This window comes from Anoplolepis gracilipes, chromosome 6, assembly GCF_047496725.1.
Source record: "Anoplolepis gracilipes chromosome 6, ASM4749672v1, whole genome shotgun sequence".
Classification (NCBI taxonomy): Eukaryota; Metazoa; Arthropoda; class Insecta; order Hymenoptera; family Formicidae; genus Anoplolepis; species Anoplolepis gracilipes.
This window is the reverse complement of record NC_132975.1, coordinates 11,897,836-12,136,324: the sequence shown is the minus strand read 5'-3', so window position 1 is coordinate 12,136,324 and position 238,489 is coordinate 11,897,836. Positions and strand designations below refer to the sequence as shown.

General features: G+C 37.7%; 4 protein-coding genes and 1 long non-coding RNA gene across 7 annotated transcripts; 3 read left to right on the top strand and 2 right to left on the bottom strand.

The window, feature by feature from the left end:
* Positions 1-840: 840 nt before the first annotated feature.
* LOC140667121 (uncharacterized) lies at positions 841-6,543 on the top strand. The gene is made up of 3 exons (XR_012046946.1): positions 841-2,957; positions 3,503-3,818; positions 4,857-6,543. It is a non-coding gene; the product is annotated as an uncharacterized lncRNA (long non-coding RNA).
* Positions 6,544-8,627: 2,084 nt separating this feature from the next.
* On the top strand, positions 8,628-9,755 carry LOC140666807 (dTTP/UTP pyrophosphatase). Its single transcript, XM_072894354.1, has 4 exons — positions 8,628-8,866; positions 8,989-9,230; positions 9,299-9,445; positions 9,523-9,755. Exons 1-4 carry the CDS (start codon positions 8,777-8,779, stop codon positions 9,659-9,661), a joined length of 618 nt encoding a protein of 205 aa, XP_072750455.1. The 5' UTR covers positions 8,628-8,776; the 3' UTR covers positions 9,662-9,755.
* A 2,640-nt stretch (positions 9,756-12,395) lies between these two features.
* On the top strand, positions 12,396-15,456 carry Fis1 (Mitochondrial fission 1 protein). The gene is made up of 4 exons (XM_072894394.1): positions 12,396-12,614; positions 13,145-13,351; positions 13,418-13,523; positions 14,241-15,456. The coding sequence occupies exons 1-4, from the start codon at positions 12,570-12,572 to the stop codon at positions 14,330-14,332; spliced, it is 450 nt and encodes a 149-aa protein (XP_072750495.1). The 5' UTR covers positions 12,396-12,569; the 3' UTR covers positions 14,333-15,456.
* Positions 15,457-16,343: 887 nt separating this feature from the next.
* Positions 16,344-25,787, bottom strand: LOC140666849 (uncharacterized). The gene has a single exon (XM_072894393.1). The coding sequence runs from the start codon at positions 25,785-25,787 to the stop codon at positions 25,173-25,175; it is 615 nt and encodes a 204-aa protein (XP_072750494.1). The 3' UTR covers positions 16,344-25,172.
* Positions 25,788-25,898: 111 nt separating this feature from the next.
* Positions 25,899-225,667, bottom strand: LOC140666848 (uncharacterized). 3 transcript variants are annotated; one of them, XM_072894389.1, is made up of 5 exons: positions 224,800-225,666; positions 161,187-161,261; positions 96,930-96,989; positions 76,833-76,874; positions 25,899-27,566 (listed from the first exon to the last, which is right to left on the bottom strand). In XM_072894389.1, exons 1-5 carry the CDS (start codon positions 224,899-224,901, stop codon positions 25,899-25,901), a joined length of 1,947 nt encoding a protein of 648 aa, XP_072750490.1. In that variant the 5' UTR covers positions 224,902-225,666. The 3 variants fall into 3 exon arrangements, with proteins under 3 accessions (XP_072750490.1, XP_072750491.1, XP_072750492.1); XM_072894390.1 differs by lacking the exon at positions 96,930-96,989 and having other exon boundaries at positions 224,800-225,667; XM_072894391.1 differs by lacking the exons at positions 161,187-161,261; positions 224,800-225,666 and adding an exon at positions 147,745-150,067.
* Between the last annotated feature and the right edge of the window lie 12,822 nt (positions 225,668-238,489).

Here is a 238,489-nt window from a genome sequence, read left to right as displayed (position 1 = left end):
CAGACATTTTTTTATATTTTATATTTATTATTTCTTTTGCGTAATTCTCTTTCACGAGTCTGGAAGTCGCATTTATGATATCATAATTATGTTGAAAAGTTATTACAATGACAACTCGCCGTTTTCAGAAATCGTTTGCAGAAATTAAAAGATTATTGCGCAGTACCACGCGTCGCGCTTCAACTCGCGCATGTCAATATTCTTGGAAATCGAAATTCTTATAACTTTGTTGAACGAATCTAATGTTTGCGTATTAAATATTTCCCGTTTCTTTCTGTAATGTGACGGCGTCCACATTGAACCGCGTATTGACCTTTGCGATCGCTACCGGCTACTTTCGACTTTTACGACTATCGCCAGATCATAAATCCGCGAATAGATTACTAAGAGAAGCGCGATGAAAATGACGACAAATCGTGAAGAGTTGTAAATAATTTATTGTAAAATTCCCCGAAATCGAACATAAAGTGTCATTTTATAACGTCGTGTTACCATCAATCTTGTATCATTTGCATATTCTAAATTGAAAATTCCGAGAATTGTTTTGTCTCAAAAATATTTATAAGCATATAAATTAAATATATCTTAAAAATTAACAAATTATAACAATTTTTCCCGTTTTACATCTATTTAAATATAAATATATTTACAAGTTAAATCTGTCAATTAGTTTTTTAACAATATTGTTTTAGATTAAACTTTATATATAATATTATGTACATATACCTTCTATATCGTAAATTATATTAATAATTCACACACTTAAGAAATACTTAACAATTTATTTCCCAATTTTAACATAGACGACTGACTCCGAAATCGTTCATTCAACTCTGACATTTGCGACATTTGTCGGCGCTCCAAAAAAGGTCAGGTGATTTACAATTTTTGCGAATTGCCAACAGTTTTATTCATCGCGTCTCGTTTTTACCACACCGGTGCACGCCAAGTCCTTGAAATGAATTACGCCGACCGTTTCGCGACGCATTCTTCGAGATCTCCGACTTGCATCTCGTGTCGAGTCGCATCCTGCAATTGCAAACGAGGGGGCTCGTTCGGTTCTCGGGCGTACAATATGCCCGACTTTTATACCGCTCGTAATTAGGTACTCAATACGTTCATCCGGAACCGCGGCCTTTCGCCTTCGCGAGGATTCACCGAGCGGGAATTTCACGACTTTGCGCTCTCGCTTTTGACATTTTCCTAACTTATCGGTGTTGACAACGTGGGAGGAAAACTCGCGTGTTAACCGATCATTTCCACGACTCCTTGCGTGTCACTTGGTTCTTCGAATCAACCTAGTTTTTTTCTGGAAGAGGCGTAACAATTCAACGGATAGAGAAACGTGACGGAAAAACGAGGTTTAATTCTTGAAAGTGGCCGCGAAAAAAACTATGGCTCTCGTGAAAATGTAATTGAACAGTTTCTTATTCTATCCGGAAAAATACTGTTATATATATTTCAACGCTTACCAAAATTAAATTATACTAGAATTTTTTTTCTCTCTCTTTTTTCCTTTCTAATTGCTAAGAAATGATACTAATTCTTATCAAAGTTTAAAGATTACAAGTATTATCAATTTTCAAATGCTATATAATTGTAGCTGGATTTTCTCTGAAAGAAACGTTACATGTAAACTGTTATCGGTCGTATGGCGAACGGCATCGGTGATTTCGTACATACACGTAAAAGGCGGATAACAACAGGTACGCCCGCAGATATTGTGTGGCGCATCAAAGCAACCTTAGCAACCGCATGCTTTGCGTAATTTCCAGTCATTCATAGCCGTGAGGCCCAATAAACACCTTCGCCAGCCAAGCTTCGGTATACGCGTCTTATCAATTTCCGTAATCTCGCATGAATAATCACGCGCACGGAATATTTTTTTTTTTTACGCCGCATTCAGTGGCCGATAGACTAGTGATCATTCACCGGCCGTTTGGTGAACAAAGATGTCCCGAAAAGAAGATGACAATCAGGATACTCGTACGATATCCCTCCCCCTCTTCCTGCCTCGGGTGAATTGTAATCCTTCTATTAATTCCTCGTGTCGTATATATGCAACCTTTCTCGCGAGCCTCCACGGCCATACACCGACATTTACATCATATCATTCATGACACGATGATACTATAGAATGCACACGAGTCTTCGGAAGGTGATTTGTTCTCGAGCGGGATCGGACTGAAAGGATTTACCCTTAAGGCGCGCGCGGCGATTGTCCCGTTTCGTATTGATATCGATAGCTATTTCGATGATCTAGGCTATGAAAAAGATGAAAATATAAGCAGGAAAAAATGGTTTATATCATAAAATGAATATAGAGATCTTTATATAAAATTTAAAAATTAATAAACGTACGCTTTTTCATCTTCAATTAATTATCAATTATGGTACATAATGTAGCCTTTTTTGAGCGAGATTAATCAAACAAATTGACCTTTTCTTTCTTTCAAGTAAAGAAATTTCACTGAATTTTTGTTCGTTAGCTATGCGAGTAAACGAATGAAGTAATTATTTTTTAGTCTTAATCAGTTTCATTTCATCGTCGTACACACTTCAATCTTGCAGACACGCTGGGAATGTAGACTATTGGGACATAAATTCTGTTGAAAAATTCTAATTAAGATTGCGCTTGCTATTAGAATCGTTGAACATTCCTGCTCCGTCGAGAACGCCGATAGAAAAACAGGAAATAAATCGAGATCACCCAAAGGGACGGTATACGCGAATGTGATCTTTAGCTGTTGGTTATTTAATAAGTCTACAAGCACACGAATCGTGCTAACCGAGCAAAGTGCACCGATCTTCCAAAACGAATATTTAGTACTCACGCGAGTCACGTTTCTTATATATATATATATATATATATGTATATATATATATACACACGATGTTGGCCAAAAACCTAAAACGCATCATGAATTAATAAGCAATAGCTTAGGCAATAATAACAGGTGAGTCATTTTCGCGTATGTTGAAATCGAAGACAGCATTTATCCAATGAGCATTTTATTTAGCCATAAATATCTATGAATTAATATTTATTTGCGTATGGAAATGTATTTGCTTCTAAAATCTGCTTATACATATTTAATTTCATATATGCAATTGAATAATAATTAATATGAATAAAATGATATTACATTCTCTTCCAATAGATACACATATAACGATCCATGTTCTTTTATAAACTTTTATAAAAGTATTATTTTATACTTTTAAAAGTATAGATACATATATGTATACCATCTAGCTTTCTGTTTTCTTTTTTGACCTTATAACTTTATATTTCCACGTTTCATAAATTTAATTTGTGAAAATTATATTATTTGACTTTTTTCATTACTTATAGAAATTTATATCTTAATAAATTTTTATATGAAATATAAAATTATTTAATAACTATTGTAATCTAAGTTTAAATAAAATAAAAAAACTATTATATAATATATACATAAATATATACACAGTAATATATTTAAATAAAAAAATGATGCAGAGAGAGGATTGTTAGAAAACTTTGACAAGAATGTCGGCGGGGGAAAAGGAAAGGCGTTTCTCTCGTAGGAGACGAGATGCGCCTTGGCGTGATGCATAATCCAATGTAAAAACGTGCAGCTGTGGCGCGACCGTTGAAACATTTCAGGCCGACTCTAGAGGAGACTATCGGCACGATGTTAAAGTCACAATTTGCATTCCGATGGGTGGTAGCCTCGTTGTCTCCCATAGAACGGTTGGGGACTACACGCATACACCACTACAAACAAATTATACCGCGTCTCGAGAGGAGTCAGCTGAGAGGATGAGAGGATCACGTAAGTCGCGCATATGCTTATCAGATATGTAAGTACATATCGCATGTATGTACACGAGTACCTGTGTATGCATATAATATTACTCGTAAATTAACGAAGTGGTTATGTGAACCACGATCTCGTTTAGATTTCGAGAAATCGAAAAGAATTGAGCGCATGAGGAAATATGTTACATCCTGACAGAAAAATTCAATTATTATTTAAAATAATCTTAATCCTAAACCTGTTGATATTCAAATATGTCAAAAAATATACAGCGCGTTCTTTATATTTTTTTTTTAGCAAGAATGTATATTTAAACATACTTTTATTTTATTTTAAAATTGATAAAAAATATAGATATCCTGATTAATTTGAAGTCAAGCTTGTCTTCAAGATAGAAAAGATAATTGAATGCATAATCTTGCTATAAGCTAGAAATAGTAATACCTGCTAAGTAATAAACATCAATGTCAGTTGACTTTATTATGATAAGCAAATGTCCCTCGCAGGACATAAAAAATTCGAGGTGAAAATATTTTCCATGAGCGCGACGGGTGAGAAGATGCTCATGCGAGAATGCGAGTCTGAGCAGGAAGTCTGTCTTTTTAAATTACTGGCTATGCAATATCGCGTCAGATAATAAAACAGTAATGACAATTGAATTAATTAAATAAAGTTAATTATGTGATGTACCGTGAATGCTCGCTTCCTGCTTCGATGATAGAAAGACGTCGATACCGGATTGCATTATTAATAATCGCGAATAGACTGTCACACTTTACCGCAACAATGCGGATGTTCCTGTCATTTAATTATGACAGTCATTAGAAAAAGAAAGAGTTTTATGATAGACTTTTCTTGTAACAAGATTTTAATATATAATTTATAATGTGCATGTATAATAAAATAAGAATGTGATATTTATAATAATAAAAAATGTATAAAGTCCACATAATCACCATGAAAGTTTAAACAATATAAAGCTTTAGGTGTATAATATTTTTTAACAGATAAAACCTATTTTAGAGTAGTAATTATTACCTATATTTATTTCAGAAAAACGATTATATAGTAATGACTCGACAAGTAAGTATTTAATAAAATCCTTTGTAAATTGATGAACAAACAATGGAACTTTCCGGCGTATCGACTAATCGGAGATCGTCAAGTATCCGCGTCTCATAGTGCGAAGACGCGATAGCGCAGAGAGGATCGACGAGCAACGTTTCGGGATCGGGCTCCGATCATAAGATACGTCCCTGACAATCGTGTGCAGGCGTTTTACATGTAATACAAAACCGCAAAGACACACTCCGCAGGCGTGACGCGTAGCGGGCCCCGTAGCCGTAGAGGCCGCGTTACATGCCACGATGTCATAATGCCCGCGTCCTTTGGAGCCGCTTCTCGCGCGCGAGTTGCGCAATTGCATTTAATAACGTCAGCCCCGGCGCAATTGCCGTGCACGACGCGGTTGTTATGACACTTTAACGGATTTTCACGACGAAACATGTCGAATAAATTCAGCTACAAATTTGCATGAAAACACGCGTGCACGCGCGAGCGTGTTGCAAAATTTCGGATTAAACTGCATCGCGACGAGGACAATGAGATTTTTTTCCTTCTTTTATCTTTTACGATTATTTATGATTTATATTTTTGTTCAACAGTTTTACAGGGATAATCGTAGATGACATCGATGTTTGTAAGCGGCGAATCCTGCCTACATCGTTGTGCAACATTCGAGAGTACAGTATATCCTGGCAATTACCACTCTTGGTAATTGGTTTCGATCACTAAAAATATTTTTATGGCACGACTCACTTTTCACCTCGCGCGTAATATTGCCATTATATTAACCAATCTATTAATTTTATCTTTTTACAAGACAGTCATACTAGTCGAGCGTATGTTAGAACCTCTCACAGAATTATTTATATATCAATTTATATGTTATCATATAACATTATTATAATTATATCCAATGTTGCATAGATTTCTAAACATATATTTAAAATATTGATGAAATAGAATTATCTTGCAAAAAAAGAAAAATAATTTTAACATATTTTATTAATAAAAATTTTAATTTACGATATTTATTATTGCTTCTATTTTAAATTATAAAACACACAAGAAGCGACTTGAATAAAGTAAATTGCAATCCGATCAATCATATGATGATGTATTAGTGATGCTCAAAGAGAGATTTACATTTAAGCGCACGATTGCGTGTGCATTCTGCTGAGTTATCATAAACCATCTCGTCCCAGATTATTCGATTTATTTGACCGCTTGAATATTTGTTAAATCGTCCCTCGAGTTACCCTAGTGACGCAATCGATGATTCTGTACGTATCGTACACCTGCCGCAAAGGGGTTGAACCGAAACGGATTTCATGAGGATTTCATGAGTATCCTGTTAAGATAATAAACAACTGTGTAAGACCACATTTTATGTGCGCAAGACGACTTGATCGAAAAGCGAGAAAAGATATGACCGCATGTAAAGTGCTTTTAATAACTGGTTTGTAATATCCTGCTTACGGCAGCTCCGGCGTAAATATATCTGTGCACTTTACCAAGCGAATTATGTATTTTATTTTCCTCCTTTCTAACACCTGCGATTCGATTCACAGCACATTTATTATATATTTGCCGCAATCAATTTAACTTTGTCTAAACTTTATAATTAATTAAACACAGCGTTTAAAACCATTCATAGAAAATATATGTAAAAATATTATAGAACATTATAGAAATTATAGAAATAGTTATAATTAACTATAATAATAATTTAAATAAAATTATAATTTTTCACATACATAAATAAATATTTTTAAAATAACTTTGTATTATACTATATATTTATCTTATCTTTTGAGATATATTTCATCGATAAAAATGCATTTTATATTTATTCTGATGAATAAATAAAAATATATAAGAACATAAGAATATATTTTGACGAGTGCATTTTTTAATAGAAACAATTTTTATGAACATTATTCAATATCTGCGGAAAAAGATCGCAAACATCACGATTCCGTATTTCCATTATCCTTCAGTTTAGCGATTATAATTTCAAACATTGTTATCCTTGTATCTATCACACACAACGTATACATATACACACACACAATCATAAATACACTTAATTTACATGTAGCAATACGCCGACATAAAAAATTAATAATTAGCAACAAGCTCATGCTTATAAATTATCGTATGATAATCATCATGCGTCGATCATTATTCTTGAGATTTTAGATATACTCTGGCAGCCCATTATATAAACACAATTCTCAATTATTACAGATCAAACTATACAGATGCGCGATTGAAGGCAATAAAGCGATATTTCATTTTTACTCGACTTCAAGCAATAATTATCCAATAAATAATACCAATAGATTGCTTACACGTGTAATCGTTAATAAACTTGACCCTGCAGTTACTACCTGTCTGCGTTAAATTAAAGCAATTAATTTGTATATGAAAATTGTATATGAAAATTGTTTATCAGAGGCGGACGCATGTACTCGTATTTGTTGATTTTCAACTGAACGAATAATTGCAGATGTATAATTGCCGTATGTTTTGATATAAACCAAATTTCGGACAATGATAAAATATATTAAACATAAATTTGATGGAATTCAGACATTATAATATAAAATACTATTCTAATAAAAAAGTAACAGAACTTTATATTTTTATATTTATAAATCTTTTAATATAATAATTTAATTATATAAAGGATGGAACAGAAAAAGAATTACCTGACAAATTTTCTTGTATTCTGTAATTCACAGAATATGTTACCACAAATTATTAATAACAAATTATTAATAGATCTATTAAAATATTCAAATGTTAAAATATTCAAAATATTAAAAAAATTAAATTAAAATATTAAAATATTCAAAAAGCTGTTCGTTTATTTATTAAAAAAATAATAATAATAAAATCGGAAACAAATTTAGAATTGCAGATATTTTTTAAGGATCTTTTTTTCTTATACAAATAATTTAAATTATATACTGATTAATTAAGAAGCACACGATCACACAAGTGACATGTAAAAAATGCCGCTAAATCTTTGTTCAGCTGGGAGGCTGAACGGCGGTAAAGATGGGTCAACCTTTCGCCTTGCGAGATTATGTAAGGCCTCGGTCTGACTGACCTTTAGGTTCGTTCATGGCATGCGGCATTTACGTAATTTACCGATTACGATGTATTAGAGTCTTGTGCGCCTGAAGAACAGTTCTCCTTCTAACGCTAATATATTTTTGAATGTGTCATATATATATAATGGACCAAATTATAATACGTTTACATGATTAATGTATCGAGAATCTTGCGAATTTAATCGACATAACGGTCTTACATTTTCGATGTGATTAGATGTACCAATTTTTTTCGCAGAAAGAAATAATGAAAGATTAGAGAGTGATAACATTATATATAATAATATTTTTCACACATTTATATATATAATAATAAATTCAACAAGAATCTGTCTTTTTTATATGGTTATTTAAATATTTTAATAAATTTATAAAATTATACATTTTCTTAATATCCATTTAGTTACTTCACACACACAATATATATATTTACTTACGATTGACTATTCCTAATGAAATTCCAACCAACACAAAATTGATTAAAATTTAAATCGAAGAGTTCTGAAACATTCTGCATAAAATTATACAGCATGATTGATAATGAATAAATAAATACTATTGAAACAAGTATAGGTATATTTCTTTCTTTGTCTACAGCGTCTTCTGAGGCAATAGTGATAGTTGACATTATCGACATCTAAACAGCTGACATTAATCTGCATTTATCGACGGGTGCAGTATTGTTTACGTTTTTTACGCACCACGTGGAACGTTATTATTACAATTAAGATCAAGCGAGTTTTATTGATAATAAGGTGTTAATAATACTGTGCTCATATTTAGATAATAATGTTAGAATCAACTATTTATGCACTAGCAAATGGCAGAGTAATCTTAGCCAGTGGATCTCCAAGGCGACATGATATAATGAAGCACTTGGTAAACATATATAAAATTTTATAAATATTGTATAAATAAAAATAAATAAGATAAAAATTATCTTATTGTGCAAAGAGATGACTCAAATAAACTATTAAATTAACACAAATAATATTTATTAGCGTATAACTGCAGAAATAGTGCCATCCTTGTACGATGAAAATCTTGATAGATCAAAATATACCAATCATGGAGAATATGTTCAGGAGATAGCCAAATACAAAGTGCTCGAGGTATACGAACGTTTAAAAAAAGATTTGATACCTCCATCATTGATAATAGGGGCAGATACATTGGTGACAATGGATGATGTTATTTATGGGAAACCGCACAATGAAACAGAAGCTTTTCAAATGTTGTCAAGGTAATAATAATAAACTTGTGTGATCAGAGTTATCAAATATCACAGAATAATTAAATGTTCTTGTTTAGTCTAGCAAATAAGCAACACATTGTTTACACTGGTGTATGTTTGAAAACTCCAAAAGTTGAATTCAAGTTTTATGAATCTGCGAAAGTAAAATTTGGAGATGTGTCTGAGAGACAAATAAGAGAGTATATAAAAACAGGTGATCCCATGTGAGTTATGATGTTATTAATGTTGTTAATATTATGTTGCGCACCTTGTTTTTGGTATCTAATAGATATTATTTCAGGGATAAAGCAGGAGGGTATGGCCTTCAAGGTATAGGAGGTTGCTTGATTGAGAAAATAGATGGTGATTATTATACTATAACAGGTTTGCCACTGTATACATTGGCTAAACATCTAAACCGATTATTTTCTAATATTTAATCAGAATATTATATTGAACTTGTTAGTACCTGCAACGAAACTATACCAATCATTTTTATGATCCTAATAAATTTTATAAAATTAACCTTGTAAATTTGCGAATTCATATATTTAATTGTCCTTTTCTTTCCTACATAGTTAACAGTCCTTTATAGTAGTCATATTTAAATTATTGGCATGCTAATATTGATATCGCATGCTATTAAACAATTATATAAAGTAAATCACTTATTAAGATAATATAGAAAAAATTATTCAACATTATTTTTATTTATAAATATTTTCTCTATGCAATTTATACCAATATATAAAAATTTCTATATAAAAAAAAAAAACAGTTTGTATTTTCAATATTACGTGCTTATTTACAGACGACATACATAATTTTAATAATAAAATTTTTTTCGATATAATTTATTAATTTATATAATTTATTTACTTACGAATTTGAATGAAATACCTGGAACTACAACCGCATGGAGTTTATGTGGCAAAATTGTCACATTTTTGCACATCTCGACACGATATATATATATATATATATATATATATATATATATATATATATATATATTTTTCACACTACTGACGCGATATATTATATGCGAGGATAACACGATAATTTTTTAATATTTTTTTCGACATTTTCGATACACATTTACTTGAATATTAGTCTTGATAATTTAAAGTCGCGGATATGATAAAACAATTTTTATGATTATAATTATGCACAATTACCGTAATGTAATTATAACTGTAACATTAATCACAACTCTTAAAAAATTTTCGTTCTTTTAATATTCACGATATTAGATTAAATTTGCACCACGTCGCGCACACGATAGTATAATCGCGCGCGATTAAACTTCTTCACTTTCGATTCCACTAGAATACTGTGGTCCGATTTCTAAGATGCCGAGAGTTTATATTGCACTAATTAAATATGACTATCATATGCATTAATGCCACTTCATATTTGATATACATACGTTAACACTAAATAAAAATATATAATCAAATGCGTAATCGAATTTAATGAAAACTAATAGCGCTCGAATGCGAAATCTCGAAAGCAGGATAGCCAATATACAAAATTAAAAGATGAGATAAGATACATTCTACTGAAAAATATTCTGAACTATTTAATTAATTATTTAGAATAAACCGAATTTTCCAGACATACATTATCGTCTCGTTTGTAAAAAAAAATTTTTTTAAATACTTTTTTAGAGAAAGGATGTTTCTTTCCGATTTTTTAAAACTCATATATTTAGAGACGCACATCGTTGACCAATCAAATGGTTCGAAGAATTTATAGTGTCAAGTGGAGCGCGTCTATATAAATATGTACAGATAAACCACGCGCTTCTGTTAAAGACAAAAAGACAGCATATTAAATGTCATAAGAAAAAAAGAAAAAATTAAATGTTTTTGCTCTTAAATTCTTTTTGCTCAATTCTTTCCTTGTTGAAGAAAAGCACGCGACTTTTTAATCTTCTTACTAATATTTTCTTTCTGCTTTTAATAAAAGCGCAGTGCGCAATCTATCTATATGTATATACATCTATGTTTAATGGTCTTCGCGCTCACTTCAATGTGTTGCTCACCGTTTCGCGCGTTTTCGCCGTTTTTTTATGGTGTCGAGACGTTTCGTGGAGCTGGTGTATTTGCGATCAAATATTGTGAGTGTCGGACCAGTTAATCGCTTTGATTAATTCTACAATCGTTAGTTTTAAATACAATATTTTAGATTACTGAGAATAAATATATCGTCTACAAAAAAGCGCGTAAAATCTGAAATCGAAAAAATCGGGCGATCAGTTATACATATTTTATGTAAATGCATTATATCAAGTCGGTAATAATACGAAAGTGTGACGGTTACATAAACTGTGCACGATCGTTCCAAGCGTTAAATATACTAATATTGCTTACAAATAAACGTTTAACGCGTAATAACGATATCGAGAAAAATATCGGATGATTATGCGGCAGCGCTGATAAGCAAACTCTATGCGACCGTAACTTCAATTAAAGTGAGTATTAATAAAATCATCGAGAAATAAAATTACTGAATATATATCATCTGCAAATAAACACGTAGTATTAAAAATATAAAAGAAGCATTGAATGATTGTCATATTATATATGTAAATAATACAACACAATGCGTCGATAGTGCAAAGGTACAACAGGTTCTTTAAATAAAGTTTGTGTGACCATAGTTCAAAGCATTTTTTGTTGAATATATTAATAAATTAATAAAATTTATATGTATGTATAGTAAATGTTTAATATATAAACGTTTCGTCGCTGATTTTTTTAAACATATTTTGGTATATTTTATATGTATTATATATTTCAGGCGTATTAAAATCGTGCGTGCGCGCAAGAATGAGTTAAACAGTAAATATTCAATTAATAATCGTAAATATTCAATATAAAGATTTTATTGTAATTTTTTACAAACTTATTAGTAAAATATAAATATTTTAAAAAAATTAAAAATAAGGCTCTTATATGCTGTATTATATATATATACTATATATATTTGTTAATTTTTCTCTTTAATTGCAGTATCTTCTCAAAATCAAAACTACACTTATTAACGTAAATAAATGTTACATATTTTTTTATATTATACATTATTTTTGCTATTTCTCTTTTACTCTTTTTATACGGAATAAAATTCACAAATAGCGCCATCTGTACAATGTGATATCTAGATATACTTTACCGTCTCTCGTTCCGACGTGAAGAATCGTTTTATAATATATCTATAACCATTTGAAAAACTAACTCTCAATTCTAAATATATATTTATAGAGAATATAGTGTGTATAGTCTTTTTCTCACTATTTTCTCTCAATGCAATAGTGAAGTGCTATTTACGTGTTTGTCAAAAATCATGGAAGACGTTTTAAATGATGTTGTTTCTTCTGAAGATTTAAAGGTAAACATATGTCAAATAATAATTTTCATGTCTCTGATATTTCCGCGATATTTATTTTAATGTATCATTTCTTGTGTTGGATATTTTAAATTGATCGAAGAGGAATGATAATTTATATCAGAAAGTTAGGTTAAGTGTATCTGACTTATCCAGATTTACTTGTGCAATATTTTATTTATCAATTTATATTTTGCTACACTTTATAGCAATCTGGGAAACTTCATTTTATGTAGAAAAGAATTGTATACTTTTTTATAATTCTCGAATTGTCATTCTGCATTTCATATTCAGCGAAAGAGATGTTCAGCAAAAAAAACCATTATAGTGACATTTCATAATTAGTACATTAAAAATAATATTTAAATAGCAATTAATTTGACATTGTTAATATATTCATAATTTATATTTTGCAACAAACTCACAATAATTTATCAATTAAGAATTTTGTTCTGAATCTTGAGAAATATTAGGAAAAATATATGAATATTGCATCATCTTGTAACACGCATAATTGTTATATTACGTTTTAGAGATTTGAAAGTGTGTATCATGAGCAATTGCGTACATCAAATGTTACGCAAAGAGCACAATTTGAATATTCCTGGTGCCTTGTAAGAAGCAAATATTCTGCTGATATTAGGAAAGGAATATTGTTATTAGAAGATCTCTATAGCAATAATGATACGGAAAAACGTGATTGTCTGTATTACTTAGCTATTGGAAATGCCAGAATAAAGGTAAGCTTATGAGCAAATATATTTGATCTATAAAATTCTTAATCTTTATTTATTATATCTTTCTAGGAGTATTCAAAAGCACTATCATATGTGAGGGCATTTCTACAGATCGAACCTGCAAATGTACAAGTACAACAGCTGGAAACATTGATAAAAAAGAAGATGGAAAAAGGTTTTCCTTTTACAATTTATTATCGGCTTAAGAGAATAAGACTCATGCTTTGTTTAGGAGCAATATCGCTAAAAAGTTTCTGTGATTTTCTTATGCAGTCATATTATTTCTGGTTGTTTTTAATTATTTTTCTACTCTCCTGGATTGCTAAATTTTACATTTATTCTAGTTAATAATTTCATATTCTTACAATTCAAATTAATTTCATCAATTTTCAAAGAATAACAAATATATCGCATACATTTCTACAGTATAGATTTAACTTTAACTTGATCTCTTTCATATGTTTCTAGATTTTATATTTATTTCTTTTTATTTTGTGATTGTTCAACTTCTTAGTTCCTTCTAAATATGACAATTTAATTTCATATTTTAAATACATAAAGAATTTAACACAAATTCGGTACTTTATAGTCATTACTGCATATTTTTTGCAGTGCATCTATCTTTTTAATATTTCATCTCTCTGTAATCTTGTATAATAATTAATAAAAGTTTGTGTACCGATGAAAGACCACTATTTAATACCATTATGTTGCTCGATACATGTTGCATTGTTCTTCCTTTGCTCTTAATCGCGTCTTTTATAATTATAATTAATACTGCTTTGCAAAATTAACATGATAAAATTATAAATATTACTTAAAATGCTTAATAATTCACATTTTCGAAACTGAAATTGGCATTGAATCTCGTTTGTTTCTTTTTTTTTTGCAGAAGGCCTTGTGGGTATGGCTGTTGCGGGAGGTGTTATTATTGGCATTGCAAGTATTCTGGGCCTGGGCATTGCAATGGCCAAAAAAAATTAGTTATTTCTGAGGGAAAATTGATTATAATACAATTGTGATGTAGCTTATTCGCACAAAGCGATATACATTGTCTCATAATTGCTGTGCGAGACACTAACTAGCCTCCAACAGACAAAGCCAATGTATTAGAATCTTGACCAAATCCAAAATATTATGCAATTTGTAACATCACTTTTCTATTAATCAAAAAAGTAGAACAAAGAGAGAAAAACAAAGAAAAAAAATAATTTAATAAGTCGTATACAGTGTAGTTGCTTATTTAATATGATTTGTTTAATTATTCCAAATAAATACTTGCGCAATAGCGCAAAATGTAATTCTTTGTTTTATATGTGTCAAAAATATCTGTAGATCAGTTTTATTTTATACATTCCGGAATTTGTTATAAATAATGTAATTTTTTAATTTTATACCCTATGTGCATGTATATATAATGTCGAGAAACCATTGAATGTTTTTATAATGACAGATTTTTTGGTTAATTTATGTAGTCAAGTTTTCTTAGCGAAAGCCTTGAAGGGGCTATTATTTATTTTCAAGTTTTTTGTAGTTCATATCTTTATAACTAAGCTTAAAATTAAAATTTTATCAAAATATTCTATCTAAAATTAACTAAAGTTTTTTTTATCCATTTAACTCCCGAAAATTTAGTTTGCAAAGAGCTTTTTTTTTTTAATTTGAATATTGATTTCTCAACATTTTTGTTAAAGAAAAATCAATTCTAAACTAACGAAATAATCTGTCATTAAAAGCATCAGGTGATTTTGAAACTTATGTATATATAGATATGGGTATATATGTGTATATATAAATGTTGCAGACATTTTGTAAAATCAATCTTTAAGGCGACAAGGCAGACTGGCGTTTTCTAAAAAAGCATAAGCTTTTTATAATAAAGTTCTAACTTAAGGAAGATTCTGCAACATTATATATAATATTAAATAATTTTTAAGTTATTTAAAAATCTAAGTTATAATATAAAAAAATTTTTTTTTAATCTATACGAGTATATTTAATCATCGTACCAAAGCGTTACACAATAATAACAAATATAGCTTTTTGTATATAATTACAATTGTATTTGCGGATTTGTGTTGTTGTTGAATCGATTTAATAAAAGTCAATATTTGAAGCTACATATTGGATATTTTTTTCCATGGAAATTATTAAAGTACGCATGCATAACTTTGCTCGAAATTGTCAGAACCTGACGTAATCCTATCGTAATGAAATTATGCAAAATATATATGAAGCAGCTCCGCTTTTTATTTGTAATATTGCACGGAAATTTATTCGCGTAAAAAATTTGACATTGTTTCATTTGCAGCAAGCTGCAGCTTGGCTTGAACAGATTTTATGGCAAATTTTTGTTCTCGAATGTATATATATGATGTTGATAAAAATAAAAATCTAGTTTTCATGAGGGAAAGCGAAGCATTAGTCTAGATTTTGAACGATAATTTGACGCAAAATTCAACTGTCCGATCTGCATTGTGTGTTTACTACTCAATATGATCTTTGTATTACACAAATGGAACCACAGTATGGTAAATGTAACTGTCTGATTCTCTTCCTATATCCTATATTTACTGAGAGAATGTGATTTCCATATTAGATAAACGAAACTCAGAATTAGTCAGCCACATCTAGCGTTAAATACATCTCTGAACACATACGGGAATATTGATTGCAGCAAATATTCGACTTATAACGAATAGCGTTTATAAAGCGTTATGCGTGGTTTATTTATCTAAAACAGTATTTCACACGGAATTTAAGCGAAGCAAAATTCATTATAAACAAGATGCGATATCAAAAAGCGTTATGCGTAGTTTATTTGTCTAAAACAGTATTTCACACGAGATTTAAACGATGAAAAATTTAATTCTATAAACAAGATGCGATATCAAAATAGTAGGTATCTCCCTTTTCAATAAATCTAAATTTATTCGATAAGGAGTATAATCGGATTAAATAAAGGATAGATGAAAGAAATATAACAAGATTTAATTTATATTTTTTTATATATAGATTTATTGATGACTTCTTAATATCTGTTGATAAAGTTGTTTATGTACAAAATAACGCTGGAATATCCCTATTAATATTATTATTACTATTATTATTATTATAATTATTAATGACCTATGTTATGGCCCAAGGATTCTCTCGAAAGAGAATAGTCCTTTCCCCGTTCGGTTTGACGAGTCAGTACATTTGCTTGTCTTTTTCCACGCCAAAAAACACGACGGTGATGATGAGCGTTATGCGCATTTCCCGCTTGCCTTCTTTTCTCACGTTCATGATAATAATATTTACACCTGTCGATCATTGATCGGATCGACACCTCCATCAGAGAGCGGATGAAAAGGAGGCCGCGGGATTTGTCAGTAATATCCGCGCGTATTCGCCTGTATGGTATATCTTAATCAAAGATTCGATAAGTAAAGAGAAAATCGAGTATAGGCGACGAATGCGATTGTGTAACGCGCGTGTGTTGCTCCGCATTCTCCCGCGTCGTTAAATTTTTATTTCTTAGCGCAGTTAGAAATTTATTTACTTATACAATAAGTTTTTTCCGTTTTTTCGCACAAGTAAAACGATTAAACGATCGGGCGGTTTGCACTCGATACGTGCCGTCCGAATGAAATTGGAAACTTGTTCATTACAAGATTCGCGCTTCGAAGGGATGAGATTCGAGCAGCCGCGTTTAACGTCAAATAGGGACCGCCTGAATTCCTCTTTCTCAATACATCGAGTGATTTAGAATTTCATCAATTTTATATTTATTTTCTACAAAGGATTGCGCGTTCTCTCCCCCTCTCTCGAATCAATAAAGGTGAGATGACGAGGAGGATTGCACATCGGTGTATTTGACGCTAACCGCGCGGCAAAAATGCGGATTATTTTCCTCCGAGAATAAAAGGATAATAGGAGGGGAGAGGATATGAGATGTATTTACAACGGAGAGTCGGGGAGGCTTTACTATACTTGTGCCCACGGTATAACGACATCGACGACTTTCGCAGTTGGTCCGCGAAACGACTGATGGTGATCGATATGTGCGCGAAGTGGATAACTACTCTCTGCCGACCCGGATTGTTGACCGCCCCCCTGGAACGTGATGCGATCGTTTAATAAAAACAGCGCGCGCCGCGTATACGGGCACAGGCAGGAGTGCCGCTCTCGGACGTGCAGAGCGGCTATCGATTAATAAACGCTACGAGGGGAGATCACGGTTTTTTATTTTTTTTTTTTTATTTTTTACTTTTTTCTTTTTTTTTTTATTTTTTTTTTTTTTTTGCGCGTAGATCACTTTCAAAGTGTGGCGAGTTCGGGACTGGTCGCGAAAAACTTTGAATTTCGATTCGCCACTATTACGCGAAAGGTACACTCCATGGTCTAGAGAGAGTGTGAGAGAGAGAGAGAGAGAGAGAGAGAGAGAGAGAGAGAGAGAGAGAGAGAGAGATTCTCCTTGATTTTCTCTGAAAATTTTTCGATAAATATTTACAGTCATGTACCGTATGTATTCCGACGATTCCCCTTGCACGACTTAAGAGTTTAATTTGGTTTTTATTCGATTCATGGCGCGTTTTTCGCGGCGAAAATATATATTTCAACCTTGCCGTCAAATGTATATACGTGCGGCCGGTTTTCGCAAAACTTTTTCGTTCGCGAAACGTTTTTTGTATACGAACGAAATTTCGCAATGTTTACGTAAACGCGGGAGTCCGCACGCTAATTAAACTTGTCCTTCCAATCCAATTCTATGCTGTATTACGGTTTAAAGAGAGAGTGAACATGCTCTTTTATTTCTATCGTAATTTGTTTAGGATGATAGTACAATTTGTTTCTGCAAATTCATGGAGCGGTAATATTTTCGAAAAATGTCAGAGAAATCAAAAGAAGAGACTTCAAGTTCGATGTACCTATACATACACTTTATCTGCAGTAACAGATAATCAAAATTCGAAAAAGGATGTTCATAATAGTGATAATTCTGGCACGTGTTATCCGTGGGTCGCAGCTTTCAGTCCTCTCGCGCGATTACGGACCTTCGCTGATCGCGAATCATTTCGCGATCATCGAATTTTCTCTGTTCGCAACGCAGGAGAGACGTCTCGTTCTTTTACCTAGGAATTAATCGCTCGATAGATTAGCAGCTTGAAAATACTTTAAGCAGTTTAAGGATGAATATTGCTTTCTCAATAAGGCTCCGCTATGCTTTACACGAATGTACAGTGTGTAGTTGTGTGCGTGCGCGTTTGTGTGAATAAAATTGAAAGTGTGTGTAGTATGTATGTCGTCTGTATGCGTCGGCTCGTTTGCCGATCAAATCTCGACTCGGACTGGATCTCGATTCTCTATGATCGTCTTTCAAATCTAAAGTGCACAGAGACGAGATCGAAGAATTACAATCGCTTAAAGATATCGATCGAAGAAGAAGCTTTCAGTTCCGCCATCCTGGAGAAGCGCGAAATATCACTTTAATGATATATGTACGATCTCCCGTGGAATGTGCATATAATTTATCTCGTGAAATTTACAGTTTCGCATAGCTGCGCGGAATCAAATATTATACATATATATCACAATTTAAGATTAGGTCGTTTAAATTCGATACATGGGGTATTATCGACGAAGGGAAACTTGTTTAACTATCCGTGAACCCTTTCTGTAGATGAAATTAATTTCTCTCCCTAGATTGAATTAACAAACTGAGCACTTAGCAGAGGACTGACATGTTAGCTGTGTAATCTCTCCAAAATAAATCGCGCGGCATGATTAATTCAATCTCGAACTTTGCTTCTGTTACAAATATAAAAAATAATATAAAAAAAATTCCGATTTTTTTTTCTCCAAATAAACATTATACCGAAAATGTGTTGCATGCCACAGAAGGTTAACCGTTACGTCTTCGCACCGTAAGTTCCCGTTATCATGCACATATCCGGGAATCGCGATCACAATGGCGCACAGAGCGCATATTGATACTAAGTTTATCGAGAGTAGTGATAAGCGTGTGTTTGCACATTGACACCTCCGGCGAGAGATTGCATTGCGCGCAGCTAAGTACGCGGAATTCGTCAATCGACGCCCTGTCGTCGTCCGATAACGGCATCATGAGCTCGCGGTCGAATGGCAGAACTCGAGCTTATCTCTCGAACGGCAGAAGGAACTCGGATGAGAGTGTTATGACAGATATGAGACGAGAGGTGCGCGCGCCTTTTGACACAGCACCGATTTAGGAGCTGAGACACAGTGAAATATACGAATATGAGATGCATATAATGAATAAAAAATATATATATGTATGTATATATATTTACAAGAAATAGATATGATTCTGAAGGATAAAAAACATATGAATGACTTTACGTCACATTGGTTTTAAAATTTATATTTTTCATTTACATTACACTATTAAATTTGAGAATTTCTATTTTTATTATATATCTTCAGGAGAAATATAAATGATTACGTCTTTCGAGATTCAACTCGGATTTGGACTTAGCTTATGCATTCTTGAATTCACGTTCGTGTATTTCATTGTGTCGTGACACTTTACATGTGCGTATCGTATACGTAATCGATACGAAACGGAAAAAAAAGATACAATAGGCCTTACGAACTACCGGCGCTCAATTTTGTACAATAATTTAATATTTCGATTAGTCTACTCGATCGTTCCAACACTCTTTTCTTCCTATCTCCTTATTCCTTTTTTTCTCCTCTTTCTTTCTCTTCCTTCTTTCCAAACGCGTCGACTGACTAGCGATACGATAATGTTATATGATGAGTTTTTAGTGTATCACGGTCATATCGTAAAATATACACTTTTCGTAGTCCTGCTTTTATCGTGTGAGGATTTTTTAAATACTCTTTCTTCTCTGCTTACAGAATTATCTATGATACTTGAATTCTGACATTTACAATGCATTTTAATTACACTATTTAAGATTTATCCGATGACTTGCCTCGAAATTGTAAAATTAACTCGCATAAACTTCAGACATTGATAATTGTATACATACAAGAAAATATAATAATTCCAAATTTGGATTTACGTAATTTGGCTGTCCGTTAACACTTTTTGATAATATCAGATTTGGCAGAAATACAAAAATATTACAATGCTCATAAAACATACAAAGATTTATCATCATTTTAATAATGAAAATTTCCAAAAAATACTTTTTAAAATTTATTTTGCACTAATTTTCGAGATATTTGAAATGTTAGTATCATATCTAATTAATTTTTATCTTTTGTAAAATTTAAAAAAAGATTGAGAAAAAAGAGAATTTTCTTTAAAATAACGAGATAATCAAGTGAGCTTTGTTACTGATTGTAAATTAAGAGCGTCGTTCTCAATATACAAATCGTATAATGATAAATAAATCAGGCGCGTGAAATAAATCTTACGTGCGATAATTATTCTATATATTTCAGAAAAGATAGAATTACTATTCGTCTCTTGAGAGGCTCTTGTTACATCGCCGCTCAAGACTGTACAAGCGATTATTTCATTGCACGTTTCGCGGAGAAGCTCCTCGATTTTGCTTTCGTTTTGTCGAAAGCGACGAGGATAAAGTCATCCAGCGAAAATTTGCAAAGTTTCTCAGAATATTTCAGATTAGTTTTCAAACTTACGAAATTAAATACTTTGTCCCTATGTTAGTTTTCTCTGTCGATATCGTAATGTTATAGTGCCCGAAATGTCGCTATCTTGCTTTAGTGCATCGATTCACAAGTTTGCGTTCACAGAACATATGCATTATATTGATTCTCAAATATATAATATGGCATATACTCGTATATGCAACTTTTCGTCTATATGTATATATAAATGTAATAATATTATAGCGCAAACGTAATATATTCTCAAAAAAATTTAAATTACGTATCAATAAGAGATCACGTTTTTAACGCCGTTCTCTTTACTTCGTAAAATTTGATCTGAGCGTAGAACATTCACGAATTTAAAGCAGTCTTCGACATATGATACATCGAAACGTGTTTGTAAAATAGCAAAAATTGTTAATCGGTAAAACAGTATAAAATTATAAATTATATTTGCAACGTTCGAGCTTACAACGATGATATAATAAAATTGTTGGCTCCTCTTCGTGGCAGTCATAGTTTGAGCAAAAATAATGTTGTAAATCTTTCTTAGATTTCCGGTGACATTATTCACTTACCAAAAAACGAGCGGTAGATTATACGGTTTGATTTTGTGTCCAACTTATCTCTAAGAGTTGCTCCTTCGAAACGATATTTCGCGAATATCCGGATTTTATAATTGATATATGTTTCAGATATATATTTCTTTTCAGAATGCATCACGTTTATTTTTTCAAAATGCGTTGCAGTACGGAATGTTTATGGAATACTATCGAACCATTTAAAAAAATCTCGTATACTCGATTACAGTCGAAACTTAATATAAAAATCACTCATTTGAGAAATTTTAAGGATTGCTTAAAATTACTCGCAAATCTCGATTCATGACCAAATCTTGTTTCAGCACAAGAATATCTCTCTCACTTTTCTTCCATAATTTAATTTATTAAATTACAATACGTAACGATATATTATGTATATTTTAATCTTATTTCGAAGGAACATAGTCGAATGTTTATAAATCTTGCTTTTATCTGGACAAATTCACATCGCGTGTCAAATAATAAAGTCTGATGCCAAATGGCGTCAACGGGATAGAAAAGGTTTTATGACAGCGAAGATGAGAGTGTCCTTGAGATATGTGCAAACGTATCCACGGGAGAGAAGAGAGAATTCTACGCGCAGTTATACCTAAAAGTAGAGCTGCAATATATCTTTCTTCGGCGATACCGAACGACGGTTACTCCATTATCGATAGTAACTTTCACTCCCACCATATCTTCGCCGTTCGATGCATCCGTAATTTTCCTCCGATAAATCATGTTCAGTGTACCATTACTACTGTATTTTATTTGGCGACATTTATTCCTCCAGCTTTTAACGTAAACCGCACCGTTCTATTTTTTAATGTATATCTACAATTTTATAAATCATGTTTGCTATCTATATATGCACATCTTTTCTTTTAACTTTTTTAAAATTAATCTTTATACAATTTTAATACATTATTACCGCGCGATAGAAATAGAGAAAAAGAGAGAAGCATCGATTAAAAAAAAAAAAAAAAAAAATTAATCGCGATATTTCTGAGACAGTTCAAGTGCAAATCAACACACATCGCTGCAAATACTAAATGTATTCAATTTCCGTCCGATTTCCGTCCTGCCGACGAGTTAATGCTCTTCGAGCCTAATCTTCGAACCCGTTGCAGATTCTACCGGAGCTGAAATTCCGCTACTCTCTTCCACGCCCAGCAGCAAGCTAGCGAGCAAGCGACTGCACCGCGCCGCCGGGAGTCGATTCAAGGTGCAGTCACCTTTCTCAGGCCGGGTGACCGTGGAATTCCACTGGGTACACTCGGGCGGAAAAATAATCTCGTTCCGTAAAGTACATCTTCGCCGTCCTCTCTTGTTCTTTACTCTCTCACTCTCTTTCCCCCCTTCTCTTTTTATATTTCTCTCTTTCCTTTTTGCGTTTTCTCGCTCTTTCTACCGTAGCCATTACGTCTCTCGGGGAACTAACTTAAACTCGGCCGCGCCCCGTGCATTTTAATGTAGCCGCGATTTATCAGGACCGCGGGATTTCCGATGCGCGCCGCGCGTCGCCGCAGAAATTACCTCATGTATAATATTGAGAGTAAAAGTGACCCGAAAGTTGACCCACGTGGCGTACTAACATCATTTAATGGCGATTAAAACACTATTCCGATGGCATGAACTGAAGACTAAAATTCGGCGTGCCATTGCATCGGCGAGAGTGCAGCGAGATGTTGTTTTCCTCGTGCGAATTAAAACTCTGACAGGGGCAAGATAGATCGACTCCGTTCTCTATGAACACTCTGAAATACATGATGTTCCGAGGTTGACAGGTGTACGAAGCGTTCTCTCTTTTTCTCTTTTTTTTCCGAATAAAATCAAAATTTTAATAAACTGTAAAAATAATGGACTATTTTTTATTCAATTATTTATATGAAAAAAATTAACGCTTTTTAATAATATTAATAATAATAAAGTAAATTATAATTTTTGGTCATGTTTCGGATATGGCAAATTAGCAAATCATCCATACATTAATCAACTTGTGTATTTAAAAATCTGCGAGAATTCTCTAATGTCTCTATCGCGTGGATTGACATCTCGAAAGACACTCATTCGCTAAACTAACGAAATAAACGGACGATATCCGCGTTTAGAAACCTGCGCGGTTCCCTAACAACAGCGTAAACCTTCTTAAGGTTAAATCCTTAACGAATCTTACATCGACCAGAAAAAGAAATGGCCGATCTTTATCGCTAATTCGCGCGATACCGGATATTTTGATAATTTCTCCACTTCACGATCTCTTCTCTCTCGGTGATCGAAGGATCGAATTGCAAGCGGGTACCCGCTTACTGATTTTTATTTTCTCTTTTTTTTTTTTTAGTAGGCAGGTACCCGGAAACTCTCGATTTAAAGTTAAATTTATTAAAGTTACGATAGTCGAGGACGCGTGACACTAGCTCAACTATATCGTCTCTGTCATTGCCTCTGTACATTGGTGTTTTTATTTAGAAAATAATTCGACCGTTTAGAATATATATAATTTATGTATGTATATATATATATATATATATATATATATATATATACTTTTTTATTTATATATCTGTATATGTATATTTATGTATAACTGCAGTTCTACGTTCTTTATAATACGGCATCTCCTCGCTTATGATACACGTTTCGCAATATGAATACTCGTCGCGTGTTCGTCTCGAATAAAACGATCGGACGACGATCGATAGATCCTAACGAATCGTTCTCAGTTTATTTCTTCGCACTGTTTAAGCAACTCGTTAAATTCTCGTTGATTCTCCGGATTTCTCGAAGAGTGACTCGACATAGACCGATGCGCTATCGAACTTCAGTTTCGATCGAGCTCGGTGGTCTCGACACGATCATACCGTGTATATCAACATTTGACGCGTATATATAGGTGTATACGTATCACTGGAACAACAGGCTCCACGTGACCGATGGCCCGTCGTTTCCGTCGGTTGAGGATCGTGAACCGACCCTGTCTTCCCACGGATTATTCATCCGCGAAGGATTTCCGTTTGGCATCACTCATCCTTGACAAGGCTGCGACAATCTTATGGTCATCAGTGATAAGACGGAGAAAACTCCTGGCGAAAGTCATTTCCGTGTTTGCTGAATCCTCTCTTCTCTGGAGATTCAGGAGATGATGATCTCAACATAATGTAGAGAGTATTAACCCTCGAGAAGTCGCATGAGAAGATAGATTTACTAAAAAAACGTTGAAAGCTGACGTAGTTTTTAGAAATGTCATCTTGTCTCAGAAAAGCTGACAGGCTGATTACGCTATTATCGATGATTAAACAACTATATCAATCGAATAGATATTTCGAATATACTTCCGATATCACATCATAAACGTGACGATTATTCTTTCTTTTGTTCTCACATCTTGATATTCTTTGTCAGTTTCCTCAGTCTTCTTTACATTTCATTAATTCTCTTTTCTTTGCAAAGAGAGGAACTTCTGGCTTCTCCGTCACGCGTTTTTGAAATATCCTCATTACGAATTTTTTCGTACTAAGTAAAACAACGCGGAGGAGGTCACACGAATATGCGATTACATATTTTCTGGACTACAGAGCATCTTTTCATTTTTTTCTTGCTCTGCAAGATGATGCATCCGGTTGATCGGCGTTCGTCTACGCTCGATACGTCCCGATAACACCCATATCGAGGCTATCGCGCAGTTCCATCTCCAGTTGGGCCTCTCGATGCTTATCGGATCGGTGCGATGCTACGGGCGGCGGCGGTGGCGGTGGTGGTGAACTGTTATCCCGTTCACGATTTCTCTCGCGAGCAGATGATCTGTCTTTTTCGCGCTCTCTCACGTGATGATGATAATGATGAGCGGCGTGTCCGTTGACCGGCAGAGTGGGATACGAGGATTGGCCACAATTTGCCTGATGCCTAGAAGGCAGCGGCGGCGGTGGCGACGACTGATGGCGACCAACCGGGATTCCATTCTGGAGTCCAGATTCCAGTGTTCGCATCCGGTCATCCGGTTCTCTAGTCGAGAGTTGTGGCTGCGAATGCGGTGTTCGACGCAAGGAGTGACTGGAATAATGAGATCTCGCTACGCCGGACGTGACCCCGTCGATCGGCGCGGAGCTCAACGACGCCGTCCCATCATCTACGACACCCCTACCGCCTCCTCCGTTTCCTCCTGTTCCACCACCTCCTGCTTTTCCTCCTCCAGCTCCTCCGCGGTGACCGGAAGCATTATTCGCGACGGGCAGCGTTCCCGGGCGGCGCATCTGACGCGCCGTCTCGCCGTCGATGTAGGTGAAGCCCTCGGCGAGGGTGGTGCTGCCGTGCGGCAGAAACCAGACCCCGCCGGTCCCGGGGCTCGCCGCCCGAAGTTCTAGCTACAGTTCCGTCACCGGTATCGGTTTGATACCGGTTGTCATCTGTGTATGCGGCTGCTGTTGTTGTTGCTGCAGCTGCTGCTGAAGATGATGGTGATGATGATGCGTAGACACTGGCTGGGACTGCGGCGGTTGATGGTGATGATGATGGTGATGGGCGTGAGCTGAACGAACAATATACTCGTCATCGGAGAAGGTCTTCTGATATTCGTGCTCCTTCCGCGATATCGCTCGGTTCTTCCATTTGTAATCCTTGAGCGCATCTCGTACGCGTCTGCGGCATCGATAGTACAGAATCAGAGCGATACCGGTAAAGACGGCTAATCCGGCGGCGCATATCGTCGCCAGCAGAGCTTGTTTACGTGGATCTGAGAAAGCGCAGCCCAGTTCGTCGGGCGTCATGCCCTTGATAGGTTTGCCCTTGGATTCGGGTGGCTCAGCACATATCACCGGACTGGAATTCCTCGGTACGAGAATCTCGGCCAGCCAAAGCTGACTGCAGTCACAGATTAATGGATTCTCGCTGAGATCCAGTCGACGCAGTTCATTCCAAGCGACCAACGATTCCGAGAATGTGACAAAAGCGTTGTCGCGCAGCATCACATGCCTCAAATTCGGTAAACCGGCCAGAGATCCGTCCTCCATGATTGCTAGTCGTTTATTACTGTTTAATATGAGGGTCTCCAGATTGGCATTATCCGAAAAAGCTCCTTTCTCAACGGTGGTCAACAGCTTAGCGCCAGACACGTCGAGCTTCTTCAGCGTTGACAGACTCTGAAAGGCGCCTGATCGCAGTATCGTGAAAAAGTTCTGACCTAGGGTGAGCTCTTCTAGGCGTGGCAATACCGCCAGTTGCTTCGTCGGTACTTCGCGCAACTTGTTGGCGCTCAGTTTCAGGTTGCGAAGAGCGTTCAAGCCACGAAACGCTCCGTCACTAATGTTATCCAATCCGGCGCCCATAATATCCAACACCGCCAACTGCTCGAGACCCTTAAATGCGTCATCTGGCAATGAAGAAAAAGCGTTCCAGCCAATGTGAAGCTCGGCGAGAGCCTTCATCGGTGCCAAGGCCGGCGACGGGATGGTTCGCAATTGATTGTCGTCGAGATACAGCACCCGAAGAGTGCCTAATTTTTGGAATGCACCTGGCTCGACTTTCGATATGCGATTCTGACCTAAATCAAGCTCCTCGAGCTTTGATAAGTAGGCGAACAAGCCGTTATTTAGTGTCTCCAGATAATTGTCTCGCAAATTCAACACTGTGAGAGACCTGAGCCCCTGGAACGTTTTCTCAGTCAGCGCCGAGATCTTATTGTGCTTCAAGTGGAGTTCTACCAAGTGCCGTTGAGCGTCGAAACTGCCGTTGGGTATGGTGAACAAGTGGTTACTGGAGAGATCTACGTTCTTCAAATCGCCGTAGAACTGGAAAGCCGCCGCGTCCACAATTTTGATGCGATTATCCTTCAGCACTATTCGTTGAATGCTGGGATTCAGCGCGATCGGTATTACGTCCAGATTAGCGCCTACGCATGAAACAACCAGAGTGTCGTCGTCGCAAGTACAGCCATTAGGGCAGAAAGTCCGTGCTTCAGCCGTGCTAAGAGCGAAAAGGCCGACCAGGACAAGCAGGTGAAGAACGCCGTTAACGGTGAAGCTGCGCCGCGATGTCTGCAAATAATAAAAAAAAATCTCATTAGTTTTGAAAGAATAAAAAAATCTTATTTAAAATAATATATGTATAAACATAGCAATATAAACTAAAATTTCTTATCAATTATCAAAATATTATCAATTTTATTATTAAGAATTATTTTTAACGGATAAAATTTGCATCTGTCCTATTGCTCTTTTAGATCATATTCATTTTCACGAACTAACCGGGATGCAGAGAATAAACATGTTTAATTCGTTTAACAGAGAATAGTATCGACAGTTGCCTCGGGAAATGGATACCATCTGATGTACACTGGCGCCCAATTTACGCCGGTTTTACGACGCGAGCGTCGTTGAATTATTTTCCGTGCAGAGTTCACCGCCGTAACGCCAAAGAGCAGCAACGGCCCTCGTTCATTCCGTACCCCTCTCGTAACGCAAGAGAAGTTATTTCCATTTTCGTGGGCCGCGATCGCGCACGTAGGTGCGAAATTAAGCCTGCCACGCGCAGCTGAAACATCCGACGGGCTAAATTATATCCGGAAATACGAGCGCTCGCGGCTGTTCCGCGGATAATAAGCTCCCGGAGCGTAAAAACTTCTATTCGAGATGGAAACGCCAAGAGCACGGTCATCCGGACAAGTCCGAGCGCACCGCTGTGGCTAAAGTACGCCGTAAAACTTAAACGGGATGGCTGATCCTTGCAACGGGCAAAGACGCCCGATGTTTCGAACCGAGAGAAAGGAAAAAAGGAAGAGAGAGAAAGCGATGTTTATCGGCAAACCTGGGAAAAATTCGATATCGACCTGGACTGCCTCGATGTAGATTCTACCTGAATCAGATAGCCGGAAAAACTTCCGCATATGTTTCGAATTTTGCGAAACATTCTCATGATATGTCATCTCTATTGATTGAAAAATTCTTGTTCTTCTCACAAGATGCTCTCTCTTGTGTAAATTAGTATAATCGATACTTGCACCATTATAATTTAAATACGCTTTTGTGTACTCTAGATAATTACGTGTATTTCAATCGTTGCACAGAACAAAGAAAATTCTATCGGATCGAGCGAGTTCGATCAAGATCGCACTCAAGTTGGATTATCCGGAGACTCATCGTTCGCATGCACGATCACGAAAACATGATTTGTCGAATTGATAAGGATATTTTTCTTGCAATAGCATAATCCGGGTCAACAAAAGTCTAAAAATCCAGTGAAATCGATCGCGCGGCCTGACAGTAGCTAGAAAATGCCGGGAATATTAACAGCGTTTCGAAAAAAACAGCTCGCGTGATTTACGCATATGGAAGGATTTATTTCGAAAGCTCACCTCGCCTCGCCTCGCCTAGCCGAATCTGTGTCATGCTGATGCACTCCGTATGTTCGCATTAAGCTACGTATACAGTGTTTCGAAATCACCGATACATATTTGTATCTCAACATGACAGATATCAAAAACTTAATCTAAAAAATATACATAGTAATATTTTTCATGCACTGATAATTCTCGAATGAAGCGACGAAGAGTGGATAAATATTCTCGAATGTAAAAAAAAAAAAAAAAAAAAAAAAAAAATAGGAGAATAGGATGTACTCGTAATTAATTTTGTAGAGTACTTAGTTTTATAAACAGAGAATTTATATAAAGTTATGAGACTTAATCGTTCAGATATTTAATATTGAAAGGTAAAGCAGTGAGAGGATGATATGGTAGAACGAGATATTCTCGATATTCATTTTCGAGCAGCTCGCGAATCTAGAGATATGCGGTCGAGATATCCACGAGATATCCGTCTCTCCGGTGTTTATACACGCGACTTTATGTACGTTTCAGGGCGCTGAGTGCTAATCCGCGCGACGAAATACACGAAACGCAGCCGGATATCGCTGTTACGTATTAAAGCTAAAAACGGCGTCATTAGGAAAGGATTATACGATCCCCGCGAATACCGAACTTCCTCGTACCTACCACGCGCGCCTGACCCCATTACTCATTTCCCATTTCAGCCGCATTACGCGGCATCCAGCTGTTATTAATGACTTTAGGACACAAATCGACTTTCCCCTCGCTCTTTCTCGGTTTACATATAATCGGCTTCTTTATGCGGTTTTAATAATATTAGTCCAAGTATATTACAGATAATTAAATATTCTCTCGGCACAGCAATACATTCCAAAACAATAGTGATTTTCTCTTGCAATCCTATTGGTTTTTTTTTAAAGAAATTATTTGTATTATATTTATTATTATATATTGAAATGTTTTTACAAATGTCTTGTCGCAAGTTAGGAAGATAAACTATTTATGTATTCGAGGGTTCACAAATCTAAGATAATAAATTATAATTTATTATCTGAGATTTGTGAACCCTCGAATACATAAATACTTATCTTCCTAACTTGAGACGAAACATTTGTGAAAACATTTCAATTAATATATATTTATTTTTTTCTATAATATATATAATAATAAATATAATTATACAAGTGACTTCTTATAAAAATCAATATACATACTTTGTAATTATAATAGCACACATTTAACAAATTATACTATATTTCTTTATTATTATTTTTTAGCTAATAATATTTTCATGTACTTTTTTTTCTGTAAGTCCTACATACATTTCTATTCGCAAAAGACTTTTAACAGAACAATTAAAATTCTTGTTTAGCTGCCTCACTCTTTATACCATATTTTCTTTATTTTCCTTTACTTAGTTTCTTCCATTGTTGTAAATCGCGTCTCTGTAATTGCTTCTTATTATTTTTTTCATATTTTACTTGAATTCTATTATATCTGTGTATGAAATATGTTAAAATTTCTAATTGTTATTCTTATGGATATAGATTTTTAATTATGTAAAAGATAAATTTTATTATTTTTATACTTTTAAAATTAAATTTTCGTTACTTCTATTTCGTGGCGTCTAAAATTTCTCAGAAATTTATGTTCAACCTGTTGCGTTCAACTTATTGACGACGTGTTATCAATCAATGCATCACGCGAAACGACGAGTTCAAACTCTCGATATTATTTATGCACTTCGGTGAGGCCGCTGCTGGCAGCTCGAAAGCAACGCGACTCATCGGCGTGCACGAGGTGCAAATTACGTATGCGACAACGTGCGGTTGGAATCGGAATACTGGTGTCCGATTCAGACGTCATCGTCTACTACGGAGACAACCGGAGAAATTAATAGAGCAACGTGTAATAACCGCTACGAATAATCATGTGCCGGGCGGTTTCACATGCACATCTCGTCCTATCTCATTTAAGATAAGAAGCACAACACATTTCCCTATTATTGTATTTAATAATCTTGATATTATTAATTTTTTTAAATACAATCGTTTGCCGAATAATTTATTGCAAAAAGATTCAATATTAAAATTTGATTTACAGCATATTTATAATCTTTTTTCAACATTATTTATGTTAAATATAAAAGGTAGTTTCAAATTAATAGTAAGATAATATCTTTAAAATTTTTCACTCGACCTAGGTTGTTCCGTTAAAGACTTTTTTAAACTCCTTGGTAAAATTCTCCATTTTACATTTCATGAATTAAGCATTTGAATTTTCATGGGAATTCTCTTAGTCCCATGGATTAAATCAACTGTACACTCTGTAGTTAAACATCTTATCCTATTTAAATTTCTAAACTCAAGAGAGAATTCTGTAGAATCTATCGTTGCGCCGACAGTACAAAGATTAACCGAGAAGTGTATACAGTCACCGATAAAACGAACATCACGGCGTTTCGTCATCCGTGAGTTTTTGCGCTTCTCGAATAACATATTTTCTTTTAAAGATAATCCGAATGGAGAATTTCGTCAAAAATTGCCAGGTGTCCGTGCTTTTCGCGTCACGTCACTTTCAAGCTTTAATCAACGCGCCACGAGGGCACGAACAAAACCGCGCTACAACGTGCGCGGCCATAACGCGCTTATAAACGCAGTTAATTATCATCATAGCGTAATCAGCTTGGCTCAGTGTGACAAAACCATCAACTACCGAGCGTGCAAAACTACTCTCTACCAGCCGTTATGCCTGTATCTTCTTCCTCCCTCTTCCCCCTTTCCCTTAGTCGTTCGCCGAAATATCATCCGGAGATTTTGTTCGAGTAAACCATTTTCCGAAAAGCGAAATTTGCATTTATTCGTCCGCTTTATACACGTAACGCTCTCGCGCGTTGGGCAGATTTACATTTATTTATACAAATGTTTATAGCGGCGGCATTTTTCAACCTATTTTTCGTCTCGCTCCGCCGTTATTTTTTTTTTATTCACACTATTCGCCACTGCAGAAACGTGTATTATACAGGCTCTCGAACGAAACACCTGATCGATATCGTCGCGTATCACGCGATAATTTTTTTTTTTCTATCACAGCGCGCGCGAAACGACTGTTGTTGCACTGGCAAAACGTAGTCGCCAACATATTCATGCAACGTAAAATTGTTTATTTTCAAAGATACGCTCTCCCGAGTCTTTTGAGTAGAAATATTCATTCGTTGCTTATGGATCTATCCTCGCCAGTTTTGAAAATATTGCGATGCATATATGCAGCTTAAAATCGTCTAGTTGCCCCTCTTTATAGTTCGACACTTTATTGCCTTTCGCGTTTAGTAAATTGCGTTAAGAAAATTCATTAAAAACATTTCAAAGCGTATATTACATTTATAAACTCGACAAAATTTTCTCTTCTATATATATATATATATTAAAATATTTATATCTAAGTTTATATATAGTAAACATAAAACAATGAACAAATAAAAAAAATATAATTTTTCAAGTATTTATATAAATTATTCCAACAACTTTATAACGCCAATTAATTAGAGAGAGAGAGATTGAAGGAAATATCAACTGTATATATAATGGCACACGACTACCGTTGCGTAGGACGTAAAATATGCGAATTCAATTGTAGTCGCTGGGTCGAAGAGGGTTAATCGTTCCCGGATAACCGGCGCGGGAGAATACGCCAGACATCTCGACTTATCGCTCGCACTAATCATAACGCGGATGTCGCGGGCGGAACAGGGAGCAGCGGCGGCGGTGGAATATAACGTCACGCCCAGCCCTCGTTTCAGGGTGAATACGTCGGATTTAACTCGATGTAATTAGCGATTACAGATTACCCTTTCGTCCATTAGCATGGGCCATGATATGCACACGACGAACTCGGCCGTTGTGTTCATGTAAATGCGTCGCATACATACAGATTAGGCGTTTCAGCGAAAACCGGACGATCTACCGTGTGTTTATACCAAGAGACTCGACGAGCCTTTAATCTCCGAAATTCCTGCTAGATTTTTATATGACACCGCGTTAGTACTTTCATCCGTTTCTGCGAGCATTAATTTTCGTCGGCACAAACTTACTTTCAAGCGATTATAAACATACATACCATTATTTTGAAACATTCGCTGCTTCCATTTCGGAAGATAATTAATTTCGTTAGGTGAGTGATTTACTGACAATCCGGATGCAACTTTGAATGTTTTCCATTTCGCATATGATTATTCTTTTATGACTATTGTAAATGAGATTTGCATCAACAATTAATGTATCGTATTATGTTCCATCTGTTCCGCCGGCTAAATAATTACACGTAAAAAAAGCCGTAATGATATTTACTGGCAATTTTTTTTCTATTAATGTTCGATGAGTAAGCAAAGTATAGCTCTATAAAGTGGTTTAATTACAACAATATTTTGAACTGTAATTGACATCGTTTCAAGAATGAGTGACTCCTATAAATCTAACGGGTCTTCCAGCGGACGTTTACAGTGCGACAGGAATTAAATAAATCCTAATCTTATTAGGTGTGAGAGCGGTTAATTTTCTTGTGCCATTAAATTGATGTCACCAGCTGCAGATTTAACGAGCGCACGTTACTAACCGCTTTGCGGTTGAACCCTTTTAATCACACGTGCGTCCGAAATGCGCTCGATGGGCGACCATTAAATGAACGACTTTCATATCTCAAAATTACTCGGTAAACGAACTTGGAATTCTGAAAACTAAAAAATGTATTTGATTTCTCACCGCGGCCCTTCGATGAAATCAATTCCACATATAACGCTAGTTGCATTCACAAATGTACATATAAAACAAGTTACTCATATCTGAGTATATATCGTGCAAAAACCTCCTATATTTTTATTGAAATAAAGATGTACGTGTGATAATATATTAGAATGTTTTCAACTATAACTTTTCGACAATATTTGAAGGATTACGACCGAATCACGTCTGTTTACAACACCTAGGTATACACAGCTTCGATTAATTTAAAAAATCCATCACTGCTAAATCCTCTTCGTATTTCTTTTCTCGCTATTGCGCAAGAAAAATGCGGTCTCATTTCTTTCACGATTTTTATTATTTTTCGTAAAGTCGAGCAGGCAGGTGTTATCATTTTAAGATTTAATCATTTTCAATCCGATTCGGTATAACAAACAGAGTTTTACAAAAATACAATATCCAATATCCTTTCTCATTTCGTTAACAGGTCGGTCGGTTCACGAATACTCGAATATTTCGCGCATGATATTCCACGTAGATGTACGCAGACACACGAGTTTTTCCAGCTCGGCCCGTTAAGGGTTAATAATCTCGCTCTACCTTTTCGACGCCCGACGTTGCCCCGGGCAGCGCTCCTCCGACGTCTGCGTGGCGGTATTTGCAGTACGCGGGTTTTCGCGTTTACAAACGGGCGTGCAAAACGTGCGGGTGTGCGCGGAAATGGAATTCGCTTTTTGCGCGCGACGCCAAGAACACGGGAATGCTCAGCCTGGCCGGCCGGTCGCGTAACTAGGTGAGCATGTAGCCAGGGGCAGTTTGAGGTTTTAAGTGCATCTGGCCTTCTCAGAAAGCTCTACGTATCTCTTGTTCCTCGAAGCTTATCCGACTTATTTTTTTTATTTATTTTACAATCGTTTATCTGCGATTTGTTCAACTACACTATACGAATGAGAAAAATGTCTTAACTATGTAGTAGATGACGAGAAAAAGAAATTATTCAATAATAATTCTGATGTTTCTATTAGATCTAAGAACTTACAACAGTTTAACCTGATATCTTGGCTACTCTCTCCAGTAATACTTTAAATGTGATTGTGTGATATAACGTTTTAAATGTTTCCTGAACCGTAAAAACTTCTTTCAGCAGTTGTAATTCACAAAGATTCTTGTGAACTCTTTTACTGGTGACGTACTAGCAGCTCGTAAAACCTTAGATTGAAATCTCTGCGAAATCTCTAAGTCAGAATTGCCTGCTTTTTCTTTATGATTCTACGTTGTACGTCAGATGAATTTTACAAATATTGTTTTGTAACAATAATCTTGTTTTTTTTTTTTTTTTTGCTAAAAAAAGAGCTAAATTTTTGCATAATTCAATTATTCAAGTTTTCTTGTTACTATCTACTGAAAATATCAGAATTGTAGAATGTGATATATACGTTAATACGTATTGAGAAATATTAAATTTCTGTGCGTCTCTCTGGTTACACTATTGGGCCTGACCTCCTATGTTAAGTTTTTGATGTGGTTGGACGGGCGTGGTGGGTGCTTTTCCATTCTTTACCCGCAATTTACGCGGTCAGTCCGAAGGCAAAGTTTTCACAACGCAAAATTTCATCCGTGACTCGCAAGAATTTATCGAGTAGAATAGAATAACAATTTATGATACCCGAGGAGCTAACGGAAGAGGTCCTTCGAGAGCTTTAGCGAAATTTTACATAACATTTTGCGTAAAAACAGTTTTGACATTACCAGGTTACAACTAGCTTTCCACAAGAGGGAATAGAAGATATTTTATCCGTGAACGGATCGTAGTGGATATCTCTCCAGAGGCGACATTAAAGCTACTAATTAATAGCAAATTAAACCGTCAGTGCAGTAACGTATAATTTATGTTTCTTAATTTATATGCGAATAGTATTTTTATTTTTTGCGGCGTTTTCCGTGTGAATGAACATTCTTGAGAATATAATAAACGTGTACGTCTTATTCTATCCTAAAATTCATCGCGGTGGAGGACGATGATATTGCAGAAGAAAACGCGCAGCTGCAATTGTGAGAAGCACTGTACGCGAGCCCGTTGTCGACGTCGTCGCTCCGAGTCTCGAGTGCGCGGCATTTGCATTTCTATCTTTTTCCTGGGGGTCTCCATTTTCTGCGCCAGTTAAATTCAAAGAGCTATTACTTTCGTCGCAAGCGACGGAAAAAGCGCGTTCGACCGTCACCGGAGCCGTCTTTCAGACGAGCGATCCGTGACTATGATATCGATAGAATTCGATCCCGAAAGTGAAGAAGTCGATCAGAGTTTCTAAAGAATCGCTTTTAAAAAGCCTTTTTTGCATCAACATAGATTATTTTTCGACGAATAACTTGATTTGATAAAGAACAGTCATTTTAAATGTATACTAGTTTTCAAAACTTTACATTTGTCCTCGTTTTACGAAAACAATGATTTATATCTAAAAGATGATATATATATATATAATAAATAGTATTTAATAAATATTTAAAATTTTAAATTTATTCTTATTAAAGTCCATTTTAAATGATCGACAATTTATAGCAGGAATCTATATTTATATAATAGAAGATATTCAAAGAAATAAAATACACATAACAAGAAATACATACATTAAAAAGTATGCGGTACATAATAATTATGAATATAGATTTCTCTCTATTAAATTTTATCGCAACTTATAGATCATCTAAAACTAATTAATATTGTGAGCATCGTTCGATTATGTAAAACACGTTACGATCGACTTTAGACGATTTCATTACGCTTTCTCTAACGAGCGAGTGATGGATGCGCGCGAGAAACTTTGTATTTTTTTTTTTTTTTTTAATTAAATCTCGGAACAAGTCGAAAGCATAGTGGTTCGAGTGGGAATTCTGCGCGCGAGATCGCGTGGATGTTTTTCGTTGCGAAACGGCCGAGTGTAAACGAATAAAAGACTCACGCGTCGATCTTTACCCGCGCGCCTTTTTGTTAGTTTCTTCCTTCCAATCTCTCTCTTTTCTTTTCCTTTCTCTCTCCCACTCTCTCTCCCTTTTTTGTGTTTTTTTTTTTTTTTTTTTTTTTTTTATTTAATCCGCCATTCCAGAGAAGCAATCCGCCGTCGAGGCTGAAACCGCTGAACTTTCGAGCACTTTGATACGCGACCGGGATACGTCGACCGCGTTAACGACACCCTTTGACCCTTCGAATCACCCCGTCGCGTTGGACCGCGGTGAATACTGCCCCTTAGGGCGTCTGCAACGTTTATGCCAAAAATTTGAGGGAGGATATTACATTGTGTATTATCCCGTTGCGTCGTATAAACCCATTGTAGCTTTTGATGTCGGTCATTTTTTGTCAGAGACTCATAAACGATCTTTGTTATATATGTATGTATATGTTGATGGTAACGATGAAAATCGTTCATCAAGCTCGGCTCAATAATCAAGTTATATTTAAGCATTTTAGATTTATATGTATATGAAAATATTAGCATTTTATATTTTCTTTTGTCTCTCTCTTAAAGGAGTAGAATATTTTGAAGCAGTTTGCACCGAGCACCAGAGATATTATCTTTTCATTTCCTGCAACGCGTTTGTAGCTCTTCTGATTACTTCTAATCTTAATTTTACTCAGTGCTGTAATTTTTTCGCATCTCGCGAAGGCTTAGATGGTTGCGTGAGAAACAAAAATTTTGTTCCACTTTCCGGCGTGTACCGGATTCGTCCGACGATTTTAATTCGCACGTAAATATGCATATACTCCGTGGTCGCTCTAAATGGCTCGCACGCATCTACGGGTCGTCTAAAAAATTACGTCCTCTGTAAATTTAATTAAATCGCATACATGTCCGAAAGGCGACACTTAATTGAAGTTCGCGCACCTGCGCGCGCGTCTCAATTAAGTCTCGCAATTACGCTCGCGTATTTTTTTCAGGTCGTCTAGTAACTCGTGGCGCGGTCGATACTCGCGACCGGAAAACTTCTCGTGACAACTATTATCTGGTTATCAAAACGGATGACATTCGTTCTGAAATCATCGATAATGATGGTTTCGATATAGCTCAAAATAGACTGACAGAGTGTGAATAGCGATGAGGAAATTATTATATAATCAAAAAGCGATTTGTGCTCGATGACAGAAAAAGAGAGAAAGAAATACAAGATGCTAAAAGATTATTTGTACGATGTGTTAAATCGCTGTTCATTCGTTGCCATGTGTGAGATATATAAATGTCATATCATAACAATCGCCTAGAATACTCTAACGAAAAAAATTCCGTATTATTTATCTATTGTATTATTTCACTACTAGAAAGAAACTTGTGTTTTTATTTTAAATCTTGGTTTATGATTTCTTTAGAGTAGAATGGAAATTTCTATTTCTTCTAATTTTATTTTATATAGAGTACGTTGAATATTTAGGCTGAGACATTGAAAATATAATTTATGTACTGATCCTTAGCCAAAATTTTAACTTAAAATAAGAATTATACAATAATACGGTTCATAAATATCGCATTATTTATCACCGATTTAATCCAAAGATTCATCACACATTTTTAGCACTTTTTATCGCAAGGCAATCCTGTTCTTCTCATCCATCAGCTTTCATCGACTCTATCAATTTTGAGCCTATCCTCCGATTCTCGTCCGGCAATCGTCGTGTTCAATCATCTGTCGACGATATCGTATGTATATATCAGCTAAGTGTTACCCGCTGCATCCCGACAATGATACAATCGTATTGGCAGATTCGGGCTCCCGCGCTCTCTGCCAGTCGATTGGATAATGATATCCTTGTCTCTGGTCCGAGAATCAGTTTCGCCGAATGGCCGGTTGTTCGCTCTGAATGTCCTGCTCGAATTTCGGCGATCGCGCGATAATTGCTAATTTTTCCGCCATCCGATTCCTCCCCTCGACCATTCGAATTAATTCTCGCGTGTTCGGATACGCCCGCTGCCACGAATTACGCTTATCAGCTTGCAAACGAGTATCGTAACGTACGCTCAATATTAGCATATCTGATTAAACATCGAATGTTTTTAGGTAAAGTGGCTGTATCGTATTTGTTCACAGGATATTGGAAATGGAAACTGTGTTAGCGAGAAAATTTTTCAGCCTAACTCTTTTTCGGCAAAAGATATTCTTTTCTTACAATGCTAATACATTTTTTTTTAAATTTCCCATTTTTAATATTTTTAATCAAAATTTTATAAATTACTTTCTATTATTTTGTTTTCTATAATATTGCTATGTTCTATAATCAATCGAGTATAAAATTTTATGTAAAATAATATTTTAGTAACAATAGACATCAACAATATACTGCAATTTTTGTCAAGCTGATATCGATATTTTTAAAAAGATAGGGAAGGTATCGTTCCCGTTAGTCACTAATACTCTCGAATTTTTCCGTGGTCAACGACATTGCGGCTCGAAATTTTTTCCACCGAACATGCTCTTCTCTACCTATAGAGAGGAGTGTCGTTCCGCCATCAAATCCGTCAGATTCTCTCTTTCGGGAAAATCGACCACAAATTCATCAAAGGATCTAGCATTAAAATTTCGCTCGGCCGTAATGGAATGCCCCGGGTATTGGTTTTTTATTTTCGTCTGCAGCGAAAAAGATATCTTTATTAATCGCTCGTCTCAATAATAATGGATCTAAAAAGGGCACCCCAAATCCATTCGTTTCGCTACCGTTCGTAACTTCAATCAGGCTAACAGTCACGACGGCGAACAAACCCATTCGATTGCTTTCGAAAATACTGACCGATCGCATCCGTTTCACCTACCCGACATGCGTGTTCGCCGATTCTGTCGATGCATCGAAGTCATTGATTCTAACGACAAATCGATTCCACATCGGGATTGTTTTGAATACGTGACCATGCGGATACATGCGCAGAAATAAGCTTCGTCGAGTGACTTTTGTTCGATTTTCACGACACCACGTGCATAAAATGAACTGTCCTGATGTCGTCCCCGTTGTCGACGAAATTTCGCGACATTTTTCGCATTTCACAGTATATTACGTATCTTTTCGCGTCCCCATGTAGACGGTTTTGTTCGCTCGTTCGTGAATATGCAAATCGGCAACGTTAATGCGAGCGTTAATTGAAACGCTCACAGACTATGGAAAAAAAGATTGCAAAGATTTCGAAATTGTCGACATCCGAGCATCGATAATCGCTCCACGTACTTCAACGTATGCCGTTGAACTGTCAAGAACTAACCGCGCGACGTTGAAAAGAAAATTCAATTATTTCCGTCGCGCAAACTGTAGTTCTGAAAACATAAACTGTTTCGACGGAGACACCCGGAAGTTTCTAAAATTGTATGAGATGGGAATAACAATTTTAATGAGAATAATGAATGAGTAGAATTATGAGCAGATATTTGCTAATTGCGTATTCGTTCTTCGAATTACTTAATAGAAATACAGTAATATGATAACGAATAAGACACAAAATAAGCACAATTTTAGTTGACATGTAGAACGAAAAAAGAAATATCTTCAGAAAGAATAATGTACTCGAAAGGCGGCAACGTGTCTAAAAAAAAAAGTAAAATATATCTTCAATTTGCATTTGTATGCATGATGTTAAAAAAAGACGCAAATGTAGGTAACTAAAAATAATAATAAATAGTACCGCTGCGGGCACGTAGAGAGGATTACGGACCAGATTTCGCTATTTTTCTGACACTATAAAAAGAATGGATTTTTTAAAAACAAGTTTCTTTCGTTAAGCAGCAATACAAGTTTTATCGCGTGACAATTCAACTTACGTCTTATATTCAAATTTAAATCACAAGTTATGAGCTCGTTCTTTTGTACATATATATATATATATATATATATATATATATACATGTATCTGTGTACATTTATCCATACGGGTCCTATGATTTGCTAGCGACTATATACACACACACAAATACACACACACACACACACACACGCACATATATATATATATATATATATATATATATACAGCGCAAACAATCGCAATGCTCTCTATGATAACTTTTTTCCCTGTCAAGTTTTGGTCTTTTATTAGTCGATCCGCGTACATCCGCACAAAACATGTGTATGTGTGTTAATTGAACTCTCGGTATCGACGTTATGCGACGAAAAATAAAAATCAGAAAGACTGTGAACTTTAGATGCATTTTATGGAATGGGTAACCAGCTACAAGTGAATGCAAGAAAAGTGCATTTACACCCTTAAGCTCCAAGTCCATTTCTTTGATTTTTATATTTTTTATATTTACTATATAAATACGAAATGGAACAAAATATAGATGTGTGCAGTCATAAATGTATCCTATGAAAGAAACAACGAAACGTAATATTTTATGTTTATTATATTAATTATATTAATTAAAATCTCTTTGCATTTAAAAATTTACAATTTTGGCTACGCTCTTGAAAGATGATACATGAAACATTTCTGTGTGTGCGTGCGCTAATTAAATATCGAGTATTGAGAATGAAGAAATACAAAACTTAAAAGAACATACAATCGCGTAATTTTATACTAAAGTAGTATATTTCTGAATATTCATCTCCCTTCTAGATTCAAATCATTATTTCCAAACCACTAAGTTTATACTAGGTAAACCAACTTCGCAATTTAATTGATAGCATTATGAATGCAGGCAATACATTTTTAGATCTAAGTAAGGAAACGCCCTAATTTCTTGAGATAAAAATAAATGTGCAATATATTCATTAGATATTTTTCGCTTTGCAAAACTTTGAGTAAGGTAAAACTAGATGCTTTTTAAAAGTTTTATTATCAAGAGAGTGTTCTGGCAAATTAAAATGTTCCAATGTAGCAATTGAAGATTGATCCAAATTATAAGCGCAATAAAATAAAAAATTTTTTTTATAATATAATTATATTTTTATAATATAATTATATAATATAAGGACAACAAAAAATTAAAAGATAACATTTTTAAAAAATCTCAATCGCAAAATTACATTAAAAAATTTTAAAAACTCTAAAAGAGTAATGTTAGATTAAAATATACAGTGCAAAATAGAGGTGTATATACATATATATATATATATATTTTAATAATCAGTATACAATTATATTTTCATATGTCTCTTTTTTGAAGTATAGTCCTCAATTTTCCAGGGTGGCTGATTGCCCATTTGCGAAATTTAATATCGAGAGTCGTTCTGAGAGAATGCAATTCTCGATTCTGTGTCCAACGCAAAGCTTGCATGTCATTTTTCTCGAGGGTCACTCTAAATTCCGTTCATCTGAAAACTTTATTAAGTCGTGCGATGCTTTCAGAAAGCAAAACCTTGATTACACATACAGGCTGGCAATAAACGCGATCGATGTAAGCTTTCCCGGTTTTTCCCTTTTATTCAAATGGCAGCTACACGTTGCAAACGTGTATAGTCACTCCGTATGTAGACGCGCTTTTACGTACATATAAGCACATTAAAAAAATATACGTATACACGCTCGCGAGTAAAGTAGTTTCGTAGACGCACAACGATTTCAGTTGTAACTTTTTCCCGGCGTCGCGCTATTGCTGTTTTTTTTTAGTTTCATTCGTATATATTCGAATACCACGCATATATGTGTACGCTCGAAGCATTAATATGCGTGAACTAATTGAAGGCTGTCGCGGCTACATATCGAAATTGATGCGGTCGTAATAACTTGTCGAGATATACACCGAATTGCTTTCATTTTTCATTCGTTGCTGTATGTCATTCGTTCTTTCCCATCGCTATCGAAGAATTATCGTTGCATTTATTTCACATCAACTCGTCATTATACTTGTCCAAATTATTATTAAGTTAGCTAAGTAATTAATGCACCAGTCTTTATACTCTTATAATTTAAATATACTCATCTACTAGAATATTTTTAAACTATATATTTATTTTTATTATTGTACAATTAGAGTATTTTTATATTTAAATAAGAGTACGCGTAAAAATACAATTTATATATTGATATTTATATGCTTTCTTTCCCTCTCATCTGTATGAAATTTTCATATATTTTTAACACTTACTATTTTCAAAATTATTTTATTATTCAAAAAAAAAAAAAATTGAGATGCTGTCATATAAAGCAATCTGAGCATTCTATTCGTGTCTACGTCTATGTCTACGTCAAAACTGTCTAGATATTGACTAAGGAAGATTGGAAAATACTTTTGAAAAGCATCATTAATATTATCTGCCACCGTTGTCTAGATCTAGGTATGTTTATGATACATCTATCAACGCATCCTAGCAAACTCGGTTTACACAAATAGAATAACGATGAAACAGGGTGTGTACGTCTTGGCGAGAGGAAAGTTAAAAGAGGAGAAACACACGGGATGCACGCGAGAGGAGCAGAAAGCGAACGCCGGTAGCTTTGTACACGCGGCTGGATATTTTTATGGCAATATCGCCGCCCCGTTTGTATTCCGACTGTCGGAGCCGCAACAGTCTATCGACATTCGCTCGATACTGGAGGCAACCGCTCGGATAGAAATATATGGATTGGAGGGAAGTGGCGCGTTGCTCCTTTTCCGACGAGAATGAAAAATAACGTCGCGGAATCTGTTTTCACCGTCCGTTAAAAGCGCAACCCCACTTTTTATTCGCGGTCGCGATAACTTTCGCATCGGCGCGAAAAAGACGACGCGACTTTTAACCCTTTCGCAGCGTGGCAACCCGGAGACACCAAACATGTCGGTTCGGTCGCACCGACGCGATTTTATGGGCGATTTTTTCGGCCGGTCGTCGGATAAACGAGCGCGCGCGGTCAGGCAACGTGAAAAATAATTGCACTAGCGGTAACGTTCGATCTGCCAGAGTCAAGAAATTTACGGAATGGAATTTACGCAACGTTCCACAGGTTCAGAACACGACGAATGTACAGGCGGAAAATTATGAGAGAGAAAGCAATACTATCCTGGTTAAAATTATCACGAAATTATGCATTTTATTGGTGAATTGAATAGGTATTTGTGAAATTCCGTTATTGCACGGTGAATATACCGCCAAATGCCATTATTAATAGATTAGGTAATATCACGATTAGATAATTCTGAGTTTCTGCATCCAAATTAATCAAAGAATCTTTGAAAATCGATATTCAATAGTATTCTTCGTCTCGCCATAAATAGAGCCACTCCTGTGTATACTTTGTGTGTGTGTGTGTGTGTGTTAAACATTTAAGCTTGGCTTATCTCTTTTCATTTATCATTTTTTCTTCGTTATTTCTATTTTATTTTTCTAAATCTATCGGTTTCATTGGCTCATATCACCGAATTAAATTCGTTAGCAAAACTAAAATATCAAAGTAAAAAAATACTCGTCACTTTTTTGCGGTATTTCTATTGCGCGAAAAGGGAATCGATTCCGATTCTGTTGATTCTTCGCAACCAATAGTGCATCGTTCGCTTCGCTTCGCGTGCATCCCACGGGAAAAGTTCGCTAACAAATCGGCCGCAATTACGCGAACTTCATAATTGAGAAAGGGGCGCGATGCTGGTTTGTCAAGCGGCTTGTATTACGGAAGAAAGAGAGACGGAGCGAGAAACAAAGAGACGATGACGACGACGGTCGATGAATACTTATCGCCGCGATGCTCGTGTCTTTATCAAAGACGCTCGTTCGTTATAGTCGGTCGCGTAATAATTAATTTCTCGCGGCGGAATTATAATTTCCTTCGCGGCGGTGTCTCTCTGTATTCTTCGGCGTTGCCACTCTCGACGACCGGATGATCAGTCTCAATGGTTCCGCAACTTTGAGAGAGCTCGAGATGCCTGTGCTTCAATTTCAAGCTACTAATTTCACGCGGAGACAGTACTGCATACAAAATAACTTGTAGAAGAATGATCTCTCGAGAATTATACTTGAATACAACATATCCCGAATACATCTCTAACGTAGTCTCTTTTCTGAAATTTTCTCCAGAAAAGTGAATCTATATACATATACAGATTTATATTTTTGCGGATCAATCTTTTCATTATATCACGCTAATTAACTATTATTTCGAATTTTTATAATTTGTCATTAAATATTTTGACAATTAATATTGTTTACATACAAATGTTTTTCATTCGAGATGCAATTCAGTATCTAGATACTGCTTATTTATCTGTGTTCAAGAAAAACGCCAAATTTTTTTCATTATATTTTAGATGGACAACGAAGACCGGTATGGCGAGATTTTAGCGACTTATTGTCTCTTTTCGTTTGCAGTTATCGCGACGATACCTGGCGAGGGATGCGATTGCTGCCATCACATATCACTGAAGCTGATAAGTCACCGACGCAATCGAACGTGACGTGTTTGGGTTTTTTTTTCGTTCTCTCTCTTTCTCTCTCTTTCTTTATGGTGCAAGATGTTCGCGACGTATTCGATAGACGGCTCGTGACTTCGAACGCATTGAAAAGCGGAGACAGTGAATTCTCCGATAAAGAGCATCATCTACGAAAAAGAGAACATGTCCTCGGTATTCACGAGTGGAAATGTGGCGCGAATTTTACACCGGGTGTGCAAAACGAGCAACGTTTAATACAGTATATCGTGCAAATCAATTCTCGATAAAATAAAATAGATTAGTATTGAAACACAACATTCGTGTTCGTGACATTTATTGCTTTTTATAATTTTCATTCTAGAATTACATCGTTTATAAACTTTTTTTTCAACACATTGTATGTCAAAAGATATGGATAAGAATTAAAGAGATTCGCAGAATGATATCTCCTAAAGTGTTCGATGAATACACTTGTACATAATGAATCATATTCTTGTGATCGAATTAAATAAACATCAATAACAAGTGTATTTATCACGACAGAGTTAATCTTGTCATAAAATAGAGAGGCTAATCTAATTTAAATAAAATACGGAAGAAAACGTTTCAATATTTTTTAGCGCGTGACCGTGCCATATATCAGGCGTTCAATAAACGGTCCGGAAACGGACGAACGATCCCGCGGTTGGATTTATGTTCTTCTGGAAATAGCCCGAAAAAATTGACGGCGTGTCACTCTCTCGCGGGAGCGGAAACGGCGAATGGGGAACGGTAATGGTGGAACTTTTTCAAGAAACAGCCGTCGCACTTTTCTGGGCGCGATCGCACCCAACTCGTCTCGGGTATCTCCCAACGTCCGCCCCCTCTTTTTTTATCGGTCCATTTCCATAAAACGTCCCATGCAATTGCGAGTCGTCGCGATTCGATTACGACAAGCTGTTTGTGCGCCGGGCGCGTACATGTTTTTTTTTTTCCTTTTCAATTAGAATAGCCGACTCGTCAGTCCGACGGTCAAAAACTGAACGAATCTGTACGCAAGTCCGTAGGGTAGAAATTATTATTCGCGTAACGATCCGGAACTGTCGGCCGGAAAGGTAACGTTATAAAGCCAACGCGAATCCGGGAGGTTTTTGTTTGCGCAGATTTCCGCGCGACGTAATGCAGCCCAATTTGTGACAGGTTCGGTATATATGCACGTTGCTTTGCGTAATTATGATAAATTACATCAGCACAAGAAAACATTGCTATTTCTCTATATCTCGTCTACGAAAATAACACGCGATACATATTCGAGATTTTTTAAATTTCATTAAAATATTCTCTGGAGAAAATATTTTTTACTGCACTCTCTCTCTCTCTCTCTCTCTATATATATATATATATATATATATATATATATATATATATATATATATATTTACATGTATATATATATTTATATGTATATATATATTTGTATGCATTAACTCATTACATACAGATTTCTCTTTGATAAAGAAAATTACCTGCAAACGAATATTGTTGATGTGGACAAAATATGAGTAATATAAATTATGGATTTCAAATATGGCACAAGATATTATAGGTGCATTCGCATACTCATATTAATTTTTTAATGTTGTTTTCGTATCCAAAAGCACTTTTTGATTTATCAGATATTTTTCAATACCTATATTAGCATACCTTTCTGCTTACAACCAGTGTACCAGTGGGAATTTTGAAAACACAATTTACAACGAATTGTGTACGCAGTATTCTGTAAATCCGAGAAGAAGTCCAGTTCTCTCTGTTTTTCTTTCTCTCTCTTTCTCTCTTTCTCATGCACGGAAATTGTTGTACCTTAAATAACATTTTACGACGGACGTTTATGCGTACCGCGCTGACAGAATAGACGGGCAGATTAGCCGACGACAAAATCTACTTAGGCTTCCTCCCCGGAACGCAGTTTTCAAACTGTCTCGACTGCTACGTATATTATCTGTCTGTTCGCAGTAGCAGTGTTGCTCTCCTCTCTCTTCCTACCGCGCGAGTTTCCTTCGCCTTTTTCCGCCTCGACGAGGCGCCGCGCGAAAATGCAATCCCGTTGTCACATATTCTGTCACACTTTGACAAGCGTCTGGTAGGGGGTGCAAAACGTGTTATACGGTTTCAACTTGAGGCGGCTTCTCGCCAAATACTCCTCTCCAACTTCCTGCCTCCCTACTTCTCTCTCTCTCTCTCTCTCTCTCTCTTTGTCGCCCAGCCAAACTCTCTTTTAAATAGAACGTGGCTTTTTAACACTTTAAACTCGTAGGTGGTATCGGTTAACAAGGTATCGCTACGTCACACGCGCGATCGTCCCCTGACAGATATACAACTTTATTCTTTCACGAGGGAAAGGTTTCTGCATTCACATTATTGGAAATTTGTCAAACACACGACTTTCGAAACTAAAATATCTTTTTATTTTATTTTTTTTTAATACAGATGAATAAACCCTATTTTTTTAAAAGGAATTAGGATGTTTCCATTTGAAATATTTGCGTCAGAATTTTTCGATTTCAAATATTTGTAGAGTAAATTGTGTACGACAATAAAATATTCCGATTGCATGTCACGCGAAATCGAATTGATAAAAAGGTCGTTTCGAGAACTTGCCGCGTACGTCATCATATTCTTATAACACGTGTCCACCTAAATGACAGTCGTTACATCACGTCAATGATACGTGTTATTTTTACGGTGAATCTGCCCTAGGGATAACATTCTACAGCATAAAATTTTACCGATCATTTTCGATTGAGAATTGACGTCTGTCGACATTGAAGTCAATAAGCCAGTCTCGACGTCATATGTACATCCAAGAGATCTCTCGGCGAAATCTTCGGAAACTTTAACTATGGATGACGACAAGCCTCCGCCGCGCCGCCGAGACGTCCCATTTCAGACGCGCAGCATGGCTGTATATCTCGCGAACGGGACTTTCAAAGTCGAAATAAAACGTTATCCCGGCGAGAGAGTGCAATACTTATACTACGACGAGAAATAAAATTGTCACCGGTTTAAGGAAATGCCTCATAATAAAACTCCCGTTAGCGAGTATACGTACATATTTTTTTTTTTTTTTTTTATTCAGACAATTATTGAGCGGTACACTCGCGATTTGCAATTTTATTAAGTTATTATCTATAAGGATTGTTCTGAGAGATTGAAATTTGAAAATATTGATACTAATTCGCGATTTCAGTGGGCTTTACCGCTGGCAGTAAGAGTAAAGGAAGCATAGCTTTCCAGCGGACTAAAGGTGCAAGCAAATGCCCGTATACGAGAGTTTTGCTATCAAGAGAGTGGTTCTCGAATGGCAAAACTCCGAAATCCCTGCCCTGGAGAGGCTATTGGACGATGGCCGAAACGTGTAATCTTCGCGCGAGCACGGGTCGCTATATATACGGTATAAAGTTCGTTGTCTGCTCGCAAACCGAAACATCGCCTCGAAATATCCAGTATGGCGCAGCACCATTATCCACCAATTACGCCAATTACCGCGTGAATACGTGACACGAATGCGCGTTCCGTTGTAACGTGTTACAAAACGCAGTAACCATTGTAAACACATTAAAGGAAAATCTTGCACGCGCGCGCGTACAAAACGAGTCCAGTCCTGGGTCCTGGGCTTCATGTCATCGTTGTTCGATAGCGGACGAATAAAATCGCGCGATATGTATACGCGATGACGAATGGACGGGGGGTTAAATAGCGACCGCATGAAATAGCGCTTTTGAAATTCACCAGGGCAAAACCACACGAAGGGAGAAGGGACTGGGCGGACAGCAGAATCGCCATCTCCCGAAATGTAGGACGACGCGATGTCAGCGGATGGATAACGATAACTCGACGAATCAATCGGGCTTCCCCGATACGCGCAGTTCGATGAAAACTCGGCGCGTTTCGCGTCTCGATCGCTGCATTTTCTCAGCTCTTTTCCCCGTCATGTCAATATTCTCTCTCTTTCTCTTTCTTTCTCCCTTTTCTCTCCCTTTTCTCTCCCTTTTCTCTCCCTTTTCAGCTTCATCTCTCGCGGCAATGTATTTTGAAGATAGCAGTTTCGCGCCACGTACATTCCACATACTTTGACAAGTCGTTGGTAAGAGATTGCGACGTGTTATATTTTTCAACTTAAGGGAATACATATCGCTTGAAATTTTCCAGCTGAATAAAGTGCCCGAAGAAGTGAGAAAATCGACGAGCTTTTTTTCGTAAAAAGAGAATAAAAAGGCAGGAAAAAGAATTATTTAATATTTATCGGAATTCCATTAGTATTAATTAATAGCGATTATTTATTAAACGAAATGGAAATAAATGAATACGAGCGATCGTGCAATTGTGCACAGTGCCATCATCCTCTCGCATAATTTCTGTATAATTTATTCGTGGTATCCAAATCTCTCAAAATGCTTCCCTCGTGTGAGAGAGATGAAGTAATAGAATTTACGGAATACCGAAATATATCGATATTTCGGTATTGGAGAATCCCTTGAAGACCTCGAAGACGATGCCCCAGCTCACCGCACGTCTTCGGTTCGCCGGTCGAATTCGTCTTTTGGGAAAGAGAGGGAGGAAGAGAGAGAGAGAGAGAGAGAGAGAGAGAGAGAGAGAGAGAGAAAGAGAGACAGCTCGATACACGCCAGGCGGAAAATCGGATTAGGTAGGTACAAGCGCGGGAGTAGCTCGAGATCGAGACGGGGCGCTTCAAAGCGACCTGTATAACTAATTACGAGTCTTATCTCGGGCCACCTAAAAGGCGCTGATTAAACGGGGATTCGTCGCGCGCGACACGCGATTGAGTTAAGTGCGCAGCGCGCTTTTGTCGAGGACGAGATATCTCGCTTCGAGGATTCGGTCCCCGATATAATGGCGTGTGCACGTAACAGGACAACGAATACTTTTCATGTAACGCTTATAAGTGTTAATTACACGTCTTTTGAAGACGTCCTTGAACTAAAATACCTTAAATATTTTAAAGAGAAAGTCTTCAATTATATTCAATTATACTTTTGCTTTACTAAAATTTTCCAAAGAAGGATCAAATGCTATATATATATATATATATATATATATATATATATATGTATGTATAAAAATTGCTTTTTACAATTAGTACTTTTTATACAAATCTTTTAAAAATATAAATCTTCAAAGTGTATAAAAATATGAGTTTCTAAAAATATATGTTACTAGAACATATGTATCTAGAACATATGGAATACGATAACTGGGAGCAGAGTAATTTATTTTGAAAACGCGTACTGTATTTAAAAAAAAGAAAAAAACTACAAATATAATACAAATGAAAGCGAGACGTGTGTAATTTAACCGGAGTATAAAAACTTAAGTTACATTGGTTTAAAATAAACTTTATTAATTGATTGTAAAAGCGCAGTAATACTAGTAACAAAGATTGGTGAAATTCAAACTGTTTCCGTTGTGTCAATTTTCAAATGATAGCATAATGAGACAATAATATATTACATTGCAAGTGCTTGCACATTGAATTGTATGAGATATAGAAACAAAGAAACTATCTTTAATTAAATATCCAATCTATTGACTAAGATATCAATTTCAATTCCATTTTCAATCACGTTTGACATCAATTTATATAATTAAATCATATATTTATTTAAAAATTTTTACAATTTGATCTATATACTCTATACAGATATCAAAATCCCAGTTGTTAATATTACAACAATACGGTTGTAAAACCCTCGAATTAATTGAATATTATCGTGCGGATACGCGCTCTATTTCAAATAGGGAGAGAGATTATTTACCGTGATCGGACGAATTAGCAATGTATTTAAACGAGAAGCGCTTTTCTAATATGTGGGTTAATCACCATTGCGCAACAGCGTTCGCATGTAGATCCCGTATATTGGCCTTTAACAACGATATTAACGGCCGTTTAACGACTGGTGCGAAAAGCGATCAAAGTGAATTACGCCCCGAACTGTCCGTGATTACTCGCACGGATCGGAAAGGCCTCGCATTCCATTCGCGACGTATAATCCTCGTTAGTGCGCGAAATTAATACGAATACCTATCGTCCTTTGCATACCCTATCATCATCGATCTATGCTGTATATATTCTTATAAAAACTCGAGCAATTTTATATCTTAATTCTTTGTTACTCAAAGATTATCGAATTATAATCTACTTTGAAATATAGTTTTTCTCGCTCATATAAAACAACATTCGTCGCTCAAATAAAAATTTCATTATACGTATAATTTTCGATATTGATGAAATAAAGAGAGAGATTTTGCGTGCATTCATCTTTTCGAAAAATATGTATTTTTCCGCAAATACAGTTTTGATTGTACACCGATGATCTAAGAACGCGACAGGAAAATCAAATTACTCGTAAACAGTGCGAAGGGGAATCTAAATAGCCGGCGGGAAATGGGAGTTCTTTCCTTTGCGCATGAACAAAATCAATGGAGCTCTCTCTAACGAGTTAACGAAGCGGCGAAACGTTTTCGCGGAAAAATCCAACCTGCAACTAACGCGCAATGTGGGGGCATCAAGGATATTAGCATATCGAGAGGTTTTCGAGAGAAATAGAAAAAGAGAGAGAGAGAGAGAGAGAGAGAGAGAGAGAAAGAGAGCACATCGAACGCAACCACGTTGCGATGGAAGTGGGTGTATCCGGCCGAGAAGAACGGGATGAAAATTTCGCCTTTCGCCTGTCGCGTCGCTTAAATTCGACTGCCGCGATGCCGCGCGCGCTTTCTGCCGATACCGAGCGGAAAATCGGATTACCAAACGGGCACGAGACGGATGAAGCGGGGATTTCGAAGGGCACATTTCGCGAACTGCGGCTACACACGCTTTATCTGTGTCTTCGTCGTAAAATCGCGTCGCGCTTCAGTCGCATGAATTGTTGCAATACGCGCGAAATAATACGCGAGCATTTCGTCCTTATTTATATTAGCGGATAAAGTTGAAAACTGGATAATATCGAGTGAATAATAATAATCCAATAATAAATGCTACAAGAAATAAAATTAATCATTTGTTTTAACATTTTTGTCGCGATTATTTAAAATTTATTATGTTGATAATCACGAAATATTAACCAATTATTGGACGCAACGTTAAGAAACATCTTTTATATTCTCAAAATATAAAGCTTTAAAAATGATTAAATTCTGATATGTAAACAATAATTAAAAGTGTCTGTTTAAATAATCTCTTTAAATAATCACCTGACACACGTACAAGCAAGTTTATTTATCTATTTGACGTAGACAGAGCATGCTTGAAATTTTCTTTAAAAATCTTAGAAATTCATATATATGTTAGGGCTTTATATATCATGTTCTGTTCGTAAAAGCCACTTATGTTAACGAACTTAGTCAATCGCTTTTTCGCGATTCGATGCGTTTTAATGCGTTTTAAACCGATATAATTTATGAAGCAAGTTTCGGAGCCGTCGGGGGAATAAACGCATGAATAAACGGCCTCGGCAGCGTCGAAAGTTAGATCGCGCTTTTATACCCAGCCTGCTCTTGGGCCGCGCCGCGATGCGCAAAATTTGGAGTGTCGATGTCCCGTCGTGTGCGCGTTATATGAGGCGAGAAATCGGATTACAAACGGTAGACGGACGAGAACCAGAGAAGAGAGAAAGAGAGACAGAGAGATTTCAAACAACCGCGACAGCTAATCATGCTTAATTACACATCTTATACTCTTGATCATAGAAAAAGAGAGAGAGAGAGAGAAAGAGAACATGCTTCATTAAAAGCGATTCATGCTTATTGCCCGCATTCTGAGAAGAAATTGAACAAACTACAGACTAGTCATGATAAAAGTAAAGAATAAAAATAGTTTTAAGAGTTTATATATAAATTTTGATGCTAGAGACAGTTAGATGGTAGAAACTAGTCTTTATGTTTATTTGCGACAATTGACATAAAATGTATCTTTTAAATATATTTTACAGTATCAAAAATTAAACTTATTTGAAATTATATCTGTATTTCAAAATCTATAAACGTACAAAGTGTAGTTATATAGAAAAAATTAAATAAAATTGAAGACATCTTAAAATAAATTAAAAAAATAAGATGGGATTATTCTTCCAACGTCGGTTAATTTTAACTTCAGTTTAAACTATATTTTTATCTCTTCCAGATAAGTTAAAGAAAAAAGAGACGGCGATATAATTTAAACCAAAATTAAAGTTAACCAACGTTGGAAAAACAGCTTCTCAAGCGCTTATAAAATTATATTAATTTGTATTTTTTCCGGATCTGTAAAAATACAAATACATTAATAATATTTCAGTATAAGCGGATTAAACGCTATTTACACATCGGTTGTTGTTCCCATGCGGTTTGCCCGACGCGTCACTACCAAGAAGTATTTCGTATGATGTTACGACGCCTTTCACCGGAAGAACAAAGTTGTCGAAAGGATCGCTCGATTTCAGATTACAATTTTAGTAGTTTGGCAAGAAGTTTCAGACTAGAGATAAATACGAGAAATTCGTGCCGGAAGCAAACGACGCGATTCACCGCGACGGCAACGGCATCGGCAATGTGGACGGGCGATATCGGTTCTAAGTAATTAATTCCGTCTCCACACCACCGCATGGATGTCACTCGATCGGATGTCGCGTTCCATAATTTACGAGAAGAGGAGGCCGCCGGATCGACGATGGTGTGGGTGTTAGCTCGGCTCAAGGCCTCATAAATTTTCGCGGTAGATTAAGAGGCGTGAACGTCGCCTATCGACGGCCGCTGACGCGATCTCGATGGATACTTATTAATAATAATTAACTGATTACCATAATCAATTAGTTGGCAACCTTAAGTGCGACTAAGCACGCGAAATGGTTTTTTTTATAACGAGACACTGCAGGCGTGTCGATACTTAAATTAACTTTTCGTCTGATAATATATGTATATTATACAAATTTTGTTGACGTTAATGTCGATATTTCGAAGAAAAATTTAATAAGAAAGGTAATCCAGGAGCTGTAGTTATAATAAATTAAAATTAATTTATATGTACAAACTACTTAACTCTCTTTACTTTTTAAATTCAGACTCTGTTTATGCAAAACGATATATAAGCGACAAGGATGTTTTTAAGCTAGTTTGATTTCGTTGCAAACATAAAATATGAACGCTTGGGACGCCAGTCGTAGCGATTGCTCGGAATGCTTCGAATTACCTTGCAGCTTATTTCATTTCGCAATATGTACTCCGATATTGCACTCTACGCGCGTAAGCGACTCTTCCCTGAAGACATCGTAAAGCGCGAACGAGCTCGAGAGTTAATTTCTTCGACGATAAAATTGCGTACGATGGTCAACAAATTAGCGTGTTTAACGTTTACTTTGCCACGTAAATTATAGTGCTCAACATGAATCGAAAAGCCTCGATGTGGTAACGCTATGTGATCAAGCACCGATCTTTTCTCTTATACAATTGTGCAATTATTATTTAATTATTTTGAATCTGATAATTAATAAAACTTTACATAAGATTTAATGTTGAGACACACAATCTACTAGAAATATTTCGATTTCTTTTTAATTTTATGATAAATCTTATATAACATTTTTTCTCTAGATACGTGGTTTGATCAATTTCGAAAATTCAACACTTAAAATTAAAATATTATAGACGTTTATAATTTTGAAGCATTTTACATAAAACGCTTATGACGTGTTATATATGTATATGAAAATATTTTCCAAGATTAATGGGCATAGGATAACGGCTTGTCAGTATAATCGATAGGGACTTCTTCATAAAAATTAAGAATTAATTTTAATTAGCAGCTCCGATCAAGACGTGAAGTGGAAAGTCAAGTTGCAGACAGCTGGTTGGCTGAGGAGATTTTGAAGAGGGTACAACTAATTACGATTAATTAAGCGGTCTTATCTCGGACGGATGAACGCGAATCCCGACGTTGCGGGCGGAGGAAGGGGGAAGGAGTGTTAACGACATATTTGCATATTGTGCATGTGTAGAATTTTCTGATCCAGCTTTTCTGGCTGTTCGTTTCACGGAAAGAGAAAAAACGTTTCTCGATCAACGAAGCGTTGTGTAAACGCCAGCTTATAGAATAAATCTGCATTGTATTCGCTCGTCGAAACATAAAAGGCGTATTCGATCGCTGCATAAATAAGTCCGCGTTCGTGATGTTTCACGATGCATATATTGCATCTACCTTTCAACCTGACTGTCTATATTTGCGCAATTAATTGTAGTCGCGATCGAAAAGAATACATGTACAAAGTAACGAGTAAATTGAAATGTATATGCGATTGAGATATACTTGATTCGACGAATGTAAATCTGGTAGTAGAAAAATGTACATCTGTCAAAGAATTTGTATGCCGATATCCCGAGGCTAGAATAATTGTGTACTTTCATTTTGTTGTTTGCACAATATACAATTACTAAAGCGCGGTAAATGTTTTACAAAATACCTTCAGTCTCGCATTTTCAATTCGAAAGTGGTAAAGGAGCATTAATTACCGTGAACACTAAATAAAATCGTATATGTTCCTTAAAAGCGCAAAATATTTACAAAGAAAGCAAAGGAGAACGTCAAGACGAGTTCATGGTTACGTAATGTAACCACTCTTCGTTAAACGCATCTCGTTCCTCTGGATCTCGCGTAAAAATACTCTTCCCACGAGCTTTCTCTCTCTCTCTGTCTCTCTCTGTCTCTGTCTCTCTCTCTCTCTCTCTCTCTCTCTCTCTCTCTCTCTCTCGTTCTCCTTTTCCACGACACGATAAATATTATTTCCCGAAGATTGCAACATCTCTATTACGGGATATTATTCCGCTCCGAGTGTACGCTTCTCGAATTTATTCGCGGCGACGGTAAACGCACTCACCTGGAGACAGGTGAGTCTCTCTCTCTCTCTCTCTCTTTCTCTCTTTCTCTCTCTGTACGGACACAAATGTACGGTGTTTGTAGATATTTATACGCCAGAGAGCTCGCGTTTCACAACCGGTTTCCGGAGGCTGCGTCGACAACGACGACGACGACGACGACAACGACGACAACGACGACGACAACGACAACGACGACGACGACGACGATGACGACGACGACGACGACGACAACGACGACGACGACGACGATGATGATGACGTGAGCGAACGGATCGATTTCGCATTCTTTTATCGAACGCCGAGCCCGGGAGTTATATTTCCTTTGTGCGTATTCGAGAAATGCTACAAAAATCCGCAGCTTTTCCACGATTATTATGCATCGCATCATATATATATATAACGGCCTACTTTGTCTCTCGCGCGCTACTGTTCCGATTTCTATTTTTATTATTCTATCAACATTTTGTTGGAGAAAACGTGTGTATTATTACTGTCTCTGGTAAACTCGAGAAACCGGCATAAACCGGAGCGACGTAATTGCCAACGATTTTACTACTATAGTCGCATCTGTCAACTGCAAATGTTCTGTTATGTAAGCACAGAATAGATATCTTTCGACAGATATGATGAAACTAGTTGAAATTGGGCAATCTTCATGTATTACGATGCTACCAGCAACTCTTTGACAGTAACAATGATTTAGAGCATATGAAACTAAGTGCACATAAAGGGCAAATGCATGTAATATCTTCGTACTTTAATAAATTTTAATGCTATTTTACTTTCTAGTCTTCTCTACCTTAGAAGTTAGAAATTTCTCTCCAAAGTTAGGAAAGAGAGGTGCTTAGTAACTTTCAATCATCCTATATGCTTGTCCTACATACTCTTACCTCATTCTTATCTCACGTTATTTTTCAAATGTCCAATCCACTTAGACGTTAAGGTAACTTTCCGCATTCTGATTTATGAGATTTATCGAAGAGTAAAAATCCCGTAATGTAAGCAAATGCGCGAGTACAAAAGCAGCGATAAAAATATATAGGCTACGCCGGGAGGCGAGCAAGCGCGCGAGAGGCGTAGTTGTTGATAAAACGAGTTTGCGATACGATTGTTTCGAGGGCGATTCGAACTGATCGCTCTCCACCGCGCACTTTGCGCTTTATTAATCGTTCACGTCGTTAACGCGAGCGAAAAAATCCGCCATTAGTTTCGCGCGTGCGGCTTTGGTAATGCTCAAACGCGCTATATTAAACGGATTACGACTGCGACTTTTTTTTGTTCTTTTTTTTTTTTTTTTTTTTTCGGACAAACGGAGCTTTTCTATTATTTGACGCGTCGTCGGATATCACAGACAATGAATTATAGATCGTGAGAAAAGCTCGCGCGAGAATTTTCAAGCTCCATTTAGCTACAAGAGCCTTTAAAAATTTATCGACATTGCGAAAAGTAACGAGCCTTGTAATCTGCTCTTTTTAACCATTACGCGGATTGTAATCTTCGCGGTGGAAGAAATTATATAATAATTGAAACTTCGATTTTACTGCCAATACAATCGATGAATTATATATTGATCACAAATAAAAAACATTATAATTTTAGAATTGTCACAATGCAGCTAGTAATTAATCTAGTAAATAATCTTTCAATATTAAACAATATTTAAGGGATATTTATTAAGAATTTAAAAATACAACAAATTTAATATCTTTAATTTGTTTCGTAATCTAATGGCTCATCTATACTTTAGTCTGCGCGCTTTGAACTAATAATATAGAGCGTAATGGAATTAACGATAACCAATTCATCTTAGAGAATCTTTTGTGTCACATTAAATCGACAGAGCATTAATCTTTCACCACTTTTCCCTCATTATATAGTGAGGAAAATTTGTGCTCCACTTTCTACCGGAGTCTCCTTGACGCGTATTACAGAGAATGGAAAAATTTTTCGAATAATATTAAACTTTGAACACACATCTCTCTTTCTATATAAAAAAATGTAATTCATTAACACGTGATTCAAACAATGCAAAAGAAAAAAATACATAAAGAGATATCATTACCTATTAACATTAGTTTATTCTTTTTAGTATAAAAATCTTTTCGTCTACCAAAATATAAATGTAAAAATTACATTTTTCGTGAGTGAAATTAGCAATCGAAGAGAAATTTACGGTGGCAAATCAATCGAGTAAATATTTTTAATCGAGCGTGAAAGATAGATAAACCGAAAAATAAATAAAGTAGTATAGGGGAAACGTGTCGAAATAGAGACGGGTCTAAGCGTGGTTAACTAAAACGCGCGCTGAAATAATATTTACATTAATGGTGGCTCGCGATGAGATGAGCTACGAGAATTTCACGGTGTGTAGCGGCACGAAGATAAAGCGAAAATGTTGTACAAAAGCGTCTCGCGGTTTGTGTACCTGGTCGAGATTAACCGATGTTCTCCTGATCGCAGTCGAATTACACAAGTTCAAATCCAACTGTGCAATTATTGACTTTCGATTGAGAATTTGGCGAATTCGGTTAGGCGAGATCGGTGATTCGTGCCGCGAATGGAAATTGATACCGTAAGCACATGTAAATAAGGAGGCCACTATTTTCCACCGGAAATTAGAACGTGCGCGCGATAAAGTGATTTAAATATGTCGATTTTCAATTTTGATCCGCGTCGCTTCTCGTTTTCCGTGCCGTAGATCGACTTTTGCTAAATTTATCACGGCTTACACCACTCACATATATATAGTATTATATTACATAAATGGAATAAAGTAATAAAAGCTCGTATCAGCGCTGGATTAAAACCAAAAGTCATGCATATAAATAAGAATTAAAAGTTTTAATATCAAGATTAAAGGCTCGAACATGAGATCATATTCTGTGTTAAATGTTCGTGAAAATACGGCATTTCCGCCCACATTTAGTGTTAATGCGACCGTCTGATTCTGAGATTTTATTTGTCCAATGCGCGCATACAGCCACACTTTCGGCGTTGAATGTGTAGTGAGAGCACGAGTTTCGTCCGGCTCCCGTTTAATGAGTCGTGGATAAGCCGCTCGTTGCCCTCCGCGTCCGCGATTGCGCTTTATCCGATTTTCTAGACCAGGGTGCGCTTGAAATAAAAAAAAAAAAAAAAAAAAAAAAAAAAAAAAAGACATAAGAATAGCCGGCAACGGTTAAGGGGTCAAGTGGCGGCCTTTGTGAAATTAATGAAAGGTTTCCACGCTCGAACTCTAGGCCAGTCTTTCCGCAAATATAGAAAGTCAAAGCCCATTCGTGCCGTATTATTCCCTTCCTCTCATTCTCTCAGTGGATCTTTCTTTCTCTCCCTTCTCTCTCTCTCTCTCTCTCTCTATACTTTCGCGCTCGACCACTTAAACTTCCAACCTGCCGAGCGAGAAAAACTCGCGACTTATTTTCTGAAAGCGCTTTGTCCGCCGCTTAAACACGCCCCGTCGATCGAAATTTCCGACAGGAACGTCTTCTCAGAAAGCCGTCTCGATCGCATTTTGTTTCGCGAACTTTATGCCAGCGAAGAAAAAAAGGAAGAGAGCTTTGCAAGACTCAGCGACAAGAAGGAAAATGAGAGAATGCAAATCCATCGTTGCCGAGAAAAATTGCGGAAGCTTATGGTAATTATTGTTTACGCCTGCATGCTTAACATTGATTAAAGCCGATAATCTGGAAAGTCTAGAAACGTGAGACTGAAAGAAAAGGCGTTAAGAATTTTTAATAAATTTAACGTCTTGATTTGTATTCTTCATCATCGTGATTTTCAAACGATCGTGATCGAGGTGCGTGAAGAATTATTAATCAATTAGCGATGGATAATGAGTAATCGCATTTGCATATGGCTTTGATCGCGAAGCGATTTCTTCAGGATTAAGCGCGTGCCGGGAATCGACGATTTTCAATCCCCGAATTAGCTCTGCGCGCACTCTTGCCGCATTGTGCCGCTGTAATTGCACTATCGTATTAAGAATACACGCGCGAATTGTAATCAACGTGAAAATATTTCCAACAATGATTCACCGATAGCGGAATTACTCTGGCAATTTCAACCGCACGATCGTTCTAACTCCCCATTTACAAATATTATCTTCTATGCGCGTCGTGTCAATAATCCTATGGCACTACGTTCCTAATAACGCGTGTAATAATAACTGTGCGGAACTATTTACTCTATATTCATAGCGTGCTCGAATTGTTCCGGCGGCGATTCCTCGAGATCGAACAGGCGATCCGGACTGCGGAGAGTCGAAAACAATTGGATGAGTTAATTGAGAGATCGAGTAAGGTGGCTGAATTGATAAAAAAGGCGGAGTTTTAATAAAAAATTATATTGTAACGATATATATTTTTTATCAGCATATAATTGCGTGTAATTTAATCTTGCGGTATAGCTGACAAAAAGAAAATATGTACTAGTTTTATAATAGGGATTATTATATTGATAAAACAATAAAATTTTCTTAAGATTTGTCTTTTTTTCTGAAATATCTATTTTTTCGCAATATCGGCATCTCACTCGTAAATCACAAATCGCTATGAATTAATCCTGCTGCTCGTGACATCGACGCTCGTTTGTCACATTCTTCACTGACTCGGTTAAAGTACCGATCAGACAATTTAATGGTTCATAGATCACTAATCCTTCATCCTTCAATTAACGTATTGCCAGACGCGTCTCTCAATCTATTTTCAGCACTTTCTATCTTTCTCTATAGTTTTAAATATAACCTATAATCGGGTAATCGTTGATGTACAGCTCTCGATCGGCTCTTGAATATATCTATTGAAAAATATTCGCGATATTCCATTTTCTAAAAAATGGGAAAACCTATTACAATTCAGAATTATTATTTTATTAATCGCTCTTAATGTGATCACTTGGCTTGACGTACAATTGAACGTGCTGACTATATCCACATGTACGCATCCATTTAATTAATTTTGCATTCTGGTAGATCGCAAGTGTTAATATTTTATTATCTCAGAAATATAACACGTGATAAAATAGCAAAGTAATATTATACATTTAAAGATCGATAGGTCTGAGTCTGTGCGCGACTGGCACAGTTTCGACTTTAAGTTTTATATATTCTATTTATATTTCTTTATTTTAAAGAGAGAAGAAACGATAATTTATTTCTAAAAGTAGCATAATATTTTTATTTAAAAAACGTAAAATAATAAAATAATCTAATAGCACAATATTTTCTTTATTTATACATATGTATGTATATGATTTACTGTATTATATGTCGGCTGTATCAACAACATTGCTACAATGAACGCGAATATAGGAAAAGTACATAACAATAAAATCCAATTTTCCATATTTCTCATTTTTCAGCATATGTAAGCAAACTCACCATTCAAGGATTTAAAGGTCGAGTTTTGAGTTTTAAAGTTTGCATTCGGAATTAATAACAAAAACTGCTCGACAAAATTTCGGTTACTGAAATTTCACCACATTCCCTAATTGAACCTTTTTTCTGATCTCTTGAAAACTCGGAGTATTACGGCAGCACCTCTCTCGTTCTCTTCTCTTTCCAACGCTTCGGCCGTCGTCGAATGACGACGCGTTTGCAAGAGGAGGGAACGTCGAGAGTGTCGACTGCACTTCGCAGCTTTTTCACGATTTCCGTTCCGCACGTTTTTCTCTTCGGGAACCTATTGCAGCAGCGACGACGACGGTGGCTACTTCCGCAATAACGATCGGACACACATCGTCGCGCAACAAACTTGTCTGAAGAGAGAATGGGCGAGACAGCATTGCTAACCGCACTATAATTATAGTATTGTATTTTCGTTATCGTTTTATCATGCGCTGTCCAATCTTTCGTAAATTATAATATTTGACGTCTGGTTTGTAATTTTTCAAAACCGATCTCCGGATAGAAATAAATTTCCAGATAAAATATTTGTCGCTTTGTAATCGATTGCACAGATTTATCAAAATCACTTTCGTTCGGTTTCTAAATCACTTTGCGATCATGTCGTACCATGAAAAATTGTATAAATATGTATGCGGCAAAATTAATAATTTAAATAACAATACATACATATCAAAAAAATATATGTATAATAACACAAGTATATCAAAGTTTATAAAATTCCTCAGTTATTATCTGCTCTCCCTAATCGCATACTTTATATAGATATCTTTCCTAAAAGATTTTTCTTTAGTTATTCTATATTTATTGTATATATATATATATATATATATATATATATACGCTCTATAATCATCCCCCTTGCTACAAATAAATTTCAAAATACTATAATTCGCTCGGTGCCCTTCCAGACTGTAGTGTTTTGAAAAGTTGGTAACGCGAAGTGGAGGGTCGACGGGAAACGGTTTGTTGCTAAGGGAAATAGCAAAAGAGAGAGAAAGAGACAGAACGAGGTAGCACAGGCGGGAACATCCGAAGAGGGTAGATTTCCAAGCTCTCCTGCTCACCACGAGAGCTTGAAAGATAGAGCAGCGCGCTAGAGTATCTGCTCCGTCACCGGCAGACTTCGGCCCTAACGGAGCGCAGACGAGAAGTGACTACCACAGGCGGGTTCTGAAGGACCAACGGGCGTATACATTCTCGGGGCAGACGCGGGCGAGAGGGTGGCTCGTTGGGAACGCGTACGAGGGTGGAATTCGCGGGAAACTCTTTCGGGCGGTCGAGCTTGCTTTCTTCTTACTTGTCAGGCGCTTGTCGGGTTAGGTCGATCGAGACCGGTGAGCTAATTAATTTCAGTCGTGCGAGGCGAGCGCGATAAAATATTTTGGCGCAAATGTGCCAAAAAAGAAGGAAAAAGAGGGAAAGAACTTCAAGAGAATTTTTTCTATTTAATAATAGCGTGACTTTTGTGACGTTTTTTTTGACAGTTTGCTTCGACGATATTTATACCTATTAGTCGCGAATTATCTCAATACTTTTGCGCTGACGCTGAAATACGATTCAGAGTTCTGAGTCATACACTTTACTGTGCTAAAGATATCTAATACCTGTGACATCAGCAAGCAAGCTTGCAGTTGGTACAACGCTTAACTTACTTAATGGTGTATTACGGTGCTGCGACAGACTGACTGATTTACCGCTTGTATCCCAGAATCAGAATTATCTCAAGGAAAAAAAAAACTACCAACATTATATTATATATATCTCTCGTAGTTCCTTCAGCGTCGAGAATCGTGCCTTAGATGTTCTATTCCGAGAAAACTTCGCGGATTAAAGCAGATAGAGAAACAACTCGGTAATGTTTGAATGTACGAGGAGCAAATATAACAGTTCAGAATGAAACAGCTGCAGTGAAAGAAAGAAGAAGAAGATAGAAGGAAGAGAGAAAAGTGACTGAGATAATGGTATAAGTTGAAATAAACGAGGACGACGTGAGTTAGGAAGAATAAAGTTTGATTCCGCGATACTGAAATGTGTCGTGGTATGGAATGCGTAACGAGTTCTTATATTCCGTTACCGGTCCTCCGCGACAGAGTTTCGAGAACGTATACCGACGTATTTACGGGTGGATGTGCTATTTTGAATCGCGAGTCGAAATTGGATCGCGACTCCGGAGTCTCGTTAGGAAGCCGTGTAGATATCGAGCGTGTGTTGATATCCGAGAAGCGCTGCGATAATGATGCGCACGTCATTGCATATTTTCGTACGCGTCGCATTTATGTCCGTGCGAGGTATATACGCTGTGTCAGCCTGTTTGCGCGACGAAAAATCGTGCAAAATAAATCACGGAACGTTATTGAGTACGGAGAAAAAGTTTATAAATGATGCAGCTCCATATTCGTACCTGATTCCTCTCTTATTGCTTGCAACGTGTAAAAGTACTCTAACGATCCACTGTTCCTGCGAGAGTAATCTTTAATTAATTCCTAACTGTATACTGATTACTTACTGACCCTTGAGGTTACACGCGGTTTATATCATATAATTGAAGTTGTATCGTATGTATTGTATTTTGGGATATGTATTTTTAGTTGGCGAAGGTTTCATTTTATTTTATTTTTTTTTTTTTTTTTACTTTTATATTTACAGCTTCATGTAAATATAATTTTAATCGCATATCTTATTATTGTTAATCTAAGTTATAATTTTATATATAAATTTTTACAATATATATATATATATATATATGTATATATATATATATGTATATAAAAGTTTGAAAACTTATATTTAATGTAAATTTATTGTAATAAGATATTGGATATCTCTTTTTCACGACCAAATTAAAAAAGAAATTATTTTGTGGAGACAAATATATAATTTCGTGCAATTTCAAAGATTCTTTCCATTTTTTTCACGAAAAAAGAGGAAACGTGACAACAGCACAGTTCGCGCACATAACGAGCTACTTACTCACGTGGGAACAGTTTGCGGGAGATACGTTCGCAACCGAGATAACGACCGAAGATAAAGACAAATGTATCGCGTTAGCCGTGAGTAGGTGGTGGCTGTAGAATGCTAAGGCTCGATTTATCCCTTGACAGCCGAGTCGGATGGCTCTTACGAGAAGGCATGACCGTCTGGGTAAATCTTTGTACGCGAATAAAGTACGGGGCGGCGTTAACGATATGATATCTGGAAATTTCTGCCAATCGTTCACATCGCAAAATCAGAACGAACTTGTCGCAGCCGAACATGCTTTTTCTATTGGGTGCGGAGACAGAAACAAATCGGATTGCGGACTTTCATCTGAAGATCTAGGGATGGAATTCCCTCGAGTGTACCTTCGGAGCACAGCCCCGAATCTAAGTAGCTGTTGCGCGACTAATGCGTTCAGATTAGACAGATCGAAACGGAGAAGAAACAATTCCCCCGTCTGCTAAAGAGAAGAGCGTCCTCTCTGTACTTGTGTAAGGAAACACGGTGGATAACATTGCCAAATTATGTTTCTCGGTACAGAAGCTCTCCCGAGCGAGCACGCAGACCCGATAAATAAACGCAATGCACATCGTAACATCTCGCGAGAGCAGGAAGAGGGAATAGAACAGGGCGTTTTCATGCATATTTTAAATATAAAATATTTAAACCATCATTTTATGCGCTCAAGTATACGTTTAAATAAGATTGTTTGTTTACTTGAATTATATCAAGTTCATATTCCCTCGAGAATTTAATAGCGATAAGAGTTTGCAACTGCATAAATATGCATACATATGCATGTAGGATGCCGAAAGTAGCTTCTGCCCTTCTTAAAATGGCAGATAGAAGAAGATAAGAAAAGAGGGACGGAGGAGGAGTTCAGGTTAATGTGTTTCCACCGAATAAAGAGTAAGGCTAAGAGCGCATAAAAAATAACAAATGCTCTTGTCGGTCCGTAGATGCAACACGAGACAAAGCCACGTTTAGTATTCGCGAAATAGCGAGGGCGACCCCGCCCTTATGGGCGGAAGTAGGTCTCGTTGACCTTCTTCTTCTTTATGTAAATGTATTTCCCGTGGGTTACTAGGCGCGGCTTTATTACACGTTAAAGCGAGGGCGTGCTCGCGAGAGTGCATAAGAAGGACGCGAATTAGAATTTAAATATTTTCCACCGAGTGGTCTTTGTGATCCGAAAAGATGCGACTAAATTACCGCAAGTCTTTGAAGGGTCCATAGACGGACGACGGTCTCTGAGGAGATGGCAACGGAGCGCGCGTACAGAGTGCACAGAAGGGTGGAGAGAGAGAGAGAGAGAGAGAGAGAAAGAGGCGGGAATAAGAGGGGCTGCAGTAAGTTAAACCGAAATAAACGAGGGAGATTCGGCGTGGGTTACGAGGTTTAGTCGTAGATATTGGAATCCGCGGTAAAATTGCAGAGCGCAGCACAAAGTGCGACGAAATTTACGATGCGAGCGCGGGGTGGAGGAGGGGGGGAGAGGGAGCGAGCGGTCTCCAGGAAATTCCGGAGTACGTTCATTATTGCGTTACTACCGTCTGCTGCAATACATTAGATATATAACGCCATTCGCCTGTAGCGACACAAACGAGTTTTACTTTTGATCCCCGCGAGCGTTCGTTTCTAGCGTTTGGTCACAGACCATAGCTTGGATGGTTGATGCTCGAATAGTCTGTGAATCGAAAAAATTAAATCCACTGTATTCTACGAAATTAAAGTCAAGAATATACAGATTGTCTCATTGTCAGTGTCAACACTGCCTGCTAATGACTAAGATTTTTAAAAGCATTTGAAAATGTTTTTTCTTTTTCAGTGAAATTGTCATCAATAATTCCTGAGTTATAAGTGATTCAAAAAGAAAGATTTTTCATAAACTAAATTTTATGGAGAATTAAAAGAGATTAAGATTTAGATAGTTGTGAAACCAAACTACATTTTTCAGTTAATTCCAAGTAGAGTTATTTTAATAGAATTTTAATTTAAGGCTTACAATTAATTCTAAAAATATATATATAATATGGAATGCAAAAATTTGAAATTTGCGAAAAATGATAACCTCTCTCATTTTCTGAAGAAAAATCATCTCTAAAGCATCTCAAGAATCATTAACAAATAGTGATCCTGGAATATCTTGTATATTACGAATCAATCTGATTAATTTTTATTTCTCTCATTAAAACTCACTAGAAGATTGATATAATCCGTATAATCGATCTAATATATTTATTATGGTATATATTTGTTGGCAAATTTTACTATATTTCACATGTACAAATAATGTATATTTTAATTTATTTAAAAATAACATATATTCAATGCAAAGAACAAAAACGAAAAGCAATTTATTTTATCTGACACTATCCATCCATACACTATAATTTGCAATTTTGCAATAGTCATCGTTTGATGCTATAATGCCCGGATCATAATACCTAGACACATAATTTTTGGAGAACGGCGCTTAGTGGTGCTTACTTCCGGTAGGAACCAGACCGGAATTGGGCACGACCGAGCATCGCCTTTCCGATTCGTTCGCGATTGATGGGGTCATTAAATCAAAAAGTCCATTAAGTATCACGAGTTTTACTGACGCATTTATGTCTGGCAAAATCTAGCTACGTTAGCAGACAGCATTCAACTGTTAATTGATCTCTAAATTTTTGATAGATTTGAAGGAAAAAAAACTCATGGTTATTACATTATTACAATTATTTACTTTAGTTGCATTATTAAAGTAAAAAATATAATAAAAATCTGTATCATTTATACATTTCATAGAGATTTCCAATCTTTTATTTTTAATATTTTTTTGCAGTTAACTTTTTAAAAATAATAATTATGCGTATACGATAACACAAATTACGGAAGATATATACAGATATGGCTTATGTAATTTAAAGACGTGTATTTTTATTAGAATCCAAGTATAAAAATAGAAAGGAAGTGTCCAATATAATACAATGTATTGACAAATTTTGGGTTACGATCTACGTCGGAGATGTCAAGATTCAATAAATTTTTTTGAGACTTCAAATTTGCGACATGAAACGCTGCGCGGGTTTCTGCGATCGGTTCCTTGAGAGCTTTATATTCCCACCACAGACTGCAATTTTGATTTCCACGCTTGATACGCTCGTAAATCGAGCAAATTACGCGCCTGTAGCCAACGCGCGAGTAAAACTCCGTACGCCGGTTATTGGATCCCGTTTCTAAAAACCTTCGTTACGCGCCGCTCGATCTGCGAGCGTGGTCGGCTTTGATGTCGATTCGACGCTTCATAAAAGGATCACGTATCAATGAATAGATAGCATGAAAAATTTACGCGAGCGGGGTGTATTCTTTATTTCCGCCCACTCCCATGGCATAGTAAGAATCCGCCATATGTGAATGAGGGCTTCATTTATCAAATTTCCGTATGAAAGATTGTATTTTCAGGGAGGATATAGGAAAATAATAGGATAAAAGTCGATTTTCTTCTATGTACGACAAATACATTTCCTTCAAAATTTAAACACAAGATTTACAAAGATTGTGAAATATATTCTTGACTTGATCGATTCATGTATGTACATGTGATAATTTTATATAAATAAATTATATATATATTTTGTAAAAAAGTAAATATATTAATTAAATAACTTGAACAAATTGCGATTAGATGGATTTAAAACTAAAGTACAATCTTCCTAATGTAGACTCAAAGAAATCAATAAGAGCGATTATGACGTCGAATTAAATGATATCTCAATATTTCAAATAAATTAATTGTCACAGTTTTATCATAAGTTTATGACGACTGTTAAATGCGGTGTCATTATGCTTGACTACGGATATTTTAGTTTAATCCCTGAACAATATTTCAACATTATTCTCATCTCACTGTCATAATTATTCTGACAATTATTGTTCCTATACGATCGTTTATTCTCGCGAGTAGAAAACAATTAAGGATAAATTTTCAATCATTTATAAAATGTATGAAAGTTTACGTTTACACACACACACACAATCAGAAATTAAATTCAACATTAATTTATTGCAAAATATCCGTTGCGGTGGATCGAATTTCAATTTTACATCTTGTTTTAAAGCATAGTTAAATCTTGCACGAAAACCTTTACATGAAAGATTTCTTCATGCGCCATATGGACTAGCGACAATTTCCGGTCGAAAGAATTAATTACCAGATCGATGTTGCGAGCTGGCCGGTACCCTTTGTGAAGCCAGAGTACATTATTGGGTTAGCGAGACGGGCGGACTTTGAGGGTCCCGCGATCTGCAATTCCCCGGAGCGGTCGCGTTGTTCCGTTATATAGAGCCAAGTCAAACCGGAATAAACGAGCGAGATTCGACGCGGGGAACGAGCTCTCTCGCCGCGCAAGTTCGAGAATACCAATCCCTGGTATAGTCCGAGTGCATAAAAGGGCGGCGCGTATTGCTCTCTCGGATGCAATACGGTCCTTGCCTTGGCCGGGTGCACCACCTCTCGCCCGGGTGACCTCCATTATTATACTGTTATATTATTGTGCAGTTCTCAGAGGCCGATATCGAGAACTGGCTCGCGCGCTTTGGAAAATACCGCGTCGAATCGAAGCAAGGAAATTGGAGATAATGATCGCGAACGGATAAAAAAAAACGCGTACCCTTCGAAAAGCGCGAGATTGGATATACCGCAGACGAACACGGTCCCTCTCCGATACAGTATACACACACACACACACACACACACACATATATATATATATATATATATATGTATATATATACCGGCCTGGACAATATATATACGTATACTCGTTGTGGTGCGGCGGGTGATCCCACGGGGAAGGAGCTCGCCGACGTAGATTCGCCGTGCCCGGGATAAACAGGAAAGTTTTGAGCCTGCCTGGCTGCTTGCCTCTGTGCGCGGGAGAACGAGGTTACGCAATTTTGAGGCGGATACAGATCCCGGGTCGGTTGCGCACAGCCGATGACTCTCGGTGACGCGGTCTGGCTTATTAAGATAATCGTGGATATTGGAGTTTTCTATTAAGATAAAGCTCGAACTCTGCAGAATGCAGCGCGGAAAGTACCGATAAACAGTAATAAGATGAGTTTCTTCCTCCACCTTCGATGTGGAGGAGGAAAATTTCATTTACGAAGAGAATCGCGTTTCTGCGATGGAGAAATGTGTGCGTCTTTCTGTTTTAAAAATCGTCGATAACAAAACGGCCGATTTTATCATTCTCTTTCGACGAACAATTTAAAACGCGCATTAAATTTAAAGTAAAAAATTTACATTTCCCGTATATATCGTACTAAGTACAGTGGTCAGAGCCGGACCTTTATTTAATATAGTAATAGCACACGAGCCGGGAATGATATATGCGCAGCTCCAAATGTGACACATTAATACAGATCTTGCTTCTGAAAACCACCCGACGCTTTAGTGTTTTAAATCGCCACCGCATTCGCCGCAAAACCATGAATAATTCGACACGAGCAGACTCGAATTTATCTCTCTCTTTAACGAAACACTTAGCTGCTAATGCCACGGTAATCCCTCCTCGCAAAGTCACCCAGAGGAATCGTCTCTCTCTCTCTCTCTCTCTCTCTCTCTCTCTCTCGAGCAGCTCTTTATCCGAGATCACGGAAAGTCGTCGCAACGTCGTGACGGCGGCATGGGTCTCGCACGGAGATAAGCGAGGAAACATCATCGTTGATTACAGAAACACCGTCTGGCAGTCTGTGTTCCGGAACGGCGGGACACGTACGGAACGGAATTGCACGCGGCTTACGCAACACGGTAACTTCCTTAGCGCGGCCCTTTTCGGCAAGGGAGAATATATCCAGGCTGACGTCCGCGCGCACGTCGAGAACGTCGCCCGTTGTAATCCAATAGTTTGTACCACAGTGACGTGGCGGTGCACGCCGGTGAACTCCGTGATACGATGGGATGCGGTTTGCGATGGCATATCCACAACAACTGGCCAAAGTCGGAGAGACTGCGCGGATCCTGAATTATTCCGTTATTCTCGCGCGGATAGACGGCCCTATTATTTTGTCAATTTTCGCTCGCAGCAGCAACATGGTTAAATCTCGAAATCTTGTAAAATCTATATTGCAGTAATTTCTCTTGCTTTCAATTTGTTGCTACATCCCTTCTCTGTCTATGTTGTAGCGCTTTGTGTTAGAATTTAGAAGGTAAATAGTTAAAATTAATGCACGCTTTCTGACGTCGCTAGATAATTTATTTTCAATTATATGTAATTGTCTTTTATTTTACTTAAATTCATTTACGAATATCACATACGCTAATTTTTCGTCAAACAGATTTCACGGAAACGCATTTAAGGATTTGCTGTAGAATTTGCTCGTTACTAAAGACATTCGTTCTTTACATTATTCATTAAATATAGGGAAGAGGATGTAGAAACTGGTCGTAAGAGACGGTAGGAAATGGGGAAACTGGATCGTTTTTCAATAATTTCTGATGGTCGTAAAACGATCGAGTCGCCGATGACCCGCGCGTATGTACCGGAGACCTACAAACAGGTTACGCTCTCCTCGGGGAATGGAATGTCATGGGATTCAGCGTGTCCGGAAAGTTAAGCCAAAATAAACGAGAGACAGACAGAAATAAGGTTAAGTTTGAGGATACCGCGGGATGTTCATAGCGGATTTTGTACAGGCAAAAGCAACAGGACGGTGTATTCGCAACCAGATAGGATTTATGGCACAAACGGAACGAACTCCCGTGATATAAGGGTGGAGTCGGAGAAAGAAGAGAATAGGGAACATAGTAGGAAGAAAAATCACTCGATGCACGACAGCACTCGTGTTTCGACTTTTCCGAAAGAGTGAAGTTTGGTTCAGCCACGCTGTCAAGAATTCAACGTTGGTTGAAGTTTGTCGGAAATTTGATTGAAGCGAATCCGACAGTTGTAACGATGTATATATCCCGTCGAAAAAGTGATATTTCGCGATTTTGATGCTTTAATCGGTAAATATTGGTTCATCATCTCGATACAGTTCATTAGCTATTTGTGGATATCGCGGTAATCGATTGTAGCAATTCTTCGATATAGCAGATCTTTCAAAACTATTTTGTCACCTATTAATATTACTTACGATCGCGTAAGAATAATATTGGCAATTCTGTCAATAACCAACACTGGATATGCATTTTCCAGTTCTCTCTTTTCGACGTTTGCTTAATGCAAATAATTTATAATAGATAAGACGGTGACAATTTCAGTATCATTGGTGAGGGATGTGCAATAATTTATGTGCTCGTAGTATAAATAAAGAAATAGTTTCAATTAATGTAATAATTATTAAATTTTGCATGACGTCGGAAATTTGTTGTAGTCTAAATGCGTATAAAGTCAATCTTATACTTTACTATATTAAGAAAGATGTTTTTATGCTTTGTTATTTTAGAAAATGTTTTCAATTTCTTTTATATATTCTTTCCTTCTTATATTGATCTCATTTTACTTTTTATTAAAACTTAAGTTTTATTATAGCTTAAAAGTTGAAAAATAATTATCAATATATTTAAGTACACAGATTTATTAATAGATAGATTTTTCATTTCTTTACGGACTCGTCGAGGACGGATTTTCGCACAGAATTCTTTCCAACGGTCATACGTTATAGAATTACACGAGAAATAGAAAAAGAGAGAGAGAGAGAGAGAGAGAGAAAGAGAAAGAGAGCGCAAAGAGCGTCGACGTAAACGTCAGGTCGGATATATTTCTCTCGTAGAAGTGCAACGTGCGCGCGCAAGTGCGGTATCGAGAGAAAGCTCGGATCGGAATAAATGAAAGAATTGTAGAATGGATTGCGGGAACAAGGTTAAGTTCTAGGATATCGGAATTCATGGCAAAATAGCGAATGGCACGTGGGATATATATACGGTAGCTGGATAAAATTTATGACGCTGCCTGAATATTTGAGTGCGAATGCAGGAGACAGTGACGTAAGAGAACTCACGTTTAGTGCTCTCCGCTGCAGAAGAAGCTAAAGGACCATTAATGTTTCGGACAACTACAATCTCGATTATTTTACTTTTCCCTTTTCATCCCGTTTCGATTTATCATTTTCTCTCCTTTTTTCTTTAAATTATTTAATTGTTAAGCATTCCCGAATGTACGCGTGACTTTGCTTTATCATCGCTTCAAGTGTACTATTGTCTGATATTCTTCGAATGAGAGAAAGTCTCTTTTATACGATTCTTATATAAAATAAATATTTTTCTACCGACATATCATATTTATCTTCTAACTTTTTATTTCTCTTTCGATTTTTATCATTTCGGTGTTTATCGTTCACTGCTTTGTATCCTTAACATTCTCCACTCCTGCATTATTCTTGTTCTGATGGGGCTTGTTCCAGAATAATAAACAGATATATTTTTCTCCTTCTCAACTTTCTTTTTTTTTCCTCTTTTTTTGCTTTCCTTTTTTTCATCCATCCCTTCTTTTGGCACTAGGGTCTCCCCTGAGATTTACGGGGTCGTTGGTTATGCTACTGGCAAGAAAAGGAAGGTGTATCTTTTCATTGCGATGATGGAACTCAAAGCCAAACTTGTGAGATGAACGGGCAGGTGAAGTCGTGTTGAAAGCTACGTCTGCGCGAGAATCCGATCAGGCCGCTCCTCGACCGTGTATCGAAACGTCAATCGTAATTGTCGCAACGGTCGAAATCGATATCGCGCGCGTAGCAGGCGATAAAGCCGCGACAGCGAGAATCGATTTGGTATTAAAATTTCACGCCGACGAGCGAGAATCGAGTGGATTACGGATTACGGAAATCGTCGGGTCGGATGGATTCTCCTTGCTAAAAAAGACGAATACACATTGACGAGAAAGCTAAAAATCAGCGAATCAAATTAAGAAGAAAGGAATTTATCGTATCTAAAAGATCACGTCCTTTTCAAGATCTGCAGAAAAATTATACAAATGTAAAAACTATTATAGATCAATGTATATTATCAATTAATTGATATTCCATAAAAGTAAATCCAATTCTTGAAAGTAAATTTTATATTAAATAAAAAAAAATATATTTTGTTTTATAAAAAAAAAAAAGATAAGATTATATATTCTAAAAAATAAAGATTAAAATAACGATATGCGATAATCTTATAAGCTGTGACTATTATAGATGTTATAAATAGAAAAGAAGATTCTAAAATTACTTGATTCAGCGACTTGACGCGAAACTTTACCGCGAAATCTTGTGCTAAATAAAGAAAGAAAGTAAAAGAAAGAAGAGCGTAAAACTAGGAGAGAAAGCTCCGAAATGGATTTGGGGAACAAGGTTAAGCACTGGGATATCGGAATGTCCGGCGAGGTGGAAAAGAGATTCGTACGGAATACGATGGCAACTGTACAAATAGAATAGAGTCCCTCTCGGAAAAATCAAAGACGAGAAAAATACAGTTTCTTGGCGCATCTACCGTATTGCGAGAGTTTAGTAGCGCGCGGCCGTTAAACGGCGGCCAAGCAAATACAATGAAAATCGTTTCTAGGATAGATGTATAAGAGAATCAATCTCGTCGAGTAAATTAAAAGCGAAGAACGGCACGTCGTTGTTGACGTTCTACTAAATGCACGCAAAAACGAAGCAAGGGAAACGTGAGCTTTTAGAAAAAAAAAAGAGTATTAAAAAGTTTGGTGGGTAGATGGATGACGAGTTTTTATAATATCGGGCTGTGGCGTTATAATAGATCGTCGTTAGTGTGACATTTATTTCATACGTCATATATTTTCCTTAAAAAATAAATTTACTAAATAAAATAACTAATAATCTATATATATAAATATATATATATATTTATTTATTTATTATATATAATGAAATATATTGGTAACATTCTCCTTTTTATCTTTTACAGTTAATATTTCTTTTATTTCGCCGACTATTTCGATTTATCAAAATTTATTAAATATCTCTCTCTCTCTCTCTCTCTCTCTCTCTCTCTCTCTCTCTCTCTCTCTCTCTCATAATCTTTACTTATAATTTTCATAATTAAATAACACTTAAGTTACACGCTTTTAGTATATCATGTTACAAACATCTACTTTTTGGTTTTAATACGATTAAATAAACAAAGTAAATGCGCCGTTGTAAATGTCGGAATCGATGATGAAATTGAAAGCCTCATCTATTCTACTTGACGCACGAAGATATAGTTGCTGAATGTACCTATACAACATTGCGGTCGCGATATCGGAATTCGGGATATATACGTATAAGATGGGCGAGCCAAAGTAACCGCGGGAGTGCTTCGAAATGGGTTGCGGGAACAAGGTTGAGTTCTAGGATATCGGAATATATGGGCGCGTAACACAAGGGGGGGGGGAGGGGTAGGTAGGTAGGTAACGCGGGTGAAATTTATGGCACCAAAGGAAGGAGAAGTCCCTAAAGAAGGGAGAAAGGGAGAAAAAGAAAAGGCCATATGGAGAGGAAAGAGAGTATACTCGAGGACGTGGAATAAAATTGTTGGGTCTTTACATAAAATACTAGAGCGCCGTCGAAGGCGAGAAACGAAATATCTCGTTTCGTCGGCGCAACAACATAATTCTGCCGATTCGAGCTGCGTCGATAGGAATGTCCGAAAAGAAGAAAAAAGTAGAAACCATAAGGACAAAAAAAAAAAATAAAGAAAGAGCCGAGTTGTATCCGGCAGAAATCCTTTGGTGTAGCGAGCTCGAATTCCTGACCACTCCCGTCTCGCGTGGAATAATAGAACGCTCGGGGGCAAATAATATTTAAGAAAGCAGTTTTCTTCTCTCATCCTTGACGGCAACGGCGAGCCGTGGAATAAGAATTTTATCGTGAATCGCCGTAACGATCGTCCTTACGATGTGATTCGCCACGCTTTCGAGGGCAAAACAGCGGCTCGCGTATTGGCACGAGTTCAAGTCGAAACGACGATGCCGCGAAAAATGCGTACCCGCAAAGCTTCGGTAGTATGTTACCAAATCGCTATTAACCCCATGATGTGACCTACAGCTTTTCTTATCTTAAAATTTTGCGCAAAAAAATGTGGGAGAAAAGCCCAGCGAGCGGAAAAACTAATACATTATTTTTACCGTTCCTTTATTCAATGGAATAAATTGGCAAAAACTAATAAAATAATATGTAACATTAAAATACATTTATACAACTTTATGCAAAAATATATTTTTATTTTAATTAATAAAACATACTAATCATTCTAGTTTAAAAAATGAAATTAATCTAATAATAGTCTTTTTAATTCAAATATGTAGATTAATAAATGTTAATATATGTAAGGTTTTAAAATAAAAACTTTGGCGACATAAATGTTGTTAATTTTATATTAATTTTTAGTTTAATAAATAAAAAAATGACAAAAATAAAAATTTTTATGAATATAGATCTGGTTCGCATTCAATATTTTCTAACAAAAAATTAATTTATTTGCTACATTGATTTCTAATTTATTATGAATTTTATTTTAAATAAAGGTTAAAAAACATTCTCTTAATTGACGAATATTTATTAAAAAATTTTCTATTTAATATTTTTAATAGAAAAACAGTTTTTTCCAGTTTTTACCACTGACGTGGATTTTATTTAAAGAATGTGGAATTTTGCCAACCCTGTCTAAAATTAGAAATGATAATTCAAGTTTTATATCGCGATGTAATCTGATTCATCTTATCTAAATGTTCTACACAATCAAATTTAAAATGAGAACGCTGTTTTTATATTATAGCTTATAATCTGATGAGTGTAGAACAAAATAAAAATTTCATTGAGTCAATAACTTTGAGAAAATAGCAATTCTTATTTGCAAAGAAAATGTTAGTAGCTTCGATCGTATTCGGGAATATCAGATGTCTCTTCCTTCTCTTATTTCTCATATAATTCAATTATATTATAACTTATGTTTAACCATAATTATTTTGTTAATGCTCATTCATCAAATTAATTACATTTTTATACGATAATTCTCAACACTTAATGACCCTTGTTAATTTATCGGTTCTCTGTTATATAATTGATAATTGATCGAATGGTATGTGATGTAAGGTGATTACGATGCGTATTATTAGTTAATTTAATTGGACCTTCTCTCTCTCTCTCTCTCTCTCTCTCTCTTTCTCTCGCAGTATCGTCGGTAATATCGCGTGTAGCAGGCAAATGAGAAGCTAATATAGACGACTATGTAGCACGCGGTACATATTGAACCGCATTCAAATCGAAACTCAAACAATGCCGCGGACGTGTTTCCGGGATCGTCAATGGACGCTAAGGAATCTGTGCTAAACGTTTTGCCGTATGTCCCGAAATTACTTTGAACTTTGACGACCGTCTCCGCCGACGTTTGCTATACACATACAATCATACGACAGTACAGCGGAGCAACAGCAAACAATGTTATGTCAATTTAATCAGACGACGATTTTGCGACTGGTATGAAACGTGTCGAAAATCTATACGTATTTGTATCTTTGTAAATGACATATGGAAAGTTATATCATCGGATCTATTATCTTTATTTTATTAATTTCAAAAAATTAAGAATATTTTAACTTTTATATCTAATGAAAATCATTCTCTTGATACTGATAACAAAATAGAGGAAAAAAAAATTAAATACGGTTTGAAAATTTACCTGGCGAGTTTCCTGTTGTTCGCCTCGTCTCTGATGATGGCTCTGAAATCAAATCCAATTGTAATAATTAGTTATTGAATAATTATTACGAGAAATATATACTATATATAAATTTAATCAAATAATATTAGTTGAATGGTAAGATGCACACTAATCATTTTCTCAACTGTATAATTTTATAATTGCGTCGGTGACGGTATCGCTCTTGCGGCAAATTAATTTAGCGAGTTTCAGTTCGTCGTCGGTCAATTCCTTCGAAATTTTCCATAAGGGTCGTAATTCCGTAAAGAGGTTACAGCAATGCGATTCTTACTGAAAGTGGCTTTAACTAGTTAAAGTCCATCCCTTGTCGACGGGAAATACCTTTAACCGCGTCGTAGTAGTCGACAATGCTAAGGTCTCATTGGGACACCGATATATCGATATTATAGAGTGCAACAGCGATTGTAACGCAACAGAGAGAGAGAGAGAGAGAGAATTTCCCTTTATTACCAACTCTGAAATTATCTATATTACTAACACTATCGCAAACTAAACTGTCTCTCTCGTGTAATATTTGAATCTTCTATTAAACGCATTATTTAAACAATAGCTTTTATACTCAAAACATTTATAAATATAACTTAGATATATAAATTAAAAATTCTTAATTCTAATAAGTAAAATTTTATAAATAAGTTCTTTGTCAAGATAAGTATATATATTTTGTTCAATGTTGAAAAATATATATTTGCAATGGCCAAATCGACCCTTGTGCAACTGTTACAAATCAGAACCTCGCTCTAGGGTTGAATCAATCTGTCTTGCGAAACAAAGCGTTCTTCTAAATGCAGAGAAATCGATCGTTGCGGTTTCGCTCGCTCGCTCGTTCGCTCGCCGCAAAGCAAATTCTCAATGCACTGTCGAAGACGAACGTGTTCCGTTGTTAAAAATGTAAACTCCACGATCTTATAAGCGCGGGCATAGTTCATTTGCCTCATAAAGGCGAAACTAATGGTCGGCGCGGAGTTATGTATCCCATATTGGCTCGCATTCAAGTCAAAATTCAAACCACGCCGTGAAACGCGCGACATGATCACCGGCCGTTATGACCTCGGTTGAAGCACGAAGTCAGCTTGTCGAATTATTAACCCTTTCGTTATCGGGCAGAATTTATGCAAAACGTCGATAATTTTAGGCAATTTCATGTATTTTAAAAGATTAATGTGTCTTTCTCCAGTATTTTATAAAGCTTCTCATTATAAGATAAGCGCATTTTACATTTTACATCGACTATCTATAAATTTCTTAGAGGATTAAAAATTCATTTTTCGTCAAAATTTTAAACTTCTTGGAAGTTAAACTTTAATCAGTCACAACTTCTGATTCACTTTATTATCAATAGCTTTATTATAAAATCAATTTGTAATTATCTTAAAGAATAGATGAGTTAAAGCAAAAAGTAATGATAAAACGCGATACATTATTAGGTAACGTAGGAAAATTTATAATGGAATACAATATAAATGCGATAAAATTATCCCGCAAACTGATAAGTTTCAACATTCTATACATTCTATACATTTTTCAAGTACATTCTTATTTTTACATAACTTTTTTGTGGTAACCGCAATAAAACGGAAATGACGAATCGACGACGATGAATCACAAACGCGGAAAGAGCGCGCATTCCTACAAATCGTTACTTCTCGAACCGGCATTGAAACGATGTCATGAAACAGGTACGTGAGATCACCGTAGGATAGGAATCGAGATATTACCGCCACTGGCGAGAAGCCGGAACATTCGAAAAGAATTTTATTTTCTCATGCATTTTTATATCTATGAAACATTCGCAGCGCTAGAGTGTAGTATCGAATCATCGTAAAGTCAATGGACACATTCGTTTTTGTAACGTCAAGTCATTGATAGTTAAAGGTTTGAAAAGAATATAAATAAATTGTGTGAGGAAATATTATAAGCCCCATCTTTTTTTCTTCGCAAAAATCTGTACATTTACTATAGATTTAAAGTATATTTGAGAAAAAAAAATATCGAGAAATATCTGATCATTTAAGCTGCTAAAATTCAATTAAAATTTTTGAAAGCCTTATTTGGCAAGTTTATTATTAAAATTACCATGTTTTGTTAAAACTCTGAAGTTTAATTTGAAAATGTGACGTGACTTACTGAAATTTTTATTTTTTTAATCTTTTCTAAAAATCTTCAATAGAGTTTCAATCTCAATATTTAATAATCACAAAGCAATTATTTAATCACACACTGTTGCTTTGAATAAAATTCGTCATCATAGAATATTAATTATGATAATTGCAGAAAAGTATAAATAGTTATCAATTTTTACCAGAGAATATATTCATGGTTAGATACATGTTATATATTTATTTGAAATAAACATAATAAACATCGCGATTGTATTTGTATAAATATTTTATTTAGTCACTTAAACTAAACAATTACTTTTAAATCTTTATAAGAACAATACTGTTTTAGTACATATTTTTTTCATAGTGTTGATACATTTTTTAAACTTTTAAATTTTTAACTATTACTTTAATTTCTCTTTCCCTTCACTCACTTCGGTCTTCAGTGAAAACTTTTATTTATGAATGTATTTAGAGTTGTAGAATATTCTAGAAAGTAGACGGGGGCGGCCGAGAAAGCAATTCGAACCATAAAACACCGCAACGATGTCGACGGCGGTGCAAATTATCGGTCGCACGATTCCGACAATTTAGCGTTTCATCGTTGTACGACGGCACGACGTTATTCAAATCTCGTCCCTGTCTTCGCTCCCCTCTTCACCGCGGCGTAGTAAAACAAATCCTTTTATCCCAAACGACGCGTTTCGTCTCTTCGAAACCGTAGCCGCGTTTATCCCGCAGAATGTGTTCAGGATGAAGAGTGTAGAGAGAACCACGCCAATTCTACGTTGACGGAGAATACTTTGTCGGTTACAGTAGGAAGTAGGAGGGAGCAAGCCGCGAGGCACATTGCACAACGCAGCACGTCTGCATCCTGCTCCTCCTCGCTCGCTCGCTCGCTCCCTTTCACCGTCTCCACACCCGACCCCTTATCGTCCCCCGCTGCCGCCGGCGATGGCTGCAGACGGCGCATAAGCCACTCGTCATTATTTCATCGAAGTCGGCGGCTGGTTCAACAGGTACGTTTCTGGCGCAATATGCGCGCCACGGTCTCGATTCTGTGCAGGTCCTTGGATTCTGAGAAAAGAAAGCGGGACAACGAGACGAGAAGGAGAGGGTGACGGATGCGAGGATGATGATACAGAAGGATTGTACACAGGATGTCACAAAAGTATTATCGACGGACTGTTTGGCGGCCGAGTTGGATTTAAGTGTTAATTTCTGCATACATCTCAATGTTAAATATTTTCACAAATAACAAGAGTCTATGAAATGTAAGATGCCAGTGAGGAAATTATATAATTTTCAGACAAAATTCTTGGCTGCTCAATCGTTTGTAATGTCAAATTTTTTTATCATCCTTCTCATTTTTATTCCTACCCCTTTTAAAAAATATGAGCGACTTTTAAGACACCCGTATATACTTGTGCATACCATCACTCCACATCTTTCTACGATGCACGTGATGCCGAGATGAAGAATGTCGAACACGAAAAGCTTGACGGAACTGGCTTCGAGCCAGAGCATTACTTCCGGGAAGGGTTAGAAGAAAAAGAGTCGGGGGAGACGATACATACGCGAGAGTGAGAAAATGGAAAATGAAAGAGAGAGAGAGAGAGAGAGAGAGAGAGAGAGAGAGAGAGAGAGAGAGAGAGAGAGAGAAAGGAGAAATAGGGACCGAGGGGCCGGTAACCCGAATGAATATTTAATTTCTGCATATCTCACCCCGGGTAAAGTTCAGAGCAGCGGGATGGCCGGCTCGCTCCCAGGAGGATAGAACGAAGAGCCCCGTGTCCCTTGTACTTCCTAGCAGTCCCCGTGATATAGGGTAGACACTCCCGAGGATCTCTCTCGCTACCGCTACCGCCGCCGCTATTACCCTATCCCGCACAACCCTCAATCCTTTCCTACTCTATCCAGAGAGTTCGCTCTGTCGGCTGCTTTCCGCCGCGGTCGCTCGTGGCCGAAGGGCCAATTACGACCTTCCTTACGAGAAGGCGGAGACCGAGGGTGAACGAGATGGAAAAAAAAAAACCGAAAGAGAAAGAAAAAGAAACGACGATGAGATGTAGAGTGAAAGGGGGAAGAAAGACGAGAGTGCAGCGAGTGCCTGAAGAGCGTAGAAGCAAGGGATGGTCGAGAGAACGAAAGATCGTGAAGAGCCGGGGATAGTCCGGAGGGTTCTAGACGAAGGTATTTCCACGGAGATCTGGATCTTAGACTCGATGGACCGCAGACCATCCAGGAGAGGCGGAATATGGACGTGCCGTCGACAGAGTGGGGTTGAAAGAAGATGCAGAGGCAAAGGAATGGAACGGGGCTGCCGTCGAAAGTTTCAGTAGAAAGATAAAGGCGCGAGCGAGATCGATTAGTGCGCCCAGGGTAACGAAAGAGTAATTTATGGTAAGCAAAGGCGACGTGCTCGAAAGAGAAGCAGAATAGAATAGTAAATTATAGCAAAAGAGAAAGGAGATCACGGTCAAAGAGAGAATAAAGAATTGACAAAGGAGGGAAAAGGACGGTTGAGTTGGTCGAAGAAATATTTAATTCTGAATTCTATCGTTTGCACAGGCCGTCGACACGCAAAACGTAGTTTATATATACACATACACATATACACACATAATCCGCAGATAATAATGCATTTTTTAAATGAGACTCTCGCTCGATGAAGGCTAGATAAAGGAACCAAGAGATAAGGAGAAAAGAGCTTTAGGAGCATCAAAGCCGGACGAGATTGGACGCTAAAAATGTACATAGCAATTGGACAAAAGAAAAAGCGAACGGAGGCTGCTAAGGAAGGATGACAGCAAAAAAGAAGGCCGACATCGTGGCGGGCGTCGAAGGAAATCCCAGAAAAACACAAATAACAATCAACGAAGGAGATCGACAAAAAAAAGGGGAAAAAAAGACACGCGCGGAAAAAACATCGTGACAAGTAATTTAGGGTGTCGAATGTGAGTTGCGAAAGATAATCCCAGAGCAGTTGCTGAAACCACGAGATTCTATCTGGGGAATTTTTTTTTATCGTGTCAAACACAGGATGATAACGATATAATCTGTGAATCTGTGATCTCTCGTAATATTTTCTTTTATAATTTGTGTGCAACTTATATTAGATATGTCAGTTATTAAATTATTTACGTAAAAAAGTAAGAACAGTTATTTAGATTTTTAATAAAATTTCTATCTATTTCATTTATATCTCGCTGTTAATCTTAAAAGCTTATTTTAAGTTATCTTCGATCAAAGTTTTTTTTCGATTCAGTTTTAATTTAAAATTAAATATTCGTAAGTATTTCAAGTTTTGTAAGAGTCATATTATATATCATTTCTAATCATTATTAAATTTAATCCCAGGATAAAAACTGAATGCCTCTATTTCTCTGTCTAATAAATGAGAAGAGTCTTGGATGTCTAGAGAAGGGCCAGTCACGTCATCGCAATGTAACGAGAAAAATGCGACGATCTCGTAACTCTTCATCTCAACCATGCGAAAATCCTGGAGTGCTCGGGTGGTTACGAGCGCGATACTCGGAATACACAGTGGCCATTGCTGGTGGTCGACACCAGTCAGAAGGACACGAGATAGAATGCAGATATAAAAAAGTAAATAAAGAAAAAGTAAATGAAAATGAGGAAGCTACCTACTGGGGACGGGTGAAAGGAATATACCCGGCGAGGGTGGAGAAGAAAGACAACAATGAAGACGAGGGTTGGGTAAAAAGAAAAGAAGAATATCTACGGAGATGGGCGAGAGAAGTGGTGGAAGATAAAGGGGATGGAGTGGCGTGAGGGGACGACGAATGAAAGAGGGGAAAAAAAAGAAGAGGAAGAAAGCCGAGGCTGGTAATTTGGATCGACTCGACTATCCACTCAAACCCCGGGCACTAGTGGTGGCCGACTCGCTCTTGTACCCCCTTCGCTAAAATCTGGATCTTACTCGATTTAAGTAGACCTTAAAAGCCGGATAGCTCGTTATAGGATAAAGCATCGTGCACATAATATCCGACCTGATTCGAAAGTATGTCGCGAACATATCCCATTGTCAGAATAAAAGCAAGATTACGCGTATGAATGTGTGGATAGATGAACACATAAGCCGCCTCGGATATAGTACGGGGTGCAGGGACTTTGAAAGTCTTATTAAAACAAATATTATCGCATGGACGTGTGATGTGTGATTCTACATTCTTTAAATTTATCATCTTATAAAGTTAAGGTTGTGTTATTTTTAGAAAATTATTCATATCGTAGACGTTATATAGATATATGTGATATCTAATTTTCGCCACACAAATTTTTCATAAATTATACGTTACATTAATCAAGACAAAAATTAAAAACAAAAAACTAATTTGCAGTAACATTTAAATATTCTATTACCTAACCATGTTTTAAAAAAATCATACAGTAATATAGTGTCTTAAAACAATACAATATAAAACATAATAAATAACATAATATATTATCTTTTTCCAATTTATAAATGTTGACCAACATAATTTATAGCTCCAATTTTTGGACTTAAAATAAAATACATTTCCATAAGAGTTAAGAACCTTTTAATTGCTTCAGTATAATAGTGCAAAGTGCGTTTTGTAGAATACGCTGAAACAAGATTAGTTCGCTATCTAATTTTGCGGACGATTATACGGATAGACTGCGGCGAGGCAAAGCCAAAAGCCGCGGAATTAAAATTAGAATTCCAGCGGATGGGATACGCGGCAAAAAGTAGGTAGGTGAGGGGAGGGGAGGGGTAAAAGGGAGAACAAAATGAGAGACTTCGCGACAGAGAGACAGAAAGAGAGAGATAGGAAGCATAGGAAGACTGGGCGAAAATACGAAGGGAAGAGAAGATGGCAAAAAAAGAAACGATGAGAACGAAGATTGGTAATTCGGATCTAGCCGACTAGGATCTGGGAGAACCAGTAGTGTCCATCTGGCTGTCTTAAATCTCGATCTTCCGCAATCTAAGTAACCTCTAAAGCCAGATGGAGTGCCGATACGATAAGAAATACGGTAAGGAAATGGAGAATCCGTAAAAGAGAGTTTGGAAAGGATCGCGGAAAAACAAAACTAGGTAAATACTGCTGAAATTTAACCCGAGCGATCAATACCGCGACGCAATTGTACGGACAATTGGCTGTATAAAAAGGAGAGATTCAAAGAAAGAGACTCGTAGGAATTAAAATTACAACTGCAACGCAGGCGAAACGCTTACCGGAAAACGTCTAAGAACTACGAACGTCCCAACGGATAAGGATCGCATCGAGCTGCAAGAAAATCGCGAGAAGAAAAAAAAACGGAGAAGTGTTCGACGAAGAGCTAGCCACACGTGTGATATACGAACCATAGATCCGCACACAAACGTACACAGACGCATAAAACAAGCGTCTCCGAACGCAATGTGGCGCACGAGAGGTATAAAACCGCCAGAATTAAAATTACAATCTCCGCGCGGAGATATGGCGCGGAGTAGCAAAAAGTAAACGTCGGTTGGGGATAAAAATCCCTCAGTTCTTCTCATTGTGAAAGAACAGCAAGACGAGAAAGAATAGAACAGATTAGAAATGCGATAAACTAGAAAACGATAAAAGATTAAAGATTAAGAAAGAAAGAGAAAGAAAGGTGACTGAATATTCGTGCAACGAGAGAGATGACTGTTTTTTTTTTTTTTTTTTTTTTTTAAATCGAGTAGGATATCAGCGATGTCCGTTTATACTTTAACTATCTTTTATCTCAGCATTTTTTAAATCAACCTATCGCAAAACCTATCTTGAAAATATAATTTAACAACAAATTACTGATTTCATAAATAACTCCTTTATTATTTAAATAATCTTAATTAAATTTGTTTCTTTTCTCTCTCTCTCTCTCTCTCTCTCTCTCTCTCTCTCTCTCTCTCTCTCTCTCTCTCTCTCTTATGCAATAGTAAATAATTCATTATTTATTATTTTATAAAGAAAACAAATTCAATAATTCATTATTTATTGTTCTTTTCATTTCATCTCTCGAATAAATATCAAAATTAAATTTTATTGAAATTATTTTAACAAATATACCGTTGTCACACGTCATTTTTTAAATGTATTTTGAATAAATTTTATTTAATAAATTAATTAATTTAATCATATTACGCCCACACGTGAATATAAAAGATTATAAATTTTACTGAAATGTCTCAAGAAAAAGTAGACCTATTATAGAAAAGTTGGAAAAACACGGTTTTACCCCTTTTTCTATGCAAGATGTCAGCAGCGTTTCACCGATTTCGTCGACGTTGTATTCGAGGGGGTTGCCAAGAAGGGAAGACCCATCCCGCGAAAAACTCCGGAAATTGGAATCTTAAATCGATCTAAATCCTCTTTATCACCGAAGAAGACTCGTCGAAGAATTCTCCTTTAGAATCGGCCATATCGTCGCATGCCGGTCGACGTGTAAACGTCGCGATTGACTTTTCGTCGTTTCTCTATTATGAGACGGTCCCTCTCGCATTTGTGCGACGCACGATCTCTCGAGATTCGATCTTATACCTGGCCAATCGTGCTAGACCAAAGGGCCATGGTTCCATGTTCCCCATCCCCATCTTCGCTTATGTATCGCAAATTGGTTTCGCCTAATTGGATTAGTAAGATTAGAACGATCGTATTTTGGTAAATGGCGCGGAAGTATGTAAGGATTCAAATTTTGCAATCCCCCTAAATGCTCCTAAAAGATTTGCATTTTATTGCGATTCTTATTACAAATTTCTTCCATATGTTTATTATTTCCGGAGCAAGTTTTTTTCATATCTTTGAGAAATGACATTTTAAATAAACACGGCTGTTTGTTAATTACGATGAAAACTGTAGCAAATATGGCCGCGTATCGTGGCGCGACGCATTATTTAGTAGGACTTAATAAATTCGCTTCCTTCTCTGCCCATCTATCCCAACGGGGACCGACTGTGAATTCTATTGGGTTTTACGCCGCCGGATATGTATATACGGGATGATACGCCAACAACTAAAGCGACTTACTCTGCTGGTTATAATACACAGTTCAGTAAATACAAAGTCGAAATTCGGCGACAACCGTGAAAAAGAAATAGAGATATATAGATAAATGGAGAAAGATAGAGGTAGAGAGAGGGAGAAAATCTGCGATAGATTCGTCGCTGAGGATTTACCGATAGTTGTAGAGGATTTACAGATAGTCGATTACATGCTTCGCTTACGTATTGCGCGCTTTGAATACCGAGGCTCGGAAACATGTACAACAGCATCAGTAACGACGACGAGTGAGAGCTCGAGCAAAAGATTTTTGCCAATCCACGAAAGCACTTTGAAACCAAAGATCGTAAGCTCGGGAATAATTCCATTTGTCCAGATATGTATTTATATGGATCAGAATTACTATTGGGGCAAATATTAATAAAACACGAATGTAATTAGTGTCACAGTTTACAACTACAGAAGAAAACAGAATACGTAAACACTTATGCAGATATAAAAAAAAAACCTAGATCTCTTCCCTGCAGGATAAAAAATTTTTGTTCGTCAGAAATCCGTTCTGCATAATTAAAAACCGCACAAAAACTTTATAGCAGGTATATACTGGGATATGATATAAAAATGAAAGTTACATTCTCTCTTTTAATCTATGTTTAATTTAAACATATAACACACATATTCAAATATTTTCTGTATTTTATTGTAAAATTCAAGTAGTAATTTTTAAAAAATTATAAAACAAACTATACTATACAAACAAACTATAACTTTCGCTTTCATTTTTGTTTGCGATTTCGATATCTTTCTCTCTCTCTCTCTCTCTCTTCTAATTAATATTCGCTATTTAATATCAGCACCGATAAAATGCTCAATGTACGTGGTGCACAAATATTTGCAAGCGCAATCTGCGAACCGCCGGCGACTGAATTTGCAACGCAACTGCGCGAAATTAAACACGCAGTAGTTCCGCTCTTATTTCGAGAGTCCGCACGTTACCACAACTGATGCGAGAGACAAGGAAGACAATGCCCAGAGAGATTTATTCAAGTTGCATTTTAGATTGCATGACCTAACCTTGGAATAGAATTAAATTTAATGAGATAATTTTCCTCATTTTCTATTAAATAGTGAAAATTTATATATTACCCGATATCTTTCTAAAAATATTTTTATACTTTTTAGCGTCGATACATAGCTTGTAATATGTAACGAGAAAAGAATAAAGGAAATGTAAAATTGCGAATAATAAAAATCAATCTCTAATTAGTATATATGCTGTGTAATAAAACTGATATGAGGCACATATCAGAATTAAACTATAAGAGATCGTTAATGTATTTACTTCGCAGAATATCGATATTTTCTATTCGGCGTTGCTTCTCAGTTATCGATACTTAAATTCGATAGCAACAAAGCATCCCCTGCCTATTAGCGGCCAGATGTCCTCGAATCCTAAATATTCGTACGATTCTATCGACTAGCCGGCTCGATCTCGTCGGTTTCGGCGTCGCATCCGCGCAGTAATCCTGTTTACAATAGCTGATTGCAATAAAATTTACATGCACCGGCGCTGTGAATTTACATGCGGCGGCAGTTAAATTCATGCGCGTCGCGCGCGCTGCACGCAATTTACATACACCATACGGGGGAGCCCCGAATTTTATGCCGCGCGCAGCGTTCACACGTGCTTCATTTCCCGCCCCTTCCCCATCACCTCTCCCCGATCGCTCATTGCGAGCTGGCGAGTGTGTATCTCTCTAATTCTCCCTTTTTTTTTACACGTATCTGAAAAAAAAAAAAAAAAGTTTCGGTACGGTTTGAACCAATTCGCGATATCGGACGACGGCGAAAGAGAAACGCGCTCATGTCGCGCGCGGGCTGCGATACCGCGATTTACTGTCCATTTATCTACGCAAGAATCGCCGAGTGATAAATTTCAAGTACCGCGCTTAAACGAGCGTACCGTTTTACCGCCACTGTTCCGTCGTAGAAAAAAGCGACTCATTATCCGGATTCGTGTAATTTTAAGCGCGAAATTCACCGGCAGCACGGCCGACCCGATTATGGTCGACCCCATTACGTCCCGTATGTTTAAAAGAAAGGAAAAGAATTCTAAAATGAATTATATTTTCGAGTAAATTCGAATTGGATGAACACTTTGAATAAAGCTAGAAAGGACGCAAAGAAACTTTCTGCTCCACAATTTTGCAATTCTCTTTAAAATGCGATAAAATTATAAATGGGGAGATTGAAGAATGATATTTCTTTTTTCTTAACTATAATAAAGTTATTCCATTTTTCGATTAAATATATTAAAAAGTAGGGAAATAAATGTAAATTTAATCCTTTAATTTTTTGATTAAATCAAAATTTGACAAATGATAAAGAATAATTTGGTCAGAACATTTTAAGAAAACATGCTAGTTTGTTCTAATTAATAATTTTTAAGGAACTTATTTAAACATTCGCATTTAATATTCATCTTTCTTCCATCATTCGACGAACAGATTTTAAGATATACATTTCGATAATTATTCCGATAATATAATTATTCGCGAATTTTAATCAGATGTAAAAGGAACTTGTAAATATAATTCGATCCGCTTGATATATGATTAAATTATTTCATAAATGTAATTTGAGAATAATTAAAGATAAGACTTTTCTAATTCGACAAAATTAATTCTTAAGCAGATGGATAAACTCAATCAAATTACATATATGAAGTAATTTAATCATGTATTAAGTGAATAAAATTGTATTCACAAGTCCCTTCACGTCCGATCGAAATTCGCGACGACAGATTGCGAGGATCATAATTTCCAGCGAACGCTGCGTCGATAATCGAGATTATCCCCTTTCTAGTCGCCCACTATGTCGCGTAATGCGCTTCGTAAAACGTTCCGTCCGGGTAATCGGCGAGTTATCGAGAATCCCCGTTTATCCCCTCGCGAGAAGAACGCGCGTTAAATCGCACGCTGTTCTTCTCGGAGGACAATATCCTCGTCGGAACGCGCGTTTCACGCCGATATTATCAGACTGAATTTTATTATTTCGGCTATAACGTTTATCGCCGAGAAACATTCAGTAACTCAGATACGTATCCACTTTTGCAACAAGCATAGAAATCTCGAAACGTGTAGGTTTTTATTTCGAAACGTTCGACTAACATTTATCGTCGAATTTTTATCGCGCTATGATAAAGCGTTCAAATTTCCGTATACGGCCAAATGCGACGATGCGAGTTTTAAGATCAGTTTCCGATTAGACGAAAGTGATCGGCAACAGACGCTTCCGTTCAACGCGCCAATGCGAGTTTTGACGTCTGATACAACCAGCATTCACGTTTATTTCATAACCGATCGATGTAACCTTGTTACAATTGAAACATCGCGAGCGATACCTTACAACTTCATTGATTTCGTTTATCCATAAAGTTTCTCTGTAACGGCTGTAATATAATCGACTTTCCCTGCCCAAAGGTACTCATCTGTCTAATTTGTAATCTTCAGTATCAAATTCTCTCGATGATCAAATTATAAATTAAATTTTACGAGGAAAATTCATCTAAGCTTCTGTCTAGAAGTAAAGCTATATCATTTTTGAAGATATATCTTTAAAATCTTTTCAGTTTCAAATATTATTTTGTTAAAATGCTAGAATGCAATATATAACTAAAAAGTTCTAATATATGTTCGGCAAAGAATTAGACGTTAACAGAAAAGGCGGTGATGAACAGCCTTTGTATGGTCATTCGATATTAAAATCGTTCGCGGGTAACAACCGTGTATACATCGTTAATGTCTCAATCCAAACGAAGACGACACGATGAAAAATAAATGCGATACCACACCAAAGTCTGTATAGAAACTGCAATCAGGATAAATTAGCATGTTCAGGTCGCGATCTAGAGTCTTATTCTACTTTTCTATCGTGACAACTGTTCCCGTTAGTGTTTATATGCACAACCTTGGTCTCCTTTAACCGCAAACACGTAATTAAGGTATAACTAAGGTAAAAGCACGTCGACTTTACCTTGCATTATTTAAGAAGCTTGACTTCACGTTCTAAATCTCGCAGGTTTTATCAAATCAGAAATTAAAAATTAAAATCGCGCTGTATGGAAAATTTAAATGACATTTATAAAGAGTCGAGAGTAATAATGAATTAGGTAGACAAAATTTTATAAAAGAGTAAATTGTAAAAAAGATGGTGTGTTGATTAAATTTAAACAACATTATAAACCCGCGTACTGTCGTGTTTTCTTGACAATGTCACGTTTGACCAAAGTTTTTAAACGAAATTTAAAACGCTGTTAGGTAACATATCGCGTTTCTGGATTAAAGAGATCTCGAACACTGTGATATCAAAGGAAAGCCGACAGACGCGAGACGTCACGTACACGTTGCAAAAAGGCCGGAAAGACCTGATAAAGCATGTTTTAAGAAGGAGTAAACGTCGGGGCTCGAGTATGCCGTGTGCAATACTCTGCGCAAATAATCGCGGCACATTATTTAACAGATTAAAAATAGCTTGAGAAAAGTGAACGGAACACTGTGTACTTGGCTTATTCGCGGATAAGAAAAAGTAGAAAGAAAGAAGCATATAAAAAAAAAAAAAAAAAAAAAGAAAATGCTTTACAGACAGAGAGAATTTACGCTTCTTGCGTTTTCCACAAAGAGGGGTTTAAAAAAATAAACATGTTTCGAGACTATTTCGAAAATGTTTCGACTAAATATAAATCTACATAATACATAGAGTTTCAATTACATAATAAATGACAGTATACGCGCGCAAGTGTGTTGGGCGTGTAAAAGAAAGAGAAGGAAATCAACTATTTACATAACTATTTATATAACTTTTGTGTGTTTCTTTCTATATATATATATATATATATATATATATATATATATATATTCACATTGAGTCTTTATAATTTCTATCATAACTGTAATTTATATTCTCTTGTTCCGACACGTTTATTTGTTATGTAGATACATATTGTATTCTCTATTATTACCTTATAACTGCCGACTCACTTCTGTATATGTATACAGCAGTTGCGTTTTGCTTTTTGCTCTTGAAGGATTTATCTTAGAACATAATAAATTTCTCTCTCTCTCTCTCTTTCTCTCTCTTTCTCTCTCTTTCTGTTTATCCCTTTCTTTCTCTCCCGTTTCTTCCCTTATCCCTTTCCCTCTAACTCTCTTCTCTCGATGCGGTGCCATACACAAACACAGCGATGCAACGCGATACAGGATGTGAATCCTATATTACAACCACCGGCAGGCTGTTACCTCTGGGTTCTTGTGCAACGTGCATGGAAACATAATGGGCGCATAGTGGTTGGCTGACTGTTACATTATTAAGTAGTTGAGTGCACGTTAGCTGCGAAGTGCTGTCAGCCTCCATTCAGATGCGGCCCGGGCGAAACCAGTAATTTGGCGTTAGCCGGAAGGACGAAAGTTTCCGGGGGAGGGATGGAGAAAAAGAGAGCGAGATCGGGGGTTTCCCTTAATCGATTATTCTCTCGCGGCAACCGCGATAAACAATGTTGGAAAACTTCGGGAGGAGGAAGGGAGAGGGGGAGGGAACATTATCCCCCATGCCCCATCGGTTAGATAGGTAACCGCGGTACAGTCCAGGGAATTTTCGAACGTTGCAAAAATAACAGGCAGAAGGAGGGAAAGCGCGGCCAATAGGAGGATCTTTTTATTCTCCCTCCGTCGCGTCGGCAGCGATCCGATTAAAAATAAATTCCGCAAATGCTTGCGTCTCGTAATAGTGGAATACGGGCAAAGATAAGAGTTCTTAAGGAGACTGTTTTGTCTATTACATTGCATTTAATGGCAAGCTCCTGTCCTGCAAGACGCGAGATAATATCCGCATTGTAGCTATGAAGCTCAAATTGTGGACTTATTCCTTTATATTTCTATAGTCACAGTTTCTTATAATTATATTTCCACGTGTACCTCTTTGTGATAATTTCTCTGCTGTGCCGATTGCGCGTGCACATTCCTCATTACTCATGCATGTTCGTATAAAGAAATGTTTTTCTATTTCCATTTTTCGTACTTTTAAACAACTATTTATAGAGAGACAAATATTAATTAAGATATTTATACAAATTTATATATAAATATTACGTTTAATATTTTTTTAAAATAAATATTTCGAATTGCCTTTCTCTCTTGAAAAATCTACTTTTATTGCAACGATACATCTGTGGACAAATGTATGATTAATTTTCGAGAAAATCTGGTTTTTTATTTCTTTTATTCTTTCACACTTCACGAGAGAGGCAAATTTATGTAATCAGAATAGTTAATTCCGGGTCTCGAGAAACCTCGACGACGCGGTTTCTCGCCCGTCGGTCTGCTCGGCATGACGACGGCGGGCGAGGCTCGTTATCGATTTCGCGAGTGCCGCCGAGAGAGTGACTTAGCCTATTCGTTGCATAGGAGAAACGGTGGCGGTAACGGTGATGGTGTAGTGCGCTTATCTGTCGCCGCGCGCAGTCCGTAAGACGAGGGGTTGCGCTTTACGCGTCATAGATTCTATTATATTTCTCCCGCTCGCGAGCGGCATTAGAGCGTATCTACCGCGCCAACTTTTTATCGCGCTCGACAAAACACGTTCCAGTACTGCGTAAATGTACCTACAAATGTATCTTTACATTCAGCAACATCGGCCACAGACCGACGTCGACTTGTAACATTTGCGACAAAGTTAATAATCTTTCGATTAAAATGAAATTATATTTAATCAGCATTCAACGTGTGATAAAACTTAATTTTGCTAGAAAATCTAGAAGAATATTTCTTTTGATGAAAAGAGATCTAATGTCGATGTCTGTAATATTTTAATTAATACTGACTTTATAAAAGTTTATAAAAATCTATGATTTCCAGAAGTAACAATCAACATTGATATTTTCTTCGAATAGATATTCGATCAAAGGCGATCCTCTAATTAAATCCTGAATCAGGATAAAGGACGAGCTTGTTCTCTTAGACTAGCGGTCAGCTGTAATCTTCTCCATGTTTCCTCTTCTCGGGAAATTCTATTATATTCCTGACCAAAGGAACGCGCGCTTTAATGTACCTCCGTTGCATTTCGCGAAACCGAATACAGCGTCGTCCCGTGTCCTGTCGCGTTCTGTCCTATTCTCTCGCGTCCTATTCCCACTCTTCCGCTGCCGACCTTCGCCGGCACGATATGTCGACGGAAACGGAAGGCAAAGCTCTCGCACGAAAAATACGCAACGTAGAGATACCGAGAAGCGGCCACGACTCGGACGCTTCTACGCCCGCGGTCATGTTTTTGTAATTAATCGGGCGCGATGTTTAACTTTAGGCTTTTAGCGCGGTTTAATATTTCAGACCGCGCGTTTTCGCAACGCTGGCGGTTTCGCACTGAAGGCCGTAGCAAAGAGAAATGCATCGCAATTTTTACGCGCTCGTGTCCGCTGTCAGAAAAAGAGATGAGAAACGTAAAACGAGCGACGTTATCTCTCGCGCGTTATTAATGCGATAATCGACATAAAAATATCGCTTCAACGTTGATATTTTTCCATTCCGCTCCATTCCACTCGCGTATTGTAGACTCGTTAATCTTAATCTCTTCCCGTTGTCGCGAATCTTAATACGAGTTTTTGAGACTATAGAATCTTTCGATATAGAGTTTCCTTGCTAAAGTTCGCTAGGATTGTTATTTCAGTATTTCATTTTGCATATTACGTCCTACGGAAAATTGTAAGAAGATTAATTAATATTCCAAATTATTCCACTTTCGTATAACTATGAGAAAGATTAAAGATTAAAGAATTCGAAGGATCTCAAGATTATTTACCTTCTTTCTTTTAACGCTTTATATTTTTTAATTGTCGACATTACTTTCTAGGTTCGATCCACGATAGAAATTGTTTTTTTTTCTCTCATTATATTGTATGCAACTTTTTTAACTCACAAGACAAGATAAATTCTGAATATAACGCAGCCTAAGATTACTGCCGCGCGTGGCCGAAAAATTCACTAGACCAGACGGGGTTCGCGCCGAGAGGACGAATTATATCACGGCGCGGCGGGGCTGGTGGCAGGCGTAATTCAGCACTCGAGTGGACAGTCTCGTTGCATCAATTACGGATATCCATTAGCCTAATTAAGCCTCGCGACACGCGCAAAACTGCACCGCTCGAAACTCATCCTGATGAGACAGGCACAAAATGAGAAAGGACGTTGAAAAATAAATTAATAAAAAATACATACATTAAAATCAAGTGGGAAAAAATGCAAAAGGCTTGTAATAAAACACTAAATTAAAACGAAAGAAAAAAGATTAAGACATAAAAAATGAAAATTGTTGTTGCCCGTCATACAAGTTCGAGAGGATGTAAATGATGAGAAGAAAAGCAGGAGTGAGGGAGATAGAGGAATCGACGTAGACACTGAGGGTGGCAAAATATACTTTACCCAAAGTTTGGGTGAAGGAGAAGTACAAGCCTCCGCCTTATGGGAAATTACACGATGAGCTCGACGGATTATCGTAACCTTCCCAAGTAACTTCCCCTCCTCCCTTCCTCTCGTTGATCCCCTTTTCCACTTTGTCGAATCATTCTCGGCCCCCGTCTCATTTCAGGAAAACGGTGGATTTTCCTTTAACACACGCCGCGATTTTACCTTGAACGTATCTAAAAAATATGATATTGACATACGTCCGAGAAGGCGGAACGAACGATGATAAATTTAAGGATCAAGCATAGGCGACGGTTCCCCAAAGGGATCAGAATTTTAGTAAAGCTCGATAATATATATGCAAAAATATATATTGATAGTCGCGCACTTTATTTTCGATTTCTTTTTATCTCGGTAATTTTGCTACACATTAATTTTCCACAATTGTGTGTGTTGTGTTAAATTTTCAATATTATAAATATTAAAAAAAAGATTGTATGCTTTTAAGAAAATCGACTTGAAATTAATTCTCAAGAATATGATTTCATTTTTTATTTATATCTTTAAAATTCAATTCTTAGTGATTATAAAATAGATCGATATTTAAGATTGGAATAACTAATGTTTTCTTCAAATTTCATTTTCGCTTCTAATTTTCGTAGCTCTTAGATATATCTCCTCTCGCTTTCTCTCCCTCCCTCTCTCTCTCTTTCTCTCTCTCTCTCTCTCTTCCTCTCTGAGATGGGTATCTTTGTGAATCATGGTCGTTAGGATGTAATGGTGCATTGAAGCACGACTAGAAACATATGCATAATGCATAATAACGCATATGCTTAGCATTGGGAAATTTAGTGAGATTGTGTGTGTGTGTGTGTGTGTGTGTGTGTGTGTGTGTGTGTGTGTGTGTGAGTAAGTGTGTGAGTAAGTGAGTGAGTGAGTGAGTGAGTGAGTGAGTGAGTGAGTGAGTGAGTGAATGAGAGAGAGAGAGAGAGAGAGAGAGAAATTTTAAATTGGATTGATAACGTGCTAATGAGTTTCGCAAATTATCGCCTCGCGTGAATTCTGTACTGACATATGCTCGATATTTTTCGTTTTATATTGAAACATCTAACCAATTAATAATTACGCGATTAAATAATGCCGTGGTTGTTTTACTCGTGAAAGCATCATCAAACGATTAATTTATGAAAATCTTTTTTAAATTCCAATATGTTATGATAAATATCACATAGAGGATATTTTTTGTTAATTTTTATTATGCATTTAATATCAAATATATATATATATATATATACTATATATATATCTTTTTTTTTCAAAAAAAAGCTCAATTTTAAATTATCGAAAAAAGATTTAAGGTATATAAAGATTCTAAAATACTTTATAAAGGCTTGATTTCAAATGTAAACAAAAAAAAAATAATTTATAATAAGCCATGTAAAAAATGTAAAAAAGTATGCGTCCTTGTAATTTTAAATTATTTTACAGTATATTTAAGTTGCATATCAAGCTTGTAATACGTAGCACGTGAGAAAATCTTTACTGACACGAGTGTTTTAATCATTGTATTCGATAACACATATACAAGTCTTTTCTTTTCTCTTAACTGATTAATATTCGAACCCTTGTATTAGAGTCGAGAGGAAGTTTCCGGGAAAGTGACACACGTCCAAGACGGCGAATTAATTAGTCGGCGGACGAACTGATGAAGCCATTAATTACACCGGTTCGAGCAGTCCTCTTGTCTTGCGGACCACCTTGTAAGCAGTGGTCGAACCCGAAATCTCGAACGCGATAAAACGGCGAGTACTATCGCTCGGGTGAACCTGGGACGTTACGGGACGAAACTTGGACGAAACCAGACAATGGTACTCCATTAAGAGGGCTTTCATCTTTGGGGAACGAAGTCGGTCGAGTAGCTTGACGATCCACGATACTTAACCTCAGCCATTCCTACGTTCTCGCTTCTTGTCACGACAGGCCGAGCTTTTATATATATATATAGATATTATAGGTCGTGATTTTAAACTCGACTCCGATTTTTAAGCTCGCTTCTTACACGGAAGGAGAATATCGCGAAATGTAATCACAGAGAGAGGTTTTAAAACGCATCGAACAACAAGAGTTCTATTCGAAATGCTTGGCGAACAGAACGATATTTCTCGTGGAAAAATGAAATAATTTTTCGTAACAATGTGATGTCAAAACATCAATAGTTTTCGAATTATAATAAAGAAAAAAAAATTCATACTCTTGAACTTAAATCTTTAAATGCTTGATATTAAAAACTCGAAAGATTGCATAAGCAAATAACATTCAGTAAAATTTAATAAAAGTAAAGCCATTTTAATTTAATAAAAGTAAAATTCTTTTAATTTTTTTTATGGGACTTATCATTACATATGTATATAATGTTACATCATTAATCAAAATAACTCTATATTTTAAAACTGCGCATTTAAGACTAATGGACATATTAATTATGCCAAATAAATGTCAACTCACCGAACGCGCTCTGGAAATGTCGAAATTCAACTTGGATTGTTTCGTGGTGACTCGGTGACGCTGAGAAAAAAATACAAAAAAGTCCGTATTAATCTCAAAAATGTCGACAAAAATGTTGGAATTATCATAGACAAGAGAGAGAAAGAGAGAGAGGGAGAGAGGGAGAGAGATAAAGAGAGAATAACGCAATAAAATGAAATTATAGATTCATGCTTTCAACGACAAATTGAAATATTTCCAACATAACAATGGTATACTGTTGCCACATGCGTGTGTGTGTGTGTATATATATATATATATATATATATATATATATATATATATATATGCATATATATGCATTATATTAAAACGCGACAATAAATATTATATGCTCCATGTACATTTGTGTTGTATGTTAAAAATGTTAATCATATTACAAAAGATATAATATTTATCGATCTAATTACTTTTATTTGTATTTCAATTAATCAATCATTATAAATTTGGTTTTAACACCCTCAGATTCTGAAGATATATTAGAATCACAATGATAATAATAGAATAATAGAATGTTTATCTAATACGAAAATGAGAGAATAATGTCCGTCTACAGTATAAATATACAATCAGAGATTATGATTGTTGTTACTTATTCAAGCGTACGCTTGCACGTGAAAGCGCTATTGTTCGTATATACACGCAAAATGTTGGACAGGAAACGGACATGTTCTAAACCGTATCATGGAAAAGCAAGCATCGCTTGCTCTGATCAACGCGAGAGCATAATTCCGCGCGGCCTCGACCAGATGCGGTGCGATTACCTATCACCGCATTACGATACATTATTCACGACTTGGAAAAAACCAAGAGAGAACCGTAGCCGTAACAAGCAAGTCGGACCTGGTCACGAGGCGAGTATCTCGCTGGCAAAATCCGAACTAAATCGCACGATTCTTTAGCACAGCTCCCTCCTGGATCTTTGCTCTGTGGATCTCGACGATTCTCGATACCGCACCTACACTGGCGCGATCGTACCTGCTTGCTCGTTGCAGAGCAATGGCGAAGAAATGGAGCGAACAAGAGAAGAGGTAGAGAGAGAAGGAAAGAATGAAATTGCAGGAAGAGGAGGATGGTAAGGAAAGGTGCAGGAACGTTACGTAGATACTTCCAATTCGATCTGCGGTCTAAGCCTTTAATGCCTGCTTATTCGCTCGCCTGGAAGAGGATCCTGAAGAGGTATCTAAACTTTCCGAATGCTCCCCGGAAGAGAGCTAAACGCCGAACGGTTTTGCTACCACTAGGGGAATATTTCTTCTCTTCACTGATTAAGTCGTGGCAATCGGTGAGGATCGGTTGCCAATCGTTAAGCGAATTACGCTTCATGATGTCGATATATCAACATTCATTTCAACGAAAATAAAAATGAAAAATCTAAATAAAACTTACATAAGAAGTCGTAATTATGCTTTAAACTCTAACATTTTTATTAAAATTAATTTACGCGTCGAATTATACTTTGAGGTTTATCTAACATAAGCCATTTGTACGTTGACAACTAACAATAAGTCATACTGCATACATGAATGGAACGTTTGACAATATCGACATTTGACATATTCATGTATTATCAAATGACTGCATTTATGTTCGAATAGAATAAAACCATTTCGTTTCGGCATTTGACTTGCATTACTTTTAAATAAACTATACGCATGAGGCACATTTATTTTGAACTCCCTAAATAAATTTGAATCTCGGTGAATTTAAATTTAAAACGTTAAATGTGGAAAAATGAAATAAAAAATGTGCGCACATGTGTGTTCTACATATCTGCTGCTATTTTGACTAAATTTACGAAATATATATAAGAAAGACGAAAAGATAAATAAATTCGTACAACGATCTTGTGTTAATCGTGGAAAACGATTCACTACGTAATACTTAACATTTTAACGGAAATTTGGAACGTTGCAATTCTTCAAGTAGTCGGAAATAATTTTTGCCCGGATATCTCCATCGGCAATGTAGTGAAATTGTGGAGCCCATCCACTATGCAGAGAAAGAGAAAGAGAAAGAGAGAGAGAGAGAGAGAGAAAGAGAATGAGAAACGAGTCCAAAGAGATCGCGGGCATTACAACGTGTACTCCGACATCGACTCGACTTTCCGCCGGAAAGAAAAAAGATGCGGGCGAGCTCGAAAAAGGGAGGCAAAGCGAGCGAGCTTTATATCCCCTGGATATCGGCGATTGTGTTTTTTGTCAAGGATCGAAAGTGCCTCGTCTACCCACACCGGTGCGCTTTGACGTTTAACCGGACGCTTATCGATTGCGGAATTTATTTCTTTTCGTATCTCTCCAGTCTCCGCCACCATTGTCCGCGCTCTCGTTCTCTCTCTCTCTCTCTCTCTCTCTCTCTCTCTCTATCTATCTTTCTCTCCGTCTCTATCTAGTCACCCTCCCTTCTGCATCCCCAATGTCGCTCTCTTTATCCCGAATCACCCGGCCAGGCAGACCGGTCTCTCATTCCCATTTTGTTTCCGTTCCCCGACGGCTGTACAGATAGGTGAGATTAAGCCCCGCGATGGCGCGGCTGCGGTTATCAGGAGATTGCATTTTAGCATAATGGCTACGAGAGGCCGCATTGTAGCTCTGTTTTGAGGGACGCGCTGTGATGTCGTTGCGCCGTGATGGGTGTCGGAACATTCATCATGGGCCAGGTAGGTATTTTTGCTTTTTCCCCTCCTTCCTCTCCTTCCCTTCCTCCAATTTCTCCTCTCGTTCGCTCTCGCGCACGTCTCTGTGCGTATACGCGTGTGTATGGATCGTGTGTGAAATGCGTTTTCTCTACGATATTGCAAGAAAGAATATATTGTAATGAATAAAATGTATTTTCATATAAAACATTCCCGATGACCATTTTCAATTTTATCGCACATTTTATGTAACTAAAATTGGCAAGATAATTCGATTAATTGACAATTTACGAAGCGCAAATTAAATATATGCGTAATGTTAAATATTTTTGTTGCATATATTACAATTATCGGGTAAACATTCAACCACCATCAAAAGAGTAATTGGGCAATGCGCTATCTCGCCATCGTTGCTTGTACAGCTAATATTATTAAGGCGGGCACCGATTTGGTAAGCACTATGTTTGTGTAATACATCAATCGCGACGCCGAACAGACTTGCGCGTCGATGATGCTCGTTCAATTAAACATTTCAGGCTAATTCCGGTCTATGCGATGCATATGCATGCGTGTGCATACGCTTCACGGTGTATCCAATGTGCGCGGCTATATATGCTAATCGCGCATACTCTCAGGTTTACTCGTTTGTGCAACCAGAAAGAGCGAACATGCTTTCATGAAATATATATCGTACTTAAAAACAATTTAATGCAATATCAATATTTATTCTCGATAAAATATCCGCTTAAAACATTATTGAATTTGCAATCCACGAAAAAAATACCACTTTTTTTTACATACATCAACAATACAGAATTATAAGTCTTTATGAGGAAATAACTAATTCGTTAGATTATTATACGCTATTGAATTTTTTGAATTCCCAAGTCGATATATCGTATAAATTTACGCGATCACTATCACTTTCTTTCACATTAAGTCCTTATTAAAATTAATCACTTTAATTAAAATTAAATATCCATCAATCTATTGCGCTCTCTCTCTCTCTCTCTCTCTCTATCTCTCTCATTTTTATATTCAAATAATCTCTAATGGAGGAAACACACCGATTCATGAAATATTGATTATTTTGCTTATCAGAAAATTAATAAACAAGAGAATTAATTGTATTGATTACACTGAACGATATAATAGAGCTATTATTTAATAAGGGAATAAGAAATAATAATAGCGCGCGCAAAAATATCAATTGTAACAATAGATTTTTCAAGTAACGATTTGTGAAACAGTTCATAAAGTATGAATAAGGACGGATCGATAATTAATTACAGTTTCAATCAGAGATTGAAAATAATACGTGGTTATTATCGACTACAAATATCACTCAACATTTTTAATAATATGTCGATATAAAGTATTGTACAAAAAATTACTATGTATAATATCTATTTTCCCTTAATTAAATTCATATGCATGTTTTGCTTCAAATTGTTTACATGTCTATAATAAGTAATGTTTTCCACAAATAATCTCTCTAAAACATTTCACGCGACACATATTTAATTCTGTATCAGCGGTGTAAACAAAATTTATTAAATATATAAAACTACTATATATAACTACGATATATTGTATAATAATGTTACTTATAACTGCGAGTGTTTCTGGTATTTATAACATAATTCATACCCTTCATCATTACTCTCGCATATTATCATTCTTTAACATTAATTTTTTACAGTTAATGACTTCTGTTACAATTATCGATAAATTAAAATGTATACATATTTTGCGCAATAATCCATGGAATATTTGGTATATTATCGTTGCCATAACTCGCGTCTTCCCAACAATAATTTTATATATTATCGATAATATTATTATTCAGTAATACTATCAGTTAAACGATGTATTAATATTATCAGTAATATTATATGTATAGTTGGATAATTTCTTGCAAATGCAAAATATTAACTCATAGAATTATTTATATATTTATATCACATAAATATATAAAATCTTTCTTCATTAATTTCATTCTCTTTATCTTTTACACTTATATATCTTCATTTATTTATTTATAATTCAATCATTAATACAAAACGCATCCTTTTCCGACTGATCTGACTGACAATCATATTTTCACAGTTTCCATAATTCTCATTAAAATAACTTGCTCTGTTTTTTTCATTAATTCATATTATCACTCAATTAATACACAACGCTATTAGTCATTGAGAAGAAACATCTTAAAGATATCTACATGATATATTTTTAATCACGTAATATGTAACAGCAATATCTCCTTTATACACTCAACCGATTAAAACGTAAAGAAAGTAGCTATATAACATACGAGTACATCGGATATCCATAAAAGTTTTCGATTCTTCGGCTCCTACATCTCGCCTTACCGGAGAATAAGGTGGCTGCAACGCCGTTGCATATAATACGATCGGCCGGGAAATAATGACCGTAACCCCGACAATCGCAACGCGTATACGCCCGGGCGCAGCCGGCACCGAATAAATAATTCAGAGTCTACTTCGGCGCGCAGACGGTGGCGGCTCGAAAAACTTTTAAATGACTTCTGACGAAAATAGTGGTTCAGCCGCGGCATAAGCCGGAACACGTCGTCGGTGGGCCGAGGATACCCGGAAAGGCAGACGAGCAGGGATGAGACGAAAACGGCGCAAAGAGGGGAAAGAGAGAGAGAGAGAGAGAGAGAGAGAGAGAGAGAGAGAGAGAGAGAGAGAGGGAGAGAGGGAGAGAAACACTCAGCAGCTTGTAAATTTGATTTAGCCGAGCTCTCTGTAGCGTACATCGTATCCTGCGAAGTTACGGTTGCGTGGCTCTCGGCTGGTTATAACGAATTCGGGATCGTCGAACGAGGGACGACGGATGGCCGGAGGACGGGGAATGGAACGAGGGGGTGGAGACGGAACGAGCGATCTGGGGGATGGCGGGGCACAACGACGCGTCGCGGGTATAATATGCCTCGGCGGACTTGAAAACATTTACGCGCGCGTTCGCACGCGAATAAACACGTGGTGGAGAATGAACGAGAGGAAAAGGTGGATGTGGAAATTAATCGGCGCGAAGCTCTGTTTTTTTGCCGATGGACCTCGATCTCTTCTATGGTCAAGAAGAAATCCACGTAAGTAACCAATTATAGTAGTGCGCACGCGCGCAGGCCTCCTGTGGGAGTAGGATAAAATACAGTGAACGTGTATGAATGAGATTGCAGAATGAGAAGCTGAATCAGATTTTATCTTAACATCATGCACACCGATTTGCTTCCATTCATATCAACTTAATCTATTAATTCTCTCCCGATTGTTTAGAAAGCAGTCATGCGCGATACATCACTGTATTTTTTTTATATGGGAATAATTTTTTTTACAATAGTTCAATTCATTTTTCAATTTACTTTTCTATTTATTAATCATTACTCGATAGTTTTAATATGAATACGGTAATAATCTTAAAATTTGACTTAAGAAGATAGAGCAAAAGACATTTGTATTTCAATTCTGTTGACTGTCAATTATGATAAAATTCTGATGCAATTCTTTATCGCAAATTCTACACATGGCACGGTGGGCGATGGGCAATGATGCGTCGAGCGTATGACACGCCTCGTCGAGTCCGAAAACAGCCGGACGCATTTTACACGAAGCGACCGGAAGACTGAGAGAAACGGAAATTATTCGGAGAGAACTCCTTTTTTCAGCACCGACCTCCGGCGTTATGTCCGGCATGATAAAAAGCCGCTCGAGATGTGCCGTCAGACGTGGCGTATTCAGTCTTTGTGAAAATTTCAAACTCTTGTAAGAAAAGAGATGCTTTTATTTGAAATCAAAGATTTTTTCTTTTCTTTTATTTCTGATAGTTTTTACGATCTATTCACAGAACTACCCTTGAGTTTTATAATAAATCAACGTATTAGAAACGAAGGAAATTACGTCAAAACGTAAAAATCATAAATTTACTCGCGCTTCAAACGCATAAAGTTTCGTAAAAATCGTATGGGGACGATTTTTGCGCGGATGTTTTTCGACAGTGAAAATGCCGCGCGTTTCCTAAGTGGAAGTAGCACGAACGAGGTCAGACGAGGTGAGGATAAATCATACCTACATTACCCGCGGCGGTGGCTAACTCCGCGAGCAATAAGGTTTAAAAAAGTTTAAGGGCAATACTTATAAATAACGAATAACCTGAATGCATAATACAGAAGCAAGATGGAAAGAAGTGCAAGAAGATGAGGAGAAGCAAACTGACGACGATGGGCAAGAAGAGAGAAAAGGAGGAGGGAACGTGATATGCCTCGGTGGATTCGAAACTAAGAAATGGACGGTAACGACGAGTGCAAGAGCAGCAAGGACGGAGGCGGAAATTAATCGGAGAAAATCTCTGCTCCCGTCGGCTTTAAGCGGCCCCTTCCGCCCGGTGAAAATTATTTACCGAAAGGATTGGTGCGCGCGCCTCCTTTTCCCGTCGGATGAATTTCGAGACGGTCCGCTCGGTGATGCGGAAATTTCAAAAAGAAAAAAAAAGAAAAAGAGAGAATGCATACGGCGAGAACGGAACTTTTCCCCTCTCTCTTTCTCGATTTGTTTTAAGCCACGTACACATTCAACCAAGCTTCTGGAAGAGATAACATAATTTGGCATCCTGCTGAAATAGCAGAAGTGTAATCTTGTACGAGAAATGTGATTGCTTTTATATGTAATTTATAAAATTTTACATGTTTAAAGATCATAATTTGGGTAGAGAATAGAACGGATATATATCACAGCAGAACGACCAGCTGTATCTGGCGTTTCCAGTTCGCAGCTCATTTATAAACCATATGGTTAAAATGTCCCCTGCGCATATGAGAGAGAGAGAGAGAGAGAGAGAGAGAGAGAGAGAGAGAGAGAGAGAGCGAGGGGGTGGGGATTGAATCGTTCGGCTTATGCGGTCCGGATCCGCGCGTGCCTAAGTGTGGATGTGGCTTTACACAACGCACGGCGACGATATGACGAGGCTGTCGCAAAGCTCCCTTTCGGTGCCACTTTTCGCCCTGCCACGCCATGACCACGCAATATACATATTCGGAGTAATGGAATACTAGAGTGAATAGCAGTAACCGTGTTGTATGAGAAACTCGGAGAGTTTCATACACATCTTCAACTTCGAAACGATGTTACGTCATAATTCGAGATATTGTAAATTTGTGCTTCACGTCACAGTTATTACTCTAGACCGAAAAAAAAAAATTCTGAAATCACATGTAAAGAGATAATTTATCTTGGATAATTACTACTATTATTACTAAAATAAAACAGTACAGGAGAGATTTTTACGCTCGCCCTTTTCATTGCGTTTTAAAATATATACTTATTTTGACGTAAAAATAAAAACAAATTGAATTCCGCGGTAATTAATTGACATTAAAATAACGTTATAAAAATAATAAAAGATTGTAGATACAAGACACCCTTTTCACACGAACGGATCGATCAAAGCTCGGATTGGCCTCTCGTGCAGGGACAGCATAATTCAGCCAGTCTTAATATATTCCAGGGTGTGTAGTCTCGCGCAAAATATTTGACACGCGCGGTATAACGAAATTAACGCGCATACGTAAGTAGCGTTAAATCAATAGTGCACGTTGCACCGGTATTAGAGACGCCAATGCATAATACATAAGAGAGGGAGAAGAGAGACATAGAGAGAGAGAGAGAGAGAGAGAGAGAAAGACCAGTATATAGTACCGAGTGTGCGGACAAAATGCGGCCACCGGATCTCGTCGATAAATGTGCCTGATCGTTTGTGCGTCCAAATTTTTCGACGTCGAACGATTGTTTATAATCGTATCGGGTACAACCGCGTAACCCCGTGAACTCCATTTCCGGCCCGATAAATCATGCGCGCGGTTTCGAATTTCAACCTCGTGTGATAATAGCCACCAAACAAGACTATTTGGACGGTTATCACGCGCGAGCACAAAGTATAAACAAAAAAAAAAAAAAAATAAATAAAAAATACAAGAAATGGGTGATCGAGAATTATTGAGCAGCTGGATTGGAATAAACTCGATATAATTCGCGGAATTATTTGATTATTAGAACGGAAAAATAAGAAAGCTTAATCGCAGGAAGGGAAGAGAAGCAAAATAAGGGTAATATGGTCAAGAAGAAAAAGATGAGAGAGAAAAGGACGTCGAGTCTCGGGAGAGAATTACCACTTCGCGATTCTCTCGATCGAAGTGCGAGAATGGAACGACAGTTAATCAACAGGAGGAAAGAGAAAGAGAGAGAGAGAGAGAGAGAGAGAGAGAGAGAGAGAGAGAGAAACAGACGAAGAAGAATAGGGGGAAGGGAGACCACTTTTTATCACCGCGGTGCATTTTGTTCCGCGAGCTAAAATCGGAGAAGCGACGGCGCGCCAGCGGTTTTATCGATGGAATTTCGTTTTCTCGGAGAACGTTTGAGGAATCGTTTCGCGATTCCACGTCGCGGCGACGGCGGGAGGGATGGCACGATAGAGAACGGAGAGTGGAATAAAACGTCGAGGGGACGAGAGGGGAGGGGATACACGCACTTTAAGGGAGAAAGAGCAGACGGGGAAAATGGAGAGAAGCTCGCCGCGCGCGCGAAGGAAAAGATCGATGGGTGGTGGGAAAAATGTGCACCGAAATTTATATAACGAAGAATTCCATTATGCCGGGCTCGATATCCCCGAGATAGTGTAGTGGGGGATTGTATGCGTGTTATATACATATATGTATATATATATATATATATATATATATATATATATCTATATATATACATATATACCGGAATATCGAGCGGCGTGCTTCATCGACCGAGATAAGATCCGTTTACATTTGCCTCCCTCTTTACTCCCCTCCCTTTCTGGCTTCGTGCATGAATCACGACACGCCCGTAAGTTCTCCGTGGGACCGATTTTTCGTTTCGTCTACATCCGCGAGATCGTCTTTGAGACGTGAGCGGAATCTCGCGCTCACGTTGCGGCTCGTAGATCGCGAGAGATCGAGAGAGCGAAACGAGCTGCGAACTGAATGAACGAAGCGCGTCCGGAGACCGGACAATGCACAACGATGAATAATAGATCCGCAAATAAATTCCGTTCTCTCTCTTTCTCTCGAATGGGAGAAGATTTATAGCGAGTGGACCGTAAGACAGTGAAAAATGTACGGACGCTATACGGACTCCTCATCGCCGTGAGCGGTAACTAGAGGACAAGAGGGATTCTTTCGCGGAGAATTTAAGCGTCGATAAGTTGTATCGAGCCCAAAGTCTGGATTACAAAAGCATCTTACGTGGCCGCAAGTCTTTCGAAAGGCTTCGAGAGAAAGAATCTTATTATCTCACAAAATAATCTCCCAGAATACAATAAGATAGTCGTTCAGTAATGAAAAATATGAGTATAAGATGAGTATAAATAGACATACTCAATGAATAAAGTAATCATAATAGGAAAAAATTAATGAATATAAAAAACACTTGTAATAGTTAATTATATAAAAAATAAAAAGACATTAATAATAAAATAGCGAAACATAAATAAACAATAGAAATTAATTTCTACGTTAGCGGTATTTATTTTGAATGTATAAATCTATAAAGAATTAAAGTACTACAGATTAGATAAATTGTCAATGTTTTGGATTTAATTCTATCAACAAAAGATAATTTTCTAGTATAAATTTGTAGATAACATTCCGGAGAACTACAATGAAAATAGAGTAAACTGCGATAAAAAAAGAAAAGTTTAATAAATTCATAATGCTGAATCTACTCGGAATGGCTATCGAATAATTAGCATTTTTTACTCAGCGATATGTCTAATCGTCGTCAGATTAGACGAGCAAATGTTATGACGTCGCGACGGCAGCCGCAATCGCGGCCACATGGGGTGGAATCAGTTTAAGCAGGAGAAACCCGTTGAATTTTTGATGAAATTCTGAAAATTCGCGCGATCCTTTTCCGACTTCGTATACCGTCAGCTCGAGCGGGTCACGGGACGTGTTACCGACGTCGTCAGATTGAATTTTAACTCGAGAGCGAAGTCGTCCCGACCGCGACGTATATTCTCTAACCCCCCGTGATCGCCGAATTTGCAAAGCTAAGCGGAGAGCGGGATCTCTTCTTGATTAAAAAGATAATTCGATCGCAGACGCTTCACCTTTTCATGGAATTGAAATGTTTCGGATGCCTCAATATTTCTCTCCGTCTTTCATTTTCTTATCGATTGATTTATTGCATTGTAACGGCCGTACGCGCGGAGGAATGCCTTAATTAAAAGTTGTAACTATTTCGAGACTCTGTGTAATTATGAATATAGATAGAATATATCTGGATTTCTCCTACAAATACATTGTACTCTATAAATATACGAAAAAAAATTCCCCGGCATTGCACATTGACAAAATTTATATTGGTCACAACGTACGTTTGTTTTGTACAAAGATTATAATAATATAATTCGTATATTTTTTTTATAATATTCAAATTAATTGGGTAATTTTCTATAAATGAGAAGTACGTATTAGCTTTTGAAGTTCTTTATGAGAATAAAATATATATGCATTTCACGAGTAACCTTTTTAATTTTCTTGCATGTATGTTACGTATAAAATAAAGATTATTTTATCTCACATATTGTAATATTTAATTACCTCATTATAAGGCGATAAAAAATGCAACAAAGGAATAATATATATAATAATTTAATTTATTTTTTAAAATGTTAAACTTACTTTTTCAATGTTTATTTCTATAAACATTTTGCTAACTGTATCTAAAGCGTTCAAAGGTAAATCATTCAAAGATCTAAAATCGTGTATCTTCGATCTCGTAACAAGAGATTCGTGCGGTCGTAGAGAAGTCACGTATGCAACATAGTCGAGACTGATTGTATTTTACCACGAATCGATATTTACCCACTCGATCCCGCTCTATCGTGCTCTACATACAAAGGTGCCGATTTCTCTCCCATGTTCCGATTTCATCGCGAGTGGTACCCCCATGAAAATCAAACTTTCGTTGTGTACGCTATCAACTTTTTGTCATTCCGAATAAAACACCTGGACTATTATCATCACGTAGCACTATGATTGTTTAAAAAATGATAAGATACTGAAGTCACTTCTAATCAGAGATGAGCGAGGTAAAATATATCTGTATATGACAATCAATGAAAATTAAAGTTTGACAAATTTTGTATGTATTATATATTTAAAAAGTCAAAAAATAAATAATTTAAACAAATATGTAGAATATATTATCTTTCTACATTTTTTAATCAATATTTAAAAAATAGCTTTTTTAAAAAAGTTTTGCCTTTATTCTTTAAACGTTTAAACGTTTGTTTGTATCGCATTTCCCATTATTTCTGCAACTAAAATTATTCAAATCGTTCGTCAAACTTCCAAAGTTGATTGAATAAATTAACATGTGTATATGTGTGTGTTTGCGAGTTCAACGGCTCAAGGTAATAAAAACTTCTTTGATTGACAATTTTTTGCGAGTGACGTTCAAACATTAAAATTAAATAAATAGTATATTTTTACACACACAGAACATCAATGTTAAAATTTTCTTTTGGATCAAACTGACGACGGTTCGAAATTACATTTTGATTAAATTCTGTTTGGTGTCGATCGTGGCGATCGTTCAAAGTCGTGCGGGATGAAACGTGTATCCACTCAAGATGTCAACTATAAAAATTTGCTCGGGCGCGTTCGACAGACACCGTGGACGATGTAATCGACACAATACATACATGAGCCGTAGACCAGAAATTACGATCCGTGAACGTTCGACGATACGAACGAGAATCGAATGAAGCCGGATATATCTTCGTGGAAATTCGCACCATGGACGTTTTACGTCTCGTTGTATCGAAATGAAAATCTCCGAAAGTAAAGCCCGGTCGCGATCTAATCGACGGTACGCAAATTACATCGAGAATATACGGATTCCATTTTCACAAAACAGAAGCAGTCTTTCGCTTTTGTCGAAGCTATAATCGCGAGCACGATATAATCGACAAACTAACTCTTCGCGAGACGTAAAATAATAATTCTTCATCGGTTAACCATTATCCTCAAAACTATCCTATAAATAATTCTCTCTTCTTTTACAATCGTATTTTTTAACAATCCTCGAGAAAAGAACTAAAAAATTGAATTATCCCACAGAGATAATAGAATGCTCTTTAAAATTGCAAGAAATTAAATACATCACATTTTGCACGTCTCCACATTTCTATTATTATTACTGTCGTTATTTCATCGTTCTCTTTTTTTTCTTTTTTTTTACATCTATGAGAGTATTCTGCATGTTTACACTTAATAAAGAAAGATGTTTTATTGAAAAAAAATAAGCTTATCCTCCCCCTTATCATTTTTCACGTCATTATCTAAGAATAATTTATTTCCACGTGCTTTTCTATTCGTATCCGGTTGGCTTTGACAAATGTTTCTTTATTGACGTCCAAAGCTCAACGTACATATGTTCCATCGGATGTTCACCGTCGTGATCTTTTTTCATCGTCGACCGTATATAGATGGGACAGCCGACCGGATGGCGTTAGCTCGGGCCCCGAGTGATAAATCGTCTAATTATCGGTCGTTTTCTCCGCGGGATTGTTGCTGCGATGGATAGGAAATGCGAGTTGCTCCGCCGAGCGTTTACTCGCGTTAATTGCTGCATCAGCGATCCGCGTTACGACCTTTCTCTCTCTCTCTCTCTCTCTCTCTCTCTCTTTCTCTCTCTCTGTCCCTACTGGCTCGTAATTGAATTGCATTTTTCGTTACCGCGCGGAAGGATCCACGATTGTCTAGGGACGCGCGCGACTTTCGCAATTGTATCGTTGCGAGAGCCAATCGATGAATAATATACGGCGAAATTGTACGCAAATACATCTCTTCATCTCGGATTTACAACTAATTTTTTCGCGAACATGCGTCTTTCAAAGATATTTCTCTTTATTTAACCTCTAAATTTCTGTATATGTACCGGTTATGTAAAATTATACAACAATTAAGATAGAAAAAAAATGTTTGAAATATAAATAAATAAATTTAATAAAAAATATAAAACATTAAACATACAGAAAATGATTCTTATTATTAATTTATATCTAAAAATTGAAACAAATAAATATAAATAATGTATATATATTAGATTTTAATTCTTATACGTTTCACGTCAAGTCTTCAGCTAAATAAGAGCTAGAACGTAAAAAATAAAAAGATAAAATGTAAAGAGATAAAAAAAAAATCTCGTATAAAAGTACTACAAAATAAAAAAGCTAAGTAATATAATATCCCTATAATATACGATATCCCGAATGAATTTTGCTTCACAAGCGCATTATCTTTAAAATTTACCGCCGGATGAATAATGAATGGATCGTCCTTGCATTGTCTTCCCTTCTGATCCGCATTATGTCACTTTGGATACGTGTCCAAGGGCGGAGAATAAAATCGAGAGAGAAAGAGAGAGAGAGAGAGAGAGAGAGACAGAGACAAAGAGAGGTATAGCGTGCGTGCACGCGCGCCATAGCGAATGCTATTCCATAAAACGAAGCGTGACAGCGTTTCGAAGTACGAGCCGGCCCGTAATAATAGTCAGCCGTATATGTCGGCTAATCCAATTGATCGTGCGCTAAAGTGCGTTATTATCGCCTTACACTTTCCACTCTGAAACATTGTTACGTCGCGGACATTATGTCATGCCGCATAAGGGCACGCATTCACGCATACGCGCGTACACGATATCACTGACACTTATTGGGTCGTCTTCCGATCGCACTAAATTAGAAAATATTATACGTACCAAACTCGCGTTTATTTCAACACGCGCTGTTATTGTTGACTAATCTTTAAACGATGTTAAAGATAGTTATTCAGTCTTAGAATTGAAGAGAGAGAGAGAGAGAGAGAGAGAGAGAGAGAGATTTCAACGAATTAAATTACTAGAATAAATAAATAAAAGATTTTTTACTTGAAATTTTATACGTTTCAATCTGATGTACTTAGGGTTCGTTTTGCGAGTTTGTATCTGCCGAACTAACATCCTGCGGAACTTGGAAAGCTTCACTAAAGTGAAGGACCACATTGCATCTCCTAACTTTCTCGTTTCGCAAACGAGAGTAGCTAGACCGTCATGAGACTAAATCAAATAACGCAGAAAACGTTGGAAAACCAACTCGACAATATCTCGTCGGCGTGGAACAAGAAGGCGCATCGCGGTATCTCGTACGAGATGAACGTCGCTTATGAAAGAAACGTGAAATGAAAGAAAAGCATGTCTAGAATAATAAATCGTGCGCGGATGCGTTATTTTTCTCTCGCGGTCTCGTTATACATTTATTAAAGAGGTACAACTGCGTCTTGGTGTAATCATAACTTGCGCTCATCGTATCGCAAATGCTTTGCCCTCTTCCACAGGGAAAATGACGAATGTCGCGATCGTTCGAAAATCCCGCATCACGTGTACGATCTTTTCTCGTGATATCCATTGTCCTATGAACATTCCGCGCGTTTCTACGCCTTCTTGACGCACGTACGTGACTATCAACCGCGTATAAATGCGACCGCAGACTGCACCGTGCATTACCGATACTACAAGCAACAACGGCGAAGCTCTGAAATCCCTCGTCGAACGCATTCGGTGCATACGACGTTAATGCCTGATACTCGTCGACGACGACGACGATAACAACGCGCTCACGAAATAGAGGGTACATGCGCGTGCCGTATTTCTGTTTATACCTCAATAGATACGAATGACTGGGCGAGGCATAAAAGCGACAACGCATCCTCCTCCGCTCGCGCGAAGCCGTCCTCTTCCGTGTCCGTTTCATTTCAACGTCGCGTTTCTCCCCGTCCGGTGCCCGTGTTTGCGTGTCCCCCGCGTGTCGAAAAACTTCACGCTTTTTCTCTCCGCGAACTGCATCGTGTACCGTATACAGGAAGAGAAGGGAGAGACCGAAACGAAACGACGAGCGGGGACACGGGAGCGGTTCGAGATACCACCGAGGGCGTAAAATGGGGAGACTAGATTAACGGTGCTATTATATGAACCGAACGGCGCTTCTTGTGTAGTGCACGTTAAAAAGGCATTAACATTGTTGTTGATGATGATGTTGATGTTGTTGTTGTTGTTGTTGTTGTTGTTGTTGTTGTTACCTGCCGAGCATTGTTGAGCTCCTCTTTCCATATTTTCATGTTTTCAACACGCTCATTTCTGGCATATATAATCATGTAATCACGGTAGAAATATGTACAACAATAAACATAAAATATGTATTATATGTACAACTACGATAAGAGGTAGTAGCAATATTTATTTATGTAGATTAATCTTATCATACATTAACTCTATAAAAATTTAGATGTCATCAAAAATTCTTAAATTTTCATAGAGCTGCTTAAATAATATAATTATTTAATGTAAATGCAACGGAGGAGGTTATGAGATTGCAGCTAATAATTAAACTAGTCTATGTAGTATATATACACACATATATGTGTGTGTATAACAAAAAAACTTAAAAATATAAAATATAATTTAAGTTTAAAATTATCTAAAATATTTGCAATATATATTTTTATTATATACTTTAAGCATTCAATTAAAATTGAGCTATCTTTATTTAAATAATTTGGAATGAAAATACAGATAGCTGTCATTAATTCTCAATCATGTATTTTTTATAATAGCTATATGGATGATGCGTGGCTTTGTTTAGAATTGTTTTCATAGATAAAACAACATAAGATGTGCAACTGCAAGTACAAGAAAAAGAAAATGAGATTCTTACCGCCACGGAAACGCACCTGGAGCACACGCGTTTTTTGCGGGTTTCCATTTTCGCGACAGATCGCCAGGATTCGTATTTTTCTCTTTCTCTCTACGGCTCTCTTCGATTCGCGACGATGTGAAATTGATTGGACGGGACCATTTTTGTAATAACACTTCCGCAGATGTATCGAGATGTATCGAAAGTATAACGCGCGATCGAAATGAAATCGGGCCCGAATACTTTTGCAATGGAAGACTTCTTTCTCGAACACGATGATAACGATCGTGGGAAACGATCAACTTTATCGAAGTACCGTGAACTGATACTTTCTCGAATTATTCGTATTCGATATACAGTAGCTAGGTCGATCCGAGTTCTTGAATTCTGTTGAAACCTTTTAGTACCTTAGCGTATTCTTTCTCTCGACGCTATTTTCATTTTCTTGTTCCTTTAATTTGAATATTGTTCTGATTTTTGAAAATAATATATATATTTATTAATATCGTATAGATTTTTCTTTGTTAATTTATTTGTTCAATAATTTTCTATTGGCATTTTTACTGGGAAAATTATATATATAAAAGTTCTAACTTTTTTATATATTCTATTATACTTTATTTATATATATATATATATATATATATTATCTACGATATTATTTTATTATTTTTATGAAATAAACTTTCAGAAGCTATTTTATTTAACGATAGCAATTTCACGTGAGATGGAAAAAAATTAAATTTTTCTATCTTTTCGTACATTTTCTGTAGTTATCAAATCATATATAGATACATATATGTATACATATACGCAGAGAGAAACATACACATGAATGTCCAAAAATATGCAGCTGCAAGATATTAACATGCGAATTCTTTGGATTGCGCACAGTTGGTCGCATTTTTCATCACAAATCTATTCTCGAAAATTCAATAGAACGTCATTATAACACGGTAAACTGTATATATATATATATATTTCACTTCAATTATTTTACAATTGTATAATTATTCAAGCAGCATGATTAATCATTATCCGAAACTATGCCAGTAGCTAGAAGCACTAATGTATTTCCTAAAAGGAAAAGGGTTAATTACGTTTTCGCATTTACGTCGATTTACAGCAGTATCGTTGACGCGATTAACGACAGGACGATCGACAGGTGACAGCCAATGAGGCTCACGATTTACAACGACATCGATTCCGGCACACTTCGAATTCACCATCCAATCCTCTTTCGCGCCCACACCTTTATATCTTTTTGCACTCCGTGCTCGAGCTCGTGCTCGTAAAGCGTACGATTTCAATATCGCACGCGCGGACTCCTACGTAATTCGATTTCGATCTGACGGCGAGGTATGTCGCTTTTCCACTCTGTGAAACAGTAGAGTAGACTACATATATACGCGTGATGCCTCGCACACACGCGACTATTACAGTACCGCTCCTATCTATCATCCATAGATTTCACATAGTCATTAGTATACGTATTTTGATAAATATGAATTGAATTAATATTACATCGGACATATAATCTCAATTATAAAATAAACACTGTTTATGTGATTTTGTGACTATATACAATGGATAATAAAATAAAAATTCTTTGTTACGATTCTGTATGAGAAAAAAATAAATAGAAAAGAAGGATGACAAAAAGAAGTAAAAATGAAGGAAAAGAAAAGTTTTGTTTTGTATATATAAACTTTTCTCAAATTCCCATTCGAGTAATAAAACTTTCAAGGGGCGAGACTCACCCTCGTCTGCAATTATCTGTCCCATCTCCATTTGTCTCGTTCAAGTTAATGAAAGCAGTTTCATGGAAGTAGTATATTAATGGAAAATCGGTCGAAAGAGATCGCGGGGCAGAAAAAGAAGGATAAAAACACGCGCTTGAGCTTTTATTGCTCTGTTATTTCGTTACGAATTCATTGTCGAGCTCGTGCGATCGTGAAGTCGAATACACAATTATCTAATTAGCGCGGCAATTACGTCATCGGAATTTCATTGAGCGCGTTAAGCGGCCAGGTAAGGCAAGTACTACACGTATACACATACACACGCACACTCATATATATATATATATATATATATATATATATATATATATATATATAGAATCGTCGGCTTCGATCGGTCGCTGCAACGAAACTCGATTTTCCAAGACAGCCGAGAACGGAGAAAGAAGAATGAGGAAACTATCTTGCCGGGGCAATTACAGAAAACCGACCTTGTGGCTCTTCTCTCTCCCTCTCTCCTTCTCTCCCTTTTTTCTATCTTCTTCTTTACGGCAGAAAGTATACGTCTTGACATGCGCGCGATTAATTTACTGGCTCGCGATCGCGTGACGAAAAAAAGACTCCGCTAATCAACAGATGCAAACGCGATTGTGGATTTATATTCATCGATATATATTAATATTGTATTTTATACGGATTAGTTTTTAGACAAGCTAATTTTTCCGTCAAGATGCGAAACCAATTGCGAATGTGTGTGGTTTTGAGCTTAATCTAGTAGTTTGCAAAATAATTTCCTATTAATATCGTTTGTACTTTTTATCAAAACAGTTCGAACGGTACAATTACATGCGGCATATATGTAGCAGTAGCAAATACATAGCATGTACTATATAAACGATAATTAATATCGCGATGCTCAGAGTACGACATAACTCAGAAGGGCAAAGGAAACTGTTAAGAACGAGAGAGAGAAAAAAGGAGAAAGAGAGAACTATGGGAAATGGCCGTACGTGAAATATCGCGTCGCGTGTTGCGCAAAATTTTTTACTTATTCCGAGGTTAATTTAGCACCGCACGACGTTATTCAGGAATAAGGAAGTCGTTTGTATCGCGGGAAGGTTGAAGTGAATGCGCGGCGGTATGCGAGAGTGTATTAGCAAGAGTATACTTATTACTTCGCCGACAAACGAAGGATGATTCAAAACTTAAATAGAATTAACGGCGTTTCCAGCAAGCAAGATCCAATTAAAAACGACATTCTATATTTCTTTCGATAGCAACAGGCCTTCAGGTCAACATTGTTATTCGCGATGAAATCGAATGTAACTTTACACGTATTTTGCGAAAAGAGAGAACGCATTTTGATGATGATTACAATTTATATTGAAACTTTAGACGATTATTGGATCAAGCATTATAGGGTTTAAAATCCTCAAAAGCTATTTTGATTAACAATGTGCCGATTTAATTCAACGGCTTCCCGCGTCCCTTGCTTGAAAAGTGTTTTTCATGACGAGCGAATATGAGCTGTATTACATGTATCATTCTTTCTTCAGAACATCGTAATCCTCCATTATTCATTTATTCAACATTAAATGTGTTCATCCGATACAAATTCTGAAATTTATCTGCGTGATATATAAATAATATATGAAAACTACATTTTCGAAAAGATATTTAATATTATTTTACTATTATATAAATGTGCAATAGAACTTGTGTACATTATCATTTCCATTTAACGCCATCTCCAAGTATGAATATTATATAGATATCGCATTCACGTGACGTCAATACCCGTCAACGATCGGATAATCATATTTAACACGCTTGGGCGCAGAGAATCCATACTCGCGACTCGTATTTAGCGCGAAATGTGCCCGTCTGAGTCCGAGTTTTATACAAAGCTCGCATAACAAACGTTATCTCGGACCGGAAATCATACCCTCACGCTCACGGTCACGTTTTGCGCACACAGGACGACAGGACGGGCCCACAAAATCTATTCGATCCAATTTTACAGTCCCACCGCGCCGCCACCCGTCATCGGCCACGCTGCTCTCGCGGATTTGCATGAACGAGCGTAAACGATTGGGCCAATACGCGCGCAATATCCACAGATTCCCTCGGCGAGCGCGAACAGTATGTAGCGCGCACGATTCGACTCTGGTCGTGACGTGATATATCCGCATTTAATATGAGAGAACTCGCGCACTCGTGACGGAGAGGGGGGACAAGAGGGCAAGCGGTCCGTTTGTTCCGATTTCAACGATACCGAGCGACAACACGGGAGCGAATTTTGATTAATGGTTCTTCGTTTACACGAGCTCCTGGGGTTTCAGAGGAGGCAAAACGGCCCCTGGCTTCATCTCTCTATCCCTTTCACCCCACAGTTCGCTACGCCTCCTTTCTCTTTCTCTCTTATTTCCTATACATGCCCAGAATTTTTTTTCCCTTTGTTTTTTGCTATTCATCTCGATCTCTTGACTACCGCGTCTCTTTTTCGGTCACGCTCTTCTCTCTCTCTCTTTCTTTCCATTCTTTTTCTCCGCGTATCTTTCGTCTCTCTTCTTCCCTATCTGTCGCGGCAGATTACATTACTGACTGTAATGTCAAGTATGAAACATTACACCCGACAGTGTCACTCGAGTCGAAGGGGTCCACGAGAGATGCGGTTGCGTGTTTCCGGACGTCTGTACCGCGAAACAGGAGAAATACGAGCGATTATGCGGAATGTCTTTATATGCAGATTCGTGGCAGCGAATCGTGCATTCGGCAAATTCTATAAATATCCAAGTACAACTTGCGTAACGTATTGTGACACAATGGTGAAAATTAATTTGTCTTACTCTATTTGATCTTGTCGGAGTTTGCGTCAATTAGAATAAAAAAAAAGGAAATAAAAAATAGTCTATTTTTCACTTAATCGACGGGAATTACGATAAGACAAGTTGCATCGCGATAGATCCATCAAGCGTCATTCTTCTTAGATCGCTGATAGAGAAGAAACCAATGAAACAACGAATCCAGAATCGTTTCCGATAAAACGCTCATCCATCATCTCGTCTGCCACTTAAACCGACTAGGCAAGCCGGTTACTCGCGTAACTCATTTATGCAGTTGCGCATATAAAAGCGCAATCAAGTGGATATTTCGCGACGCGGCATAAAATCCACGGGTCTCTGCGTTACTCAACTACGCTAATGGAAACTCGTCGTTCATATACTAGAGAAACTGGAATTATTATTTTGTTCCAGTTATATTACCTGTACTTTGCTTTTATCATCGCACAATCAATATTAACATTATTATTACCTCATCATTATTATTTTATTATTATTATCACCATGTACCTTGTTATAAAACATAATGCTGTTTTATTTAGATTCTCGTGTAAATTCTCTCTAATGTTGTTTACGCCAACGTATGAAAATACAAATATAAATCTTCTACTCATCTATCTATATAACATATTGCGAAAGAACACGGCAATATCATGCAATATTTTGCCGACAAGCAGAAAAACATCGCGCGCATGACCCGATTCGCATGAGCACGAAATAATTTATATAGCTCTTTTAGAACCGATGCATCTTCGTTCTTGGAATGCGTTCAAATGCAGGAAGCGGCTTTACAGTACAAACGATCGTTTGATATCTATCGACGGTGTATGAGGTGAACAGCATTGCAATGGATCCTTTATACGCCTTTGTGTGTACGTGTGTGCGTGTGTGCGAGGAGAAGGCGGATTGATTTTTTAAAATATTAATATTTATCTCTCGTGGATTTAAATCGCTGCACGGAAAAAAAGAATGGAATGTTTCCCTCGAAAGAGTAAAGCGAGTTGGAATACATTATTGTTCGGAGAGGCAATATTTATTGAGCCGTAAATCTCATATCTTTTTGTGAACCGCGGTGAACTCGATATACAGCTTGCGCGTGTTAAAATATAATCGTAGAAATCGGCACGAAAATAGTTTTTAACTTTTATCTATGAAATAAAATTCTATAAATTTTCTCTCTCTCTCTTTCTTCTCTACCTGCAATATTTCTTTCCTGGAATTCTGCGCTTATCCTATAAATATATTCTGATATAGTGCTCATCCTAAAAAACAAGCGGGGAAAAAAATGACAATTTTCACGTTTTTCTCTCGTTGGTGAGTGAAAGAAAGCACTGCCGGGAAGATGACAATCTCGATTCGCCTAGACGGCATGATATAATTCATCCGTTTAAAAACGATACATCTTCGTTTCCTTGAAACGAATGCTCAAGCGTGTTTTAAAGTACGAACGGCCGTTTTTTTTTTATTTCCATATCGGTGCGCGTGATAATTTTATCATTGCGCCGTGTTCGTAGAGCACTCACACAGTTGATAACAAACACGTACCTATTTGCGAGCACAACGACGCGGTCGTTAATGCAACAGCTCGCCGACACATACCAACGTGAAAATACAACGCGGGACCGATAAATTCTCACTTTCGGCCGCGTGGAAAAATGTTCGTTTAAGTTCCTGCTCCCTCCAGAAGTTCGCGCCCGTCCGACAGCGTTATTGAGTATCGGAAGTATACCAAGTAAGTCAACCTCGAAGCCGCGCCGCTAATGACGAACTTGCTTCGCTCCGTTCCACCGCGTGCGCTATATAGCTTAAAACTCTCTAAACTGATCAAACTCTTGTCATCTGCTTTTAGATCTACTTTCGCTGTTGACAACCGCTGAATATATATATATATATATATGTGTGTGTGTGTGTGTGTGTGTGTGTGTGTGTGTGTGTGTGTGTGTGTGTAGAAGATATATGTTCGGGAAAAAAAGAGCATAATCGTGAAATTCATGAGAAAACAATTATGTTTGGAAAATGTCTATCGTGTAATTGATATTTCTCTCCGTTTGATGCCATGTATCATAGCGTACAATTGCACAGATATTCATCACGTAAAAAATACATAAGAAAATAATCAAATTCTAAATATGAGCTATAATATGTCACAGCGATATGCGAAATCTTTTTTTCTATATAGAAAAAACTACTAACAACAAAGTAGAAAAATGGAGAAAATTTTACAGTATAAATTATATGAAAGATATTACATTCCCTTTTCACAACATTTATTGTAAAACTCTGAAATAAATATAACGACATTAAGATATTTATCACTATAGTGATTATTGTTTTACAAAGGAATATTTTAATTCCAATATTTTGATGTACAAACAAATTCGTAATCATTATGATAGAACACAAATGCATAATGATCACGAATTTGTTTGTACATCAAAATATTGGAATTAAAATATTCCTTTGTAAAACAATAATACGTATATAGGGTGTCTCAGGATTTAACAAACAAACTGTGCGAGTATATTTTACAGAAATAAGAAAAAAATATTATATAAAGTTTGACTAACAATGCTTTATTACAAAGTTAAAAACAAATATTGAAACAGAACATGAAATAAGTACAACGAATTTTTCATTGCACAAAAAATGAAAGATCGAACGTGTGTTTATCTTATCTGTGTATTCGCATCATGTTTATTATCTTTAAATGATTCAGTATGATTATTACTTTGACATCAATAACCGTTAGAGTTTCATCATCGTAAACTAGTTACTGCCATTAAAATGCCAAGAGTGTTTTCAAATGAGGAATACACTGATATTCATTTCGTGTAAGGATTCTATAGAAGAATCTAAATCATTCCATTAATATTCTGCGTAATGGAAAATCCGCCAATACCTATTGTTACCTCATGCTCCTGCGTATAATATTATTGAAACAAAATATTGAGTAATTTCTTTTATATATAATTAATATAATATGTTCTATGATTACAAAAAATATTGTAATTTTTACTATAATATTTTCTCCATATATGGGAGAAATATATTCTTCTTTTAAATATATATATATTTGAAAGCACATACGAGCTAGTTAACGTATCATTCAGTATTTATGCATAATCATATCTGAGGTAAAACATGGAGTGATTCGTCGCTTGTGTCACAACATCACGCTTGTCCCGAAGAGATCACACATTCGCGTATCTATATATAATGAAAACACAACGCAATGGAAATCGTCAATTTTTAATAAAACGCCGCGACACATATCGCGAAACGTTGTACGGATGGCGCGGACGTGGAGTCGTTCGATCAATATCAAAAACGATATCAATATCGAGACGAGAGTCGTCCCGTTCGCGACGGCGTTTTCGACAGCGCTGTCAATTTTAACGTTTAATCGGATTTCGCGTACGACACGTGAGCGCGTGATGGAGGTAACGTATTTAATAATGATCTCTTGCGATAGTATACGCGCAGGATGATATCATCATAAAAAGACCTAACCACCCGCATGTATAAACTTGCGAAGATAAGACCCGCGGATGCGAAGGCGCTCGCAAAAGGTAGCAAAAGGATTAACGCGAGAGAACGCGATCGGATTAAGTCGAGCTGTCGAAAATCCGATGCGTCATGTATTTCCGGAAATACCGCGAACCGTGCGATGGAACGCGCGTGTATTTCCTTTTCGCGGAAGCAGCTGACAAAGCGAATGTTCTTTTCCCTGTATCAGAGACACGGTCGTCGACCTCTTTCTCTCTTTCTCTCTTTCTCTCTTTCCCTTGTCGCGCGCGAGGCGCGGCACCTTCGTGCGTCACGAATGCGCAGCTTTTAGTCATAAAGTAATCCAAGGAGAGATTACACGGTGCTCTCTCGACAAACAGAAGTTAATTCAATTCCAGACACGTTTTTACGAACCCGGCGGGAACTTCACGCGTAATTAAATTGGACGTGGTCACGGAAGAAGAAACAGGGCAGCCTACTCTCTTGTGAGTCTTGGATTCGCTCTTTGCAGAATGTAACCGAATATATACACCGCATGTGTCACGGTGATAATGGTAGTTGAATGAAAGGAATTATGCAAACATGAATAGAATTTTGCGACGAATAATCGACTGTCGATTTCTGTAGCTAGCAGCGTGTTTCGCAAAATGCAGTTAAATATAACGCGTAGTTTATCTCCCGCGCATCACAGTAGTCGAATAATTGGTAGCAGTTACACGAAACAATAGCCGAAAAACAACGTTTTGTAATTGATTGCCCCGCGGCATAACTGCGTGCAATCGTAATTATGTCGGCGCGATATATCTCGCGCGCGTGCGCTGCATTACGCACGCGTGCGACGTGAATTTATTCTCGATAGTTACATACGCGCGATCGGGTCCTCCGCCGCATGGCATCAAGTGAGTTCATCGATCCCGATTAAAGTTCAAAAACGTATGTTGCGAATTCACCGACGCGATCGCGCGGATGTAATAGCTCGGGGTATTTTCTGTCGTTAATGTACCCTGCAAACTCGGAATATATTTCTAGGATGCTCTTTATTCGGGTGCGCGTGCGCGCGCGCGCACCGACCACGCTTTAGAGCACAAAGCGTTTCGTGGTTGTTGCAATTCAGTATTAACGACTCGTTAATGGCGCGGTCCGCGCGCGCGATGCGGCCGAAACAATTAGATATTTTACCGATGGCGCAATCAAAAGACAATGGGAAAAGAGGGGGAAGGATGGGGGGGGGGATCCTCGCTCGCGGATAAACTCGATTAATAATATCACGCTCGCCAAAAGACCGCTGACAAGCGACGATTCCATTCGCGAACGACAATCGATAATCGACGATTTAATTGCCGAATCGTGCGAGCGATGTATTTTGCACGATGTCTACGTAATGTTGCATATTGTATATTATTATTATTTTTTTTTTTAATATGAGACGCGAAAAATCAAACCAAAAATCAAGCGATTATACGCTTCGTCTATCATATTAATAATATTTATTATCATTTATTATAATATGATAGATGTTAAATTAATTAAATTATTTAATTATTATTTTTACTAATTATCTTCTAATATGCTTGTTATTTATTTTATTATTATTTTTTCTATCATTCTTATCGATAAGAATTCTCGTCATTATTATAGTAAAGCTTCTAATATTTAATAACTGAAAGAAAGAGAGAGCAATTCAACGTCTTGGAGTATTAAATTTTTTTTTGAAATCGCGGCAATGTCTTTGGAAGATGCAATATTACAGTTTCCTTTGTCAAAATGGCACATGCCTTGAATCAAAATGTTGTCGCGAAACCCGCAGGTAAGAAACTAAGTCAACAATCTGACACGCCGAACAATACCCGGCGTTGTAAGCTGTCGCGCTGTAGCCGCGTATTTACGGCGACAAGTATGTCTTTACAGCGTCGTTGCGCGCCGTCGTTGCACCGCCTGCAACAATGCACTCCTCGAACTATACCATACTGACATCGTTGCAAGGACCATCGCTGGAGGCAAAGCGCAAAACCTTTTCTGTGAGCCGCGACTCGGGTTTCGAAGCAACAAGTTTCGCGACCGAGTTCCACGCCAGTTTTTTACACGCGCTAATTAATAAACATAATGCATCTAAATCGATGATTTGTGAGACTAACGTCTTTGAGTTTGCAACAATCATTCCAAATGTTTTGTACAAGTGTACTAATGCGGATATTAAATTTATAGCGATAGATGTTTCGATCGAAATACAGAATTGATAAAAAATTCAGATTTAACACCTCAATATTATATTTTGTTTATATGAATATATTTATCACTTAAATGCCGAACAAATGAAAAGGAGACGAAGACAAAGACATTGAAATCACCGAAACTACGTGGTTAAGAAAGTTATACGCGACTCGCATACAATCATTACAGGCTCCAAAGTGCATCGGAGGACTAACGCCACCGAGCTAACGTCATTGGCCCACAAACGAACGAACTTTGACGATGTTCGCGAGTCCCGCGCGAGCTCAGCGATAATCCATGGCTCGAACACTGCTAACTCAGACGTTCAGAGTTCTCTCTCTCTCTCTCTCTCTCTTTCTCTTTCTCTCCTTCTCCTTCGCTCTATTTGGCGCAAAACCATACCGCACAACGCGTGTGCGCCATCGTGGGATAACCAGCATTAATTCGCGTCCCCTCGGTGCCGAAACTTTCGGGCCAACCAGCCTCAAAGTCAACAAAACGATTCGCGCATTAGTAACGTTAATGTTCCAGCCACTAAGCTCGTAACGCAGCCCGACAAGAACAGCCGGTGAGACTCCTATCGCGTGTGATTATTGTTACATGCGCGTATATTAATGCGTCCGTTATTATGAATAGACGAGCGAACGAATGGTCCATCTGTCGCTCCTATTAATTTCGAGATCTTATTATTATCGTATAAAAAGCTCACCTTATGGCTCTTAAATAAAATTTGTTTGAAAGTCGTTAAAATATCTGTGACATTAGTATTTCAATGAGACTGGTCTCATAACAGATATTATTGAAGTTTTTAAAATTATTCACAATTCCTTCGTTTGTCGTATTGAAAAAATTAGAAAATCGAAAAATAATGTATTTTATTCTCTGGGAATATTGAATAATTATCTAATCACCATGCATCAACGTCGCGGTTATCTAACGACAATGAAAATGTTTAGAGGGGACGATATAGTATATGCGGCGCCATTATTGCGAACTCCGCACAATCATTTACCAAGAGCGGCGTCCCACATTCGTCATTATTACCGTTATCATATGTGTAGCCATATCTATTGTCATAATTAATTTGATCTGGACGTAATAGATAACCTCACTTGGTAATTTAATGGTAACGAGAGTCACGACAAAACAAAGTTATATATATAGTGATACGTCAAAATAAACTGTATTACGTATAATCTATGTCACTTAAGTCGCAAAATGCTTTACATAATATATGATATGAGATATATAAGAAAGCCCCAGAAAATATGTCTAATAATAATATCAATAATAGTAAAATCCAATATCGTCCGATATTTAAGAAAAAAAAAAAATGTAATTTTTTGTATCATATTCTTACAAAAATAAAACTCGTTTCTTCTCGTTCCGTGTCTTTTTTCAGTTTTTTTTATTTATCTTATGTAAAGTCGAATATAAGCTCTGAAAAAAAAGAGCAGAGACTGTTACATCTTTCATAAAGATTCTCTCTCCGTCTCTCCTCGATGCTAAAATTTTGCGCGATGCTGCGAAAGATCTACGAAGCATGGCACCGCGAGGCGAGACGTGAGATATATTCGCGTATACGTGAAGAATATCAGAATCGAATCGAGACGCAATCGAGCCGCGCTCGATACTCAAGAGCCCGCTCTCGAGTTTCATTTCCTACGCGCGAAGAATCATCGTAAGAGAGCAACGAGGGAAGGGAGGGGAGGGATACAAATTCCCCCCATTTAAGTTTCAAATTAGATTTTTCCTCGGCAATCTTGGCCGCGCGCGCGCGCTCGGATTACATTCAAAGCCCCTCCGCTTTGATCGGACGGGGCTGATCGATTTGGCATGGAATGCTCCACTTACTTTCTGTCGTTCGCTCGTAAGAATCCGTTCTTCTCCTCTTCCTTCCCCGCTCTGTTCCTATCTGGACGAATCTCAACGATATTGTACAATTTACGTTATGATGAAAGTATGGCAAATCTACGCGAACTATAGCGTGGATGAAGCGGGACGGAAAAGTTAACAGAGGAATAGAACCGAAACGGTACGATGAGAAAAGTGCTTTATTACAAAGCCAATTGTAATGAAAGTTCCGGGAATGGGTCGCGTCCGAGCGAGCTATAAAGAGCAAATTATACCTCGTTCTCCATGGGCTACCTTGTCAATATCCCGAGATAAAATCGCAATAAAGCGCGCTTATGCGCGAGCGTTAGCCCGTCGCTCGATTTACTGCCGTTCCTTCGCTTACAAGTAAATAACCGAGAGCGAGCGGGGGTCGAGAGAGCACTGGCGAAAATTCTGGGATTGGAGAAATGTTTGATCTGGGCGGACGCACTAGATAAGAAATGATTTCCTTACGTATTTACGTGTTTGTACGCAGCAGGGATGCTGCTTCTTTCGTGTTGAGCGCCGCGCATGAGAGTCGATTCGAAAACACGAGAATACGCGATGCGTATCCTTTTCGTAACAGCTGACATTGCAACTCGCTTCTTGTCAGTTACCTTTTTCCTTTTCAAAAAGGTTTCTACGTGCTAAAAGATATTTGACTATCATTTTGCTTGTACAGAGCATCTGGTGCAGCATACAAATATCTAGCGAATATTTCTCGACATTATACACTCTTAAAAAAAATATATTAAATATATATTATTAATAATAACTATGCTTTTTTGTTCACTACTACTAAGTTTTTTATACTATTATACGTATTTTAAATTATTTAAATGTAATTAAATATACTCATTTTCTATTCAACATTCGCAATTCTTGTAAAAAATGAAAATGTGATTAATTATCGTACCAGTCTCGAACAAAGCGCGCTCTAAATTTTGTCGCGGTTTATCTCGCCAGAAAACGAATTCTCTCTCTCTCTCTCCCTATACATATATATTTTTTTTCTCTCTCACGGGACCGAGAAACGCACGCGTGAAATATGTTTATTGCGCACTTTCTTTCGTCGACATTTAAAAGACTCCCGCGTCGCATCGTGTCGTCCCTGTCGTGTCGTCTTTATGCACCGGAAGTTTTTCCGGCGAGATAAAAACTTGCCGCTTCGGGGACGATACGCTGGACGGCGGCAGCGGCGGTAACGGCGACGGCAAGCGTGTAATTATTTGTTGATGACGCATAAGCCCGCGATATTTTCCCGGGCGGAGCAGGCAACTCCGGCATGCTGAAAACAGAAAGCGGGGTAGAGGCGAAACTTTCCGCGCCGTCGCTCCATACCGCTCTCCATGCCGCGTCGCACATCGGTAAGAAACCGCCGTAGCGTATGGCGCCAAGTTCGCTGTGACAGATGGCGGGCCAAAGTCTGGGATTTACAGCGAGCGCGTCAGCTGATGTCGCAATTATTTCTGCCGTCCAGTTTTGTACCCCGCTATCTGACCCGATTGCCGAGAGAGTCGCGTCGCGTCGCGTCGCGTCGCCTCGCGCGATTGATAATCCCAATTATATATCGCTCTGGACGGCGCTCTCCTCTCGTCCGACGAACAACGGGAATAAATTGTAAAGTTTCCGGCGGCGGGATAAAGCGGCCTATTACAAACAGACACGAGTATTAACGATCCCTCCCTCCTGGTCGGAAAATGGGACTATGCGGGCCCAGCTGTGGATGGCGCTAATTATTTCATTAATAGTGAGTCTACGGAAGAAACAATAAAATAGCCATTTGTGAAGAGCTATTTATTATTAAATTTATATATATATATATATATATGTAATATTATTTGAGGGGTTTGAAAAGTTAAATGTTAAGTGTTTTTAAACATGATCTGACAATAAAGTTTTACGCGTGTATAAGTAAATAACATTTTATTATGTGTTCACGTAATTTTACCTACATAGACTGTCGGATATGATAACTCTCTAATTTGGCACATATACACAATTACTGGCATATCAAATATTCAATATTTACAAATTGCACACATAAAGCTTAATTAAGTTTAATTAAAATTGACAAAATTAAACGTAACACTTGTAAAATATTTCGTATCAAAATTTTCAGCTTTTTTCTTCGTGTCTAATTAACAATATTTAACAAATTATAAATCCTAATAGAGTACAAGTTTTCTATTGTTGTTTGATGACACACTTTCGTAATACACAATAAATTCAGATCATTTTTCTTTTGAATATGCATGGTGTGATACAAAGTTCAACTGATTGCATCATAAAAACTCATGTTAAACATGTTAACAGTTACCGTGACGCCCGCATAGCGAACTCATTGTAACTCGAAATTAGCCTCGGAATGAAACCGCAGTACGCATCGTTAAATTCGCCGTAAATCACGTAAATATTTACGACGCTAAAAATACGTACAATCGAGAGAGGGAACGAATTCAATGGGTGCGTGCATGCGGGCCTCGGAAATTCGTATAAACGCCCGATAATTAAGGGCTCGTCTACACAACACGACGAAGATTCCCTCTTTCAAACTACTACAAAGGCTATTAAATGCGATTTTCTCGAAAGCGATAATCATTATAATCTCTTTCGTCATTAGCATCGCCTGCAGTTCCCAGTTAAAGCTAAAAATATTACCTGAAAATATTACCCCTTTGTCTTTGTCATTGTGCCGGATCGTATAGTTAGGGTAGCTTATATGGGTTAGGGTTAAGCGAGAAGCCATAAAGTCCAGCGGGGGTATATCACCGGTTAGGTTACCGGGGCCCTTCTATCCCTCACGATGGGGTGCGAATATTTAGGGTGACCACGCGCGCTCGCGAGCAGTTCTCTCTATTCATTGTAATTTCTGTGCACGTGGGAATTCGACTGAGCCGCATGTAAATACTAAAGGCCGTGCAGTACGTTGCAATTGCACACGTCCGGTAAATACAGCGCGTCGTCCCCGATCGTTCTCTCACCCCCCGCCACCCCCTCCCCCTCACCCTCGCCATTCCCTTGAACGTTACGAGATTTCGACCGACGCTAATTAATACCCGCGCAAAAAACTCACCAGCCCATCACGCCGAAACGGGACGTCCCTCGCACGCTAATAAAACACGCTAATAAAACCCCTTTACTCGCCGATCGCATGGTGATTTTATCGCCTACGCTCGAACGTTCAGATCACTCGCGCGATTTACAGAATGTAACTAAATCGGATTTTAATTTATCAATTATCAACGGCGCAAAGTAAAAGCGTTTTTGTGTGTTGGTTTTTCTTTCTGTTTATTCATTAAACTCTTCGTAATATATATATATATATATATATATATATATATATATATATATATATATATATATATGTTTGTTATTTTTTTAGAGTGCTGTATTTTTTTAAATTTTAGTGGACAATTTGATCAGCGATGCAGTAAGGCGGTAATTGGGAGCATCAATATAACAGCAGAAACGATAAAAATACAAAAATAAACTTAAAAAAAAAAAGAAGTTTTTTAAATGTTCAAATAGTAATAATTTTTCACAACTATGAAAGAGCCTTATACTTTTGACTGTTATATATAGAAAAACAATTGCATATTCAATTATTATTAATTTATTATTATTCGTTGGATCTTTTTCACGCAAACGTGTAGTTGATTCAGCGTTTTTTTCTTTTTTTTTTAAACGTTCAAAAATAGTACCCGTCTGCGAATTTAGAAATTCGCAGGAAACGTGCGCGTCTACTAGTCAGATTAACAAATTGAATTATGTTAACACATATTCTCGGGCGAATTCGCCGCGCAAATTCGTGCGCGCGATTACTATCGATGCGATTTCGCGTGCTGCTGTTGCTACTATTACTCGTTCGTGCTCGAAGCGAAATTAAATCGACCTTCCGCCCCCCGGGATGCTTGTGTATTTCATTTTGCTTCTCTTGCTCAGCCGCGCTCTTCAAAGCGTCTAATGTACCATTGCGAGATCGGCTAAAAGCTGTGCCCCTCGATGAAAACCTTCGCTCGATTAGCCGCATTCGATAATCGAAAGAGGGATGAATATCCCCCCCTCCCCCCGCGCGAGGATGCCTCAAACGAATCGACGACGGTGAACGAGACAAGACGTTGTTTCCGACGCGTTTATGCTCATCGAAGATGAATGGACGGCACAGTCCATTTTCGACAATTGCAGTCTTAATTGGCCGTCTGTACACTGCAGGATGTACTGTTTACACGCCGTCTGACGGTCATGCTATTAACGGCGTGATCGTTTTACACCGCGCAATGCGTTGTTTGCTCAACGGTTGACTGGCATATATTCTACAAGACTAGCCCGATACAGAACTGGCTCGAAACTAATCGCGATTAACGCATTCGATCAACATCGTATAAATTTATCGCCAATATAAAGAGATTATAGTTCTCATGTAATTGTTGCGATTGTTGAGAAATAAAAGTAATCACGGTGTCTTCCACGATATTAAATGGAACAATCTCTCGATTGCTAAAAGATCTGTATTTGTTATTTACTCTTTATAAGAAATACAGCAAAGTATTTTGCTTTAGTTTTAATAACAGATTTTTAACAGATTTGAAATCGATTTTCTCTCTATTGTTACGTTGAGAGATTAGTAGTTTTCGATTTACACGCAAAATAATAAAAATTCATATAAAAAAGCAATTGTTACTAAGATTAATATATTTAATGTAATTTTTCGACAAATGTCTTTTATAAAATCCAAATCTGTATTAATTGTCTGCATCACATATTTACATTATGAACAATTCATCTGTGACAGATTTCAGCAACGTTATTTTTTATTGAATAAAACGTTGTATTTGTATGGAACAATGATTGTGGAAATTTTTAATCTTCATCCGTTCTCCTGCTCTGTCGCGTATCCCATGTGACAAAAATTCGTCGAGTATTTGAAGGATTAACTCGCGGAAATTCGCCAGCTAAAACCACCGATTTCGCTTCGAATCCGTCCGCGGAAAATCGTTCCGGGTCGCGTGACATTGATTTTCCTCCCGCGGGGGGGGGGGGGGCGGGGGGAGGGGGAGGGACGGCATATAAGGCTCGAGCGAACCACGTCCGTTTGACGAGAAAATCGCTTTCGGCTTCGACGCTAGTCTCTACACTCGTTCCTCCGTTCGTCTCTCTCCATCGACTTCGCGTGCGGCAAAATAATTTAAACTTTCGATAAACCGCCTCTGTAACCGAGTGCGTTGAGAGGCATCTCGCTCAGGCGTGGAAGCCAATAAGAGAGTCGCGGTCGCACCACGCCATGAAAGAGAGAGAGAGAGAGAGAGAGAGACACACAGTCTGGAAATGAATTTCCGCTCGTGCAGTCCCATCGTCACGTGTTTAAGCGAAATACAAAATTAATAGCCCGTCTAGGACAAGGACGCGCGTATCCTTCTTAGCTCGGCGCTCGTCTGTCTCTGTGGATAGATTTAAAGCACTTCGCGCCTAATTTCAGTGCAGGATATCCCGAAGCTATCACTCAGCGAGCTTCTTTGTGGAATTTAAAATTAATTTCTTTTCTTTTCTTTCAAAAGAGAGATTAACGCGTCAGTATCTTTTGAGACATTGAAAATTGAATAAAAGTTTGCGAAAGCTTCAAAGTGCAATAGATGGGTCGAATTCCTGAAAATAGCGTGATCACATTCCTAAGATAAATGTATCTTATTTTATCTGCGAAGAGAAAAACACGTAAATCGCACTGGAAGCGAGAAGAAAAAGATTAGTCGGATTGTATTTTCAATCGATATTTTGCCGTCGAAATATTCGCGTTGAACGTCGAAAATTACATCGCTACTCAGATCAAACGTTATTCATGTCTCCGAGTTAAGCCTTCTTCGTATTGATTTGTCACCCATCAAGGAATCGTATCGATCGCCGGCGAATCCAAAACGTTAGATGGTAGATAGGATGCTATTTACGCCGGATCGGTCAGATATCAGATGTAAATGCGCTCGTCGCGCGAAAGGATTCGCTCGCTTCAGACAGCATTCATGTATCACACGTTGCGCTTTGTATTTTCAAAAACGATGGTCGACACATCTCGCGGAATAATTTCAGTTGTCTAGAATATGTCGTGGTAATCCGTGTCGGGAGAAGGGAATCTCATCCTGGCAGTGTTAACAGATAATAATGCGCACCGATGGTACCATAGAAAATAACTGTGCAAACCGCGACATGCAGCCAAGAGCTGGACATCGGTGAGTTATCTCGGTAAACCATGAATGTCACTTTTGTTCTGCTTTTCTCCACAAACTCTAATATTTAATCACGCTATATTTAATTTAAACCGCGTTTTTTAATTTTATCTCTCATATTTCTCTCTTATTAAAGACATTTATTCTTTTAAGCGTCAAATATTTTTATCCACACTTCGTGCATGTTGTTTCACGTATTTTTGTAACAGTTATCATTTATAATTATTTTAACAATAACGAAAAAAATTATTAATAAATTATATAATACAGAGAGCTTAAAAAACAAATTGAGAAAAAGATCTGATGCATAATAAAATCTTATTTGAATCTATTTCAAGTATCAATTTTCACCTGCAAACGCGATGTCAAATATAAATAGAATCGAACATAATAAAAATGTCGATACGTTTACGAGAGGCGAAAAAGAAACAACTTATTCCGGCAACGAGATCGCTCGAATCCTACGGGAAGAGTTAACTCGTCTTCCAATTCGCCAGAGCGGCGTTATCCGCGCGAAACGGCTGCGTCGCGACGCCCGGCAACGAATTCACAATTACCGGGACCCTCCGAGGAATCGCTACGTCGCCGTCGCCGTCGTCGCCAGACGACGCGGATACAAAAGACGGGACTTGCGCGAGAAGGAACAACGAGAGCAGGGTCGAGCTCGCGCGCGCACACTAAGCGACATTTAACTTCCCCTCTCTTGCGCTGCGCGGCCGAATGCACTTAATTAGGCGCAAAGAAGCGCCGACGAAGGGAGAGGCAGAGTACACAACAATTAACTCGATTAATTCACCCGGCGTGCGAGTCGAAGACGGTTAGCTTAAATTTACTATCGTCTCTCTCTCTCTCTCTCTCTCTCATCCGCCCGGCTCGTGCATGCGCACGCCGCTTGCATACTTACACATCGGGGTCGTTAAAGACGCGATACTTGGGGCGTCTGGATGCAGATGCGGTTACTTGCGAGATAAGATACCTAGTTAACGATACTTGCGACGGGATGCATTTAGATGCGGTGCGGGAGTACCGTGCTTGCGCGTGTGTTTACGACGCACGTTTACAGGTATTTATGCATTATCAATAAATATAAATCAAATTTTATTTTCTGCTCAGATTATTTATTATATTAAACGAACGATACTCTCTTAAAAACTGAATCAGTGAAAATGTGATTAAATTAATGATAAGATTTCACAGAAGATTAGCGAATATTTTCAAATCCATACTTTACTCCATTTTACATATATTTCACTAATTATTATATGACAGAAAGATTTTACTGAAAAATCAATCACTGTCACTAATTGAACATTAATTCCTTTTAAGCAAATAGAATTAAATTATTTACTATATAAAAATATATATCTTGGTCCTCTCTCTCTCAAATATTACAAAAATGTAAAAAGAATTTTTATTTAATTGTGAAGATTGTCATATGTACGTATAAAGAAATATTCTAATAATATTTAGATAACATGTGTACATCTAATTGTAAGCAATAAGAATTTGTTGTTTCAATAAACAGAATAACAGAGTAAAATTTTACATGCTGGTTATATCTCTAAAGAAGATGGCAATATTATTTAATTAATTCACAAAACTATTCTAAATCTTTGTACTCGGATATTTAATAGCACCAACATATACTCATACGCTGAAGCGACAATGTCGACGAGGAACCCCAGTTTCGTGCCCTTTCAGCTAAGAACAGCGACGGCGACAAGAGCCGGTGAGCACAATTAACTCTCTTGGAGAAAGATACACCCTAGGTTGGTGCGAGGCAACTCGTAAAGAAAGAAAACGGAATAGCGAAAGAAAGGGAAGAATAAAGGACACAAGAGGTGGGAAAATAAGACGAGAAGAAGCGCGATGACAACGGTGCTCAAGTAAAGTCAGAGGTTTGGAAGAAAGAGGGTAGAAGGAAAAAAGGAAAAGACAACTAAAGAGTGAAAAAGGCAGCAAGGCGAAAATGCACAAAAAAACGGAGGATGAGAGAGAAGCAATGGGCGGACGGGGGATTTTTCCACAAAGCTGATAAATAAAAAAGTTGGTAAGGTCGAAGGTGTTATATATATATATATATATATATATATATATATATATATATATGTATGAAAAAGACGTAGAAGAAAAGGCGAGAGAGAACAACAACGAATGTGAATACGGACGAGAATACGACGACGACGTATTCAAATTCTTCGTGTTATGATATCGATAATTTCGTCCGTTGAGCGAGAGGCCGCGAGTTATATTTTTCATGCGCATTCTGCGCACGGTATCTTCCCTCCGCCTTTTCATCCCCTTTCTTCCCTACCTCCTCCAACCTCTTGCATGAAGTCGCGCGTTCTGTCGCGTTCTGCGCGAGGGTGTACAGCAGCGTACGGTCATATTTATAAAGGCACGCAGCATTCATCGGTGAGGGTCTCTCGTGAAATTCCGTCGTAGTAATGGTAGCGACGGCGCGGTTGCTGGTGTAGTCCTCTCTTTAACGCGCCTCCACCCCGCCCTTCTATCCTCCCCCCGTCCGCGTGTCGCATCCTCCCGCATATTCATATTTGTCCCCCTACGGCTCTCTATCTCTCGGTCCTACGTTTCGTTCCGTCGACTCTCGGAACACCGGCATGCATTACAAGGCATTATTCGTCGGACACGTGTAGCCGTTATTTATGTCGCGTGCTCTCTCTCTTTCTTTCTCTGTTTCGTATGCACATACGTGTAAAGTGCACGAGCGTGTGTCAGAGCAAACTACACACCGAGTGCTACGCGAAGTATCGATAAACGCTAGCTGAACACACACTGATATTGGCAGGATTGGCGTCGCGGATTTTATACGCGCTTTCGAGCGCTCTAACAATCGAACGAATGATTTAATCGGTCGGTGGCAGTTACCGTATATTGGCGCGGTTAATATTTTATTCCCTCCAAAATGTTTGCTGGCATTCTTCCTGGCTGTCACTTGAGAAAAATTGAAAGAACGAAATGAAGAAGAAACGCGTTCTTATGAAAGCTGAATTAATTTCACAAGCAGATTATTATTCCATCTCACATTTTATCTCACATTTTTGATCGTATTAGTAAACGCTATTATTATTTTACTCTACGCATATGTTGGGTCGATGGTTTAGTCACTGATTAAACGCTAATTCCGAGAAAAGATATATACGATTCTTTCATTCGATTGTTATTTTGATTACATATAGAGATTCGCAACATGATATTTTAATTACATCAACGATACTTTGTAGATGATAAATCAACAAAAAACGTTAGTTGGTTAAAAAATGGAAATGGAAATTGAAATTTTTCAACCGCAAAAGTGTGGCATTACACAGAGACAGCACAGAGTTGTTGCGATACTGTTTGCAACAATAAACTTCGGAGTTATAATTAACGGCGCTACAACAACCACAGAATTACTAATCCACCGAATGCCCGCTCTCGGTTTTACGATGTAAGTACTGTGTACGACATTTGCGCTACCGACATTGTCGCTCTCAAAGTATCCTGCACACATGTGCGTAGCCACAAACAATCTCGGCTACGGATATGTATGTAGGGCGCCTTCAATAAATTGCGAATCACAAACTACGCGGCTTTCGAATAATTAAAAAGTACACAAAGTTCTTTTAAAAATATACTAACGACACACGAATTTTCCGTGTCTTTCAATTTGTCAACGTCAAACGGTTTAACTTATTTACTCCCATTCATTGAAAGTACTCTGTATAGTTTCGGCCAAGGCTGTACCTATGCGAACGACGTTGATACGACCATTCAGCTACCATGCCGTGCTACGTCGTAAATATGTCGCGAGATGGGGAACGCACACATTCTGCGAAACTTGTCGGGGACCTTTCTGCCGACTATAGAATGTCCGTTGTTGGCCTTCGGGCTTTTAATGGCCTCTTGGACGCTATTATCCGCTATAGCGGTGTACACTTTTCAGCTCGTCGCACTAGCCATGCTGTGTTTCGTATTTACTCTCGAACGCAGTTGTCATTTAGCGAGACGCACTTACACCTATTAGCGACTCTCTAATCGATTCCTCGCGAAATAAAACGCTCGGCGAATAGTGTTATCCGCTACCGCGCCAGGACAATCCGATAATGAATGAATTTCCGGGACTCGCCGTTTGCGGAAACTCGAGTTTTTTTCAGGAGATTGAAGAGACGAATGAAAGCGGAATTTCTTTAATTTTATTCCAATGTTCTTAATAAAAGAATATTGATGGAAATTACAAGTCTCTTTTCTATTCGCGTGCGCATATATATTATACAATAGTGTATGTACGTACTATTACATAATGAATTACGTAAATTCCCAAATTTCAATATTAATAATATGTACGATGTATATACATCGTAATAAATATTACAATCTATATTTTTTTATTTATGACTATCTACCAATACTAAATTTCACGAAATACAAGTGGCGGAAGAACACATACACCATTTCTCGTATTGTTCGCAGAATGGAAAAATTGGATGCTGCCGTTCTACTTGGCGTTCAATTTACGCCTGCCGAGTGTAAATTGCAGTTACCGCCACGTGATTCTCCTCAAGCTACTTTGTTTGAGATGAACTCCGCTTTTACGCGATGTAAGAAGCAAACACGAATAGTATGTAAAAAAAAAAAAAAAAAAAAAAAAGATCGCCCTGTGCAGAAAAATTAACGGAAAAATTAATTAATATATGAAAAGTTTACCATGAATCTACTGAATATAAATTGAACGTTTAACAGCTTAAACGAGGCTCAAAAAGCATGTTTATTTCGCATTTTCTGCTTTATTCTAAATGAGACTTAATGGTCATGCTAATCCGATGTAATAAGAAAGCGCGCAAGTGCAGTAACGTACTACTTTAAGTATCCATCGTGAAGATACTTGCCTGGCAATATTTTGTATTCCACTGCGCATTAAAATTTAATGTTAATGTTAAACCGAGGAGGAGCAATGTCAAAAGTGTGCACCATTTACATTTGTTAATATCACGTGCAAGAGTGCCGTTTTCTTAACACGCCACCACCATCACCTTAATAAAGAAAAATTTGCGGGATGTAAGACTCATCGCGCAATATTGCGCGATAATGGGAAGCGAATTAAGTTTTCAGAGTAGCAACGATGTTAAATATTAAATTACACGAAGCAATTTTGCTTTCTACCGCGATACCATAAGCGTCCGCGATGCGCGTATTTTATTCAGATTCAGCCCAAACTTCGACATAAATTCGCGCATAAGCGAGTTTTTTTTTTCTTTTGGTATAACTATTAACACAGTTCCAGGGAAGAAATTCGCGAGCTTGCATTTCGTCGAAAATTTAAACAGAAATATCGCCGTACGTCGAGACATTTAATTAAATTTCCGACAGGAGACGCTCGCTCGAGAACAAACATTTTATAATTACTCTTTAATTCCAGTTCGTACATGACATTACATATAAATCGAGAATAGTAATTTATAAAATATGCGATACTCTGATAAAAACGAGTGAACTTTCACGTAGAATTTGTACTTGTTCGTAGATTAAAAATTAGCTCTATGATAAATATTATAATAATTTTAGATATCAAAATAATCCTACACGGCGAGTGTAATTTTTCTTTCTATAATATATTAGATACATATTAAAAAGAATTTTTACCTTGTTTCATATATATGTATATACTTATGAAAGGTAAGTATTATGATATAAATACTAACAATACAAAGTTTGGAACATTAGTTTTAAAGTATCGTACCATTGTTTTCAATCGTACTGGATATTGATAGCTCTGAATAAAAAGCCAAGTTTCCAATGTCCCATTTCGCGAAAGCGACTTTTACGCTGCTTTTTACTTCGGGTCTCGCCTGCGTTGTCAACTTTTATAACTAAAGACAGAGTCATACAAGACAAAGTGTAAAGCACAAAGTAAAGAGCCGCGAAGTCACTTCGCAGAATAGCACGCGGAAATAAAAATATATACCAGATGTCTCATCTCAAAGTGAATGTTCCCAGCATCCAATTCCCGGCCGCTTTCCTCTCGTCCAAAGATAAAACCCAAACGGAATTAAATTAACTTGAAAATAATTTGTTCCGCGGCCACGTCACGGTAGGTTACAAGCGGTATCGAGATATCCTCGTCAGCTCGGGCGAATGCCCCAGGGAACCGTGCTCGAAAACCCAGGCTCGATGGAACCCCATAATGCGCCGCATTAACGAACCACTCCGCGTCTTCTCGTCGTGAGCGAGGGGTTCATCGCCGGGTCGTAAAACCATCAGACACCCGCGAAATATATAGGGTGTCCGCGAGACTATCGTACCCTGGCGAGGGGGTAGATTGATTAAAGATAAATTCTTTTCACAAATTTGAAATTCGCGAAAGAAGAGAAGAAACTATACGTAAGATAAAAATAAAAACACAAAAAGATATTTAGCGGATTTAAGTTATTAATGACATAGAGGAGCGTTCTTTTTATCGAACCTGCGATAAACATAAGCCCAAGCTTCTTTTCGTTTCGCGTATTATTGGCCTTCAATTCTCATAAACCTTTCGAATCCCTTCAGCACGAAGAGCGTCCGGTGGAAAGCAGATCCGGCGCAGCGCGACTTCAACGGTAAACGGATAGAAGAAGTTCCGTGTACACGAACAAATAAAAAGTATTTACGATCGTGTGCTGGAAACACATCCGGCGCGCGCGAAGCTGCGGGAGACACGAAAGGAGAGAGGAGAGTTCGGCGAGCCGGCCAAGTAAGTTTCGTCTTCGACAACTTTTCCACGCCGTCGAATGTTCCGAAACGACGGGGATATGACACGTACGTAGGTGCATGTATGTGTGTATATACAAGGGGGCGGTGCCGTGTGTCCGTGGGTCCCTAAATCGACGCGGCGATTCGGAAGGGCGCGACCCTCCTTTTGTCGCGAGAAAAAATAAGACGAGAACGTGGCATACCAATTTTTCGTAAAGCGCCAGGCCTTGGTAAATTCATTCCAAGACGGAGAAATATAGTCGCGCGTACGAAAAACAAAACTGATAAATAAAATTAACCTTTCGTACTTTTCACTCGTTTCGCGAAAAAATCGTGGCGAAGAAAATCCCAAATATTGAGCGAAAAACGTATCACATGTTTTCTCTCGTTATTGCGTTAGTATATCGTTAGTATATCGTGCTTGAACTTTCGACCTCTGACACGGAATGGCATTCGGCACCGCGGCGGAGAAAAGAAAGGAAGCATTATTAAAAAATGCCATACGTTCCTATTATTGCTTCGCGACCCGCTAGTGCGCTTGCGCGCTTGCGCAATAATTTAACGACAAAGAATAGCGTGGAAAGTCGCCTCGTCTCGCATCTTATTTTTTTCACGAAGGATCATCTGTTTTCGGACTGTACACCATCAATCTCCGTAAACCCCGCGAATACACGCGAGTATGGCTAGATTCCGGTGAGGTAAACTAGGGACCAACCCCTGCAAAATCTACGAATTAAGAGGGTGCAACGTAGCGTGATGCTATCGTATATTGCAAATAAATTACAAAAAAGATTACATATAAATTTAATCATACTTTCAAAAAATAAATCAGTGCGTATTCTGCCAATCAAATCGTTCGTGAAGTAATGTTTAATTTAAATTCAATACTTATTTTTATATAAATATTAATAAATATATTTATATATAGCATCAAGTTTTAGAATGTTTGAAATGCTTAACATATGAAAAAAAAAAAAAAAAAAAAAAAAACAATACAATGTAGAAATAAATAGAACAAAAAATAACACAAACTTTGCAATATTCGTTATATTTTTCTCAAAGGTACAGATATCTCTATATAATTAATTTAAATAAAATAGTATTTATCCAAATCTATTTATAATGAATAGGATGCAAACTCGTGAATGTTATCTTGAAATGTTCAAACGCGTCAGAAGCAACAAGAGACGATAATACGTGACGCAAAACGCGTATACGATTTCCTCGCCGTCGCAGCGAATAGCTTCCGGATGTACGTACATACGTATAAGCGCAGATATTTCAAACAGCAGTCGAATACACGTTCCGAGGCAGTTTTATCCCGTTCTGGTCGCGCCCGTCGAAAATTCGGACGTGACTGCCAGACACGTAGGCTATTGATTGGCGGACACGACGGTGCGGTGCGGTGCGGTGCGGTGCGACGATATTTCGCGTGCGGAGAATCACGGAAAGCGCGAGGGAGAGGGCGAGGTCTCGATTTGACCCTCGTATGATAATACGACGGCAGGTAATTTCCGGATCCCGATACACGGGCAGAGTAATGGGAAAAACGGTAACCCTTCTGTCATATCCGTTATGGATTCATTCGATTCAGCCCCTGTTTGTGTGCACTATTCTTGCCCGTATCCGTGGGTGTGTAAATGTATCACACTCGGTATACACGAGCGAGAGCGTTTTATGCATTCACGGGTGTTAACCATTCGTCCAGTGATCAAAGTATAATGCGTATTCGCGACAGTCCGATGGGGACAATCCTCGGTCAATTATCGAAAGTACCGATGGTTCCCCTCTATGTAGAATAAAGGTTATTTACTAGTCCTGTACTTAATTCGTCAAAAAAAAAAAAAAAAAAAAAAAAACTTGCGAATTTTATCTGTGTACCGTTTATAATTCCAAAACTATTTATAAAATTCTCTACGTTGTAAGTAAATAATTTCCTATTTTGATCTTTGATATACGATAATTTTCGTTAGAAATTCTAGGAAACTTTATGTACCAAACTCACGCAAAGTACTAAGTTTCTAACGTTTACGGATATCGTTCGAGATTAATACAACATTCTTCGAAGGAACTAACTGTAAAGTATTTTGCACCGCAAAAAGATCAAACATGACAGCAAGTTAACCTGAGAGAAATTAACGCTCGAAACAGTTATGTACGTCCTCTCTCTCTCTCTCTCTCTATATATATCTCTCTCTTACCTTCTCTTCCACAGAGTGGCTGGTGAGTAATTTTTTAACGCTACATATCCCACGAAACGTCGTGACGTCGTGCGGAAATTTCAAAAGCCATGCGACATGCGCGTTTACCGCACGGCGACGCGTGCGTTTGTTGCGGTCCAATGAAAATCGTGTTGTAGGGTAAATTCAAAACATACATCCCTCGCCAGCTATATAGAAGCGTTATCGGGAAAAACATAGGGAGTCTAGCAAAGGGGAGGGAATACGAGAAAAGAGGGATGTTAACTGAAACATAGAAAGGAAAACGGCAGACGGTCGACAGCCGCGGGTTACGAAGGGGCAGAAAAAGAGAGAAAGAGAGGGGGATGGTTCCGCGATAAAGAGGGAGGGGGGGAAGGGAGAGGAATACAAAAAGCACACGAGGACAGGAAGGGCTCGGGACCCTTCCCTACGCATACGTAGGAGGGTGAAAAGAAGGAAAATGCCGGAGGAAAGAAGACCGCGGGCGAGCGCACAAGAGGGACAGAAGAAGAACACCGGCTTCAAAGAAGATAACGATCTTTGCTTACGTTAATTACCGTCTGACAAGGATGAACGACCGCCCACGGTATTTTCGCCCGCCGGTAAGATTCCCATCAAATTGATTGTCCCGAGGCGGAGGAGGAAGAGGAGGAGGCCGTGACTTCGGGCGATCATGGGTCGCGCGCGTCAGTCGACCGACCGGTCGAGCAAGCTCTGATAAATCATCTCTGATAAGTATACGTATTAATCCGCGACCAAAGAAGAGAGAATTAGCGTAATTGCAAAGTGCACCGTGCGGTAATAGTAAAATAGGACGGTAAATCAGAAGTTGCGAGATCGTCTTGGAAGTAGCTAGACCGAATCGGTTGGATAGCTCGGGCGCGTCAAGACCGATAGATCGCTTCTGCCAGAGTTTCGAGATGGATGTAAGATAAGTCGGTCGAATAGCTGGAAGCTTCTCCGATCGTTGCGTCGAAAATGGCGCGATAAGTCGCACAATGGAGTAAAACAACGTTCGCGAGCGGTGTGAATATTATATAAAACTTTCGATCCTCCAATATTATTATTGTTCATTATTTTGTAGAATAAATTGATATATAATAATCTGATTTTGTTATATAGAAAATGTATATTAAATCTACAATTTCTATCTTTTAATTACTTAAAAAAGATGTCATTAATAAGTTATCGCCTCAAAATTCGTAATTTATCAGAATCTATTAAAAAGGACATTAGATATTTTGTTACATTAATATGATATAATCAAATCTGAATATATTGTATATGTAGATGAATTGTTTCTTATGCATATTCAGTTTATATAACGAATTTGCACGAACAAACAATGATTTATGAAACTAAACTGTTACGAAAAGATACCTCGACAATGTTTTTATAGCTTACTCGGCGCGCCACCGAGAATTAGATTACTTCGAATTAATATAAATAAATTGCCGTCGCGCAGCGCGACGCTCGGGTGCAAAGCTTTCGCGAAATAAAAGGCAGCCGTGACGAGAAAACCGTAATAGCTCGCGGTTGAGTTATTCTATAGTTGAATATGACAAGGCTGCTCCGGACAGCAGCCGTGGGGTGGGAACAGAGGGAGGGCAACTATGAGATAAAATGGCTTGCTTGAAAAAAAAAGAAGAATAAAACTGGGTCGATCGAACGAGCCATTGGCTTTCGTAAATAATATCAGGGTTTGCAAAAGTTCCGGTCTTCCTTCTAATAGGCAAATAGTTGCAAATAGTTTATAATTACGTCGTCCGAACCGTTTCACGAAAGTAATCAAATTGTGAAACTCTTAATTGTGTCGCTACAAGACTTTACAGCTCTGGTCGCTTTCCTTTGTCCTTTATCTCAACTGGAATTCTATGCAGAACCAACTAGATTATGATAAATTTTTTATCAGACGCCTAACAATAAGTAAACGCGCGCGCAAACGAATGAAGAGGATGGCGGTCGATATGCTTGTAAGAATAAGAGATATCATTATGCGAACAATTTTCTCGGCTGCAACAGCAGCAGCAGCAGCTCATGTGAGGTATTTACTGCGATGCGTCGGCAACGCGCGGCAACGAACGGTATCTACAGAGAGTACGCGGGATATATAGTAACTGTTACAACCTCGTAGCGAATACAATAACGAGGAAACGCTTAGCCGCGAAACAAAGACGCTCGGTGTTACTACAAATTATCCGCCCGAAGCGTGTCGAGAAAAGAAGCATTACAGTTACAATGCCAATGTGTATACAGCTGCCGGTGATTTTTGTACACAATGTCATTTTCTCTCTGTGCGGCATTTGTACTTTGAAAATGAAAAACGGAAATGTTACGGAAAGACATGATGCTGGATTCGCAGATTTTCGTGTAATTAAAAAACTAAGAAAATATTCAGCGTACGTTTCAAAAGAGATTTTATCGCGGAAAATGCTGAATCTACTTTACGTTTAAGTCGTTAAAATCGATAAACAAGCACTCGCAGATTTTTTTTTAACCAAAAATAGATATGTATATCAATTAAGAATTGAGTTTGAGAACTTGTGTCGCTGGAAATGTTATTCGCGAAATTACGGTTGTAAAATTATTTTCAAGTGTGGTTCCAACCACAGGAGGCGAATCGAACGCCTACTTATTTACGAGTACGTTCGATACTTCCACTTTATCGGCGAATCATCTTATACCCGGCAGTTCCATGACGCAGGTGTAGCACGGTAATGATCGGCACCATTTCCGTAACCGCAACGTTTCCTCTTTCTTCTTCTTGTTGCAGCGAGAAGTTTCCCTCTCAGCCTTTCTTTTGCGGTAATCGCGGGACATTTACGATTGCGCAAATATATGTCGCGTTAACTTTTTTCGCCACATCTCATCTTCGCTTCTTTACTCTTTCTATTCTTCCATACAAAAAAAAAAAATGCATATACAATGCATTCTTTCTCACATTATTGCAAGGCTTATATAATCCTCAGACAAATAGTATTCAGAGTCACGGAGAACTATTATATATTTAATATTAATCATAGTTATCTGTTGATAAATTAAATGCAAGGTTTTCGTATTAGACAAAAATTTATCACGCACACGAAGAATTATGACATGGAAATGAGAATACTCATTTGTCTGTGATTTTAAAGGGCTTCCGCAATCTTTTTCTCTGCGATATTCACGACCTTACAAATACCTATGTCGCATTAACTTCTTAATCACGTTCTCAATCGCGTTCTCTATCCACGCTGAGGTTTTGTGTGGCGGCAGCAACAACTGTAGGAACGAAAGGAACAAAGGAACAAAACCGTAAAACTCCCATGCACACAAACGGCAGCTTTGCAATCTATGATGAATCTCGAAAGAAGAGAGGGAATGTAGGGAACGAGAGGGCCGGAAGTGATGTCAGAGATCGGCAGAACATCACTGTTGAGTTCAGGGAGAAAACGAACCTTTAGGCTATTTCAAAATACTTGCGCGCAATCAAATTCAGAGCAAAACAGGAAGAGATTAAATCTAAAAGAAAAAGTATCGATGTTTATCGTTTGACGTTTCCGGATCGATTCGGCAAAACATTTAATCGCACAAATACGAGAGCAAATATATTCCGTTCAAATGCGTGTATGTGAATGAGTTCAAACATATTTCCCTCTCATCACAGGATATTACAAACCCATAATAAAAATCCTTGAAATATGCTATCTATATAATAATTACCTCAATGCTAATAATAATTAATACAATAAATAATAAATACAATACTCTAAATATTTACTATATTTTTTATAAGTAATAGGAAGGTAATTAACTTTTTGTAATAAAATGTTAAAGATAAATTTTTCCGAAGCTATCTTTCTTTTAGTTATTTTATCGATCCTATGAATGCGAACAATTATAAGAAAGTTGAAGTAAACTATAAAGAATATAGTTAATCGATAAATTATTAAAGGCACAATCATTAAACGCAAAGTAGTTTGAAATAATCCGGGAAGCGATTTTAGCTATTAAAATAAATCACGAAATTAATATCACTGAAAAACAAAATCATGTTTCTCAAGTACAAGATTAATTTGACATAATCGAGGCGTTTGTCATCTTCATTATAAGCCACAAAAACCGAAATAACGTGATAATCGATGTGATGACACAAAAATGTTTCGTTCGTTAATCTTGTAATCAAGTGGACATCGAGTAAGCCTAATTACCGATACAAGGCGGAAGATATTAGGAACGCGTAATTACGTAATAGCCCTCGCTTCGCGACAGCAACGCGTTATCTCGCACTCGTGATTAATAGACACGAGCGGACACGATAAACGGTGCCCCTTCTCCTCGTCGTGTAACGTCATTCTTTCAATTTCGAGTCAATTACCCAACCATCTCTCGCCGCGAAACAGCCGCGCGTAATCTCGGAAAACCGTTTACATCGTAATGCTGACTTTTATCAACGTGGCGTGCATCGCACTGTGCAAAATGCGCTATAATCAGGTATCTGTGCACGCCTTAGGTATGAGGCTTAAGTGTAAAGTTAGACTCGGTGTGCCACATACTTTTTCTTTTGTATACAGCCTAATGTCTTCTAGAAGAAAGAATGGCTCGCGTTTACATAATTCTCATATTCGCCAGAAGAGCGAAGCGAAAAAAAATGCTCGTGAAAAGAACGTACTAATGAAAATCTTTTCCGGAATTTATACAATGTATGACCACGATAATTTCGTGATATGAATAGGTACATTCACAATATACATATACACATATTATCCGAATTTAAACGATATCAATACGCGCGATAATTACGTCATAACGTCGACTCTAAATTGTTAAATTACGCAACAATTCATCGGCGAGAATGTTGTAATGTTTCGATGAAATTTTTATTTGTATCGCATCATGTCCTGTCAATTGTAAATTAGATAAATTGACGAGCACAATTGACAAAAGAGAAATCTATATCAATTTGAATTTTAACGAATAAACTTTCAGCGTTAAATAAATACGTAAAACACTGTCACAGTATATTTCCCGCAAGTATTTTTGCAATTAACTGAAAGAAGCAAATGTAAGTATATATATATATTTAAACTCTCGATGTTTTACTTTTCAATATTAATTGATTTTACTATCGTCACATCTCTATATTTACTTAATACTTATTCACATTCTCATTAATTCCAATGCCGATATTTTTTTTTTTTTTTTTACAAGATCGAGGGTACAGTACGATAGTCGCAAGCCACTCTGTATATTAAATATAACCGTCGCACGAGCACCTGTACGTGCCGCCAGCCGGGCGTGTACGCTTCCGTCACGTGCGTGTAGCACGTTTCTAGGGGGCTTGCGCCCTGTGCCTGGCGAAGGTATCGCGATGATAATCGCGCGCCGGGTGAGTCCAGGGCGGACGATAAAATCCACCGCCTAATGCATGGTCGGACGGTTATCCACGCGGCCGGAATTACCAGAGAGCACGCACTGACAGTGACACTGTCGCGCGTACGGAAAGCACGCGGAATTTAATAACCGGACACCACTTCGGCCTCGAACGAGAGGGACACCCTCGTCGCGACTCGTATTAATTGCGATTAGGGACGCGACAGTCAGTGACATATAATTCGAAAAAAGTAATAACCTAAAGAGTGCATCGCGCTGTGCATGCGCCACGGGAAATCTGCGCGGAAAGTCTCCCGGGAGTAGCCGGGGGATTATTATGATGATAATTACTGAAAGCTAGAGTCGTGTCGCGATGACATGCTCAAACCTTATTGACGCGAACGTGTGTTTATAATTAGCGATGTGACTTTTAGATAAATAATGCTGCGAGATAATAATGTGAGAGTGATGTATCACATCTCAGTTAGATGTAATTAAAATGTTTCGAGCAACTCTTCGTAATATTTCTATTCTACGGTTATATACCAATTTTTCATGTCAATAATATAATGATACATATGATAAAATGGGAAAAAAGATCGTAGAAAATAATGTCAAAAATTATTTGGACGGAAAATTAATTTCTTCGTAATTATACTGTGATATGTGTGTGAAATTGTAAAATTCATTTTGTAGAAAATCATTAATTGTTGAGAGTCCCGGCTTTATTTTTAATAGTTTTAGAATTCTTGATAGATTACAAACAAGTAGTTTTACCATTAAATAAAACAAATGCTTGGAATAAATTACATCACCCGGGATGACCGATGTATATCGAGATGAAATGCTGGTCCTATTTTAATAATTCTATTAATTTTAAATGAGATTTTATATTAGTCTGTAGTCACTGTAATTTATGCACAGAACTTCTGGAAATAAAAAGTGATTGCAGAATAACATGTAATCTAATTTAAAATCTATCGAATGTAGTGTTTAATTTGGCACTTTAATTAATATTCTAATAATTTTTACGCATAGACCTTTTTGTAAAATTGTTGTACAACTCTCAAGCACTTAAAATATGGCTAGAAGTGCTAAAAAAAATGTCGGAGGATAAAGTGAGACGCAACATACAACTTGACAGTTTGTCCCGAGGCCGTTTTTAGTTTAATGACCAAAACTATTTGCTTAATCTATCAAAAACTCTACAACTATTAAAAATAAAGCCATAACTCTCAACAATTAATAAGTTTCTACGAAGTGCTTGCTTCACACACACACACACACACGCACACCATTTATATTAATATTTGATACGTGTAATACAATTTTCTATTTTTTAATCTGCATTTTATAAAACGTAAAAGTAAGTTTTGTGCATTTTTTATATAACATGCAATACGTCGTTATATATAAATTATTTATATATGCTCATCATGTGAATAATGCATTGTATAAAAACTGTACAAAAATATATAAGCAAAAAATGCATTTAATTTTTATTCTACATTTTTCAAACAATTTTTATTATATTATTAATAAATATTGTTCAATCATGTATTCATAAAATAACGATAAAATAATATAATTTATTATTACTCAATCATAATTCGTTCGACTAATACCTAATTCGTCACAAATTAAATATTATATATCAAATTAATTATAGACTCACCAGTCGTAGTCCCGCTCCTTTTCTCGTCTTTAACCCGTTCATTTTTCTATCTTAAAGTCCTTTGATTATTGACGATCAATCATCCAGCGCATAAGCAATTAAATCAGTTAAATGAGTAATCAATTATTATCAATCACGAAAATCGCGATATTTAAAATATTCAACAATCGCACCAAACTGTTTTCGATGCACATTTATTTATTCATTATGACAAGATATCATTATAAAAAAAAGAAATGCCGAAAATCAAAACTTGCGATCAATACTTGTACCGACATCACTTTATACTTTATATGCGATGATGTACATACTTTCAATCGAGTATTGATTACAGATATATGTTCACGATACTCGCGTAATTATAATAATCACCCAATACTTTTATTCGGCACTCCCGACGATATTATACGAGCTGATCCACTTAAAATATTTATCATATTACTCACTATCACTCGCGACATTAAAACGCACGCAGTTGTGATGTACTTTTATTCGATATTTATTCTCGACATTCTCGTAATTCGCATGTGTATAATAATGACCACTCGATAACGAATACGCGGTGACACTATCGTGATCGTTCAACGATTGCCATTTGATATTTAGTAGAGACGCAGTGGGCGAGAGATTTATACGAATGAAAGATACAGACAACACTTGACAAAACTTTGACGGAGAATATCTTGAAACAAGCGTACTCGTCTAGCACTCGTCTAGCACTCGTCTAAACAATTTATTTGTATATAACACAAGCTCACATCCTCGTCCCTCTCCTCAATTTCGAGAATTCGGCGAAGCTCCGAGCTTCATGTTTTTACCTAATAGAATACTTCGCGATACGCGTGTCTTGAAGAAAGTATTATACATTTATATTGCGTATATATCAATTCCAGGAATAAAATCGTCACGACTCACGAAGCGATTCAATCCATCTACGCGTAATAGTGGCTATTCGGTCACTAGCGAAAACGTGATTGTATTACGGGGTTCACACGCTACTCGTCAAAGCGTTTGTCGAAGAAGGAAACTCGATAAGATATCGTTGCGATTCATGTATCGAGCAAATATCGATCACTATTATTCGCGATTATTTAATCTCAATATAATCACGACAATCACTCGATATTTTCTGCCCACCACTCGCAAAATTCAACTACTCGCGACGGTTGTTATTCGACGAATGACACACTTTTCAAGGATACCAATCGTCACAGTGTTTAGAGTCAAATTCAGGACAAAGTGTCTCGCGCACGTTCGTACTCATCATCCAATATCAAATATTCCTTAAATTCAACGTTTTCACAACCACTATCGTCATCAAAATAAATGTCCGGTATTTACTTCAGCAATAAAATTTTACTTCCGTCTCTCGTATACGCACACGGTGGTTAATATCGAATAAAATAATATGCGATTAAACAGCGAAAAAAATCTACAGAAACTTTCATGCGGATCGCGTTATAAACATACAAAAAAAACTCAGTGTGTACTATTTTGCGCAGATTAATAGATAATACACTGAAACGATCATCTGGTCTTTCAACTCGACGTTCTTGACACTCATTCGAAATTCACCATTTGCAATAACGCGATAAATTATCTCAATGTCGCCTACGAATATCGAAAGACGTATATCGTGCAGACTGATATACTGACAATGAGATAATTGCCCGTTATCAATTCGGCACTCCCAACACTTGTTTGTCCGCGAAATTCTCTTTCGATAAAAAGACGCGAAAAACAGAGGCTCGATCCTTCGTCGGCAATGATCCTCCAGCATCCTTCTATTGCAATTATTCAAATATTTTGATACATAAATAAATGTATAATCGTTAACAATAGAACAAATACATAATTAATCATCTTTATAATATTTATATATGTACAATTAATTTATTATAGACGGATAAAGATATGAACGTCTGACCTCTTACTTTTACGTCTGAGATCTCGAATGATCTAATTCATTTAACTTAATATTTTAATCATTTTAACGCTTATAGAAATTTTTATAAAATTATTATAGAACTGTTAAGCGTTTGAAATCTGATAAAAAATGCTAAAAAAATCATCTGCGGAGAAAGTAACAAGCGGAAACTTGACGTCTTAGTTTATCTCAAGCCATTCTTTTAATTTAATAGTCAAAACAATCCGTTTAATCTAGATCACGCGCGCACGCGCACTAAGAATTTTATTCAATATTATACATATTGTATGCGAGCTCAAACTAATTAAAAAAATAGTAATTCTTTTTTCCTGTATACAATGTGTTCTTGTTGAAAACTACATTGATAATAAAGAGAAAACTGACATGCTATATCGTAAATTTAATAAAAGAGAGAAATGTTTATATATGTATATAAAATAAAATCAAATTATTTATATATATATATATATATATATATATAGTAATAAATATAATATATATAATATTTTTTTATTATTTTCAGAGATAGATGGATTGGCTAAATCCGACTATAAAAATCATTCTCTTTTAAAGATCAGAATGGAATTTTAATGGGTATATATAATATATTAACATTATTTTGGACAAATGTATATATCACAGAAATTCGTCTATAATAAATATGCTTTAAATATATCTAAAAACGAAATAAGTTTTAACAATAATATCTGAAAATAATATATTTTTATATGCTCATATATGTATATATTTTTTACTATATAATATTTTAGACAATTATGATCTATAATTTAATCTGTATCAAAAACTTTAGAGCTATTAAAAATAAAGCTAGAACTCTTCACAATTAATGAGTTTTCACGAAGTGAGTTGCCACTTTCACGTACATACATCATAATGTGTACATAACATGTGATTCACACCTTGTAATACTCATCAAAAATTTTTTAGTTTGGTTTCAATGTAAAAAGGAAAAAAATAGTAAAAAAAAGTATGTAAAGTAATTTTAAAAGAACTTGTAAAATTTTATAATTATAGAGAGAGTGATTATAATTTTAAACGTGGCATGTTATCACCATATTATTACAATAATAATAATTGCTAAACATTATAACGACTATAGATAAATCATATCACACCACTCCGAGATTACGTGCTTACTTGTTTTATGTTTTAAATGCAATTAGAAATCTTAATTAACGTTATATGATTTCTTTCGAAATATTGATAGCAATAATTTCTCGTGTACAAAGGCGAGAGAACTAATTTCTCTGATTAAACGATGCAACTTCCATCGAGCGACACAACACGATGTTTAATGCGAAAGCAATGGGCGTGTACAAATGGAATTAATGCAAATTAAAATTATATTTCAGATATCTTATACATTTAACAGAGAACAAAACCAGAATCACGCCGGGCTAAAATTATGCAATAATATTGCAGAAAGATAATTATGAACGAATTAAACAAATGAAATACGAGGCAACATCTGTAATGAATTTTAAATAACTGAACTATATACTGGACCAATAATCAATAAGAACGATGTGCAGTATGTGTCGCATAAATAGCGTATATTTCAACGCAAAATCCAAACTAGTTAGTTTCCTTTTCCTCTGAAAAATCTGTACAACAATATTATTTGCACCGCTTTTTATTTAACAGATATACCGACTTAGATATCTCGTTTATGGTACGTTAGAATTATCAAAGTTTAAAGTTCAATAGTCACAGTAGTATGATGAAATATTACACTTGAGTCATTTAATACAAAAGTCATTTATCTCTCATTAAATGTTGTACGATTAAACTAATAATATAATAATGGACGGATATCATGATTAGAGAAATGATTCATCTCTAGTGTCTTTATAAATGCGTTTTATATATTTATAATCCGTTTTATATATTTATAATACATATGTTTATATCCCGAGTGAGTATATTCTCGTTTCTTTTATTATTTCGTTTAGCTTTATACTGAATACCCGTACAATCATTTGTCCGTCTGTAAATCCGACTGGGACGTATTACTAGCAACTAATTATGTTACCGGCAACAAGCAATTTTATAGTCCCCGCGTATCCCGTCGCGAACAAATAACCATGGAAGAACGCGCGATAATTGGAACGGTATAGTCGCCGGTCAACTCGCATCATAACAAATTCATGTCGCGTTTCCACCAGAATGACGGAGTAAGTTGCGGGGGAAGGCACGCGCGCGATTTATACGCGAAGTATCCGCGAAATTATTAATGCACGTCGCGCTACGACGCCGACGAGGGATCGTGTGTACTCTTTTTATCGAGCGGTTTATTCAGGTAAATAACCCGGCAAACTCCCATCGGGAAAAAGAAAGAAAGAGCAAGTGAGATAGAGAGACTGGCGAGAGAGTGTGCTTAGACCACCATCGATGCAGATCGACGCTGCCTGCGAACTTTCGATAAGGGAACCGAATGCCCACCGTAGCCAAAGAACGTATTTTCTTCCACCCTTTGCATTTCGTCCCCCATCGAAAGACGATATTTGAACTGCTTAGAATATTCAGCAAAATAAACGAAAAAAATGGCTACACTAACATCTTCATTTGACACTTCTATGATTTTCATTTTGTTTGTTACAAAATCAATTGTCTTAAAAAAAGAAAATAAGTAAAAATTCACAAATAAGCTCTAATATATTATATATATATATATATATATATATATATATATATATATATATATATATAAATATCATATAAAAATTATTTTACCGTATACATTATTATGTTGCAATGTGATAATATTAATAATAAAAAAAGAAAGTGCAAATAATCAATGTTGCATGATAACTTACGTGTTATATCTCCAAAATATCCTAGTTTAATTTAAAATTCTTCAATCTTTTTTTAGTTTAGGAGGTCAATTTTCAGATTGTAAAACTAATTTTTAGCTAATTTTATTTTGCAATATGCGCTATCATCACGATGGTGATTTTGCTGAGCCAATTCTGCTAGGCGGTATATCGACCGGTTGCACGGCGCCATCTTTCATTCAGGAGAAACCGAGCAAAAGTCAATACACGCTGTCGCCGATACGCGAGGGCTCACAACCGCTCGCCAGGAAAATCACATTAGCGATGTTTCGGTAATCGCTTTTATATCCGGCGCGCCGTGATTGACGGCGTCGACGGAATCCGCTTTCATGCCGTGTCGTATCACCGCGGGGATCCGTTCTCCCGGAGGAAAAATCTGGGAGCGCGATACCACGATCGCGTCATTCTGTGGACAATACCAGTCGAATGCCTTGTCCGTCGTATCGTTTATAACCGGAAGAATTAGAAGAACAGCGCCTCGATCGATAGAGCTGTATACATATATCGACGATGTGCATTTTTAACGTCGAAAACAATTTGACGTATTTTTTAACTATGGTTGAACAATGTTTAAAAATTGCGATACATAACGTTAAATAGGTATATTCTACATGTGATCACTTTAAATCAAGGCTTTGCGATTATTTTGAAATGATTTCTGCCATATTTCTGCATATAGAGTTATAAAAGTTTAGTTACAAAAATAGAGATGTATTATTATATATATTTCATTTTTCATAAAATAAAACATTGTATAAAAAAATATTTTATTTTTTCACAGATACATGTGTTGGCAAATGTTATATTAAAATTATATATTTTACGTATAAAACACATTTATAGCGTGAATATCATACCGATTTTCCAATTCTACAGCTGCAAAACACACCTTTCTATATTCATGCGTACTTCAATGCGCGAGAGAGGTGCGCTTTTAACAATTCCACGTGATTCTCGCTTCTATTTCGCTTTCCTCTCCTCACTCCTCCGTTCGTCTATCCGTTTGCAATATGATCTTTGGTATACAATTCAGCCGTCGCATGACGCGTAATTGAAGCGCGACTGACGCCCGTGCGAAAAAGAGTGCCGCTCGCGAAAATCACATTACCGAGGTTTCAACAATTGCAATTTTTGTCCGTCCTTCGTGATTGACGGCGCCGATGCAATCAGCATTCGTGACCTTTCATGTCGCCGAAGACACCGAGACAAAAATTAGAGTATAGACTAACGAGTGAGCGTGATTAAACGCCGCGGTTATATCTGTACTTTCATAACAATTGGCCCATAGACGGAAATTTTATTATTCTTTGTATTGTGAGGTATGCACGTATATGCAAAGTCCTTAAATATTATTAATAAAAATGTACTATAGCAAATTATAATTCTTTCATTTATTACATGTAATTAAAAAATGTCAATATTTCTTAGTATTGAAAATCAATGTCATATTTTTATATTTGTTTTTATTTGAATGAAATAAATATAACACGCAACTTTGTATGAAACAGCCAATATAGATACAAAAATCGAGTTCATTGGAATTAATTTAGCGAATGAAATAACTCGATTGGTTGCACGTCAGGCGAAAAATAATAACGGCGATCTATATAAAGTATATATCGAGAAAAAAGTAAACGGAAAAATCATTGAAATAAATAACGGTCCGTTTAATGATTGCCGATGGTCGAGTTAACAGCAATCGCAGTTGGAAGCTCGATATCTCGAGCTTTCAAAATACAAACGACAGACTCATATAAACGAATCTTTATGGACAATAGAAAGTATCGCGGTCGACAGAAAAGAACGTTTTATCGACTCTCTGCCTTCTTGTTGTCTCGGCTCTGTCATTGACATGCGACCGAACTGCAAGTAACGTGCATATCGGGCTAACTGAATGGTAACAGAAGGAAATCACATTAGTAAAGTTTCGGTAATCCCTTTTATGTCCATTGACTGTGATTGACGCTGTCGGCGATCGACCTTTTTCGTGTCACCGGTCGGTGGCCGGTGCTCCGAATCGAGGGGCAAAAAAAAAAAAAATTAGACAGCCGGTCGACCAGTTTTCCACCAAGCTCGCTCGTTAATTCGCTCGTTCGCAGTGAAACAGCCGCGACAAAACAAACGCGATTAAAGCGTCATTGCGACGTGCGCGCGATATGAATTCATATTTGTCTACAAATATATAACACGCGAGCACTAGACATTTATCTATTCGTATACGGATATATCAAGTGAAAAGCTGGTCATTACATCCGATAATATAACTCGCTGTTGCTGAAATTAATATATTTCAGAGCTTTGGAACAACTCTTATCGCTTGAAAATAGAAGGAAATGAATATCCAAATGTGGAACGTACGCGATTAAATTTATTCTTCCATTCTAATTCCATATATATATATATATATATCTCACAAATCTCTCTAATCAGATATTAAATAACAATTTAAAATAGAAAAATAATTTAATAAATTAAATCTTGAAAAATTCAAGAAATTAGTATTTATTTTGAAACCTAACCAGTCAATTCCTTACAGATATTATTCTTCTTTGAAGAAATTAATACGAAATCGGATTCATCTGAAAAATTTCATATACTTTTATAATTAACGACTCGCATCAGTAAAGCGAGTAAGCATTGCGTGTAATCAGTTTGTGACGATTAAACAAATCCGGCGTGTAGAACCGAGAACCAAGCATGTAATGTTTCGCGAGGGGCTCACCAAGTGCTTAAAGGTTAACGAGGTAGCGTATCCACTTTATTTTTCCACTTCCTTTTACACGTATCCGTTGTATTACCGGCGGCCATTGCACGACGGCCGGATCTCGTGTACCTAGCCTGGCGAGCCGACGTGCTTCGAAATCAAAGACTGGAAAAACACGTCAGCAAACTTTCGATAATCGTTTTTACGCGTCAATCGATCGTGATTCGTGTCCCAGCTGGACAGAAGTGCAGTAGCGAGTTCTCGTAAGCTTCTTCGCATCGGCTTAAGAGACGACCGATCAGCAAGAAAAGTCGGTCGACGGTGACGACGATCAACTGTCGGAAATGATCTGACCGATATCTCTGTGGGTTACGCTCTCGCACGGATCGATAACTATATAGATAACGTGAAATCATTACTCTTGCTGACACGACGATTAATTTTTACCGTGCGTCTTTATTACGTTCGATTAAGGCAAATCGATATACTGCGTGTCGAAATGCGATTTAGCGAAGCTTAAAATCACGCTCGCTTTTACATTGAGAAATGTTAAATTAACGCATGAATACACACCGCGAAAAATGCAAACATCGTGGCAGCCAAAAAAGACATCGTGCCGGCTCATGTAACACTTCAATTGCTTGAATAATGCAGCTATTAAAATTCGTGTGTTTCTAAAGCAGAGAATTTTAACGCAGCAGGAGAGAAAGAGAAGAGAGAGAGAGAGAGAGAGAGAGAGGCAGAGAGAGACAGAGAGAGAGAGAGAGAGAGAGAGAGAGGCGCTAATCCTTCGCTCTGTTTTTCGAGGCGAATATAATCGTCGCTGTGTGCATTCAGCCAACCAAACTGTCGAGCACGCGCGCAGTCGAATCCGCTTTTACCGCTGCGGCGCAACCAAGAAATAATTAAATGCGATTTACTTTGGTCTCTGTATAAACGCGCCTTCGTGTGGCGATCAATTTTTCAAGAGACGTTCTAGCCTGTCCCGTCTATTTCATCTTTCGGGTTCTATTCATCGCGCTATTAAACATCGTTGCACGCTGGTGTGTTTAATGTCCTATAATCCTGGATTTGCTGTTAAATTTGACGCCAATTTTCCTTTGATAAAAATGTCCCGATGCAATAAAAGTTTGTAGGTTGAAAATGATTAAAAATAACTGGCTTTATCGCAATGTAAGTTTCTAGATTCCAGCTATTTAAACGATACTAATTTCAATTTCTATTTTAAGTCGCTGTTGATCAATGCATAAATGCTCGAATCAAATGTTTAAAATCTTTTTGCCGACACTAAAGCATTTAATCTTTTTGATTTTTAAAAGAATTCGCAGGATTTAATTAGTTTTAATAATCAGTAGAATAACAGAGAAAATGATTGAAACTAAATGTAGATATCGCGCTCAAAACAAAAAAAATTTGATTATTAAAGTACATTATTAAAGAAATTAAACTTTTTTTTTAATTAATAATGAAATCTTCATAAAATCTAGTTTAAGAAAAAATTAATTTAAAATTGATAGAGAAATTTCTAACTAAATTAAGATCAACACAATTCTAGAACACCGTATATACTGATAAGTCCTGTCAATGCACTGAACGTCTTGCTCCTTTCCGGTGACGTTGCCTTGAACGAGCGTCGCGTTTCTCGCCCGAAAGAGAACTCGGTCAGTAGCTGGTTGCGACCGGATGTCAATGGCAATTTTTCCGGCAGTGATATACGGGACAACCTCGATATTCCGGGCGGCGCCCGGCTGGAAGAACAGGCTTTTCACGTAATGGGGAAACCGAGGAGTTCAATTAAATACCGATCCTAGAGCGCCGAGCTATCTAAGTTGAGATAACAAGGGTCGAGGGGCAAGGATATGACAGAAAAGCCGGAAGGAATATAACGTGGGACACACGCTATCGGAAAATGCCATAACGGAAGAAAATGAGTGTAGAATTTCAGACAAGAGTCGATAACTCGAGTAGATTTATCACCGCGTAAAATGACAAAATAAATAAATGTTATTAGCAACGATTCAAATAAAGATTCAAAAGATAATCGCAATATGTCACATTACTGAAAATCCAATGATTGCATTTTAGGAAAGCATTCTAATAAGTAACACACAATTTTGTATATATATATATATAACATTTTTTTTACAACTACATGTATCATTATAGAACAAAATAATGAACATTTTTTACATTAAACATTATTCAAGTGTGATTCAATACTTTCTGATCATCAATTAATTGCAGAATGCGTGCAGAATATACCCCTGGAATATCTGTATATCGATGCATGTATTAAAATGTGTATTTAATTTATATAATTCTCGAGCGCTTAGCGCTCGACCGTTCGCTTCTCGGCACTCGAGCCAATTTTAAATTCGGCTCTTCAAATGCACCGCTGCGCGTTTAACGCGGTCGTGCACCTCACGGGGCGAGTTTTACTATATCCGCGCAATGCCGGCTACTGACGTGCAGTGGAAGTGCAGGTGACACGTGTACGGCGGCGATGGTAGTGGCGGTGGTGATGGCAGCGACGGTGGCTAGCCACCACGATGCGAAATGTATGTGTGTGTGTGCGTACGCGCACACAATCGGACACCTGCGCGGTCACACAGAAAATGACCGTAATTCGAGTCATTATTTTCATTCTAAAAAAGGAGCCTCTCTCTTTCTCTCTGACACTCTCTTCCTCGCCGATCGAGACCGTCCCGACACTTCCGGTTGCGGCGAGCTTTCCGCTCCGCTGCTCGATCGCGTACGGGACGGAATGAATTGGAGATCGATGCTTTTTCACGAGGGCTTTCCGGGGGATTAGGTGGTTTCTGCTGACTGGGACTCGAGATCCTCGGGCGATAACGAAGGATCGAATGTATTTGGGTCGACGGGGTAACGCGGCTTGCTCCAAGATGAATGGCCCGAGGTGAAACTAATAAGGAAGTTTATCATAGTTTTATCTTCGCGAGAGAAAGAAAGAGAGAGAGAGAGAGAGAGAGAGAAATATATAATCAAGAAAAATATTTTTGCGATATATAGTTTCACGAAAGTGATATAACATTTAATTTTTATTCCATAAAGCAATAACGTATCTGTTGTTTTTAGAGGACAATTTCCATCATATTCACATACACACAAATAAAATTACATCTCTCACTGCTTCGTATTTAACGAAATTATATCTAACAAAATTATAAAATTAAGCTTTTCGAATTATGCGAGTTAGTTTATGAAATATCTTTGGGGCGATATTATACATGAAAGGTATTATATTATAATATTTTATATCATTATTATTAGAGAAATAGTTTGCAATATAGCTAATAAACATAATAAATATAATAATTGCAAATTAAATAATAATACAATGGACAAAATTTAATAATACATAAATTATATTTCGCGATGTACACTTTATGCATGCCTAATAGAGCGAAAGGATTTAATATAACGGATGTCCGTAATATTCTCATAAAAAGTTTCCACTTTTCGATTTTCTTAACAAAACGATCTTCTTCATTAAGCCAACGTCGTATCGTCTTTTTCCGAGAGGAGTTTCCAATATTCCTCGCTAATCTCGCGTGATTTTTTATCCGCGTTTAAAGATTGGCTTCGTAAAGCGTTAATCGCCACTATTAACCGTAACCATAAGCTCAGGGCTTAACCCTCGACCTGTCTCCAAACGTTGCTTCTCTTTAATGTCTCGGAAGTCTTGCCAAGACTCGGATAACGAAGGAGCGCGGTTAAGCGGCGAAAAAGCAGCTTAACCTCTTCGCTTCTCGGCCATTTATTTCTTGATGACGCCTAGCCGCGCGATCGAACGATAACTTTCGTCACCGAGGACGACGATAAGAAGCGACGCTAAACAAAAGCGAAAACGAGATAACGAAATATTCAGGCGACGGAAAGTTCCAAATGGGCTGTCGTAGTCGCTTTTGTTCGATCGTTCTCACCGTCATCATTATCATTGCAATTGTCATTGTTCTGTGAATAAAGTTTTACTTTTTACTTCATGAATTAAACTGAATAAAAATAAATTTCTATATTTCGCAAGTCTTTTATTTCTGCTTTTATATCGTGAATAAATCGTGTCTGCAAAGCATCTTTATAAAAAATTCAATGTATCTCGGTAAACTCGCAAGGTTTACACAAAAATAAAAATAAAAAAAAAAATATATATATATATATATATATATATATATATATATAGAAAATAGCGATAGATACAGCTAACCATGGCGCATTTCGTGATCGATACTGGAGGAACCAAAAAGTATCAAGAAAGTCCAGAAAACTCTTGGGAAAAGGCGCGATAAATCTGTTTTCACGAGGAGATCATCGAAATTCTGCGGACGTAGGGCGTAAGGAGAACACGCACAGAGAGAAAAGAGAAAGAGAGAGAGAGAGAGAGAGAGAGAGAGAGAGAGAGAGAAAGAGAGAGATATAGGGAGGGAGGGAGGGAGGGAGGAAGAAAGGGAAGGAGATAAAGATAAAGACAGAGAGAAGCTGAGAGGAATCGAAAACAGATGGGGATTGACTGACTCGTGTCTTCGGGGCTTTGGCGCAAAGGGCGCCGGTCGGACCTTTCTACGAGACTAGTGCAAAGGGTCTTACGCACGCACGCACCAACGTCGAGAGTCACGCGCGCACAATAGAATACAAACACCCGGCACACACATATAGAAACAGGAGCGCCGGACAAGCCGCGTTAGGAAACGGTAGCTATTGTTACGGGTATTATTTGCCGCTAATCAGAACGGGCGGTCGGCTCGGTCGCGGCTGTGTAGGTTTTCGAGCGTGTGTTGCGTGTAACGTATAACGCGTAGATATACGCAACGGTGTGTGCGTGCGCAAGGGAAGAGAGAGAGAGAGAGAGAGAGAGAGAGAGAGAGAGAGAGACGAGGCGGGGCGAGGCTCCTCGTTGAACGCACTACCACCGAGAATGAGACACACCACCAGCCTGATTGCAGACCCTGCCGCCGCTGCCGTCGTCGTCGGCACACCACGCCCTGACCCACGAGATTTTCAAGATACCCGGCACACGACCCACAAGCCCCACACTTTATGCGGGGTCAACCAACTCGACCCTTCGCCGTTACGAGCGTGATATCGATACAACGGCGTAATGGGTGCGGCGGCGCGCCAAAACTTTCTTACGACGAACGGTGACGGTATTTAAATACGGATAAGAAGACGAGAGAGTGGGAGAAAAGTTCATTAATAATCACGGGACAAAATCTTTTTAAAAAAATGTATAAGTATAAATGTAATGCGTACCTTATCGTATCATGCATTTTCTACAACAAAATTAAAAAATGACGTATTATGCATCCAGCAATATTTCTCATTTGAATGAATCTTTATCGGGTTTTTAATGTCTGGTACTTGTTTTAATACACTTAATATATGTAATTTTCAATAATCGCGTACATGCTTCCTGAAGTAAACAATAAGTAAACAAAAGTTAAACAAAAGAATGATTGTTTGTTTCTACGTCGGAGTAATTTTGAACTAAAGTAAATAAAAATTAAATAATGTTAGCAAGAGTTAAAAAATAAAATATTGAAAAAATTCTTCTTATAGAAATGTGCATGTAGATAAGAAATTTGCATTTAATTTCGAATGGACTTTACTTTGACAGAAATGTAATTTCAGGCTCAATTACCAAGATGTTTAACTTTGAAAAGAAATATTATGTCTTGAAAGATTTTTATCAAGATAAAAAATCGACTCGAACGAAGCCATGTATAGTTGAGGAAGAAGAGATATATATTAAACGTATTAAATCAAGTATCAGATATTAAATATCCGATAAAGATTCATTCAAATAAGAAATATTATTAAACGCATGATAAAGTATCACAGGTAATTTTTTAATTTTGTTGTAGAAAATGCATGACATAATAAGGGAGAGAAAAAGGGAGAAAGAAAATGATGGAGAAAAAATGTAAAAATGAAGACTCACCCGTGTCGATGAAAACGAGAGCTCAGCGCTGTGTTGACGATGCACCAGCGACTCGTAATTTTGCCGGTAGCTTTTCTGCAATAACAAAATTTACGATTAGTTTATGAATTGGTCGCCGCAAACCATTGATTTGGTACTTAAGCTCTCACAAATGTTTGTTCTCGACAATAATCGTTCGCAACGTATTACTCGCGGACTCGCTTGAGCTTGTAGAACGACCTACAATGGAAAAACCAAAACTCTATGTTTCGCCTCCTATAAAGCCAAAGAATTTGTATGCCAGATATTTCGTATACTCAATGTTTGAATTATTTTATTAATTTAAAAAGAGAAGCTACGAGCAGTACAACTTTAAAGCATGTCTATAATTCATAATCAATCATTATTTGACGAATTATAGTTTCGTGAATTTTTAATTATTCGTTAATCAATTACTCTAATATTAATATTTCATTATAATATTAATTATATTTAATATCAACAATATAATACTAATTATGTATCTAATATCGATAATATCATCATTAACAAGTAATCAAATAATAGTTTTATAATCTCTTTCATAATTTTACGACTAAATTAAACCATCAGCAATATTTTATTCGCGTGTGTTCTATTGAAATAATGCATTTGCTTTTTTCATGTTTGTAATAATAATAATTAATAATTTAAATGAAAAAAAGATTAAATATAAAAAATTCAATAATATACATATATTATATTATATACAAGAAAAAAGAGAATTGATAATTATTTTTAATATAATGTCAAAAATATTTTTAATATAATTAAACATTAATCGACTATAAAAATCACATTTACAGATTACCTACAAATTATATGTAAAAAAAAATCAATTACAGAAATTATCAACAGATTATAAATTGTAAATAATTTTTTCAAACATTTAGTTTACACAAATGAAAACACTTTAAAATATTAATCCAAATAGTCAAATAACAATCTACGAGTACGAATCTGTAATTAATTACGCCTTTAATTAAAAATTATTTACGACTACGAATATCGACCTATACATATAAATTAATAATTCTTCCATAATTATAATGTGTAGTATTCATAATTGTACGGAGAATAACAATTTCATGATATTTAAAATATTTGTAGTATTATTTTATGATATTTTATAAATTTAATGCTGCAATATTTATGATTTCATGATATTCAGCATAATTAATGCGTTGATTACCCAAGCACAAAACTTGTGAAATGTACCGATTCAAGACCTAATTTTCACTGATCGATTCTCACCTCATTATATATTTTAATATATGTATGTATAATTATTATTATTTTATAATTATTATATCTTTGATATCGTATTGTCGATTAACAATATAAGACGTAGCCAACGTGTTATTTAATCGCCAGTATATTATTAAGTCGCTACGGGAAATATGTGCAAGCGTTCAATATATCGATTATACTGTGCTCGTAGACTTTAATAAGTAAACATCACGTAAAATGCAATGCGACATTTTCGAGAGAGCTATGTTTCGAGCGTGACACATCGCGTCCGGCGACACGACGGATTTTAAAAGTGGCTGACTGCAGATCCATATAATATATTTACATATTAGCGGGATCGGATATATGCCTCGGAAATACATCGTGTATTTGTGCCAACGGATCATTGTATCTCGAAACTCAAGAGACGCCGATTTCCGTTGTGCTCATCAATCATTCATAACCTTCAGTTTTTATTAAATAAGTAAAGTCAAAATTAAACACATCATCGATTGATTAACAATCCAAATGAGGAATTTGATCATCGTATAACTAAATAAAACTCATTGATATTTAATTCTATTATATCACTATTCTTACTATGTAAAGTAGGTATATATTTGCCAGTTACACGATTTCACGAATGGACATCCAGATATTCGCAATTAAATATATCCATGATACTTTTTTTTTTTTTTTTTTTTTTTGACTTCACAAAACGTTGTAACGACGACGCGTAAGGCATCGCTCGAGGAGAATTATTCTAAGCATCGCGCGAGCGATATCGAGGAGCCGATGGAATTTACGCCAACCGAAATTCTTGCACCAGCCAAGGAATTTTCGAGCTAAAGAAATCGGCAAGTCAGTAAGTATATATATATACGGCGCGGCAGTGAACGGTAGAACGCGACGGACGTAGTGATCCGCGCATTCCGTCAAATCGACGAAAGTCGTTTTCTGCTATTAGCAAGAGTTTCAGAATAGTTTAGCGAAGAAACCGGCAAAACTGACACCACCCGCGAACGGTATTTGCGTAGAGTCCCCCGGACGGACGCCGGAAGTGACGTATCTCCAAGAGAGAGAGAGGCGTGCACGTACATACACGGCGGGATTAATTCGACAGTTGCCAACGTTGTGGACGTCGAGAATGTTCTCTCTCGGATTCTATCCGAAGTATTCCGAGTATAGAGCGCGATCCCGCCGCAAACTGACCGCTAACCGACGATTTTTGAGGAATCCGAAGGTGACTGACACGTCGCTTCAGCTCCGATCGCTCAATATCGATCTTCTCTCCATGAATTTGTGGGAGAACTCTGTTCTGACCGACGAATCGGAACATCGGGAGATAATCTGCTTCCACGTACAGATACGTAGACACCTGCACGAAAATCGATGTGACTCTATTCTGTGGCACGATGCGTTCACACGCTAATACCAAGGCGACTTAACTTGCTACTAATGTTGTTGACTATCAAAACAGCGAGATATTAAGATTTTGAAATTTAACAATTTAGTATTTTATAACATTTTTTTAATTTTAACAATTTTTTATTGCTTGTGGCAATTAAAGTGTATTAATTTCGTCATATTAATAAATTAATATATAGACAAATATATGGTGAGAAATGTTCTTGTCTGTTCCATTTCAAACTTTTCCTCGTGAAACCTTTAATTCGCGCAAACGTGAAAGAAATTGGATTTATCTTTCTCATTTTCGTTTCAAAGATGCATGTATGGCAACGCAGTCTGTGAAAATTTTTCGAAATTGCGAACAGATTTTTGCATGCATACTGCATGCACACGTCCACGTTAAGTCGGACGAAACTTTATGATGTATGCCTGGTCTTAATTGAGTTCATACATCTTCCTGGATGCGCCGTCTCTCGAAAAATATTGCCAAAGTTCTTCTAATGCAGTTTTATCATATTTTAGTAGTTAGCCATTTCTTTAACTTACGTGTTTCTTTAACCCTTTGACGTACCGAATGATCAAAAATGGTTCTGTGAAACGTAGCCAAGAATTTTCATATATCGCACGTACAACTTCAAATAGATTGACATATTACCGTCGGTTATATATGTATAATACATATTTTCCCTTTTTCAATTTTCCGACCGCGATATCGTTGGGAACCACGTAAATGATAGGGAGCACGTGAAAACGGGAATGGCGAATAACAGAGCGCGAAAGAAAAGGCGCCCGACTTGCGGAGAAAGCGTCGCCGAATGCGCGTTCCTGTTGTAATTCGAGCGCGAAACTACAGGGGAAACTTCCTCTCCGAGACATGTATCTCGGTCTCCGAGATAACGTATAGTCGCGTCGTTTGTCACAGAATCTCGCTCTACGCACCGCCCCCGTTCTTGCACCCAACATCTTCTCGTAAGCCCGTACGTTTCCGGTTACCACACCAAGACCGACTCCATCGCGGATCATTAAAGAATTTCCAACCGCAGCCTTATGGCGCACATATTTCTTAACGTGCAATTTAACTTCAGTTGATAAACCCGGTGCAAACGTGTTTCATACCTTTCTTATGCCTTGATATTTCTCATAATTCTAAAAGAATTCTCTTTGTTTTAAAGAAATAAAATTTATAACAATTCTTAATAGATATATTTTATTTTCTTCACGACTGTTTTGTTTTCAGGAATGCAAATCTTTATATTGCACACAAAATTATATAACACAAAAAATGTTGACTTATTTATTCATTAAAAAAAAAAAGGGTATATCAATGTAATATATAGTGAGAAAAATGTCATCGTATTTTTCTAATATTATGATTTTAAAAAGTAAATATATATGTATTGTTATAATTCATATCGATTGAAAATGTTACATTTTGAAATTGCACTGAAAAAAAAAAAAAACCTAGTACAGTGTATTAACATTGACATTTTCATGTTAACGCTTCGCTGAAGAAATTTCAAATCAAGTTTATAAGCATGAGGAATGGCAAAAGTACGTGAATTCATATACCATATGGAGCCACAAAATAAACGAAAAACAACGTCGACGTGAACGACTCAAAAATTCCAGCAGACACGAGGCGAACTCGTAGGCGCCGCGTATCTGCTTATAATTCGAGTGTAAAATCGCAAAATAACGCGACGAGAAATTCCGATGCCGACAGCTCGGGAATTCGCAGGCGGGAAACTAAGTTTCCATAGGCTGTATATTTCACGTCAGTGGGAGGCGCGGAACCGCAAAATAATAGGAGTGCCGCCCCTTTTCCCAGACGTGCGCCACGTCTTGTCTCGATCCGACTCCGTGAGTCGCGATCCTCTCTCTCTCTCTCTCTCTCTCTCTCTCTCTCTCTTTTTCTCTCTCCCGTTCGTCGCACTTCTAGTCTGCTCGAAGAAAAATATCGGCATGCTCGAGACGCCGCGGAAAGCAAGAGAAAGAGAGAGAATCCACCGAGTTACCGGAAGTAACGCGCGAAGACGAACGAGCGTCGTCCGAATTCCGCGCGCCGTAAATCCGCGACGCCGGCTGATCCGTTTCCCCTGTAAGAGAAGAAGATCGTTGGGGATCGACTAGGAGGTAAACAGACGTATACACAAACGAGCAAGAGCGAAGAAGAGAGAAGCAGAAGGAAGGAGAGCCACATCGGACTTCCACGGGAATTCCGTAAGTCGTGCGTTCTCGTGCTGTAAATCGAGCCCGAAACCAGGCAGCAACAACGGACCGTCGAGAGATATCCAACCCCTCGGTGCTCTCGCGTGTATCTCGATACGTTACCCCTTTCCGGAGGGGGTGTAGAGAAGAGAGCCCGCAGAGCTCGAGACGGGTCGAGGCCGGGAGACGATTGCTTTGCACTTCTGTGCACGCCCCCGGGGCAATCGTAAGTTGAGATACCTAGTAGGGTATCCACCCCCGACCGCCGCACCCCTTTGGCGTCCCGCACTTCCCATCTTCCATCCACCCTCGGTCGCTCGCTCGAGCTCTCGGCTGTACGTACTTCTCTCCTCTGGCGCTCCTCTCTCGGTGGCGACGCCGAAGTCTGAAACCCCGAATGCAACCGGCACCCGCGAGGAGGAAGAGAACGCGGAGAAGGGTAAAGGAGGTCGGGGGGCACCGGGGACGGGACAGAGAGGCGAGAGATCGATCGCTCGAACGTGCTTTCGGCATCGTCGAATATTACCTACCACCTATATTCCCAGCCACATAGCCGGTGTATGTACGTACGTAATACTCTCCGGAAAGAGGGAAGGGGTGAGGTACGTATGTGGGTAAACGGGTGTACGGGGTGTCCTATACCTACCTACCTACCTACCTACCTACCTACCTACCTATCTATCTATCTACCTACCTACCTACCTACCTACCTACCTACCTACCTACCTACCGCGCACGAGCGAGCCTTCAAACCAAGATGATAGAGAATCGTGACTAAGAAGAATGACGGTTGTTACAAAGTCGAGACATCGATGGTTATTGAGTTAGGGTCGATCGAAAGTCGACGAGAGTTTTGATAAATTAAAGCGTCGCGCAAAGTATAAATGGATAACGAAATCTCTCTTTCATCCGCTTTCTGGGAAAGAGGCGGAGAGAGGGGAGAGAGGAGTAGAAAAGAGAAAAAGATTACGATGAAAGTTTAATTTAAGCTTTAATTGCAAAAAAAGTTACAATTAATAAAAACTTGCGACAAATCGATAATGACCGAAGGGGGTAAGGTCACACAACTTTATAATTCATCGCGAAACCCAAGTTCAGTCACGCTCGCGTGTTAGCTCCGGGCCACCCTATACACGCGATCCTATGCGCGCCAAGCGCGTATGTTATGTGATATAATACGTGGTGTATGTCCGCGGGGTGTGTGTATATAACGGATAGGTAATATATACATAACGCACAGACCGCGACCAAGGACCCACCGCGAGCACGGGGAAGATGAGGTACGGAGGCATTGTTGAGCGACAATGGCTGTGATTCGTGGGCCATCTGTCTGCCGGTGGTTCGAAAATTGCGCGGAAAATCGAAAGCGCTGCCGCGCCACGAACGGGGGGGAGGGATGCATGCGAGGCAAGAGGGGTTGTATCTGGTGTATTACGGTTCTCGGTATTATCGCGAAATATCGTCAAGTGGCTGAAGAATTTTCGTTCGGGATATCGATAGACGCGCGATACCACGAAAGAGAGAGAGAGAGAGAGAGAGAGAGAGAAAGAGAGACGAAAAATCCGCGCCTCGCCTCGAGAAATTGGATACCCGCGATATTTCGCGAGTAGAATGTGGTAACTTGTGTTTTACATTTAATAAAACGAAACGAGAGCGACGTCGTGCTACCGCAATGTACTATCGAGCCTTTACCTGTGGCTCTTTTTTATCGAGTTTATAATCCGAACGCTTCGATACGTATAATTCTTCCGGAATTGTGTACCAAAAGGTTTAAACCATTTGAGATTCTATCAACGGAAATGATATTGTGATTTACTTTATCGAGAGATACATATTACTCGACACGTTCATTATAATTGTGATATTTTATTTTCTTTCGATGTATTTTTCGCTCGCTAAAATTTCGCAAGATTAACAAGAATGAGAAACAAATATTGACGTTGTAATAATCAATTCAATATATAAAATTCGTAAAATAATGGCGCGTACGAGAAAGAAGAGGATATTTGCATGAATTCGAACGTAATACTTCTTCGGGCTCGTAGGTAATATCTCCAGCCGAGTCTGGCAAGAGTTTCTGTTCGCGTTGGAAAGAGTCCGCAGTGAAACACGTGTTACACAAGCAGTCCGTGCAGGGAACGGCGCACCGGTGCCACGCGAGTAAATTATAGATAAGGCGAGAAGGCAGGCACTTCATTTTCGTGCGTATTACTCGTAAGGTAGGTTGGTTTTGCGCCAGAGCCAGTAGTTTTTTGCGGGATAACTCGCTCGCGCTTTCGAAAAAACCATTTCAAAGCGTACGCACGCATGTTGTCAGCATTTTGTGCGGCCGCTAAGCCGAGGGTGTTGCTACAATAATTGACTTTTTCAACTTATCCGGATTTTTGTCCCCTACGCCTTCTGCAATCATCTTCCTTCATCCCGGCTTTCTTCTCCTTTCTATTGCTTCTCTTCCCCGTCCCTCCACCCCGAGTGGGGTGGAGGGACTCTCCTCGCTCTATTCAACGGAACTTTATTTCCCCTGCGCGTTGACTAGCGGATCTCTGGCGCCGCGTTTTTAAAGTAAATAAAACTTTCCGACGATTCTCTCTCCTCTCCCCTCCCCTCCATTTGAATGCCTGAGTACCGATGACGGCCGTCAATCCCTAACGGTATATCCCAAATGTGACGGAAGAGATGTTGAAAAACGTATTTAGATTCTCGAGTGGAGCAGTTATATACGTCACGACGATTAGGTCATGTCAAACGCGAACTTTCTGCTACCGATCCAAAGATTTTTTAGCGTGCAATTCGAAATAACAAAAAATCATATTTTTATATATGCTATATATGTATGTATGGTATGTATATTTAAAAAAAGTTTGAGATTTCTGTAAATTGAAAATAACTTAGAAAAAAAAGAGAATTAATATTACATATTTCTTGCAATAATATACGTATTTATAAAATTCAGATAATATAAAATTTATTTGATATCGAAAGATATGTATGTGTATGTGTGAATAATAATACGCGTAAAAGAACACCCGCACAACGTGAATTGAAATTGAAAGCTTCAAAGCGAAATATACGAATTAAAATTTACGGAGCGCGTACAGAAAAGAGGACATTAGTTCGTATCACGATATTCCACCAGAAATTGCTGAATATACATTAAGTAATACTGTTATAAGCCGCGAATCTGTGATTGTTTTAATACGGCCGCCCACGACGAGACACCCTCTATTCGCCAAATGTGATGAAAAACGAACAAACGGGTTGGCGCAGATCGTAGCTGCTATTCCATATCGAGTACCGAAGGATCATTCAGGTATTAAGGCTGATCCGTATTCGTCGACACGGCGCGCTTATTCGCCAGTCTCGTAATACTCGATAACTACACACGTATATAAGCCTCATCCGTCCTCAAACCGGGAAAGCGGCGTTCTGAAGGGCCTCTAAAGGGTGAGTGTCGATTTAAGCGCGCCCTACATTTGCTCGTGCTTGTGCATGTGCGTGCACGTTGGCTCGTTACCAGCTAAGGAATTCGATACACTATGGGACACGCCTCCCTTCGATTAATACCAGGTCAAATTTTCCCTCTTGGAAAATTTGATATCACATTTGTTTAAGAATAGACGAGAAATTTCGAGCCAAGAAAAATAGTTGGCATATTTTTCTCATTATAATTATACGGTAGCATCGCGAAATTTAAAATTTTCAAGAATGTTTTTCTCTCCTCTTAATAAGTTATTAAAGTTATTAAAAGTAATAAAATCGATGAAAAATATAATTTATAGCGGCGATTCTCACGACGATATAATATCTATCTGACCCGCGTTTTTCCTCGAAAGTTTGTTCTTTGTCATCGTGTTAAAGTTTTTATCCAAGTTAACATGGTCCGTCAAACAAAAGAGCCGTGCGTTGCAAAAGCTTTTTCCGGAGGCGTGTATATTTTTGAAATTTTCTCCATTCATGACTATTTAAATCCCCTCGTCCTAGCGATGTTCTCATTGCGACAGTAACAACAATCGTCCCGTGCCCGTCGTAAATCCCTCGCCAAGTAACTTTAAACACGCGCGCCGCAGCTGGGAGTGTAAACCTCGTCCCGTGTCAAATCACAAAACGCCACTCCGCGTGCTGGCCGTAAAGCGTGGATTTAATTTAAAGGGCCGAGGATGTGTGCGCACACAGTCCTGTCCTCTGATAAACTATGGACTAGAGAGAGAAATTCACGAAGGTCTTGCACATTTAAATGGATCGTCTAAATGACCGTGATAATTAACCTTCGAAGAACGAGTACCGTTCCTCGAGAATTATTGTCGAACTCTATTAAAGTTCAAGTTAAATTTGGTTAATTAACGAGAAATTTTCTTAACACCTATGAAAACGGCTTGCGTATTTGTTTCGAGAGCGCAGTATTTCTTCGAGCCATTTCTCTGAAAATTTCCCTTTCCTGAAATTTTGACGACCGTGAAATTATTCGAGACCTTTAAGAACCTCGCGCAGTATTTTGCGTAATAAATTAAGGCGCGGTAATCTAGAAGAGTTAACTCGCGAAGATGCCGAGGGGGTTGTTTTCAAAGTCCATCAAACGCGTTACGGCGACGGTGCATAGCCGTGCCGGCATTACGACGCCTACGAACGCGGTAAACAAGGTAATTAAGACTCACCGGGGGAAAGAAAAGGATGATTATGGAACAAGCAATAAGAATATAATAGCGCGAACTCGATAACCGCGATACGAAGCGGCGTTATAACGTTGCATGATTAACGTCCCAAAATTGCAGTGAGACGATGGAAAGGGGGAGGTTGTAACACACCACCCTCATTGACTTCACAACTTTGACGTCGCTTGACTCGCTTTTAGTATAAACTTTATCAGACTAGAGCAACATAACATTACCGCAACATTATACGGAAGCCTCAAAGCAGGATGCTTATTTTCAACTTTATTTAATTCTCATACATGATCTTTCATTATCTTCTTCCATGCTCTTTCTCTTTTATTTTAATCTTTGGTATGTAAGAATATATGTTATGTGTGTATTTTTCTCTTCAAAGTATAATTATTATTAAAGGACAAACCAAAGCTAATCAAAGTCTATTTTTCTAAAATAACGTATATTTTTTTTATAGTATTATCTAGATACACATTTTTAAAATAAAGTAAAATTAAAGTAATGCTTAAAAAATGGAGGTAATGCCAATCTATGTTAATCAATTCTTAGTGATTTATCCCCCGAAATCTCGGTAATTATTATATTTGACTACGTCATTATTGATTGAAACAATTTGATGCTTTGACATATCTTCTTCTTATTGCTAGTTAAATAAAAAAAATAAAATTTGTAGAAAAATATATAAAATACAGTTCACTCTTTTAAAAATAATTAATTAGTTTGACAGTCGTTTCCCGATGTTTTCTTCCTCTCGTCTGATTCATTCATCTTTCTATCCATTTAAACTTTGATCGATGATCAATAATCGCATATGTAACTGATCCAATCAATCGATTATATCATATCAATTAATATGTAACATATCATTTACTATGACCACACTATGATAGTGCCACAAAGATAGGTATTAATTATAAAAAATACACACTCGCAATATTTTACGGGTGATAATAATATACTTTTTAGGTACAACAATATTTTTCACTTAATACATTTTGTCCCGCATTCTCGATGACATTTATCTGTTTTATTGTGTATTCACCGCGGTACTTACTTTAAAACTCGGTGCAATTACGATATATTTTCGCTGATATTTTTCTCAATACATCAAACACGTATGTACACATTCAATAAATAACGGATGTACAAACATAATAAAAAAATTCATATGTCAAGACGTTTGTCGAAGAAAGACACTTGACAAAATTAACGGTTCACGCGCTCATTCACTATCCATCACTATTATTCACGAGAGACTTATACTCGATGATCACATCACGACGATTATCTCCTTAGTACTTTGCGCGACGCCGCCGAAATGTAACTAACTCATGACGTTCATTGACAGCAACAATGAGCTCGTGTTCGCCCCACTACTAACTTCGGAAAGAGGAAATCATTCCCATATTTTCTTTTGGTATATATTGTATACTTCACCGATCCTTCAAATACGTGTCCTTCGAAAAGAGAAAGATGTTTATTTACGCACCGCAGAGTTTCAGTTCAGAGACGAACAGATACCGTTTCTATATTCTTTCTTTGTCAATCAAAAATGAGTAAAACATGGAATAAAATATCGTAATAACATCATATGAAATTAATAATTATTCGTTGATGGACAAAAAACATAATATACTAGTTACATAAAAAAAATTAAATATATCGAAAATGGAATATTGTTGGGGTTTTTTTGGCGATGATTTGGAAATCACCAACGTTTTTCTCGCGTTGAAAAAAAATGAATATGCGAATGTATATGCAAAAGTAAATACACTTCGGAAATATAATATTAAATCGCGTATCATGTAAAATTGCGATCGCGAATTGAAATATTTGACCGCTAAAACATTCAAGCATTTGCAGTACCACTAAACTTATTAATGCTTAGCTTGTTAAAAGAGAATATTATCTTCTTTTTTTTTTAAATAAACTCCCTTTTTAATAGAAAATTAAAACAATAATAGTAATGCTGAGAAAGTCTGCACATTACAATCCTTTCAATGTTTATCTTTCAATTAATATGCTATTGCAATTAAAAAATTAAGGTTAATTTCTAATTTACACTTAATCATAAACGATTGTTTGTTTTTCACAGATTTTGATGAATATTTTCAGAGAATTCTCTAAGTATTAGAATAAATAAATGTGCTTTATTCTTATCTCATCCCTCAAAAAACAAATTGCACACAAAGACTCAAATTCATGTCTTATATGATTTTGCAATATTAAAATATCGTAAACCCACAATATTAAAAGAAAAATAAATGTGTACATTTCTTATATATATATTTATATTTATATTATCTCTACGACGTATCTCTACGACTTTCATTCTATTCCATTAAGCGCGCTACGTTAATCCTACGAATTATACTATACGCTGATTGCACAATCGCGACCATAAATATCGCGCAATAACATCTATAAAAATTCGTGTTAACAGCACGCAACGAAATGGCACATGAAATTGAACGATGCACGTTTAAAAACAAAAACCTAAAACGCAAAAAAAAAACACGTTATAAAAGCGTATTTCGTCGCTATTGTAAACCGCAGTTACGCATTTTGTTAAATTCGAACACATATATACACACACATACACACACGCTGTGTGTTGCAATGATTGACTCGCCAATGGCGATCGTCGCGTAAAAGTGCATCAAACCCGAAAGGGAGGTAATGCATATTCCTCCCCTTGCCCTTCGTCTCTGTTCCAAGCGCAATATGTTGCATGCGCGCGTGACTGCGATAAACAATGATTAAAACTCGAAAAGAATAAAACAACGCAGGACGCATAATAAAAGAAGAAAAAAAAAATACATAGAGAGCGATAGATGCATCGCCGTGATGCACGCAACATTCGCGCCCTATGCGCGCGCGTGTAAATTCGCGGCGAATATGTGTATTATTGCGGATCCGACGCGCTGGAGTTTGTTAAACACGGCGTGATTTATGGCCGCACCGGGGATAAAACACGTTCGATGTGACGGTGTCGCAGCGGCTCGTTATACCTCCGCGAAATTACTATTTTAGGCCGCTCTGTGCATACGAGCGCGACGGTACCGGGTTAACTAATCACGCATTTTTCGCTCCTTCTTCCTCTCACTTTTATTCCATCATATTTATTCTTTCTTCTCTCATATTTTTGTGGTCCGTTCTCTCGGCACTCGCGCCGTCCAGATGCCGTGCACTGTCCGACGGTTGTAACGAATAGCCTCGAGAGTGGCGTGAATCAGCTCCGAGTTGATCATTAATAGGACGTGCTTTCGGACCTGACACCTGACTCACGTTTTTCTGGAAGAGCTCTCTTTTCGCTAGAAGGCCGTTCGCCGTCTTAAGGTAGGTTCATGGCATAAAAGCGCGAGATGACTAATCAAAACGAACGCGAAAATCTTACGAAAAGTAAAAGACAAGGTTCTACGCGTATGTATGCAAGAGAAAATGAAATCAATTTCCGTAAAAATATAAAACTATTGAAATATACAAACGTTCGGAAAAAAAAAAAAAAAAAAAAAAAAAAAAAATCAAATAAATGTAATTTGACTATAACAGGTGAGAGAGGTTAAGACGAAGCACGCGTACTCTTGAAATTATAACATTAATTATTATTCGTTGCGCGCACGCAACCCAGTCTAATTAAAAACTACCACACACTATATTCTCTACGGTACACAAATTATACTATAACGCGTGTCTCCCTTAATTTAAACACGCGCTAACAAAATTTCATAGTGGCCTCATAATCTTGTATTTCTATTCTTTTCTTCTCCTTTTTCTCTTTCTATATCGAGACGGAAATACTGTCCGTTTTCCCTATTACGTAACCTTTCCAACGGGCCGTTGTCTCCTTTCGCAAAGAGGCGATTGAAAAGTAGAAATTGGATTCCTACGAAAAGGAGAATCAACGATTGTACTCGCGTTTCAATAAAAAGTCTACACTTTACCTTTTGTCCCATTTTACCGTGTGTTCTTATCAAAATACTCGTTGTTATCCTCGCAACGTGGATCCGCCTTTAAGATGCGCAAACCAGGACGGATTTGAACTGCGTTTCTCGAGCAGGACCAAAGAACAGGTACGGCAGAATTTCAGAGAGCGTAAAAGAGTAAAAGATACGTGAGCCCCAGGTCGGATGTCGTGTCACGCGACGATAAGCGCGAACGGCTCGCAATACACACTATAGTGAATATACAGGCACACATACGACCTATGTGTATGTATATACGGCCGAGCCGTGCTACCGTACGGGAAGTCTCACGTACGCTCGCACAATGGCCACCTTTGTCGCGTTTAGCTCGAGTTAGCAAGCGCGAACGGACGGCGGGCTTTCTTCCGATTTTAAGGAATTTTCTCGCGCTTGAGATGCCGCATTCACGATGCTTTGTCAGCGTTACAATGGCCGCGCGCGCATGGACCTTTGACTCCCGCGCGTGAAATCCGACGCCTGGCGAGATACGGGCTCCGTTAAAGGACGCGAGAAAATACGTCGTCCATTATCATTTCGTAATTAAGACAAAGTGCGTGAAACTACGTCGGATTGGCCAGATTTGCCCTGCTGTCGCGTGACACCGATGAAAATTATGAAAAATGTATGAGATGTGTAAGACATTTTTGAAAAAAATAATAAACACAAAATAATTCATTTACGTAAATCAGTAAATAGTACATGTAACTTTCGATCACTCGGTATACATAACGTCGTCCGACATGATCCATTTACGAGAAACCTGACGTTTTTTTCGCACAATAAATCGCTTTTTATTTTCGCCTTTAAAACGCGTAAGCTCCAGGCGACGAGACGCGGCGCTTCTTTCTTTAAATTTTAAAGATTCCTGCGGTTAATAATATTTTCTCACTTCTTTATACCAGCGACGCGTGAAAATAGAGTGGCATGCGCTTCTCGTCATGCTCTTTTTTCTGATCCTTTTTTTTAAAATAATGATTAAACACGTGATTAATTTCGCGTGACATACCGCGCAGCAAGAAACGAGCAATAAAAGGAATAAATAATAAAACAAAATCCGTTGCAACAATTAAAAAACGATAAAGTGAATACAAAATGAAATGAAGTGTTAAAATTATATTAATAAAAAAATGTTGACATTAAAGAAGAAAATCAGATAAAAAGATGATGTCTGAGATAATTCACGCTGATGTATCACGAGCTTCTTTCTTAGCACCAGGAAAACTAGAAAATATATATCAATATACTCGAAGAAGGCAAAACCATTCTCTCTTTCCTTTCCTGCTCAGCCCTTTACGAATGGTCAGCAAGATCGCTAGAAGGTACTTATTCCGTATTGAGACTTATCGTCGTACGTGTCCGCGCTACGAAATCAGCGACTACGACGGAGCTGGCCAAATTTTCCACGTATAATATTTCTATGTGTGCGATTCTCACCATAAATGCCACACTCACAGAGGTATATTCTAAGAGAGATCGCGCTTGACCCCGGTAACCAGTCCAAGACTTTTTAGTTTAAAGAAATTAAAGTTTATGGCCGTAAGTTGCGCCATATAATGGAAAAAATAAGAACATTAAAATTCAGCAACATAAATGCACTTTATGGATATATATTATTCTCATGTGTCTTGTTTCGCTATAATTGTGGTGATTACGGGAACGCGAGTGGCTAATAATAATCGCTGGACCACCATAGAGTTCCGAGAACGCGTTTCTCAGAAGAAACGAGTGCGCTCTATTTTTGCCCCTTGTATGCGATTTTATTGCACGTTGCAGAACAAACTTTGCATAACGAAAAGGAATTTTGTAGCTCATAAAATTTCTAGAAGCATACAAAGCTCTGAAGAATGAAATATTCAGTCTATTAACTCAATATCAGCACATAAAGATTTCAAGAATTATTAAAACACATAATATGTAAAAATATTATATTATATAAAACATTATGCATAACAATTTTAATTGCGTGATATATTATTACACAATATGTCAAGAATTTCCAGGAAAAGAATGTACTGATTTTATAGATTAAAAACTCTTTCATATAGAAAATGGAAATAAAATCATCTATAAATGGGATAAAAATAACGATACTCGTTTCACGATAACGCGAAAATCACAGTTTATGAACCAGCAAATTCGCGCATCATTTCCCTATTCCCCTGTGTGACGTAAAAATTGTCGATGGAGGAATCGTCGAACGTCGGAATAATTTGTCCCTGAAGGAGTTACGACCTATCGATTCGTGGTGCGATGAACCGACTGTAGTCAGGGCGTGCGAATCCTCTTCCGCCGAGAGACGTGAGTCAGGAAGTATAAATACACTCTACGTATAGAAGCGTACACCTAGGCAGCGTGAGTGTTACCACCAGCAATGCCGTTATGGAAATAAAATATTGTATTCCGTTTTCGATATCGTTTTAGATAGATATTCGTTTCGAATAAACCGAAATAAATATTGATATTTTAAATCGTTGAATAATTTAAAAAAAAAAAAAAATATTTTTTGTTTTATTACGTTTGTTTTATTACGCAGACAATCAAATATATACATAAGATACTATGAAAAAACATAATTTTATAAAAAATAATCTTTTTTTTTTGTATTATTTTTAAAGAAATAAAAAAATAACTAATAAATTTTTAATAAATTTTATTATCAAAAATTTTAGTCAAGACAATGCATGTTTCTGACTTTATTTCTCGAAACTTTTTCATATTTGCGACTGTTGTTAGAACGGAAAATAATTTAATCTTTTTCTTCCAATACAAGAAAAAAAACACCAATATACGCATATGCATTGCATCCTTAATGAGAAGTACTCGTAGCTAACGAAGGCTCTCAAATCAATATCATTTCTAGTACATCTGATTGCCTCTTCTAAAAGAGAGAGAGAGAGAGAGAGAGAGAGAGAGAGAGAGAGAGAGAGAGAGAGAGAGAGAGAGAGAGAGAGAGAGAGAGAGAGAGAGAGAGAGAGAGAGAGCGAGAGAGATTCACAGAGTAATTCACAGAAATATTACAGAAGTTCAGAATTTATTTTACGAGGTATATTGATTAATAATAATTATATAAATAATAATGTAAATTAAAACATTATACGTTTATAAAACATTATATATTTATTATTATATTAAAAAGAACAAGATAATAATACTTGTATAGAATAAACATAATTAGAATGCATATTGTTTAATTATTCAGAGCACTCTATTCACATCAACTTGTTTTATATTCACATCAAGAAACAGCTTCTGAAATGATATGCTATATTTTTGGTGTTATGGTGAATCGCACTAAAATTTTTTATTTTCGACTTCTTATGGCTTACGTTTTGCTCGTTCACAGGCGCAATTTAAGAAGCGTGAATGAGATAGGCAACACATAGGTATCTAACTGGTTCGATATCCGGCATGTGTATTCCGCGCGCCTACCCATTTTGGAGCTTTATTTACACGCAACTATCTTCGACCCAAGTAAGCGTATAGAATTAGAAACAACGCGTAGAGCAAATTCCCAGAGTCCCCAAGATAATCCCGAAGTTTGTTTGTTTAAAGCCTGCGATGTCAACGGATGAACGTGCACTTGGACGAATTCGCGAAAGGAAACTGAATCGCGACACAATCGAAGCGAGAGAAAGAGAAAAAAATTAAAAAAAAAAAAATGATATCTGTACGTTTTATAGAGTTTCGCGGTGTTCATTAACGGAGCTTAATTCTTTCCCTTCGCATGCCGGGGGATTTAAACTCCCCGCTTGAGCTTAACCCCGCTTCGCCCTCTCCGGTGTGGGATATTTGCATGGAAAGTTGATTAAAATAAACCAGTCAGGATACTTTTTGCGCGATTGCATGTTCGTTGCTTTTAAGCGACAATAACGTGGAAAACGGCAGACACCGTTTTGAAGTAACTAGTTTATAAAATATTTCAGCATTCAGAAATCACAATTCTACGAAAATTTCTGATAAAGTTTTTGATAAAATTATTGATACATAATTCTGCGATATTATAATTATTATAAAAAAAGTTTGGAGTTGTATTCATTAATTTATTAATAGTAATAAAAAGGAAAATCTTTTTTCATTATTAACTAATTTTATGGACTACTTGATAATATATTTAATCGTCTATTTTATTCTTTGTTTATTAATCTATGGCAGCTTACGTGGCTCTTTATCATCTGCAAAATCGATGCGACCGCTCGCATAAAATTCCTTTTAAAAGCCGGAGCGAAGGAGACGCGTAATCACATCAAATTTATCGCGTGTGGCGTGTTGGTTGATAAAAAAAAACCACTTGGAAGCAGACATATTAAAAACGTAAGTCGTCTCGCCTGACGCTAGAGAATTCGTTCCACTTCCAATCTCCCTTCCTTCAACACCGAACCTCTAATTAATCGATAAGATCTTAGAAAATCGCGGGAGTCTTTTACGCGACTGTGCAAAAAAAAGGTTGTCGCGATAACGATAATAGCAGCGACAGTTCCCGCGTGCGCGCGCGTTGATGCGCGGCAACAATCCTCACCGGTACCTGACCAGACCAACAATTCTACTACCCTTCTCCTCTCTACCCTTGCCCTTTCCTACCCTCCGGCCCAGCTCGTCGGAGAGGAGAGATCGTAATTAGGTAGCTGTCGGTTCCCGAGAGATGGGAAGACGTCGACGTTGTACTAAACTTGAGGAGACACCGCACGAGGGAATCCTCCTCTATCGCCGCTCTCGCGCTGCTCCAATTAGTCGATAAGATCTTTCACCCAAGACCGGGCCGAACCTTCGACGATGGCGTCGGGCATGTCGTCCTAGACGAAAGCCGGGACTTTCCCGCCAAGCGACGAGGAACGGCACGTTGTGCGGTTCGTATTGCTTCGAATAAATGGGGAATGACATTCGGATAAGTTACGGGGGAAAAGTTACACAGGATTGTTCGAGGCAATAAGCTTATTACCCCAAATATAAGGGAAGGAAAATGTATAAGTACGAAATTTTGTGAACAAAGGATGTAGTAGTATCATATATTCATAATGACACTAATAAAAGTGTCGAGAGAAAATTTAACTCTAATATATGTTAGTAAAAAAAAATATTTCAAAGAACGGAAATATCTAAACACGCGCAGTACGGTATAGTATTATACAAGGAGCGATATGCTAAGACTAAAGTGTGTGATATAATGGATTTAATACTTCGAAACTAGAACAAACGATATCATTTTGTGGCAGAGGGACCAACCAATGCGATTCTGCGGCTTTGGGATAATAGGACCAACTCTGTGGCTTTGAGATAGAGAGACCAATTCGGCGGTTTCCAGGCGGAAGGACGATTTTCTTTCCTCCACGTCTGGAATGGCATTATGGCCGTTCTAGTTCCAAGATATTGATGGATATATGATTTTCAAGAGTAAGGCTTAATATATTTCATGGATACTGTACGATAAATTTGTCAGATGTGCTTTGAAAAACTTCTGAGAAGTGCTCCAAGTTTCCGGAAGTTCGCCATCACATGGCGAATATGAAATATTACTCTAACGCCATTGGTGGAAAATTTTGAAGAATCATCGTACCGGCATATGGCTGCGTCATGCACCAGCATTGCAGCCGGCCTTGCTTAAAGTGGCCGATGCATAATGCGTTTTGAATTACGCGTAGCACACGTTACGCATATTCGGTTTCGATCGCGAGCGAAAGAAGAAAAAAAAAATAAAATAAAATAAAATAAAACACCGATCGAGCGTCTCTCTTCCACATCTGTCATAACGATTATGATGCGTAATCGAACGCGTTGCGCGTGTTTACACAAGAGAGCTTTCGCACCAGCTGTTACAACGACGTTCGCACGTGGACACAGCTGTGGTTGAGAATCCGCGACACAATCGATCCTTGGCGCCATTCCTATCGACGCTTCGGGAGCGTTAAATGGAATTATGCATTAACGCTGCCATACGCGACATGTTTTTGCGCGAAACATAATACCGAGATTACGAAAGCAGGTCATGTTGATCTAATTTGTATATCCAAGTCTTAGATTCGTGCTTAGAACAGTCTATATTTTAAGAACAAAACGTAAAATCAAATAATAAATCTTTTAAAAATTATTCGATATATTACAGAATCAAAATTTGTATAATATTTATAATTTCTTTTATATATGTACTTTTTATATATTTTGTATACATCAGTATATATCAGTCACTTTTTACCACGCTTTCAAGATTTGATGTTTTTTATTTTACATATTCATATTTATTTAAAAAAATATTTCTTTATATCTTCTTAATCCAAGAGTTATTGTACTTTTCTCTCTTTTAAATTGTAATGGAAAATTAATTTAAATCTTAATACGATTTAAATTGCACATCTAATTATTTTATTTTAACTCATAATAATGCGCGTAAATTGATTATATTTGTATGCACATACTAACTTTCTCTATATGCTTTTTCCAAAAGCATAAGTTGCAGAGTTTATAAATTGACGTCGCAGCAAGTTATGGTCCCACAGGTGGAGCTATATAAAGTCGATAGGATCTTCTCTCGCGCGAGACGCGCCCCTTAATTTTTGACGAGACGGGCCAAGTGGCCCGTGCGCGAGTAAATCGTAACTGGTCGTCGAAATAGCCCTTCGCGACAGCTGGTGGAAGTGTCCGAAGGTAGACACGGTTGCAGCGGCTGGCCCTCGTGACGATCGACCCTCGTCCTTTCACGGCCACTCAAAGGGCAGTAAACGAGACGGTGGCGCGTTATTGCCAGCGTGTATGGTGTTGTTGGACAAGCTCCGTCTACGTTGCGCTATACAAAACGATCCAATCATCGCCGTCGACGGAACAAGGATCCCGGTCAAGGGATGAGGAAGGGAGTAACGCTGATAAGGATTCTCCTCTCCTGGGAGCGACGAATGGAAAAAGGGACGGAATGTAATAGGAAGAGAGACGTAAAGAAACGCGAATGCTTTTGCAAATTCAGATTGCGCGCCAATTTTTTTTATTCCTTCCCAATTCTCGGTTAATTAGCATTAGCAAATTACATTTATGTTCTTCCGAAGGAACTTATGATTATGTATGGTCTCCTATATCATCCATATATCTTTCATAATATTTAACGATTTCTTGTTTTCAAAGTGTGTGACAAAGAATCCATTTTTCCCCAGTGGTTTTTAAGATAAATTATTTATCATGTATACCATGCATTTTTCAAATATTCAACGCGCTTAGTTTAAATGATAAAGAATTAAAGCATTCGGATAATTTTAAAAGGTAATACAGTCATGTATAAGCAATGTATGTTCTTTACACAGCTTTTCATATGTATTATAAACGTGCGGGAATGCGGAACGAACGTTTCGTGATACAAAACAAACACGCAATCCTGTGTTCAATAAATTTGAGCATTCTCTCCAAACCAAAACGCGCTGTTATAGCGGAAAGAAAGTTCCGATGGATTTATGGGTTGCTTCCTCGTTGCACGAATACGGTGAGAAATACGCGAGATACGCGAAACTCGGACGAATTAATGAGATTATTAGCGCGGCCAAATCTTCGCCGCAAAAGCGCGCGGTATAAGAGGGCCGCCGCCGCGTTTAGTATTCATTAGACGATTAGACCGTCATAAATTCTCTACAATAGGATTAGCGATATTCTCGCCGTTTGAAACGTTTATATCTGCAAAACGAGCGTAGCCAGCGAGGTGCAACCAGCAAAGATTCTAGACTCTTAAACCGCCTCGGACGAGGTCACGAGGATCCTCCCGCGAAAATATCGCACACTCTGGCAATATCGGAAAAGATATATCGTCCGAAATGAGCTTTCAAAGTTTCATCGGCCTTAATACCTGTGCGCGCGTTCGCATTAATCACGCGTTATATCTTAAAAGCGACGAGCTGGCGGAAACGCGAGTTCGTTAATGTTTTCCATAAAGTACATTTTTAAACATAATTACAGAAAATTAATTGATTCAGCACGAGCATTCACGTCAGTTATTATGATGAGTTTTCGATGATACGAGTTCCATGAAGCAAATCGAATGCAACGATCGATTTTTGCAGCACGTTCAAAAAGTGGCATGTAAAATCGCGCGGTTGTTGCTCACGCAATGACATTGGAAAATGCATACTTTATTCGTCACGTCTAAAAATTATTCTATTTAATCGCAAACGCAAAGTAAAAAAGCATGGAAAATCGTCAAAAACAAAGAAAGTAACGTAAAAAATCAATGTCGTGATAAGATCGTGCGTAAGGAATAGAGATGCTTCGTAGATATAAAATAGAGCGAAAGAATTTGAACTTTTCGATAAAAATGTACAATCTTTGATAATTTTTATTAAAACAAAACCACATTAACATATTTATTTAACAAAGTCAAGCAATTATATTAAAAGTAGAAATGTAACTTTATAAAACTTAAAAACTTGACATTAAAAATTGTAAATGTATACAAGTTATGAATCGATATTATAGTTAATTAATTCAAGTTAAAGAATAAAATAAATTGAACATTTTGCAGGAAAGCCAAAGTTCAAAAGATTTATCTATCTAAGTTTTATTCGATCTCGAAATTTTTCGCAATCACGTCCCAAAGAGTTAATCGAATCGTCCAGCTTTATAGCTCGTGCATGCACGATTCGCTTTGAAGCGACCGCCGCGTCGCCTAAAAGCGTGAAAGCTCATTACGCGTAAAATCAATTCGGCTCGAATTCGTGCCCCTATAGAAGACGAGAAGCAGTCTCATTCTATATCTCTCTTCTCCCTCTCCCCCTCTTCTTTATTTCTCCCTGCCATCTGGTGGGGGCATATTAGCATCGCTCGCGAGAATTCGCATGCGGCTGGTTCTGTTTATTGTCGAGGAAAGAAGTTTAGCTAGGAGATTCAAAAGAAGACAGGCGCTAGAGACCAGGAAAGGGTGGTGGCAGCGACAGAGGAAAAAAGAACGCACATAGACAAGAAGTAGAGAAACAAGAACAAGAAGAAGGAGGAAAAGACGACACCAGAGAGAGAAGTGAAAATTATTCTCAGGGAATTTCACTTGAACACCCACCGCGGCGTCAAGCCGAGGGGAGTAAGAGGATGAGGAAAGCGGTCCAGTCTTTCCTTTCCCTCTTCCGTTCGCTCTCTCTCTCTCTCTCTCTCTCTCTCTCTCTTGCTTACGTTCCTTTCGCGTCTGCTTCTCTTTTTGTTTTCACGCTAGGAGCGCGAGCGTCCCGAGGGGGATGCGTTAAAGCCCGGCTGTAATCCGGGCGATGCAATCAAGTAGATGAGACGGGACTGCAACCTCTCCTCTCTACTGCTATTTCTCTCTCTCTCTCTTGTCCTCCTTCACCTTTCCTTCTCTCATCCCTTTCTCTCCTAACCAGATATCGCACCCTCCTTGTCTGTTTTAAGCGCAGTCTCTCACAAGAGTGTTCCTGCACGCGTGTGTTCTCTCTCGGTCAATCTCTTGTAATACCCTTCCTATGTTTCTCTCACTGCTCCCCCTCTCTCCACCGCTACACGAGATTCCCTCCGTTGCTTCTGTACCGCACCACCATTTGCCACCCTGAAGCAGCCACGGTAACGAAGCTTAAGCCACCCCAACAAATCATTCGTTTTACTCCGCAGTCGAGGCATTAATACGCGCCAGGGCGCCCCTATACTACTATACGATAGCGATATCGCTGTACCTTTCTCTCTATTTATCTCTCTCTCTCTCTCTCTCTCTCTCTCTCTCTCTCTCTCTCTCTCTCTCTCTCTCTTTTTTGAGTGCATGTAAAATTCGACGAGAAGAGGGCACCGGTGTTATGAGATGAAACATAGGAAAATATCCTCTTCAAGGATATTTCCAGACTTGCTGCGGCACAAGAGTAACAAATTTTAGATTCTATTTCAAATTAGGCTTTGTCTCTCTCTTTTCTAGGAAATATATCGCAGAAGAAAATATTTCCCATAAATGTAAAAGAATTTTTATAGAGATAAGAGATAAATTTTGTAGAGATAAAAAAATATTTTCGTTACATTATTTTTCATTTTATAAATTTATGTTTCATACATTTGTGATAATAACAATAAATTATATTGCATTCATTTAAAAAATTCGCAAAACATATAAAATTAAGTACAACTTTTTGCAAAAAATATTTATAATTCTATCGTTATAAAAAGAGAGAGAGAGAGAGAGAGAGAAAATTATTTCTATTCTTGAGTTTCTGTTCGCAAATCAAAATAAGAATTGAATAAAAAAAAAAAAAAACCGATTTCCTCTTTCATAAATGCCTGTTCGAGAACGACATCTTCGATTAGAAGCACCGTGTTGCAGCAGCAGCAGCAACAGCAGCATGTCGCCTTAAGTGATGTTTCACTCACGTGGTTTTTACACGACAGGCCGTCGCCTTCGCTTATGTAACGAACAGGGTCGCGCGTACGAGGGAGTATCTGGGTCGTCGAACGAATTACACGGGCAAGCGGCGCCCGTCATTACAGAAATCCAATAAAGTGTAACGCCGTTCGTTTTTTGACGCTTCACCGCGTTCCATTTGTGTGTGTGTGTGTGTGTGTGTGTGTGTGTGTGTGTGTATGTGTGTACAGCTGTCGCGATTAACCGGTCAAATAAACGGCGACAATGACGGCCGATACGTAGTGTCTCTCTCCCCGGAAAGCTTGTCAGCGCGGTGAACAAGCCACGTCGAAATCACGCGAACAACCGGAAAACATACGAAAAGTAAAGGTAACGCGGGAGATGATGACTCGGCGAAATGATTTTGTCGACACAAATCACGGTCAACTGCGGTTTACGAAATCGGGCCAACGCGAGCTATGCCGCAAATAATTATCGGCCTCAAAACCGGGGGGGGTGAGTCTCGCGTTTAATCGTCCGTACGACTGCGTATTAATAATGGAGTAACAACGGTCTACGTAAAGCACATGTATATACGTATACACACACGCACACGCACACGCGTACGCAAAGGCGGGAGCGCCGTCGACTGCAGTTTGCCCGCAGCGCGCACGGATGCATATTTTTCTCGCAACGGTCCGATCGATAAGCTCCGCAATTTTACGAGCGCCACTCGATCTGACATCGCGCTTCTCGATAGTCTGATGCGCCGTGTGATGCACGTTCGAGAATCGCAAATATAAAAAAAGAAAAAAAAAAAGAGAGGAGAGGAAAGAATATGCCCTCCGGTAAGTGCATCCACCGTTTTATCGCGACCGATATTACGTTGCAGGCATTACTGACTCTTTCCTTCCGTTGTTCCTTAAACCAAATGGTATAGTCGAATCGTATATTAAAGGACTAATATATTATAATGCGATTGATCGAGAAAAAGTCCGCCTTAAAAAAGATCTCGTTGATTGATCGAAGTCTTATCTTAAAACGCTTTCATTCGAGACGAAGAGGATAAAATCTGCGTCTAATGTAATGAGCAAAAGCATCAAATAAAATACGAGATTACTATCTGTATTTAGCACCCAACTTTTTAAATGCTATTATAATGGTGTTAATCGCTGGAAATCTTTCAATCCTTATTAAAGAATTCTAAAACTGTTCAAAAGGAAGCTGGAATTCTAATTCAGAATTAGAAGTATAGAATTTTTATATTAAACGAGATGCAAACTTTACACTTTTCGATTTTCCAGAGAATATTCAAGACTATTCTAAAAATAGTTTTCGTGTTATACATATACTCAACATATGTATAATGCTTTTTCTAAAGAGTTCCAACTATAAGCAGTATTAAAAAAAAGCTTGTAAAAATAATATTTTTCGACTAAAAGTATTTCGATCGGAGAACGATATCTCTAGTCTAACATAGATTTTTGTTTGCAAATTATTAATAATTAAATGAAAATTTCTTGGAATACTTTTTTCTAGAAAACTTGGTTCTTTTAGACTATTTTTTAAAGCGAAATTGTTGCAAATCGGCAAGATTATTATATTTTATTCGTCTACGCACATTGTTGACATAAACCCTGTGAGATGGTCTCGATACCAGATTGTAGAGCCAATCCTTAGAAATGTAAAACCAGTGCCGAGACTTAGCTTCGGGCGTAGTAATCTTAGCCACTTTGGTACTCGGTATCGTATGCTGGTTCGAATTACATCGAGCTGTGCAACACCTTTCGCGATGCTCGTTAGCTTCCCTTAGGAGCCGCGACGATGGTTTTAGCGCGACCAATGTCGGTTGAAATATCAACTTGAAATCTTATACACGTAAACGGATAAAATCTTTAAATATCTCTTATCGAAGACATATTTATATAATTAAAGTTGCATATAAGTTTATTGTTAGTGTCCTAGTAGTATTCGAATGGGTTTCCAAGACTTCCCTCCTTCATAGATCACTATTTTTAGCCAGCAAAAATCCGGCACTACTTTTGGCTCTCCCGAAGAAAAAAAAACTGTAAAGTATAAAATTATATATTTAGTTGTTTACCAATATTTGAACGACATTACGAATCTCTTTTAAAAGAATCATAATTGTCAATAATGTACGAATGACCTAAATAAATATGCTCTAGTAAAAAGAGGGATATATAAATAGCTTATTCGAGCAATTTAAGCCGCGCAATCGATCATGGTATTATAAACTATGTTATTATTCAGAGCATCTGTCGTTATTTATTTAGAAAATTACTGTATTTTAATATGGTATCTATTTACTTGTCGGCAGTCTATGAAAACACGGAAAACGCGTGAATCGGAAGGGCAGAGTCGCAACATTGGAGAAAGCAACGAGCTCGTTTGGTGCATCACAAATGCGACGCGGGACGCTTTCACAAGGTGGGCGTTACACCACGTACAACGAAATTTATGGTGTAAGCTCCTTCGAATCGACGTGCGCTTTGCTGAAATTCTCGAGTGATCAGTGTGTAGGAAGTTCGCCGGATATTCTGAATTCCTAATGCAATTCACGTAGACTAGAGCGCCTGTGGGAAATGTACCCGCGACATGTATACATGTGTGTACGTATGTATGCGTGTGTGTACGTAAGTGCGTGCTCGCGTACACGTGTGTGTCGACAAAGATCGCGTAGATCCCGTATGAAGGTTTCACCGCAAGAAGGCTATAAAGCGGGGGCAATAATCATCCTCGAGTGAACGGAAATTCACGGCCGTACGGCAAAAAAGTTTAACCAGCTTCGAGCCGAGTTTCTCCGCTCGTTACGATTCCACGTCATATGTCTTCGTTGGATAATGTCGCGCAGTTTCCGGATGAAATAAGTGGGATCATCCTGCATCCGAGGGCTCGGTTCGAGATAAAACGGAAGCTCTTTGCGCGCTTTTCCGCCATCGCGCTTTTAAGAGCGTATCGGTTAAGAGCGTCGGAACGCTCCAAAATAGGCAGATGCTCGAGATTTTTTTGTGAGTTCCTACATAGGAGAGAAAATTCCGGGAACCCAACGATGACATGAAGATGTGCTCACAGGCTGTTAATTATGCTGAGGTCGGGCTCAATTTCGTCTCTCGTGGTCCCGCGGGCACCCACAGAGTCGTTACGAGTTCGTAACGATGCGCTTTTTTTCCAATTATATAGTCGTCTAGTCTGTGATGAAGAAACATCGCCTTTCTTCGTGAAATAAAGCAGACAAAATTAATTTCTCTTAATTAAGCGACATTTTTCTTTTAGGTACAGGAGGTACGTCAGTAGTAATTATTTAAATCGCTCGAACGCTCTCTTTTACAAGAGTACTTAAGAAACATAATTACCAATCATTATGTAAATAAAATTTTCCACTGTGAATACCGACGATCATTAAAGAAAATATCAAATGCAGTTCGCAATTAAAATGACAATAGAAGAACGATATTATTATGCAAAGATTCTTTGAGAGCAGAAATATAAGATTACATATCAAGACTAAACTTGTACACTTCTTTCACACTTTTATATAATTTAATATATACTACGACAAATAAAAAAAAAAAAAAAAAAAAAATAACTCTTGAAGATACATACATATACATCTTTATAGATATACGTGTATTATTTTCACCGTAGTCGCTCATATTTTACACGAGAACGATTTGCTTAGCCAAGCAAAGGCACGCAGAGTAATTCTGATATTTCGATACGCGGGAGTTTAACCCAGCTATATTTGTCAATCGTGCGTATATACACGTGGAGCGCGCTCTCTCGAAGGCGCCCAACCGTCGTGAGAACACGAATCGTGTTCGCGCGGCGCGTGTAAATAACGGCGAATTTGTAAAACCGCCGATCCATTTGCGCGGCACTCGAGCGTGCCGAAGTCGTCGCTAACCTAATACTTCTTTGGAACTACGTTATGTCGCGTCGCACGGCGCCGATAGCTTTCGGCCGGCTAGTAGCTGCCGACGACGACGACGACGACGACGACGACGACGACAACGACCGTCGTCAGGGATAAAAGCAAAAAGGATCGTGCGCGCTCACGTCTCTCTCTGAGAGCGAATATAAAGCGAAAGCACTCAGTGCGTTTCCTGTCGGGGCCTCTTTACGCCACCAGGGACGCAGTCGAGAGAGATCCATAGATCTTTCCTCTTTTCGCTCCCCCTCTTCTCTCTTTCTCATGAATTCACGCACGTTTTCTAACGCAAAGGCTCGTGTATGCATTCATCTAGGCAACGTTTGAAAAGTCTTTAAAATTTAATGTAAAGCTCTAACTCCCGGTGTTGTACCGACTAAGAGATTAAGGATAGAAAGGATTGGAAAGAGGTAAGAGAACCACTGCAGAGAAATACCTCGGGTATTATGCCACGGTGGGGCTTGCATTAAACGAGCAACGGTGAATATACCGATTCGGAAAAAAAAGTGAGAAAAAAAACATAAAGCCCACGGTAGCTGTAAAGCTGGAGATGGGACGCCGCTATTGCTATCGCTAGTGTTTCAGGGGGGCGAGACCGAAAGCGGGAAGAACGAAGATGAGAGCACTATGAATGGGCGATGAGTAGAAAGCCCGTGCAAAAGAGAGAGAGAGAGAGAGAGAGAGAGAGAGAGAGAGAGAGAAGTAGGGGGTGAAACGAAAATTAAGGGGCTCGCGTGGGGAAAAGCGACGACGGAGAGAAATCCGGCGGATTACGAGGGAATCGGTTTTTCGGATATTAACCCGGGCACGCGTGCCACTGACACACGCATACATATACCTCACCTCACTGGGATGAGTTCTTTTTTTTTCTTAATATAGGATACAGGACGTTTCATACAAAAAAAATCCGTTGACATATTTAATAAAAAAAATAAAAAATAAAAAAATACTAGGAACTGAAAAAAAATCCTCAAAAAATCTTTCATCTAGATGGAATTAGTCCGAGTGCATCACAATACTGCTAGAATAGAACGTCGATGTTGTTTACAAATAAATGGAAAAGGATAAAAAAATAGATATCTTTAAAAAGAGGTAATTTTTATAGATTTTTAAGAATTTACTAATTTTTCTTCTCGATAAATAAATGTATGTATGTTTTTTTCTATGTCGATAAGATTCTTTATTAATTTCTACTCAGCTTATTTTATACTGAATTTTTTTTTGTAATGAAAGATATTTCTCTGTTTTGTTAGCTCTTTAAATTTTGTGCATTTAAACGCTAGACAATTATTCTTTTAAATATTTTTAAGTTATCAAATTATATAAATAACATTTTCATAATCACAATGTTTTTTTTTAATATATAAAAAGCATAGTAGGTATTATATACCATTCACAAATTGTGTGCGGAATTTCTTTCGCTTTATTTCTACTAGACTGTAGTTGGTAATTAACTCGTCAATAAGGCACTACCTGTTGCTAAATTTGGCAAAAGTGCCTCGCTAACGACGATTACGTGGTCGGCGAAACGCGGTAAGAAGCGAATTACCGGATAAATCCCGCGCGTCGCGCAGGACCAAGGACACCGAAGCGGGACGTAACTTCTATTCCCCCTCTGGTCGATTCTGGGGAAGGCTAATCCGATCCTTAGAATTCTGCTTGAGAAAGAGAGTCTCTCCGAGTCGCTCGAGGGAAGAAAAACGAGCATAATCAGGGAATCGGGCGTTAAGGAGGGGAGCAAAGAGGGGGAGGAGAGAGATGGAAACGCGCAAATTTTCCAGCATCTGGGTCAGATTCGCGCTTTACAGCATTTGCAAATGGGCGAGAGGGCACCGGAAAGAGAGATAGAGGAACTGGAAGGAGAGAGGGATGTAAAAAGGGCGGATCCGTCTCTGCGCGGATTCTGATATCGAGCCCTCGTCCCCATGGTACTATGGTGTATAAGCCGATTACGTCCGGCTTTCGCATTCTGGCGCACGACGCAATTCCGTCGTTCTCTGTTTCGTATTAACGCGTAAAACTGCATTTACAGAGAGAAAATGGGAGAGAAAAAATCGCGAGAAAGAAAGAAAGAAAGAGAGAGAGAGAGAGAGAGAGAGAGAGAGAGAGAGAGAGAGAGAGAGAGAGAGAGAGAGAGAGAGATAGAGAATGAAAAAGGATGAGAAAGAAAGAGGATAGGATGATATACAGGCTACTTATTAAATGAACGCACTCGACTGCTCAGAGCGACGAAATCCCGCTGTCGCGTTAATTCGCATTTCCACGCTTTATATATGTTACCTTACATTTCTATATATGGCATCGCGCTCTAGCTATCCGCGCCTAGATCTTTTGTTCCCCGGAAACGCGACAGATACGTCCGTCCGCGGCTTTTGTTTCGGAAACGCGCGCGTGTCCGCCACACATTTTGGAGTTTTATTTGCCACCCCAAAAGGAAGAAGTCACTATGCAACTCGGGGAACATCTCCGACGGGAATTTCCTCCCGAGGTAATATGCGCCCGACGCCATTTCGTTCTATGTCCATCGATCGTTCGCGGTAATATGTACGTCATGCTTAATGCGACGATTTTAGTCCTGGATGAATAACATGAGATATTAATGATCTTGCAAGCGAAATCCTTGTAGTTTCTTTATATGACGATAAATCAAGAGGATCTAATCTTTTTATTCTAATTATTGAATAAAATTGAAGCAATTTCGTAACAAGTTTTTCACAGAGAGTGTTTGATTGCAAAACATTGTACAAAATTATGTTAAATTTTCAAGCAAACAAATACATATTGAACTTTGTGTTATCAACATTTAAACTTTGAATTAATTTACTAAGAAAATCAAAGTAGCATACAGACACACTAAAAGTTTTTTGTTTTTAAACGATAGAACTTTTCCTCGCGTAAAGCTTTGAAAAATCTTTGAAAATCTGACGAAAAATGATAACAAAAATCTCGCAGAACAAAATGAAACAATGCATGAATTTGACATATCAGTTTGTCCTGAAGCATTTTTTTTTTTTGATTCATCGGCCAAAACTATTTGTTTAAACTATCAAAAACTATTAAAAATAAACTTTTTAAATATTTGTAAATTTCCACGAATTAATACGCCAATTTACACACGCATCTGTCTCGCTTGATCGTATTTATGCCAAAATCAAGTTTCGATTCTTGTCGGTCACGTTATTAATTACCAAAAAAAAAAAAAAAAAATTATCGTGACCACAAATTGCCATATTGACTACTATGTAATTCTCTAAAATTTCTTTCGGCATTAGCAAGATTATCGACGATACTGGCGCCGCGTGATGCGGTTAAAAGCATGGGGTAGGGATAATAGTACGGGGATCGGAGCTTTTAGAGCGATGGCAGTGGATATGCGGACTCATCCCGTGATAACGTAGCGCGGTTGAATGTAGTCCGCTTTATCGAACGCTAGCGCACGATGCGAGTTAAAGGCCTGTACGCGCGAGCCCATGGAAAATTCTCATTTGAATTGCAGAACCTGACGAGGCGACTGCGGCCAACTGATTGATTCGTCAAAGCAGTCACGCCAGCAAAGCAGATGCGACGAGCGAGAAGTTTTTTTCACGTTAATCCCTGTGTATCCCCCCGTCATTGTCAAGGAGAAACAATTACAAAAACGTCTCATCCTGTGACGGCAAGATATTGACAAAGAGTCATAAAGAAAGTGGCGTAGTTGTTTCACATTGCATGTGCTTAAAGTGCACTTCGACGTACCTGTCTTATCTTGGGGCTTAATAAATTGATATCCGACTCTACAGATTATGCATTAAAGAATATCTGTCACTATTTATATACATATAATATAATAAAAATATAAAAAATGCTGTACATATTATATATATATATCTATTATACACGTACAAGTGTTATATTGTTTATATTAAAAAACTTGATTTTGTATTAAAAATTGTGTATTCTGTAATATGTAAAATGCCAATGCGCCGGCAGTCAATTGTTCGTTTGAACAAATCTCGATAACAGAAATCTGTAAGTTAATATATTCGACAACCGCTTTCAATATCACTGTGAAAAGTATACGAAGAGTTTCGCTCTATCGACAGTTACTCTGCAAAATGAAAAATTTTCATATGGACGCGCGGAAGCCTATGACCTTCGACAATCGAGAGACAGGTTTTACGACATTAGAAAGTGAGATCGACTGACAGATCTTTTCCGCCGTCGCGTCGTTCGCTTTTAATGAAAACGATCCAATCGTATCCCGGCACGCTTTGTCTGCCGTATCTGTAATTACGCGATGGAATCGCGATCAAAGCCGCCTCGATATTGATGTAATTGACTTTCAAAGTTGAAACGCTTCCAAGCGATTAAAATCGCCATGTAATGGTACGCCGCGCAGCGTTGCGTTAACACCGCGATGCGGCGATTACGTTGTAAACAGCATTAAAACGTACACAAACATCATCCGTGTTCAACGCACTTATCCGCATCAAACGTGAATATCATACTTCCGAACCGCTAAAATTCCTCTGATTATTTCATGCAACGTAGCCGCCGCGAAATCAGTAAAGGAAGCTTACATTTATCGCGCCGCCCTAAAAGAACTGACTTCTCTCCTTCGTCATCGACGCTACAAACGAATGCTTTAAAAAAAAAAAAAAAAAAAAAAAAAAAAAAACCACTTTTGATTTTGCACGTTTGGCTCACAACAGAGAATTTGCAAAACGAAAACTAATTTGCTTTATAAAACCAGCGGCAGCGAGTGCCGTTATAAAAAACTGCGATGGGAATTTCATAGAGCACCGCGTATTATATAACTTGAAATTTTTCACGTATCTTCGAAAAATGTGTTAATTCGAATTATACATATATATCTTCGCTGTAACAGCGTGCTTTAATCTCGAAGATTGTTCACTTGTTCGCACGATGAGATATCGAGCGATTTGCAACGATAATGACGTCAATCTTAACGAAGGAATTCATGAAACTACCGCGTGAAATTTCGGCATCACGTCACGCAACGAATATCGTATTCGTAATTACAGATTTTAGCAGCAGGCAGCAGCCAAAAGTCACAGGATAAACACGCATTAAACGCGTCGCTGCGGAATATACGTTGTCGCCGTTTCCAACGTTAGCAGTGTAGCTTAGAGAGGTGCGCTACGTCATTTAACGTAGGGAGAAGGTGTTAAACGCGTGAAATGGCTGACTCTCTAGCTTATAACATCTAGACGGCAAGGTTACCGCTCGCGCTCCACGATTACGTTCCAAAGTCTTAATATCAGAAATTTCCGCGCAATTTAACGAAAATACTTGTTAACGCTCTTTAGCTCGTTTCATATCTCTCGAGACTGTCAACACTGATTCATGCCGGTGTAAGGAAAACATATTAATCTTCTTTTTTATTAAAACATATCTTTATACAAGCAAAGATTCTTGTTGTTATTCTTGATAATCTCTAAAAGAGTTTGCAGTTAATAACAGGAAATTTATTCACATCAATTTTCAAGACGAGATGCTGCCTTTTTGATACTGTAATTTATACGAAAACATGCCTCTGGGAAGATAGTCTTACCGTCCATTTTTCCAAGTAATACCGAGTCGAATGAAAGACATGGCGATGTATTACCGGAAGTCAAACGCGGCGCGTTCCGGCTGCTTTATAACGGCTCCTCTCCCGTCGGGCCAGCACTTTGGAAATCCCGGAGTTCCATTTAATCCTTTGAGATCGTATATCCTGACGTGAAGAAACAGTTACCCCCTGATGCATTACTTTCCAATGGCCGCCGGAAAGGAGGGACGGGATTGCGCGAGGGGCATGGACGTCAGCCGGCAATAACTCCGGTAAACGGCGGCACATTGAAAGGGCCAAAGAGTCATTACCAGAAAAGTCCACGGTGCGCCATGCTGGTCATAGAGCGGAAGTCGAAAGAGCGAGGCGTACAGGGTGTTTCAAACTCATTTTCTTCTTATTCTGTCGGCTAAGACAGAAAAATGGCAATTTTTTTTCAATCTAGTGGCATTTATTATATATCCAATGAAAAATGTAACGTAGGGAACAAAAATACTATAATAATAAACGTAGATAAAATTTTCATCAACTGTAGAGAGATGCGATACTGAAAAGTAATGTTCAATCTCTGTAACAATTTCGCAAACTTGTAACTGTTATAAAATCTTCAATAACGTTAACGATCGACTTGAAATCCATCAAAGAGAATCTATTATAATCTCCACACTATTTGCGGCATCTGGATAGTTTTGAGACACCCTGTATAGCAGACGGCCACGCGGTTCGGCTTAATATTTGCGCCTCGTTTTTCTTCGTCAGCGCACTAGCAAAGGCGGTGGCGCGCGGCCGACGTGAGCGTCGGCACGCGTAATTTACGGCGCGAGTTTTCAAAGTCTTTACAGGCGCAACGCGCGTTCCGTTTAATTACTCCCAGGCGAAGGCCCGGCTCACTCTCGATCTCTCCACATAGTTTCAGGCGGAGAGGCGGCAGGTAGGTATGAGAGAGATGGAGTAATAATGCAGCACGGATTGGAGAGGGAGGGGGGGAGAGAGAGAGAGAGAGAGAGAGAGACCTTCCGCGATCCGCGAATCCCTATCTATTGTCTATAAGTATGCGCGAATTTCACCGCCTTGTTTGTCGAAGTCCCCGCGCGGCTTGCGAAAACTGCGGATATTACGGAAACGGAACAGCCCCGCCGTTACACGAAAAGCGGAAAATCGGCCGTTATTAAATTATGTGCACGGCCCGCGGATTTGCGAAAGGCGTCGGCTGTAATAATGCACGGTCAAAATTTCGAGATCTCCGTTTTATAGGGCGAGCGCGAGCGCGAATTTATGAGACGCGTACGGAGCGACGAGGGAGATCCCGCTAAATCTGTCGAGAGAGAAAGAGAAAGAGAGAGAGAGAGAGAGAGAGAGAGAGAGAGAGAGAGAGAGAGAAAGGGTCGCGCGAGAGACATCACGTATGATGAATTGTTGGAGCGCGATAAACAGTAAAAATAATCTCGACGTATATACGGGAATTTTTACATCCATTCCCCGTACAAGATAAAAGTATTACTTGTTTTTGCTTTAAATTCAAGCATAGCACCATGATTTTTTATTCCCATGTGACCAATGGGATAATCCGACGATTAAAGTTTATTCGTGAACGCAATTTTATACTTGTTAAAATATTTTCGACAATTTTATATATTTTCTCGCAACTTTAATTTAAAAAATAAAATATACGCATACACACACACACACACACGCGCGCGCGCGCGCGCATATATGCGTAAAAACTTAAATAAAAATTATAGTTAAAATAATAAAGGTTTATCTTTTTATTCAAATTCCCTTTATTCTCATAATTAAATTTATTGCTTCATGGAGTATTTTTTTTATGTAGCATTAAATATAACAGATGTAATACGGAAAAAGCTATAAATAAATCGATAGTTTTCTAAAAAAAAAAAAAAAAAAAAATGCTTTTTTATTCATCCATGACATTTGACACGTATCTCATGAAAAATGCAGAAAGGGCATTATGCAATCCGTAGGTGTAAATTTCGTGCGAAATATGGCTGGGTTAGATCGAGCGAATCTTTTAGCGCGTTCGACATTGCTCGTTAGTGATACAAAACGCGCGAAAATGCATTTCGCCGAGATGCAACAAGCGCGACCGAATAACGAAGCGACGATATATATTCTTTCTCCCGTTGCAGCATTGCATCAGTATCCTTGAAGCGTTCAGCTCTAATTGATCACTTCGCGGAGTCGTGATACACGTGTCTATCTTGGAGAGTTCGCAGAAGTAATATTACAGTTCGTTAATGACGCGTACACGCATCGCTCATGCGTTTCCTGCAACTCGATCATTACTTGTGATTTAGTTATAGCATATTCACTGAATGTGAACAAGGATAGAATTGAATAGAATAGAACTGTGCATAACACACATTTAACACACAATATAATATTGCAACTAATCATAATAAAGCTTCAAATTAAAATTTTATACATAATTATATACTCCAATATTAAAACAATCATTATTCTTCTTACACAATTTATTGCCTAGAATTTTTAAATAAAAAGAACAAAGTTCAGTATAATTTTTTCTTTTTTTTTCTCGCTGTCAGAGTATATGTTGTAAAACAAGATATGCGCAAGCTACTCGCAATAAGCATCGTGGTAAGGCGTATCTGCATGTAAATTATTATTTAAGAAAGTAAAGAGAGGCAAGGAAGGAAGAAAGAGAAAGAGAGAGAAGCTACCGCGCGAATCTCGTGCGGTGAGATTACCCGGCGAGGAGCGACAAGAAAATTAATACTCCCGCGCGCAAAAGCGAACGAGGGCCATTAAAAAGGTAGTGGTTGCTGCCAGCGAAGGAGAGAAGGGCAGCAAAATGCGAAAGAGCTATGGGAGAGTGAGAGAGATGTGGAGGCGCCGGTAACGACGTCTCGTCAAAAGAGTCGTCGCGTTCGCCCGTACTAATATTACCCGCGCGCACATGTATTATGTATACTGCGAGGAGGAGTACAATGACGACGGCGACGTCGGTGCCGCGGGCTGTTTCGATTCGGCCATTTTTTCCCACCGGTCCCGTCACCCTTTTCCACTCTCGCGTCTCGTTCTTGTTCTTTTTCTCTTTCTCTCTCTCTCTCTTTTTTTTTTTTTTTTTTTTACTTTTTTATTCATCCCGCCCGACCGACGGAATGCGTTAGCATACTGACGAGAAAATCCGCGACTACGAATACGACGACGACGACGACGACAACGACAACGACGTCGATGTGTACGCGAAACCAACGTAACGAATACACCCGTACAATCCCCCGGGCGAGGATAATGACGTTAGGAAAAGTACACCACCCGCGTCCGTGTATGGACCCGAGCGATTCGAGGCCGCCCGAGTATGCGCACACAGCGCATACATACGGGCGATGCATGTTTGCACGCGGGTGGTTGAGAATCTGCATCTCGACTGTAAATACGACTCGAGCCGAGTCGCATCGCGGCATTCGACCGTCGTCACCGCTACTACCCTCTATCCCTTTCGGCAGGGTTAGGTTAGGGGGTACCGCCGCCACTCGCCTCGGGTTACGCGCAAACACGCTCCGGCTTTGAGGCACTTCGGCTTGACTTTTGAACGGAACAGCGACAATTACCCCGAATGTAGGATCGAAGATAAGCGTTTTAGCCGCGCGTTAGTTAACATTTGCCCGACCTGCGACCATTCCGAGATTAATTAGCTTTTCGAAATGGTCGTGCGTTTCGCCACAGGTTATCCATCCGGGACTTTCTGCGATCCGCATTCGTACAGAAAATTCGAAAAAGGAATCTCTTGAAAGGAAACAATTAGGAAATAATTATATCCATAAAGCGTACATTTAACTCATTTGTATATTATGGTAATTATTTTTTCTGATAGCAAAATTAATAATATATAAATTAGTATCCTATTTATTTATACTAAATAAAAAGTAGTTATGAATGTTGGGATATACATATCGCAAAGTTTACAATCACACGTGTAATAAGTGTACGTATATCGAGATAAAAGAGATCAAATGTATCAAGTAAATGATACTTGAATGGATTTAAAAGTAAAGTACTAACAACTCGACGTGCATGTCGCGGCAATGTCCATTTACTTATCTTTCATCGACCACGCCGATATTACATGTGGTGGCGTAATCACACCTGCGGCGATTTCGAATCATAACTCGAACTAACGAAGTCAAAAGTCGGAGAAAGCCCGACAACCGGCACGCAAACCGATGTAACGAATGCACAAACAGGCGCGAGCAAATAACCGTGGTCGTAACGAAGTTGGGGAAAAATACACGCCGGAAGCTGGCTTCCAACGCGATTAGACTTCGAGTGTGTTCATCGGTGTGTAGACAGAGCGACTCTGTTGAGCCACTTTGCCGCGAGATAAAAAGCCTCGGAAACACTATGGGGCGCGATAATTTTCTTTTTCCGTTCTTTGTGCAAGATTGATCAAAATCGTTCGATATCTCCATTTTGCCAATAATAAAACCGTAAAAAAAAGTTAACTAATTTTTTTAATATTTTATTCTCCAAATGTGTTGTATAAACACGAGCGCAACGTCATTATTTTTCTGTAATAAATATATAGTGCCTAATTCTTACATGTATAGATTGTATCTGAAGCTAAATATTTGTTCTAAAAAATAATTTTTTTTAACTTCAAATCAACATCTTGTTAGGAAGATTGAAAAGCTGATATTCTTCGACATCTTTGCATTTTTTAGCGCATAATGTTTGTGAATCTATGGCAAAGAAATAAGAGAGACAAAAATACAAAAATTCCACTTGCAATATCGATAACTATCATGAGGTTACAAAATGAGAAAAGCAATGCGGGCACCTGAATCGAATACACAACTTCTATAAATAATATTTCGAGACTTTTATTCTTGAGTGCGCTGTCGCTTCATCAATAACTTGACGCATAAGAAAGAAAAGGTAACGCGAGAAACAAAAGAGCGGTAAAGAAATCTAAAATCGCGCGATCACAGTTTTAACCACAGATTATTCAATTCAATTTGTAGTCAATTTGTTCTTAATTAAAATGTCAAGATACTAATAGCTTACGAGTATTCTTACTTATAAAATATTGAAATGTGCTTCAAGTACTATAAACTTCTGAGATTCAAGGAAATAAAAAACCCATTATTCATTAAAATTCAAGTGGAGTTTATATCTTCACAATTTTTATTCGGCTATTATCAGTTGAAATATTTAATTGAATATGAAAAAGCAACGAAAAATTCTTTCTTTAAATTATCCTTTCCTTAAAGGAAAAAAATCGACACACACACACATACACACACACACATACACACATACACACACACTTTAAATTCACTAACAGATCTGTTATTAAAATTAAGGTTGAGATTACGTATGCACCGTACATATGCGGAGGAAGAATGCATGTTTGCACGTGGGTATCTGCATCTCGACTGTAAATATGGCGAGAGAACCCGACATTTTCGCCGTACACGGTTCACCCCCTTCGAAGGCTTTTTGCCACGACTTTCTCACAGAGACACGTATCGCTCGGGAAGTGTTTACCTTCGCTGCGCGTATCAATAATACAGCGTATTTTCATCCGTATCCGAACGACTTTACGGGCTGCACCGGGACGCCGTATCGCGTCTGACAACGGCTTAACTTAATCCCGTCGACGACGACACTCATGTCGACACGCGCACACAGATGCCACGCCAATGCGATCTAAACGCATTAATATTTGCTCCATAGGATCACATCGTTATCCATCGAACTTGGGCGCTCTTATGCTTCGGTATTCACATACATGTTATACAAAGCTATATCTCACCATGAAAATTATTTCAAAGATATTTATGCTTATTATATAACCTTTTGTCAATTCTCATTAAATTGTAGAATTTAAAAAAAATATTATCAAGGTTAAAAATATCAGGTGATATAAATAAGAGAAATTACGAAAACAAAATACAAAATCTCTAGTTAGTATGACGCAATGGTAAAGATAACAATGATAAAAATCCATATACCATATATATAAATTTACAAATATCTATTGATATATCAAACTGCTTAACTATAGTATTTCTTCTTGACAATATACTTTTTTTCTTATAAGTATATTTTATAAACAGATTCAAAATTTCCATGTATTTTTAATTGGTGCACATTAACTCGAAATTGTATGTTGCCCTATATTATACGCAATAATTTATATCAATAAAAGAGTAACACATGTAGTGCATGCTACATAATAGAACATGAAGTTACATGGAGAGATACATAAATGTGCGCGGACGCCTCGAAATCATGATTAGCGATCGCACATGCAGTACTAAAGATAGTGTTGCATAACGCGCATAACCGTGTTGCATACATAGCAATTTAACCCTTAGGCGTGCGATGTCGACAGTCGACACGACGCGCAAATTTACTCGGAGTGCGATTGAAAGTCGACCGAAATCAAATCCATGAAATAATACTTTATTATTATTTGTACGCGTATTGATCTCATGTATATCAAATATATAAATATATAAATCATATATTGATTCTCTATTTGGAAGATTATCAATGCTTTTATAGCGATGCGGCGTGGAAGAAATGACCATGAATGCGTTCGAGTACTCTTCGAGTCAATTTAATTGCGCTATAATTCGACATGAGTAGATCATTTTAGGAGTGCAATTTCTACAATGGCCCATGTGTTTAAATTTCTTGTCTGTTTTTGAAAATCGGATTGTTTTACAATTACACTAGCTGACGCAGATTGCAATATTAAATAATTAAGTTAATTATATGTATATATAAAATAACCTAGTTTTGTTAATTTAATTATCGCAGGTTGCATCTCTGTATCTCATTGTAATTATAAGACAACAGATACAAATTATTCTTCTATTTGTGGAACTCATTGTCAGTGTCCAACAGGGGGGTTGTGGGGAAGGGGAGGATGACGAAGTCGATAGAGAAAGTCAATAAAAGAAAATATATAAATCATAAATAAATACATCCGATAAACATATCCGGTAATAAATATATTTGTTCCAACCAAGCGTCGAATTTATATTTTTTATTTGTAGTCAATTAATTTTATGGCTTATAAAAATACTGAATGTTTCGATTGAAATGAACTGTTTTTATTAATTTATTTATACACAATCATCTCGATAAGATGATTCTTCCGGCACAGCTTCGTTCAACACATTCAAATACTATTCAAAGTAATGAATATACAAACAAATGCGAAAGGCCATCTACACGTGTGTTCGAATATAAAGCTGACAGCAACCCGCGATCTCGTACACAATTCGAGAAAAGTCGCACCGACATGTGCATAAAGACGATGCATATAATGCTGGCGTCTGCTGACTGCAAATACTGTAGCAAAGCGAGCGTAATAAATGCGTGTGTGTTTGCCCAGGAAGCGACAAGCTCGTGAGAGACTGCGGCTTTGATCTTTTCAATATCAGATTTCGGGCCACTGAGTATCAATATGACTTGCGATGGTGAAACCCATGTTCGCTCATATCGATTTAACGTACATATAAAGCGGTTTGATATTAGATTTTCAATAGAGACAATCAAGATTTATAAAATTGATAACAAAATCGAAATTTTTATTCTCTTTTAGAATAAATATCTGATTTTCAAGGTAAAATCTACTAGAAAAAAAAAAAGAGCAAAATAATAGATCGACAAATATTCAGCGATAACAAAGCGCCGCTGTGACATTGTACTACAGAGCGTTAAGAGACATCATTGTCAAACTCGATGCCATAACTGCGCACACTATGTATGCCACTTGCGCTTAATAAACATAATAGCAACATAGTGTACGAGGATATAGAACGCAATATTGGAAAGTACATCGATAATGAGTGGGATGCATAATCGATAGCCAGTAGTGCGTCGACGCGCTCTCAACGAGGGATAATGACTTTATGAAAGGCGTACCGACAATGACCGAGCTTCCGATACTATTCGAGGACAAGTACGCGGTCGCGTATGCGGCGTGCGACAGTGTGTTGGGATGCACATTATGCACGAATCCGTAAACACGTCGGACAAACCCGATATTGTGTGCGCCGCGGACGGTTTTCGTCTCTTGTCTCGTAAAATCCCTCGTCGCGCGCTGCCATCACGAGAGCATCGTTTCGGAATAATGGAACGGTCGCCACGAAGCTCGTTAATAAGAGGAGCGAGGGATAATGGCGTGTCCTCGAATCGAACAAACGGGAGGTATGCACTAGGGACTCCGCGGCCTTTGATCGCTCCAGCGTTTGGTGAAGCTCCGCACGCGTTTAGCTGGTCATTGACTATGCGGAAACTTGTCAGTGATTTCGTCGAAATAGAGTTAGTTTATTCTTATTAATGTCGATTTAAATAAATGTCGTGCGCGAATAATCTTTTTTAAAAAAGATATATAATATTTTAGTGTTAGTGCTTTAATCTAACAAAACAAAGATAACTTAATAATTAATAGAAAAATTTCTTTGTTATCTGTAATATACATTTCATAATATTCAAATTTATTCGAAATCCGTAAACCATGAAAAGAATAATTATAATAATTATTGACATATGTATAACCGCTAAATCGTTTGTATAATGTATATGCATACAGTTTATATACACTAAAACAATTACGTCATAATCGCGATTCAGCTTTCAATATACAATTTAACATAACTCGCTTTGAGGTTTTTGACGCTTCTCTGCCATGAGTATAATAGAATTAACACAAGTACCGCCCGAAGGCTGACCTGTTTGGTTTGAACTACGTATTTGGATGCCCGTATTTGTGCGTTGTGTAAATGCGAAACTCGACAGTGATCTAGTAAAGAGGCAACCACATCTGTTTCCAGGCCTGATAAAAATTTGAAATTTGGGATGCCCGAGAAAATGTATAAATGTTACGAAATCAAAAAAAAATCACACAACCGCTAATAAATTAGGAATAGAACCATGTAACATATATAGATAGACCTAGTTTTATCTAGCTAGTTTCTCAATAAAACATTGTTTTTTATTTCCCGCCAATAACAAAAGTGTCATTTAAACTGCATGTTGTCGAAATTTTTAAAGTGCATTCGAATAAATAAATATATCGACAAATAAATTAAAAATCTCCAAACCATTGTACTCTCACAGCATGTGTATCAATGACAATACAATTTTTCTGCAATAGTGCCCTATCAGATGAGAACGAACCGTCGTCATCTGTCGAAAACTATCCTTTCCGGGAAAACGAAACGAAGGATTTTACGCGTAACACGAATGTTACACCGAGGCTTTCAAAATCTCCAATGCCGATTCTAGAAAAATTGGTTCGCGAGAACTATTCCACCACCTCTTGTTTGCCTTGCCGTGGGCAACTTTGTGAAACTTTCAAAATTAGATTATGCCCTAGTCAGCACTCCGAGATACTCCGAAATTTTACGCGGTTGAGTGAAACCAGTTCAACTGCGATTCTCTAAAAGAAATCGACTCGCTTCAACCAAACGACCTTTTACATTTAACTGTTTTTCTAATGTCATGATTCGCCGAAAATGTGATTACGTTACGAAATGAATATAAAAAAAAAAAAAAAAAACATTTGTGAAGGAGCGCACATAAATGCGGTTCCTCGAGAGAAAAAAAAAAAAAAAAAAAAAAAAAAAAATGCAGCAAGGGGAGCGTCCCTGAAACTGCTCCCGAAATTTTTCGAGAAAAATCCGGAGAATGGGAAGAATCAAATTCCTCTTTATCCGCGAGATAATGCCGACCCTTCACATGCGGGGTGCAGTTTCCGGTGCAGTAAGACGTACATCGCGGGCAATCTGAGTTCTCGAGAAGTCGCAAATGGCGCAACGTATGGTGCGGTAAACTTCCGGAATATAAAATAAATGCGCGGCACAACGTCGTAAGACTGAATTGGCGCGCAATTGAAAAGGTACTCGGCAAAATGTTGCAAACGCTAAAGTCTGCATATATATTATAACATTTCAGAAAAAAACATGACTAGAATATTTCAAAAATTGCATTAAATTAAAATGCGCGTATATTAAAAATAAATTATTTTCGTATAGTAAAAGTAATTACAGAATAATGATAAAATAAAAAAAGTAAAACATAAGAAATAGTTACATATTGTTATTTTTTTAAGTATTATCATCTTGTTTCTTGATTAAAGTATGATATTTGATCCATTTCACACTTGTAATAATTTCGAAGATGGATAGGTTCACGATAAACACAAAAGCTATCATTTCAATGTATAATTTTATCTTTGCGTATAACATGCACAGAAGGAAAATATTCTTATCTAACTGAAAAAAAAAAATTTCTTTCAATCTTTCTTTGAATTTTTCTCCTTTGCCACTGTACGCATACTATACAAAAATACATTCGCAAACACGAGTACATACGATTCGTAGCTATCTCGGACTCTTTTGTCAATTCTACCGTTATTCGACGACCTGTAAACGAAAATGTAAAAAGCAATATAAATCGATGCACGAAATTAAAACGCATATCACTCCCAACGAAGCATCAAAAAGAGACGAGAATGATGCCAGTCTCGCGTTGTAAAAGCATATCATGAGAAATAAACCAGTTCAACGTCTCCCCCTCTTTCCATCTCGTTGACCTGCCACCGCGTCTCTCTATCGTTCTAATCTTTCACGCCGACGTAGCGTTAGTTACAAGTATTAGTCGTCGCGATGGCACGGCACGATACAGCGCGATAAAAACGCAATCGTGAAAACTCAGAGAAACATCCGGTAGGGGAGTAGTCAAGGTAACGGTGGTTTATTCCGTGCTACGAGCAAATTACCAAACGCAAAGTGGAAGGGTGGAGGAGAGGAGGGTTAAACAGAAACACGGTAAAGAAAAAAGCAACTAGCGCAAAAAGCGTGTTTCGAAGGAAGATAGGTAAGCGCGAACGCGCGCGTTCTGCAGCCTCCCTCTCTCTTCCTTCCCCTCCGGGGGTTGCCGCGCGTCATCACGGTACACCGCGTGCATGCATCGCACACGCCTCCACGTTTGTCGACAATACCGCCGCGAATGTTGTTAATTGCAGCGAGCTGGCAGAGCAAGCTTTCCCACACACGCCCTCGTCATGGCCAGGAAAGTTTGTCGACGCTGCAGTTTAGCGAGCGTTTTTTTGCGGCAGACGGAACAAGCGGGATGTTTCAATACGTATTTTGTGTATCCCGACGCGCGGATACGTGTTTTTTTTTCATCGAGCCTTAAAACAGAGAGGCGCAGATGTAGCGAGATGTATACGCATTTTTTTCCAATATTGCCATGCGTAAGATTGCGGGAATGATACTTTGCGACAAAAAATACACTTTCGAAAAGCATTCGATACTCTACATACTTATTTCATGGAGAAAATAATTCACAAAAATCGGAGAATCTTGTTGAAGATAAAAAAAAACTCAGGCATAACATGCTCATAATGCCAAGCAGTTCGCGAGTTATCTCTTTTTCTTTATCATAGGCAGAAAAAGTTGTCGAAGAAAAGATAATTAAATTGTTCGCACATACGGTCCGTACAAACAGAAACGTGCCTGCATGCGGCGAAAAGATAAGTGCGTGATTCGTTAAAGGGCCTCGTTTGGTATTCTAACTGTGAAGAATACCGACCGTGATGAATCTCAATGTTTCAACGTTCGTATTCTCACAAGTCGCTTCTGTTATAATATTTCGACGCTTTTACGTAGAATTTATGAAAATACAAAGACTTGGCTGTATACATATACACAAAGTCTCGTTAAAGCTTTAATATTAAAACCGTCCTCCTAAATCGTGCGATTCAAAAACTTGCTAGCTCCGTGAAAAATTTCGTTCGAGCCGAGCACGCGAATGCAGCGCGTCTTCACGCGAGAAACCGCTAATATCGTTAATGGCGCGCTTAAACACGCCGTTTTTCCGGAGGATCTTTTTACGGCTCGGCCGTAATCTGCCGCTTATTCTTGCAAATCCGGACCCGGGGATGTTCATCAAGCTGACGATCTCGCTTGGCGGAATTCGGGGGTAGGAGAAAGAGGAGGCAACGAGTGCATTATGACCGGTCGATTACATCCGTGCGCAAGGCATGTTTCCCTCTCCAGCGTGCACTTTTTCCGCACAAAATATACAGGATGCTTAGCTGATCTTTAAGAAGTGTCTTCTTTTCTTTAAAAACTTTAGGCGACAATCTTTTCCAAGAGAAAACTTTATTGAGTGCTTTCTACACTTTTCTATTTTCAACGCGTGTAAAACATTCTAATATACTTCAAATTAAAATCTTAGCAAAGTTAATTAAGAAGTAAGAATTTGTCTCTTTCGTCCGTGAGATTTAATTCGCCAAAATAATTTTCAATGTAAAGTAATTATCATTTTGCTCGATTTAAATTTATACAGACGTAAAATCGGCTTGGAATTGATCAAAGCACATGTTCTCGAAGCTTACAATTAGTACAAATTTTACGCTATATGGACGGTTTGCATTTTATCCATATCCATTCCGCATTTTTTCCATGAAAGAACAGTCAAGACGTGGTTTATTTCATTGCCAGAACAAAATTGCAGGGATACAACGTGGAAAGCAAGAGCAGAAAAAAAGTAGCGTAGATAAATAATAAAAAACTTATTTTAACAAAAACATATTTATATCATCTATCTGCCTAATTTCAACGTACCGCAGTTGTTAATTGGCAATGTAAACAGGCCCAAACTTTTCGGCGCTTGTCGCCGCGTCCTTTGATAATGTCATAATTAATGTCAGCGTCGCGGATGGCGGGATTGTCAGAAGTTTCGGCGCGTTTCACTTCGACGGTCGCGAGCGTTGTTTGAAAGTAGATTAATGATCAAATATTATGATGTGGTTAGCAGAAAATTAGATTACGATCTATAGATACTAATAGCTATAATTTATAATAGTTTATAACAAAACATTTTCATTGAATATGCGTAAGATGTATTTCTTACGCAATTTAATTATAAATTAAAATTTGAGAAAGAATTATTCTCCACATAATTATTATACATGCTATAAATTTTCTCTGAGCGCGTAGTTTTGCGTAAAAAAATTATTCACAATCTAATCATTAAGGTATATATTTGATATTACAAATACAATTTTCTCTTCTTTCTCTAAAATCAAGGATTTAATATATTTGTGATCAAATGTAGATATGTAGTACAATGCGAATGTTGCGTTGTACAAGATCGCGTCTCTCACTAAAGAGCCGCAAGATCCTTTATTTTCCTGAATATGAAAAGCAAAGAGGCAATATCACTCGGACCTCGTAAAAAGTTAACGCCGCTCGCGTAAAATATTGTAAAACGCCGGTCACCTCGTCGTCGCTTTTATACTCCTCGCTGTTCTTATCAAAGGAAGGATAAGCGATACTCGCGACAGTAGTTATTTCGCATTAGTAGTCAAGTAGAAACGCGAACGGGAAAAAACGCGGGAAAGAAACACGGTAGAAACACGGTTTTCTAGAGCGAAGCCAAGAGAGGAGTCTCGCTTTCTCGGCCGGTTGGACGACAAACGGCGGGCGGCGGGCGCCGATGAACGCGCGTAGTTAATTGCTGCCGCGAAAGGCATCGCAAACTTGCCGATGCGCAGCGCACCGCGCGCTGAAACCGGCTTTCGTCATCGGAAAACTTGACGGTCATAATTAATGTCGCCTTTCCGCGAAGACTACGAGGGGACGAGGACGAGGACGAGGACGGGTGCGAGACGCGACGAGGCGAGGGTTGCGCCGGAGAAGTTTCAATACACAAGTTGCAGGGCGATCCCCGGGCACGGCGCGAAACTGTCGCAGATATAAACCTCGAGAGAAACAAGAAGTTCCTTCGCGGAGGCGCGAGGGCGTACGTAAATGGGAAACAATGCAGAGTCGGGTATACTTCTGTTCGCGGACCGCTCGCTAACAATGCTCGGCAACCTCTTTCTCGCGCTTCCTTTTTGCGACTAAAAATGAAATATAGAACGGTCGCGCGGTCGCGCGGTCACGCTCTTTCTCTCCTTCTCTCTTTCTCTCGGTTCGTATAAACTTTCAACGTAGTACGCTCTAATTTTGTTGGATTTTTAACGTATAGCGACGCGTTTCCGTTGCTAGCTAGAGCTAACCTTATGGTAGTGCATGTGATTTACAACTATGAAGAATGACGTCGGTCTGCTCAACCTCTTTTGCAAGATTCTTTCTCACTGTGAATAACTTGTGTGCACATATATACGTATACATATATATGTATATAGATTTTTGTAAAGTTAGCAGTTTATTTCGAGAAACAAATCTCGAAATAATTGCTAGAATTCTCACTGTTCTTTCAAGATTTTAGAATTTTTGATCAATTGAAAAGAAAAGAAATTTTGACAATTTTTTTTTATAATTTTTTTTACATAGACGAAAAGATTCTCGTAACTATCAAAATTCAGCATTCATTTATAAGAAGGTCACCGTTGCAAGTTTACAGCATGTACTACAGTCTCGGGATATTTAATACTGAAATAGCTGCACAAGAGTCGACCAAATCTTTGAATAAATAACCGACTCAAATTTTAAAAAATGCTATATTTCTATGTTTCTATTATATATTCCTTTTAGAATCAGCCATGTTCGGTTCTGCTTATTATTAAATTTAATTTTTTTCCTGCAATGCTTCTATTCTACAATTGCATATCAAAGTACTAATAATTGTCCATATATCCATGATTACACAAAACCAATAAATAAAGTCATTATTACATTAATTGAACGCATACATTTTGCAAAAATTAAAATAGTCACTTATTAATATCAAAGAATACCCGATAATTCTGCTTAATCGCGCCGAAAGTTTTAATGAATTAAATAATGATTTATATCGCTTGTGTGCGCAATTAGCTGGTGGTGTCGCATCGCGAGCGGCATTCAACCGACTTTAATAGACATGTGGGAACTCGGCGCGAATAAAGTCAACGAACGAGTAATTTCCGGACGCGGCGCACTGATATCAACTGAAAAGCTGGATTTCTGTATTATGCTGGGAATTGAGCGGAGCTATCGTCGTAACAATCGGCATCAATCACGGATATAAAGTGGATTATATCGACGCGGCTTATCCGCTCGGTGTAAAATATTATCAGACTTGATCTGTCGACCGGGCCTTTGCATATGGGAAATATCGAATCGTTGCGCATTTGCAATGTAAAATGCGCAACAGAGCGTCGTCACGTAATACACGGAAAGACACGTATTCATCGGTACGTAACACGCGACGTTAAATTATACGACGACGACGACGACGACGACGACGACGACGACGACGACGACGGCAACGGCGACGAAAATGAGAATGAAGAAGATGAGAACGACTAAGACGACGAATGAATGGAATTTACGAGGGGAAAAAGCGGTTTAATTGTCGGCAAGATACCGGCGCCTTGTTAAGAGTAATGTCACTAATATTTTCTTCCGCGCGGAGCAAACGATGAAGTCGTTACGTTGGAACGGAGCCAGGCTCTAATTCGCGCCGCCTCGCGGAGGAAGGACTCCGCGACAGCTTGGATAGGTTGAAACTGAACACGTCGTCGCGGAAAACGAGAATGTATACGTGCGATCGTCGCATCTGAACCACCGAGTGTACACGGCAAATGTGATTGAGGCTCAGACGCGATTTCCGTAAACGCTGCTTCGGATCATCGATCCCAGAGCTTCCCATCGAGCTCTGATTTAAATTTTACCGAACGGAAAAAAAAGGAAGAGAGAGAGAGAGAGGTTTTCATTCGCGCGCATTATTCTTTAACGCAAAGCCATCGAGGCTATTTTCTGAGCGCGCTGGAAGCGGCTTTCGCTGCGGGAAGGCTCATCGGCCACCGCGGATACACACCGACGAATCGCATCCCCGCGTGTTAAATCACCCGCGGAGAGTTTATATCTTGCCGCGGGCGGTGGATTAAACACACGACGATATATGCATTTTCCACGGCATCACTCGAAAGAGAAAACTTTTAATTAAATAAGCTTGACGGTGGAAAGCATTTCGATCGGTACCGAACCACCCGGTCCGTTTGATCCACGGCCGCGAACGTTAAGGTTATATGCGGGGGGGGGGGGGAAGAGGGGGGGGGGGTAGTCGGCGAAAAGGGTCGTGTTCAACAAAATTACTTCGGATTCGAAATTTTCCTAGAAATTGGAAATGTACGACTATCCTTCGCTAGTGGCGGCTCGCGGCCGTTAACCGAGAGCTTTCGAAAGTTTTAACTAAATTCAACTCTGGCGCGCGAGGAAAGTAAAAAGTTCTGCGGAAGTATTCGCGAGTAATCCGCGCGAGAGCATTAACGTGTACGAATATACACGCTTACGAAGAAAGATGCTTAGTCATATTATTCAATTTCGTAATCGTGCGCTGATTCATTGGCGGAAGCTCCAGAAAATGGATAATTTCAATTTAAATTAGATGTCAAAGTAATTCGTCGAATAAATTTCAAAATCATTGCAATAGATCTATTATGCGCACATACTTTACCTCATATACTTTACCTTTATAAAGTATATATTCTAAAAAATATTTTATCCAACTTTTGAACAAGTTTAGAGTAAATCTTTTTTATTGTGCAGATTTTGATAGGAAAAATTAGATTTTCACAAATTATACATGCCTCAGAGGTAAAAAGTAATCTTATTATTCAATTAATTTCAAGATTTTAACAGAGAGAAGCATAATCTAAAATTTAATTAAAATATATAATGTCGAAAATTTCATCTTTTTGGGAAGAATGGCATTCCATTAAATTTCTGACTAGAAAATTATCTCTGAATACGTTCCCAAAGTTTAATGCAAACGTCAGAGAATAATCTGCGTGTAATGTATAATAAGAGCACGTGCCGTGCGATATGCATGACGCGTACACGTTGATATCTTATCATGTAACAGACTATCCACAAAGAGTATTTAAATCTACTATGTTACAAAAGAATATCGCGCAAGAATGTCCAGACTTATAATAGCTGTGATAATATAGTTGTGATAATAAATGGCGATATCCAGTAATAAATGACGTTATCAGCTTTTGTTTTATAATTTCATAAACATGAAAATATCAATATATTATATGTATATTCGTATGTGATTGCCAACATACCAATCATATTTCTAAAAGTGATAATCGTAATATCTCTTTCATAATAGTAAATATTATATCATTCGCAGATATAACTCAAAAAGTAAGCGTTCTTATCAAAGCGCGCAAATTAAATTAAACGTGGAAAAATTATGAAAAATAATATGGAAAATAATAATGGATAATAATAGAATATCAATGCATAAAATATATGTGCGAACATTCATATAATGCTGAAAATAAATTTCAAAACAATTTTCACTGTCGATAAAGCACGCAAAAAAGAAATGTGCAATAATGCGTTATATATCTTATGATACTTCTTATAATTAGAAAAATAATTAGTTAATTTGAAACATTGTCAAAATCTATTTTGTATGATATGAATATATTTATTATAAATAAGATTATAAATAATCAAATAATAATTCAATAAAGTGATTCAATAGATTATAGGTTACGTTTCGAAACTATTTTTGGGGGAAACAGAAGGTAAGGATAAAGCAGTCGAAGCAAAGAAAATGAGAATAATCCAGTTTTGAAATACATTGGATATAATTAAAGGAAAAAAGATTAAATTCAAATATAGTGGAATGCTATCCATTTCCACTTGCCCTTTTTTCCCGCCCCATTTAATTCCTTGTCGCTCACTCGCATAAAATGCAGGTGAGAATTTTACACGACTGGAGGAAACACGAACGCTATCTCTCAGTTTTGGAACACCCTCGAGTGATGGATCGGAACCAATCGGAAACGCTCGAAAAGGTTTCCGAAACGGCCATCGAATAAAATTTTCCTCGAAAAAGGAAGTTTCGAAACATAACTCTAATCGTTTAAAAAATATTATTTTGCACGGTACAAAGAAAATAAAAGAACATTATTTATACATATATAATTAAAACAATTTTATGAAAACAAAATGTGTGTTGTTGCTGCTTGAAGCTTACAAAAAGTAAAACAATCCAGGTGTTTGAATTTAAATGTCACGTTTTACGAAAATTAAGCTTGCATGAGGCGATTTCTCACAATTGCATTTTACAGGTCACGCGATATAAAAACAGAAAAATCACGAGTTATCACAAGCGAGGCAACATATAGTGACCGAATGCGAATGGAAAAAGATCTCTCGAGAGGCGAAAGCGGGGCGCGTTCCCGGGGGAATCGTGCCAAAATTGTTAACGGCCGGGGGACAGCCGTGTTATAGGTGGCATGTGCTCGCAATCGGTCGTCCGGGTGAGAGAGAGAGGAGGAGACAGGTGGTCGGCGGCCCTGAGATACCGGTCGCGGAACTGAGGCCGCTTTATTGAACTCGCACCCGATAGATACGCCATCCAGTCGAGGCATGTGCGAATCTATCGGGAATAGGCGTGCCAAATGTATATCAGAGACAATTCCGTTACTATCATCATGATACTAAAAGTTCTTCGTTGCTAGATGGACGAGAAACTTTTATAGATGTTTGTTAGATAAAAAAAAAAAAAAAAAAAAGATAAGAAAATTAATAGGCTAGAGTTTCTCCCGCAAAGGTAGAAAGAAGAAATCTCGACAATATTTTTCAAACAATGATAGAAGCTTAGAGACTAATTGTTTCTCAATTTTAATCGGCATTTTCAAACATCGATATTATTACGAGATATTACGCGATATCTCAGTCCACAAATCTTCCGTCTCTCCTTGCCGTTCTTATCTTTTATTGTATGTTCTATTCTAACGAACGAGGGACGGACACAGAGAGTCTTGCCCTTTCAGGATTCTCGTGGTCGTACGTTTTACGCGGAAGAAAAAGAATCGAGCGGAAAACGAAACGAACGACGGAATAATAACACTGCGGGACATCTGCGGTCGGGCGGAGATTGAAATACGAGATGAGGGCTTTCGTCGTCGTGCACAAAGCACGGATACAAAGCACGGCACGTCGTGATACACGCGGCGACATCGGCTAGACATCCGATAGATCCGTTCGCAAGGCTAAACAAACATCTTTTCGAAGGCGGCGCACGAGTCTGATACTATAAGGTGTATAAAGTAGTGTACCTCGAGAAGAGAGCGTAAGCCGATCAATATTGTTTTTTTCTTTTTTCCTCGGTCGAAGTAATATTTCGCACCAAGCGAGATACACTTCGGCAAGCGTATTTCACGCTCAAATGTTTCCGAATTATTTATGGTACCGATAATATCGCGAGATAGATTTTAGATCCTACTTGCGCGCGTATGATTCCAGCTTTCCCTCTCTTCCCTCTTACGATCGTGGCACGCGAGATAATGGAAATCTTGCTTCTATATAGTAAACTCTTATGTGTGTACGTATAATACAAACTCACACATAGCAATACTGCCATGAATTCAGGTCTAAAGACTTTACATAGTCACGGATGAAGAGAATATCAATTTAGCAGACAATATTTTGCAATTTTTTATTTAACGTGAAAAATATTTTGCGTAGCGAAAAGTATCAGGAAAAAGTCAAACTTAAAAAGATTAATTTATGCCACTTATATCGCATTCGGTGTGTCAACAATTTTGTTGATATAACGAATATTTTGCCAGCGAGAGAAAAAATTCTAATTACAGATAAATACCAAACCGATTTTTTAAAAAGAGACGACTTGTACCGTATACAAATATATATGCTAATGGAATTATAAATTAATTGGAAGCACGTGGAATCCATTAATTAAATATCAATTAGTGGCATTAACGAGGCGCGTGTCTTTATTAACTGTTTAAAAAAGAAAAACATCGTTATTCGCGAGCGCACTATCTTCAGCAGCCAGATGCGACTCCTTCGCGACGCGAGTAAGCAGAAAAATTCAGCAGTAGCCGGGATCTCCTGGAGATTTCAGACGCGCTTTTTATTTCTCTTCACGGCTTTCCACGGGAGCCTTTGCCTGTTCGCGCGTACGCGGCCGTTCTCTAAAAGGTCAAAGGGGCCACGTCCTCATCTTGAAAACATTAATGAGCTGCCTGCCGACGACGACGTACGTACATGCTGTGCGCCCCAGGATACGCATACGTCTTTCTTGAAAAGGCGCGGCACCGAGGCGAAACAGACGAGAAGCGTACAGGAAGTTAAGTATAGAAATTCCTCCGAATTTTTTATCGTGTACGGTACGAATTTAAAAAAAAGGTTCGTGTAAACCAAAAATGTCATCGTTACAAAGGTAAGGATAATCAATTTGTCTCCAAGTTTTTCAGCAAAATACGAAATAAGAGTATAAAATATGTCTAAAAAAAAGATTGTTGCGGAATTTTGAGGGGTTGATAGGAATCATTAACGTATTAGTTATGTATGTGTGTGTATGTGTGTGTGTGATAAACGCTTAATAATTTATTAATTAATTAAATAATATTTGAAGCTTCTTCTATTCTTTCTGTCGTTTACGACAAGATTGTCAAAAATTTCAACGCTATTTCTCCGTCATCCAATAGACGAAGGAATACACGTCATGCGACATGTGTTGCACGTACGCGGACTAACAGAGTCTATCGACTATCGCGCAATTTAACCCGCTTCGAAAGTTCCGGCCGATTCGTTGCAAAGCTGTCGGTGGCACGCGAGCGAGCGCGGAATTCCCCCGTCGGGAGAAACTCGTTTATCAAAATACAGTTTATCCGAGATTACAATGATCCGGCGCGAGCGCGCACCGCCGTTGCACACCGGATAGGGATTATTTAGAAGAGCCATAAATACGCCGTGTTTAAACCGTCCGACGAAGGTTAGTGTGCGGAGTAAACGGAAAAATGCTCGTTAGGAGATTTCCGCGCGAGCGGAACCTCTTCTAAAACGATAGAAGAAACCAAGAAAACTTTGGTATAAGGCGGAAGAGATGATATATTTTCGATAAATCTCGCCTTAACAACCCGAACACGAAGCTCGTATCCATTTTTATTCGACGAATAACGTAAGAGCGGAAGTTAAACATTTAGATTGAAAGAAATTGATACCATTATCGTCATGATTCCGTATACTAATACGCGTATCGCATAACTAAAATATTTCACAAAAGGAAAACGATAAGTGTGTCGCGAAGAAAAGTGTATTGATTCCTTTTTTCAATTCTCGTCAGCAAATAAACGGTTTTAGATGTTAAAAATCCTGTTAAAGAATCTTTACAAGTGACCTAATAACAATAATATCTATGAAAATTTTCATTTAAGAAAATTTAACATTATAAGTAGTCGCATACGACTAGAATATTTCGTATCCAAAGGGAAGTGTTGCGTATTATTTACATACCGAATAATTTCGCAACATATACTATTACGATATATTCCATATATGATTTGTATGTGGAATATATTTACTAGAGGGTACGAGTTTCGAAATACGTTAATAACCTCGCGATATCTCGCACAATTTTGACATTTTACAGTCTCTGCAGCGCAATTACGCAGTGATCGCATTATAACGGGCATATGCGGTACATTATCGATTACCGATGCATTAATAAATAAACGATTTGCGAATTGGGAAATTCGCACGAGTGATCGGCGACAAAACCGTACTTAAATCGACGAAGCGCAACCGACAGAGCAGACCGATAAAGAGAAAAAAAAAGGAGAGGATGAAGAGTTCCTTTACCGTGGAATTGTTCTAGATTTATGAGCTCCAGGAGTTCAGCCATTCAAATTTTTCAACCGTTCCTTCTTGCTCCAGCCGCGAGCTCTCAGCCCAACGAGGCGCAGAAGGAAACCGATATAGAAATGGAGGGAAATAACTTCTCGTGCAGCGGCGATGGTAGTGCATGAATCGGATATTGATGAACTCTAATAACGTCAATATAAAAATTTGTAATGCTTTACCTAGTCCGATCGTTAGCGTAAAAAATTGACTCGCTGTCACTCGTAGATTGTTAACGAATGGACGTGTATCATTCATATATCTGAGAAACGTTCAGTTTATACCGTACGTTAACAGATGCTAGATAAATTTGGAATCGATTTTTTAAGGTTGAATTTAACGCGAAACAATTATGGGCGGTGACTTTGCAATAATTTACGCCCATATATCTTGTAGTTCAAATATAAAATAAACATGTCAAAGTAATATTGGTTTTGACTTAATTTATTTCAAATTCATCCATGAATGTATTATTGATAACAGATTCTACGAACCACATATTATCTACAACGATATTAGGTTGCCAACTTCCTTATTAACTTCGTAATCACGTCATGATGTATACACACACACTCACACACACATATATATAGAAAACGCGCGAAATAAAACTGTCATTAAAAGTTACCTGACCGGACGAAACTTATAATGCCGTGATAAAATATACTTTCGCTAGGAACTTCACCAATACGTCCGTAACATGTAATTCTAACGGTGTGCCAAAGAAAAAAAAAGATTCATGAATAAAAGATATACGTTGACATAGTCTATGCTTTTCCAAGAGCCTCTCGAGAAGCATTTCGTCGCGATTGCGCGAAGTTCGGTTCCCTGACAAAGATTTTCTCATTTTACTATGGTCTAGTTCCATTAAAAAGAATTGTCAAACAATGTAAAACAAAAAGATGGAATAATCTAGAATAGCTGTTCAAATTATTTTCAAGAAATAGACAACTAATTTTACGTACGCAATATATATATATATATAGTACTAAATTTTTGTTCTACGTGTATTATTTTAAAAGTGAATATAAACTTAAATATTTAAATGTAACGAAATATAGCTCATTCTTAACTAATGATAACATTATATATTCATGCACACACACACTTATCAAAATGATTTTTAAAAAACTAGTAAAAAAAAATAAATTTTTTAATCAACCAATACGAATTTAACGCTTGACCTTATAAAAAATAAAAATTAATAATATAATCCGTTTGTACTTCGTTTATAGCTGTTTGTACTGCACTTTATTTCGTCTGTACTCCATACAGTAAAAAAATACAAAATTTGATTTAAAAATAATTAGTGGCCAACTTTAAGATATTTTAATTTCACTAACGCTATTCGATAAAGAATCGTTTGAATCCGTTTGTATCTCTTTTTTCATTTCGCTTGTACCTCAAAGAGTTTAAAAGTACGGCATTTTTCAATTTTTGAACACAATTTTGTGATATCTCAATAAGTAACAGATTTACCGTTATGTTTTAACGTTGTGGTATGAAAATGATATGAAAAGAGATATAAACGGGTTCACAAAGGAAGAATATACTTTATATGATGTCCCGAGTGTTTTTCCAGTTTTAACGATTGTTTAATTTTGACAAGATTGTATTTCTTGGAGAAAAAAAAATTAAAATAGAAATATCGGATAAATTATATACCTATACATATTACATCTGGAAAAAAAACGATGTAGAAATGTCTTTCCTCACTTAAATACATGACGTCATTAAAAAGTGACATGTCACTCAAATTTACAGCGCTTCTAAATTTAATATACGTCGTGGTTAAAAATGATTGATTTTATATATAGAGCACGATAACACGTTTCTCTGATTGGTCGATTTCTATCAAATGACCGTGCGTTCTTTTTATTGAAGCGTGACCATTCGGAGCGGGAGCGATCGAGACTTTTCTGCAGACCGATGCGCGATTAATTTCGCTCGAGATTTTTCGTCGGGGAAAACCCAGAGTTTTCCGTCGCGCGTCTGTGTGGCAGACAAAAAATGGATGAAAAATATCAAACCAAAAATATTCTTAGTATCTGGTGGCATTAGTATCAGCATGGCTTAAGATAGCGTCTTACCTATCTACCTACTACGTGCCTCAAAGTACTCGGCGAGGACACGTTGAACCGGTACTACCGCTTTCCCTCTTTCTCCTTCTCTTTCTCTGTCTATCTCACAATTCTGGCTTCTTATAGCTCTCTCTCTCTCTCTCTCTCTCTCTCTCTCTCTCTCTCTCTCTCTCTCTGTTTCTCGCTCGCTCTTTGTGCTCCGTTTGTTTCATCTGCCTCTTGGATGCATGCTGCGTCGAGCTCGAGCATAAGCCGAGCATGTCTCAATGCAACCGAACCGGTACGGTAATTATTATCGTGGAGCAGCGAGCAAACGACTCCACCCGATACACGATCGGTACGCATTCACACAATACACACGCACAATACGTATATCGCGGTAGCGCAGTGTGTAACACGCGTGTGTATATCTCGACGGAAATGTCAAGAGCGCATGTGAATTCGAGAGTACTGTGTTCACAGCTCTGATTTCTAAGAAGCACAATCCATTGAGATCAAGCCAACATGTACCTATATTTACTACGTAGCCTTCGATAGAATAATTCTTTTGGCTTTGTAATTTAAGCTTTACGAAAAGAATGATATCAAGAAGGGCTCTCCGAGATACGAGGAGAGAGAAAACGCTTATTATTGTTCTATGCTAAGCTGTAACAGATAGGGAGGGAGAGAGAGAGAGAAAAAGAGAGAGAGGGAGAGAGAGAGAGAGAGGGAGAGAATGTGTGTATGTTTATTGAAGATCTTAAAATCAGATTTCTATAAACCTCAACTAAGCAATTAGGTGTCTTATGTGATAATATACAATGAGATAATATACAAGATAGCGATATGAGAATATACTTATATAAGTTTTGACACTAATTGTAAGTGTAAGAAAAAATTGCAGAAATTGAGAAGCAGTAATGAACTCGATTGACATTGCAATTAAAATCACTTTATATTTTTTTACACTTTGTGATACAAATGAAATAAAATGCGGTCCAAACGGATATTATTAATTTTAATTTTTTTTTTTTTTTTTATAAAGATGGGCGCAAAGTTGACACATTGGTTTCCAGCTTGATAAAGGTCAATTTCGAACACCTTTTACGTCGAAAAATGCCAGCTGACGCGGTTTAACGTGACTTGGAAATGCAGGAATACGATAGCATATACACTTGGAGGATATATTAGGATCGTCAAAAGCTTTTATTTCAGCTACGTGGCGGATCTTGCCGGGACGAAAACACCACGTGTCGGATAAAATATCGAACCTTTTACGTACGAGGGTTTAAGAGCGACATATGCGCAGGGTGCATAAACGTCCCCTCGCGTCCGTCGCGTCGCGACGCGGGACGTCATTGGACGTTAATGCACGTAATAGCCCGCTATTTTGTCCCGCACATAGGAACTTAATTCAGGTGTAATTTTCCATCCCGCGAGGTACCGACCCTTCCCCGCTACTTTGCCTCGCGTTAATTAAATTATCGCGACGTACCCCGGTACAAAGGCAAAGAAATTAGTTCCAATTTGAGCTAATTTACGATTAAGTCTTGGGCCGTCTAGTCGAAGCGCGCGCGCGCGGATAAGAAAAATCTTCGGGCCTAATAGGCTTTGGCCTTTAGCGTTATCACGTTAAAGTTATACTCGAACGAGAATACGATATCCCTCCTGCGGCGTTATCTCGCGACCGAGATTTATATACACAGACATCGACGCACCCACGTTTATCGTAACCGAGTTAACGTAACTCAGACTCTCCCATCTACTTGTGCCAAAGAAACGGCAATAGCGTCGCGATATCCAATCTCTAATTCACATCTGACGGCTACGAGGATTTACGCTCACGTTTCTCAGACATTTCGTACGCGCCCGAGACATTCGAACCGAATTTTGCAAATCTCCTTAGATTATATAGTTAGATTTTATATTCAAAAAAGAATGTAAAATAATGTTTATTCAATGCGTGTTAAAAAGGCAAAATTAGAAGCAATAAATCCGAATGTAAAAAGTACGTCAAAATTGAATACAAAAAAACTAGAGAGAGTCGGTTAGACTTATTAAATTATTAGCCGACTACGTACAAATTTTTTTTCTTCTCAACTAGCGAATAATGTTCCATTTTTGTGTAAAAATAATGATTAATAGTTTTTATCGATCGAACTTTTAACAACATTGAGATTCACAGCTACAAGAGAATTCTCTCGAGAATCGATGATATGTTAATGAGATGATAAATATTTATGCCGTACAAAGGCTATTCTGCGATTGTTACGGGATTAGGAGTGTCATCTGTATTAATAGTTAAGAGTTGAGGGAGTCGGAAACTCGTGTGGAACAGACGGCTTCTTCATGGTCGAGCGAATTTTTGACGATCGTGTTTGAGGAACGAATGGAGAGCTCTCTCGGCGAGAAACTCGACCGGCATATTAAACATATCGCTTCCACAAGCCGCACGATAAACTTTAGAAACGCGCTCCGCTACACAATAATTATAACGCACAGCTAAGAAACAAGCTCACGGAAATTAGAGAGGAAATGGACCGCGATAATTTGAAAATGCAATCGTAAGCCTTGGATAACTTTGAGCATTCGCGATACTATTACATATTTTCCGTAATACTATGCAATCTCGGAAATTGTTACGAGCTTCTTTAGAGTCACGAGCTTTCCGTTAATTCGAAAAATTAATACGAAAAACGCGGGCGCAGCGAATATCATAACGAGTATATATTTACCAAAATTCTCCGTTCCCAAGTAACACGTGGTACTTGCTTCATAATTACAACATTGAAGGACGTAACAAACTCATTCGTTTGCCACATGATATTGTAACGTATTTCTCTAGTATCATAACTTAAATAAAAACGTCTGTATATTGAGGGATTTGTGCTTCTAACAAATTGAACGACAATAATTATCATTGCATTAGTTTATCGTAATGTCGGACGCATAATTTTTAATTCGAAACAAGGATCAGCATTAAACATACGATAATAAGTATGAAAATCTCGGTGACGTGCGCGCATATTGTTTTTTTTTTTTTTTTGACAAATGTGACATGTAAAAGTAAATTTCTCGACGCGTCGTATAGTTGGGGCTACGGAAAATCTAAATGTACGCGAAATACTGTGTTTGCAGGCTGCGTTTATCATTTTCCGTCGCTTCTCTTCCTCGTTCGTCAGACGCGCTTCATTTTCTGTTAGATGCGCGACACCGACGCCTTTGACGCAGCGACGAACGGTTTGCGTTTAAGCCGCTTTAATCTTTCGCCGACGTACGTGATTCAACGCTGCCGCCGCAGCAGCCTCATCGCTGTCGAGTGTAATAATCTAAACGCGCGAACATGCACATTTCGATTCGTGGAACTTTCACGGGTCAGCACGCTCCGTGCAGTCTCGAAAATATACCTGCCGAGCATCAAAGGGTAAGGAAGAAAGAAAGAAAATCATTTATTATACGATCTCGGAACCAAGTCTCCCCTAATGCCCAGTTTCGCCGACAGACAATTTACTAGTCTACTAGGATGTCTATAAAATTTCCTTTTGTGTGAGATTGTATTGACTCAATAAGAAGGATGAGTACACTTATATTGTTGGTAAAAAGAAATAAACGCATGCCCGCAAGATGCAATAAAGAATGACGAATGTAAACGTCGTAACGTAACATGATGTAGAAAATTATCAAAAACAAATGTAAAGTACGAGAGAATAAAAACTAGATATAAACATGTTAACATGGCCTATAACAATAATTAATATAAAGAAGTTCTTGCTCAAAAACATGTATCACTAGAAAAAAATAAATTAAGAAGAAACTAGTTATACAATGAGTTATTGTAGCATTCAAATTGAGATGAAGCTTTTAAAGAGAGAGAAAGAAAGAGAGAGAGAGAGAGAGAGAGAGAGAGAGAGAGAGAGAGAGAGAACTTCGATACAGAAAAGGTGAAAAGCGGACGAGCAAGGAAAGGAAACTGAGGAAGATAGAACAAGAGCAACAATCTACAATAGCTGTTCTCTCTCTCTCTCTCTCCTTCCATCGTATCCCTGCCATCATTCTTTTTCTTTGACTTTGCTCGCGATACCATTTCCAAGCTTGCAGCGAACTATATAGCGAACGGAGCAAAGTGAAAGAGAGACAGCCGGACAGAGAGAAAAAAGAGCTAGACAGAGAATAGCGTTTATTATTAGGTTGCAGGATTCACAGAGAGAGGATCCTGCGAACACGGTACGAGACAGTGACGCGATTGATCGAATAAACGGAATGTGCAGTGCTCCCGATGCGTTAATCCAAGAACGGGTATTTCCAAGAGGAGAAGAAAATGCGGCGCGTCAGCACTCGCGGCAATGCGTATATGCATCATGCGATACGCATTAGATTGCATACGTCTAGATGCGAAGCACGCATCACGCGAGGATCGCGAAGATTAGAATGTTCCACAGTAATCGAGAGTTTATGTATTATGCATCGGAATACGATAGGAGACGTGACAAAAAAAGAGAACGGGAAGGAAGAGAGAGCGCGAGAGAGAGAGAGAGAGAGAGAGAGAGAGAGAGAGAGAGAGAGAGAGAGAGAGAGAGAGAGAGAGAGAGGAAAGCATCTTCACAAAAGATTCCAGTTTACGATACCGATGTCATGCGACCCGTTAATATATTTTATGTCACACATTATCAATTAATTTCGTTACCAACTCGCCTTCTTGATAGCTCGGGCTTAATTACTAAAGCAGTATTAACAGCGGCGAGCCAAGTGTTGCACCCGACCTCGCTCGTCGTGAATTTTATATCAGACATTAACGCGATCGTCTCTCTCTCTCTCTCGCTCTCTTTTTTTATTCATCGTCTAATCTTCACGGCGGCTTTTTCACGCCTCGCCGTTCAAAGTCTGACAGTGTAAATGCGCGTAGTTTTGAAACTCCTCGGGACTAACTTCGGGACTTTCGTATTCGCATTAACGGTATGCGGATGCGAATGCAGGCAAGTCTGTGCGCGTGTACCTGCGTCGGTATGCATTATTGCTAGTTACATGATGTAGTTGCTACAATCTCGTAACTTTGGGCATGAAACTTCAAATAGAAATTAAACATGAGAATGCTAATGATATATTAGAGCAAAACGTTTCTGTTAACATTGGCACACGCGGACGCATCCTCTTTATCAATTTTATATGTAATCTGAATTTTGATGCAGAACACAATCTGATTTATATAGTTAACGATTTCTACATAATTATCGAATAGTTGATTTTATATGAAATTATCGAAATATAATTACGATTATAAATGTAATAATTTTAAAAAATTGTTACAAATTAAAATTTTATATCTGATCAAGTTTTAAAATATTTTTCCAATAATGATAAATCTCGCTTATTTATTATTAGTCTTCATTTCAGTCTCGATCAGACGCTTCACCGATTGCGTCATTTATGATAGATTCTTAAGCCAAGTGTTGAGAAGTAGTCATCTCATCGCAAGAAACTCTTACACAGTCTCGCATTCATAAAATACCACTTATCTTTGAAATATAATTATTGTAATGATCGTCATCAGATTTCCTGTGTCGTTTGCATAACAGTGCTTCAGTTTAACAAGAGTACTAATTTTAAAGTCAAACTGATTTTGAATCACTAAAGAAAGAATAAAAAAATATTCATCAAGTACTAAATCAAAGAAAGTTTTTCGTCTGATTATTCCCATTATGAGTTATCTACCTCTAATCCGTCATTCGTATAAAAAAAATCTCACGATCGATACTTAATATTTTAAATCCACTAAAAGTCGACTAAAAGTCCGTAAATAAAATTGAAATTATCAATCATTATAATTTTCTGAATAATCAACAATATTATATTTGTTAACAATTTCCATTTCCATTTATTAACTGTTGATTATTATTCGCATAGAATTGATTAAATTAACTTAACAAGTTATATTTAAATCAAATAAAAACGTCATATATGTAAAAGAAATTTGAAATTGGGAAATATTTCAAATGTTATCATCGCATCGCTATTATTAACTGCTCATATTTGTTTACAGAAAACATCATTGTATTTCTGCACGATCAACAAAATTCGAATCTCAAATGAATTAACGCGAAGCGCCGCATAAGTAATAAATCCACTGTGTATTATCATTATTATTATTATCGATGTTGCAATTGTTTTTTTTTTTTCACTGAATTCACTTGAAATTCGTTCTAACAAATCGACACATTATTCTTTCTAAACGCTCGTTCAAAATGAGAGAGTTATACGCGTGTTATTTTTCCAAACAGAAGTTTCCTAACATAAAATCAAATATCACGAAGAAAGGGAATAATCGCGTAAAATAGCATTTTCTTTATTGACTTTGTTTTCTATTGATCTAAAATGAATAGAAACGGGACAACTAGTTAACGAGATTTCCACGTAAAGTATCGGGTTACACTGTAAACATTTACACGGAATTAAGCGAGGTGTAATTAACTGACATGCACGAAAAAAAAAAAACATTCGCGACGAACAAAAGAGACCTTCGAATTCTTTATGCGTAACATAATTTTTTAGACGTATATAAAGAAATCACGAGATAATATTTTAAAATAATTTCTGAAGAGACTTACCTCAACGGGCATGTTGACAGCTGCCGATGTCCCGATGTCGTCTCTGGCAGTATCCTCCTGGTCGAGGTCACTAAGTAGACGAATCCCGTGCACATCACCCATGATTCTTGGCTGGCGCGTTCACGAACAGAGTAGAAACAACTTATCCGTCACACTTTTCGTGCCGACTCCAAGGCGGATACGTACACACACGAGCACGCGAGGTAAGAAAGAGAGAGAGAGAGAGAGAGAAAGATAGATAGATAGAAGAGGACAGAGAGAGACAAAGAGAGGAGAACACGGGCGGAGGACGTGAACGGCGACGGCGACGGCGACGACGACGGCGGCGGCAGCGACGTGATGGAGTAGCAAAGGCGGATGCACCGGGTGCCTCGACGATCATCGCGTCATATCTCCGAGTGTGTGGCGGCCGGCCACGGCCGCAGACGACGATCCCGAAACTGCATTCCCCGCTATAAGGCCGCTCCTGGTAGTGCCGCTCTTGGCTGCTTCCTCTTCGTCCGAACTCGCCCGGCGAGTTCGCCTCCTCCTCATGTGTCGCGCGCGCCCGTCCGTTTCGAGTTCGCGCGCCGCGATTCACGTCGTCCCTTCTCCCCCCAAGGTGAAACTTTCGGCGGCGTCACTGTTTATTACCTCTTTATGCTCACTCACTGTCTGGCATGTTTGGCGCGCGCGGGGCTCTCACGACGAGGTTATAACACAGCTTGGTATACATACACACGACACGACGAGAAGGCGCGTCTACCTCTCACAGTGACACGATGGGCCGCGAAGAGCGAACTGTGGTCCACTGCACGGACTCCGGAGCACGAACGACGACGCAACACGATGGCGCCACGGCAGAAGCTCGACTGACAGCGCCGCCGTCTCACCGCTCATGGCGACGCGGAGTACTACGCCACACCGCGAGGGAGTGGGGGAAGAGAGAGAGAGGGAGATGGAAGGAGAGAGAGAGGGAACGGGCGACGCGTATGTGGATAGCGCTACGATATATACGTATATAAGAAGGCGTCGAATACGAGCACGCGTACCCCGTGTGCCTCACGCGAATAGGCGGTGTCGCGATCCCAGGGCCGCACTGATCCGTCTTTCTACGAAGGATAGAACGCACGGTTATATGTAGACCTCCGCCGCACCGTATGTGGCCAACTAACAATAAGTCATACGCATTTCCAAGAACAAGAGACGCTTGATTTATACCCTCGATCTTCTCTCGTGAGGCAATGCGATAATGCTACTTTCGTCCGACTCGCGAATTTAATAACAAACATAGATATCACACGCACATATATATCACGAAAGAAGGATAAAGTATGGCAACGATTCGGAACGTACACTCCCGAATTCACGCACTTTGTACTCGGTCTTTGTTCGCGTCGCACGATTATCACTAACGATTATCAAACGGACGATCGTCTCGAGATACATAATTAATACGGTTGGTCGACATTTTTTTAACACTACGCGAGCAAAGCGTACGCTAATACGTATCGCACGTTCAAATTCACAATCACTCTCGTAACAGTAACGACGTTTCTTCAATTTGAACTTGTGGGCAGTGGTGCCATTCCCTCTAATGTTACAGAAGTCTGTTTCTAACGTAACTGGAGAATTTTGCTCCGCTCTGATTGTTCGATCTAGTGCCTACAGCGAAAGCAGCGATAAGCCAGATGAGTCGGGCGATTGGAAGTAAGGAAACATTTCTCCGAACTGCTCGCCGGAGACGAGCGCGTCTCTTCCAGGAAAAAAAACCAGGCACATGAAAAACGTATAAGAAAATCAGGTTTGAACGGCAAGTTAGATAATTTGTAAAATTATATATTATAGTTGGATTATTTATTATGAATTATGGTTGGACGCATTATATGTGCACATATATTGTTTAATTCTATCGCTTTGCCATGTAAACTGATCTAGATACAACATTATTTTACTTTCTTATTTTTGTTTGAGATACAAAGATTTTGTTGTCCACGTTTTACACTATTTTCTCTTTCGTATTTATACTTATTTATATATCTTTCTTCGCTTTTCGCGTAACTGTGTTTGTTAGTCACATTTAGTATTAAATAATTATCTTTGTGTTTGTGCATATATAATTTTCTACAAAATAGAATTCTCCAGATAAAATTCCATTTACAATTTTATATCTACGTCTCTTTCTCTCTCTCTCTCTCTCTCTCTCTCTCTCTCTCTCTCTCTCTGTATGTGTTTTATATTATCAGTTGCATATCAGAAAATATATTACAAATATACATACTTAATATACATATTTTTAAATATATATTTACATATATATTTTTGCAAATATACACATATATTTTCTGATATGTAACTGATAATATAAAACACACATATATATACATTAATAAAGAGAAATAGAGAGAGAGAGAGAGAGAGAGAGAGAGAGAGAGAGAGAGAGAGATGTAAAATTTTATAGATTCCATCTTGAGAATTCTATTCTGTAAAGAATTATATGTACACAAATACAACGATAATTATCTAATGCGATGTGACAAAGAAAAAAAGAAAATGAGGTTCAAGCAATGTTTATGCAATCTTGATCAGTTTACATGACGAAGCGATAGAATTAAAAGATACATGTGCACATATAATGACGTCTAACTATAAGAGAACGAATTATTTAGCTCGTCGATGAAATCTCGTTTTCATATCTATGTTTCTCATGCTTCAGATTTGTTCCTAAAAGATGCGCTCACTAGCAGTAACGAGAATAATTTCTTTTACGTACCATCGGACTACAGAGGTCGCTTTTTAACGTCAGTATTCGCGAGTAGTGCATTGTGTATCCGCTATAAGTGGCTATTAACAGTTTCGCGCATTCTAGGCTCATTTTTCGCACGGGTTCGTAACCAACTTTAATGTGAACTCTTTCCAACTATATATTCGCGTTTGTGGTTCATTTTTATATTCATCGAAGGAAGAACTACACAAAAACGTTGTGTTAATAGTGCGCGATTTTAGTCTTCCAACTTAAGCAATACAATCGATCTTTTATTATATTATAAATGGCATATATTTTTTTTGTTTTTTGTTTTTGTTTTTTTTTTTTTCAAAATACGTAAGACACTCTACGTTTCGCGACGTGTCATGTCAAAGTGAAAGCGATTTAGCGTCGCACTTTTTTTTTTTTTTCGAAAAAAAGGAAAAAGGTGATGGTCGCAAGAGAGAGTGGCGCGTTAATAATTGAGCAAACTAACGTGAGTGTGAATATCGCGAGTGTCGAATGAAGCATCGCGCGGCCGTCATAGCGTGCTAATCAACGCGACTGTGATTAATACCACATACAGTATTCGCGTCGCGTCAAAACTTCCGCCCAAATGACCGCCGCCATTATTTTCACGTACGAAGTGCGTCGCGTGCATAATCGGACATCGGACGAGAGTGATTGAATGGTACTGTCGGCCGACGAGAGACCGTAACGTGTCAATTAAGGTATATACGCGTTTGTGACCGTTCGTTTACATTATTCGACTCGAGGTAAATATACAAATACACGGTTGTTAGAAAATTGGCCGCCGCTTATCGTAACGTAAACATTTCGATCCACGGTATCGCGCGTAACGTAAACAACGCATCGGGAAGAATCCTTCCGCGCGTTTACGTTACGTGCGAGTTATTCTGTAAAAACGGCGCGATAAATTTGCACGCTACGGTAATTCGCGAAAGAACTGCTCCAAGTGAATATTCTACATCGCGAGTGAGCGAAGCGAGACCAACGATGCTGCTGAAGGATCGAGGATTGAAAGCGGCTTCCGGTTATTTGTGGTTTTCGGCTCGTCGACAATGCTGCATATTGCGGATTTCCGGTTTTATGTACAGCGGAGGAGAAAATGGTGAGTGTTAAATATTAATATTTTCAAGTTTCTTGCAAATGCAACACTGCAGAGAAAGAGAGAGAGAGAGAGAGAGAGAGTGTGTGTGTGTGTGTATATGTGTGGAGTTTTACATTTCTTGACTTTCATTAAAATTAAAATTTATGATATCATAATCGATACAACTAAAGGTTGGAAAATATATATAATTTAATAATAATTTATATAAAAGAAATTCATATTTAATTATCATAGTATAAGTAATTAGGTTGTATCAATTATTGAACTGTCTCTCTTATTATATTAATTATACATGTAATTACAGAATATTATCATTGTCAAAGAGTCTTTAGAACAGATATTCTATTATTTATTTGTGTGATAAATTATATTCACTTATATAATCAAATGATCGTGTTACATAATTTTTACAGATTAGTATTTTTTTCTTGTTATACGTAATACGTGTATTTTTATTTTCACGCGTTATATTCGAATAATAGCGTATCGTTTTGACTTCAAAAAGGTAAGCGTAAATTATAAAGACAATTAGCCGTTGCGAAGAGAACGTTTTGAAAACAAAGAAGCAAGTGCAATAATCAATTGTGATGATGAATGAGAGTAACGAAAGTTCTCTTCACACCATTTCTTGTATTGTCTCTCTCTCTCTCTCTCTCTCTCTCTCTCTCTCTCTCTCTCTCTCTCTCTCTCTCTCTCTCTCTCGAGCAATGATTAATTGTACAACTTAATAATTATATTCAAACCGACACGATAGAAGCGAGTTTGCTATCGTCTCGATTAAATGAACGATGCTCAATTATCCAATAAATTGTGTGAAACATTAGATTGGAGTGACGTGCTATAATATTTTCTCACGTTTAATACGATATTTTTGATACATTTATATGAAAGTAGTATTTATGCAAGCACATTATCCTATCATTTATCCCAAGTAAAATTTATTTTTTATAAAATATGATTAATAATAATAATATAATACTTTATAATAATATTTTTTATAAAATTTTAATAATTTTAATAATAAAATATATTACCTTTCATTAATGATAAAAAATTTATTCTTTAAGTATATATATTTTAAAATTGATTGACTGAAGAAAATTGCATGAGAAAATATTTCTAAATAATTATTAAAAAATTATAATCATGGTTTTACCATAAAAATATATTAAATTAATTTACTAAAATTATATAAATACATAATAATTAAATACATGTAACAGAGGAAAGAAAGCATATTTTTTTCTCAGAAATTACTTTAAAGTATGGTAAGTAAATTTCAGTACGCAATATCAATATGCAAATTTGCAAAACGTGCAATACATCCATTGTGTTTCTCTTCGATTTAAGGGGTTAAATACGATTGCCCGTGTAATCCCTTCATCGAAATTCATCGTTTTTGCCACGATAGTTGCGAGCGCGTATGCGTCTATTACAAACATAATTTTGTAGGGGTAAGAAAGGGCAGATGTATCCTCGAGCGAATGCGGCCCTGCGGGGTGTAATTGCCGCCACCCTCCAGGTTTCATGTCGCAGGGCCGACGCGACCATAATTCGTCGTCGATCGCGACGATTGCGGCGACTGATTGCGAACGCGATTTAACCGAGAACGGACGGGGTGGCCGTATGTCTGTCTCTGAAACATACCTCGCGCGAGTATAAACTGAGTGTTAAATTGCGCGCTTTAAAACGATTTACGTTCTTTTTTACGCATACGGGATTTACGCGCACGCTGACCGATTTCCGAGTGACAATCCTCGTTACGATTGTGCGTGTTATTATTCAATCGTTACTCTCGCATTCTCGCACGTTATTCTATAATTCTCTCAGCAATTTTGTATCAAAATTAAGAAAATTTTAATTAAGCTGGTGTATTTTTTCTTTATAATGTATTTTGAAATAAACTTCCTTAATATGAAATTACCATACACCGTAAACTGTTGTATATTGCAAATATACTACATACTGATGCGAAAATGATAAAAATTTTGTAAAAGCTATGTAAAATGCGATGCACTTGTGACTGCTTTGTCAGATAAATCGTCATAAAATTTATTCTCAAAAATTCTTAAATAACATACGCGTTGAATATTTTTCGGGATTTTATTTCACACGCTATACTAAAGTAAAAGGCCTTTTATACAATTCAGAAACTCGAATCTCGTAACTGTGTGAATATATGAAATAAAATTTCGGCAAGATGTATCACGCTACAACAGCCAACACGACGACGGCCCTGTATTCTGCAGCAAGCATCATCTGTCCTTTTTCCGTGGTATTAACGCGAGTAACGTGTACACGATGCGCAGATGCTAATTGATAGTAATGCGCGATAATCTCAAACAATTTACCGAACTAGAGCCGTGTTTGTTTCGCACCCTCCTTTCCCCCTCTTCTACCACCAGCATCACCGCTACCACCTCCGTTACCATCACCACCAGCATTCGTATATAACGTAAATAGGACCGGCGTGCGCGATACCCGCTCCATTTTTCATTAAAATTCAGAGAAACTTCCGGGGTTGTTGCCAGCATGCGAGTTTGGAAACTACACCCGTGCCCTTTGTCCCGCGAAACTTGGCAAAATCATTTACATTAAGTACTCACAGCCAGGATAAGGCATGCATTCATAGTTATTACCCTAACTGTATACAATCTTGCCTCGCCTCGTACGAAAACGGAGCGCGAAACAACGTAACAAAGCTCATCGTCGACACGTGTTCTTACAATTGAGAGATTGTGGGTAAGCTAAAACGGTGTATTTTTTTTTTGTCGCTTCTTCTCATTTTACATCAATTATATATTATAGTAGCAGACGTTCTTTATCTATTTAACAGTGTCGTCCTCTGAATTTAAACCTGAATGGCACAATGTTATACCGTCTCACTAAATCTCCTACATCGACAAAGGCAGGGATTGTTACCTGATTTATGTATTTTCTTTGTATTCGAAAAGTCTCTTAATTACAAATTGCGTAAGGACCGTTAAGCTTTGTGTAAGGTAAACGAGCGTGACAAAAGAAAGATCGCCGAGACGTAATTTATAACGTCGAGACAATAATGTGCAAAGTCGAAGAGAATTGTAATAGAAATTTATAGTTATTTTTGTAGAAACACACATTTTTGCGCAACACATACAGTTGTTCCTCCATGTTTTCGACGTTCGTTTCCGGTTTTTACATGATTCTTTTCTACGAAGCCCTCGAAGGACGAGGATGAAATTGTAACACCAGCAGTGATGGGACGGAATCCCATCGACTGCCAAGCGCAAATTCGAGATTCCGGACGGTGCACTCGCGATTTCTCACCCGCGCCGTTAACTACAAAGTTTTCAATAGCAGCGGGCACTCTTCGCGAATTCTACCAATGTCAACCAACTTTGGCGATCGAAAGTCTTCAAAGTCTAGCCTAACGTTGAACATTTTCAAACTTTTCAAAAGAGTTACCGAAATTTTCGACGCTATCGGAAAAGAACGATAAAATCAAAAAACTATTCCGGACTATGTATATCGCGTCTCTTTCGCGTTGTCAACATGGCCCGCTCGATTTTCCGAATTGCAAAATATTCCCGATTCGTCAGTTTATAAAACTCATGCGCGTCGCGTAAAACATTCCGACTCGCGTCGTCAAAACATCAAAAACTCGGTATCCATCCTGGTCTTGTTGCCGCTACTTCGATGCGTTTTCCGTTCTCGAGAGGATATCCGAAGCCACCCTGCCGAGTTCTCCGGCCGACACCCCCTTTCCCGAGAACGGCCAGGGTTGCCTGGCTAAGTCGCCAAAAGCTTGCACTCCCAGTGGAATTCAACCACCGGCGCCGTCATGCCTGAGACCAGGCGGGCGTATTGCGTGGCGTCCCTCGGCGTTGCCGATGCACTTCCATCCGCCGGGATCGTGCTTCGTAAAATTGGATTTGCGCATGGCATGTAGACGATTTGTCATACCGGCTGGTTACATTCTTGCGAAGACTCCACCGGCGCTCGTAATATCTCGCTCGATGAACTCTCGCGTGACGATATTTCGCGGCACTCGCATCGGCAAGCGATCTCGTAATTGTGATTGATCGCCGACGCATCGCCGTGCATATAAAATTGTAAAACGATGTCTAGTTTGAATCGATAGCTCATTAAACTAGACGCAGCTGTATTTCCCGTCCGTATACCTGTCGCGCATGGGATACGCTCGCGAATTTAATACCATCGCGAGTCGCGTTTTATCGCGAAAATTAAATATAAATAAATAACTGTGAGTAAATTGCGATTCGCGAGGTCGTTTATAACATTTGATTTCTCTCTACTCTTTTCTTGTTTTTAATTAAATTTCTTTTAACCCAGATCCGGGATTTTAATTAAAATTTTCTGCCTATTCTTAGTTTTTCCGTTGCATATTTTCCATCGTTCTAGTCTCGAATTTCACCCTGCTATTCCCTATTTATTGTGACTTGCAGAAGGTGAGACGACGGTGTCCAATCGATTCTCCATCGCCGAAAGAGCGTAATATGCGTGTATACAGGACGTATGCATCACGGTAAATCCGTGTCGAGTATGAAAATATACGCTCTTGTTAGAAATACGATGACGTTTTATAAATATTATAAACAAACGTGCATATCAAATGTGCTGGATATTCCGAAACAAGCATATGTGTACTCGGTGTATTCGATGAAAAGAAGGATATTCATTGAGAAAATTGAAATGTTTCACTCACAATGGTTCATCACACAAAAATATCAGAGTAGCTTTTTTGAATTGTCACTGATGAATAATCATTTGTGAGATGTTATTAAATTTGATACTCTTCCATAAATTCAGTTTATGCAAATATCGTATACTTGTCAGAATTAAAACGTGAATCGCGCGCGCGCGCTATCGCGGCGTCATTGATCGATAGATTTGCAGCGTCCGTCGCATCCGTACGCCGCGGGTATGGATTACAAATCGTTTGTTTGACCATGATTTATGAACAACATCGCACAACCGCCGATTACAATGGAAATTCTCATTGAAATTGGCCGGACAAAAAATTATTGTTCGTCGCGCAAATCTCACGAAAAGCACCTTAATCAGAACAATCCAACTATTTTTTTCTTTCTTTCTTTTTCTTTTTTGATCCATCCTAACAATCTCTTCGCGGTGACGAACAAATTTTTCGATGTACTTATTAATAAAGAGGAAAGAAGAAGAAATTGCGTCATTTAATGACGTAGCGAGTACCGAGTACGGTTTCCAGTCAATTTCATAATAGCGTCCTCCGACAATAAGTAACGTAGATAACGGCCTTATCTACAGACTCCTTTTTGGCCGATCAAAACGCTCTTCGGAATGAGATAGAAAGTATCGCACACACATATAACGAACGGAGAACTTCGGATACAGGACAAAGTTTTTGCGATACCCGCGTGAACTGTATCAGATTTCGTATAGTTAGACGAGAAGTAGCTAGCTTCTCATCTGCTCTCTCGCAGTTCAATTCTCCGCTTTTAAAGCCCGCTTATACTTCGTACTTAGTTTTCACGTGGTGAAAGAAGAGAGAAAGAAGGGGCATTGGAGAGAGAGAGAGAGAGAAAGAGAGAGAAAGAGCTAGGGGGATTGGAAAACGAAACTTACCTGACGGATACGAGTCGTTGGGCACGATATGGAATCCCGAGGTCGCACCTCGGTCGACGGCGATGATGGACAAATCGTCTCGCGGAGAGAAATTGAATGTCGAACTAGTTTCCAACCACTTCCGGAAACGAATAGTTCCGTCAGAACAGTTTTCGATAAATTTTCGTCGTACACGCGCGCGCCAGCGAGACGAAAACATTTTTTCACTCGCCGGACAAATGTGCCGTCATGCGTCTCATTTCTTATTTATGCGTTTCGGTAAATCGGCCGTAAAAGTTTCTCCAAGACTAGAGATGAAACTCTCGACATATGAGGGTGCTCTTGTTTGTTTTGGGGATACTTGTTAGTCCATGATTAATCCTAGAACGTTAACAAGGAAGGGAAGGTTACTACTGATTGTGAGTAGCAGAGAAATGCAGGCGGATATTATTATTCTGTTTATATATTTGACTTTATTATAATATTTTTTACAATTATTACTAAAAATGAGAGACATAATAATCATTATTAAATATAAAAATTTATTTTCCATATTTATATAATTTAAAAATTGTTCAAATTTTTGATCATATATAATTTTTTTAATGTACGTAAAAGCATGTTAATTTGCGAAAATTAAATATACACACAACACGTAATTTAAAATATATCTTTATTAATATAGTGCAATTAAAAAATACGAGGTTATTAAAATGAATTGCTTTTTCTTTAGTTATAATTTAATAAATAATTGACTAATATAAATAATGACTAGTTTATTGAAGATATATGTTATTTATTTTCTAAAAAACTTTAAAAAAGTCATAATTATTCATGTTTTGTTATGCATAAAAGAAATTGCCATTTTACAAAGTAAACCACGCGACATTATATAATTTTTATCGAATTTTATCGACGAGTTTTCCTGATGTGATGCATGTGATGTATTTAAGTGAGAAGAAAAATTATATAATCAATTACGTGTACAATCTGTTATAATTTCTTTAAAAATAAATACTGATTAACGACAAAGTTCTTAGAAGAAGGTGGCTCTTAGAAGAGCACGCGCGCACACACAAACACACACACACACACACACACACACACACATCTCATTTATTAGCCCTACATCACACAGAACGGACGTTTCCAATTCGGTGATCAAAAGAACTTGGCAACTTCTATTTTTGTAGAAATTAATAATTTCCCGGAACATTTAACTTTACTTGATATTACTTTTATTCTCTGCCTGTTCTCGAAAAGAAAAGGATGAGAACGCTCTACAATAAAAACGGTACGATTATTTCATCCGAGACTAATCCTAGTGGCTAATTCGCCGACTCGATATATTCATCTTGATGTTACATCTCGCATTATATAATATAAAACAATAAATTCAAACGTGTATTCAAATTCCCTTTTCTTGCAATTCATACACAAGCGATTAATTAATTTTGGTAGAACATGTTCTTATTATATGTCCGTAGGTATTGCGATCAGCCGACCGACATCGGGGAAATTTGGCATAATATTACAAGTCATGCGAGATATTCTCGTTACTTTGTTTGCCGCGGTATCTTCCCCTTTTACGTATGCCACCGTGAAACAATCGTATTCCCCCTACGGCCATAACCGGTCCGTGTGCCGCGTTACGGAGTACGTCTTCTATTTCCGCGTCGAGTTTTGGAGGGTTTGTCCTCCCAGGAGGAATGTTCCTCCTAATTTATGAAACGCGGCGGACGTTACGGCGTTTAGTAAGGCACCTTCGAAGTAGGTACGAACCTGCACGAGTTGGCACGTGAAACGGAAACTTTGCAGGTAACCGTAGGTACTCTTGGGTTACTACCAGGCGGATTTTCTCTCGCGGCGTCATTAGTATTCTGGAATATACAGAGACGGCGAGAGACAAAGAAGGATGGAAGGAGCGTGGACGGAGAAAGGCGAGAGACGGAGAGAAGAAGAGGCGAGAGAGAAAGAGAGATTCTCTCTCCCAAATGAGTACCTCACGCACAGAGACACGTTTCTCTACTCATTTTACTTAGCGTAGCATTGCTATACACCAGACTTTTTTTTGCACCGAGCTCTCCTTCGCATCTTCTGTCTTTCTCCATCGTGCCCCTTCATAACTCACTGCACGGAACAGCGAAAAAGAAAAGCGAAACTCCCTTAACGAATGCTTTTCTTCGTCACTTGTCATCAGACTCACAGATGGCTCATAGCGAGATGTAGTCTCGGCAGTCTTGTAATCAGCGAGATTAACGAGGCATTTACGTTAGTTCAAATGTATTCGACGTATTTTAATTTGAGATTCCATGCGTATATCTCAATTCACGATTGAAGGACGTGGATATAGTTATTAAACTTAATTATAATTATATAATAGGAATAAATATGTATGTATATAGCCAACGCGAGCGATGCTGATCGACACGTGCGATATATTTTTAAATCTATTTTATTGAAATAGTATAAGTGCCTTCAAAATATCACTCGATGTGGAATGTAAGATAGAGCTAATTGAAGTAATTGGATTAATTATTGGATATAAATCTTCTCGATAAAATTGGCCGTTATTGAAATTCCATCTTTCGCGTGACAAAAGCCGGAGGTAATCGATATCATCACTTATCGTGATAGATTTGCATCGACACAATGCATAATTTTTCAGAGAGTTGGATGTATGCGGGGTACTCTGTCCTAGGAAACTTTATCGTTGTGACACGCCACAGCTGAAAGGAGTTGGTAAGACAAGAATAAATGCGGTTAACGCCATTCCTCGTACACTTTTGCACCGTTCGTAAAAGTCTCCGATGTGCAAAGTTAATCGCATTCCGTTTCTATAATAATCAAAGTCGGCCAAGCTTCATGAGGTATCCGCGAAATAATTTATCACCACATAAGTAAAGAGTCAGCTGATTGTAACTCTGATTAACTCGAAAAAATAACCTACTTTAACTTTGACGAGTAATAGTGTAACATTGCGCTAGATTTATTTAAATCATTCATCTTTTTCTTTCTCACTTTCTCGACATAAGTAGTATTATGTCCTCTTTCTCTTTTATAAGAAAAGTTTTTTTATAAGTTTTTATAAGAAAATTTGTAAAAAAGAAAAAGAGCAAATGCGAAAACACACGAAGATATAACATTATGTGGCAAGTTTTCATGATTTAAGTTTTACATAAATAAATAACAAAACTTTATTACTCGGTTGATTATAGAAACACTTTACTTTAACAGAAATTTTAGCTAAAGTTTACTTATCAAGAAATGAAATTTTCGAAAATTGAAAAAATGTTGATAAACGGTTATCTTTCTCGATATTTTCGTTAAAAAAATATACTCTTTATATTCTCGTTAAATAATTTATCTCCGAAAATATTTTTATTCAAACTGAAATAATATTATTTGTTAGACAAAACTGAAATACGCTTAAAATAAAAAAAAATTATTTATATAACTTGTTTTCCTCTATATCACTTTATTATAACATAAATTCAATATTCCGAGGTTTTTACTCTTATAATAACAGACTGCATCGTACGCAGACTCGCTATCCTGGTTGGATAGGTGAAGGCGTTAACATTTCCGTTTCATTCGAAGCACAGCGTCGAAAACACATATTTGCACAGATCGCGCACATTCCGTTCCGGATACGTCAATTGCGCAAAAGTTTCGAGTGATCTGTTCGCGAACCGAGTGACCTAAATAGACGTTTCCAGCATCGAATGTTTGACCTGAAAGTTCGGGGAGAGAGAACCCCAGGTCGATCACGCGCGGTTTTGCTTCACCCCCTCGAGCACACATGAGAGAACTTTGTCCGCCCCCCTTTTCTCCTCTTCCTCCCTTCTTCTCGTATTTAACCGAGCGTTTCGCATCGGATTCGTCGCACGTCGTAAATAAAAGTCCACGGGCGATAGTGAGCGAGCAAGCGATACGTCAGAGGGGTACTACCGTGACACCTGGTGCCTCGTGCAATCGGCATTAAAGTGCAATGAAATTGAAAAGAGCACAGAAAAGTCAAACCATTCCTGGACGATGCAAGATTCAAAGGAGCGAAAACTCGACGACATACAATAGCGTTCCGACGGAGTCGTCGAGAAGCCTCGTCGCTCTTCGAGGCGCCACAATGGTCCACAAGGAATAGTCTGGGGAGAACGCTGATTTCTCCACAATTTCTGTTATTTTGGGCGAGTGTACGACCAGCAGGCTGATTCTCAAAGAGGGACGGCCGGCTGTGAAGAATGGACCGT

Bases quoted from the DNA above. Each gene is read 5' to 3' on its own strand.
- LOC140666849 (XM_072894393.1), bottom strand. From the start codon at position 25,787: ATGCGCCGCCCGGGAACGCTGCCCGTCGCGAATAATGCTTCCGGTCAC.
- LOC140666807 (XM_072894354.1), top strand. From the start codon at position 8,777: ATGTTAGAATCAACTATTTATGCACTAGCAAATGGCAGAGTAATCTTA. The intron at 8,867-8,988 runs GTAAACATATAT...AATATTTATTAG, and splicing joins ATGATATAATGAAGCACTTG to CGTATAACTGCAGAAATAGT. The intron at 9,446-9,522 runs GTGAGTTATGAT...ATATTATTTCAG, and splicing joins ATAAAAACAGGTGATCCCAT to GGATAAAGCAGGAGGGTATG.
- Fis1 (XM_072894394.1), top strand. From the start codon at position 12,570: ATGGAAGACGTTTTAAATGATGTTGTTTCTTCTGAAGATTTAAAG. The intron at 13,352-13,417 runs GTAAGCTTATGA...ATATCTTTCTAG, and splicing joins TTGGAAATGCCAGAATAAAG to GAGTATTCAAAAGCACTATC. The intron at 13,524-14,240 runs GTTTTCCTTTTA...TTTTTTTTGCAG, and splicing joins AAAAAAGAAGATGGAAAAAG to AAGGCCTTGTGGGTATGGCT.
- LOC140666848 (XM_072894389.1), bottom strand. From the start codon at position 224,901: ATGGGTGATGTGCACGGGATTCGTCTACTTAGTGACCTCGACCAGGAG. The intron at 161,262-224,799 runs GTAAGTCTCTTC...TTGTTATTGCAG, and splicing joins CTGTCAACATGCCCGTTGAG to AAAAGCTACCGGCAAAATTA. The intron at 76,875-96,929 runs GTGAGTTGACAT...ATTTGATTTCAG, and splicing joins ACATTTCCAGAGCGCGTTCG to AGCCATCATCAGAGACGAGG.